Source organism: Suncus etruscus, chromosome 15 (genome assembly GCF_024139225.1).
Source record: "Suncus etruscus isolate mSunEtr1 chromosome 15, mSunEtr1.pri.cur, whole genome shotgun sequence".
In the NCBI taxonomy this organism is placed as follows: Eukaryota; Metazoa; Chordata; class Mammalia; order Eulipotyphla; family Soricidae; genus Suncus; species Suncus etruscus.
The window spans coordinates 82,888,644-83,159,590 of NC_064862.1; the positions used below are offsets into that span (position 1 = coordinate 82,888,644).

The window sequence follows — 270,947 nt, forward strand, 5'->3', positions numbered from 1 at the left end:
CCCACTGTACTATCTCTCTAGTTCCTAAACAAACCTTTTTATTATTTTTTATTTGTTTTATTTCAGAAAAGTATTTCAAGAGGTCACACTGGTGGTGCTCAGGGCTTACTTTCTTTTGGTTTGTTTGTTTTTGTTTTGTTTTTTTTTGGGTCAAACCCAGCAGCACTCAGGGGTTACTCCTGGCTCTCTGCTCAAAAATCACTCCTGCCAGGCTCGGGGACCATATGGGATGCCAGGATTCAAACCACCGTCCTTCTGCATACAAGGCAAATGCCTTACCTCCACACTATTTCTCTGGCCCCTTTCTGTTTTTTGTTTTGGGGTCAGACCCAGCAGCACTCAGGAGTTACTCCTGGCTCTCTGCTCAGAAATCACTGCTGGCAGGCTTGGGGGACCATATGGGATGCCGGGAATTCGAACCACCCTCCTTCTACATGCAAGGCAAATGCCCTACCTCCATGCTATCTCTCCAGCCCTCAGGGCTCACTTCTGGCTCTATGCTCAGGGATCACACCTAGCAGGGCTTGGGAAACCTGCTATACTATGGCTCTATCCCAACAAATCTTTGGAAAAAGGGGGTTTTTGAAGAGAGAGCACCACAGGGAGGGCACTTGCCTTGCACACAGCCAACCTGAGTTTAATCCTCGGCATCCCATATGATCCCCTGAGCATTGCCAGGAGTGATCTTTGAGTGCAAAGCTGGGAATAAGACCTGAACAAGGTCTGGTGTAACACCCCAACAAAAACAAATAAAAAGGTATTGGTGGTGGAGAAATAATAAAGGGGGTAGTGCCTGTGCCTTGCAAGCAGCCGATCCAGATTCAATTCCCGGCACCCTGTATGGTCCCCTGAGCTCGTCAGGAGTGATGGCTATGGGCAGAATCAGGAGTAACCCCTGAACACTCCTGGGTGTGGCCAACCCTATAATAAATAAACAAATAAATAAATGAAAAAGTGGGGGCAGAGCTAGTATAGCAATAGGACACTTGTCTTGCACACAGTCAACTTGAATTCGATCCCCAACATCCCATGTAGTCCCCTGAGCCTGCCAGGAGTGATCCTGAGAGCATAGCCGGATTGTGGCCCTAAACAAACAGCCAGAAAAGTAGAACAGGGGCTAGAGCAATAGCACAGCGGTAAGGTGTTTTGCCTTGCATGCGGCTAATACTGGAGAGACCCTGGTTCAAATCCTGGCATCCCATATGGTCCCCCGAACCTGCCAGGAGTAACTTCTGAGTGCAGAGCCAGGAGTACCCAAAATTCAAAAAAGAAAAGAAAAGAAAAGGCTGGAACACAGGCTTTGCATGTGGGAAGCCCAGTTTCCATTTGCAATAATATTTGGTCCCTCAAAAACCACCAATGGTGTTCCTTATAAAGACAAGTGGACAATCTTCCAGGGCAATCTTTTTTTGGGGGGGATCACACGTGGTAGCGCTCAGGGGTTACTCCTGAATCTACGCTCAGAAATCGCTCCTGGCAGGCTTGGGGGACCATATGGGATGCCCGGATTCAAACCACTGTCCTTCTGCATGCAAGGCAAATGCCCTACCTCCATGTTATCTCTCTGGCCTGCCAGTAGTGATTTCTGAGTGCAGAGCCATGAGTAACCCCTGAATGCTGCCTGGTGTGCCCCCCCAAAAAAGACAAGTGGGCACCAAGAGACAAAGAAGGTGGGAACATCAGGCCACCCAGCTAGATTGGGGGTTTAGAGGGAATTCCAAGAGCCTTCCTGGGGGCCAGAGTGATAGAACAGTGAGGAAGGAGTTTGCCTTGCATGCAGCCAACCTGCATTCTATCCATAGCACCACATAATGTTCCCCAAACACCCCCAGGCGTGAGCCCCTGAGTTATGAGTCATGACTTAAGCCACGAGTCAACTCTGAGCATCACCAGCTATGACCTAAAAAACCAAAACAAGGGCCCGAGAGATAGGACAGCGGCGTTTGCCTCGCAAGCAGCCGATCCAGGACCAAAGGTGGTTGGTTCGAATCCCAATGTCCCACATGTCCCGTGCCTGCCAGGAGCTATTTCTGAGTAGACAGCCAGTAGTAACCCCTGAGCATCGCCGGGTGTGGCCCAAAAACAAAACAAAAACAAAACAAAACAATATGGGGTCGAAGAGATAGCACAGAAGTAGAGCATTTGCCTTGCAGGCAGCTGATCCAGGACAGACCTGGGTTTGATCCCAGCATCCCATATGGTCCCCTGTGCCTGCCAGGAGCGATTTCTGAGCACAGAGCCAGGAATAACCCTGAACGCTGCCCAAAAACAAAACAAGAAAAGTAGAGGCTCCTGGGGCCGGAGTGACGATAGCACAGCAAGTATGTAGGGCATTTGTCTTGCACGCAGTTGACCCAGGCTGGATACTGATCATCCTATATGGTCTGCCTGAGCCTGCCAGGAGTGATTTATTTATTTATTTATTTATTTATTTATTTATTTATTTATTTATTTATTTATTTATTGGTTAGTTGGTTCTTGGGCCACACCCAGCGGCGCTCAGGGGCCACTCCTGGCTGTGCACTCAAAAATTGCCCCTAGCAGACTGGGGGACTGAAGTATCAATTAAATTAATAAAATTTGGGGTCGGAGCTTGGTGCAAGCCATAAGGCGTCTCTGCCTTGCGTGTCCTAGCCTAGGACAGACCGAGGTTTGATCCTCTGGTGTCCCATGCGGTCCCCCAAGCCAGGAGTGATTTCTGAGCGCATAGCCAGGAGTAACCTCTTTTTTTTTTTTTTTTTTTTTTTTTTTGGTTTTTGGGCCACACCCGTTTGACGCTCAGGGGTTACTCCTGGCTATGTGCTCAGAAATCACCCCTGGCTTGGGGGGACCATATGGGACGCCGGGGGATCGAACCGCGGTCCTTCCTTGGCTAGCGCTTGCAAGGCAGACACCTTACCTCCAGCGCCACCTACCCGGCCCCAGGAGTAACCTCTGAGTGATACCAAAGTGTGGCCCAAAAACCAAAAAAAAAAAAAAAATTAATAAAAGTCCTGGATGGTGGATGGATGGTGAGGTCTTTTTCAGCAGGGCCAGGCGCCTGTATCCCCTTCTAGCCAGCTGGTCTGTGGGTTAAGAGTAGTGGTGAGGAAATGATCCACAAGCAGTCAGTTGAAGTCAAGAGACATGAAGCTTTATTAATAATATGCCCTAGCCACCATGTGTGGCTTCTAGGCTAACCTGTTAAGCAACCCCTCAAGCTGCCCTGCATCTAATCCTAACATATCACCATGCTGCCTCCTTCTCTTGAGGCTTCTTGCTGAATCTCTCACTGAATCTCTTTCACCCCTCAGGCAACCCCTTTATTAGCAACCACAGACCTCCTCCCATCCAGGAGAGATAGGCAGAAGTTGGGGGTGGGGTAACAGGGGACCACATGGGTTGCCAGGAATCGAACCAGGTCCTCCTGGGTCGGCTGCATGCAAAGCAAATGCTCCACCACTGTGCCATCTCTCCAACCCCAGGAGTGATTTCTGAGAGCGGAGCCAGGAGTAACCCCTGAGTATTGCTGGGTATAGCCCCTCCAAAAAAAAAATAGAGGCTCAGCCTGAGAAGAAGCTGCCACCATCGTTGCTGCTGATTTGCTCTTGGCAGCATCTTTCCCCTGCAACTCCTTTAGCTGTGTAATGCTGCTCACTACCATATTCAATTGCTGAGAAGCTCCTAGCTTAAGGACATTTCCTGATATGTGACTGTAGGGTACCATTTTTCAGACTCCACAAGACCATATCACAGGCTGAAGCTGTGCTCCAGATTTTATCTCACCCACCAGATTATTTCAAAAGACTTAAAGGGAAGGGCTGGAGAGATAGCATGGAGATAGGGTATTTGCCTTGCATGCAGAAGGATGGTGGTTTGAATTCCGCCATCCCATATGGTTCCCCAAGCCTGCCAGGAATGATTTCTAAGCTTAGTAAGGCCAAGAGTGACCCCTGAGCACTGCCTGGTATAACCCAAAAACAAAAACAAAACATAAAATGGGGAAATCTTTTTTTTTGGGGGGGGCCACACCCATTTGATGCTCAGGGGTTACTCCTGGCTATGCGCTCAGAAATCGCCCCTGGCTTAGGGGGACCATATGGGTCTCCGGGGGATCGAACCGCTGTCATCCTACGCTAGCATTTGCAAGGCAGACACCTTACCTCTAGCGCCACCTCCCTGGCCCCAAAGTGGGGAAATCTTATGTGTGCAAACAAGTTCTTATCTAATGGAGATAGAAATGCATACATTTTATATATTGTAAGTGGGGCCTTATACCCTGAACACTAGTCATAGTGACTTGTCTTGAGCTTCAGAAGGTCAGACATTCATCATTCACCCCTGAACCTTGGATACCACTTATGGAACCAGCATGGTTTTTGACACCAGCACCAGGAATTGGACTTCTACCAGGGAAGGCCTTAATGTTGTTTTGGCATTGATTTGCTCCTGAGTGGGTTCACGTGACACACTGACAACTTGGTAACAGCAACAACCTGCGTTCAGGGCAGGGTTCTCTGCATTGCCACCTAATGGTGAGATGAAACCAGAAAACGCTCTCTGTCTCACCCTGACTTCGGCATAGGATCTGTACAAAAACCAGGATCTCTAACTACAGAAACCTAACTGCAACAAACATGATTGTGAAGAGCTTTTACTGGGATCACAGAGAAAGAGTTTGAGGTTAGACAATTTAGTATGCCTGGAGCCTGGAGTTGTTCTCATGCCAAGATGCTTCATGGGTAAGGTCTCCCTGTTTATGGCCAAAGATTTTTTCCTTTCTATTTTTCCCATATTTTGCTGTGCCTATGCAAAATAAAAAATACACAAACAAAATACCCCTGCTATACACAGCCTTTATTATTATTATTATTATTTATCGTATCTTTTAATATCTTTATCTTTTTTTTGGGGGGGCCACACCCGTTTGACGCTCAGGGGTTACTCCTGGCTATGTGCTCAGAAATCGCCCCTGGCTTGGGGGGACCATATGGGACGCCGGGGGATCGAACCGCGGTCCGTTCCTTGGCTAGCGCTTGCAAGGCAGACACCTTACCTCTAGCGCCACCTTCCCGGCCCCATATCTTTATCTTTTAAGTCAGGGCTCCCGCCTTTTTCATAGAACCTTGGGACATGAATTACTTTATTTTACCACATAATCCCATATTTTTCTATAAGACTAAGAGGAAAGGAATAAAGAAGGTTAGGGGCTAAGGGCCAAGTGATCTCAAATAAAAAAGGACAGAACTAAATATCCAAGCCAAAGTCAATGATAATAGTTCAAGGGACCTAAACTGTAAAGGGACCTATTATACTGGCAGGCCAGGGGGCAAAGGGTGGAGGTATAGGATACACTCTGGGTCCATTGGTGGAGGAAGGTTAACATTGGTGTTGGGAAGGGCCCACTCAATCTATAACTCAAATTCACCCATGAAGGATTCTGTAGATCACAATTTTTCTTTTTCTTTCTTTCTTTTTTTTTTTTGTTTTTTGTTTTTTGTTTTTTGTTTTTTGGGTCACACCTGGCAGCGCTTAGGGGTTACTACTGGCTCAATGCTCAGAACTCGCTCCTGGCAGGTTTAGGGGACCATATGGGATGCCGGGATTTGAACCATCGACCTTCTGCTTGCAAGGCAAACACCTTACCTCCATGCTATCTCTCCGGCCCCCAGATCACAATTTTTCTTTTCTTTATTTTTTATAGATCACAATTTTTCAATAACATAACACGAGACCCCCAAGCCCCCCCCCCCACCAGAACTCAGGCACATCAAGGCTGGGACAATCCAGGTCATAGCTTCCCTGGGGGAGGTGATGCAGCACCCCAGGGTCTCCACTGTCCAGGCAAGGAGACCAAGCTGGGAGGGGACAAACCACAGTCCCCAGATCCCCTTGCCCTGTCACTCCACCTGTCTCACTGGCCTCACCAAGCACCTCCCTCCCTGAGCAACAGCCCAGTCCCTGTTGTCATCAGCTCAGTCCTCTCTTCACAGGGTCAAGGCAGAGGGCAACTAGCAGAGCCCCAGATTCTGGGCAGACACCCAAATTTCTAAAATGTTGACGCCTCCGGGTTCTAGGGCCCCTAAATCAAGTCCCACCCTCGCAGAGTTCTGCCCCTGAAGCCGGAAGAGGGGAAAGAGGCCCAGAGAGGTCAGAGGAGAGGCAGAAGGTCACACAGCCAGTGGGGAGTTACTGGAAGCCAAGATGGAGCTTGGGGGTGGGGGGGTCTGAGACTACTCAAGGAGTTGAACCAGGGGCTGAAGCCATAGGATAATGGAGAGGGTGTGTTCCTTGCACACAGCAGGCCTGGGTTTGATCTCTGGCATCCCAAAGGGCCTCCCAAACCCTCTCAAAGCCCTGAGCACCACCGGGTGTGGCTTAAAAACAACAATAACAAAGGGGGCTGGAGCGATAACACAGTGGGTAGGTGTAAAATAAAATTCATGAGTTGTGAGATCACCCCACACTGTATTTTTAACCCCCACGCAGACAGGTCTGAAGAAGCAGGGTATCAGCAAAGAATTAATAAACCAAGCCATTCAGGAGAGAGACAGTCTGCTTTTCACCTCCTGGTCTTCTCAGCCTGACCAAAAGCCAAAACTGCCTCCTTCTTTATTAAATTAATATCCAAAAACAAAAACAAAAACAAAAAACAAAAAAAAACAGAAAAACTAATATCCATACAATCAGGCAGGGCAGGGTAGAGTAAATTCCTGGTAGGCTTTTACATATCAAAGAAAGGGGTTTCCAGGAGAGGAAGATGGGGAAGGCCTTTGTTTTAGGTTAATAACTGGGTGTCATCTTATAACTTCACCCTTTCTGTTTAAAACAAAACAAAAAATTTAGAGAATTTACTAAAGTTTTGTTCTATTGCTCTCCGCCAGAGGTGCGAATCCCAGATCAGAACTTATTAACATGCTTGTTATTATGCATAGACACGGTAAAAGTTGACTGTGATGTGTCAAAGGTTAGTTTGTGGGGCTGGAGAGATAGCATGGAGGTAGGGAATTCGCCTTGCATGCAGAAGGACAGTGGTTCGAATCCCGGCATCCCATATGGTCCCCGGAGCCTGCCAGGAGCGATTTCTGAGCGTAGAGCCAGGAGGAACCCCTGAGCGCTGACGGGTGTGACTCAAAAAACAAAAAAACAAAACCAAAAAAAAAAAAGGTTAGATTGTATACATCATCGACCTCAATCAGCTTTTTTCATATCTTTGTCTTATACATATCAAACATTTTTTCATAGACTTTCCTGAGCATTAACATTAGAACCTGTGCTATCTCTCCGGGCCCCATAATTTTAAAATTCTTTTTTTTTTTTTTGTTTTTTGGGTCACACCCGGCAGTGCTCAGGGGTTACTCCTGGCTGTCTGCTCAGAAATAGCTCCTGGCAGGCACCGGGGACCATATGGGACACCGGGATTTGAACCAACCACCTTTGGTCCTGGATTGGCTGTTTGCAAGGCAAACGCCGCTGTGCTATCTCTCCGGGCCCAATTTTAAAATTCTTAAACATTCTTTTTTTTTTTTTTTTTTTGTGGTTTTTTTGGGTCACACCCAGCAGTGCTCAGGGGTTATTCCTGGCTCCATGCTCAGAAATTGCTCCTGGCAGGCACGGGGGACCATATGGGACGCCGGGATTCAAACCGATGACCCCCTGCATGAAAGGCAAACGCCTTACCTCCATGCTATCCCTCCGGCCCCAAAAATTCTTAAACATTCTTACACCAACTACTGTAATACGATTCTTTTTTTTTGTTTTGTTTTTGGGCCACACCCAGCGGTGCTCAGGAGTTATTCCTGGCTGTCTGCTCAGAAATAGCTCCTGGCAGGCATGGGGGACCATATGGGACACCGGGATTGGAACCAACCACCTTTGGTCCTGAATCAGCGGCTTGCAAGGCAAACACCGCTGTGCTATCTCTCCGGGCCCTGTAATACGATTCTTACAGTATTAAAAAGTCTACGTTTGAGCCAGAGCAGTAGCGCAGGGCATAAGGCATCTGCCTTGTGTGGGTTAGCCTAGGACAGACCATTGTCCCATCACCCGGATTCCCATATGGTCCCCCAAGCCCAGAGGGATTTCTGAGCGCATAGCCAGGAGTAACCCTGGAGGGTCACCGGGTGTGGCCCAAAAACAAACAAACAAAAAAGTCTACAGTTCCTTCCTTCCTTCCTTCCTTCCTTCCTTCCTTCCTTCCTTCCTTCCTTCCTTCCTTCCTTCCTTCCTTCCCTCTTTCCTTCCTTCCTTCCTTCCTTCCTTCCTTCCTTCCTTCCTTCCTTCCTTCCTTCCTTCCTTCCTTCCCTCTTTCCTTCCTTCCTTCCTTCCTTCCTTCCTTCCCTCCTTCCTTCCTTCCTTCCTTCCTTCCTTCCTTCCTTCCTTCCCTCTTTCCTTCCTTCCTTCCTTCCTTCCCTCTTTCCTTCCTTCCTTCCTTCCTTCCTTCCTTCCTTCCTTCCTTCCTTCCTTCCTTCCTTCCTTCCTTCCTTCCTTCCTTCCTTCCTTCCTTCCTTCCTTCCTTCTTCCCTTTTCTTTCTTTTTCTTTTTCTTTTTGTTACTCCTGGTGTGACCTGGTGCAGCACTCATGGGTTATTTCTGGCTCTGAGCTCAGAAATCGCTCCTGGCAGGCTCAGGGATCATATGGGATGCCAGGAATTGAACCACCATCTGTCCTGGATCAGCTGCAAGGCAAATGCCCTACAGCTTGCTATCTGTCTGACCCCTGCCCTACGTTCCTTTTCATAAATTTCCTTAAAGTCACAAGAACATCTGCAGGTATATATAGTTTGAAAATAAGTTCACTTAAAACATTCTTTTAATAAGAGTCTATAGTATTCAAGTTCATTTTCCATCTACTTCTGTGGACAAAAACATTAGAACACTTTTGCAGACATAATTTGAGAGTAAGTTGCTATATAATATACACAATCAGGGGCTGGAGCGGTGGCACAACTGGTAAGGTGTCTGCCTTGCCCACACAAGCCTAGGATGGACCACGGTTTGATCCCCCAGTGTCCCATATGGTCCCCCAAGCCAGGAGCGGTTTCTGAGCACATAGCCAGGAGTAACCCCTGACCTTCAAATGGGTGTGGCCCAAAAACAAAAACAAAACAAAACAAAAATCCAGATGGGGTTTGGGGGGGCCCGGAGAGATAGCATGAAGGTAGGGTGTTTGCCTTTCGTGCAGAAGGTCATTGGTTCGAATTCCGGCATCCCATATGGTCCCCCGAGCCTGCCAGGAGTGATTTCTGAATATAGAGTCAGGAGTAACCCCTGAGCACTGCCGGTTGTGACCCGAAAACCAAAAAATGAAAAAAAAATCTAGTCAGGGGGTCAGAGTAGTGGCATAAGCGGTAAGGCCTTGCATGCACTAACCTAGGACAGACCGCAGTTCGATCCCCCAGCATCCCATATGGTCCCCCAAGCCAGGAGCGATTTCTGAGTGCATAGCCAGGAGTAACCCCTGAACATCACCGAGTGTGGCCCAAAGAGCAAAAAAAAAAAAAAAAATCTAGACAGGTGGAACACACAGTTTAAAGTAGCAATATAATGACCAATGCAAATAGAATCTAGAGATTACCCTAGAAGAAAGCTGTAGGAGGTTCTGAAAGCAGCTTCTCAGCTGGTCTTCAGCTGAGTTTGGATCCTTTATCTTCTCCATCTTCATCTTCTGGCTGCTAAGGTTGTCTGGCACAGAAAAACCTTAGATTCCTGGGCTGGAATCTGGGTTGGGGGACTCACTCATCTCCCTGCTGTTGGTCCCTCTCCAATGGAGCTTTCTCTTTGGCTTCGATAAACTGCTGCAGGTTGGGGGGCTGAGATCCTCACACAAAATACCTTTGATAGAGAAAGGCCATGGGTCTTGGCCTCTGGGACACTGCTTCGAGTCTTCAGCTCTCTCCTCTTCACTGCCTGCTTCTGTCCAGCCTGCAGGGACCTCTGCTACCATGGTGGTGGGGCAGCTCAGAAACCAGACCAGAGTAACAGGAAACCATTCAAAACAAGGGCCGTAAAATCACTGATGTTCCAGTGATGGGCACTGCATACTCAGTTCAGTTCAAGGAGACTAATGGTGATTATCTATCAGAGGGTCAAATAACTCAGCATTGTTGGGGTCTTCTCAAGTCTCTGGGTTCCAGGTCACTGTTAGAGAGCCGGAAATTATTTCTGAGTGCAGAGCTAGGAGTAATCCCTGGCTGTGCTCCCAAAAGAAAAGAAAAAAAGAAAAAACAATAAAGGAAGCAGATAGCATATATATTTAGGCCTCAGGTTCAATTCCCAGCACCACATGGCCCCCAGAACACACAGTAATGAAAAGAAAACTATTATGTAAAATGTAAAAATGGGGGTTCAAGTGATAGTACAGCAGGTCGGACACTTACCTATCAATCCCTGATACCCAAAGGGTCCCCTGAGTCCCACCAGGAGTGATCCCTAATTACAGAGCCAAGAGTCAGCTCTGAGCACAGCTGGATATGGCCCCCAGACCAACAAAAACAAAACCCATAAATATGTATTGAAATACATATAATAGTTGAGAGTTATTCCACTAGCTCCAGCTGAGAGATGCAAGCGGATGGGTGAAAACCACAATATTTTTCTTTTTCTTTTTTCTGTTTGTGGGCCACACCCGGCACTGTTCAGGGTTCTCCTGGTGCTGGGGAGGGAGCAACACAGTGCTGGGGAGCAAACCCAGCACCGCCTGCACGCACAGGAGAAAGTCACTGAGTTCATGGAGCTGAGTGTATTTGTGCAGATTTAGAGTCCTGACTGAGGCCCCCGCAGGGATGGCACTGTGGGAGGGTACTTGCCTTGCAGGCAGCTGACCTGGGTTCAATCCCAGGCATCCCATATGGTCCCCCAGAGCCTGCCTGGAATGATTCCTGAGCATAGAGCCAGGAGTAACCCCTGAGTGCCATTGGGTGTTCCCCCCAAAAAAAAAGGGCAGGAATACTTTTTTTTTTTTTTGGTTTTTGGGCCACACCTGGCGGTGCTCAGGGGTTACTCCTGGCTGTCTGCTCAGAAATAGCTCCTGGCAGGCACGGGGGACCATCTGGGACGCCAGGATTCGAACCAACCACCTTAGGTCCTGGTCAGCAAGGCAAACGCCGCTGTGCTATCTCTCTGGCCCCACAGAAATACTTTTTAGCTTTACAGCCGGGTGCTGCTCCCTTCCCCCCAAACTGAGGGGTCCTGTACATGGATGGACGGGAAGGGGCGGTCGCCTCTCCACGCAGATCTGGGCACTGAATTTAATTATTAAATGATTCCCAGATGTCCAGGGACTGTGGTTTGCTTGTGAGTCTTTTTGCCACTTGAAAAAAGAAATGTTCCTCTTCAGAAAAGGCTTTTTAAAAGCTCTTGGCTATACCATTAAAATGACCCATAATAGGGCTTCGAATCTCCTGCTCACAACTCTTCTTCACCCCCAAAACAGCACAGTGTTCAGGGCAAGAAGTCAAGGGGAGGGCTTTAATGATTTGATTTGGGGGTTTAGGGCCACACCCAGCTCTACTCAAGACTGACTCCTGGCTCTGTGTTCAAGGATCCTTGGCTGTGCTCAGAGGAAACTCTGGGGTGCTGGGGATGGAACCCAGTTTTGGGTCACATTCAGTGGCATTCAGGGTTTACTCCTGGCTCTGAGTTGAGAGATCATTCCTGGCAAGGATTGGGGGACTCTTCGGGGTAACAGAAATCGAACCCAGACTGCAATATGCAAAGCCAGTGCTCTCTATGCTGTATTGTTACTCTCTGTGCTGTATTGTTACTCATACAGGGCAAATAAATGCCCTACCACTGCACTCCAGCCAGCCCCCTGTTTGTTTTTAGGCCACACCAGCTGGTGCTCAGGGGTTACTTCTGGTTCTGCACTCAGAAATCACTCCGGGCAGGATTAGGGGTCCATATGGATGTTGGAGATTGAACCTGGGTCTGTTCCGGGTTGGCTGTGTGTAAGGCAAAGGTCCTACCGCTTTGCTATCTCTCTGGCCCTGACTTTAAACTTTTTGTTTGTTTGTTTTTCTGGGTCATATCCTGCAGTGCTCAGGGGTTACTTCTGGTTCTGCACTCAAATTGCTCCTGGTAACCACGGGGGAACACATGGATGTTGGGGTTTGAACTACGTCAGTCCTGGATCAGCCTTGTACACTTCAAATGCTCTACTGCTGTGCTATCTCTCCAGCCCCTAGACTTTAAACTGTTTTTGTTGTTTTTGTTGTTGTTGTTGTAGCTCAGGGGCTATTCCTGGCACTACACTCAGAAATCGCTCCTGGCAGGCTTAGGGGACCATATGGGATGCTGGGATTTGAACCACCACCCCTCTGTATGCAAGGCAAACGTCCTACCTCCATACTATTTCTCTGGCCCCAGCAACTTTAAACTTTAACTCACTTTCCTAACCAGACCCATACAGATCCCTGGACCCAATCTAAGTTGGAATTTTTTGTTTGTTTATTTGTTTTCTATTTTTTTCGGCGTGGCCCACACCTGGCGGTACTCAGGGGTTACTCCTGGCTCTCTGCTCAGAAATCGCTCCTGGCAGGGATTGAGGACCATATATGGGATGCCAAGATTCGAACCAACATAGGTCCTGGTTGGATGCTTGTAAGGCAAACACCCTATCTATGATATCTCTCTGGCTCCTGTTTATTTTTTATTTATTTATTTATTTTTTATGAAGACATGAGTCCCTCACCTTTCAGACCCAAAAGTTACACCCTGAATAAACCTTGTTATCATTTCTGGATTTTAGGCCATATGCAGAAATACTTAGGAATTACCCCTGGCAATACCTAAAAGAAATGGGATGCTGGAGTTAAAATATGGGTGAAGGAGCCAGAGTGATAGCACAGCGGTAGGGAGTTTGCCTTGCACAGGGCCAACACAGGATGGACTCCAGTTCGAATCCCAGCATCCCATATGGTCCCCGGTGCCTGCCAGGAACAATTTCTGAGCACAGAGCCAGGAGTAACCCCTGAGCGCCACTGGGTGTGAGTAAACCCCCCAAAAAAAGTCCTCCACTGGAGTCTCCTGTTCCCCTTCTAGATCTTTATTCTTCTCGTTTCTAAAATTGTTCGCTTCTACATGAAAAGAAAGTGTCATTCCAGGGATAGGCAGAGGCAAAGTAGAGACCTCCTGGGAACTAGGATAGGACTGGTCCAGAGGTCCAGCCTGGAGCTGTGAGTGAATAAATGACAAATTACTTTATTTCACTGATGACTTTATTGTTGCATCTGGAACCTTAAAAATCCCCTTATAGGGGCCGGGAAGGTGGCGCTAGAGTTAAGGTAGGACGGACCGAGGTTCGATCCCCCAGCGTCCCATATGGTCCCCCCAAGCCAGAGGTGATTTCTGAGCGCATAGCCAGGAGTAACCCCTGAGCGTCAAACGAGTGTGGCCCAAAAACCAAAAAAAAAAAAAAAAAAAAAAATCTTATAATGCGGCCCGCAGTAGGAAACTTACTATGCTCATGGCTGATCTGAATTTGATCCCCAGCATCCCATATGGGCCCCTGAGCACCACCAGGAGTGATTCCTCAGTATAGAGCCAGGAATGCCCCCTGAGCACCACTAGTTATAGCCCCAAAATAAACAAAAGGGAAGAGAGAGAGAGAGAGAGAGAGAGAGAGAGAGAGAGAGAGAGAGAGAGAGAGAGAGAGAGAGAGAGAGAGAGAGAGAGAGAAGAAACCCCCAATAGCCAAATGACAGATGTGTGCTTAGGGGGGTCAAGTTACCAGCTTCAGCCATGCCCTGGGGTCATCTCCTGACCTCTCCTTTTATGTCCCCCTTACCCCCCACATTTCCCACAAGGATCTCGACTTGGGTCCAATCACCGACTGTGTTTTAAGTGATAACCTTCTGTTCTGCCAGGAATAGGAACCCTTTCTCAACTCGCAATACTCCTAAGCAGGCTTCAAAATCCCTGCCCTAATGTCCCTTCCTAAGGAGCCTGGCTCTAGTTCCTCTAGTCTAGGAGTTTCCTGGTGCCACTGGAGGGCAGGGCAAGACGCTCATTTTTGCCTTCAGGGGTGTTGAGGAAATGCCACCTAACTCTTCCTACGTCACCCCTCTCCCCAGCCTCCCAAAGGGTGAACCAGGCAGAGCAGGAGGAGGGGGTGTGCTGGGGGGCTCCTGGCAGTGCAAACAGCCTAGACGGCTCTTCCTCGATTTCCCAAAGGCCCTTCCCAGCCACTGGGGTGGGGCTGAGGTGCCCCTCCTGCCGCCCCAGCCCGGCCCGCGGGGCTCAGGAAGTCTGCGGCTGCTGGAATCTGCGAGGCCCGGCCTTATAAGGACATGCACCGGGCCCAATCAGCGCAGGGGGCGGGCACGGCTTGGTCCCCCACCAGCTCGGCCAGGCCAGCGAATGTCAGTCTGTCCCTCCCGTCCAGGCCCGTCGCCCCGGCCATGAGCTCCACGCAGTTCAACAAAGGACCTTCCTACGGCCTGTCTGCAGAGGTCAAGAACCGGGTAAGTGAGAGCCCCGGGCGGAGATGGGGTGCCTGTATCCCCAACACCTGGGAGCAGAAGAGTTGGGGCCTCCCAAGTTCTCCAAGATGTGCCAGGACCAGGGGGAGCAGTGAGCTCAAACATGTGAGCACCCCAGCACCAGCTGTCCAGGACCTGGGTGTAGGGTGTGGGCCTGGCAAGCTCAGATCCAAGATCTCTCCATGTCTAGAACGGATGGGGGACGGACTCCCCCATTTCTGAAGCCTCTGAGCCCCCCAAGCAGGCACATACACACTCTCTCCACTCTGTCCCAGGACCCCTTGTAAGCTGGCGGCGTGTGTGTAGAATGTGTGTATTGGGGGGGTGTGACCCCAGCATCTCCCTCCACCACCGCCTCACCTCACACTTCTGCTTTTGGGGCCACTTGCGCTGGGGCGGGGCCGGACGCTTTGAAGAAGGATGTGTACCCCCAACCACAAAAATTTCCCCATCTCTCACACCTGGGAGGGCACCTCCCTCCCCGGAAGTCATATCACTTCCCTTCTATAGGTTCTTTTGTTTGGGGACAAAAGGGCTGGGCTGGGTGAGGGACCCTAAGCAGGACCCTAAAACGTGTGAGGTTTGCAACCTGGCAAAGCCAGCCAGAGAGAAACACTATGTATTTTTTGAGATGGGGCCACACCCAGCGGTGCTCAGGAGTTAGGCCTGGCTCTAAATCACTCATAGAAGTGCTCAGGGGGGGGCCGGAGAGATAGTATGGAGGTAGGGAGTTTGCCTTTCATGCAGGAGGTCATCGGTTCGAATCCCGGCGTCCCATATGGTCCCCCGTGCCTGCCAGGAGCAATTTCTGAGCCTGGAGCCAGGAATAACCCCTGAGCACTGCCGGGTGTGACCAAAAAAAAAAAAAAAAAAAGAAGTGCTCAGGGGACCCTAGGGGGTGCCGGGGATCGAACCCAGATCTGCTGCATGCCAGACAAGGGCCTTTCCTGCTGTGCTATCACTCCAGCCTCGAGAGACCATTTTGATGAAGAAAGTTTGATGAAAGTGGTTTGGGCTCTGAGAGGGTCACTGAGTGTCACACTACAGGAAGGGTGTGAAGAGCCTGGGAGACGGGAACCTACCTGCTAGGTGTGTCATTCTTCCCCACCCTCAGGCCCCCCACTAAGCAGCTGGGCTTAGACCTTCCGGGCTCCCCTCCCCAGCCACCTGCAAGCAGACACCCCCACCCCCACCAATCCCACCCCCACCACCACCCCCACCAATTCCTGCCTCACCCCTTGGGATTTGAACCTTCCCTCTTAACATGACAAGCCCCACCCAGCAGTTGGTTTCTGGGGGGCCCCTCATTTCTCCATTTGCGCTCTGGGCCTAGAGAAGCTTAGCTTCCTGGGGGAGAAATCCATCAGGATCTGGTGGGGAGTTGGGGTGGGAGGACCCACAGTTGCACAACCAGCTTCTTTGTCCACTCCCCAACTCTCAGAGACGGAATACCACCACGTTGCTCCATCACCCGTGCCTCAGTTTACTCCCCTGGCTAAGGCAGTGGCAGGCTCAGCTTCGTGGCCCACCGGTTCGCCCAGTACCCCCTCACACACACCCCCCAACAGCTGGTCCCCATTTAGCAGGGAGGCTGGGCCGCATTCCTGGCAATTTGCGGGCCGGGAGGAATGTGCTGAAAGCAGCCTGGAAGGGGGGGGGGCGGCCACTTCGGGAGGGTGGGGCCTGCCTGCGCCTCTGCCCTGGCCTCTAACCCCCTGACCCCCCCCCAGAACTGTCCATCTGGGCCCCCTGAACCCAAAGCGCTGTTTCCCTCCAGCTTGCCTGCCTCAAACACAGCTCTGGGGACGACGTGTCTCTCCCAGTTCCTTGTCTTCCTTCCTGGAACAGAGCTGGGCTGGGCCGGGCCCTGGGAACCTCAGGGCCTCGTGAGGTGGGGGTGGGACAGGGAAAATCCGAAGATCGGGTTCGCTCCCTGCCGGCCCCTGCTTTTGTTTCCCGGAGCTCAAATCTCAGGTCCCGGGAGAGAGGGACACCTCCACCTCCTCTGGGGCCAACGACTCTTGAACCAGGTCCCAAGACTGAGTAAGGGACCAGCTCCTTACCCACCCACACCACTCAGAGCCCTTAGGGTCCACCCACCTGAATCATTCTGGCTTATTTTTTGTTAGCTTGTACTTTGGGGGGGGGGGCTCCCAAAAATGAGACTGAGACTACTTAGAGATTACTCCTGGCTCAGTGTTCAGGGATCACTACTGGCAGTGGTCAGGGGACCCTATAGGATGCCAAAGATTGAACCCAGGTCAGCTGACTTCAGGGAAACACCCTCCCTTTGTCCTATCACTCTAGTCCCTCACTCAGATTTCTTGGGGCTCCTAGCCCCACCCCTTTCCAACTCTCTTGGCCAGTGCTTGTGTTCATGTGTGTATGTGGGCAGTGGTGTGTCTGGGTGGGACACCCCCATAGACTCCGATTTGCCTGGTCTGCCCAACAGCCCTGGGTCTGCGGCTTTCTGGGGGGCTATACGATGCTGGGTTTCAGATCTGGGGTACCTGCCTGCAAAGCCTGTGCTCAGTCCTTTAAGCTTCTTCCCAGCTCCATAGGGAGTGTCATACTCAGCAACCCACACCAAGAATAGGGGCACTTATTCCCGTGGCCCCGAGGGGGTGAGCATCATGGAGTGGGGCCCAGGAGGAGCAGAGAAGCCTTTTTTCCAAGAGTCCCTCCAGCTTGAGGAGGACTGAAGGGCCAGATGCTGCTGTGTCCACATCTGTGAAGCAGATGCCAAGATCCTGAGGCAGAAATGGAAAGGGAGCAGAGCCAAACATGGACAGAAGTTCAATCCCCTGAGTCCCACGATGAGTGATGATCCCTGAGCACAGAGCTAGGAGTCAAGCCCTGAGCACTGCCGGGTATGTCCATCCTATCCCCAAATACCTCAGAGATTATCTATGTCTCTAGGGAATTACAAACAGGGCTGAGACTGTGCAAACCGTGCTTGGAAGTATGTGTGAAGGAGACAGGGAGAGACATGTGTTGTGAACCTACATTGCTGAAGGTGTGGAGATCAGGCTCCTCTATCTCCTCCTTTTCTTCCCTCGGACTTTGGGGGGCTGAGCCACGTGTTTCTAGCTACCCTGTGCCCTCTTGTTCCTCCAGCTCCTGTCCAAATATGACCCTCAGAAGGAGGCAGAGCTGCGCAGCTGGATTGAGAGACTCACGGGACTGTCCATCGGCGCTGACTTCCAGAAGGGTCTGAAGGATGGGGTGATCTTATGCACGTGAGTTCTGCCTCCAGGGCACATGGTGCCTGACACCCCCATCACGTCCTGTGTGGGGCCGACAGACTGGCTGTGGGCATTTTTCCCTTCTCAGCTCATGGGTTCTTTGTCACTCCTCTTTTTTCTTGTCTTATCACTATGTCTCTCATCTCCAGTGGTCACCATCCTCATCTCACCTCTTCTTTTTTTATGGGGGGGTGGTGGAAGCTTCTAAGGTTGCTGGAGGTGGCCAGAGTGATAGAATGGGGGTTGGCCTTGCATGTAGCAGACCCAGGTTCAATAATCCCATCTCCTATTTGCTCCCTGAGCACTTCAGGGGTGACCCCAAAACAAACAAAAAAGGAAACCAAAAATCACACAATTTGTTTTGTTTGGGGGGCTACACCTGGCAAACCTCAGGGGTTACTCCTAGCTTTGCACTCAAAGATCACTCCTGGTGGGGCTCAGGAGACCATATGAGGTGTTGTGTATTAACTCCAAGATGGCTACGTGCAAGGCAAATGCCTTCCCCTCTATACTATGTCTGTGTTCCCTCACACACCCCTAAAATTTGGAGAGATAATACTGTTGGCTTGTGGCCAGGTCTGGCTCAATTATGGCACCCAATAGGGTCCTCGAGAAAGAATTGCTAGGATGATTCCTGAGCACAGAGCCAGGAGTCAGCCCCCAGCACAACTGGGTGTGTGTTCCCCAAAACCCAGGAAAGAGAAATGTTCATGGAAATCCCCCAGATTTGCTTCCCTGAACACCCATAGTTTGGGTTTCTTTTTCTTTTTTCTTTTTTTTTTTTTTTTTTTTTTTGGTTTTTGGGCCACACCCGATGGTACTCAGGGGTTACTCCTGGCTATCTGCTCAGAAATAGCTCCTGGCAGATATGGGAGACCATACAGGATGCCAGGATTTGAACCAACCACCTTAGGTCCTAGATTGGCTACTTGCAAGGCAAACACCGCTGTGCTATCTCTCCGGCCCCCATAGTTTGGGTTTCTAACTTCCTCACGTGGCATTGGCACTGTGTGGCACTTGTGGTGGGTGAAGATTCTCAGAGGGGACACTAAGGCCAGAGCAGGTCAAGGCCATGAGGAGGGAAGCACCTCTTCCTCACGTGGGTCCCGGATCTCACCTTCTCCCCTAGACTGATGAACAAGCTGCAGCCTGGCTCAGTCCCCAAGATCAACCGCTCCATGCAGAACTGGCATCAGGTGAGGGGTGCTGGGGTGGAGTGGGGATGAAAGACCCCATGGGGCAGGTGGATAAACTGAAGCAGGCCCCCCAGCCCCATTTTTTCCCCTAACCTTGCCGCTCTCCTCCCCAGCTAGAAAACCTCTCCAACTTCATCAAAGCCATGGCGAGCTACGGCATGAACCCCGTGGACCTGTTTGAGGCCAACGACCTGTTTGAGAGCGGGAATATGACACAGGTGCAAGTGTCTCTTCTGGCCCTGGCGGGGAAGGTGAGGTTCAGAGAGGGGCAGCGCTTTACCTCCTGGTACACAGCGGACTCCATGGACCTTAGTGACGCTACAAGTCTCTGTGATAATGGCAAGGCGCCAGGCAGTTAGCATTCGGTGGTGACCAAGACCACCCCTTTATACCCCTCACAGACTGATGGGGTAAACAGGGTCTGAGGAAGCAGGCAGAGACAGAGCCTGATGAAGGAGGTAGACACAATCTGATTATGGAAGAAGAGAAAGCCATATGGGGGAAGAGAAACAGTATAATGTGAGAAGACAGACGCAATCTGATGGAGGAAAATAGAGACAAGTCTAACTGGGAAGGCTATTTGTTTTTGTTTTTTGGATTTTTTTTTTTTTTTTTTTGGTTTTTGGTTTTTGGGTCACACCCAGTGGCACTCAGGGGTTACTCCTGGATCTATGCTCAGAAATCGCTCCTGGCAGGCTCGGGGGACCATATGGGATACCAGGATTCAAACCACCATCCTTATGCATGCAAGGCAAACACCTTGCCTCCATGCTATCTCTTCGGCATCTGGGAAGCCTATTTAAACAAATCCTTTTTATTTTATTTTATTTTGGTTTTTGGGCCACACTCTGACGCTCAGGTGTTACTCCTGGTTCTACGCCCAGAAATTGCTCCTGGCTTGGGGGACCACATGGGACACTGGGGGATCGAACCGCGGTCTGTCCTAGGTCAGCATGTGCAAGGCAAACTCCCTACCGATGCGTCACCGCTCTGTTCCCTGAACAAATCCTTTGTTGGGGGAGGCTCATAACTAGTAATGCTTATGGGTTGCTCCCCATATGGGGTGCCAGGGATCAAACCTGGATTGGTTGCATCTTCCCCATTGTACTATCTCTCTATTCGGCCAACATAAATCATGTTTTGAATGGCCTTTTTTGGGGGGCTTGAGGGTCACACTTGGTTGTGTTCAGGAATCACTCTGACAGTCTTGGGGGACCCTATGGAATGCCAGAGACCAAACCTGGGTTGGCTACTTGCAAGGCAAACACCCTCCCTTATATACTATGTCTCTGTCCAACTTTTGAAAATCATGTTTTGTTTTGTTTTGTTTTTAATTTTTGGACCACACCCAATGGTACTCAGGGGTTACTCCTGGCACTCAGGGGTTACTCCTGGCTCTACTCTCAGAAATTGCCCGGCAGGCTCGGGAGACTATATGGGATGCCAAGGAATGAACCCAGATTGACCTCATGCAAGGCAAACGCCCTACCCATTATGCTATTACCCCTGCTGTGAGTTGCCCCTGCAAATCATGTTTAAAACAGATTTTTCAGAGCTGTTTTATTTCACAGCAAGTAGCAAATATGATAATAAGATGCAGAGATGTTTTTTTCCTCAAAGCCCCACCCCATCGATTTCTACATATCCCCACTCTATCAGAAAGCAAGGAGGATTCTGATCGATGAGGGTTCATTTTTGAGATGCCTTCTTATAAATGATGAATCAGTGTTCCTTGCGAGAGGTGTCTGGAGGCCAGGAAATGAGACTCAGCCTTGCAGGCTTGGACCTGCCAATGCTGTACCATGGACCATGGAACTAGGTTCTGGAGTAGGGTTTGGGAGGAAAGGCTGAAGCTGACAGAATGAAGGGCAGACAGGGTGATGGGACACTCAGGAATGGTTGGATTGCCAGGGAAGGGAACTCAAGGTGGGCGTGTCCTTGCTATGGGTGTGGTCTCTTGTGGGTGTGGTCTCAGAATGGACCACCCTTTCTGGGCGCAGTTTCTTTGTGGGGCCATTTGGGGTGGGGGTGGCTTCGGTCTTCCCGATGGGCGTGGTTTTCTAGTGGGCTTGGCCTAAGAGGGTGTGTTTTGTGGGCGTGGTCTTTAAGTGGGTGTGGGTCTCTGCTGCCTTGATTAAGTGCTCCCAGTTCTGCTCCTAGGCCAAGACCAAGGGCCTGCAAAGTGACGTGGACATTGGCGTCAAGTACTCGGAGAAGCAAGAGCGGAACTTTGACGATGCCACCATGAAGGCCGGCCAATGTGTCATCGGGCTCCAGGTGGGTATGCTGAGGCATGGGGCACAGCAAGTGAGAAGGTCAGCCCTGGGGGCAGCCTGACCGTTCTGCCCACCTCCCCGCAGATGGGTACCAACAAGTGTGCCAGCCAGTCGGGCATGACGGCGTACGGCACCAGGAGGCACCTCTATGATCCCAAGAACCACATCCTGCCTCCTATGGACCACTCCACCATCAGCCTGCAGATGGGCACCAACAAATGTGCCAGCCAGGTAGGTCCTGGCTTCCCAGCGCCCCCATCAGAAATGCCCCCTTATCACTGAAGCCCCTACTCTTTCCTCCCACCTCTTTTCTTTTTCTTTTCTTTTCTTTTTTCTTTTTCGGTTTTTGGGTTACCTGGAAGCACTCGGGTTACTCCTGGCTCTATGCTCAGAAATCGCTCCTGGCAGGCTCAGGGGACCATATGGGATGCCGGGATTCGAACCACCGACCTTCTGCATGCAAGGCAAATGCCTTACCTCCATGCTATCTCTCCGGCCCCTCCCTCCCACCCACCCACCTCTTGAATTATGTATGTGTCTGGATTTTATACCTCCATGTCACTCAAAGATTTGAGGGACCTCATCAGTGCTGGCATTTTTTGTTTATTTGGGAACCACTTCCAGCAGTGCCAGGAATAGATCCTGGGCTTCCTCCATGCTAAGTCTGTGTTCCAGCCATTTAAACCAACTCTCAAGCCTTAGAACACTGCTCTTTTTTTTAACGCTACTCTGGTTGAAGGAAAGGGGGTCTTAACCCTACAGCAGTGCTGGGGGGTAAAGAGTGGGGACCATGTGATATCCCAGGGAACACTCCCAGGATCTCTCTGACCTAAAGCTGGCATTGTTTTATATATATGTGTGTGTATATATATATATATATATATATATATATATATATATATATATATTCTTCTTTTGTTTTGTTTTGTTTTGTTTTGGGGCCATACTCGGCAGTGCTCAGTGTTCAGGAACCTCTCCTGGCAGGCTGGGGGGGACCCTCCTATAGGATGCCAAAGATCAACTCAAGTCGATGCATGCGAGGCAGATGCTCCATTCACTGTTCTAGTGCACTGTCCCCAGTATCATTGTTTCTTTTTTAAACTCTTTTTATTGTCTTTTTTTTTTTTTTTTGGTTTTTGGGCCACACCCGGCGGTGCTCAGGTTACACCTGGCTGTCTGCTCAGAAATAGCTCGTGGCAGGCACGGGGGACCATATGGGACACGGGGATTCGAACCAACCACCTTTGGTCCTGGATCAGCTGCTTGCAAGGCAAACGCCGCTGTGCTATCTCTCCGGGCCCCTTTTTATTGTCTTTATGGGTCACACCCGGTTGCGCTCAGGGGTTACTCCTGGCTCTATGCTCAGATCGCTCCAGGCAGGCTTGGGGGACCATATGGGATGCCGGAAATCAAACCAGGGTCTATTCCAGATTGGCCACGTGCAAGACAAATACCCTACCGCTGTGCTATCACTTTGGCTCTCTTTTAACTTTTTTTCCTTCCAGCATCGTTATTTTTTCCCTTATTTCTCTTTGCTGTTGTGTGGGTCCCAACCCAGAAGTAGGCAGTTCCAAAAATCAAACCCAGCTCCTCAAACATAGCAGGCATGTGCCTTTTAACCTCCAGGCATTTCTGTGGGCCTGACCTTCATCTGGTGGGAGCCAGAGCTATAGAATAGTGGGAAGGTCAAGTGGCCTTACACATGATCAGCAGTGGTTTGATCCCCAGCATCTCACAGGGTCCCTTGAGCCCTACCAGGAATGATTCCTAAGTGCAGAGCCAGGAGTAAGCCCTGAGCATCGCTGGGTGTGCCTCCCCAAAAAACAAAGGTTTGGGTTCCAAACACAAATGCCTTGCACACAGCTGAGTTGGGTTTGATCCTGGTATTCTTTTTTTTTTTTTTTTTTGGTTTTTGGGCCACACCCATTTGATGCTCAGGGGTTACTCCTGGCTATGCGCTCAGAAATCACCCCTGGCTTGGGGGGACCATATGGGACACCGGGGGATCGAACCGTGGTCCGTCCTACGCTAGCGCTTGCAAGGCAGACACCTTACCTCTAGCGCCACCTTCCCGGCCCCTGATCCTGGTATTCTATAGTATCCTATAGTTCCTCCTAAGCCCACCAGGACTAATTCCTGAGTGCAGAGCCAGAAGTCAGCCCTGAGCATAGCTGGATATGACCCTCAAACCAAAGTAAAACAAAAATCTGGTTGCCCATAGGTATACCCTGCAACCTAGAGGAATTCTGGATGAGCCAGTCTTCCCCCAAACTCCCCCCAAGAGAGAGTCAGAGGTCACCTTAAGAAGCATTGACACCCATTGCCAGCTGGAGCGGTGGGAGATGGGGCAGGGTAGGGGGTACACTCTCCAAAGATACCCGGCCCCTTCCTAATGCTGTATGTGTCCTCACAGGTTGGCATGACAGCTCCGGGCACCCGGCGCCACATCTATGACACCAAGCTGGGAACTGACAAGTGTGACAACTCATCCATGTCTCTGCAGATGGGCTACACGCAGGGTGCCAACCAGAGTGGCCAGGTGTTCGGGCTGGGCCGCCAGATCTATGACCCCAAGTACTGCCCACAGGGTCCTGCAGCTGATGGGGCTCCAGTTACTGACTGCCCGGGTTCTGGGGACACTGAGTTCCCCACCTACTACCAGGATGAGGCAGGCTACTGAGGCATCCTGGTGGGGGGAAGGGGTGACTCCCACAACCGCCTTCCTCTTTTTTTCTGGGGTTCCTCCTTTTATTTCCTATTTTTTTGGGGGGCCATACCTGGCAGTGCTCTGGGCTGACTCCTGGCTCTCTGCTCAGAGATTACTCCTGCTGGTGCTCAGGGGACCCTAGGGGATGCCAATGATCAAACCCGAGTGGGTTGTGTGTAATGCCAGCATTCTCTCACCATTCCACTTTTGCCCTGTTCACCCCCTTTTTAATTATTGTCAGTATATGGAGGCTGCTGGATTGGGGAAGTCATGTCCAAATGCTGGGGGTGGGGTGGGGAGAATGGACCAAGCTAGGTAGTCAATTTCCTGGCCGGCTCTGGAGGTAAAGAATCAACGTGGGGCCCCCCAAAAATGGTTTCCTTTTGCTTCTCCTCATCTTCCCTTTTTTAGTCGAATCAGTTAGTGGTTTTTGCACCCACAGAGGTTTCAAGCAGTGAAACGAAAGTAAAAGAAAAATAATTCTTTTCTGAGGAAGGGGTGGGGGTTGAGAAAGGAAGCAGGTTCTTGGAATTTTTCTCTTTCCGGTGTTCTGAAGAGCTCTGGCCACTCACAAGGACCCAGTATTCAGATTAAAATCCCGGGCAGTACAACAGAATTCCTCGTGGCTGAACCCTCTCTGCTCTCCACCCCAATTTCTTTTCTTTTTTTTTTTTTTTTTTGGTTTTTGGGCCACACCCGGTAACGCTCAGGGGTCACTCCTGACTGTCTGCTCAGAAATAGCTCCTGGCAGGCACGGGGGACCATATGGGACACCGGGATTCGAACCAACCACCTTTGGTCCTGGATCGGCTGCTTGCAAGGCAAATGCCGCTGTGCTATCTCTCCGGGCCCCCCAATTTCTTTTCATACCTGCCCAAGCACTGCACAGAGACTGCACCCAGGAGCCCCAACTGGGACCAATTCCCCCAACCAGGAGCCCTGGGACATGAAATAATGTGAAATAACCAACTGTGGACCAAAGTCAATAAAACAATAATGATTATAAATAAACACCTTTTAGGAAAAGGAGAATTGGCTTTCAAGGTGTGTGTGTGTGTGTGTGTGTGTGTGTGTGTGTGTGTGTGTGTGTGTGTGTGTGTGTATGTGATTGCTTCTGGGGCCCTGGGGGGTATCTGTGGAACAAAGGTGCTAGTTACAAGGGAAAGTAAGGACTTGACCTCATCCCCCCCCCCCCCATTACCAGGATAAACTACTTGCATTTGCTTGTGCTGGTCATTTGACATGCCCGGTAAACTCCTACTCATGCATAAAGCCCCAACCACAATCACCTGCCCTAGTAGAGCCCTCTGCACCCTTTACATGTCCCACTGCCCTGGGAGCCAATGGGTCCACACTCCCTCTTCCTTCCTCTCCACCACTTCCTGTGCAGAGCAATCCATTTTCCTTGAGCTGGAAACCTGGAGGCATTCTTCACTTGGTGACAGCGCCAAGAGCAATGATATAGTAGGAAGGTTGCTGACCCTGTCTGCAGTAGTGGACCCGAATTTGATCCTTTGCACCCCCATAGGGTCTCCCAAGCACCACCTGGAATGATCCCTGAGTGCTGGCAGAGCCAGGAGTCATTGCCAGGTGTGGTCTGCAAAACAAAAGCCCCCCACAAAATTAGGATGACTGTTATGACTTCAGGCCTCCAGTCCTAGAATGCTGGGGCTCCTTTCCCCCTGCTGGGACCAAAGATTTGAATGTGGGGTAGGGGTGTGGGAGTGGGTAGTGGGGCGGGGAATGGAGGAAAGAATGTGCCCAGGCGGGCTGGATTCAAATATTGGGGAGTGCAGAGCAAGAATAACTGGAGTCCACTAGTGCGCCCCGCCCACTTAGGGAAGACGGGGCGATAAGAGCTTCCAGCTACGCGAACCGCGGAATTGAGGGCTACCGTGCAATTTGCACAGATAAGGAATCCACAGTCTGGGCGCTCCGTTACCCGCAAGGTCGTGTCCAAAAGCGAGCGGTTCCTTTAAGAAACCCGGGCTCTCTGTAGTCCCGCCTCCTCCTCAGCGCTCGTGAGTCCTATTGGCCAATCCTGTGAGTGGCGGGCGCCGAAGCCAATGGGAGGGCTTAAAAGCGGAGTCAGGTGTGGTTGCCGGTGAGTGCGAAGGAGAAGGTCGGCGCCCGGGAGTCGCTCCCTCTGGGTGGAGGTGGTGGCGGCAGTAGGGCTCCTCTTAAAGGGGCCGCCGTCGAGCGTAGCGGGGAGGCGGCCAGATCTTGGGCACTGGAGGCGTAAGATGAGCTGAGAGGGAGAGGAAGTTCTCAGGTCTCGGGGTGCGGGAAGGAGTGGGTGGGAGGCGGGCTCCGTGGGAATTAAGCTGGCTGACCTTCCCCGCTGAGTTCTGGGAGGGAACCCGAGAACTGACCCCTAATTCCTCAAGGGGGAGGGTGGACATCTGACTCACTCCGCTGGACCTCTGCCCGCATTCTTTGCGATGGATAAAATCGAGTCCCCCCACCCCAGATCCCATAGGATGTCAAGGAGGGTCCTGGGGAGAGAAGGGCCTGGGAGGGATCTGGACCCCAGTTTTGTCTTCATGTGGCCTGATCAGGGTGACCTGATCGGGTGGCAATTCCCTGCTCTTTGGGTGGCCTGCTTTTCCCCCATAGGTGTGTGCATAGAAAATAAACTAGCCCCGGACAGTTCCAAGCAAGGAATGGCTGGTTTCAGGAGCTGTCATAGTGGCAGTGCCTCCAGGTCCCTAAAGATGTTCTCAGAATCCTGCCATTCTTGTCTTTTGAGTCATAAATAATTAAGATTCGGGGTGGTGGTGGTGAGGGAGGGCGAAGATGGGGCTACGCCTCCTGCTGAAGACGGGGTGCCATTAATGGGGGGTCTCCTTCCAGCCCGGAGGACCACCCTCCCTCCTTGTTTTAGGGCTGAGCCTAGTTAAGAAAAGGTTAAACTAAATCCCGCCTTATCTCATTAGCTTACGCCCTGGCAACCAATCAGAAGCGGGGACGGCAGCGGGCAGGGTCCCCATTGGTTCGTTCCATCCCTGGGGGGAGAGGCGAGTCCTTTTTAATATCTGCTCCCTGTTTATCAGGTTCCCTGCTGCACCACCGAGAGCCCCTCGCCCCGCTGCGGGGAGGGAGGAATGAGGTTCCCAGCTAGACAGACTGACAGGTGCCAGCAGCCCCCCAGCAGGCTCCCCACCATCGGGCCTCAAGATCTGGCCTCCTGCCCGGCCCCACCATGGCCTTCTGGACGCAGCTAAAACTGCTGCTTTGGAAGAACTTGCTGTATCGCAAGAGGCAGCCGGTAATTGTCCCCAGGGGAGGGCAGATCTGGGCGGGTGTCCAAGTACCTCGCCTTCCCCTATAGCCTCCATCCTTCTGCACCCCCAGATCCAGCTTCTGGTGGAGTTGTTGTGGCCCCTTTTCCTCTTCTTCATCCTGGTGGCCGTGCGCCAGTCCCACCCTGCAGTGGAGCAGCGGGAATGTGAGCTGCCTTCCTCCTCTCACCTGGCCTAGGGTGCATGTTGGGGTGGGGTGGGGAAGCCAGGCTCACCCTAATCCGTGGAGATCCAGAGAGGGTGGGATGCCTAGTCAGTGAGCACTCTGATAAATGGAGGGCAACAGGGGACCCAAACACGGCCACCCTCATGCAGTGTCCCCCTGCAGGCCACTTCCCCAACAAGCCGCTGCCTTCTGCGGGTACCTTTCGTTGGCTCCAGGGGCTTATCTGCAGTGTCAACAACACCTGCTTCTCGGAGGTCACCCCAGGCGAGAAGCCCGGAGTCTTGAGCAACTTCAATGATTCCTTGTGAGTGGTCAGGGGCTGTCGGGCTGGGCACTAGGCGTGGCCAGACCTGGGAGTGTCCAGCAACTGGTCCCCTGAGCAAGCCCCACCTCCTGCCATCTCTGTCTCCAGGGTGTCCCGGTTGGTGGCAGACATGCTTAGAGTCTTGGAAAGCCCCAAAACCCACAGGATGCTGGACAGCCTAGAGAACTTGATGCCCACGCTCAGAGCTGGTGAGAAGGGCACATTCTTGAATATCCAGGGCTGTCATTTGGGCTTCAATGTACCTGGCTTTCACTCAGTCCTCAAGCTTTGGGGGTGTTGGGGGGGATTTTAGGACAATGATAGTTTAATGCCTCACCTCTCTGCCTTCTTCACCAGCCTGGCCCCAGCCAAGGCCCCAGCTGATGGAGATACCAACACAAGTTAAGGAATTGCTGGACACCTGGCTGCAAAAGGTGAGGTGGGCTAGGGATGAGAGGGCTCTCAAATTCTGAGCCAGGTACCTTTCTCTTCTAAGATCCTGGCTTCTTCTAGTCTTTGCTCTTTTTGTTTGGTTTATTTTGCTTTTTGGGCAATAACTGGAGATGCTTAAGAAATCACTCATCGGGGCTGGAGAGATAGCATGGAGGTAAGGCGTTTGCCTTTCATGCAAGAGGTCATCGGTTCGAATCCCAGCGTCCCATATGGTCCCCCGTGCCTGCCAGGAGCAATTTCTGAGCATGGAGCCAGGAGTAACCCCTGAGCACTGCCGGGTGTGACCCAAAAACCACAAAAAAAAAAAAAAAAAAAAAGTCACTCATGGTTTTGTGCTCAGAGATCACTCCTGGTGGGGCTATATGGGAGATGCTATATGGTGCTGAGGACCAAACTCAGGCCAGCCATGTGCAAGGCCAGCTCTTTACCTACTATGCTATCTCTCTAGCCTCACTCTTTGTTTGGGATCCACTCCTGGGGATGCCCAGGATTTACTTCTGGTTCTACACTCAGTGATCACTCATGGCAAGTTCAGGATGGCGGTAGGGGTCAAACTTCAGTTACAAGGCAAATGCCCTCCCTGACGTACTATGGTTCCAGTCTCTGACTAGAGTGAATTTCTGCAGTCCGTCCTATTCCAATGGGCCCTGTCTGCTAGATCTTGAACCTTTCTGTACGCTCTGAGTCTGCAGCAATAGCACAATAGCTTAGAGCTCGTTTTTCACTCTTACAGTAAAGCAGATGGTCAGGAGTTTGAGTACCCTGTGACCCTTCCAGCTGTGCCCCAAGTATGATCTAACAGCTCTACAGTCCTGCTATTGAGGACCACCTGGTGTCACCACAACCATCAAATGGGGTCTCCCACCTACTTCTAGTAGGGCGATCTCAGTTAAGGTTCTTGCTGTCTTTTTCTCCAGAACACCACGCTGGGCACAGTTCAGGAGACTTCGGGTGACTTTATGAAGGCAACAATAGAGCTGCTGCAGGAGGTATGTAAAAGGTGTCTTATTGGAGTTTGAAGTGATAGTACAGGGGTTCTGGACCTGGCTCAATTCTCAGCATAATACTGTCCCCCAAACACCAGTAGATATCAACCTGGAGACTCCTGACTCTGCCTAGGTACCCTGAATGGTGGTGTTCCCCAATACTGCAGGGCCTGTGTAGCATACTTGAACTCTCGCATTGAACAGTACATGGGTAGTCCCCCAAAAAACAGAGCCATAGTACAGTGGGTGGAGGCATGATAGTACAGCAAGAAGGGCATTTGCCTTGCAAGCAGCTAACCCTAATTCAAGCCCCGGCACTTCATAGGGTCTCCCGAACACCACCAGGAGTAGTTCCTGAGAACAGAGTTAGGAATAACTCCTGAGCACTGCTGGGTGTAGCCCCCAAACCCAATAAAAGCAAACAACCCATATTTCAGTGGTAAGGAATGCGCTTACCTTATACGTGTCTGAGCCAGGTTTGATCTCTGGCACCCTTAGGATCTCCCAAACTTTATCAGGAGTGATTCCTGAGCACAGAGCCAGGAATAAGCCCTGAGTACTGCCAGGTGTGGCCCAGCCACCCCCCAAAAGAGAAAAATTCAAAGAATCAGAATATGTTTCTGATGGGGGCCTCTCTAGGCTCAGACTGGCACTTTATGTTCCCGTTTTCCTGGCTTTGCCCTCAGCTCCTGATGCTTCCCAGCCTGCTGGAGCTGCAGGCCCTGCTGCAAGGATCGTCAGGGTTAGGTGGAGGCCTGGGGACTTTGTCCGAAGCCCTCTGCAGTGCCAAGGGACCCAGCAACCCCCGAGGGCTCTCTCTGAACTGGTACGAGAACCAGGACTTCAAGGAGTTGGTGAATTCGGAACCAGAATTGGCACCCCCAAACAAGAACTTGAGTGAGTGTCCCACCACCAGGGCTTCCCCTTCTAAGTCTACGCAGGTGGCATGGAGGGCATGGTGATCTCATGGCATGCTCACCCACTTCTGTCTCCCCACCCCTCAGGTCCCGCCTGTGAGGAGTTGACTCGGATCATGGAAGGTGACCTGCTGTCCAGCATGCTCTGGAAACGCCTAAAGCCTCTGGTGCTGGGGAAAGTGCTCTTCACACCAGACACAGCTTTCACGAGGCAGCTCATGGCTCAGGTGGGTGAGGCATGGTCAGAGGGAGGGAACGAAGAGATAGAGATAGAGAGATGCAAAACTGGGGGCCCAGGCAATGCTGGTGATGGAACCCTGGACTCTAATCTGCAAGCATGCATGCGCTCCAGTCTTTTGGGTGCCACCCCTAGCCCTCCCCCTGGCACAGAGCTTGGTCACTGCCGTCTGCAGATGAACCAGACCTTCCAGGAGCTGGCTATGTTGAAAGACGTCCAGGAAGTGTGGCAGTCGCTGGGACCCCAGATCTTTGATTTCCTGAATGACAGTGCCAATGTGGCTGTTCTAGAGGTGAGATCCCGGAAATGGTAGCTTCCCTTCTTCACAGCCTCAGTGGTACACAGGGTGTGGAGGGGGGAGCATGGGGCATCCTCCATGGTGAGGACAAGGTCTCAAGGTTGGGAAGAGGAGGTGCCCTATGCAACAACCTCTCACTCACTCTTCACCCTCTCTCCCTGCAGAAGCTCCTGCAAATGCAAAAGACCAAAGACAGTGGGCAGCCCAGTCCTGAAGCCCAGGCCGCAGAGGAGGCCCTGCGCTCCTTTCTGGACCCTTCCAGGGGCGGGTACAGTTGGCTGGATGCCCGGGCTGATATGGAGCAAATGATGGGCACGCTGGGCCTGGTGATCGAGGTAAGGAGCTCTCAGCATGCAGAAGGAAAAGAGACCAGCCTGTCTTATGGGGGAACGTCTGATGGAGCCACCTCAGCCCTGGGCTGGGGTTGGGGCGAGGGGCAGAAAAATACCACCAGTCCAGCGGTGTAGGGGAAAGAGAGTAGGGGAGGCAACAGACAGTCCTGGGGAACTCCAAGCTGACTCCTTCCCCAGTGCATGATCCTGGACAAGCTGGAGGCGGCGCCGTCGGAGGAGGCCCTAGTCGGGCGGGCCCTGCAACTACTCTCTGAGCGCCGCTTCTGGGCCGGCATCGTCATTCTGGGACCCGAGGAACCTCAGAACCCCGCACGGGCCCCCGCACTAGGCCACCTGCGCCTCAAGATCCGAATGAACATCGACGAAGTCATGGAAACCAATAAGATCAGGGACAGGTGGGGGCGGGGCCTCGAGCGGGAGGGTGGGACCAGAGAGCATCCCGCCTATCCGTGAGCAGAAAAGACAGCCCCGCCCATTGGTGGGCGGGACAGGAAACAGATGGGTGGGTTCTGGATTATCCTGCCCACTCTGAGTGGAGTTCTTGGACTGGTGGGCGGGTCCTCCGAGGGCTTCCCACCTATCCACCACCAGAAAGGCAGAGCCCCGCCCCCAAGGTGGGCGTGACATAAATAAACTGGGCGTGACCTAGATTATTCCGCCCACTGGGGACCTATCCAGCTGCACTACCTAATATGGGTGGGGTTCATGAAGAGGTGGGTGGAGCCAGAGAGCATCTCTTGTGTCAGAGACCAAGAAAGGAAGTGCCCCTGTGCCACTCAAAGTGGGGAGGGCGGGGTTATGGTTATGTGGGCGGGGCCAAGGAGCATCTGTCTTACTGGAGCCCAAACTAGGGAGGTCTCAGCGGCCCCGCCCAGATGTGGTGGGCGGGGCCAACATCTGGATTAGGGTCCAGGGTTTCCCAGGAGGGAAACTACCAAGATCCCCTGGGCCTTGCCCGTGCTAGCCTAGGACATACTGCAGTTTGATCCCCCGGTGTCCCATATGGTCCCCCAAGCCAGGAGCGATTTCTGAGCGCAGAGCCACGAGTAACCCTGAGCATCACCGGGTGTGGCCCTAAAATCAAAACAAAACTACCAAGACCTAGTGTATGGAAGGGGCGAGGAGCAGGCGCACAACTGCACCCCAGGATGGTGGAGGGTCGCAGAGCTTCCCTCCAGCCGCCCACCAGACCTTTCTGGCAGGTTTTGGGACCCCGGCCCCGCCGCTGACCCGTTCACAGACCTGCGCTACGTGTGGGGCGGCTTCGTGTACCTGCAGGACCTGCTGGAGCGCGCAGCCGTGCGCGTCCTCAGCGGCGCGGTTCCCCGCACCAGCATCTACCTGCAGCAGATGCCTTACCCTTGCTACGTGGACGATACGTGAGCGCTCCGGCCCCTGCGCCCTCATTCCCTACCGCGCCCCAGACTTCACTGCCTAATGCACAGTCTTTTGGGTGGGACGTGGATTCCAGAACAGACTTTCAGAGTGGGGCTGCGCACCACATTGGCTTAGAGACCCGAGTTTCCATCGGTGAGCCATTGGACCCAGGAGCGCGGAAAAGGGGAATGAATGATCTGTGCTGGAGAAGTTCCAGGGTTGGATCTGGGAAGGTGCAAGATTCTTTGCAATCTGCCAGAGCACTCCCCAACTTCCTAGTGCCAATTGGGGGATGCTCCCGGTCTCTGCCTTCACCCCTTTCCTCCTTTCCTCCACAACCTTCAGGTTCCTGCGCGTGCTGGGCCGATCCTTGCCTCTCTTCCTGACGCTGGCTTGGATCTATTCGGTGGCCATGACCGTGAAGGCTGTGGTGCGGGAGAAAGAGAAGCGGCTGCGGGACACGATGCGCGCCATGGGGCTAAGCCGCGGGGTGCTCTGGCTGGGCTGGTTCCTCAGCTGCGTGGTGCCCTTCCTTATCAGCACGGCGCTGCTCGTGCTGGTGCTCAAGGTGGGCGCTCCTGGGGCTCCGTAGGCCCGAGGGATGGGTGCTGGACTGGCACCCGACGGGTGGTCTGCGCGCAGGGCCCCCGGGCGAATAAACCCCTTTGCCTCCCCTCCGGCAGCTGGGGGACATCCTCCCGTACAGCCATCCCGTCGTGCTCTTCCTGTTCCTGGGGGCCTTCGCCCTGGCCACGGTGGTCCAGAGTTTCCTGCTGAGCACCTTCTTCTCCCGCGCCAATCTGGCGGCCGCCTGCGGAGGCCTGGCCTACTTCGTGCTCTACCTGCCCTACGTCCTGCTGGTGGCCTGGCGGGACCGGCTGCCCCCGGGTGTGCGCGTGGCCACGGTGAGCGCCCGGGTCGGGGTGCAGCGAGGGGGACGCGGCGCTGCGGGCGCTCCTTGACTCCGGCTGCGCATTCCCAGAGCCTCCTGTCGCCCGTAGCCTTCGGGTTCGGCTGCGAGAGCCTGGCGTTGCTGGAGGAGCAGGGCCTGGGCGCGCAGTGGCACAACCTGGGCACGGGGCCCGCGGGCGACGTCTTCAGCCTGGGCGAGGTCTCGGTCCTGCTGCTGTTCGACGCCGCGCTCTACGGCCTGGCCACTTGGTACCTGGAGGGCGTGTTCCCAGGCAAGTGTCCGGCCCGCCCCGCTCCGCGTCTCGGGAGGCGGGGACAGGGGCTGGTGGTATGGGCGGGGCCTTGTATGGGCGGGTAGAGGGCGGAGCCTAGAGGTGATGTCGGGGCCTTGAAAGGGAGGCGGGGATCTGGGGTGGTGGGCGGGTCCTAGAACGAGAGGCGGAGCCTTGAAAGGTAGGCGGGAATCTGATTGGGGCCGGGAAGGTGGCGCTAGCGGTAAGGTGTCTGCCTTGCAAGCACTAGCGTAGGACGGACCGCGGTTCGATCCCCCGGTGTCCCATATGGTCCCCCCAAGCCAGGGGCGATTTCTGAGCGCATAGCCAGGAGTAATCCCTGAGCGTCAAACGGGTGTGACCCAAGAACCAAAAAAAAAAAAAAAAAAGAAAGGTAGGCGGGAATCTGATTGGTGGGTGTGGTCAAAGGCGGGGCCTAGAGTTGGAAGCGGGGCCTTGAAGAGGAGGGACCTGGGGTGGGAGGCGGGTCTAGAATGGTGGGTGGAGTCAAGGGCGGGGCCTAGACAGCGGGCCTTGAAGAGGTGAGAGCTGGAGTGGGAGGCGGGGTCAGGGCGTGGCCTTGAAAGGGAGGTGGGGAGTTTGGGGCTGGGTCAAGGGCGGGGCCTAGAGTTGGGGGCGGGCCTTGAAGAGGAGGACTCTGGAGTGGGAGGCGGGGCCTTGAAAGAAAGGCAAGACTCTGGAGTGGTGGGTGGGGTCAAGGGCGGGGCCTAGAATTGGAGGCGGGTCCTTAAAGGAGGCGGGGTCTTGAAGGAGGCAGGAATCTGGAGTTGTGGGCGGGTCCTAGAGTTGAAGGCGGGGCCTTGAAGAGGAGGAATATGGACTGGGAGGTGGGATGAAGGCAGGTGCTAGAGTTGGAGGCGGGGCCTTGAAAGGGAGGCGGGAATCTGGAGTGGAGGCGGGGTCAAGAGTCAAAGCGGTGCCTTGAAGAGGAAGGGTCTGAGTGGTGGGCGGGGTCGAGGGCGGGGCCTGAAAAGCTGGTCCAATACTAGTTTCTGGGAAGGGTGTGGCCGAGGGCGTGTGCCCTGAACAGAGTCAACTCTTCAACTATTGAGTGCTGGAGGTGAGGGGGGGGTGGTGCTTCCTGGCGCATGCGTCCTAGGGGCTGCCCCTTTGGGGCAGGCTCAAGGCTCTGGCCATCAGTTCCCTGGTGTGCCCCAGCACGGATCCCCAGTGTTCGGCCTGAAAGCTGGTGCTTTCCCGCGGGGTTGGGTTCCAGGGGTAACAACAGCACTTTCTCCCAGGACAGTATGGGATCCCCGAGCCGTGGAATTTTCCATTCCGGAGGAGCTATTGGTTTGGACCTCAGTCCCCCAAGGTTCTCGCCCCACCTCCCACTTCGCAGGACCCAGAGGGTGAGGCCCCCATAAATCTTAACAGGATACCCCAATCACATTGCTTGGTTCTTACCCCCAGCTTCCTGGCATGCCCGAGATTCACCCCAAATTCTGTAGAGCCCAACCCAGCCCAATGTAGGTCCTGAATGCTACAGCCCAGATTTCAGGTGTCCCACGGTGAACCCTGTTTCCTGCTTCCAGTGCTGATGGAGGAGGCACCCCCGGGTCTGACAGCGGGGGTCTCTATACGAGGTCTGGAAAAGCGCTTTCCTGGCAACCCCCAGCCGGCTCTGCAGGGCCTCAGCCTGGATTTCTACCATGGCCACATCACCGCCTTTCTGGGCCATAATGGGGCCGGCAAGACCACCACCATGTGAGCAGCGCACCCCTAGTTCTCCTGGGTACCCAAGGAGCGCTAGGACCTGTGTTTTCTGGTACTCAGGAGATAGCACAGTGGGAAGGGCATTTGCCTTGCACATGCCCAAACCGGGTTCAATCCTCCACATCCCATCCTGAGCTTCGCCAGGAATGATTCCTGAGTGCAAAGCCAGGAGTTAGCCCTGAGCACCACTATGCTATAGTCTAAAAACAAATAAGCAAAAAATGTTTTGGGACCCCTGCACCCTCCAGGTCCATCCTGAGTGGCCTCTTTCCACCCACTGGGGGCTCTGCCTTCATCATGGGTCATGACATCCAGTCCAGCATGGAGGCCATCCGGCCTCATCTGGGCATCTGCCCGCAGTACAACGTACTCTTTGACAGGTGTGTGCCGAAGGTGTGGGGGGACCAAGCAGGAGGAATGGAGGGACCCTGCTTCCATCACCACATCCCTCATCCCTCCCCTCCCCGGGCTACAGGCTGACCGTGGCCGAACACATCTGGTTTTATGGGCGGATGAAGGGTCTGAGCGCATCCGACGTGGGCCTTGAGCAGAGCCGTCTGCTACATGATGTGGGGCTGGTGCCCAAGTGGGGTGCAGAGACCCGCCATCTCTCAGGTAAGGGGACTGAGTCTAGAATGGGGGAGGAAAAAGATGGGGCCGGAGAGATAGCATGGAGGTAGTGTGTTTGCCTTGCATGTAAAAGGACAGTGGTTCGAATCCCTGCATCCCATATGGTCCCCCTGAGCGATTTCTGAGTATAGAGCCAGGAGAAACCCCTGAGCGCTGCTGGGTGTGACCCAGAAAAAAAAAAAAGAAAGAAAGAACAGAAGCCATATATTGGGGGAACCCAAGAGGAACCAGATGGAGTGTAGAGGGCTGGAAAAATAGTACAGCAGGAGGGCACTTGCCTTGCAAGTGGCTGATCTGGGTTTAATCCCCACAAGGAGTGATTCAGGAGTACAAAGCCAGAGGTCAACCCTGGACATTACTGGGTATAACAAAAAAAAGGGTGTGTGTGGTGAGGGAATCTCCAAGGTGAGGGGTTGTGCATCATGATGACCTTATCCCCCACCCCACCCCCAGGTGGGATGCAGCGTAAACTTTCCGTGGCCATTGCCTTCGTGGGCGGCTCTCAGGTAGTGTTTCTAGACGAACCAACAGCTGGTGTGGACCCTGCTTCCCGTCGCAGCATTTGGGAGCTTTTGCTGAAATACCGAGAAGGTAAGAGAGGTGGGGCGGCCGGAGAATGCCCTGATTTCTTTACAAGAGGCCTAGAAAGGAGGTGTGCCGGGGTGGGGTTGTGTGGGATGAATAGGAGTTTGCCACATAGGTGATTGTAAGCAGAGATTAGAGATCGAACAAAGAATGGTGGCCTAGTTGATGGGTGTCGTGGGGTCCCCTTGTCCAGGCCGCACACAGATCCTCTCCACTCACCACCTTGATGAGGCAGAGCTGCTGGGGGACCGTGTGGCCATCATGGCGGCCGGTCGCTTATGCTGCTGTGGCTCATCTCTCTTCCTACGACGACACCTGGGCTCTGGTTACTATTTGACGCTGCTGAAGGCAAGCCTGCCCCTGCCTGCTGCCCAGAAGGTAAGGGCTGGAGCTGACCTCAGACCCCAGCATACCATCCTCCACCAGCCCCAGAGCTACTGACATTTATGGTTGGTATTCTCTGCCTGCAGGACTGCACTGATGGGGAAGACTGCGTGGAGAATCACGTGGATTCTGGGCAAGAAGGAGCTCCGGGGTGCCCAGACAACCCTGTCGGTGAGGGCTCAGCTGGGCTTAGCAGAGGTGGGGCCATGAGCGGGCAGTAGTTTGAGGCAGGAAATAGTATCAGACTCAGTCAGAACTGGATTTTTTTTTTTTTATTTTTGTATTTTGTTTTGTTTTGTTTCTTTGTTTTTGGGTCACGTCCTGTGATGCATAGGGGTCACTCCTGGCTCTGTGCTGAGCAATCTCAGGGATCACTCCTGGTGGTGCTCTGGAAGCCATATGGGATGCCAGGGATTGAACGTGGGTCAGCTGTGTGCAAGGAAAGTGCCCTCCCTACTTACTGTCCTTTGGATCTGGCCCCTTAGAGATAGATTTTTTTGGGGGGGGGGCCACACCTGATGGTGCTCAGGGGTTATTCCTGGCTCTTCACTCAGAAATCACTCCTGGCAGGCTCAGGGGGAACCATATGGGATGCCGGGGATCAAACCGGGGTTCATCCAGGGTTGGCCGCTTGCAAAATAAATGCTCTACTGCTCTGCTATTGCTTTGGCCCTCAGAGATGGATTTAAACCAAACTAAGTTCCTGGAGTCATAGTACAGTGAGTGAGGTATCTCTTGCACACGTTGACCTGAGTATTATCCTCACCAGGAATGATCCCTGAGCACAGAACCAGGAAAAAGCCCTGTGTATAGCTAGTTGCAGCCCCAACTTAAAATACAAACAAGCCGGGGCCGGGCGGTGGCGCTAAAGGTAAGGTGCCTGCCTTGCCAGCGCTAGCCTTGGACGGACCGCGGTTCGATCCCCCGGTGTCCCATATGGTCCCCCAAGCCAGGAGCAACTTCTGAGCGCATAGCCAGTTACCGTTACCGGTAGCCATAACCATAGCCATAACCGTTACCGGGTGTGGCCCAAAAACCAAAAAAAAAAAATACAAACAAGCCAAAACAAAAACAAAACTATCCCCCGCTTGAACCCACTGATGCATAAGTACGCCAGAGGGGCTGGAGCAGCCAGGGAGGAGGGCATCATTTGCCTTGCACACAACTGACTTGGGTTCGATCCCTGATCATCGGCAGGAGTAATTTCTGAGTGCAGAGTCAGGCCCTGAGCATGACTGGTTATGGTTCCAAAATGAAACAAAATAAAAGTACCCTGACTTCTGATCCTGACTGAACCCCAGTTCTCAACAGGGGTCTAACTCTTTGCTCTGGTGCATAACCCTGGACCCTTCCCTCAAGTGACAGGCACCCTTATGTCAAAGCTCAAACCATCCATTTCTTTTTTTGGGAGGGATCACACCCAGCTGCGCTCAGGGGTTACTCCTGACTCTATGCTCAGAAATCGCTTCTGGGGGGCTGGAGAGATAGCATGGAGGTAGTGTGTTTGCCTTGCATGCAGAAGGATGGTGGTTTGAATCCCGGCATCCCATATGGTCCCCTGAACCTGCCAGGAGCAATTTCATAGCATAGAGCCAGGAGTAACCCCTGCTGCTGGGTGTGACCCCCCCAAAAAAAAAGGAATCACTTCTGGTGGGCTCAGGAGACCATATGGGATGCCGGGATTCAAACCACTGACCTTCTGCATACAAGGCAAATGCCTTACCTCCATGCTATCTTTCCGGCCCCCTAATCAGCCATTTCTTTAGGAAGGTGGATTGAGGGAACTAGCTGGAAGCAGGGGGTTCCACTAATGTGTCTGTTGCCTATCCAGGTGCACCCCAACTGCTGGCCTGGGTGCAGCGCTGGGTGCCTGGGGCTCGGCTAGTGGAGGTGCTGCCCCACGAGCTGGTGCTGGCCTTGCCCTATGCGGGTGCCCTGGATGGCAGCTTCGCCCAGCTTTTCCGGGAGCTGGACCAGCGACTGGGGGAGCTGGGGCTCTCTAGCTATGGGATCTCCGATACCAGCCTGGAAGAGGTGAGGCAAGGCAGGGAGGGCTGCCCGGAGGAGGTAGTGGCAGGAAGGATGCTTCTTGACCTTAGGATATTCCCAGGAGGAAGCAGCGTTCATGGAGCGACTTTGAGGGGCTGCTAAGGGGACCCACAGTATATGAGGGATGCCCGTACCCCTTCAAGACCCAGATTCTCTCCTGTAGGTGCCCCAAGTTCCAAATCTCTTATTTTCCTCTGCAGATTTTCCTGAAGGTGGTGGAGGAAAGTGCAGGTGACATGAACCCGGAGCGGAGAACTGCAGGTCTATCTCTAGCCTCTCCTCTCTCTCTCTCTCTCTCTCTCTCTCTCTCTCTCTCTCTCTCTCTCTCTCTCTCTCTCTCTCTCTCTCTCTAACACACACACACACACACACTCTCTCTCTCTCTCTCTCACACACACACACACACTCTCTCTCTCTCCTCTTTACCTCTCCTCTCTTCTCTTCTCTCTCTCTAAATATATGCATATATAATATTTCTAGCCACATGCATCACTGCTCAGGGCTGACTCTTGGCTCTATGCTTGGGGATCCCTCCTGGCAGCAATCGGGGCACCCAGTGATATGCCAGGGATTTATCCCGATCCTGGGTCAAGTCAAGATCCTTCCTGGCTGAACTAACCTCCGACTCCTGATGCTTTTTTTTTTTTTTTGGTTTTTGGGCCACATCCAGTGACACTCAGGGGTTGCTCCTGGTTGTGCGCTCAGAAATCTCTCCTGGCTTGGAGGACCATATGGGATGCCGGGGGATCGAATTGCGGTTCGTCCTAGGTTAGTGCTTGCAAGGCAGACGCCTTACCACTAGCACACTGCTCCAGCCCCCCTGATGCTATTATTATTTTTTTCTTTTTTCTCGGAGGTACTGCAATACCAGGTCGTTATTATTATGGGGCTGTTTGGGGCCACACCTGGTGGTACCCAGGGCCCACCTATTGCTGGCTCTGTGCTGTGCTTGTCTATGAGATGCAAGAATTAAAAAGGATTCTAACTGAATTGCTTGAATTTGATTCAAGTGCTGTATTTACCCTCTGTGCTATCTCCTAGCCCCTGATAGTCTTTTAATTTATTTATTTTTGGGGTCACACCTGGTGGTGCTCAGGAGATACTCCTGCCTCTGAGCTCAGAAATTACTCCTGGCAGGCTCTGGTAATCTTGTAGGATGCCGAAGATCAAACCTGGGTTGGCTGCATGCAAGATGCAAGGAAAACGCCTATCTGCTGTGCACTAGTTCCCCCTTTTTAAATTTTTTGAATTTTTTTTTCTCTTTTGAGTTATACTCAGCGCTCAGGGGTTACTCCTGGCTCTGCACTCAAAATCGCTCCTGGCAGGGGACAATATGGGCTGCTGGGATTCGAACCACCGTCCTTCTGCATGCAAGGCAAACATCTTACTTCCATCTTACTTACTTGCTATCTCTCTGACCCCCTGTCCTTTTCTTCTTCTTTTTTTTTTTTTTTGGAGGGGCGTCACACCCAGCAGTGCTCAGCAGTTACTCCTGGCTCTACGCTCAGAAATCGCTCCTGGCAGGCTCAGGGGACCATATGGGATGCCGGGATTCAAACCAACCACCTTAGGTCCTGGGTCGGCTGCTTGCAAGGCAAACGCCACTGTGCTATCTCTCCGGCCCCTCCAGTACCCTTTTTTTGAAGTGGTTTTTGTTGTTTTTGCCAGCCCACACCGGGTAATGCTCAGAGCTGACTCCTAACTCTGTACTCAGAGGTGCTCAGGGGACCCTATGGGATGCCAGGGATCAAACCCCATTGCCCACCCTCACGGTGACCCTCCTCCTCCCGGTGCTGTTTCCTAGATGGCCACCACTGGCAGCTTCGGAACTCAGGCGTCGCACCCCTAGCCGTGGGCCCGAGGCTTAAGGAGTCCATCCTGGAGAACGGGGATTTGGGTAAGCTCCCCTCCTCCTCCACTCCGGTCTTTCCCAGCCCCCCCAAGGGTCCCCAAGGGCCCCATCCTCATCCTCTTCACTGTCCACTACTGCAGGGGCCGCGCAAGAGACACAGGCCCTGAAGGGAAGCGGGGAGACCGGCAGCCCGAGCCGAATTCAGGGCTTGGCGCTGCCTCTACAGCAGCTCCGGGCTCTGATCACAAAACGCTTCCTGCTCGCCTGCCGTAGCCGCAGGGGCCTGTTTGCTCAGGTGGGGACCCCACCCCAGGATGGAGAGTCCTCGCTGGGCCCAAGGCTGCCTCAGCTCCCCCCATACCCTGCCAGGACTGCCTGCATTACTCTCCCATTTTCACTACCTTACCTACTCACCCAAGGAGCCCCAATGGAGGCAGAGTTGGGGCAGGGGATGTGGGGTTGCTGAGCCACTGATAAGCTGGTTCCTGGGTCCCTGGGGTCCCCACAGATTGTGCTCCCGGCTCTCTTTGTGGGCCTGGCCCTGGCCTTCAGCCTCATCATTCCACCCTTTGACAACTACCCAGCTCTGAACCTCACCACCAGCATGTACAGCCCCCAGATGTCCTTCTTCAGGTAATGGGGAGCACAGCTGACAACGGGTGGAGCTGCCATTGGAGAGCAGGTCAGGCATCCTCAAGGGGGCTCAACCCTGACTCGCACCTACCCTGCACCTGCATGTAGTGATGATGCACCAGGGGACCCCAAAAGGGGCTTCTTACTTCAGAAGCTGCTGGAAGAAGCGGGATGTGGGAGTCCTGACCTGAGCGGTGGGGCCAGGAACAGGTGAGGACCCCCTTGTCCCTCCTACGGTCACCTGTGAGACTTCCACTTCCTCATCTGGAGTAGCCCCTGTGCCCACAGGGTGCCCACAATCCTGCTCTCCCTACATGCAGGACACCCCCAGGCACCCAGCCAGGCCTCTGCCACTTCTCCATCCCAGAGCTTCCCGGAGCAGAGGCAGCCAGTGGGGCCAGTGGCAACCAGACGCCCGCCTGCCAGTGCAGCCGGCCTGGGGCCCGCCGCCTGCTGCCCGATTGTCCTGTGGAGGCCGGGGGTCCCCCGCCACCCCAAGCATTGACCAGCTCTGGGGAAATGGTGCAGAACTTGACAGGCCGGAATCTTTCGGATTTCCTCGTGAAGACCTACCCTCGCCTGGTGCGCAAGGGGTGAGCCCCCCAGGAACTGTACCAGCTTTGTGTTTAGGGGTACTGGGGATTGAACCCGGGTCAGTTGCATTCAAGGAAAGCACCCTCCCCACTGTGCTATTGCTCTAGCCCCTCACCTTGGACTTCTCATTTTTTGGTTTTGTTTTGGAGCCACACCCAGTGGGCTCAGGGGTTACTTCTGACTCTGGAATCACTCCTGGCTGTGCTCGGGGGACTTTATGGGATGCCGGGAATCGAACGTGGGTTGGCTGCATGCAAGGCAAATGCCTTCCCCGCTGTGCTGTCTCTCTGACCACTCACCTTGGGCATCCCTCATGCTTTCTTTGTCCTTCTGTCCCCTTGTCCCAGCCTGAAGACCAAGAAGTGGGTGAATGAGGTCAGGTACGTAGAGAAGCTTCTTCTGTCCCTCCTACACCCCATTTGCCCCACTGTGGGGTTCACCCATATACCTTTTGTCACCCTGGCTTGTCCCACCTTCTGCCTCACATAGATATGGGGGCTTCTCACTGGGGGGCCCAGACCTGAGCCGACCCTCCACACATGGAGTAAGTGACACACTGGAGAAGCTGAAGGCCCTGATGAACCCCAAGATGGATGGAGCCCTGAGCCGCGTTCTGCACAAACTCACAGCCTGGACTAACGACCTGGACACCCGGGATAGTCTCAAGGTGGGGACTGGGGTGTGAGGGGGAAGAAAGGGACTGGTAGTCTGTAATGGAAGCCTCATTCTCCAATCCCAGAGGATTAGGGAGACGTGGTTCTGGAAGCAAACCCCAACACAGGAAATAATCCACACACAGTTATGAAGATAAAGGAGTGGGGCCAGAGTGATAACACAGCAGTAGGGTGTTTGCCTTGCATGCAGATGACCTGAGAGGGACCTGGGTTCTATCCCCAGCATCCTATATGGTCCCCTGAGCCTGCCAGGAGCAAGTTTTGAGCACTGAACCAGGAGTAATCCCTGAGAGCACTGGGTATGGCCCAAAAAACAATTATGAAAGACTTTGTAGGGACTGGAGAGATAGCACAGTGGTAGGGCGTTTGCCTTGCACACAGCCGATTCAGGACAGAGGGTGGTTTGAATCCTGGCATCCTATATGGTCCCCCATGCCTGCCAGGTGTGATTTCTGAGTGCAGAGCCAGGAGTAACCCCTGAGCTCTGCCCAGTGTGACCCAAAAACCAACCCCCCCCAAAAAAGGACTTTGTAGATCATAATGGTTTCAATAAAATAAAGTAAAACCAAACAAACAGGTTCAGGAACTTCCACTGCAAGCCTTCTGCTCCTAGCACTAAGACCAGCAAGCAGAAAGTTCAGTCGTGTAAAACTGAAACTACAAACTTTTTCCCTGAGACCTTGGATGGCTTTATTGGGAACCCAAAGACCATACCTTGGGGAGGAGACCAGGTAGGGTAAGGGACCAATCCAAAAGATGTTTCAATGAATGAGTGACAAGCTTATCCTGAATAGGATGGAAACGAACAATAATCTGCCAGAGAAATCAGGGTGGGGTGTTGGGGGAACCCATCACCCTGACCCCTTGCTCCTGACCCCACCGCAGATCTGGTTCAACAACAAAGGCTGGCACGCCATGGTGTCCTTCGTGAACCGGGCCAACAACGCATTGCTCCAGGCCAGCCTGCCTCCAAACTCCACCCACAATGCCCACAGCATCACCACCGTGAATCACCCCCTGAACCTCACCAAGGCACAGATGTCCGAGGCCACATTGTGAGTCTTTCTACCATGCGTCCCTCCACCTCAGCCTCCCTCAGGGGATGGGAAAAATTAGATGGGCCCTTAGCCAGTGTCTGTGCTGTGAAAAGTGAAGTAACAGACCCAGAGCGACAGTGCAGCTGGGAGGGTGTTTGCCTTGCATGTGGCTAACCTGGGTTTAATTCCCATTGGGCACCAGAAGCACTACTAGGAGTGATTCATGAGCTTAGAATCAGGGTTCAGTCCTGAGCACTGTCAGGTATATCCCCAAATGCAAAAATATATAAAAATTTAATAAAGGGAGGGGTTGGGGCCGGAGAGATAGCACAGCAGCATTTGCCTTGCAAGCAGCCGACCCAGGACCTAAGGTGGTTGGTTTGAATCCCGGCATCCCATATGGTCCCCCATGCCTACCAGGAGTTATATCTGAGCAGATAGCTAGGAGTAACCCCTGAGTGCCGCCAGCTGTGGCCCAAAAACAAAAAACAAACAAACAAACAAAAAATAAGTGAGGGGCAGAGAGATAGCACAGTGGTAAGACATTTGCCATGCACACAGCCAATCTAGGATGGATGGTGGTTGGAATCCCGGCATTCCATATGGTCCCCCGAGCCTGCCAGGAACAATTTCTGAGTGCAGAAGCAGGAGTAATCCCTGAACACTGCCGGGTGTTAGCCAAAAACCAAAAACAAGCAATAAAAACGGGGGGTGGGGGGTAGGGGGGTGGGGGGTGGATGGGAAGGTTTGGAATAATAGCACAGTGGTAGAGCTTTTGCCTTGCATGCGGACAACCCGGGACAGACTCGGGTTCTATCCCCGACATCCAGTTTGGTCCCTTGATCCTGCCAGGAGCAATTTCTGAGTGCAGAGTCAGAAGTAACCCGAGCACTATAGCTTAAAAACAGAAACAAGGGCCCGGAGAGATAGCACAGTGGCGTTTGTCTTGCAAGCAGCCGATCCAGAACCAAAGGTGGTTGGTTCAAATCCCGGTGTCCCATATGGTCCTCCGTGCCTGCTAGGAGCTATTTCTGAGCAGACAGCCAGGAGTAACCCCTGAGCACCTCCGGGTGTGGCCCAAAAACAAAACAAAAAAAAATAGAAACAAAAAATGGGGGGGATGAGAAAAGATTTGGGGAATTCATTTAAAAATTATATATCAGATCCCTGGCCTGGCATCCTGAATATATCAAGAACTTTGACAAATGAGTAATAAAAGCTTAAAAAACAAAAACAAAAAAACAGGGGCCGGAGATATAGCATGGAGGTAAGGCTGCCTTTCATGCTGAAGGACGGTGGTTCGAATCCTGGCATCTCATATGGTCCCCCGTGCCTGCCAGGGGCGATTTCTGAGTGTAGAGCCAGGAGTAACCACTGAGCGCTGCTGAGTGTGACCCCAAAAAAAAAAAAAACAAACAAAACAAAAAAACCAAACTGGTGGCCAGAGAGATAGCACAGAGGAAGGGCATTTGCCTTGCATGCAGAAGGATGGTGGTTCGAATTTCAGCATCCCGTATAGTCCCCAAACCTGCCAGGAGTGATTCCTGAGTGAAGAACCAGGAGTAACCTCAGAGCCTCACTGGGTGTAGACTGTAAAGACAAATCTTTGTGAAGACAAAGGCAATAAAACCCTAAAATAAAAGGAAAGTAAAAGTGGGGGAATGTGAGCAGGACAGCCCCCAAGCCAGAGCAGGGTCCTTTTCATCTACACTCATTCTCTGAGAGGCTTTGCAGTAACTCTCGTTTGAAATGCCTTCACCTCTCCTTTCACAGACCAGCCCTGTGTACCTTGTTATTTTGTTATTTTGGGGAGGCAGCACTCAGGGATTACTCCTGGCTATGCACTCAAACAGAGCTCAAGCAGACCATATGGGAAGCCAGGGATCGAACCTGGCTCAACAACATGCAAGGTTTCCTCCCCACTATCACTATGCTATCACTCCAGTCCCTCTACCTTTTCTTTGTGGGGGCACAACTGGTGGTGCTTAGGGGGACCCTATAGGATGTTGGGATCGAGTTGACGTTATCCATGTACAAGGCTAGTTCCCTTGTGCTGTACTATCACTCTGGCCCCTTCTGTCCACCTTTGTCCTGACCCTGCCTCATGCCTTCACCTCAGGATGGCCTCCTCGGTGGATGTGCTGGTGTCCATCTGTGTGGTCTTCGCCATGTCCTTTGTCCCAGCCAGCTTCACCCTTGTCCTCATTGAAGAACGTGTCACTGGAGCCAAACACCTGCAATTCATGGGAGGTCTGCCCCCCACCCTCTACTGGATCAGCAACTTTCTCTGGGACATGGTGAGGGGAAGGCCTGGAGGGGTGGGCACACCTCGATCACAACTCAGCTCCGCTCCTTCTGGATCCTTTCAGGCAGGGACTTGGGGGAGTTAGGGGTCTTAGGAGATGGGGAAAGTCTCCTGTCCAAAATAAAGACCTCCTGGGATCAGAGAGATTGGCAGTGGAAAGGGCACTTGCCTTGCACTTGGATGACCCCGGCATCCCATAGGAACCCCTGAGCACCTCCAGGAGTGATGCCTGAATACCAAGCCAGGAGTCATCCCTGAGCATCACCGGGTTGGACTCAAATGAAAACAAAAACTATCAAGGCTCCTAACACAATGCAGGGATTGTGGGAGAGACACTGCTGGAGTGATCTTCCTTAGCTCTGCATTCTGACGCAAGGTCACTGATTCTCTACTGCAGTGCAATTACTTGGTGTCAGCTTGTATTGTGGTGCTCATCTTCCTGGCCTTCCAGCAGAAGGCTTATGTGGCCCCCACCAACCTGCCTGCCCTTGTGCTGTTACTCCTCCTGTATGGGTGAGACACCCACACACACACACCTCAGGATCTATTCTTATGGGACTCTGTATCTAGGAGATCTGACATGATCACATGGGAGGTATAGCGGTGGAACTCCAAGGTGGCCTTTAAAGCTCATCTTGGGGGTACAGCAGTGAGGGCACTTACTTTGCATGTGACCAATATGGGTTCAATCCCTGATTCCCTGAGCCTGCCAGGATGATCAGAACCTAATGGGTTCTGATGGTACTGATAGGTGTTCTCAAAAAAAAAAAAAAAACCAACCTCTTGGGGTCAGAAAGATAGCACAGCAGTGGGGCATTTTCCTTGCAAGCAGCCAACCCAGGACCAACAGTGGTTCAATATCCGGCATCCCATTTGGCCCCCCATGCCTGCCAGGAGCGACTTCTGAGCACAGAGCCAGGAGTAACTCCTGAGCGCTGCCGGGTGTGGCCCCAAAACCAAGAAAAAAAATCTCAAAAATTGGGAGTGGGCTAGAGCTATTGTTTTATACAGTGGGTAGGTTGCTTGCCTTGCATGTAGATGGCCCCATTCAATCACTATCACAGCATAGGGTTTTTTGAACCCACCAAGAGTGATCCCTGAACACTGCCGGGTGTGACTAAAAAAATGAAAAGGCTTGTCTTGTCCTGATTCCCACCAAGAGGCCATCTACAGAGGAGGGTGTGTTGGCCTCGGCTCCCCTGTCTGAGTGGTGACCCCTGTCACTTCTCTTGCCCTCACCCACAGTTGGTCAATCACACCTCTCATGTACCCAGCCTCCTTCTTCTTCTCCGAGCCCAGCACGGCCTATGTGGCACTCACCTGCATTAACCTCTTCATTGGCATCAATGGCAGCATGGCCACCTTCGTGCTTGAGCTCTTATCAGATGAGGTAGGGGACTTTGCTTCCCACTCTCCCTCTGCTCCTCACAGCTGGGGCTGGCCAGGGCCCTCGGTCTTGGCCCCTTAATCTGCTTCCCTCTTCTTTCTTGTGCAGAACTTGCAGAATGTGAGCCGGATCTTGAAGCGGGTCTTTCTTATTTTCCCCCACTTCTGCCTGGGCCGGGGGCTCATCGACATGGTGCGGAATCAGGCCATGGCCGATGCCTTTGAACGCTTGGGTAAGAATGTCTCTCAAGTGCAGAATTACTTTGCAAGAGTCAATTAGATAACCCTACCCCCCCCCCCAAAAAAAAAAAAAAAACCAATAGGGACTTCAAGCTGAAGCAGATGTGCAGTGTAGCAGTCATCAAGTTTATCTTGAGCCACATGATGAGAGGTCTGTGACTCAAAGTAAGGGAGGAGTGATATCACTGTTGTGTACCCATCTGACTCTAGCTGATGGGCCTATCCAACTTTGAGTCTATTTTCCTAAGAATGCAAAGCAGGGGTTAGAGTGGTAGTGTAGGGGGTAGATTATTTGCCTTACATGCTGCTGACCCAGTTTCCATCTTTTGTATTCTATGGGGTCTCTTGATATTTTTTTTTAGGGCCATACCCAATGGAGCTCAGGGATTACTCCTGGCTCTGCACTTAGAAATCGCTTCTGGGGCCAGAGAGGTAGGGCATTTGCCTTGCATGCAGAAGAACGGTGGTTCGAATCCCTGTATCCCATATGGTCCCCCGAGACTGCCAGGAGCGATTTCTGATTGCAAAGCCAGGAGTAACCCCTGAGCGCTGCCAGGTGTGACAAAAAAAGAAAGGAAGGAAGGAAAGAAGGAAGGGAGAGAGGGAGTGAGGTAGGGAAGGAAGGAAGGAGATGGAGGGAAGGAAGGGAGGATGGGAAGGAGGGAAGGAAGGGAGGGAGGGAGGGAAGAAGGAAGGAAGAAAAAGGAAGGTAGGAAGGAAGGAGGAAGGAAGGAAGGAAGGAAGGAAGGAAGGAAGGAAGGAAGGAAGGAAGGAAGGAAGGAAGGAAGGAAGGAAGGAAGGAAGAAGGAAAGAAAGAAGGAAGGAAGGAAGGAAGAAGGAAAGAAAGAAGGAAGGAAGGAAGAAGGAAGGAAGGAAAGAAAGAAGAAAGGAAGGAAGAAGGAAGGAAGGAAGGAAGAAGGAAGGAGGGAGGGAGGGAGGGAGGGAGGGAGGGAGGAAGGAAGGAAGGAAGGAAGGAAGGAAGGAAGGAAGGAAGGAAGGAAGGAAGGAAGGAAGGAAGGAAGGAAGGAAGGAAGGAAAGGAAGGAAGGGCTCTGCCGGGATTCAAACCTAGGTCTGTCCTGGCTCGACCGTGTGCAAGGCAAACCCCCTACTGCTGTACTATCTCTCCGGCCCCTGATTTTTTTGGTTTGTTTTGATTTTTGTTTGTTTTGTTTTTATTTTGGGGCCGGTCAGTCATGGTTAGGAGTTACTCCTGGCTCAGGGATCACTCCTGGCACTGCTCAGGGGACCATATGGGATGCCAGGAATCAAATCTAGGCTGGCTGCATGCCCACTGTACTGTCTCTCTGTCTCCTTTATGGTTCCTTGAGCGTCTCCAGAATGATCCCAAGCACAGTGGCAGGAGTAATCCCTGCCTGGAGTAGGCCGGTCGTGGCCTGAAAACAACAAACTCAAAGCACACTGTCTGGGGAGAGGCCCAGACTGCAGGACACCAAGGCTTCACAGCTGTTTCCTTCTTCCCATAGGAGAAGGAACACTGCAGTCCCCACTTCGCTGGGAGGTGACAGGCAAGAACCTTCTGGCCATGACATTCCAGGGGCCTCTGTTCCTGCTCTTCACACTCCTGCTGCAGCACCGCAGCTGCCTGTGGCCTCAGTGAGTGGGAATGGGGGAGAGAGTGGGAGCAGCGGGGATCCTGCATTTAGCCCAGTCACCTCTCTGTGATGCTCAACATATGGCAGACCTGTATTCAATTTCTGGCATCCCAGAGGATTCCCCCCAAGCACTGTCAGGGGTGATTCCTGAGTCTGTCCTGAGCACTGCAGAGTGTGGCCCAGAAATCAACTAAAACGAAGAAACCAATCACATCCCTGTCTTTAGACCTAAGGCAAGGCAGCTGTCACCCCTGGAGGAAGAGGATGAGGATGTGGCCCGTGAGAGGCAGCGGGTAACCCGAGGGGAGGCACAAGGGGATGTGTTGGTGCTTAAAGACCTGACTAAGGTGGGTGCAGAGTGCCAGGGGAGGGCCCCCCACTGGCCCACCCGCTTTTCTCAACGACCTGTACCCCGTCCAGGTGTATCACAGGCAGAGAACTCCAGCTGTCAACCGCCTGTGCCTGGGGATCCCTCCTGGTGAGGTGAGTTCCGAGGGGGGTTCTGGACCAGGAAAGTGAATGTCGGCCCTACTGTGAGCTTCGCCCTCAGTTGAACACCACCTCTGTACTAACACCACGGCTTTGGTTCTTAGTTTGGTTTTAGTTTGGAACCATATCCAATGATTCTTGGGGCTCACTCTTGGCTCTGCACTCAGGAATCACTTCGGGGACCCTTAGGGATGCTGGGGATCGAACCTGGATTGGCCAGTGCAAGGCAAAGTCTTTCCCTGCTGTCCTATCACTTTAGCCCCATAGTGCTGGTTTTGACACTTACTGACAACTTACTGGTTGCTTTCATGCATGTATTGAGGTTCACTCTGTGCCTTCAGATATTGGTAAATGCATGTGAAGTCAAACACATTGTCAAGCACTGGGTCATACCCAATGATGCTTGTGGGTTACTCCTGGCTCTGCACTCAGAAATCACTCCTGGGGCCCGGAGAGATAGCACTGCGGTGTTTGCCTTGCAAGCAGCCGATCCAGGACCAAAGGAGGTTGATTTGAATCCCGGTGTCCCATATGGTCCCCGTGCCTGCCAGGAGCTATTTCTGAGCAGATAGCCAAGAGTAATCCCTGAGCACCGCCGGGTGTGGCCCAAAAACAAAAACAAAAACAAAAACAAAAAAAAGAAATCGCTCCTGGGGGCCAGAGTGGGGTGAGGGGAAGGGGGCACTAGCTATAAGGCACCTGCCTTGTACAGGCTAGCCTAGGACGGTCTGTGGTTCGATTCCCTGGGGTCCCATATGGTCCCCCAAGCCAGGAGTGATTTCTGAGCGCATAGCCAGGAGTAACCCCTTTGTGTCACCGGGTCTGTAGCCAAAAAAAAAAGAAAAAGAAACAGAAATCGCTCCTGACAGGCTGAGGGGACCATATAGGATGCCAGAATTCAAACCAACGGCCATCCTGTGTTGGCCGCATGCAAGGCATACGCCCTGCCACTGTGCTATCTCTCAGACCCCATCATCATTTTTGTTTTGTTTTATTTTGTTTCGGCCACACCCAACAATGCTCAGGGCTTACTCCTGGCTCTGCAATTAGGAATAATTCCTGTATGTGCTCAGGGGACCCTATGGGATGCCCGAGATCAAACTCCAATCAGCTACATGCAAGGCAAGTGCCCTACTCCCTTTAGGCCACATATTATTGAGCACTTATTCAGAGCTGTGCATTTTGGGGGGTGGGGTACACTTAGCAGTGCTCACAGCCCAGAGTCAATCACTCCTGGCTCTGCATTCAGGATCACTCCTGGTGGGACTCAGGGGACCCTATGGGATGCAGGGGATTGAACCTTGAGCTGGGTCAGCAACATACCAGACAAGTGCCCTATTTACTGTCCTACTGGTATCTCTTCAGCTGCCTTAAGTCAGCGCCTGCCAACAGTACTTGAGTGATAGAAATCTCTGTGTTCCAAAGGGGCCCCAGGCCACGCCACTGGTCCACAGCCAACATTCTTGGTGCCCTGGCTTTGTACCCATCTGCCTGATCTGCTGAGGTCAGTCCTACTGCCAGGGTTACCACATCCCTACAGTCACAGCTCCTATGAGCTGGTGGTTCTGTCACTCCAGGTCAAGCATCCTGTGGAATGACTCCTGAGCGCAGAGCCTAGAGCAAGGAGTGCCACTGGCATGTGTCCCCGCACAAAAAGCCTCAAGTCAAGCATCTCCTGTATATTGAAACCCCTCCCCACTTGGGGCAGGCCACCTGTTTAGCATCCATGTCCATTAATGTCCCACTTGAGCTGCTGTGTCAGGAAACACACTCCCCAGTTTTTGTTTCTGTTTTTTGAGCCACACCCAGTGATACCCTTGGGTTACTCCTGACTATGTTGCTCAGAAATCACTCTTAGTTCAGGGACCATATGGGAAGCTGGGAATCAAACTGAGGTCCGTCCTGGACAGCTGCATGCAAGACAAACACCCTACCATTGTGCTATAGCTCTGGCTCCCCAAGGGTTTTTGTTTGTTTCTTTTGTATTTTGTTGTTGTTGGTTTTTGGGTCACACCTGGTGTTGCTCAGGGGTTACTCCTGGCTCTGTGCTCAGAAATCACTCCTGGCAGGCATCAGGGACCATATGGGATATTGGGATTTGAACCACCATCCGTCCTGAATTGGCTGCGTGCAAGGCAAACGCCCTACCGCTGGGCTATCTCTCCGGCCCTGGCCCCCGTGTTTTTGACTATTGCTATGGGGGGGTGCCCATACATTATTGAGACACATTTCACTTGATACCAACCCAGCCTGTTCAGTGAAAGCTTTATTTAACTTTTGGAGGGAATGGGTTTTGGATCCAAGCCCAGTGTTCAGGGGTCACTGGTGTCAGTGCTTGGGGGACAGAGCTGGGGTCAGCTGCATAAAAGACTAATACTGGGGCCATCGCATAGTTCCTAGCACAGTAGGGAGGGTATTTATCTTGCACAGGGCTGTCTTAGGTTCCATCCCTGGCATCCCATATGACGGTCCCCAGAACCAGCCAGGAGTGATTCATGAGTGCAGAGCCAGGAGTAACGCTTGAGCACAACTAGGTGTGGCCAAAAAGACCCCCCAAAAAATAAAAACAAAAAATATAAAGAAGATAATCGCCTTCACTCTGGCTCTGAATGAACCTCCATCTGTGCCCCTTCCCCAGTGTTTTGGACTGCTGGGTGTAAATGGCGCTGGGAAAACAACCACATTCCGCATGGTGACGGGGTCTACTCTGCCCAGCTGGGGAGAGGCCGTGCTGGCCGGTCACAGGTGAGGGGGTTCGTGTGGGGAGGGGATCTTCCTCTTCCCACGGTGGCCTGCGTGGTGGAGGAGGGCTGGCCTTGAACCCCGGGTCCCTATCTCTGCCTGCAAATACAAACAACCCTTTTCCCTGGCCAGGTGTTTCTGGGTGGCCACACGGGGGTGGAGAGCTTGATTTTGTGACCTGATTTTGTGTCCCCAATTTCCTGAGCCTTGTCCCCTCCTCAGCGTGGTCAAGGAGCCCGCAGCTGCCCACCTGCGCATGGGCTACTGCCCGCAGTCCGACGCCATCTTCCAGCTATTGACAGCAAGGGAGCATCTACAGCTGTTTGCACGCCTGCGTGGTGTCCCCGAAGCCCAAGTTGCCCAGGTTAATCCAGGTTGATCCTTGAGGCCACCCCATTCCCCAAAGCCAGGCCCTCACCTGGGACTCCGACCCAGTGCCGTCCTACCCTGCTTAACCACGCCCACTTGGGAATGATCACGCCCACTCATGTGGCCCCGCCCCAAGCCGGCCTGGCCAACCTGTCACGTTCCATCTCCCCTTGTTTTCTTTGGGGGGGGGTGGCTTCCCAGCTGTGGCGGTAGTGGGGGCCAGCAGCCCCTTACCCAGTAATGCCCAAGCTGGAACTCAAGTCCCAAGGATCTCCGTCACCTTGACTTCCCAATTCCTGCCACCCACTAATTTTCTGCTCTCCAATTGTGGCCCGCCCCGCAGACAGCAAACCGGGGACTGTTGCGCCTGGGTCTCCAGCAGTACGCTGACCGGCCCGCGGGCACCTACAGCGGGGGCAACAAGCGGAAGCTGGCGACAGCTGTGGCGCTGGTGGGAGAACCAGCTGTCATCTTCTTGGTGCGTGGGCGGGGCGAATGGAGATAAGGGGCGGAGTTAAGGGAGGCAGTGGGCGGGGTCTCACAAACATGGGTGTAGTCCTGTGTGATTTGCAGTCATGGGTGGGGCTTTTGTGGAGGCGGGGCCTTGATGTATGGGTTGGGCTAAGGAGTATATTCTTGTGGGCGTGGTTATTGGGGGCGTGTCTTCAGTGACTTGGCTGGGACTAAGGGGAGGCGGGACCTAGGCGAGTGGGACTGAGCCTGGGCGGTGGGCCAGGCTGACAGTCAGCATCTCCCCACCCAGGACGAGCCCACCACGGGCATGGACCCCAGCGCCCGGCGCTTCCTGTGGAACAGCCTTCTGGCCGTGGTGCGGGAGGGCCGCTCCGTGGTCCTCACCTCGCACAGGTAAGTCTCTGCACCAGATGTCCTGGGAGGAACCGAGGGACACATTGGGCGTGTGACACTTTGGGCGTGTGACAACTGACCCCAGGAGGAGGGAGGGAAGGAAGGAAGGAAGGAAGGAAGAAAGGAAGGAAGGAAGGAAGGAAGGAAGGAAGGAAGGAAGGAAGGAAGGAAGGAAGGAAGGAAGAATGAAGGAAAGAGGGAAGGAAGGAAGGAAGGAAGGAAGGAAGGAAAGAAGGAAAAGGGGAAGGAAGGAAAGAAGGAAAAAAGGGAGGGAAGGAAGAAAGGAAGGAGGGAGGAAAGGAAGGTAGGAGGAATGAAGGAAAGAAGGAAGGAAGGAAAAGGGGAAGGAAGGAGGAAGGAAGGAAAGAGGGAAGGAAGGAAGGAAAGAAAGAGGGAAGGAAGGAAGGAAGGAAGGAAGGAAGGAAGGAAGGAAGGAAGGAAGGAAGACCAGAGAGCGAGGTGAAAGGGGACCAAATTCTGGAAACACAGCTTAGGATGGACCTGCAGGCTGCAGAGCTGGACGAAGCTGGCGCAGCATCCAGACCCGGGGTGTGGGCGCTGGGTACAGATGCCCGAGGGTGCTCACGGCAGCTTGGTCCCCAACAGCATGGAAGAGTGTGAGGCCCTTTGCACGCGCCTGGCCATCATGGTGAACGGGAGGTTCCGCTGCCTGGGCAGCGTGCAGCACCTCAAGAGCAGGTGAGTGGGGCTCAGTCTTCAGGGCCTTGCGGGAGCGGAGAGGAAAAAGCCTGGGAGCGTCGTGAACCCAGGCTCCGACGTGCACCAGCCAGCAGTGCACTATTGGAAGGAGGTCAGGCCGGTGGGCCAGCCTGGGATTTAAATAGAGGGCAGGATAAGATACCCTGGGCGTGGCTGGGTTGTGGGGCGGAGCCTGTTTATTGGGGAGGGGTCTCCCTCTGTCCGAGAATGACTCATCGGGCTGTGCATGGGGGTCTCGAGCCGAACCCCAATCTCGCTCACCTCCCAGGTTCGGAGCCGGCTACACGCTCACCCTGCGGGTCCCTGCGGTGCGGTGGGAAGGCGCGGTGGCCTTCGTGGTGGAGGCGTTCCCGGGGGCCCAGCTTCGCGAAGCCCATGGCGGCCGCCTGCGCTTCCAGCTGCCTCTGGGAGGGTCCTGCGCCCTGGCGCTGGTCTTTGACCAACTGGCGGCGCGCGGTGTCGAGTGCGGCGTGGAGGACTTCTCCGTGAGCCAGACCACGCTGGAGGAGGTGGCCCAGCTCGGGGAAGGGGGTCAGCGACACGGGGTTGGGGGTGCAGGTCCATGGGCTGACCTTTCCTCTCCTCTCGCGGTCTCTCACCCCTCTAGGTTTTCCTGCATTTCTCAGAGGACCAGGGCAAGGAGGAGGAGCAGGAGGGAGAAGACCCCGCACCGGGTGCCCAGCTCCCCAAAGTCACGACGCAGCTCCTGGATGACCGCTGCACAATGGAAACGGTGCTCTGAGTGTCCCACCCCTGGGGCTGGTGGGCGGCCTGGAGTTGGGGGTCCCAAGTTCCTGGGGGGAGCCAGTGTCAGGGAGGTAATAAAATCTGGAAAACTGTGTGCAAGATGTGTCCAGATGTGCAAGGATTTACATATAAATTTGGGGGGCCACCTCAGCAGTGCTCAGGGCTTCCTCCTGTCTTTGTGCTCAGGAATTATCCCTATGGAAATGTCAGTGATCAAACCCAGGTCGGCCCTGTGTAAGGCAAATGCCCTCCCCCTCCCCACTGCCCTATCACTCCAGTCACTGTATGTCATCTTTTTTTTTTTTTTTGGTTTTTGGGCCACACCCGGCGGTGCTCAGGGGTGACTCCTGGCTGTCTGCTCAGAAATTGCTCCTGGCAGGCACGGGGGACCATATGGGAAACCGGGATTCGAACCAACCACCTTTGGTCCTGGATCAGCTGCTTGCAAGGCAAAGGCCGCTGTGTTATCTCTCCGGGCCCTGTATGTCATCTTTGATCCCCTGAGAATGACTGTAATGGTGAATGAGTGTGAAGACCCACAATTTGGAGGGCACAGAGTCCTCCCTTCTGCAGTCCTCCCCAGGGTGTGAAGGCTACAGTATTGGGGTGCATGAGATCTGATGGCTGGGCCAGAACAGAGCGGTAGTACAGTGGTGAGGGTGTTTGCCTGGCACATGTCCACCCTGGCTTGATACTTGGCATCCCAGAGGATCCGCTGAGCACCACCAGGAGTGATCCCTGAGAACAGAGCTAGGAGGAACCCCTGAACATCGCCAGGTATGGCCCTCCCCCCAAAGGAAAAAAAAAACAAAAACCTAGCAAACAAAGACAGTCTAGTGGCTACCCCTGAGTGCCCATGCAGGTCTGGCGCCAAAGGGCGTGACTTGCGCTGCCTGAGCGTGAAGTGGGCATGAAGTCAGGGCTGGGGAATGTCCGGGCAGGTCAGAGGAGGCCAGCACAGGTGGGCCCCGGCGCTGACCTCCAAGAGGAGGTTCAAAAGCCCACCACACCACCAGCCAGAGAGATGAGTGGGAGAAGAGGGATCGTTAAGGGGCTGGTGGGCTGGGTGTGCGGCTGGACGACAGCCTGGAGAACGGGCTTGGGGACCAGGGGCTGCGGCCTGGGGACACTCTGCCGTGGTGGTGGAGACCCGGTGACGCTTCCTACGGAGGTCAGTACGGAGGGAAGGGGAGTGGGGGCGGTGAGGAAGGCCTAGGGGTCTGAATTTTGAGGGTTAAGTACATGGGAAGAGTTCTGAGCAGACCAGGGGGGGATCCCAGAGAAGCAGGAGGAGCCGGGGGAAGGGGGAGGAGGAGGATGGGTCTGCGCCCAGCTGATACCCCCCAGCCCGGCGAGTTATCAGTGCGGCCATCCAGCGCGGCCATCCGGTGGTAGTCGAGGGTCTGCGGGCAGCAGCGCAAGAGTCTCTGGAATGTGGGGCAGGGGGTGGGGTGGAGTGGGGAGTCCCGCTGCGCCCCGCCCACCCAGTCCTGCAGTCCTGCAGGGGTGGGCACGGGCCGGAGAGGAGAGAGGGGCGGCGGGACAGTGTGCACGGGCGCGCGATGTCCGGGCCAGCCCCCTCCGGCTTCGGTGGCCACTGGGGCGCTTCGAGGCGCCCGGTGCACGTGTCCCGCGGGAGTTCCACGGCCCTGCGATTCAGGGTGTACACGCAGGAACAGCAGGGTGGGCCCCAGGGTGCATTTTTGGGTGGCAGGCGGCCGGCTCCACGCGCGCCCCAGGGCGCACAGTGCCAGGCGGGGGCGCCCCGTCTAAGTCTCAATTGGCACGCGCGCGCACCCTGCTCTAGAAAGAGGAAACGGGAGGCGGGGCGCCCCTTAAGGCGCGGGGGGGAGTGCGTGGGTGGTGGGCAGAAGGCGGAGCCTGGGACCCCGGCCTTGAGCCCACTCTGCAGAAGGACAGGCTGAGGCCGGGCCGGGTGCGCGCCAGGCCGGCCCCTGTGCGCTTAGGGGAGGCCTTTTCCTGGGGCGCGGGGTGCAGGGGAGGAAGGAGGGCCCGGGGCCCGTCACGTGGAGCCTGACAGCCGCTGCCGAGCAGGGTAGGGCAGCCGGCCGCAATGCGGTCCCCCCGGGGCCAGCGCCTGGAGCCGCCGCGCTGAGAAGGTCGCCCCGGGTCTGCCCGCCCCGTCGGGCGCCTGGGTCCCCGCCGGCCGCGCCGTCACCATGTTCTCGAGGAAGAAGCGGGACCTCATGAAAACCCCTTCCATCTCCAAAAAGCACCGGGCGGGAAGCCCCAGCCCGCAGCTCGCCGGGGTGAGTGCGCTTCTCCCCGCGGCCCAGCAGGCGGAGGAGACCCGGGGGCCACCGGGGCGCGCCCCGGACCCTGGAGGCAGCAGCGCCATGCTGGGGCGGCGGCGGCGGGGGGCTGAGCTGCCCGGCGGGGACCCCGGTGGCGTCGTGCTCCTGGTAGGCGTCCGAAGGGCAGGCTCTGGGGGGTCGGTGCTGGGCATGGGGGGCTGGAGCGCAGCCCGGGATTGGGGGGCCGACGGCACTGGGCAGCGGGGTGCCTGCATTCGGGGGCCGCCTTGGTGGTACGCGCCACGTCCATGCATTAGCTTCCTAGGCTTCTGGGGGTCAGCGGTGCGGTGAGACCGCTCAGCTAACGGGTCTCGAGGGGCCCACGGCTGTTGGGGGGCAGCGTCCCCTTGGGTCCCCCCAAGGTGTCTCAGCAACTGTGGGGGTGTCTTTGGGATTTTTGGGGGGTCTTCGAAAACCCTTTTGGGTAGAGTCGGATCAGAGACCCTCCCTCCCCCACCAGGAAGTGGGGTGCCCCCTCCTGCCTGCAGCCCGCAGGCCACGCCCCCAGGCTGTGGTTCGACCGTTGTTTGTGAAAACTCTGGGGGGGAAGAGGCTGTTGGGTAACAGGTAGGGGAGGGGCCGCCCCAAATCTCAGCCCTGTGACCTCTGACCCGAGGGTCAGCCCAAAGACCCTCTTGAACCCTTTTGCAATGTGAGGGGTAAATCGAGGCACTGCCAAAGCACCCATTTATTTAATCAGCTCCCTCTCTCTCCTCCTGGCCCCCAGGAGCTGCCCAGAAAGGAAGGGCTGGATGGTGCAACCTTGGGGTCAACCGTGGACCCCCCCAGCAGCCTCCCCAGCGCCAAGGCCACGGGCACCTTGAAGCGGCCCACGAGTTTGAGCCGGCATGCCAGCGCTGCGGGCTTCCCGCTGTCGGGTGCCACTTCCTGGACACTAGGCCGAGGGGGCTACCGGAGTCCCCTCTCGGCCGCCAGCCCCGCCGACACCCCCACCGAGAGCCCCGGGTCTGACTCGGCCGAGGATATTTCTCACCTGCTGGCGGACGTGGCCCGCTTCGCCGAGGGCCTGGAAAAGCTCAAGGAGTGTGTCCTGAGTGATGGTGAGGCGAAAGGAGGGTCACGCCGGGTAGCCCAGGCCTGGGCGAGGTGGGAATGGGGGATGTAAACTTCCCGGAGTCTGCCGAGATGAGACACCGAGGAAGGCACTGGCCTTGCACGAAGACAACCCAGGTTCGATCCCCAGCATCTCAGGTTTGATCCCCGAGCATTGTCAAGAGTGATCCTTGAGCACAGAGCCAGGAGTCAGCCCTTAGCATTACTGAGTATCACCCCAAAATTAAAAACAAAGTAGAGGGGCTGGAGAGATAGCATGGAGGTAAGGCTTTGCCTTGCATGCAGAAGGTCGATGGTTCGAATCCCGGCATCCCATATGGTCTCCCGAGCCTGCCAGGAGCGATTTCTGAGCATAGAGCCAAGAGTAACCCCTGAGCGCTGCCAGCTGTGACCCCCCAAAAAAACAAACAAAACAGAAAAAAAGTGGAAATCATAGGAGGGGTCACAGTGATAGGACAGCGGGAAGGGTTTTTTAACCTTGAATGTGGCCCACCTGGGTTTGATCCCTGGCACCCTTTTGGGCCCCCTGAGCCAGGGGAGATCCCTAAATGAGGAGCTAAGAGTTAACTAGTGAGTACCACTAAGTGTGGCCTCAAAACAAAAGACAAATAAAAGAAACCATGGCAGCTGGGCTTCTGAGAGATGTGTAGGAGTTTGGTGGTCACTGTGGAGGAACAAGTTTCAAGGCCAAAGGAATGTCATGTCCTGGGCTCAGAAATAAGAGGAAGGGGCCGGAGAGATAGCATGAAGGTAAGGTGTTTGCCTTTCATGCAGAAGGTCATCAGTTCGAATCTCGGTATCCCATATGGTCCCCTGAGCCTGCCAGGAGTGATTTCTTTTTTTTGGGGGGGGGGCACACCCGTTTGCTGCTCAGGGTTTACTCCTGGCTAAGCGCTCAGAAATTGCCCCTGGCTTGCGGGGACCATGTGGGACGCCGGGGGATCGAACCGTGGTCCTTCCTTGTCTAGCGCTTGCAAGGCAGACACCTTACCTCTAGTGCCACCTCTCCGGCCCAGGAGTGATTTCTGAGCATAGAGCCAGGAGTAACCCCTAGTGATGCTGAGTGTGACCCCCCCAAAAAAAAAAAAAAAAGAAATAAGAGGAAGGAGCCGGAGCAATTGTAGAGCAGGGAGGGTGCTTACCTAGTACAAGGCCAACCCAAATTCAATCCTCGGCATCCAGGATGATCTCCTGAGCTCCCACAGAAGTGATTCTGAGGACAGTCGGGAGTAAGCCCTGAGCATTGGTGTAATGCAAAAACAAACAAACAAAAAGAAACATGAGAAAGAGCAAAATGCATGGGCCCAGAGAACAGACTTTTGGGGTACCCAGAGAGCAGAGTTTTGGGGTGTTGCAGGTGTGTGTGGATGTGAAGCCGATTGCATTAAAGATAGACCTTTTGGTGTTATCCTGAGGACAAAGCAGGGTTCCTGAGAGGGTGGGGGCCAGGGTGGCTCGAAGCACCCTGCAGACAAAGGAGGTGGGGTACAGGGTTTGAGGGAAGCGGGAGGGAAGACCAGCAGTTCTTTTTCTCCAGCACGAGCTCTGACAGCTTCACTTCCTGCAGAGTTATTTTCATCTGCTTCCTGTTTGTCCCTGGCAGTCAGGCGGGCACCTCTGCCCACAGCCCGGCACCTCATGGGCCGCCTGGGCTCCACTTCTCCAGGAAACCCAAGTGCTCGGCTGGCTGTTGCCAAGTGGTCGTATCCGTGACCCCATGCCCAGTCACCTGCTTTAGGAATGAAACGACAAACATTAGGGCCCACCCTGCTTCTCGCTGTCACGTCCTTGGCCCTGACTGACCTGCCTCTGCGCCTTCTGGGCGCCAACGGGGCAGCCTGTGGGTGGAAGGGAGCCCCCAGGGTTATCTAGTCCCTGGGGTGGGGGGGCCTGGTTTCCTGGGGAAACTCTCTAATCTCTGTTCCTTTCCGTAAGATTCTCCCAGCTTCCCTCGGAAGACAGGCTTTGCCTTGGGCGGTGCCTACCAGTTCTATAGGACTGGGGGCCAGGCTGGGGTTTGGGGGGGATACCCAGGGCTGCTGAGTTGAGCCCCTCATAGGGTCACCTCTTTCCCAAGGTTTCTGGCATCCGATCAGGAACATGGTTTAGGGGCCCTAGCCATAGTAGAGTTGAGGAGAGTGCTTGCCTTGCACATGGAGGACCTGGCTTCGACCCCCATCACCCCCATAGGGGTGTGCTCCTCTGAGCACAGAGCCAGGAATAAGTCCTGAGCACTGTTTTGTGTGAACCAGAAAGAACTACAAAGGGTAACTGGAGCAATAGCACAGTGAGGAAATTGTTTGCCTTGAATGAGGCCACTGGATTCCCTCCCCAGCATCCCATGTGGTCCCCTTAAGCACCCCAAGGAGTGAGTGATTGTTGAGTGCTGAGCCAGGAGTCAGTCCTGAGCATCATGAGCATGGCCCCAAAACCAACCAAAACAAACAAACAAAAAACCCATAAAACAAACAAAAAATAAACAGGAAAGATATTCAGTGCACACAGCTTGTGCATTGGAAGGACCATGGCACTTAATGGGGACCCCTGTCTGTTTTGGAGAGCTAGATAAATGGGATGAGGTGTACCCCGCCACTCTGGGAGTATTCAGTTCTGGGTCTCAGATTCCCACCTGCCAGATCCTCAATCCCCAGTTTCGGGGTCTAGAGTAAGTATGGAGGGAGTTTGAAATAGACACCCTATAGGGTCCTCCTGAGTCATCCTGAGCGTGGCCTGGTGTGGTCCCAAAACAGCAGAATCAAAGGTGGATGCGTCACCCCAGGGGGGGCGGGTCTTGGCCCGGCGGGGGCGGTGCCTGCAGACCGGACGGAGCCGGTTTGGCCACTAGAGAGACCCCCACCCCCAGACCAGGCCAGGCGGTCGTGTGGATCCCAGATTTCAGGGTCCCCCGCCAACGGCTTACCATGTGTATCTGCGGGGCGCTGCGCCGCGCACTGGACCCAGGCCCCCTACGCTGCTGTCGAGCGGGGTCCCCAGGTGAGCGGAGAGATTGGGGCGCGGGGGTCCCCGACCCCAGCTGGGAGCTCAAGGCCCCACTGGCCCACTGTGGATGCGGTTGAAGTCCGGCCGCAGAAGTCCTGCATTTGGGGTCAGTTCCCGGGGCAGGGGGTTCACGAGTGAGTTTGGCGCCCCTGGGCTTGGGGACGTGCGGTTCGGGGTGCGCTCAGGATGCGAGGGGAGGGGAAAGGTGGGAAGGGGTGTGGCCGGGCCCATCCATTCCTCCCACCCTGGGATGGGTCTGGATTCCTGGCCGGCGGTGACCTGGTGAAAATTCTGACCTGCCATCCCTAAGGGTTCCCATTCAGCTGGGGACCTCGGTGCTGGAAAGGAGCTGGGTACCCCAGTTGCACATTGTTATTATTATGATCTCTGGGCCACATCCCAGGATGCTCTGGGCTTCCTCCTGGTTCTGCATTCAAGAATCACTCCTGGCAGCTTGGAGGACTCTTTGGGGGTGCTGAGGATTGAACCCAGGTTGCTGGCTTTGAGGCAAAGGCCCATTCTCTCTGTACTATCACTTCGGCTCACTTTAGTTTTTACTATTGTTTTTGGGGGCACTGTTAGCTTACAGAATCACCAAGGTATGTCCTCGGGGCTCTGGTTCTTATCCCTACCACTTAGGGTGCTAGCTCTCTTTTGGGGGGGCTTTAGGGGTTGAGCTACATCTTGCTGTAGTAAAAAGGACTCTAGAGGGTTCTGTGCTCCCAGGACTGTGAACTCAAGAATCTAGAGTTGTGTATTCATCCGCATACATGTGTGTGTGTGTGTGTGTGTGTGTGTTGTGTGTGAAATACCATTAGTTAAAAGTATTTTGGGGGGAGGTCACACCCGGCAGCGCTCAGGGGTTCCTCCTCAGAAATCGCTCCTGGCAGGCTTGGGGGATCCTAAGGGATTCCAGGATTTGAACAACGGTCAGTCCTGGAACGACTTCGTCCAAGGCAAACAGTGGATAGGGCGTTTGCCTTGCTTGCTGCCAACATGGGTTCGATCCCTGGCATCCCATAGGATTCCCCAAGCCTGCCAGGAGTAATCCCTGAGCAATGACAAATGTGGCACAAAACCCAAAAATATTAAGTGATCGGGGGGCCTGAGTGGTGGCACAAGCAGTAGGGCATTTGCCTTGCATGCACTGACCTAGGACAGAGCTTGGTTCGAACTCCCGGCGTCCCATATGATCCCCCAAACCAGGAGCGATTTCTGAGCACATAGTCAGGAGTAACCCCAGAGCGTCACTGGTGTGACTCAAAAACAAAAAAACAAAAAAAAAATTAAGTGATCATCTGAGGGCCCAGAGAGAGAGAGCCTGGGGGTTACTTGCTTTGCATGTGGCAGACCCATGGCCACCCTGACACTGCTAGGCACCCAGTTACTTCCAGGAGTAATTTCTGAGCATCCCTAGGTGTGGCCCCCAAAACAAAATAAATCAAGTGTCCAGAGGGCTTGAGCCTCTGGCAGAAATGCACAGGGTGACAGGTTTGATCCTAGGAAATAAAGTCAGCATCTGAAATACAGACCGGCAGCGCCTCTGCCCCGTCTAGAAGCTTCTGTCCACCCCTGTTGCCCTCAGGATCAAGCCAGACAGGACCCTTCTGCCTTCAGAGCCAGCAGAGTTGGAAAAGTTGACCCATACTTTCTCAAGTATCTCCAGCTATAAAGTGGGTTGTGGATAATGCTGACCTGGAGAGTCTGCACTGAGTCCTAAGCCCCGGTTGATCCTGGGCTGATGGGAAAGGGAAAGTGGGCTGGAGAGAAACTCAGCAGGGAAACACAGCATGGAGGCTGCATGGAGGAGGAGGTATTAGGCCTTGCCACTGTAAGTTCAAGTCTGAGTTTGCTTCCTGAGGAGAAAGGAGTCGGCCTGGCCTCACTTATCTGGCCTGAGAGAAACTGGGATTGCTCATCTTTCCCTTATCCCAGGCCACTCAACCTCCTCTGCCTCAGTTTCCCCCACCTGGGATTAGCACTCTGGGGAGGCTTTGCCCTGATTCATTTCTGCTCTGTCCCGCAGACCTGTTGGAGGCCCGACGGCCATTGGCCCATGAGTGCCTGGGAGAAGCGCTTCGTGTGATGCGCCAGGTGGTTTCCAGGTACCCACTGCTGGGCACAGTAGAGACACTCACGGCTGCTGGCAACCTCATCGCCAAGATCAAAGGTGGGCTGGCGGCTGCTGAGGGCTTCCTGGGGGGAGGCGGCCTTGGAGAAGCGGATTTAGAAGGGTGCATAGGAGCTCGATATGCACAAGCCTGCAGGGGCACAGCCTCCCCTCGCCCTCAGAGGGTTCCAGCCACCCCAACTTTGGTGTCTACCCATCTTGCTCCCCAGCCTTCCATTACGAGAGTAACAATGAGTCGGACAAGCAGGAGTTTGAAAAGGCCTTGGAAACCATCGCGGTCACCTTCAGCAGCACGTGAGACGGGGCACAGGGTGTGGGGGACAGGATGTGGGAGAACTCTGATCTCTGATGCCCCCATAACCTTGATTCTCCCCCCCCACAGTGTGTCTGAGTTCCTTTTGGGTGAAGTGGACACCAGTACTCTCCTGTCAGTGCCCCCCGGAGATCCTGGCCAGGTTAGGCATCAGCTTATGCTGTGCACCGCCTGTGTGTGTGTGTGTGTGTGTGTGTGTGTGTGTGTGTGTGTGATGTGGGTTTAACCAGGGGGTCCATCTCCCAGCCTCAAGTTTGTAAGGTAGGCAGTGCTCCTGCCTCTCCCCTACCCTGATCCCTGTTTCTGGACCCGGGACTGGGGTGTCCCACAGCACTTCTGTCCCCCTTTCATTCAGTCAATGGACAACCTGTATGGTCAAGGGGGCGAGCACAATCGAGCCAACAGCGAGTACTGGGAACAGGGTGAGTTCAGGTGCCTGGGGTGGGGTTGGTGGCAGGAAGGGGGCGTGGCATAACAAATGGGCGGAGCTGTGTTGCGGGTTGGGCGTGGCTACTGGGGTAATTTACACGTATGGGCGTGGCTTATCATGTACCACGCACCCCCAGAGTTCCAGCCCGAGGAGGTAGACTTGCTTCTGCAGCGCTGTGAAGGCGGCGTGGAAGCGGCGCTGCAATATTCCAAGAACATGGCCAAGTACATGAAGGATCTCATCAACTACCTGGAGAAGCGCGCTGTGCTCGGTGAGTGGCAGCCTCTGGGGTGTAGGCGTGAGGGGCATCTTTCTCTGCTCGTTCCCCAAGCGCCAGTTCTCATACCCTCCAACCCTCCTGCAGAGATGGACTTTGCCAAAGGCCTGCAGAAGATCGTTCCAAACTGCAGACAGAGCATCACGCAGGAGGTGGGGTTGGGCCGCCTGTCAGGGGACGGGGGGGGGGGGGGGGGGCGGGGGCTGCCTCTGGGGCTCAGGGTCTCCCTCCTGGCACCTTCCATGACCTCTTTCCCCCCCCCTCCCAGCCCCACATGCCACTTCTGTCCATCTACTCGCTGGCCCTTGAACAGGACCTGGAGTTTGGCACCAACCTGGTGCAGGCCGTGAGCATGCTGCAAAGTCAGACTTTTGTCCAGGTAGGTGCCCGTGAGATGCATGCAGACCCAGGCATCCATCCAGGTGGGGGTTTCTGTGGAAAGGGGGTGCAGGGAGTGGGGAAGTGGGACCCTTTCTCACGGCCCTTCTTCCGCAGCCCCTGAACCAACGGAGGCTGGAACACGAGAAGCGAAGGAAAGAGATTAAGGAAACCTGGCACCGTGCCCAGAGGAAGCTGGTGAGGGGGCTGGGGGCAGGACCTTGGGACCCTACCCCGCGCATGCGCTCCTCTGCTGCCCACGAGAGCTCACTGTGCTTTGGGGATTAAAAGGATCTAGTGGGATCAGAGCAATAGGACAGCGGGGTGGGTGTTTGCCTTGAAGGCAGTGGACCCCAGTTCGATCCTCTCCATCCCATATGGTCCCCAAGTTCGCCAAGAATGATTCCTGAGTTATAGAACCGTAAGTAACTCCTGAGCATCACTAGATGTGCCATCCCCCAAAAAATATCTCTGGTCTTGAAATAGCAATTTTGTTTTGTTTTGTTTAGGTTTTTTTTCTTTTCATTTTTTGTTTTTGAGTCACACCCGGCAGTGCTCAGGGGTTACTCCTGGCTCTGTGCTCAGAAATCGCCCCTGGCAGGCTCAGGGGACCATAGGGATGCCAGGATTCGAACCACTGACCTTCTTCATGAAAGGCAAACGCCCTATCTCCATGCTATCTCTCCGACCCTTTTTTTTTTTTTTTTTTAATAACACACTCAGCGGTACTCAGGGCTGACTTCTGGCTCTGTGCTTAAGGATCATTTCTGGAAATACTCAAGGATCATATGGGATGTTGGAAACTGAACCTGGATTGGCCAGGTACAAGGCAAGCAACCCTGTCTGCTGTTCTATTGCTCTCATCCCTTAAAAAATGTTTTTGATTTTTTTTTTTTTAAGTTTTTACTGAGTCACTCCTGGTGGTGCTCAGGGGTTACTCCTCGCTCTGCACTCAGAAATCGACCCTGGCAGGCTCCGGGAACCATATGGGATGCCAGGAATTGAACCACCGTCTCCTGGTTTGGCCACATGCAAGGCAAACGCCCTACTGCTGTGCAATCTCTCTGGCCCCTGATATTTTGTTTTGGAGCCACATTGGGTGGTGCTCAGGGGCTGCACTCAGGGGAACTCCTGGCATTGTTTGGAAGACCCTCTGATGTTGGAGCCCAAATGCAGAGATCCCACATGCTCTGCCCATTGAGCAACCTCCTTGGCCCTTTTGACACTTTCATTTGTGGCTTATGCTGTCGTGGACACCAGTCTGTGACAACCTTGTCACTACCTCTCACTATATGACCCAGCATTTATCTTTGACCTGTTGCCCTGTTGCCCACAAGTGAATGGTAGATGGTGTGTGTGTGTGTATGAGAGAGAGAGAGAGAGAGAGAGAGAGAGAGAGAGAGAGAGAGAGAATTAACTCATCTACCTTGCTCATAACCACCCTTTATTTTATCCCTGTATGTTCCCCTGAGCCCGGCTAGGAGTGATCCATGAGCACGGACCCAGGAGTGAGTCCTGAACACCTCTGGGTGTGATTCAAATCCCCCCAAATCAAACAAACACAAAACAAAACTAGGAACAACATTGCCATCCACGTTTCTCTTCTTAGGGGGGACCACAGCTGGTGGTACTCCGGGCTGACTCGATCTCTGGACTCAGTCTCTAGGTAGAATTGGGGAATCCTATGGGGTGCCGAGGATCGAAATCAGGTTGGCTATGTGCAAGGAAAATGTCCTCCCTGCTGTACTATTGCTGGGACCCACTCATTTTTGGATTGGACAGTGATCCACTAGTGCTCAGGGGTTTACTCCTGGCTCAGGGCTCAGGAATCATTCTTTTTTTTAGGGGGGGGGCCCACACCCGGTGATGCTCAGGGGTTACTCCTGGCTATTCGCTCAGAAGTCGCTCCTGGCTTGGGGGGCCATATGGGACGCCAGGGGATCGAACTGAGGTCCATCCTGGTAGTGCCACTGCCCGGACCCTCAGGAATCATTCTTGGCAGAACTTGGGGAACTATATGGGAAGCTGGGATTGAACCTGGGTCTGCTGTGTGTAAAGTAAATGTCCTACCTGCTGGGCTATTGCTCTGACATCACCCCCCCCCCATTTTATTTATTTGTGGTTTTGGTTTCTGGGCCACACATGGTGATATCCAGGGTTTGCTCCTGGCTCTGCACTTCTGGAATTATTCTTGGCAGCTACACAGAGGACTATACAAACAATGTGCTGGGGATAGAACCCAGATTGGCAGTGTGAAAGGCCAGTGCCTTCCCTGCTGTGTGATCACTCTGACCCTCTTTCTTTCCTTTGTCGAGGGCCACACCCCGGAAATGTAGTACTGGGGTTCTAACTCTTACTGCAAGGCAAGCACCTCCCCTTGCTGGTTCTTTTTCCAGCACTCAGACTTTCCACTGGCCTCTCTCTTCTGGGTGCTGGGATTCGGATTCACATCTGAAGGACCTTCTCCTTCCTGGGCTTAGGGTTTGGAGCTCACAGCTCAGTTCGATTCTTTGTTTATGCCGGTGTGGGGTGTGGCCCCCCGGAAATTCACTGGGTTTTGACGATAGACTCTTCCTGCCAACCCTAGGGGGTTGCTAGGGTGTTCGGCTTCCTGCCAGGCCGCCTCTGTTCTTGCATGTGTAAGAAGGGAAGTGAGAGAGAGACCACAAGCCACCTCCCTGTCTCTCCTCTCAGCAGATAATGGGACAATTCCATCAGATCTAAGAGGGCCTGGGATTATGGTGCACACAAAACACAAAACACACGTGCCACACACACGTGCACACTAGGATTGGACGGGATAATTTTTGGGGGGGTTTGGGGCACACCTGGTGACACTCAGGGGTTACTCCGGCTATGTGCTCAGAAATCGCTCCTGGCTTGGGGGACCATATGGGACGTGGGGGCATCGAATCTCGGTCTGTCCTAGGTTAGCGCATGTAAGGCAGATGCCCTACCACTTGTGCCACTGCTCCTACCCCTGGGCAGGATTTTTGTAGATGCTGCACCCCCCCCCACCCCCAGCTTACGCAAATTGCACTGGGGAGACTGATGTGGGAGATCCCTGTGGGGAGAGGGAATACCCCACCCTCGCCCAAGCCATGTGGGGCAGAGACTTTTTTTCCCTCCTGCAGCAAGAGGCCGAGTCCAATCTACGCAAGGCCAAGCAGAGCTACGTCCAGCGCTGCGAGGACCACGACAAAGCTCGCACCCTCATGGCCAAGGTGGAGGAGGAACAGGCCGGCTCAGGGCCCGGGGCTGGGGGCACCATCTCCAAGGCCTTGGACAAGCGGCGGCGCCTGGAGGAGGAGGCCAAGAACAAGGTGAGACTCCACAGCAGCAGCTCGTACCTTGGGCATGCGAGGCCCCGAGTTCAATCCCCTTCCACAGCTCGGTGCAAAGCTCAGGATGCCTCCTCGGCTTTTCTGCCACTTGGGATTTCCTCGGGCTGGGGACTCAGGCCTTGCTGTACTCGACTCTCCAATCCCAGGCAGAGGAAGCCATGGCCACATACCGCACCTGCGTGGCGGATGCAAAGACACAGAAACAGGAGCTGGAGGACACCAAGGTGACGGTGCTGCGGCAGATCCAGGAGGTCATCCGGCAGAGTGACCAGACTATCAAGTCGGTGCGTGGGGTTGGGGGGTGATGGTGGCTTGGGGCAGTGTGGACAGGAGGGAGCCCAGAAAGTGCCTGTGCGCATGCGCTCATCAAGGGTGGGTCAGGCTGTCAGCACTGGAGTGGGCGTGGCTTCATAGAGGGCGTGGTTCTCAAGCTTGTGTCCTGGTCCTTAGTGTGTGTCTGCTGTGGGCGTGGTCTTGTTGTGGGCGTGGTCACTATAGCCCCTCCTCCTGAGCGCATCATCTCTGTGCTTGTACCTGCAGGTCACCATCTCCTACTACCAAATGATGCACATGCAGACGGCCCCGCTGCCGGTGAACTTCCAGATGTTGTGCGAGAGCAGCAAACTGTACGACCCCGGCCACCAGTACGCCTCGCACGTGCGCCAGCTGCAGCGCGAAGAGGAGCCCGATGTGCACTATGACTTTGAACCCCACGTTCCCACCAATGCCTGGTACAACACTTGCATCTGGGCCTGCCCTACACAGAGGGGTGGGATGGGATGGAGGGGAGTGTGAGCAGCCTATAGGGACCCTGTTCCTAGCCTGGCTCTTGATCCCCACCTTCCTCAGGTCTCCAGTCATGGGCGTTCGCAAGGATAGCTTCGGCGGAGGGGATACCACAGGGATCCCAAGAGCAGGCACCCCCCCAGAGGAGGGGCAGCTAGCCAAGGAGCCTAGGAGTGAGTGGCCAGTGACGGGGCAGGGCAGGGTGGGGCTGGGCCTTTCCGAACCCTCCTTTCCGCACCCCTCTTTGCTTCACCGACTCTGATCCTACTGTAGGTGGTCGTGGCCACCAGGTACACAAGTCTTGGTCCAGCACCGTGTCAGACCCCGAGGTGGTCCTGGACCCCAGTCTTAGCTCAGGTGAATGGGCTGCCCTGTGCCCAGAAGGGGGGCAAGGTGGGGACCGTGCTCCCTCCCTCCTGGGGCCAGATGGAGGCAGTTCCTGTTGGCCCACAGGAGACTTGAAGAAGTGTGATAGGACATCGTCCAGCGGTACCATGTCATCCAGCGAGGAGCTGGCAGACCAGGGAGGTGCAGCAGGGGCTGGAGCCTTTGAACAAGGTGAGGATGCCCGACCTTCCACTCACCTCCAAAGATGGGAGAAAGTAGGGGTGAGCCTACCCTGCTGAGCCCAACCCCTCTCTCCCCTCAGAGGACCTCAATGCCATGGCCCCCGAGCTGCCCGTGGTCATGCCCAGTGGACCCTTTCGCCATGTGGGTATGTCCAAAGCAGCCCGCACCCACCGGCTCCGCAAGCTCCGAACACCCGCCAAGTGCCGAGAGTGTAACAGCTACGTTTACTTCCAGGGCGCTGAGTGTGAGGAGGTGAGGGAACCAGCTGAGAGTACTGTGTGGGGAACAGCGAGCAAGGAGGACTGTTCGTCCTGGTGCAGATAGGGTTTGGCCAGGTCCTGGGGAGAATAGACAGGGCCAGGCCAGTGGTACTCCCAGGGCATTGCCTGCCAAGTGTTAACACACTGGGGCAGCCAGGGGCAGAGTGGGGGTCAGAGATATGTATTTGTGGGGGAGGGGTCTGCTGAATGAGAAAGGTGTGGGTGCTATGCGTCTGAGGTCTGGGGCTTATGAGGTGTGTTTATACTCTGTGAAGTTTTGGGGTGGATATATTGAGGCGGTGTATGGTATATTTTGTGAACAGAGCGGATCTGAGCTGTGGATGGTGTGTATAGGAGATGTGGATTGTGTGGTGTTTATATGAGGGAAGTATGTGTGGGGTGTATTGATTAGGGCATGTGATTTACATGTAGAAGGTGCAGAGGGCATGTGTGTATGACATAGGGCAGGGTTGGCGAACAAGTTTGACACAAAGAGCCAAAATTTTAAACTGTGAGAGTCAGAGAGCCACACCACGCAGTGACCTGCCAAAACGACAAACGCTCACACAAAAGCATCTAATTTTAACAATCATCTATGAAACACATATTGCATTTTGCCATTTTGAATGAGGGTAAACATCCTGCAGTGATGGTGAGGGTGTGCTGCGTCCTCCACACTCAGAACTAACGACCAGATGGGACCCAACATGTGACACACGGGTCCCTCCACTCACTGGCCCATGCAGTTGTTTCCAAGGGATGGGAGAACGGGATGACACGTTCAGAGATCTCTCCTCAGAGGTCCCTTCTCAGAAGCAGCATAACAAAATCCAAACGTGGCAAAGAGCTACAGTATACAAAATAATGAGAAGAGGCAAAGGGCCGCATTCATTTTGGCTGGGAGCCACATGAGGCTCTTGAGCTGCGTGTTTGCTGCCCAGGTTTCTTGTGTGCATGAGGTGTCTGATGCAGTGTTACGAGGTATATGCAGAGTATAGAAAAGTATACAGGGAATATAGGGTGTGAATAAGGGTATGTTTTTGAGGTGAATAGGGGTTGTATATGAGTGCATAGTGTGAAGGGGCATATGGGAGGTATATACAGTGTGAATATATAGGATGTGTTTATGGGGTGTATGGTGTGAATAAGAGTGAAGATGATGGGTATATGGTATGAATAAGTGGTATCTACGGGGTGTCTATGGTGTGACTGTGAGATATGTTTGGGGTGTTTATGGGGTATCCAAACCCTGGTGAGTATAAGAATGAAGAGATGTGTGTATGTGTGTGTGTGAGAAGCCCTTGCTAGGGTCAGCTTCTCACTCGGCACCCCTTCCTCAGTGCTGCCTGGCCTGCCACAAGAAGTGCCTGGAGACTCTGGCCATCCAGTGTGGCCACAAGAAACTGCAGGGCCGCCTGCAACTCTTCGGCCAAGACTTCAGCCAGGCGGCACGTGGCACCCCCGACGGTGTGCCCTTTATTATCAAGAAGTGCATCTGCGAGATTGAGCGGCGGGCTCTGCACACCAAGGTGAGGTCACCACCTTGCCCCTTGAGCCTTCCTGGGCAGGTGGGTCCCTCAGAGAGCTGGGTATGGGCTGAGGCACAATGTGTGGTCCCATAGGGCATCTACCGGGTCAACGGGGTGAAGACACGTGTGGAGAAGCTGTGCCAGGCCTTTGAGAATGGCAAGGAACTGGTGGAGCTGTCACAGGCCCCACCCCACGACATCAGCAACGTCCTCAAGCTCTACCTGCGGCAGGTGCGGCTGGGGTTCACTATGGCTGGAAGCAGTGATGGGGGGGGAGAGACTGGAGCAGATGGGTTGGACCAGTATGTGGCAGCAACCAGACTGGATCAAGACCCTGGGGACTTGATCCCATTCACTGATTGTCCACCTGACTTGTCCCTCCATAGTTGCCCGAACCGCTGATTTCATTCCGCTTCTACCATGAGCTCGTGGGGCTGGCCAAGGACAGTCTGAAGGCTGAAGCCGAGCTCAAGGCGGCATCTCGGGGCCGGCCCGAGGTTGCGGAGAATGAAGCTGCAGTGGCAGCTATCGCCATGGCCAGCCGGCTGCGGGAGCTTCTGCGGGACCTACCGCAGGAGAACCGGGCCACCCTGCAGTATCTACTGCGTCACCTGCGCAGGTGAGGCTGGCTGGGCAGGTCCGGGGGTGGAGAGATGGGGGTGGAAAGGCATTCACACCTGCTTCCTGCACCCTTGGATTCCCCCAGGATTGTGGAGGTGGAGCAGGACAACAAGATGACCCCTGGGAACCTGGGCATTGTATTTGGGCCCACACTGCTGCGTCCACGTCCCACCGAGGCCACCGTGTCCCTCTCGTCCCTGGTTGACTATCCCCACCAGGCCCGCATCGTGGAGACCCTCATTTCCCATTACAGCCTAGTCTTTGAAGAAGAGCCAGAGGAGGTGCCTGAGGGCCCTGTGAGGGAGGCAAGTGAACCCCAGTGCTGTGCTCTTGGGGCAAAAGGGGTGCAGATGCTAGAGCCTGGCTCATTGGTGGGGGGCCTGAGAATGGAGAGATACTGTTTTGGAATTTAGGCCACACCTGCCTCTGCTCAGGGCTCCTGGCAGAGTTCAGAGGACCCTATGAGGTGCTAAGGTGAATCTCTGCCTGCTGTACCCTCTCCAGCCCCCAATGTTTGTTTTGGAGGCTCAGCTCTGGATTGCTGTGCCCCAGTAGTGCCATGTCTTGTAGCTCTTGTCCACCTGTGGCAGGTGCTCCTTCTCCAGCTGCCCCCTACCTCCAACCTGAGCTCCCTGAATTGGGCTCAGCCCTACCCATCTTTGTGAGGCTTCAGTCTTATTTGCTCCACTTCTGTGCTCACTGCCTCTTTCATCACCCTTGCTGGTTTTGAGGGCTCTGGTGCTGCCCAGTATGGGGGGCAACTGCATTCTCCAGTTTCAAGGGAATAGGCTGGGTAAGGGGGACATGGGGATTGGAGGAGTGGTTATCTTGTGCCCGACTCAACCAGCAAAAAATGGTTTGTTTTGGGGGGGGGGGCATTGGGGATGGTGTTTAGGGATGGTGCTGACTCCTGGCCCTGCACTCAGGGGAACCTATGGAGTGATGGGGGTCAAGCCAGCATACAAGGTCAGTGCCCTCGGTCTCTTTGCTATGGCTCTGGAAAGATTTTAGGGTTTGCAGTCTGATTAATTTGGAACAGAGCATGTCTCATGGCCCTGCCCTGACTCCGACCTCTCTATTGTTCCCCCAGCCACAGGACGAGTCCATCAGCCAGCGGGCCGAGGTGATGGTCCAGGTGTCCTACCTGGATCCCACTGAGGAAGCAGAGGACGGAGATCAAGGTCAGTGGGTCTCGTGGGCTTTCATCGCCAGGCCAGGAGTGCAAATCTATTTCATTTATGGGACCCAGGGAGGGCGGAAGTATTTTTTTGTGGGTTCATATTGGCCCTGGGGCAGCTGTTGGATCCCCAGAACCAGCCCAGAAGATGGGTAGTTGGTGGGGAAGAAAGTGGGGAATCCAACCCTGGGCCCGGAGAGATAGCACATGGGTGTTTGCCTTGCAAGCAGCCGACCCAGGACCTAAGGTGGTTGGTTCGAATCCCGGTGTCCCATATGGTCCCCCGTGCCTGCCAGGAGCTATTTCTGAGCAGACAGCCAGGAGCACCGCCGGGTGTGGCCCAAAAAAAAAAAAAAAAAAAAAGTGGGGAACCCTAGTGAAATGCCGTGAAGCTGCATGTCCTTGGAACAGGGGATTCACAGAGGCCCACAAGTGAAAGAATGTGGCCTGGGGAGAAGGGGGGGGTGTCTCCTGGGTTGCTCTGGGGAGCCCTGGCCTCTGCAGCCAACCCACACATCCCTTTCCATGTTGTCTCCCCAGAGTTCCGAGTTGCTTCCAATGACTCAGACTCGGAGCTAGAAGAGACTCCAGACCCGCTGGACTCCTCCGTGGACAGTGCTCTCCAGCGCCTCAGCTTCCTGGAGGTGCGGGGAGGCACTGAGATGGGAGAGAGCGAGGAGCTGTCAGGAGCTCGGCAGGGGCACTGGGAGGAGCTCTCGGGGCACAACACCAACCAGTCCAACAACAAGGTGCCCCCCGTGAGGCTGCGGGTGGCAAGGGGCCACGGGGCAGTGGCCAGCAGGCCGGACCGACAGCCACAGTTTGTTTAGTATGTGTGTGTTCTTAACCAAAAGTTAAATTTCCCTATCTAGGCACCTAGGCTTGTTCCATTCATGGCTTTCAAACAGTCTCATTCTCTGGCAAGTCATATTTTGGGGGCTGTAATTTTTAGACTCAAATAACAGTGTGTTTCAATAAAGTCCGTGATCCAGGTTTGATCCCCGACATCCCATATGGTCTCCCAGCCTGCAGGGAATGATTCCTGAGTATAGAACCAGGAGTAACCCTGAGCACAGCTGAGTGTGGCTCAGAACAACAAAAAAGATTTGGACCTTTTTCTCTGGCCACAGCAGCCTGGGTAGGGCAGCAGAGCCCACTACCCAGTCTGGGAAGGAAATGGGGCTCCCACACCTGGCACCCACCCCTGTTCAGGTGGGAAAGAGGCAAAACTCATTTTGAATTGAGTCGTGTTTGGCTCCTGAGAATTATTAGGTGCCTGAAGGACGAGCTGCCATGGAGGAGGCTGCCTCATTCTTGGGGTACCCTCACATACATGGGGTCCAGATGAGGAAGCAGCCGGGAAGAGAGGACAGGGCTGTCCCTTCAGACTCCATAGTGGACTGGCCCTCAGCACCCACTGCCTGTCCCAGGGCAAGTTGGAAGGCTGCAAGGACATGGCAACCAGAGGAGACCAGGGGACCTCAAGCCAACACACACTTTTTTTGCAAATATCCCCTTGCTCTCAGGGCACGGTCATGCACACAAAGCTTGTGTCTCAGTTTGTTAGTCCACCTACAAGTATGGTCTGATCAAGGTGTATGGATGTGTGGCCAGGTGGCTAGGTGCCCTGTTTACCACACCTAACCCCTGTTGGGGGCCTGCTCTACCTGAATCCCAGATTTCAGACCAAGGCACATCCAAGGCCCAAATACATGAACCTGTCTCTACATTAATAGTAAGCAGGTATTGCTCTGGGGGATCCCAAATTCTGACATCCCTTGCACCCCACACCCCTGGAAGAAAGTGCACTGACGCCTTTCACAATGGAGCCCACAGTTGTCTAACCTAGGCAGCCCAACTGAAAGCAAGGGCTGTATTGGGATCTGGTTTCCAGCTCGGAAGAAATCATTAGAAATAGGGGGCTCGGGCCCAGGGAGATAGCACAGCAGCGTTTGCCTTGCAAGCAGCCGATCCAGGACCAAAGGTGGTTGGTTCAAATCCCGGTGTCCCATATGGTCCCCCGTGCCTGCTAGGAACTATTTCTGAGCAGACAGCCAGGAGTAACCCCTGAGCAACACTGGGTGTGGCCCAAAAACCGAAAAAAAAAAAAAAGAAAAAAGAAATAGGGGGCTTGAAAGATAGCACAGAAAAGAAAGAAGAAAAAAGAAATAGGTGGGGGGGCCGGGAAGGTGGCGCTAGAGGTAAGGTGTCTGCCTTACAAGCGCTAGCCAAGGAACGGACCGCGGTTTGATCCCCCAGTGTCCCATATGGTCCCCCCAAGCCAGGGGCGGTTTCTGAGCACATAGCCAGGAGTAACCTCTGAGCGTCAAACGGGTGTGGCCCAAAAACCAAAAAAAAAAAAAAACGAAATAGGTGGGGGGGACAGAGAAATAGCATGGAAGTAAGAAGGCCTTTGCCTTGAATGCAGGTCGGTGGTTCGAATCCTGGCATCTCATATGGTCCCCCGAACCTGCTAGGAACGATTTCTGAGCATAGAGCCAGGAGTAACCCCTGAGCGCTGCTGGATGTGACCCAAAAACCAAAAAAAAAAAAAAAAAAACCCCACAAATCAGGAAGATAGCATTTGCCCTGCATGCAGGTCAGTGGTTTGAATTCCAGCATCCCATATGGTCCCCCGAGCCTGCCAGGAGTAACCCCAAGCGTGGCCGGGTGTGACCCAAAAACTAAAAAAAAAAAAGGCCCAAGAGATGGGGCCAGAGCGGTGGCACTAGAGTTAAGGAGGCATTTGCCTTGCATGCACTAGCCTAGGTCAACTGAGGTTTGATCCTTGGCATCCCATATGGTCCCCCAAGCCAGGAGCAATTTCTGAGCGTCACCAGTGTGGCCAAAAAACCAAAACCAAAATATGGGGGCCGGAGAAATAGAATGGAGGTAAGTCTTGCATCCAGAAGGACAGTGGTTCGAATCCCAGCATCCCATATGGTCCCCTGAGCCTGCCAGGAGCAATTTCTGAGCCTGGAGCCAGGAGTAACCGGGTGTGACCCAAAAACCAAAAAAATAAATAAACAGAAACCAAACCAAAACAAAAAATAGGCCCAAGAAATAGTACTGCAAGGAGGGCACTTGCTTTGCACACAATTCATCTGTGTTTGATCCCCAGCATCCCATAGGATCCCCGAGACATTCAGGAGTGATCCCAGAACTCAGACCAGGAGTCAGCCCTGAGCACTGCCGAGTGTGGCCCAAAATTCAAAACTGATGCCTGGGGTCAGGTAGCTACCTAGCATATAGCTGAATCCAATTCTCATATCCAGAATTTCAGTGTCCCCAGCAGCAGACCCGAGCACTACCAGGTTGCCCCATACTCTACCCCAGTGATGGCTAACCTTTTTGAGCCTGAGTGCCCAAACTGCTGCACAAAAACAATTTCCTCAAAAATGCCAGCACAGGGCCCGGAGAGATAGCACAGCGGCGTTTGCCTTGCAAGCAGCCGATCCAGGACCAAAAGGTGGTTGGTTCAAATCCCGGTGTCCCATATGGTCTCCCATGCCTGCCAGGAGCTATTTCTGAGCAGACAGCCAGGAGTAACCCCTGAGCACTGCCGGGTGTGGCCCAAAAACAAAAACAAAAAGCCAGCACAGGGGCCGGCGAGGTGGTGCTAGAGGTAAGGGAGGACCGCTGTTCAATCCCCCCTTCCCCCCTCCCATATGGTCCTCCCAAGCCAGGGGCAATTTCTGAGTGCTTAGCCAGGAGTAACCCCTGAGCATCAAACCGGTGTGGCCCAAAAAACCAAAAAAAAAAAAAAAAAAGAGCACATCAATTAAACCTTAATAACAAGATTTTAGTATCTAAAAACTATGCAGCATGTGCCACATACCTTAATTGTGGACCTTCCTGTGTGCCAGCTGCAAGGCTTTTGTGTACCACAGGTTTGCCAACGCAGTTCTACCCGGACCCCTAAATATATAGTGATATATCACTTTAAATATTCAAAAGTCAGAAAGATTTTATTCATGTAAAATGTGAGTCACATAAAACCCTTATTTCACAGGACTGTGACCTCCAACACTGTCTTCAAAACATTGTCTCCCTCCACCAGGAACCCTCCCTAGCAAAAACTTCCCCTGCACCCCATCAACTGTCCCTGCAGGGGGTTCCAGTCACTGGCCCCCTGATGGTATTAGAAAGTTACTTGGGGAGAGGCAGGACTTGTTAAGAAAGGGCACAAGCAAAATACAAAAGGGCAGCAGGCAGGCTGTTTGCCTCACATCAACCCAGTTTTGATTCCTGGCACCCCATAAGGGCCCCCAAGCCTACTAGGAGTCATCCCTCAGCACTGCCAGGTTGACCCCAAATCAACACAGACATGGGACAAAGCTATTTTAACAAACTACTGAGCAGCTAGTAAAGGTCTGAAGTGAGGTGGGTACGTGGAGGTGTTTGGGGGGCACCTCCTGCATGTTTTGAAGCACCCCCAGGTCCTTGGGTCAGCCCAAGGGTGAGCTGGAGCTCAAGGAATTTCAAAGTGGAGAGTGTACCCCGGCAGGCTGAGCTAAGGCCCAGGAGCCCACGGGGGACACTGGTTTGGAGCACAAGCATAAGGCCTCAGGGACAAGCGAAGGCTGGAACTGCACCAGCCAGTGAGGAACAAGCAGACAGCTTCCTGCACCCTAGCCCCCTCCTCTTGAGAGCCCAGGGGACCTCAACTCTGACCCCAGAAAGGGAGTGTAGGGAGATGGACAGAAGTTCATACCCCACCAAGAAAGGGGAGGGAGGTGAGCTGTACCCATGCCCCAGGATCTCTGAACCCCACTTATTTCAGGGTTCCCCAAAGCCTCGATGCATTCTTCTGTCCTGCTTGCTCAAGCATCAGGGTCCCCCAGCAGTGGGAGGATAGACGGTGCTGTTCCAGGCCCCTCCTGAAGTGCCATCCAGGGATCATACAGGACTCAGGCGTGCACAGTGGGGAACCCCATCTTGTCTCGGTGTAGCTACTGGACGAGGCGGTAGGTGATGTACCTGCCAGCCGTCTCGCTGGGCCGGATGATCTTCACCACCTGTGAGGACCCGCACCCCAAGACACAGTCATGGCCCTGCCTGCCCCTATCCCCCAACTACCTGGGCAGGAAAGGACACAGCATTGGGGGACCTTCTGCCAGAGATGTTGCCAGGACACAGAGACCCACACCCCTGATCCTGGGGTGCAGGGCCAGTCACCAAGGGATGAGGGGCTCTCACCCGTCCCCGCTTTATCCCGAAGTAGCGCGCCACAGGGTCCCCAGCCTGGATCCTTGGCAGCTGGTTCTCCCGGAGCTTACTGGGGTGCTGTTCAGGAAAAGGCTTGGAAAGATGCGGGGCAGCAGAATGGAAGGGGCCTCTCAGGCTGGGTGTGGGAGGGAAAGAGAAAGGGTTCGACTGGGTAGGGTACAGGACGAAGAATCAAGGATACTATCGGGCCAGCAGCTCCGTCACCTCCTCCTTGGTCATGACCACGTGCTCAGGAACCAGCTGCCAAGAAGACACCCCGTTGTGTTCTGGTCACCTCACGAGAAAGGGGACGCAGCCACCCACCAGCCCAGGGGCTCACTGAATCCTGGAGCGTTTCCCCTACATACATGCTCCAGGATATAGGCCCAGCCCCTCTCCATATTATGGAGCTTGTAGGATGAGAATCTCAGTGCTGGGGGCCCCTGCACCCCAACTCACCTCGTGCTCCGTGATGTTGATAAGCAGCTCCTGCTGCAGAAACTGCTCCAGGACGTACTTTGGGGCCATGTCAACCAGGGACTGTGGGAAGGGGCACACATGCATTAGGGGAGTTGGAACACCCCTCACACTCCATTTCCACAGACCGAAAGGTGGGGGAGCTGTGCTGGGTCTGGGTCAGTAGCGGGGGTGGGGGGGGTGGGTAGCTGTGGTCAGAGCAGGGGTTCCAGCCCCGGAGAGCACAGAAGTGGGTGCAGGGCCCGGAGAGAAAGCACAGCGGCGTTTGCCTTGCAAGCAGCCGATCCAGGACCAAGGGTGGTTGGTTCGAATACCGGTGTCCCATATGGTCCCCCGTGCCTGCCAGGAGCTATTTCTGAGCAGACAGCCGGGAGTAACCCCTGAGCACCGCCGGGTGTGGCCCAAAAACCAAAAAAAAAGAAAAAAAAAAAAAGAAGTGGGTGCAGGGTGAGGTGGGAGCAGGGTGGCAAGGGTGTGGGGTGGCAGTGGGCGGGCATACCTGCTTGGCTGAGGGCGTCATGCCCTGCTGGACCACGATGAGTGCTCGGGTGATGTTCTCCTCCTGCATGCGTTGGCAATAAACCTTGATGGTCTTGATACCCACCTTGGGCTCCTCTGTGGGCACAGTACGGTGGGTTACGACCAGGTCCCTGGGCCATGTGCCCCGGAACCCACAACTCTACAACTTCCCTCTGTGCCCACCAAGGGAAGGGCAGACTTAGGCTTGACCAGGGCAGCTACAAAGCGGGGACCCTAGACCCATGATTCTAGCCTGAGGTGATGACCATGGATGGGGGTCTCTGATGAGGTGGGGTATGGGAGACATAGGGAGAGCTCGAGGCTGAGGCACTTCCCTTCTGGGGTGAATTAGTTGGTTGTTGGCTTGGTTTGGAGCCACACCTGGCAGTGTTCTGGGCCAACTCAAGCTCTGCACTCAAGGATCACTCCTTGAGGGGCTCAGAGGACCCTACGGGATGCTGGGGATGTAACTCAGGTGGGCTGTAACCCAAGCAGACTATGTGCAAGGTAAGACCCACTCTCCCCTCTATACTATGGCTCGGCCCTCCATTTGGGTTTCAAAGTCACATCCAGCTCTGTGCTTAAAAATCCAGCACCAGGGGCCCGGAGAGATAGCACAGTGGTGTTTGCCTTGCAAGCAGCCAATCCAGGACCTAAGGTGGTTGGTTCGAATCCCGGTGTCCCATATGGTCCCCCATGCCTGCCAGGAGCTATTTCTGAGCAGACAGCCAGGAGTAACCCCTGAGCACCGCCGGGTGTGGCCCAAAAACCAAAAAAAAAAAAAAAAAAATTCAGCACCGGGACTGGAGAGATAGCACAGCGGTAAGGTGCTTGCCTTAGACGCAAAAGGATGGTGGTTCGAATCACGGCATCCCATATGGTCCCCCAGCCTGCCAAGAGCGATTTCTGAGCATAGAGCCAGGGGAGTAACCCCTGAGTGCTACCAGGTGTGACCCAATAACCAAACAAACAAACAAAAAAAAAAAATCCAGCACTTAGGGCTGGAGAGATAGCACAGCGGTGAGGCATTTGTCTTGCATGCAGAAGGACAGTGGTTCGAATAGTGGAGTCCCATAAGGTCCCTTGAGCCTGCCGGGGGCGATTTCTGAGCATAGAGCCATGAGTAGCCTCTGAGCAATGCAGGGTGTGACCCAAAAACAGAACAAAACAAAAATATCCAGCACCGAGGGCCCGGAGAGATAGCACAGCAGTTTGCCTTTCAAGCAGCCAATCCAGACCAAAGGTGGTTGGTTCGAATCCCGGTGTCCCATATGGTCTCCTGTGCCTGCCAGGAGCTATTTCTGAGCAGACAGCCAGGAGTAACCCCTGAGCAACACCGGGTGTGGCCCAAAAACCAAAAAAAAAAAAAAAATTCAGCACCTAGGTCCGGAGAAATAGCATGGAGGTAAGGCGTTTGCCTTGCATGCAGGACAGTGGTTTTAATCCCAGAATCCATGAGAGAGGAGAGAGAGAGGAGAGAGAGAGGAGAGAGAGAGAGAGAGAGAGAGAGAGAGAGAGAGAGAGAGGAGAGGAGAGAGAGAGAGAGAGAGAGAGAGAGAGAGAGAGAGAGAGAGAGAGAGAGAGAGACAAAATCCAGTACCTATCCGGAGTAATAGCACAGGGGTAGGACGTTTGCCTTGCAAAAGCCGACCCAGGACCAAGGCATTCCATGTGGTCCCCGTGCCTCCAGGAGTGATTTTTGAGCACAGAGCCAGGATTAACCCCTGAGCACTGTGACCCAAAAACAAAAACAAAAACACAAAAATCCAGCACCTGGGACCGGAAGGATAGCACACTAGTAGGGCGTTTGCTTTGCACACGGCTGAACCTAGGATGAACCTGGGTTCAATCCCTGGTGTCCCATATGGTCCCCCAAGCCAGGAGCGATTTCTGAGCCCATAGCCAGGAGTAACCTCTGAGCATTACCGGGTGTAGCCCCTTCCCAAAAAAAAATAAAACAGTCCAGCACCTTATCCTGATGCTGCTACACTCATACCCTCCAATACTGGGGTAATCCCCAGCACTTCTGGGTCCCCTGGGCACCACCTTGGGTGACTCTCCAACTGAGAGCCAAGATGGACTGGAGTTATAGCACAGTGGTAGGGCGTTTGCCTTGCACGCTGTGATCCCGGTTTGATCCGGCATCCCATAAGGTCTCCTGATCCTGCCAGGACCAATTTCTGAGTGCAGAGCCAGGAGTAACCTGAGTGCCGAAGGTGTGGCCCAAAAACAAAAACAAACAAAAATAACCTGAGAGCCAAGAGCAGCCCCTAAGCACTGCATCTGTGCCCCTCACCAAAAAGCAGAAGATACCATGAGGCAGCTACGGTAGCCAAGACCTTCTGGTGGGGGCCTTGTAAATGAAGATGAGACACTTTTCTTTTTTTGTTTTTGTGCCACACTCGGCGGTGCTCAGGGGTTACTCCTGGCTCTGTGCTCAGAAATCACTCCTGGCAGGATCGGGGGACCATATGGAATGCCAGGATTTGAACCCCGGTCCATCCTGGATTGGCCGCTTGCAAGGCCAACGCCCTACTGCTATGCTATCTCTCCAGCCCCAGATGAGACACTCTTGAAGAGGAGAGTGAAGAGCAAAAGAAATGAAAATGAAGAGGTGTGCCCCTTATACATTAGGAGTACACCCTGCTTTTCTGCAGCCCCCATGACTGGGGTGTCATGCCCATCCCTGGTACATTGGGGTCGGATCTATTCTGATCAACCCCTATCCAACTTCTCTCTGACTTCAAACAGAGCAATAACCCCCAGCATCTCCCAAAATCAGAAAACATCCTGGGATAGTCCCCTGAGGCAGAATGGGGATGTCCTTTTTTTTGTTTGTGTTTTGGTTTTTGGACCACCGGTATTATTCCTGGCTACGTGGTCAGAAATCACTCCTGGCTTAGGGGACTTGGGGGATCGAACCACAGTCTGTCCTAGGTCAGCCGCTTGTAAGGTAAACACCCTACGCACCATCCCTGGACTCAGCTCTCTGCCCCTAGAAACGGTTTTACTTTTTTCATTTGAGGGGTGTCAGTTTGGGCTTGTGTGCAGGGTATGCCCCCAGCGTCTCTCCAACCCTGGACCTTTTCCATAAAGACCACTGGGGGGCCAGAGCCGGTGAGGTGGCGCCAGAGGTATGGTGTCTGCCTCGCAAGCGCTAGCCAAGGAAGGCCCAAGGTTTGATCCCCCGGCATCCCATATGGTCCCCCCAAGCCAGGGGCAATTTCTGAGCGTTTAGCCAGGAGTAACCCCTGAGCAACAAACAGTTGTGGCCGAAAAACCAAAAACCAAAAAAAAAAGACCACTGGGGGGGGGGGGCAGAGCAATAGGACAGCAGGGAGGGTGCTTGCACATGATCAACTCAGGTTGGATTCTCAACATCCCATACATCTTTTTGTTTGTTTGTTTGTTTTGTTTTTGGGCCACACCCAGTAATGCTCAGGGGTAACTCCTGGCTATGCGCTCAGAAGTCGCTCCTGGCTTGGGGGACCATATGGGACGCCGGGGGATCGAACCGCGGTTCATCCAAGGCTAGCGCAGGCAAGGCAGGCACCTTACCTCCAGCGCCACCGCCCGGCCCCAACATCCCATAGATCTCCTGAGCACTATCAGAAGTGATCCCTGAATGCAGAGACAGCAGTAAGCTCTGAGCACTACTAAGTATGGCCCCAAATATGAATTCCCCCCAAGCCCCCGTGGCCAAAACCACCACCAGAAAACCACCACAAGCCAGAGCAATAGTACAGTGGGAAAGGTGCTTGCCTTGCATATGACTGACTTTGGCTCAATTCCACGTACCCCATATAGTCCCCTGAGTCTGCCAGGAGTGAGTACTGAGCACAGAGTGCAGAGTAAACCTTGGGGCCGGATCGACAGTGAAGTGGTAGGGCGTTTGCCTTTCAGGAGGCTGATCCAGGACAGACCTCAGTTCGAGCCCCAGCGTCCCATATGGTTTCCCAAGCCAGGAGCAATTTCTGAGCACATAGCCAGGAGTAACCCCTGAATGTCACCGAGTGTGGCCCAAAAACCAAAAAACAATAACAACAAAAAAAAAAAACCAAACATCGGGGCCAGTGAGATAGCATGGAGGTAAGGCGTTTGCCTTCCATGCAGATGGACGGTGGTTCGAATTCAGGTATCCCATATGGTCCCCCGAGCCTTCCAGGGGCGATTTCTTAGTGTGACCCAAAAACCGAAAAAAAAAATCTGACACCACCCCCCCAAAAAATGAATCAGGTGTCCATGTTCCCATGGTGCTGGACAGCTGGTCCCCACCTTGTGCTGCAGGAATGGGGAGACACTGAGAGGCCTAGATGTCCTGGATACCCTTGGGGAGCATCAAGAACAGGGTCTAGGGTTCCCTGATGAAAGAGACACGCACAGGGTGGGGAGATGGCCAGCAGGGGCAACTGGCAGAGGGACCCCAGGGTAGGTACAGGTAAGGGGACCCAGAAAGACACCCGAAGAGGTTCAAGAGCTGGGTGGGGAAGGGAGGCTGCTTCTGAGACTGGCTGCTGGGGGGCCGGGCCGGGGCCTCACCTGGGAAGAAGACGAACATCTGGTCCGTGGGGTCGTCGTTGTGAGCCACCAACACTGTGAGGTCCGTGCGCCGCGGGCGCCCCTCACTCGGCTTGTCCCCAAACTGCGCCTTGAATTCATCCAGCGTCTGGTCCAGCTCGTCCTGGGTCACCAGGTAGCCACGGTCATGGCACAGCTGCGGGAAGGCACCAGGGGAACCACATGGGATGCGGGGATTCGAACCACCGACCTTCTGCATGCAAGGCAAACGCCTCACCTCCATGCCATCTCTCCGGCCCCGGATCCCCAGTTCTTGCACAGCCCCACGGATCCAGGCCCGAACCCACCGCTTCCGGCAAGCAGGGTCTCCCCGCGTGTCGCTCACCTGCATGATGGTCTTGCGGATCTTCCATAGCCGGTACGTCTCCTCCTCGTCGTCCATGGCCGCCGCCGCCGCTGCTGCTCCACTCGCCGCACTGACGTTTAGCGAGACCTCCTACCACTGCGCATGCGCCAGGCTTCAATCAGGCCCCCTCTCAAGCCCTCTCCGCGTAGGGCTGTCTTCAGCGAATGCCAGAAAACTGCAACTTCCGCTACGGCAGCGCCAAGGGCAGCCTTACAACTTCCGGGCGTGAGTTGTTGGGGGAAAAAAAAAAACAAACACTACCCTGTTTCACGTTCGCGTCCACCCCCGCCCCTAAATTCTCAGTTCTCGCGTGACTTTGGAAGCAAGTGCTCTCGGGACTTGTAGTTTTCTTTTTTTTTTGGTTTTTGGGCCACACCCGTTTGACGCTCAGGGGTTACTCCTGGCTATGTGCTCAGAAATTGCCCCTGGCTTGGGGGGACCATATGGGATGCCGGGGGATCGAACCGCGGTCCTTCCTTGGCTAGCGCTTGCAAGGCAGACACCTTACCTCCAGCGCCACCTACCCGGCCCCGGGACTTGTAGTTTTCGTTGAATGCCAGCCACCTAGTGGCAAGTTAGAATTCCGGGAGAAAGAGGGGGAAAGTGTGGGTAGGGAAACAGGCCTGAGCCCACTGTGTTGTTTTCTGGCTTTCTGACAGTTGAATTATTTCAATGGAGCTTCTCAAGTATCTGTGCTGATATCATACTTCAGGGGCTAGGGAGGGCTCTCTAGCATTTGTTTTCCTTTTGTAAGATGTTCCTGTTTGGGAGGAGCTTGGCACAAGTCCTGGTGTTTATCAGGTGTTTATCAGGTGCTGCCAGTCTCCCCACAATCTAGTCCCAGCCAGCAGCCTAGATAGTCCACACACTTTCCAAGACACCCTATGAACCCCAAACTGCTTGTATTCCCCTCTCTGACACCAACAACACCTCCCTCCCCACTGGAGCAGTAACTTTTCCTACAATAATATGTTCATTTAATGTGATTTAATCTTGTTACTATTTCCTGAGCAATCACAGAACAATGAACCAAAGGCTATATACATTGCAGGCACAGAGGGCAGAGGGGACATTGTGTGTTATTTTTTCTTTATTTTTATTTTATTTTTTTATTTTTTGTTTGTTTTTTTTTTGGGCCACACCCTGTGACGCTCAGGGGTTACTCCTGGCTATGAGCTCAGAAGTTGCTCCTGGCTTCTTGGGGGACCATATGGGACGCCGGGGGATGGAACCGCGGTCCTTCCTAGGCTAGCGCAGGCAAGGTAGGCACCTTACCTCTAGTGCCACCGCCCGGCCCCTTATTTTATATTTTTAACATTTGTGTAATTAGCAAGAAACCAAGAATTTGAAAAGTGACAAAGGTGGAAAAGGCTCAGACAGGAGGGGAGGGGGGAGCTTCAGAAACTGTAAGAAGGAGCTAATGCCACCCAAGTTCTAAGAAAATAATTTAAAATTTAAAAATTATTTAAAATTATTTAAAAAATAATAATAAATGGAACATAAAAAGAAATTCCACCTGATCTCTTGTAGAACTGAAAAAAAAAAAAAGAGAAAATACAGATAGTATGAGAAGTGTGTCAGAGGGTGTCTCAACCCTGAGGCTGGATTTTGCCCTGTGTGAGACCAGGGAGAGGGAGGGAAGGCCAAAGGGGAATACAAGTAGTTCCTAAGAAATCCAAACATGTTAGTCATTATTATTTTGCTTTTTTTGATTTTGGGTCGTATCCAGCAGTGCTCACACTTACTTCTTCCTGACTCTGCCCGCAGGGATCACTCCAGGCAGGGCTTGGGGAACCCTAGGAGATGCTGGAGATTGAACCCAGGTTGGCCTCGGGCAAGGCAAGCATCCCATCAATGGTACTATGAACCAGTTCCTTATTTTTTATTGTTTTTTGTTTGTTTGTTTTAGGGATGATGAGGCTTACTCCTGGCTCTTGGCTTAAGGATTTCACAGCAGAACTGAGTGATCTCAGGATTCACAGCGGTGTCCCTTGGCTCAAATCCAGATCAGCCTTACTCATTCTAAGATCTCTGCAGCCCCTCCTCCAAGTTTGTGTTTACCCAGGGGTTATCGACAGGGACAGAAAGATAATATAGCAGGGAAGGCACAACTGACTCAGATTCTATACCTGGCACCCCTTAGGGTCTCCTGAGCACACCAGAAGTGATTCCTAAATGCAGAACCAGGAATGAACCCTGAGCACTGATCCAGAAATTGTCCTTGAACACAGCCAGATGTTGTCCAAACATCTCCTCTCTAGATTAACAGTGCTTGATATAATAATGCTAAGATTTTTCAAACTATAAATGTATCTGCAGAAAAGTTCTAATGTTTATGTTCAGAGAAGTCTAGGAAAAAAATTGTGATATTATAGGATGGGAAAAGACTTTTTTTTTTTTTTTTTTGGGCCACACCCGGCGGTGCTCAGGGGTTACTCCTGGCTGTCTGCTCAGAAATAGCTCCTGGCAGGCACGGGGGACCATATGGGACACGGGGATTCAAACCAACCATCTTTGGTCCTGGATCGGCTGCTTGCAAGGCAAACGCCGCTATGCTATCTCTCCGGGCCCAAGACTTTTTTTTTTTTTTTTGAGAATTGTATACAATTTAAACTTTGATGCTTTATTTATTTATTTATTTATTTATTTATTTATTTATTTATTTATTTATTTTTGGTTTTGGGGTCATACCTGGCAACGCTCAGTTGTTACTCCAGGCTCTGTGCTCAGAAATTGCTGCTGGCAAGCACTGGGGACCATGCTGGGATTCAAACCATCGTCCATCCTGGATTGGAAGCTTGCAAGACAAACGCCTTAATGCTGTGCTGTCTCTCTGGCCCAAAACTTTGAAGCTTTGAGTTCAGATGTGCAGTTCCTGCTTCTGGCAAAGAAGAGGAGAACAAAAGTTTTGTTAACTCTTTTTCTGTTTAAAACAGAAAAAGTGGAGCCGGAGATATAGCTCAAGGGTAGGCATTTGCCTTGCACTCAACCCAGGAGGGATAGTGGTTAGCCCCCTGAGCCAGTGATTTCTGCAGGAAAAGTGCTGCCGGGTATGACCCAAAAACAAAAACAAAAACAAACAAACAAAAAAAACAGAAAAAGTGAATATGTAACCCTTCCCCCAACGCCCTTTTACTAAACTTTCTTTTCAGATGTTAATCCCACCTGAATGATCAGACTGTCCACACCTGGGATGGGGCAGGAGGTTTTAAATAAAGAACAAAAAAGTCTGGAGAGGGGGAGGTGAGAGAGAGAAACAACAAAAAGGCAGAGAAAGGGGCACAGCAGAAAGCTTAGCAGAGAAAGCACAAGAGGAAAAAGTATATGGCCCATGGAATAAAAGCAAACTGACTCCATGAAACTTTGTGAATTATTTCTCTGCCATTACCCTGCATCATAAGACCAGTCGGCCTAAGGCAGTGCTCAGGGATACTTCTGGCTCAGGGCTCATAGGATTTATAGGATTTTTCCTATTGCCAGTGCTCAAGGCATGATGCCAGGCTGAGACTCTCACCTAGTGCTCTCACTACAAAGCAAGAGCCTTTACCTGGTTCTTAAGTCTTTTTTAGCATATTCTAGGTCTGAGGTGAGACAAGGAGACTAAAGAAGTTTTCCTGACTCCAACAAACAGAGAAGTGAGCAGGTGGAGGGGCTTCTGGGGGTCTCTAGGCTGTACCCACAGGATGTGTAGATGTGGCAGTGAGAGCCACAGGCAGTGGCAGGAAGAACCAGGGCCCCCTTGAGACCATCAGGTGACAGGTGAGCTGGAATCTAGTCTGTGAAAAATTTGGAGCTCATGTCAGAGGTGAATCTTTTTTTGTTTGGTTGGTTTTTTTGGTCACATTCAGAGGTTCTCAGGGGTTACTGCTGTCTCTGCGTGCTCAGAAATCACTCCTGGTAGGATGCCAGGATTCGAATCACCATTGGTCCTGGATCAGCTGCATGAAGGCAAACGTTCTACCGCTGTGCTATCTCTCTGGCCCATGAATCTTACTCTTCAGATTCGGGGTGAGACTTGTTGAGGTGCCAGATGATAACATGGGCACACCATGCAGGTCACAGAAAAGCCTAGAATCTAGGCCCTAGATGAAATCCCCATGCCAAGGGGAGAATAAGAGCAAAACAGGACATGTGAGGGTTAGAGGGATGGCATAACAGGGAGAGCGCTAGTTTTTATATAGGATTCGGACCTCGGCATTCCATCTGGTTCCTCAGAGACCCACCAGTTGTGATCTCAGAATGCAAAGCCAGGAATAGGCCTGAGCACTGCTGGTTGTGGCTCTAAAATAAACAAAAAATAAATGGGAGCTGTGAGCTGTAAAAAGGAAGGCATGCAGGAGACATTATGGGGCAACGGAGTCAAAGTTTGTTCTGGCTACTCACACCATGCGTGCCTTGGGATGCCTCCCTCCCCCAGACCTTGCTACATAGGTGCCAGGTGGGTACCCAGTCCAGAAGACTCCTGGCACAGAGTTGTACCAATGCTGTTCCCAAGGCGGGCAAAGGGAGATAAAGAAAGCAGGGCACGGAAGGTGCTGGAATTGCAAGAGGCTGACAGCCCATGTGCAGATGGGAAGGAATATGGTAGTGCCAAAGCATCCAAGCATAGGATGTCATTAACACGAAGGAACTGGGCTGGACTCTTGCCCCAGGAAGCGCTTTGACCTCAATGAGAGAGCAGGGAAAATACAAGGAGAAAGCGTAATTGGAGGACTGGAGGATGGGGGTAGAGGGGACAACAAGGACATAGGCCTCAGGGCAACAGTCAAACAGGATTGACTCTTTGGCTGGGAGACACCACAGAAGAGGGGGCCAGAGTGATAGTACAGTAGGTAGGATACTTGCCTTGCTTCCAGAAGTTTGGGATTCAGTCTCACCATCCCATATGGTTCTCTCAGCTCCACCCACCCAGGAGTGATTCCTGAGAAGAGGAATTAACTCCTGAGCACCACTAGGTGTGAGCCAAAAACAAGACAAAACAACCCCCTCAAAAGACAGAAGAGAGGCAAGATTATGGATGCTTAGATAATAAGTGGATTCCCAGGGAGATAACAGGGCAGGGCCCAGCTTTTTACCATCTGTCAATGGGGAATCCCTCTGGTGAAAGGTGGGAGACCTTGGGCTGAGAGATGGCACAGAGGAAAAGACATTTTCTTTGTATGTGGCTGACCAGGGTTCAAGGTTCAATCCCTAGTAGGCCACAGGGCCCCCTGATCCTCACCAGTCAAAATCCTTGTGCATAGAGCTAGGAGTAACCCCCAAGATTCATTTAATGTGATCCCAAAACAAAAAGATGAGACGCTCCTAGAATTTGGGGTCTAGTTCCTGCCATGGAGACCAGCCATCCATACTTCCTTTACGGGGGATTTGGGGACACAGTAGTGCTCAAGGATTATTCATTGTTCTGTGCATAGGGGTCACAACAGGCAGGCTCAGGGGACCATATGGGGTGCCAGGGATTGAAGTCAGCTACCGGAGTCAGCTACCTGTAAGGCAAGTCAGGGCCTTCCTTACTCTAGTATCTCCCTTGCCCCAGCACCCCAATCTTATCTGACAGTCTAATCAGGACAAAGGGGAAGACTTGCTTTATCTCTTCCTCCCTTCCACCCCCACACACCGGACCTTTTAGTTTTTCTGCCACCCCCAAATATGAAATCATCTGGGTGGTGGGCTTGTCAATGGTGCTTGAGTCTTGTTATACTGCAAAACAGCCCAGTGAGTGTCACTGCTGGGGGGTGAGAAGCTCCTGAAATGCCAGGGGACCCCACTAGGATGGGGTGCAAGGCAGAAGCTGGCTGGAACCGGCCTGGTACAATTAGGAAATAAGCAAGTGTCTGAGCTCCTGGCTCCATTTCCAAAGCCTCTTGCAGAGCTGGGCTGGGTGGGCGGTGGCGCTGGAGGCCAAGGGACACGCGCTGCTGGCCTGGCCGGGGGCAGGGGTCAGCCGAACACAATGGAATCCCATGAGTCAGTGCCCAGGAATGAGGCGGGCCCAGGGTTTGCACTCCTGGAGTCAAGTGCTCTTGTCTTGAGCGCTGTTTGGGGGCCAAGGAAATTGCCCCACGAAACTTGAGTGGGAGAAGTCTTACAGGTTTACAGCTTTTCTTTGGAAATTCAGGGCCCAGTGCCCGTGGCTCGTGTCCAGGGTGTGGGGACCAAATCACGGTTACACGTTAACCGTTTTCATCCTCACCCAGGGAAGGCCAGCTCTGGGGACCCCCGCGTGCTAACAGTAGAACTGCCTCCAGGGTCTCTTCTGAGGCGCCCCTGGAGGCCAACCCAACCCAAGTGGATGGACATGGGGGACGGGGTTGGGGTGGGGGTGCAGGATCCACTGCCAACCTAAAGGCCGGCTCCTCCCCCTTCCAACTTTTATTGAGGTTCCCAAGAATATCACCCCCTCCCGTGTGTGTTTATCCCAGTTGCGAGTCCGCGCCCTTCCCTCCCACGCGCGCCCCGTCATGGCCTCGAGTTGTGTCCCGCAACCCCCGTATAACTGTCCCTAATCGGAAGGTTGGGCAGGCGGCTAGTAAGCATGCGCACTCGCACGCATCAACAAAGCTCGCGGTCGACCACGTCCCGGCCACGCCTACCCTCGCCTCCCATTGGCTGCTCGCGCTGCGTCGTCCGGGCGCCCGCGAGGTTGGCCAATAATCGCGCAGGTGGGCGTGGTCGAGGGCGGGGAGGAGCGGCCTAGCCGCGCGCATCCATTGGCCGGGCTCGGAGAGGGGAGGAGCCGCTGCTCCGGGTACTCCCCGCCGCCCCGCCGCCGCCGAGATGAGTTTGAGCCGTTTCTGCCGCTTGCTGAAGCCAGCGCTGCTGTGCGGAGCTTTGGCAGTGCCCGGCCTGGTCAGCACCATGGTGAGTGAGGAGGGAGGGAGGGAGGGAAGGAGTGAGTGCGGCGGGATCGGGAAAGGGGGTGCCGTTGGGCGGGCGTGCGGGTTGGGGTGTCACGCGCTTGGGGGGCCCCCATGGCGGCCGAAGGGGTCAAAGTTGGGGGTCAGCGCGAGAGTCGGAGGGAAAGGGACACCAATCTGGGGCAACCCCCCGGACAACCGGAGGGCACCTTTGAGGGGGCCTCGTCCCCGGGATCGGGGCCCACCGACGGGCTGGATCAAGGGGTCACGCGCCTTGGGGCGTCTCCGCCTCACCCCCCGCCCGGTGCACCCCGGGGCCCAGTGCGGTGGCGTCATAGAGGGTGCCCCGGCGCCCTGGTGACGGCCCCCCCTTTCTGGTGCCAGGGGAGGGAGGCGCGCTCGGTGGGTGGGCAGAGATCGGCCGGGGCCGGGCCCAGCATGTCCCGCCAAGCTGCGGGCTCCCGGGGGTGCTGCGGGCGGGCCCGAAGCTGCTCCCGGTGCTGGCGGCGGCGACGACGAGGGCGGCGACGACGAAGTTGCGGGAGGCGGAAGGGCCCAGTGCGCCGGCGCCGGCGCAGGCGGGTTCGCGGCCGGAGGAAGGAACCGTGTCCACCGACCTCCGAGACGGACTCTGAGGCAGGCAGGCAGGCAGGCCCGGGCCGTTGCGCGCAAGTCCCTCCCGCCGCCAGGACGCCCTTTGTAGGACCCGTTTGTTCAGAGCCTCCCGGCGGCGGCGGCGCGGGAGAAGTAACAGGAGGGTACTTCGGGGCCCCGATCCGTCTAGGGGTCCCCGTGGCCTGACCTGCGCTTTGCCTTCTTGCAGTGCGCGTCCCGCGATGACTGGCGCTGTGCAACTTCCATGCACGAATTCTCAGCCAAGGACATCGACGGGCGCATGGTGAACCTGGACAAGTACCGGTGCGTGTGGCGTGTGTGCGCATCTGCAGTCTCATGGGGACCCCATGGCTGGTAGCCCGTGTGGAGTGGGGAGGTGACCTGACCTCGTACCTCTTCTGACCGCCCCTTCCCGCTTGCTTTTGCAGGGGCTACGTGTGCATCGTCACCAACGTGGCCTCGCAATGAGGCAAGAGCGATGTAAACTACACTCAGCTTGTCGACCTGCACGCCCGATATGTTGAGTGCGGTTTACGGATCCTGGCTTTTCCTTGCAACCAGTTTGGAAAGCAGGTGCGGGACACATCCCTCTGTGTGTGTGTTTGTGTATATGTGGAATCATGGACCTGGATAGGACCAGCCTGCCCCCCCTCCCCAGTCACCAGCCCCCCCCCCCCCATTCTGCACCTAACTTTTCTGCCCTCCCTTTTCAGGAGCCAGGGAGCAATGCCGAGATCAAGGAATTTGCTGCAGGCTATAATGTCAAATTCGATATGTTCAGCAAGATCTGTGTGAACGGGGACGATGCCCACCCCCTGTGGAAGTGGATGAAAGCCCAGCCCAAGGGGAGGGGCATTCTGGGGAAGTGAGTGAGAGGGCCTGGGAGGGAAAGCGGGGTAGGACGGTGGGGGTGGCTCCCCTTGCCAATGTCTCACCTGTTCTGGTTTCTTTTCTAGTGCCATAAAATGGAACTTCACCAAGGTAAGTGGCTGGGGCTGACCTGACTGGCCTTAGGGGTGGGGGCCTAGAGGTGTGTGGTTCCCATAAGGACTTACAGCAAGTACCCCTTCTCCGCAGTTCCTCATTGACAAGAATGGCTGCGTGGTGAAACGCTATGGCCCCATGGAGGAGCCCCTTGTGATCGAGAAAGACTTGCCTTGCTACCTATAACTGCACAAGTCTGCGTCCCCCCACACCGAGCCCCCCAACTGGGCCCCTTGGAGCCTTCCACCCGGCGCCCATGAAGGTCTGTCTGCAAACCAGCCCGCTGGTGGGGCAGACCCGAGAACCCGGCGTGCACCCCCTTGCCGGAGGAAGGCCCCCCAAGGCCCAGCTCAGGCTTGGTGTCCCCTTCCAACCCCCACCGCCTTCTTGGAATAAAACAAATAAATTGGCCATTTCCTGCCTCCTCCTGACCTGGGGCTTTAGTGGTCGGGTCAGAGCTCTGGGGGTTCAGCGTTTACAAGTGAGGTTTTCAGGGTCCCTAATCCCCAGCCCTGTGGCCTTACAACTGATCTGATCCGAGAGATAATCACTTGGTTGTCCGGAGCCAAGTCCTTTGCTCAAGGGCTGAGGGCACTGTACCTGCGGGTACCCAGCCAGGAGGAAGTTGGGGTGAACTCTGAGCTAGGGCCTCCCTGGGGGCCTAGGGTGCTGTTTGTAGCTCAGGGGTGGATCAGGAAGGGGTGGTTCCAGGAACTGCTGGAGGAGGAGCCAGGGCCCAGGAACTTGTGGTATATCACCTGTCCCACCCCTATCCCTCCACAAAGGTCCCTGGCTCTCAGGTGGGGTGCGGGTTGGTTTCCAGAAGGTTCTGCCTGCCTTCAGTTCACCAGCTTTCACCCAGTGGGTCAGTGGGGATGCCAGTGGCCAGGTTACAGTGCAGAAAAGAACCCCATCCCTGGAACCCCCACTTTCTGTTGTCCCCATGGCTGTGGAGAGAGAGAGGCTGGGGAGTAGCGAAAAGGCACATATATTTAAAAAAGATTTCTTTACATATATACACCTGAACTTACCATAAATATAAGAAACTAGGAGTACCCCCACCCTGGCCTAGGCGAGGGGGCTGGGTAATAACTTAGGGAGCAGACAGCAAGGAGGGGGATTGCATATATTAACGGGGAGTTTGCCCCACGGAGCCCCCGACATGTCGGGGCCCTGAGCACCTGGGGTTTCCTGAGTATCCAGCCCTTGGGGCCACCCAGTTCTGTGGATTTCAGGGATCTGGGCCTTATCCGACCTTATAAGGTGGCAGTGGGGAGCCCCGGTCCAGGCCTGACAGGCAGCAGAGGCACAGAGAGGGTCCCCCACCCTTGGTCCAGGGGCCCTGAGGCGTCTGCCCAAGCCGGCAGCATCAATGGGAGCTGCTTCTTCCTGACACCAGGCCCTGGGGCGCGGGGTGATAAAGGCACTGAGGGGGCCAGGGGCACCCGGCCCCACTTCCTCAGTAGTTGCGGGGGTCCGGGCCTCACTCATCACCCACTTGGGAGGAGGGAGGTACGCCCCGCTGGGGCACTCCTCACCCCTACAGGAAACATGGCTTTACGGGGGCGGCCGCCCAAGCGACAAGTGGGGAGCCTAGGAGTTGAAGTGGGGGCTGAACTGTATGACGCTCTGGCGCTCCGGGCCCCCGCCAGGCCCCTCTCCAGCCCCTACCGCGCCCAGCTGGCCACTGGGGGGCTCGGCGGGGGGCACAGTATGGAGCGAGCGCAGCATTTCCTCCAGCACCTCCTTGAAGTTGATGTCGCAGCGCTGGTTGAGCAGCCCCGAGGGGTCCCCCAGCAGCTCGGGCATCCCCAGCAGCGGCGCACCGGTAGCCACAGGCTCACGGGGCGGCAGCGGCGGGAAGGTGAAGGGCGCAGGCGGCGGGAAGACGGGAGGCGGGCTGTAGGTGAGGTCCAGCACCTCGCCAGGGCCACTGGGCAGCGTGAGCGGGCGCAGGGCAGGGGGCGCCCCACAGTCCAGGACCTGCGCGTTCTTGCGCTTCACATCGGCGTCCATGAGCTGCAGCTCCTGGAGTACTCGGCGCACGCAGCACTCGGGGATCTTGATGCCTGCGGAAGCGGGAGGCGGGGGACGGGGTCACATCTGGCTTTGGACCCCACCACCCCACGCGCCCGGAACCCCCCTCCTGTGCCAACATGCGCTCACCAACTTGCTTCTTCTTGTCCTTGGTCTTGAGGCGCACGATCTGCAGGTGGCTGCTGTTGGTGACGTCGGCCATGACGGCAGCCACGCGGCCCCACACGCGCAGCAGCGCCCCGCAGAGCATGTAGTGGTGCCGCAGCCGCTGGCCCTGCTGGCAGTCCTTGCCCTCCTGCACCAGGCGGCACTGCCGGTTCCTGCGGCCAGAAAGAATGCTGGCACCCGCACGCCTTGGCACCCCCAGGCCCCACGCCCATCTCCCCTCTCCTGGCTCAGCTCCTTCCTGGGAGCCCCGGGATGGCCCTCGGGTGCTCACCACGCCATGTGACTGCAGTGCTCCAGGGAGAAGGCGTAAATGTTCTCCCAATGCTCCCGGGCCTCCTCTGCCGTCACCTGGACAGACCGGGGGTCACCAGCGCGCCCCGCCCCGCCCCGCCCCCTGTCCCCAGCCCTGCCACCTCTGCGCACCAGGCGGAAGCGGCGGCACAGGTTGTCCCAGGACTCGGGCTGGCTCTGGCGCCCGATGTTGGGCTTGTACACGGTGAAGTGCTTGCCGCGGCCCTGCTCGGCCAGGAGGCAGCTGGGCTGGTTTCCTCGCACCTGTTGGGGGAGAGAGAGGGTCGGTGACCAGGGACTGGGAGCCCAACCCAGGGACTTTTGGGTCCCTCCCTCGACCGCCCACCTTGTAGGAGAGGTAGAAGCCGTCACAGGGGCCGGTCAGCTCCAATGATTTGGCAAGCGCGTCGTCCCACTTCAGGCCGCGGTCCACGCTGATCTGCCAGGGAAAGTGCAGTCAAGCGGGGCGCCTAGCGGAGGTGGTGGTGGGGCTGGGCCTGGGCTGGCGTGGGCGGAAAGGCGGGGCCCTGGGCGGGCAGGAAGATGGGACACTGTGGCGGGGCCCAGAGCGAAGCTTAGATGTGGGTGGAAGGAGGTCTGGTGTGGGGTGGGCGGGACCTAGCTGCGGACAGAAGGCGGGGCCTCGGCACCCTATATCCAGGCAGGGCCCTGGCCTCACCTTGTAGAAGACCACCTGGCCGTCCTGCGGATGCCCAGGCGTCAGGAACACCTGCTGGCTCTCCTTGTAGATCTCATCAATGCCTGGAGCAAGGTCTGGGGAGGGGGCGGGGATGGGGTGTTGGTCAGCAGGGCCAGGCTGAGGTCCCCATTATGGCTCAGAGTCGGGGTCAGGGCTAGTTAGGGGGGCAGGGATCTGGTCCTTCCTAGTTCACAGGTGCAATGCCCGTCCATGCAGCACAGACTAGCTCTAGAGAGGTTCCACCTGCCCGCCTCTAGAACCAGTGTAAGCCCAGACTCAGGGGCATTGGGAATAAGCTCTGCTTTTAGAAATAATCAACCCAGCTCCTGCTTCCCAGTACTCGGGTCTCCCCGAACACGGGGTCCTCACTACCCCCAAGAGGAGGCCTGATGGTGCTCCCACTCCCACATGTGAACTGGAGGCTGCAGGCCTGTTTAACTAGTAACTTGGGGGAACCTGCCTTCCCGTTTCTGGGGGATGAAGGTGGCAGCACAGCGCCTCACACATGAGCCGTCCCCCTGGCAGTGGTAGGGTCCTCACCCAGGATGCCCATGTCGTATTTGCCCTCCTTCTTGTCCAGCTGCATCAGGTGATCAAAAGTGTCAGAAAAGTACCGAAACAGCGCGTTCTGCTTGTGAACCTCCAGACCCAGGATACGGTTCAGGAACTTGGTAATAGAGCAATCTGGGGGAGGGAATGGAGGGAAAGGGGGCTCCAGACAGCCATTTACAACCCAGAGAGGGTTGGGGACCTGGCTGGGATTTGTGGGGAGGGCCCCAGGGAAGGGGGAGGGAGGGACAAGGAGAACCCACCCCTGGAGAGCTGAGGCTTGGCCTCCAGGGGGTCTTGCTGGGATGTTTGAGGACCCACATAGGACCTTCCAGGAGGCTGTCCTGATGGTATATGGGGTGAAGGAACTCACCCTTTTCCACATCCAGGCCTCCAGATCGTGACTCCCTGCCTCCAATACCCACGGAGTGTAGCCCCTGCTTCATGTCTGTGGGGGACACAGGATTTCATGTGAACCCAGGGGGCTGGGGTACTTTTAAGGCAAAAGCACCCTCTCAAGCTACCCACCCCGCTGTGCTGGCCCTCCAGGATACCCCTGCTCACCCCGGAAGAAGACGGCATCCCCTCCAGGGTAGCCTTGGGGCGGCGGTACCTTGTTCTCGGCCTGGCTCAGGATGGTGGCCAGGATACAGCTGAGTGCCCGGGCACCATACTGTGGGGCCACAGAGGAGGCCGCTTAGATGTTGCCTGGGGCACCCTGCCCCAAGGCCCAGCCCAACCTGCTTCCTTCCAATCCCTGGAGCCTCCCCTCCCTAGGATTCAGCTTGGCCCTGGCCAGCCTCCTCCCAAGCCCCCACCTTGTTTTCAAAGTTGTACTTGCTGAGGTCCCTTGATTCGGTGGCACGGCGGTCCCCGTGGGTCAGAGCCCCCTGTCCAGAAAGACGGAAACCGTGACCCTAGGCCCACACACCTCCCAGCCCCCAACCCAGCCACACCAGCTCACCAGGCTCTCGAGCCGTTTGGCCACGATGGAGGCGAACCTGCGCTCCCCCGCCAGCTCAGAGATAAGGAAGACATACTCGGGCGCCGAGACCTGGTTGGACCTGTGGGTCCGGCCTGCGGGTGGAGGGGGCATGGCAGAGTTGGAAACATGGAGTGGATGAGGAAAGCCAGAGAGGCAGCATCAGAGGGGCAGGTCAGGGAAGGAGTATAAATGGGCATAAATATTAGGAGGGGCTAGACCAGCGGGTCTCAAACTCGAAGCCCACAGGCCAAAAATGGCCCTCCATACAACATTCTGTGGCCCTGCCCTAGAGGAATCTTTTTTGTTTTGTTTTGTTTTAGTTGTTTGGGTCACACCCCCCAATGTTCAAGGCTTACTACTGACTTTGCACTCAAAGATCACCCCAACTTTGCCTCCTGCGGCCCCCAGGTAAATTGAGTTTGAGACCCCTGGGCTAGACCCATGGGCTGGCCTTTGTCAGTGTGGTCAGTGGGTGGTGGGTGGGGCCACCGAGGGGGCTGGCTCTGGGCAGGGGCAGCAGTTACCGAACTGCTGGATGGCCCGGTCAGCACTCCAGGGCAGCTCCAGTGTCATGTGGACCCGGCGCCGCTGGTTCTGGACCCGGCGGTCGGCTTGGAGGGAGACGCCGGAGCTGGTGGCCTCAGAGATGATGGCCACAAGCTGGGAGGGGGTATGAAGAAGAGTGAGTGGTGAGGTGAAGGCCACCTCCCCTGCTCTCACAGGGGTCCGGGGCTGTTTGGAGGGGATGTGGACCCCTGGCCGGACACATGGAGTCACTGTGCAGTCCTACTGCTGTCATGTTGCAGCCCACCACACTCTCCCCCATGTCTACACCATGTCCCCACACATCCTCCCCTCTTGCGGGCTCTTCCTGTCCCCCCCTGCTCCCCCAGACCCCAACCTACTTTCTCCCCACTCATGAACCGCTCCTTCTCCCTCAGGTTCACGTGGTCGATGGACAGACCCTGCTCTGCCCGGGACTCGAAGGCCACTGTCCCATCGGGCCTGGACACCACGCGGCCCTTCCTGCCAGTCATCTGTGGCCATGAAAAGTGGGGATGGAAAAAAAAAAAAGGCGGGATGATGGGGTGAGAGGACCAGCCCAGCACAGCCATGGACAGTGTCCACCTGGGAGTGCCCCACGAAACTCACCTCAGCCACGTTTTCTGGCCCCCCGAGCTGGTCGATGAGCTCGTCCAGGGTGTTGACTGGCAGCTCCCTGCCCAGCGCCCGCACCTTGTCCAGAAGGTCTTGCTTCAGCTGTTCCACCCGCTCCAGGACACCAGGGCCATGGGGGTCCCGCTGCTGCAGGGGACCTGTGGGGGGGCCACGGTGAAGATGGTCAAGCCCAGCTCCCCTCCCCCAACCTGAATGGGATGAACTGGGAAAGGAAGTGAGCCTGGCCCAGCGAGGTCTGGGGGATGCTAGTGTACCATGGACCAGATTATGTTGCTTTTCTGTTTCTGGGGTTTCCCCCCACATATCCTGATACAGACCGAAATGCACCCAGAGAGGCTGGAAGTTGGGAGCCACACCACTACCCGCCGGGTCAGTGGCTTGAGGGGACAGACAGGCAAGAGCCATGGGGCCTAAGACTCACCTCGGTCATCAACTGGGAGCCCGATGGCATCCACAATGACCACGTCATCATCCACCAGTGACTCGGGGGACGAGTGAAAGTCGCTGTCCAGCCCTGCATCAGACTCGGTGCTGCTGTCCTCGCTGAGGCGGATCACGCCGCCTGCTTCACACACCAGCCTCGCCTTGGTCCCGCGGGCCCGTGGCCGCCCTGCAGGGAACACCCATGTTATAGAGGTAGCTTGGTGGCCTTCACCCCTTCTGGGCTAGGCTGACCTTGGCTGGGGTCATGAGTGACAGTGCCACATCCCCATGCTTCTCCTGGGGAGGCAGTACCCTTTTATTCAAAGACTTCCCCAGATGGTGAAACTAGAAGAGGGGTCCCCAGGTGGATTCCTAGTTCTGCCCCTGTCCAGTGGGGTGGACTCTTGGCCCTGAGTTGGGCCTGTCTGGGAAGTGTAAAGACCACATGGGGACAGCTGGGGAAAGGGGAGCAGGTACACATACGTTTCCGCTTACAGCTGCCTCGGTCCCGCTTCCTTTTGTTGGAGGGAAAGTGCTTCTGAATGAGGGACAGGAAAACGCCTCTGGAAAGGGATGCGAGAACAGTCAGCATGGGGACATAGCAGATGGAAGAATGGACACAGATGTGGATGGAGCAGAGATACGGGGATGGGACAGACGAGGACAATAATGAGGACTCGGGGCCGGAGAGATAGCATGGAGGTAAGGCCTTTCATGCAGAAGGATGGTGGTTCAAATCCCAGCATCCCATATGGTCCCCTGAGCCTGCCAGGAGCAGTTTCTGAGCATAAAGCCAGGAGTAACCCGAGCACTGCAGGTGTGACCCAAAAACCAAAAAAAAAAGGGGGGACCCAGTGGGGACAGAGACACGAGACAGTGATGGTGACACAGTGGACTTGGGCCTCCCGGCAGGGCTGGACACAAAACAGAAGGGGGGCTTCTAGATGTGAGGGACCCCACAAGGGGGTCAGAACACCCTCCATGAAACACCAACTGTGGGGGTTGCTCTGGGGGGTGTCCTAGACACTTACTCAGCAGCCGAGACAAAGCAGTCAAGCTGACCTTCCTTCTCATCCAACACCTCCCGGGTCCTCGCCTCACCTGTGGACTGTAGCCCGATGACCACACACTGCGGGGAGGGGGGAAAGAGTCAGCCCCACTGCAGGCCCCTGCCATGGGGCATCCTCCATTGCTTACCTCCCCCACTCACCTTGCCCCGGGACAGCTCCTGGCGGGCCAGAGCCACTAGCCGCTCCACCTTGGCGGCCACACACAGGTACTTGAAGAAGCGCTGGTGCGCAGACCAGAACTGGCCCCACAGCGATTTTCGGGACTCTAGGCCGATCCAGTCAGCTGCCTGCTGGAATACGCCCAGGGCCTCGGCCCACTGCAATGACAGGGTTCTGCTTAGTCCCACCCCATGGCACCTGCAGGGCCACAAGAAGTGGTCTGGGGGGGAGGGGGGAAGAGCATTAGCACCGTGAGTGAACCCTCAACCCTGGTGGCACAGAGGTGCCAGATGCAACTTTTGGTTTGGGCCACACCCAATGGTGCTCAGGGCTGACTCCTGCCTGTGTACTCAGAGATCCTTCCTGGTAGTTCAGGGGGATCCTATGTGGTGCCAAGGTCAGTTTGCATGCAAAGCAAGCACTTCAACCTCTGGTCCCAAAGAAACTTTTATCTTTGCCCATTTGAGATGGTGATCAGGGGACCATGTTGGGGAATCTGGAGTCTTCTCCATGACAAGCCCAATAGTCTTTTTTTTTCTTTGGTTTTGTTTTTGGATCATACCCAGTGGTGCTCAGCCCTGGCTCTGTGCTCAATTTGCTCCTGGCAAGCTGCGGACCGTATGGAATGCCAGGAATTTAATCGTTGTCCATCTGGGGTTGGCCAGGTGCAAGGCAAATGCCCTACAGCTGTGCTATTGCTCCACACACACACCCCACCCCCCCCACCCCGCCAGTAGTCTCTCTTTCCGGGGCTGAAGCAATAGTACAGCAAGTATGGTGGTGTTTGCCTTGCATGCAGCTGACCCAGGTTCGATACCTGGCATCCCATATGGTCCACTGAGCCTACCAGGAGTGATTCCTGAGTGCAGAGCCAGGAGTAACCCCTGAGAACCTCCGGGTTTGGCACCAAAAACAAAAAACAATAATCTCTTTTTCCATGATGCTTAGGGACTCTTCTTGGTTCTGGCCTCAGGAGTGACCCCTGACTATTGTTTTCCAGGGACCATGAAGTGCTAGGCATTGAGCAAGGGTTGGCTGCAGGGCAAACAAGCACCTGCCCGCCCCCTCCAACTAGTTCTCAGCCCTATAATATCCTCTTTTTTGTTTATTAGTTTTTTGTTTTGGGGGCCACAAAAATATGGAACGCTTCACGAATTTGCGTAGGGGCCATGCTAATCTTCTCTGTATCGTTCCAGTTTTTATAGGGCTCCAATTTTATAGGATATTATAGAGCTGCTGAAGCCCTATGATATCCTCTTTTGAGGGGCATGGGGATCACCCAAGGGCAGCTGTATATAAAGCCAGCACTTTACCTGCTCGGGTTTTCCAAGTTGTATCTTTTTTTTTCCCCTGGGTTTTTGGGTCACACCTGGTGGTGCTCAGGAGTTTTCTCCTGGCTCTGTGCTCAATAATTGCCCCAGCAGGCTCTGGTGACCATATGGGATGCTGGAATTCAAACCCAGGTCCATCCTGGGTTTGTACAAGCAAATGCCCCCCCACTGTGCTATCGCTCAGGCCCCCAGTTGTATCTTTTTATTTTGTTTCTATTCTTGTTTTTGGTGGTAGTCAGGGCTTATCCCTGGCTCTGTGTTCAGGAGATCACTCCTGAGGGACTCGGGTGACCCTAAAGGGTTCCAGGGATGGAGCCCCAATCAGCCATGTATTTACCAGCTTTTCTATGTGCCCAGCCCTTATCTTTTTTTTGGGGGGTGGGGGGTTGGTTCACACAAAGCAGCGATCAGGGGTTACTCCTGCTCTGTGCTCAGAAATCGCTCCTGGCAGGCTCAGGGGACCAGTGTGTGCCCCATACTCCCATAGCCGCCTTCAGAAGGGCCACAAGCTCAGTGCCACTCACCAGCAGGGCCGCGCGGTTGTAGATGAGCTCGAAGGCAGAAGCCAGCGGGATCTCCTCAATACGGAAGGTGACGCCTGTGAAGCTGAGCTGGCGGGCGATGTACATGCCGCTGACCTTCATGTCCATGGCCACGATCTCCATGGCGCCCACACCCCTGCGAGGGGACAGGGCCACCTCAGCAATGAGCGAGGCCTGTCGCCTTATAGCAGGAGCCCCCCCAACCAAGGGATGGAGCCATGCTGGGGGAGAGGCTGAAGCTAGAGGGCAAGGACAGCATAGGCAAAGGCAGGGGCGATGGGGGCGCGGGCACCTCTCTCCTAGGGCCACTCTCCTCCCCATGGACACCTCAGAGGCGCTCACCTCTTCCCGACAGTCACTGCTCACCCCCACCCCAGCCCAGTGAGAGGGGCACTCACCTCTTTTCAATGGCGTGCAGAAACTCCTCAAAGGTGCGGAAGGGTGTGCCCTCGCCCCAAATACCCAAGCGGCTCATGTAGATCATATTCCGGGGCTCAGACGCACCTGGGCAGAGGGGGCGGGAAGCTTGGTTAGCCCCGCCCATCACCGGGGAGGGACACCTTCGCCATCCCTGCCCACCAGGCTGGGCCTAGACCTCAGATACACCTTGAGTGGACAAAAGGCCAGGTTGGGGTCTGCTCCCACCACCTCCCAGGCTCTCAGGACAGCACCTATCACCCACAGTGAGAAGGCCTAGTATTTTGGGCTGGGGCCTAGTGTGATGGACAGTGGGCACGGAGCCATGACTGGCCTTCTGGCGACCTCCACGGCGGTGGTCAATCACCTGTGGCGCTGGCATATACCACTCTGGCTAGCGGCAGCTTGCTCTGCAGGTCCAGCACGGCCTTGCCCATCTTAGTGGAGCTGGCATTCTTGGCTTTGTGACACTCATCAAACACGATCTGGACGGCGCAGGTTAAGGATGGGACTAAATGTAGCCAGTGGCACGACTCAGGATTTTCCAGTTTGCCGGGGGTGCGGTTGGAATCTGGGCCTTGGGGTGGAGAGCTCAGGAGGGTACACAGGCCAGAGACATGATGCTGAGATGACCACAAAAGGTAGGGAGCTACTGTGGTCAGCCCTCAGTGTGCATAAGTTAGACAACCTCATAGGGGGGCCGTATGATGAAGTGGCTCTGAACCCATTAAGGACACGTTTTGTAGTATCCAGGATAAGACCAGGCTCAGCTGGCTGCATATAAAGCACACACCTTATGCCATGTACTAGCTCTCTGGCTTTAGGTATATCATTTAAAAGCACCTAATGGGGCCGGAGAGATAGCATGGAGATAGGGCATTTGCCTTACATGCAGAAGGACGGTGGTTCGAATCCCGGCATCCCATAAGATCCCCCGAGTCGGCCAGGAGCTATTTCTGAGCGTAGAGCCAGGAAAAATCCCTGAGCACTGTCCGGTGTGACCCAAAAACCAAAAAAATTTTTAAAAAATTAAATTAAGGGGCCCGGAGAGATAGCACAACTGTGTTTGCCTTGCAAGCAGCCGATCCAGGACCAAAGGTGGTTGGTTTGAATCCTGGTGTCCCATATGGTCCCTCGTGCCTGCTAGGAGCTATTTCTAAGCAGACAGCCAGGAGTAACCCCTGAGCACTGCTGGGTGAGGCCCAAAAAACAAAAAAAAATTTTTTTTTAATTAAAATTAAAGCACCTAAGGCTTGTCCAGAGTGACAGGACAGCCAGTAGGGCATTTGCCTAGCTTGCAAGAGACCTGGGTTTAATGCCTGACATCCTTCCCCTGAGCATCACTGGACTAATTCCTGAGTACAGAGGCAGGAGTAAACCTGCGCATTACTGGATGTATACCCCCCAAAAAGACCTAAGCACAGAGAATTAACCTGGGTTTGGCAAAACAACAACAGAAACAGAAACACTAGGAACTCTGCAGGAGTTCCAAGGGCAATGTCCTTGGTCAAAGGCATCCTACATGGGTGACAATCTGGGAAGAGTGTGGCATCTGAGTGACCTGGGCAGTGAAATAGAAAAACACAAACTCCCCCACCCCACCCGCTAGGCGGCGCTGCACGCCAAGTTTTCAGGCACAGGAAGGAGAGCCAAGCACTTAGTCCTTTGGGTATCCGGCCACCAGGATTGGGCCAGACAGTGTGTGTGGGGTGAAACGGGCCAGGCAGGCGCCCTTGCGCCCCCACACTTCTGCCAGAAGGCACTTCCCCAAGCCTCGCAGTGGCATAGCAGTCACCACTCCCTGCGAGTCTGTGGTTACAGGCCCAACTCACTGGAGCCAGGAGGCCCTGCCAGACCTCGTGGAGCTGATAACTACCCACCCTCCAACTGGAAGCATGCCCGTCCAGAGCCTTCCTGCAACGCCTCTGGCACTGAGAAACTCCAGGGCAGAGGTGGCTTGGGCAAGCCCCGACCCCAGGACCTGAGTCACGCCCAGACCACGCCCCACGAGCAAAGACCTCTGTAAAGTCCCGCCCAATCTCAGGCCATGTCCCCTAGAAGTCTCCCTGCCCCATCCCAGCCCCTGACCTCACAGTCCCCCTCCAGCCCCTCCAGCCTTGCCCTCCTGCCCTCGCCCTGGCCCATCTTCTTGGACAGTCAGGCAGGATACGACGCCATCGAAGGCCTCCCCGCACCACTCCAGGATCTGCCGGATGCGTGTGCGATGCTGCCCACCTGCCTGGCTCTCCCCGATCAGGGCGGAGTAGGTGGCGAAGAGGACGCCCTCTGAGGTAGTGTTGTCACCATACTTGATCTGGGGGAGAGGCCCGGGCGTGGGACCGGGGAGGCCCTTGGGGGGGGGTAGAGAGAGGGGAGGCTAGAGTTGGGGCTCGCCCACTAACCTTACTCAGTGCATGCACCGCGATCCCGGAGGCCTCGATGTCCCGTAGGTCGCGCTCTGCATCGTATTTGAGATCGTTGGAGACACTGAACCTGGGGGTGTAGCCAATAGGCGTCAGATCACAGCCCCACCCCTATGTGCCCCCCCCACCTCCCACAGGCAGGTGGGTGCTTGCTCACCACAGGGACTTCTTTCTGCCCCGCAGGTAGTTCTCCAGGATGATCCCCGCCACCGTGCGGCCCTTTCCCACGCCAGCCCCATCGCCGATGAGGAAGCCGGCCCGATGCCCACTGGGGAGCAGGACCTCGTGTTGCTGTGGGCGGGACAAAGAGGTCAGGATGTTCGGTGGGGGAGAAGCTGCCCTTGGTACCCTTTTCCCCATGGACCCCCTAAGACTCCCGGTGGGCTGGAACCAGGCGGGAGACAGCAGGGCACCTGGCAGGCATAGGTGATGGCCTCCAACTGCAGGGCAGACAGGACCCCGCTGTCTGAGGAGGGCAAGACAAGGTCGTAGGTGATGTCTGGCGGGGGAACGCTGGACAGTGTGCTGGTTTCCACCACGCGATCCGGGTGCTGCTTCCCAATTTTAGCTGTAGGGGCGAAATCAATGGGTCAATGAGAGGACCGGTCAATGGGTGGGCTAGGATGAAGATGGGGGAAGAGCGTGACGAAGAGCTTCCGATCAGCTGGAAGCAAGGCCGATGGGCCAGGAGGGACATGGGGCATGGTGAACCAACCGGTGGGCGTGGCCACGGCCTTCTGGTCTGAGTGGGCCAAGTGCGTGGAAGGGGTCCAGCCACATCCCAGCCCAGACATGGAGGTCTGTTGTATATGAAAATATTTTCTTAATATTATTCTTTGTGGGCCCAGAGAGATAGCACAGAGGCGTTTGCCTTGCAAGCAGCCGATCCAGGACCAAAGGTGGTTGGTTCAAATCCCGGTGTCTCATATGGTCCCCCGTGCCTGCCAGGAGCTATTTCTGAGCAGACAGCCAGGAATAACCCCTGAGCACTGCCGGGTGTGACCCCAAAAAAAAAAAAAAAAAGGTTATTCTTTGTGGGGCCAGAGAGATAGCATGGAGGTAAGGCATTTGCCTTTCATGCAGAAGGTCATTGGTACGAATCCGGCATCCCATATGGTCCCCCGAGCCTGCCAGAAGTGATTTCTGAGTGTGGAGCCAGGAGTAACCCCTGAGCACTGCTGGGTGTGACCCAAGAACCAAAACAAGATTATTCTTTGCTTGTTGTCCCACCTTGACCTTCCAGGTGGGGGCGCTGTTATGAGCTGAATAAATAGGAGCGAGGTGTTCAGGGTCTTTTACTGCTGGCTCCAGGTGGTTTTTGGAGCTGGTAGTAGGCTGACAAAGGACTCTATGCGCCCAACCTTTTTACCCCATTACCCTCCTGTCTATGTGGATTATTTGCTGTGGATAAATATTACCAAAATCTTCCCCCCAAAAGGGGACAAGGGGATGGGAATTAATTTCTCATTCTGGGAGCTCTTTGAGGATATACAAATAACCAATAAAGGAGTAAAGGAGACCAGAAAATCCTCCAGGTCAGCCTGCAGGCATAGACCTTCAGTGAGCTCAGTTTGAGCCAAACGCCTGTTACACTGACTTTGCCATAGAAGGTGTAGACTGTATGGGAAGGAGTCCCCCCTTTACCCCCCCCCCCCATAGTCCCCTCATACTCACACTTGGAGGGCACGTAGTCTGAATAGGTCTCCGTGTGGCCCAGCTCTTCCGCCTCCTCCTCCTCGGGCTCTTCCTCCTCCTCAGGCTGACTCTGAGACTGAATTCAGGGGGCTATCAGGCAGCCAATCCCCCCACTTCTCTCAGCACCAATCTCCATAGCTGGAAGACAGGCTTCAGAGTGTCTGAGGGCCCCAGATGAGTGGGTGGGCCAGGCTCACCTGATAGCTATGATGTGGAGTGCTGGGGAGGGAGGAGATGGCATCCTCCAGTCTTGGAAAAGTCCCCCCACCGGGCAGGTAGAGCTGGAGGGGAAATGGGGGTATTGGAATGAGCTCCTGAGCAGATGTGGGGAGCCAAAGCCTTAATGGGCCTGGCCACCTGCCCAGTGCTGCCTCCTTTCTACACACACACACACAAGCCACGAGTTCAGGCCATGGTCAAGTATCCATGAGGCCTGGAGGCCCAGAGAGATGGGCCAGGCAGCCGGAGAAGACACTCTGGGTATGCCCAGATAGACACAGGACAGGACAGAGCCTCAGGACCCTTAGAAGGCTACAGACAGGCCAACTCAACCCTCTCCCCTGGTCTGCAGATGTCCCCAGCCTTTTCAGGCCCCCCCCATGCACACACCCCCAGCCAGCAAGACAAAGCTGGTTCCTTTCCCCTCAAACCTCTCAGCTGGCCAGCCTGAGCCAGGGCTCCTGGGAGGGAGTGGGGAGGTGTCTACAGTATTTGCCAAGGTTGGGGACAGAGCTGGGGCACAGGACAAGAATGAGGAAGTAGGACCTGAGCGATAGGACAACAGGGAGGACTTCTGCACTCGGCTAGACCAGGCTCGATCCGCTGGATCCCACAGGGTCCCCTGAGCCCACTAGAAGTGATTCCTGAGTGCAGAGCCAGGATTGAGCCTCGAGCATCACTGGGGGTGGCCCCAAACAAAAATAAACAAACCTAAAAAAGAATGTGGGTAAAGATCCAAACTCTGTGCCTTTTTTTGGGGGGGCACACCCCAAAATGCACAGGGTTTACTCCTGGCTATGCACTTAGAAATCGCTCCTGGTATGAGGGATCATATGGGACGCTGGGGGATCGAACCACGGTCTGTCCTAGGTCAGATGTGTGCAAGGCAAAAGCCTTACCACTGCGCCACCACTCCGGCTCCTCTGTGCCTTTTTTTTTTTTTTTGGTCTTGAATTTTGAGCCGCACCTAGCAGTGGTCAGGGCTGACTTCTGACTGTGTTTGGGACTGACCTTATGTTGTGCTTGGAGACCAAAGCTGGGTGGGCTGTGTGCTGAGCCAGCACCCTTCCGGCTGACCCATCTCTAAGGCATCCCCACCCTAACCCCATGTTTTGGAAAGGAGCAACAGTCGGGTGGATTCCTGGCAGGCGGTGTCAGGGAGGCAGGCATTAGGTTTCAGTGGCCTGGGCAGGCGGCTGTGCCCAGGCGGGTGCACCAGAGATGCCTATGGAGGCTGCCAAGGGCTGGGCACCAGTGGGTCCCATGCTGAATCTCGCTGTCCTGAGACACAGGTGCGGCTCAGGGCTTTTAGGGGCCGCACCAGTGCCCACCAGTGTGTGCCCCAGAAGTAGGAGGGGTGGGGCTGGGCACCACACCTCCAGCGCCACTACTCAGCCTTGAACCAGGGTCTTTACTCCCTAGCTCCAAGCATCCCTCTGGCCATAGGGGCCAGAAAGGCTTGAAGTGGAGGACCTTTGTGAGTCTGGCACATGGGGGGCCTCTGGCTCACCCAATGTAGCTCTGCAATGCCTGTCCCCCAGGTCCTCTGCAGAGCCATGTTGAAACAATCCAGAGGCCCCCTCACCCCAGGGCATGACCCCCCCAGCTTTCTGCTCACCCCTGCCTCTGCTGGGCCACCCCATGATAGGACCCCTCATCAGGCCATTCCATGAATTAAGGACCCATCTAGACCCCTGAGCTCCTTTTAGTGCTATCCAATTTTGAGGGACCTCCCCTACCTAAATAAAATAAATAAGGGGCTGGAGAGATAGCATGGAGGTAAGGCATTTGCCTTTCAAGCAGAAGATTATTGGTTCAAATCCCGGCATCCCATATGGTCCCCCGAGCCTGCCAGGAGCGATTTCTGAGCATGGAGCCAGGAGTAACCCCTGAGCACTGCCGGGTGTGACCCAAAAACAAAAATAAATAAATAAAATAAAAATAAATAAATAAATAAATAAATAAAAAGTCAGATCTGCCTTTAAAGAAAATCAGGGGCCAGAGAGACAGCACAACGATAGGGCATTTGCCTTGCATTCAGCCAGCCAACCCAGGACCAATGGTTCGAATCCTGGCATCCCAAATGGTCCCCCAGCCTGCCAGGAGTGATTTCTTTTTTGGGGTTTTTTTTTTTTTTTTTTTGGTTTTTGGGCCACACCCGGCGGTGCTCAGGGGTTACTCCTGGCTGTCTGCTCAGAAATAGCTCCTGGCAGGCACGGGGACCATATGGGATACTGGGATTCGAACCAACCACCTTTGGTCCTGGATTGGCTGCCTGCAAGGCAAACGCTGCTGTGCTATCTCTCCGGGCCCAGGAGTGATTTCTGAGCGCTGAGCCAAGAGTAACCCCTGAGCACCATCAGGTGTAAAACCCCCTCTACCCTGCCCCCCACAAAAGGAAAATCAAACCCAGGGCCAGAGAGATAATACAGTAGATAAGGCACTTGCCTTACATGTGGCCAACACAGGTTTGATCTTTGGCATCACATATGGTCCTAAGCACAGTCAGTAATCCTTAAACACAGAGCCAAGAGTAATCCCTGAGCACCACCAGGTGTGACCCCCAAACAAGCAAACAAACAACAACAAATTTTTGGGGGGGGTTTTGGGTCATGCCCGCAGCATTCAGGGGTTGCTCCTGGCTCTGCACTCAGAAATCGTTCCTGGCAGGCTCGGGGGACCATATGGGATGCTGAGCATTGAAACTGGGTCAGCTACATGCAAGGCAAATGCCCCACCTACAGTGCTATTACTCCAGCCTCACAAACAAAATAAAAAAAAAAAAAAATCAAACCTGAGGCAGGACAGATAGTACAACAAGTAAAGTGCTTGCCTTTTGCATGGCTGTCCCAGGTTCAATCTTTAGGGGTTCCTGCTCACACACACACACACACACACACACACACACACACACACACACACACACACACACACATACACACACCCCACCCCCGCTATCTGGACCTTCCTGTGACCTCATGGAAACCCTTTGTCTCTAGTTCCATAGTTTGTGCCATTTGAAGGGAGGTGGTTGGGGCATGTGGGCCCCCTTCCCTGCTGCCCTCAGGAGAACTGGGGACTGACCTTGTCAGGGGCAGGGGGCCCAGGGTTCACCACATCCCAGATGGTGGGCACGTGGCTGAGGCTGTCAGCGGCAGGGAAGTCTGGGATGTCAGCGATGTCAGACAGCGAGTCTGCGGGCGATGAGAGGATGGACGCCGTGGACAGGTCTTCGAGGTACGAATCCTGTAAGATGCACATGTTAAATACACCTGGCCAGGGCTCTCGGGAGAGCTGCCCTCTGGGTCCCCTCACACTAGCACAGTTAAGAGCCACCCCCAGGTCAGGCTGGAAGGGAATGTGAGAGCTGACTGATTTGGGGGTTCTTAAGAGAAGTGAGATCTCTAAAGACAGTGCCCATATGACCCCCCACTCCAGCTCAGGGTCTCATTCCTGTTGTTTGTTTTGGGGCCCCACCTGGTGGTGCACAAGGCTGACTCCTGGCTCTGTGCTCAGGGATCATTTGGGCAAGGCTCGATGGACCATACAAGGTGCTGGAGAGTGAACTCCCAGTTGGCTATGTGCAATCATTCTAGCCCTGCAGGGTCCGACTTCTGTGACTCGCCCCCCAGGAGCCAAGTGGGAACAGGACCCCTGTTCTGGAGGGGGCTGAAGTCTTTCAACATCTCCCCTTCCCCGGGGCTCAGGAAGCTCCTGAACAAATAGAGTCACAGGGGCCCAGGAGCAGCACATAGGACATCGTTAACACTCTCCCAACTCTGCTGGACGCAGCACCCCATAGGGGTCCCTCCTGAACCTTTGCACCCATTCTGCAAATAGGCCAGTTGGCCACCAGGGGCATCCTGCTCACAGCTGGGGGTCCCCATCAGGCACAAGGATACCCTAGAATCGGGGTTGAGGAGGGACCTGGGAGAAGCACCTAGACATCTCCCGGAAGTGGGGTCACAATGTCTTGTTGCCTGTTCCCCACCCTGAGCGGCACAAGGTGAGGGCTCTGGTGAGGGGTCACACACAGAAGAGGAGGACCCCAGCCCAGAGATGATCCAGAGGAGAAGGGGCCTGTCTTCCATGTGGCTGACCCAATTCAATCCCTGGCACCTTATAGGGTCCCCCTGAGCCCCACCAAAATGATCTCTAAGCAGTCAGGAGTCAGCCCCGAGCACCGCCAGATGTGGCACCCAGAACCTCCAAGAAAAGAAAGAAGAGGTTGTCTCGGAAACAACTTCTGGCCATAGTAGACCCCACACACACAAACCCATGAGGATCACAGGCACAGGGGACAGCAGCACCCACCCTGCCAGAGGAGAGGATGCGGCCCAGGGTGGCCCCTCACAAGTACTCCTGGATGGTGATTGATGGTTCCGTCCAGTGAAAGACCAAAGAGGGGTGCCTGAGACCCAACCTGTCGGCGCCCAAGCGCCGGGGTCCCGAGGTACAGATAACCCCTGGGGACTCAAGAACTCCAAGGCCCCAGTCCCAGCAAGGGCATTGGGACAGACTGTAGCCTTTTCACCCCACCCCTATGCCTCAGTCTGGGTCTGACCCACCTCGTCCTCCTCCTGGCCAGTTGCTAGCCAGATCAAGACCGAGATTCCCTTCCCCAGTGACCAGCACCCCCAGAGCAGTGCTGCCTTCCTAGCACCCCCAGATACCACAACCCCATTCACCCCATCCCAGGTCCGACTGTGGGCTAGATACATTCCCAATCCCGACCCCTTCCCCTGCCCTGCCGCGTCCCCCAGCCAACAGCCCAGACTGCAGTGGTTCCAGAGACTTCCGCCTGCGTGGGGGTTCCATAAGCCCCTGCAAAGACCTTCAGCCTACCCCGAGGGAGCCCAACCCACACACCCCTGCAGACACTTCTACCTTGGGGGGATCCACACACCCCTGCAAAGACCTTCTGCCTGCCCTGAGGGGAACCCACTCCACAACCCCTGCAGTACTTCCACCTTCCCTGGGGGCCCCACCCTGCCAGATGCGGACCAGGTGGGCGGGGATCCCTGATGAGACCCCCACCAGAGCTCATCATTGCCCTGGAGCCCCGCCCACACCTGTCCCAGGTTCCCTGCCCGGTCCCGGTGCCCAAGAGTTGTTCCGGAACTTTCGGTTTCAGTCCTGCCCGACCCCGCCCCAAGGTCCAGGAGCCCCCCTTCCTTCGGAACTACCTTCTGGCTCGGGCCCAAAAGCGAGGCGCAGGGTGGACCCGCGAGGTACCTGGTTGAGAGCCGCGATCCGCAGCCAGAAGCGCGCGGGGGCCGGGGCGGCGGGCCCGGGGCCGGGGCCGGCGGGGCCCGGGGCGGGCGGGCGCGGCTCCCTCATGCTCGGCCTGCGGGCCGGGCCGGGCCGGGCGCGTTTACATGTGGGTTAGTCACGACGGCGCCTTCCCGGACCCCGCCGGCTTTCAGGAAATGATGCCGCGGCCGCGCTTACCGGCAGCCCCGCAGCTTACGGAACGGGGCGGACCGGCCGCAGGGGCCGCCCTCTGGGGCCACCAGCCCGCCCGCTCGCCCTCTAGGTCGGCCTCGCGGGGGCTCGCACAGCACCCCAAACCCTCCCTCCTAACCTTGATTTTACCAGACAGGGGGCTGGTTCCACTGCCCCCAACCCAGAGCTCTAAGGACATACTCCCCTAACCCCCCAGCTCAGGCCTCTAGGGACACAGACCCCTGTACCCCCTTGCCTGCCGCATCTCCTAGCTGAGGATCTACCAAGCCCCCCACAGCCTTATGCCCACTCTCAGAGTTCAGAGCTCTATCTAGCAGCCCCTAGTGCCCCCATTCTGCCCCTGCACCCCTCAGCTATGCCATGAGCCCCACCTCCAACACTCCCCAAGTTGGGGAGACTCCACTCACTGCCCAGCCCTGAGAGGGCAGGGCCAGAGGAAGCACTGGCAGGTCTCTGGGGAACACATGGATGGGCTGCGGGATGCACACCAGGAAACCCCACTGAGGTCCCCACAGCCCCAAATGCTGGGCATGGCCCTGGGGTCCTCCACAGCAATAGAAACGTCCAGAAGGGCTCCCCACCCACATCTTCAAGCAGGAAGTGGGTCTGGAACTAGATAGCGGTGGTGGGCGCCAGATGCGACCGGACCAGAAGTGGGTGAATTTAGGGGTTTGTGGGAGCAGCTCAGCTGCCGGCAGGGGAAACAGCATTTCCACCCACCCTCTCACCACTGTGTGGGGCTTAGGGCTTATGGGGGGTGGGTCTAAGGACAGGAGGGTCTCTCCAGGGCCCTCAGAAGCTAACAGGGATGGGGATCATGAGGGCGAGATAGGGCCTGGGAGACTTCCCTGACTTTGGGTGTCTGTCACAGTTGGGGACACGAAGTGAGGTGACTGCTGTAATGTTCCCACTAAGGCCATGTGTCCCTCCCTGTGACACGCCAAGCTGGGCCTCCTGCGCAAATGGGGTCTTGCAAATATGACGGCAGGGGTTGGGGTGCACGGCCGGGGGGTGCTCTGCTCCAGTAGCCAACTGCGTTGTCTTCTGGAGGAGAGACCCTGAGGCTTCTGGGAGGGCCCAGCCCTGCTGCACCTCTTTGAGTGGTAGGTAATAGGGTGCTCTGTTCCAGTATTCCCAGAAACTTCTGCTATGATCCCTGGGTTGAGGGTTCTGTCCCCCAGAACATTCTATCCCCAAATGCTCACAGGCCCCCAGAATATTCTCAGCAGTTGGGCTCTGCACTCAGGAGGGGCCCAACCCCCCCCCCCCCAGCTCTCTGCAGGGCCCTCAGGTCTCCATGTGTGGCAGTGTTCATCCCCCCAACCAGAGCCCCAGGCCCCCCATTGCCCCCAGAACCTGCACAGCTCTGAGCCTGAGCTCCCACACCCCACTAGGTCACTGCTGCAGGGGAGGCTAGGGTGCAGGGGAGTGTGGGCGGTGGGCGGTCACTGTCCCCCTGTCCATCCTGTCCGCTGCCCATCCTGTCTGTTCCCGTGGCTATCACACCCCTGTCTTGTCCTGGTCCCCTGTCCCATCCCCACACCCGAGAGCGGTTGCTGTGACCTCATCTGCTTCCCAGAAGCACCACCCACATGACCAGGGCTGGGCTGGGGAGGGCAGGAGGGGCGTCCAGCACCTGCTCCCGGAACCAGCATGAGGGAAACAAGGGATGGACAGGGCGATGAGAGCCCCCAACGACACCCTCAGTCAACTCTGCCATGGTAGGACCAAACTGCACCCCACACCACTTGTCTCCCAAAGGGGAGTGTGGCCTGAGATGCCTGCAAGGAAAAAGTACATGGGACACCTACCCAGCAGGGGCCTGTGGCTCAGAGACCCCACATCAGGTCACTTAGAGAGAACCAGACCCCTAAGGCCCCCCACCAGAATAATCTAGAAGAGACCCCTCCCTTGGGATCCCTTGGGATGTCCCTTGGGATGTCCTAGGGCGAGGACTGGAGAGGGGAGTGATGGGACGTTCTGGAATGTTCTGCACCCAGGCAGTGGTGGTGGGTGAATGTAGCAGAATCGCTGTTTGTGAGTCCTGCAAGGAGGGGCCAGGCACCACATCTGGGGCTGGATGTGCTGAACCTGATTTGCTGCTTCCTCCCAGCACCAAACCCCAAGATAAACTGGAACAAAAGCAACCCTGGGGCTAGGCTCCTAGTCACTGGCCACTGGAGTGGAGGACCTAGTGGACTCCTAGAGAAGTGGGGCATATACTGGAAGGGGCTTTCACTTGGCTCCCTCCTTAGAGCCGCAGATACATCGGGTCTCCCCCACATCCAGGTCTCCCCACACTCCTGCCCACTTCATGGCCTGTAGGACCTACATTCTACCCTGCAGGTCAGGAGAATTCCCAGCGGTGGCCATAGGCACAATGCCAAGACTGCCTGGCATCCCACGGAACTGGGTTTGAAGCCCCATCACTGCACAGGGTACCCTGAGCACCACCCAAGAGTCACTTGTGAGTGTAGGAACAAGCTAGGCACCACCAAGTGTGACCCCAACTCTGAACCATATGCAGTGGGATGTGAACCAGGGGACCCTTCTCACCTGCAGCTTCTAGATATGTCAGGGTGATCTCTTCCCCCAGCACCCTCCCAGTCCCCAGAACAGTGTCTCCCTGACTCTGGGTGACACTCTCTCTCCCCACCTTGTCAGATAAAGAGCTGGGGACATTGGGCCTCCCACCATTTCAGGGGGCTTCATCCCCCCAGCAAAGTCCCTTCAACATATGGGATGCAGTGCCCAGAATGGGTCGTCAATAGAATCGCTTCCCAGGTCAAGCCACCAAGATGTCCAGATGTCTGAATCAAGAGTTGGAATATCATGGGGCCGGAGAGATAGCATGGAGGTAAGACATTTGCCTTGCATGCAGAAGGTGGGTGATTCAAATTCCAGCATCCCATGATTCCCCGAGCCTGCCAGGAGCGATTTCTGAGTGTAGAGCCTCCCCCTGAGCGCTGCCGGGTGTGACCCAAAAACCAAAAAAAAACAAAACAAAACAAAAAAAAGAGTTGGAGTATCAGAAATGGGGCTGGGGAGTTGGAGCAATGGCGCTGTGGGGAGGGGGCTGGCCTTACACATGATTGACCTGGGTTCGATTCCCGGCATCCCATAGGATTCCTCAAGCCCCACCAGAAGTGATCCCTGAGCACATAGCCAGGAGTCAGACCAGAGCATTGCCAGGTGAGACCCAAAAAAAAACGGGGTGTTGACTTCCTGCTCATTAGTACCCCCACACTCCTCTCGCCACTGGTGAAATTCTCTTGGAAGGTCCTGCTGCTTCAGCAGGGAATTGGGGTCCGAGCTCCGCACCCTGTGAGGGCAGCCAGAGGGGGTATGGATGGCGCCTGTAACAGGCTCTCGCCGCTGAGTGCAGCCCCCCGGGATTCCTGGCTGAGAAGCCTCATGGATTCTTGGCAGAGCTGGGCAGGCGGGTGCGCGGAAGCATCAGAGCCAGGGGAGAGGCCGGGCTGCATCCCAGTGTCCCCACCAGCACAGCAGCACTGAGGGGGGCCTGGAATCCTGTACAGCTACTGAAGGGTCCCAGATTGGGGGCTTCAAAACAGACACCTAGGGCTAGAGAGATGGGATAGCGGGGAGGGCGCTTGCCTTGCATGTAATAGTCCCAGGATGAATTCTCAGCACCCATAGGGTTACTGGAGCCCTACCAGGAATGATTCCTGAGCACTGCTAGGGGCGGCCCCCAAACCAAAAACCAAAGTAGATATGTCCAACAGACACCCCAAATTCATGGGCTTTGCTGGAGAGTCCCATGCCCCATCCTGTCTGGCTACTGGCCTGGCAGCATATGACCCCCAATCTTGGCTGACCCCAAGGGGCTGCGCCTCTGTGTGCATGCAAGGGCCACCTGCATTGCCAGAATGTATCTTTTTTTTTTTTTTTTTGGTTTTTGGGCCACACCCGGTGATGCTCAGGGGTTACTCCTGGCTGTCTGCTCAGAAATAGCTCCTGGCAGGCACAGGGGACCATATGGGACACCGGGATTCGAACCAACCACCTTTGGTCCTGGATCGGCTGCTTGCAAGGCAAACACCGCTGTGCTATCTCTCTGGGCCCGCCAGAATGTATCTTACAGTGTATCATGTTTGGAGGCCTGTCCAGCAGTATTCAGGCTCAGGGTGCCTACAGTGTAGTGCCTGAGGACTCACTTGCAGTGGTGCTTGGGGACCACGTGGTATCAAGATCAAACCCCCCCAAAAAAAATCAAAAAAAAAAAAAAAGATCAGACCCAGAGTCATGGGTGCAAAGGCTGCACCTCAACTCTTTCAGTCCTCTCCCCAGCCTCAATAGAACATTCTTTGGTGATTTTGAGAGAATCACACTCTGCAGTACTCAGGATTAACTCCTGGCTCTGCCCTCAGGGATCTGATGGTACACAGGGATGATGGAGATCAAACCTGGGTCAGTCATGTGCAAGGCCAGCGCTCTACCTGTTATGGTGTCCTCTGGGCTCCCAGCAGAACATTCTTTTTTGTTTGTTTTTGTTTTGTTTTGTTTTGTTTTGTTTTTGGTCACACCTGGCGGCACTCAGGAGTTATTCCTGGCTTTGTGCTCAGAAGTCACTCCTGGCAGGCTCTGGGGACCATACGAGATTTCAGGATTCGAACCCGGGTCCGTCCTGTGTTGGCTGCGTGCAAGGCAAACACCCTAACACTGTGCTATCATTCCATCCCCCTCAACAGAACTCCATTCACACCACGAGTCCTGATTTCCACACGGGGGTGGGGCTTGGTTGTGCAGAGGTTCTAGGTGGAGCTGGGTTTGGAGGCCACAGTGAGGACTGTGGATCTGCATGTCCACCTAGTGCCGTTATTACACAGGTCTAAACAGACATCATAGGGGCTATGACACGCCCCCCGCAACCCCCCTGATGGAACTGGCCTGACCAAGTCACGACCTCCTCTGGCCCGTTGGCCGAGACACCCTACATGCCTGAGGGGGCTTGAGCACCAGGCCCTGGTCAAATCCCAAACTGTGAGTGCAAGCCAAGTTTCGGGGGGCAGTGTGCACTTCACAGGCCCATGCCCCCCAGCTTGCTGACCCAGCTACACCTTTCCAGCCTCTTGCCCACCAACCACCATAAAGGCACTAATATTAAGATGCCATGCAAGGCCACGGAAAGCCCAGGGGATGCTAGGGCACAAAGGTGACAGCCTCCCCACAGAGGGAGCCAGAGGAAGCCCAGAGAGGCCCTACTGTGGCTTCTTTCAACCTGGGGGGGGGCAGAAAATATTGCCTCCCCATTCCTCTACCCCCCACAGTGATTGGTCAGCTTGGGAACTCCACACAAGGGGGACCGATGGACAGACAGAAGGAAGCATGAAAGCAGGTCCACCATATGGCTTTTGACCCCAGCTGCCTGGTGCTATGGCCAAATCAGATGGCAAAGAGGGAAGGAGTGAGGTTGGGAGGTTGGTAGGGAGGGAGGGAAGAAGGGAGGGAGGGAAGGAAGGAAGGAAGGGAGGGAGGGAGGGAGGGAGGGAGGGAGGGAGGGAGGGAGGAAGGAAGGAAGGAAGGAAGGAAGGAAGGAAGGAAGGAAGGAAGGAAGGAAGGAAGGAAGGAAGGAAGGAAGGAAGGAAGGAAGGATAGCACAGAAGGTAGGCATTTGCCTTGTACGTAGACAGTCCACGTTCGATCCCCAGCATCCCATATGATCTCCTGAGCCTGCCAGGTGTGATTTCTGAGCAGAGTCAGAAGTAACCCCAGCACTGCTGACCCAAAAACGAAAATAGAAAAAGGAAGGAAGGGGGTCGGGAAGGTGGCGCTAGAGGTAAGGTGTCTGCCTTGCAAGCGCTAGCGTAGGACAGACTGCGGTTCGATCCCCCTGCATCCCATATGGTCCCCCCAAGCCAGGGGCGATTTCTGAGTGCATAGCCAGGAGTAACCCCTGAGCGTCAAACGGGTGTGGCCCAAAAACCAAAAAAAAAAAAAAGAAAAAGGAAGGAAGACACAGAGAGAAAGAGATGGGAGAGCATGCATGGGGCTGTCAGGCCCAGAAAGCCCCAAGAACCCAACTCCTGGGCAACAGGGGTCACAGGCCATACCTGAGGAAAGTCGTTCTTTGGTGGGAAGCTGGGAGCTGTGGCCGCAGGCCCGAAACTGGTGTCCAGGTAGGGCTGGTTGACGACGAATGAGCTAGCAAACAGGAAAAAGTGACTGTTGGGGGCAACCCTATCCCACACACACACACACACACACAGATAGGACCAGTCCCCCCATGGGCCTGTGGGCAACCCTTCTCATTTAGCCGTTAACTTTCTTGAGAGGTTCAGGCCACACCCAGTGTGCTTAAAGGCTGTTCCCGGCTATGCTCAGAGGTCACTCTGACCTACCAGGGCTCAGGGTGAACCTATGTGGTGCAGGAGATTAATCCTGGGGCAGCTGCATGCTTGAACCAACCCAGCATTAGTTCTCTGCCCAGAAACCCTCCCCTACCACCGCCCTACACTAACTGCTTTGTCTGGAGAGGGGGACAGAGGACACACACCACACACACATCACACATGCATGCACATACCACAAATGCATATCTTTCCCACACTGTACCCCAAAACACATGCCACATGCACACACATGCACTGACATAAGCCACACATGCATGTGCCACATGTGTTCGCACATGTGCTGCACACCACCTACACACTTACTGGCTTTGGCTGGAGAGGGCTGGGTAGGGGGTCTGGAAGCTGGGCCACCAGGGGTAGTGCAGAAGGCCATGCTGGAACAGAGACAGGCATTGGGGGATCAGTGTGGGGAGCCCCCCATGTCGACCCAGATAGGCTGCAGGAAGATTGTGCAGACTCCCCAGGGCCAGCCAGAGACCCCTAGACCCAGATTTGGGTGGCCTTGGACCCATCCCTGTCCCTCCTAACCCCCAAGTCTGGCCCAACCCAAGTCCCTGACCCATCACCTGTATTTCCCTCAAAGCCTGTCAGCCAAGGCCAGGTTAGGGCACCCCCGTTCTAGAACACAGATGCTGGGGTCCTCAGGCCTTCCTTCAGGCCCCCAGAAAGAAGGACTGATGCAGGAGGGACAGTCATAGTCCTGGAGGCCAGGAGCTTTGCCCACCCCAGTAGGGTGTCCTGTTCCTTTGGTCACTTAAGTCAATGAGGGGCTGAGGTGGGCTGAGGCCCCTACTGTACCCCCTGTTCTCTTAGCCGCCCCCACCCTTGTGAGTCGCAGCTGGTTTTGGGGGGTGAGACACCACCGGATGCAATTCCTAAGGCAGCCACTTCCTCCACCGTCTTGGCCAGACTCGTTAGGGGGAGCCAGCCCCAAACCAGCCGCTGACCGGAAACGCCGGGCCCAGGCCTTCTGCTGTGCAATGCACTCTAGAGGAATCGGCCTTGGCTTCCCATCACCACCCCACCTCCACCAGGGTCAACCACGCTCCCCACCCCAAAGGGAGGATCATGCAGGTTTGCTAAAAATGTACCTAGGGCTGGCGGGTGAGGGCGCAAAGCAGCACCTCTCAAGAGGAAGCTAGTGGGGGAAGCCTCAGGGGCTCTGGATGTGGGGTGGGGACTCCCCAGGGTCCCAGCTTAGTGTCACTTCCCCACTTGGGCCCATCTGTGGGACAGAATGCCCCAGGTTTACAGCATTAACAGAACAGAACCATGCAGAGCAGAAGTCTTTTAAATCACTGCGTGGCCACCTCCAAGAGACAAATGTGGCTCATGTAATTGCTAATCAAAAGCATCCCAGACCCTCTCCCACTGCAGAACCAACCAATTCAAGCCTGCCACAAGATTTTCTACTGGCAGAGAGGGAGTGGCTCTGCCTCTTGGGGTGGGTGGGGCCAAGTGTGGGGCACAGAGCATTAGTGCAGAGATTGGCAGCTGCCTCTGGCTAGCCAATCCAAGCCTTCCTGGGGATTTTCTAGGTGGAAATAGGCTGGACATCTAGGGTAGTGGCTGGAAAAGGCCCAGGCTGCAGGTGAGTTGAGCTCAGGTGATACTCCTGCCTTTGCAATACATAAAAGCAACAGGGTATTGAAATAAAATTCAGGACAGCTCTTGACAGACTACTCTGATAAACCGCAGTTTGCTCTTTATCGTAAGGGCAAACTTGGGACATAGACTAGAAATCACGAGTGTTCATATGACACTTCCAGTTACCAGCTCATCTTTAGTTTTGTTTGCATTTTTGTTTTGGGGCCACACCCAACAGTGCTCAGGGGTTACTCCTAGCTCTGCACTCTGGGATCATTCCTGATGGGGCTCTGGGGACCCTATGGGGTTACAAAGAGAATCTGACCACATGCAAGGCAAGTACCCTACCACTGTACTATCTCTCCAGTGCCCCCATTTTTTTTTTTTTTTTTTTTGGTTTTTGGGCCACACCCGGCAATGCTCAGGGGTTATTCCTGGCTATGTGCTCAGAAATCATTCCTGGCTTGGGGGCCATATGGGACAATGGGGGATTGAATGTGGTCTGTCCTAAGCTAGCACATGCAAGGCAGACAGACACCTTACCACTTGCGCCCCTGCTCCAGTCCTAGTGCCTCCATTTTTAAGGGAATTTTCACACCTGGAGGAGCTCATGGGCTATTCCCAGTGGTTCCCAGGGAACCATGTGGTGCTAGAATGAAACCCAGGGGTCCCACAATCACACACTGAGCCATCTCTCTGTTCTATAAACACCTATGTTTTCACGTGTTTAGATTCAGGAAGTCAGTTTGACTGTCCTGCCCCTCTACCCCAGGAGACAGGGAGTGTCGGTGTCTGCCTGGTGCTTGCACCTCAGTCCTCACCCACCCCCAGCGACTCCCTTTCCAAGAGCCAGGGTCCCAACTCCTTCACCTGCCCCCCCTTCCCTATGGTCTCCATCCCTCTGGGTGCCAAGCATCACCCTGGTTCCTATGAAGGGCACCTAGCCCACAGGACAATCACCCATGTCCCATCTACACGGATCTATTTTGGAAGCACCCCTGGGACCAATCCTTGAGGGGCAGGAAACACAGTGGGGCTATTTATAGCAGCAGCGCTGGCACCATCCCAAAAGGCCCGACAATAGGGAAATAATTAAGCAAATTACAGGAGCGGAGTAGACAGGCTCCCAAGAGGGGCTGGACAGGGTGCACAGATGGCCACATGGGCACTGCAGTGCCCCCCCCAGGGGACTCTCAGCAACTTCACGGCCACATCTGGGGTTACTGGACTCCTGAGAACCTTTTCTATCTCCCATGGGCCAAAGTGTGGGGCCCTCTGAGCCCAAGTTTCCTGAGGCCCCCCAGAAAGTTAGGGGCAGCAATCCTGCCATCACTTCCTGTGTCTGTCTGGGACACAGTAGGCTAGGCTCAGGGGCAGCGATCTCAGCTAGTATTTGGGGGACCATGTCGTGCTAAGAATAAAACCTGTGGGGCCAGAGAGATAGCATGGAGGTAGAGCGTTTGCCTCACATGCAGAAGGACAGTGGTTCGAATCACGGCATCCCATATGGTCTCCTGAGCCTGCCAGGAGCGATTTCTGAGCATAGAGCCAGGAGTAACCCCTGAGCGCTGCTGGGTGTGACCCAAAAACCAAAAAAAAAAAAAAAAAAAAGAGGGCCGGAGAGATAGCATGGAGGTAAGGCGTTTGCCTCTCATGCAGGAGGTCATCGGTTCGAATCCCGGCGTCCCATATATGGTCCTCCCGTGCCTGCCAGGAGCAATTTCTGAGCCTGGAGCCAGGAATAACCCCTGAGCACTGCCGGGTGTGACCCAAAAACCACAAAAAAAAAAAAAAAAAAAAAAAAAAAAAAAAAAAGAATAGAACCTGGGGCTGCTCCTGCTTGCTGATCCTATGCTCAGCCCTCAGCCACCCCCAGCCATAAACCAGCCCCCCAGCTAACTTCTGGCCCTTGACTTCTGGCCCCCTGGCTTCCTATTGAGAAAATGGTGGGAGTCCTGCTTGGTCCTGGCAGGGAGTGGAGGAATTCTAGAATGTTCCCTCCTTCCCTGGCAGGGTGTCCAGTTCCTCCCTGATATCCAGGGGGGACTGGCTCCTACTGAGGCTCATTTTGTTACTTTTGTCTGTATCTTTTTGTTCAAGCCTTGAGGTCACGCCCAGCAGTATTAGGGCTACCAGAGGTCTCCAGCAGGCAGAGCACACGCGACCCTTTGAGCTACATCCTAGGCCCTATTCTGCTGCTTCTGCTTCACCTCAGAGGTCAGGTTTTGGAGGAGAGGGATTGCAGGTTTGCGGCCCGGAACCCTAAAAATAGTGTGCTAAAAAAGATACCTTTGGGGGCCAGAGAGATAGCATGGTGGTAGGGCGTTTGCCTTGCAGCAGAAGGACGGTGGTTCAAATCCCGGCATCCCATATGGTCCCCTGAGCCTGCCAGGATCAATTCTGAGCATAGAGCCAGGAGTAACCCTAAGCACTGCAGGGTGTGACCCAAAAACCAAAAAAAAAAAAGTATCTTTGGAGACCAAAGTGAGAGTAGGATGGTGTTTGCCTTGCATGTGGTCAACCCAAATTCAATCCTGAGCATCCCATAGGGTCTTCTGAGTCCAGCTAGGAGGGATTCCTGAGTTCAGAGCCAGGAACATCACCAGGTATGCCCCCCCCCAAGAAAAAAATACTGAGATTGTGACTGTCATCAGATGTGACCCCCCCCAAGTAAAAAATGCTTCAACAATGGGACTGAGGCACAGACACCTCCCCCCACCAGCCCGGATCCCACCTGTGTCCCCAAGACGCAGCCCCGCACGCTCACCTGCCCACTGGACCCGCAGAGCGGGGGGGCACTGTACAGGATGCTGCCAGTTGGGGGGGGCTCGTGCGGAGGGAAGTCCCCATCCATGGCAGCCCCGGGCAGCATCGGTGGCTCCACACACACCTCTATCTGGGCTTCTTGCTTCTGGGCGGTGGCATCATGATGACCTGGAGGGACACAGCTGGTTTGCAGGGTGGCCTAGCGCTCCCAGAGGAAGGACCCTCCCCTCGGGCCCACCTCACGCCCTCCAGCACGTCTCAGCACAGTTGGCATGGCCTGCAATCCCCAACCTCATTAGCACTGTGCTGGGCAGAGATAGCCTCATCAGAGACACCAGAGTGCCCCAAGAGCCCCCCCATCCTAGGGATGCAGGATGACCCCCAGAACCCCATGGGCAGTAGTGTGGGGGTGGGCAGCAGACTTGGCAGCCTGCACGGAGCAAATGGGGAAACTGGGGGGACAGGGTCCCCCCAGAAGCTGCAGTACACTCCATTCTGATGGGCCTCAGAGCCCACCCAAGGTGGGGCACAGCAGCCTCTCCCAGTTCTGAGGGCTGCACCCCACAACTTGCTGGCCAGGGAGGCAGGAAGGGGAGCCCCTCCCAGCCCAGCCCAGCCCAATGAAGAAATCCTGGGGACTTCCCGGAAGGCACTACCTTATGCAATCCCAGCACGGAACCCTGGAGGAACGCTGGAACAAGCAGGGAGCAGGTGTGACAGCCCCACAGGGTCCCTCCCTCTCAAGTGCCCTTACCCCTCCAAGATGGGGTGGGTGGGGCAAGAGTACAGGGGCAGGGAGCTTGCCTGGCACATAGCCAGGGTGGATCCTGGCACCCCACAGGGCCCCGTGGTAAGCTGAGTGCCCTAGCACAGAACCTAGGAGGGTCCCAGACAGACACCCCCCCCCCACTCAGGGCACCCTCAGGGCTGCTAGAGGAAGTTCGTAGTAAGGCCCTGCCCTGCCTGCTCTGAACCCCCCAGTGCCCGTTCCTCCACCCCCTGCCCCAGGATGGACTGATTCCCCTGCTGGGGTGTGAGGACACCCCACAGCAGGCCAGGACCCATGTACCCTCATACATGCCTGGGGACCCCAGAAGTAAGTTTTGTTTTGTGGTATTTGGGGTTTGTTTTGGACCACAAACAGTGGTGCTCAGGGGTTAATCATGGCTCTGTACTCAGAAATTGCTCCTGGTAGGTAGGGACCCAATGGGTTGCCGAGGATCAAAACCAAGTCAGCTGCATCCAAGGCAAACACCCTACTACTGTGTTATCACTGGTGAGAAGGTGCTTCTGACCATGCAGGGGAAGGGAGGGTTATAATGAATGGCTCCCTGACATAGTCTGACAGTCCTGTGACCCAGCACCCCAGACAGGTGCCCATGTGGGAGGAACACCCCAAACCAGCACTCATGAGCAGAGAGGAGGGAACTCTGCACCGCAAAGGCCACCTCTAGGAGCCCCCTACAGAATTGCCTTACTCTCCCCACCAGAGCAACTCCCAATTTAGCCTCCCCTTCCTGACGTCAGAGGCCTCGGGAAGTACTGTGAAGTGCTCAGAACTTACTCCTAGCTCTGTGCACAGGGTTCACTCCTGGCAGGGGTCAGGGACCATATGAAGTGTCAGGGATCAAGTTTGGGTCAGCCATGTGCAAGACCAATAGCTCACTGACCCCTCTTTTTTGTTCCAGTTTTGGGGCCACATTCACTAGTGCTGAAGGCTGACTTGATTCTGCTCAAAGATCATTGCTCAGGGGTTTGGGGACTCTATGGGGTACCAGGGTTCAAGCTGGGTTTGGCTATATGCAAGGCCGGCACCCTGCACTGTCACTCATTGGGATTCTAGCCTTTTTACCCGATTCCATGCTTAGTGGTACTCCAGGGCTCCCATGGGGCTGGATACAGAACAGGGGTTTCTGTCAACAAAGATTGCACAGCCCTGTGCATCTCCCTGGCCCCCAATCCTGCAGTTTAGCTTAAGGACCATGTCCAGCATGACTTGGGGCACTCAGGGTTGCTATATGTGCCCCTGGTTGAGCCACTCAGGACATAACATGTACCCTAAGAAGGAACCTGGTGACAGACACAAGTGCATATGCCCCACACACACACATGCACACACTTGTCACTGGATATTTCCTCCTTGGTCAAGTCTCAAATGAGTCCCATAAAGAGGAAGAGTCGAGAACTATCAGCCCAGTGGCCTGAGCCACAGTCTAGTGAGGAATGTGTTTGCTTTGCAACCAGCCCAGATTCGGTCCCCAGCACCCTGTAGGGTCCCACCCCCCACCCTGCCAGTAGTGATCCCTGAGCATCCTCATGGGTGGCCTCCCCTCAAAAAGAACCAGCAGCCCAGGTGGTGCAGGGGATGCAGGGTAAAGGCCTAGGGGAGCCTGACACCGCCAAATGCCTGGCTGGCCTCCAACCTCCCACCTCCCTACATCTCTGCATCCCCAGCTGGACCTCAGCCCAGACTCCCGATCAGGGGGTCTGAACCCTGATCAGACCAAAGCCACTCCCTTTGCCTATAGCTGCCATGCTGCCCCCAGGGGTCTTGTGGGAGAGAACAGGCCCATCTCCACCTGGCAAACTGTAGGGACAGGTGCAGGCAGAGGTGGGGTGCTGAGGCCCCAGTGTGTCTCCTGAGCCTAGACCCCAAATCTGGGACACAGAGAGGAGGAGCACCCAAACCCAAACCTGGGTGCTCTGCAGCGAATAGCCTCTGCAGTAAATTCCAGAGTAGGGGATGGACCTATGGGTGTAGGGAACGGTGCCCCATAGATTTGGAATGGTTGCCCCATGAATGTGGGAGATGTGGGAGAACAGCACCCAGGTCTACCTGGACAGCAGAGGCCAGAATTTCCAGGTGCTCTCAAGTTGCCTCTGCTCTGCTCTATGACCCCCTACTGTACCCCTATCTGTAACACCCAGGGGACAGTTGACAGCCATTTTGTGAGGCAGGCCCTGAGTGTGGACAAGAGCAGGGAACATACACATCGGACCCCAGCGCAGGACCCAGGGCAGAGAACAGCGGGGTTGCGGCCACAGGGTCCCCCAGGGAGGGAGCAGAGATCTGGGGGGCATGCAGTATACCTACACACTGAGCAGGGCCAGCAAAGCCTGGGGAGCAGGTCAGAGAGCCCTGAATCACAGGCAGGGGGGACCATAGCACCCAACTATCAGCTCACCCCACTGCTGTGATCTCTGAACTCTGACCCCTGCCCATAGGCCCACATATGTCCTGGGCTGTAAGTGCTCTTGAGGCTCAGCAGCTGGTACTGCCCACAGCAGGTCCCTCAAGCTTCCTCTGCAGTTGATCGAGGGGCTTGCCTGGTATCAGGGATAGCACAGGGCACCTGCGTTGGACCCCTCATCACGACTTCAGGGCATCAGGTCCCTCCCAGCCTCAAGCAACACCCCAAGGCGCCTAGAAGGACCCCAAGACCCAGATAACAGACTACACCCCCAAACCTGTGAGTCCAAGGTGCAGGCTAAGCTGGGCTGGCCCCACCTCTCACCCCATTGCCTTGCAGGACACAGGAACCCAAGATCAGCCCACCTGCCCCCCCAGTTCAGTCCAATCCCATTCAATCCCCCCCCCCACACACACACACACACACACACACACACACACACACACACACACACACACACACACGTGCAGGCAGGGCTAGACAGCTCCAGGGCCTCACTGGATTGAGCCCCAACAGCCTCTGGAGGTGAAGGCATGAGGGGGACTTGAGGGGACAGGGGGAGGGGGCTCTGGGAGGAGGGCATGAGGGGATCTGGGAGGGACAACCCGAGGGGACTCTGGGAGGACATAAGGGGAATGTGGGGGGAGAACACTGGGAGGGAGATCTGGGAGGACATGAGGGTGGGGGGCTTTGGAGGATGTTGTGAGAGCTATCTGGGGGGGGTCAGCGTAAAGGGGTCTGGGGGATGGGCCGGGCTGTCCCACCCCTGAGGAATGAGGAATGTGCCTGGGGCTGCCAGACTGGCTGGTTTTTCCTGAGAAACGGGTGTCTGGGGTGTCTGGACTGGGGTGGGAGGTGGCCCCTCCTTTCTCCAAGTCACCCACTGTGACCCTGCCCCCAGCCCTCCACAACAAGCTTCCTCCAGACCCCCCACAATACCTGCCTCTGAAGCCCCTGAGTTGCACCCCCTCCCACAGGCTCCTAGAGGCTCAGCAAATCCCAGAATCTGATGCCCACCCTTGAAAACACAGCCCCCTCTTCCTAGGGGGTTTCTCCAAAGCCAGGCCTAGCTCAGGAGCTGGGGAAGAAGAGTCCTCCACCCACATCCCAGCTGCAGGAGTAGAAGGAGCACCCCAAATTGGCAGGGTGAGCATTCGGGGCACAGGGACAGAGTGTGCAGAGTCCCATCTGCCTCAGTTTATCTCCCATGAACCACTGAGGTCAGGGATCTGAGAAGGGACTTTCTCCTACCCCAGGGGTGAGTCAGCACCATAAAGCTTTACTGCACCCCTAGAACCTGCCCCCAGGACCAGCGGTGACCCCCCCCCAGGCATCGTGGCTTCCGGTGCCCTTTGCCCAGCCAAGCCCAGCAGCACGAAAGCAGTGTCTGCTCTTTCGCTTTCACTTCACTCCCTGTGGGGTTGCCCGGCTGAGAGGGACGGGGAGCCAGCCCAGGCCAGGAGCAACACCCGGGAAGCTGGTGGTTCAGATCTGTCCCACACACAGTCCTGTCCTCAGAGCTAGAGCAGAGGCCCCCAGGAATCTCCCCATGCCCCTGCAGAGTCCAGACCTGGAGTCACTTCCCACAGCCTGGGCAGGGCAGGGCTGGGGGTGGGGGGCTGAGAGGGGCCCTGAGGGGTGCGGGTATGAGTCCGGAGGGCCCTGCCTCTGAATGAACGAAGGCCAGCCACCCACACAATTCTCCCCACAGGATACCCATAACTCACCTCACACGACACCACACATGACACTCCTAACATCCCTCATAACTTATCCCACAACTCACCCCTCACCTCACACAATTCACTCTAAAATTCATCCCTCACCCCACAAGTCACCCCTGGCAACTCACCCGTCACAACTTGCCCCTCACAACTCACCCCACACGACTCAGTAGCTTTCAGGACATTCTCAGACTTGCACAACCAACACTACTAACGCCAGAATGTTCCATTGCCCCAAAGGAACCTAGTCCCCAGCCGCAGACAATGCCCACCCACCCTCTCAGGTCAAGGCCCAGGCCTGGCACAAGGAAGGACCCACCTCCTGTATGAGGAGTCATCCCGAATCCATCTTGGGGGCCTCCCCCATATGGGGTTCTCTCCCAGAGCATCCTGAGGTCCCACCAAGGGGTCACCCTCAGAGAGCAGTCACGCCTCCCTGCCTCAGAAGTAATGACGACCCCAGGATACTTTTCCCATCTCGGGGAGAAAGGGCAGATTCCAGGATGAAAGTGCCAGGAGACCCTAGAAGGGAAAAAGAGGAGGGGCAGGGCTAGGCCAGCCTGGTGCACCCCACTTTCCACATGGCCCACACGCAGCCTCATCCTGCACACCAATACACACATACACACACGTATACCAAATCTCTAGACCCCCTGCCCCCACATCTGCTTCTGGGTACACAATAATACAGGCCACCCGGGGCCCAGAGAGATAGCATGGAGGTAAGGCGTTTGCATTTCATGCAGAAGATCGGTGGTTCGAATTCCGTTGTCCCATATGGTCCCCCGAGCCTACCAAGAGCAATTTCTGAGTGTAGAGCCAGGAGTAACCCTGAGCACCGCCGGGTGTGACCCATAAACCAATAAAATAAATAGAGGCCACCCAACTCCCAACTCCCACTCCTCCTATATACCAGCACCCACAAACATGCCATCGCCACATGGGACACCCCCTGTGCATGCACACCTGTACACATACTCCTGGTGCACAGGTGCAAGCTCACCCAGCACATGCATGTATCTCCCAAATCATGCAGATGTCGCCCTAAACCCCTCATCTCAGGGGGGAATGGAGCTGGCCCAGGCTCAACCACGGCAGCAGGAGCAAGAGCACATCCTGTGTTTACACTCTCCCCCGTGGGGATACCAGCGGTCCCCACCAAGGGCTCCCTCACACAGAGGCCAGCAAAGGGAGGTGGCCTCAGGTCCCAACACAGACGCCCCTTTATTCCCTGCAGCGGCCTCGTGAGGCCAGAGCCCCATGCTGGGTCAGCGTTTCCGGTGCCCAGCCCGGCGGGGGTCAGAGGCTTGGCTGGAACATATGCTGCTCCCTGAGCTTGGGGGTCCCCCTAAAATCCCCCCCCAGGTCAACTCAGCCTTTAGCCTCCAAGGCAGGGACAGTTGCCACCTCTTGTAACAGGGTTCCCTCTACCTCTAAGCCAAAGCCTGGGTGGGCACCCCCCAAACACACCCACCCCAAAACACAAATACACCCTGAAACACCCCCAGAAAGATATACAGTCAGTGCTTCTCACCTCAAGGCTGGTGGAATATTCTGGGTGTGTGTGTGACTCTTTCCAGCATTGCTACCCTGGGGAGGGGCCTCCCTGCCTCAACCCACTGCTCAGTCCAGCCCTACCCTAGTCACTTTTAGAGTTGGGGGACAGTGACTCCAGCTCACAGCTCCAAAGAGCTCCTCTACCCCCACCGCACCCCCAAAAACCCAGGATTGACAAGGCAGGGAAAAGGGGAAAACAGGGTCACGTGCAGCTGATGGGGTGCAGGGGCATCCCTGCGGTTCCAAAGGCCCCATGACAGATGATCTGCTTGCCTAGGGCTGTGAGCCCCAAGCTTGTGGGGAACCAGTTTCCCATGCAAGCCAGATACCCCCAGCACTCATAGGCCAGTTTGGGGGGCACCTTCCTGTGTTGGTGGGGGGTCAAGAAGCCAGCAGCTGGGCCCTGTGGGGCAGGAAGGAGGCCAAGGACCAACGTGGCTTCTGGGAAGCACTAAGGGGGGGTGTCCCCCCACACATCCCCTGAAGCCCTTCTTTTCCTCTTTCTGGAATGTTGATGACTTTTATGGGGATGGCCCTCTCCCCTGCGGATCAGGGGGTTGCCCCATGTCATTCTAGGGGATTACAAGGGGGATGGCAGGAAGGGACCTCAGGGGTCCCCATCACTTCTGCAAGCCAACCACTCCACCAGCTGCTTTGGGTGGGCCAGCCAGGTCCAGGGTTTGGGGGTACAGGGAGTGACTGGGAGAAGTGATGAGAGGGGTCTGTTCCATTTGCAGTACAGAGTGGGGATGATCCTGGAGAAGCTGGGGTTGAGGCGGGGAGGGGGGGTTCGCACCCCCTAAAGCAGACTCCGGGGTTGACGCCCCAAGATAGAGAAAGAGGGGTGAGGGTGTCCAGGAAGTGTCAGAGGGAGAAAAAGTAAAAGGGGGCGGCTTGGCGGAAAAGGGGGCCCGGGGTTCAGGGGGTCAGGGATCACGGGGGCGGTGTGGGGGGTCCCCAGCCCAATGCGAGTTGTGGGGTCCCCCTCGGGGGCGGGGCCAGGCTCCGGCGGCGGCGGGGGTCGCGGGCGTGGGCGGGGCGGCGGGCGTGGGCGGGGCCGGGGGTCGCGCGGAGGGCGGGGCTGGGAGCGCCGAGGAAGAGGAAGGCGCGTGACGCCCCCCCGCGCGAGGCCGCGCCACACGCACCCCGAGCCCCCGAACTCCCGGCTACGGCGGCGGCGCGCGGGGCGGGGAACCAGACGCGCCTCACCTCGGACCCGGGTCCGGCCGGGCGCGGAGCCCGCGGCGCCTCCGTGTCTCCGAGCTTCGCGGCGCCGCGCTCACTTCCGGGTTTCGGGCGCCATCTTGGGGGCTCGCGGACTTCCGGTCATGCCGTGAGGGCGGGGCATGGGCGGGGCCTATGTTGTGGGCGGAGCCGTTTGGTGGGCGTGGCTTCTCCCGTCTGTCCGGTCGCCGCCCGGGCTTGGTTCTCTAATCTCGGGTTCGAATCCCACCCCTGGAGCCAGGCTCTATTCCCAGCGGGGGCGCGCTCGCTTTGCTTTGACCGACCCGACTTTAACCTGAGCACCACCAAGGAATGATTCCTGTGTGCAGAGCCAGGAGGAACCCTCTGAGCACCACCAGTGTGACCCCAAATAGAATCAAACAAAAAAAAACAATAGCGGGGCCCGGAGAGATAGCACAGCGGCGTTTGCCTTGCAAGCAGCCGATCCAGGACCAAAGGTGGTTGGTTCGAATCCCGGTGTCCCATATGGTCCCCCGTGCCTGCCAGGAGCTATTTCTGAGCAGACAGCCAGGACTAACCCCTGAGCAACGCCGGGTGTGGCCAAAACAAACAAACAAACAAAAAAACAATAGCGTTTCCATCACACTTTGCCCTTCGCACGTATCTGACCAGTCTATTTCCTCCTTTTCAAGCCATCCCCGAAAGGAACCAGGCCATCTCCCAATTTTCACGGACTGTGCCCTGCCCTGATGCATCCTGACCTTTTATACTAGAATGTTTCAATCTCTCCAATTCTCCCAATTCAGAGGCAGGTACCATAGGACAACAGGGTAGGCATTTGTCTTGCACGCAGCCCACCCCGGTTCCATCCGCGTCTGATATTCCATAAGGTTCCCCCCCCCCCACCCCTCAAGCCTGGCAGAAGTGATCCCTGAGTGCAGAATAAGGAGTCAGCCCTGAGCACCACCATGTGTCCCCCCCAAACAAGCATATAAATGAATGAATGAATGAATGAATGAATAAATAAATAAATAAAGCTCCAGCCTCACTCCAGGGAGATGGCTTAAAGGTCAGAGTGCATGTGCGACTTACAGAAGTCCTGAATTCAGAGCATGTTCAGTCCCCTGATTATGCTTGGTCAGGGATGGTCTGGGGGCTCCCCAACCCTGTCCAGAAGACCCACAGATACTGCTAAAAGAACTCAGTTCAGAATTCTTTTCTTGATTTGTTTTTTTGGGGGGTTGGAGTCACACCCGGCAGCGCTCAGGGGTTCATCCTGGCTTCTAGGGTCAGAAATCACTCTTGGCAGGCTCAAGGGACCATATGGGATGCCGTCCTTCTACATGCAAGGCAAACCCATGCTCTCTCTCCGGCCCCTCAGAATCCTTCTTGACCATTTAGATATCACTGTCTCTCTCTGGTACCACCCCAGATGAAATTCTCTCCTGCTTGCCTGCCCTTCCTCTTTACCTCCCCCTCCTTCTCCTTCTCCTTCCTGCCTACCTGAACAAGAGTCAAACTGTGACAGTGCGGGATGCTGATCAGTCGCAGGGGTCACACACCAGAGAGCAGATGCTGGGGGCAGAGTGACTATACAGCAGGTAAAGTGTCTTGCCAGGTTCGATTCCCCAACACCCCATCGGCTGCCCAAGCCTTTGCCAGGAGTGATCCCAAAGCACAGAGCCTGGAGGAAGCCCTGAGCATTGTGGGTGTGGCCCCAAAGATCTGGATGTCTCGTCAGCCAGCTCCCTGCCCACTGGGGCTTCCCGGAGCTCCATGCAAATGACAGCAGGATTTACTGCCCTGCCCAGAGACAGTGGCCATGCCTCATACCGCTGCCAAATTTCCTGTACCCTAGCTTTAGGGGCCCTAAGGGGGACAGCCCCACTCTGCTGAGATCTCATTGCCATATCTGGCAATGCTCCAGGCCTCTATTCAGGAATTATTTGTGGTGGGGTTCAGGGGTTGCTTCTGGCTCCAAGCTCAGGAATCACTGCTGGTGATGCTTGGAGGACCCTATTGGGTGCAAGGGGTTGAACCTGGGTTCCACGTGCAAGCAAATGCTCTCCCTGCTATATTATCTCTTCAGCCCTCTCCTGAGGTCTTTTCAACAGTGACGTTTCTCTCCACCCACTCACCCCACCCCACCCCGCATCCTCTGAAGCTGCCTCCTTACCAGTTTGCATCCTCCTGAGCCCACACCATTCCCTAAGTAGAGGTGCCCTCTGAGGCACTTATTTTTTCACCCCCATAATCAATAAAGTTGACTCCCCCTAGAAATAACTCAGTTCTTAGCCTTGTTCTCAAAAAGTACCCCCAAGTCAAAGTTAAGAAAGAGCCAGGCAGGGGCCAGATAGATAGCATGGAGATAAGGCATTTGCCTTGCATGCAGAAGATAGGTGGTTCGAATCCCGGCATCCCATATGATCCTCTGAGCCTACCAGGAACTATTTCTGAGCATAAAGCCAGGAGTAACCCCTGAGCGCTGCTGAGTGTGACCCAAAAACAAACAAAAACAAAAAGAAAGAGCCAGGCCACCAAACAATCCCTTTTGCCAGATCAGGGCTGGGAAGGCAAGTGAGGACAATAAGGGAGAATCTGGAGGGCTCCCTGGAGTATGGAGTATAGCTTACCTGGTTGGTGCAGAGTGGGATATGTTTCAAACCTATTTCCTGGGGCTGAAGCGATCCTACAGTAGGTAGGGCACTCACACTTGCCCATATCCAACCTGTGTTAGATCCCCAGCATCCCATATGGTCCCCTGAGCACCAGAATTGATGCCTGAGTAACCCCTGGTCATCACTGGGTGTGGTTCCTCTCTTTAAAAAAAAAAAGGGGGGGCCGGGAAGGTGGCGCTAGAGATAAGATGTCTGCCTTGTAAGCGCTAGCGGTTCGATCCCCGGCGGCCCATATGGTCCCCCCAAGCCAGGGGCGATTTCTGAGCACATAGCCAGGAGTAACCCTTGAGCGTCAAACGGGTGTGGCCCAAAAACCAAAAAAAAAAAAAAAAAAAAAGACAGGGGCAGGAGTGATAGCACAGATGTAGGGCATTTACCTTGCACATGGCCGACCCGGGACAAACTTAGGTTTGATCCCCGCCATCCCATATGGTCCCCGAGCCTGCCAGGAGCAACTTCTGAACACAGAGCTCGGAGTAACCCCTAAGTGCTGCCAGGAGTGGCCCCAAAACACAAAATAAATAATAAAAATAAAAAGACAGGGCCCGGAGAGATAGCACAACGGTGTTTGCCTTGCAAGCAGCCGATCCAGGACCAAAGGTGGTTGGTTCGAATCCCAGTATCCCATATGGTCCCCGTGCCTGCCAGGAGCTATTTCTGAGCAGACAGCCAGGAGTAACCCCTGAGCACCGCCGGGTGTGGCCCAAAAACCAAAAAAAAAAAAAATAATAATAATAAAAATAAAAAGACAACAGGGTCCAAAGCAATAATTTTACAGTAGGGAAGGCTTTTGTCTTGCACCCAAACAACCCAGATTGAATCCCTGGCAACTCATAGGGTTCCTCAAGCACCACCAGGAGTGATCTCTGAGCACAGAGCTCAACGTTGCTGGGTGCGACCCCCATCTTAAATATATATATATACATCTATGTATATGTATATAACAAATTGAGCACAAAGGGTAGATCAGTGGAGAAGGGTGCAAAATAACTGCAGGACAAAAAAAACTGAGGTAGGGACAAGAGGAAAGGGGGCCCAGGGCCTTGGGATAGAAGGGCACGTTTTGTTTTGCTTTGTTTTTTTGCGGAGGGGGACACATCCAACAGGCTGAGACTGACTCCTGATTCTACACGCAGGGATCCTCCCTGGCGATGGGAAAGGGTGGACTCAGGGATCTAACCCAGGTAGGTCACGTGCAAGGAAAGTGCCTTCCCCACTGTGCTATCTCCCAGTCCTGCCCTGCTTTACATGGACTCTGGTCCTCTGCCACACCCACCTGGGGAAGTGGTGTGGTCTGTCATGATAGATAGATTGGCCCTAAATGGAGTGGGTTGGGCCGTCTGAGCACCCCGGAGTCAGCCTCACTAGGGAATGTCTAAGGAGTTAATCAGACGTGGGGATTTCCAGGGAAGATCCAGAGGCAAAATTCAGAAAGCAAAAGGAACCGAACTCTCAGGATCTCCAAGTCTAACCCCAGCCCCAGTCCCGTCCCACGGAGACCTGGCCTTCCTTGCTGTGTAATCCCCGAAAAACTCCTTGACCTCTCTGTGCCTTAGAGGCAGAAAGCCATCAGGTCTTTGAGGACAGAAGAGAGCATAGTACTTAGTACTTAGTACTATGCTTAGTACTTAGGCTTTGAGAATTTCAAGTTTGAGGGTCTGGGGGGCTGTAGGAAGCTTAATGGGCTTAGCACAGGCTAGAGCAGGGAGGGACCCTAACCTCCAGGCACTGCAGGGCAGGCTGAAGAACTGGTACATCTGGGGGCTGGATATAGCACAGCGGGGAGACCTCTGGCTTTGCAAGCCTGATCCGAGTTCGATCCCCGGCCTCCCATAGAGTCCCCAGAGCACAGAGCTAGGAATCAGATCTGAGCATTACTGGACATAACCCAACAGACCCCCCCCCCAACCAAGAAAGTGGGTTTGCCTCTTTAGAAGATTCCCTGGTCCTTTTAGGTAAATGCCAGGACAATGTTATTGGGGTCTATTCTCAGCAAGGTGCTAGGGATGGGGTTCTCCTGGGTCATGTGACCCCTGGATGAAGTCTGGGCTGTCCGCATGCACACTAGCCCCTTAGAGCCACTGTCCACACTGGTCATGAATGCTGACACCCATTTCCAGTGGGACAAAGGTCCTGAGTCCAGGCTTCTGTCTGATTGATTGATTGATGCTTTATTTTAGTTTTGGGGTCACACCCAGTGATGCTTGCGGTGCTCAGGGACCCTAAGGGGATCAGGAGATTGATCCCCGGAATGGGTGTGTGTGCAAAGCAAGTACCCTTCCCGGCTGCCACATGTCTCCAGCACTTTCTGATGATGCTTTAGTTAAGGTTCCCAGCCGTAGCTGGCACCGCCCCTGTTCCATGCAGGAACCCCCCAAACTTCCCCTGGCCCTGGGCCGTTGGCATAAGATTCTAATACAATTAGGAGGGCCCAGAGTTCATCAAACTGGGATTTACTGTTTGGTTTTGTTTGCTTGTTTTGGGGCAGGATACACCCAGAGGTACTCAGGGCTTACTCCTAGGGCTCAGGCTCACCCTATGGGGGTGCCAGGGGTCAGGGTCAGCACTGTGGAAGACAAGCACCCTTCTCACTACTCTATCTATCCCGGCCTTGGTCTGGGAATTTTGAAGCATAATCTCTTGGCATCTGGGTGTTCCCGGTATTATTGGGGACACAGTGCTCTTTGAGAGCTGAGTCGTCGAAAAAAAAAATAAGAGAGCTGTGTCATCTGAAGCCCCAAGCTCACCTATCATGTGGTCATATCCAGCAGTGCTGGGGCTAATCCAAGCTCAATGTTCTGGGGATCCCACTGTGGTTTTTTGTTTTGTTTTGTTTTATTTTGTTTGTTTTGGGGCCACACCCAGCAGTACTCAGGGGTCACTCCTGGCTCTGCACTCAGAAATCACTCCTGGCCCGGGCCAGAGTGATAACACAGTGGTAGGGCGTTGCCTTGTATGTACCGATCCAGGACGAACCTGATTCGAATCCTGGCATCCTTTATTTATTTATTTATTTATTTATTTTTGGTTTTTGGGCCACACCCGGTGATGCTCAGGGGTTACTCCTGGCTATGCGCTCAGAAGTTGTTCCTGGCTTGGGGGACCATATGGGAAACCGGGGGATCGAACCGCGGTCCATCCAAGGCTAGCGCAGGCAAGGCAGGCACCTTACCTCTAGCGCCACCGCCCGGCCCCAAATCCTGGCATCCTTTATGGTCCTTCAATCCGGCCAGGAGCGATTTCTGAGCTCAGAGCCATAAGTAACCCCTGAGCACTGCCGGGTGTGACCCAAAAACAACAAAAAAAATCACTCCTGAGCGCAAGGCAAGTGTCCTCCCCACTGTTCTCTCTGTCCAGCCCATTGTGTCTCATTTTATTGGAATAATTAGACTAGGTCTGAGCTATATTACAGTGGGGAGGACATTTGCCTTGTACATGTCCAACCCGGGTTAGAAACCCGGCACCCTCAAAAAAAAAAAAAAAAAAAAAAAAAAAAAAAGGGGCCGGAGAGATAGCATGGAGGTAAGGCGTTTGCCTCTCATGCAGGAGGTCATCGGTTCGAATCCCGGCGTCCCATATATGGTCCTCCCGTGCCTGCCAGGAGCAATTTCTGAGCCTGGAGCCAGGAATAACCCCTGAGCACTGCCGGGTGTGACCCAAAAACCACAAAAAAAAAAAAAAAAAAAGAAACCCGGCACCCCACAGGGTCTCCTGAGCACCGCCAGGAGTGATGCCTGAGTGCAGAACCAAAGAGTAAGCCAGGAGTAAGCAAGCATCACCGGGTGTGGCCCCAAAACAAAAACAAACATTAGACAACTTGGCCTTAGAAAAAAATGGGGATCCCTCAGCCTGGAAGGATGACTCCCTCTTTCGCTGGAAGTGATCACAGGAAAAGCAATGTACACCTGTACATACATGTAAATACACATGTACACACATGTGTATGCTGGGGGTGGGGGGCTGATCCTAGATCATACCATCTTCCCCTGCCTCAGTTTCTCTGCCTGAATGTCCCCTGCATTCCCAACCTTGGTGTTTCTGCTGGGAAGGGCTCTAGGGCTGTGCCCCTCTTGAAGGAGACCAAAAGTTGGGGGGTTGGGGGGTGGAGCCTTGGGTTGCAGGTGAGGCAGGCAGGTGGGCTGGCCCAGCCCTAGGGCCAGCACTGCCACTTCCTGTTTCTCCCTGTTCTGGAAAGCCCCAGTCTTCCCCAGCCCGGGGACCATCTCCTCCTCCAGAGCACCCTGACCACTTCTCCCTCCGACATCCACTTCCCCTGCCCTCCGCCGGGTTCCCCACTCTATACGCCCTGCGCCAGCCTCCTCTCTTTAGGCCTTTCCCAGAGTACAGCAGAGGAAACTGAGGCAGGCAGCGGGGCCTCCACCTTCCCCCCAGATCATGCAGCCTCTGTCCCCGCTTTTCCAAGCCTTCCCCCTCCCTGCTTGCCTGTTCTTTGTCTACTTAGCTCTAAACGCCCCAGATCCGGCTTTGTTTCTTTCTGTCTCTCTGGGATCTTGTGTCTGTCTGTCTGTCTGCTCAGCTCGGATTCCGCCTGTGCCTGCCTGCCTGCCTGCCTGTCTGTCTGTCTGTCTGTGATGGCTGCTCTGTCTCAGCCAGTCTCTCCGTCTGTTCATCTCCCCGATCGTGTGGCCCTTTCTGCCCGGTTCTCATTATTTCTTTCTGTTCCACTTCCTTAAACCCTGTCTTCTGCCCACAATCATCTCTGTGCCCCCCCCAGTGCCCACACTCACCTGTGCCTTGCCCCCAGGTGTCCTCTGGCAGTACTGGCCCAGGGCTGTTTAGCTGCCCCCCAAAACCTACTAGGCCCAGCCAAGGCTGCCTCTGAGCTGAGACTTAAGGGAACAGTAAAGTTGTCTGACGGGTTTGAGATCCGCCCCACACCGGCCCCCGCCTGGCCTGGACACAAGCAACACGGGTTACCCGGCACCCCAGTTAGACAGGAGGAGGTGGGAGGCAGCGCAAGTGGACACCCAAAAGGAGGGGTGTGGGGAAGGAAGTGTGAAGGCATGTGGGGCCCCATATGGCTGGGGAAGATGTTTATCCAGGGGAGGGGGAAGTTTATAAGGAGATGTGGAAGGTTCCAGAAAGAGTAGAGTCAGTGAGGTCAGATTCAGGGGCCAGTCTCCAAAATAATTCTGCTTGGGGGTGCTGGAGAGAGAGAGGACACAGTGGAAAGGGTTCTTGCCTTGCATATGGCTGACCTGGGTTTCATCCCTGGCATCCCACAGGCCCTGGAGCACTGCCAGGAGTGATCCCGGAGTACTGAGCCTAGAGGAACCTCTGAGCATCACTGGATGCGACCCCTTTCAGAAAACAAAAAGATGGATGTTTTGGGAGTTTTTGGGTGATTGTTTTTGGTTTGGGGGCTATGCCTATTGGTGCTCTTGGCTGACTCCTGGCTCTGTGCTCAGGGATCCTTCCTTTTGGGAACCCTCCGGGGTATCGTGGATTGAATATGGGTTGGCCGTCCGCCTTAACTTGATGTACTATCACTCCAGTTCTACTGAAGCACACCTGAAGACCAAGCCAAGACCAAAGGATAAAGGCACATGCAATGGACTTTCCTCCTAACTGGGTCCTGGGGCAGTGGAGAGTTGGGGGCGGGATTGAGATTGAGGGGGACAGCAACCAGGTCAGAGGGGAAGACAGGAGGATTACAGGAGTAGGTTGATCGAGCCTACTCGGTTGGGGGGTAACTTCCTTTATTTGTTTGTTTATTATTATTATTATTATTATTTTGGTTGTTGGGTCACACCTGGCAGCACTCAGCAGTTACTCCTGGCTCTATGCTCAGAAATTGCTGCTCCTGGGCCTGGAGAGATGTTTGCCTTGCAAGCAGTCGATCCAGGACCAAAGGTGGTTGGTTCGAATCCCGGTGTCTCATATGGTCCCCCGTGCCTGCCAGGAGCTATTTCTGAGCAGACAGCCAGGAGTAACCCCTGAGCAATGCCAGGTGTGGCCCAAAAACAAAAAAAAAAAAAAAAAGAAAGAAAGAAAGAAAGAAAGGAAAAAAGAAAGAAAGAAAGAAAGAAAGAAAGAAGAAAGAAAGAAAGAAAGAAAGAAAGAAAAAGAAAGAAAGAAAAGAAAGGAAAGAAAGAAAGAAAGAAAGAAAGAAAGAAAGAAAGAAAGAAAGAAAGAAAAGAGGGGCCGGGCGGTGGCGCTAAAGGTAAGGTGCCTGCCTTGCCTGCGCTAGCCTTGGACGGACCACGGTTCAATCCCCTGGTGTCCCATATGGTCCCCCGAGCCAGGAGCAACTTCTGAGCGCATAGCCAAGAGTAACCCCTGAGCATTACCGGGTGTGGCCCAAAAACCAAAAACCAAAAAAAAAAAAAAAAAAGAAAGAAAGAAAGAAAAAATGAAAGAAAGAAAGAAAGAAAAGGAAAGAAAGAAAGAAAGAAAGGAAAGAAAGAAAGAGAAGAAAGAGAGAAGAAAGAAAGAGAGAAAGAAAGAAAGAAAGAAAGAAAGAAAGAAAGAAAGAAAGAAAGAAAGAAAGAGAAAGAAAGAGAGAGAGAGAGAGAGAGAGAAGAGAGAGGAGAGAGAGAGAGAGAAGAGAAAGAAAGAAAGAAAAGAAAGAAAAATGAAAGAAAGAGAAAGAAAGAAAGAAAGAAGAAGAAAAGAAAGAAAAGAAAGAAAAGAAAGAAAGAAAGAAAGAAAGAAATTGCTGCTCCTGGCAGGCTCAGGGGACCATATGGGATGCCAGGATTCAAACCGCCATCCTTCTGCATGCAAGGCAAACGCCTTACCTCCATGCTATCTCTCTGGCTCCTGTTTGTTTCGTTTTTCGGTTTTTGGGCCACATTCAGCAGAGCTCAGGTGCTCAGGGATTACTCCTGGCTTTTTCATTTTTTTTTTTTATTTTGGTTTTTGGGCCACACCCGTTTGACACTCAGGGGTTACTCCTGGCTATGTGCTCAGAAATCGCCCCTGGCTTGGGGGGACCATATGGGACGCCGGGGGATCGAACCGCGGTCCTTCCTTGGCTAGTGCTTGCAAGGCAGACACCTTACCTCCAGCGCCACCTACCCGGCCCGTGGCTTTTTCATTTTTGGACTCCTGGCTTTTTGCTCAGAAATTGCTCCTAGCAGTCTCAGGGGACCATATGGGATGCCAGGGATCAAACCTGGGTCCATCCCAGGTCAGCCATGTGCAAGGCAAAGGCCTTACTGCTGTGCTATCACTCTGGCTCCGGCTATCTTCCTTTAAGAAGCACTGGAAGGTGGAGCCAAAGTGATAACACAGTGGGGAGAGCATTTGTCTTGTATGCAGCTAACCTGGATTCAATCCCTGGCATCCCATATGGTTCCATGAGCCTGCCAGGAGTAATTTCTGTGTGCAGAGCCAGGAGTAACTTCTGAACACAAGCAGTGTGGTGTGGCCCCAAAACAGAAAGAAAAAAGAGGGCCAGGCTGATAGTACAGTAGGTAGGACTCTTTCTTGCACACAGCTGACCTGGGTTCAATCCCCAGAATCAAATCTTATCTGTCTCTCAAGCACTACGAGGGGTGATCCCTGAGTGCAGAGCCAAGAGTCAGTCCTGAGCATAGGCTGGTGTGGCCCCAAACAAAAACAAACAACAAAAAGGCAGCACTTACATGGGGACAGGTCAGCTAGTACAGCGGGGGTGGTTCTTTCCAGGGGTGGTGCTTGCCTGGCATGTGGCCTTCCTGCATTCAATAGCCAGCACCCCAAGCATTCCCCCAGTTACTGTCAGGCGTGATATCAGAGTGCAGAACCAGGTTTGAGCCCTGAGTATCAGTGGGTGTAGCCCAACTAAAACAAAGTTGGGGGGCAGAAGCATTTACAGGAGTGATAGGACAGCAGGGAGGGTGCTTGCTTTGCATGTAGCTGACCTTGGTTCAATCCCTGGCATCACAAAGGGATCCCGAGGGGCTGGAGAGATAGCATGGAGGTAGAGCTTTTGCCTTGCATGCAGAAGGACAGTGGTTCGAATCCCAGCATCCCATATGGTCCCCTGAGCCTGCCAGGAGTGATTTCTGAGTGTAGAGCCAGGAGTAACCCCTGAGCACTACTGAGTGTGACCCAAAAACAAAACAAAAACAAACAAACAAACAAAAAAAAACCAAAGGGATCCTGAGCACTTCCAGGAGTGATTCCAAGCACTGCCAAGTGTGGCACCAAAACAAAAATATAGGAGAAGCAACAGCACTGGGCAGGGCACTAGAGCAAAATGGATCAAAGGGTGAGGGTTCACTGGAGGCCTAAGTTTGACATTGCAAAGCTTCCAGTCCCCAGGTGAGTGAAACCCAGCAGGGGGCCTGGAGCCTAGAGTGGCCCCAGAACAAAAATGAAAAAGCTGGAGCCAGAGCAATAGCACAGCGGAGAGGGCATTTGCCTCCCCAGTTTGAACCCAGTTCAAATCCATTTTGAACCCATTTTGATCCCTCCAAGCACCGCCAGGAATAACCTCTGAGCACTGCTGGGTGTGGACCCCACACAAAAAATAATAAAGAGAAATAGCACAGCAGTAGAGGGTTTGCCTTGCACACTGCTGATATAGGACAGATGGTGGTTCGAATCCTGGCATCCCTATTATCCCCCATGCCTGTCAGGAGAGATTTCTTTTTGTTTTGTTTTTGGGTCACATCCAGCAGTGCTCAGGGGTTACTCCTGGCTCAGCGCTCAGAAATCGTTCCTGCGGTGGCACTAGAGGTAGGGCATCTGCCTTGCAAGTGCTAGCCTAGGACGGACTGTGGTTCCATCCCCCGGCGTCCCATATGGTCCCCCAAGCCAGGAGCGATTTCTTTCTTTTTTTTTTTTTTTTTTTGGTTTTTGGGCCACACCCGGCACTGCTCAGGGGTTACTTCTGGCTATCTGCTCAGAAATAGCTCCTGGCAGGCACCAGGGACCATATGGGACACCGGGATTCAAACCAACCACCTTTGGTCCTTGATCGGCTGCTTGCAAGGCAAACACCGCTGTGCTATCTCTCCCGGCCCCCAGGAGCGATTTCTTAGCACACAGCAGGAGTAACTCCCTAAGCATCAGTGGGTGTGGCCCCCAAAAAAACAAAACAAACAAACAAAAAGTTTAAAATAAAATCCGCTCCTGGCTGGCTCAGAGAACCCTCTGGGATGCTGGAATTTGAACCACCATCCATCATGGATCAGCAAAGCAAACACCCTACTGCTGTGCTATCTCTCTGGCCCCCACCTTTTTTGGGGGGTTCACATTCAGCAGCGCTCAGGGGTTACTCCTGACTCTGTGCTCAGAAATCTCTCCTGGCAAACTCGGGGGACCATATGGGATGCCGGGAACTGAACCAGGCTGTCCTGTGTTGATCGCATGCAAGGCAAATGCCCTACCGCTGTGCTATCTCTCTGGCTCAAGGAAAGATATCTGAGTAAAGAGCCAGGAGTAACCCCTGAGCACCACCGGGTGTGACCCAAAGACCAAACAACAACAACAACAACAAAACAAAACCCAGGAGACAAGAGAGTTAGCACAGAGGGTCAGGCATTTGCCTTCAACATGGCTGACCATGGCACCTTGTAGGGTGCCCCCAAATACTACAGGAGAGATCCCTGAGCACAGAGCCAGGAGTCAACCATAAGCACTGGAGGGTTTGAATCAAAACTCCAACATTTTTCCTTTTGTCTTTTTTTGTTTTGTTTTGTTTTTTGTTTTTTGTTTTTGGGCCACACCCTGTGACGCTCAGGGGTTACTCCTGGCTATGCGCTCAGAAGTTGCTCTTGGCTTCTTGGGGGACCATATAGGACGCCGGGGGATCGAACCGCGGTCCGTCCTAGGCTAGCGCAGGCAAGGCAGGCACCTTACCTCCAGCGCCACCGCCCAGCCCCTGTCTTTTTTTTTTTTTTTTTTGGTATTTTGTTTTTGGGCCACACCTGGTGACTCTGGGGTTACTCCTGGCTATGCACTCAGAAATTGCTCCTGGCTTGGGGGACCATATGGCACGCCAGGAGATCAAACCATGGTCTGTCCTAGGTCAGCCCTACTGCTGCACCACTGCTCCACCCCCTCCTTTTTTTGTGTGTGTGTGGTTTTTGGGTCACACCTGGCAGTACTCAGGGGTTATTCCTGGCTCCAGGCTCAGAAATTGCTCCTGGCAGGCACTAGGGACCATATGGGGCGCCGGGATTCGAACAGATGACCTCCTGCATGAAAGGCAAACGCCTTACCTCCATAAATTTTGTTTCAGAACCACACCAATGAAACACAAGGCTTACTCCTGGTTCTGCACTCAGGAATCAGTCCTCAGGGTGCCCTTATGGCCACCTTATGGGGTGCAGGGATTGAACCCAATTCAGCTACACATCAGGCAAGTGCCCTTCCCCCTGTCCTATCACTCAAGGTGCCCCCCTAAATTTCTAATAACTGAAGCACTTCTGAGCGGATGCTGCTGGGGATAGGGTGCACCCCATGCTTATTCAGCAGCCAAGATTGGGGGACGTCACTACAAGCTAGGAAGACCTCAAGGACCAGAGAAGCTGGGCCAAGCCTCACCCCAGCATACTGTGCTGGATGAGGAGGGTGACCAGTGGCTGAAGCTCCTGTCATCTACCCAGGCTGCCCCCGAACCTTCACCTTGGACCTGCCCCTGGGAAATTCCACAACAGTCATGGCGGTGTGGAGTCACCTCTCAGTCATGCCTGTGGCCAGGAGGGTGAGGCTTTAGAGGAGCAGCAAGGAGAGTGATCAGGAATGATCCTGTGATCCTCCACCTCGTTGGAGTTAGATCCTTCAGCCCTGGGAGGTCCATTGCCATCCGAGAAAGTGGGGACCAGGGGCCTGAGCAATAGCACAGTGAGTAGGGCATTTGCCTTGCACACAGCCGACTTGGGTTCCATCTTCGGCATCCCATCTGATCCCCCGAGCATTGCCAGGAGTGACTCCTGAGCACAGAGCCAGGAATAAGCCCTGAGCACTACCAGGTGTGTGGCCCCAAAACAAAAGAAAGTGCAGCCAAGGATCAAAGAGATAGATCAGCAGGGACAGCATTTGCCTTTAACATGACAGACTCAGGTTTAATCTTTGGCATTCCATAAAATCCCCTAAATCTGCCAGGGGTAATTCCTAACTGCAGGGTTAGAAATAATTCCTGAGCATTGCTGGGTGTGGTCCCAAAACCAAAACTAAAAAAACTGTCCCTGGAGTGCTGGAGAAACAAGTACAACAGGTAAGGCACTTGTCTTGCACACAGCCCACATGGGATCAATGTGGGGCATTTTAGAGAGTTCCCTCCGAACCTCACCAGGAAGTAACCCTTGAGCACTGAGCCAGGAGTAAACCATGAGCATCTCTAAATGTAGTTGCCCCCTCACCCCTCACAAATCTCTGAATTGCAGCCAGTGTGATAGTACAGTGGGAAGGGCGTTTGCCTTGCTTGTGGGTTCTTTTTGTTTTGTTTTGTTTTGTTTTTTTGTGGCCACACCTGGTTATGCTCAGGGGTTACTCCTGGCTCAGCGCTCAGAAATCGCTCCTGGCTTGGGGGACCATGTGGGACACCGGGGATTGAACCCCAGAGTTCTGGGGATCAAAGGAAGCAGGGTTGACCAAGGTCTGTCCTGAGTTAGCCGCGTGCAAAGGGAACGTCCTACTGCTGCGCTATTGCTCTGGCCCCCAGAAGTGATTTCTGAATGCAGAGCCAGGAGTAACCCTGAGCCCTGCTGGGTGTGGCCCCAAAACAAAAACCCAAAGAACTCTGACTTGGGGTAAAAGACATAGTACATATGTACATAGTACATAGCTGACCTAGGTTTATTTATTTTTGTTTTTTTTGTTTTTTGTTTTTGGACTACACCCTGTATTGCTCAGGGGTTACTCCTGGCTGTCTGCTCAGAAATAGCTCCTGGCAGGCACGGGGGACCATATGGGACACCGGGATTCGAACCAACCACCTTTGGTCCTGGATCGGCTGCTTGCAAGGCAAACACCGCTGTGCTATTTCTCCGGGCCCGTTTTTGTTTCTTTTTGGGTCTCACCCGGCAGCGCTCAGGGGGTTACTCCTGGCTCCACACTCAGAAATCACTCCTGGCAGGCTTGGGGGACCATATGAGATGCCGGGATTCGAACCAATGACCTTCTGCATGAAAGGCAAATGCCTTACCTCCATGCTATATCTCCGGCTCCTGACCTAGGTTTAAACTCCAGTATCTGAGCCAGAGCAATAGCATAGCATAGGGCGTTTGCCTTGCACATGGCCAACCCCAATGGATCCCGATTCAATTCCTGGCATTCCATATGGTCCCCTGAGCCTGTCAGGAGTAAACCCTGAGCACCACCCAGTGTAACAACAAAAAATAAATATTTTTATTTTTATTTATTTATTTATTTTATCTGTGGTGTTTGGGTCACACCTGGCAGTGCTCAGGGGTTATTCCTGGCTCTATGCTCAGAAATAGCTCCTGGCAGGTTAGGGGGATCATATGGGACGCTGGAATTTGAACCACTGTCCTTCTGCATGCAAGGCAAACGTCTTACCTCCATGTTATCTCTTCAGCGCCAACAAAAAATAAATAAACTCTAGCATCCTATAAGGTCCTGAGAACTTGCCAGGAGAGATTCCAAGCACAGAGCACAGAGTAAGCCCTGAGCACCTCTGAGTGTGCCCCCTGTCAAAAAAAAAATATATATATATATATTCTGAATATATGTCACACAGGAGCAAAGGCAATTGCATTGCAAGCAACTGACCTTGGTTTACTCTCCAACACCACATATGGTCCCCACAGCTCCACCTGGGGACATTCCTGCACCCAGAGCCCTTGAACTTTGTGTGATCGGCCTCACCACGCTCCAAATATTTGGGAACAGGGGAGTTAGCTCTAAGGGCTGAGTGATTGTCTTCCAGGATCCAGACCCATTTTTGAATTCCAGCACCACATCATGGTCCTCCCATGAGCATAGCTGGGAACCAACCCAACAGTGCAGAACCAGAAGCATCCCTGGGTGTGACCCCTAAACACACAAACCAAAATTAAAGCCAGAATAGTAGCACAACAAGGGGAGCTCTTGCCTTGGCCAAGGCATACCGGGTTCAACCCCTGACATTCCATAGAGCTCCCCATTAGCATTTTCAGGAGTGTTTCCTGAGCCCAGAGCCAGGAGAAAGCCCTGAGTTCCACTAGGTGTCGTTCTCAAACCCCCCTCCCCCCCAAATATCAAAATCAAAATCTGTGGCTGTCCCAGGTCACCTCACTGGGTTCCCTGTTAATGCACCAAGTTTCAGTTCCAAAAGCCGGTGCCTGAATTTCGTGCCCTCATGCGTTCTAACCTTTGCATTGCAAGTAACAGAAACAAATTTGTTAAACAATTTTTTTTCTTTTTTTTTTTTTTTTGGATTTTCGGGCCACATCTGTTTGATGCTCAGGGGTTACTCCTGGCTAAGCACTCAGAAATTGCCCCTGGCTTGGGGGGACCATATGGGACGCCGGGGAAATCGAACCGAGGTCCTTCCTTCACTAGCACTTGCAAGGCAGACACCTTACCTCTAGCGCCACCTCGCCGGCCCCAACAATTTTTTCTTTTTTTTTTTTTTTTTTTTTTTCTTTTTTGGTTTTTGGGCCACATCCGGTAACGCTCAGGGGTTACTCCTGGCTATGCGCTCAGAAGTTGCTCCTGGCTTGGGGGACCATATGGGACACCAGGGGATCGAACCATGGTCCGTCCAAGGCTACCGCAGGCAAGGCAGGCGCACCTTACCTTTAGCGCCACCGCCCGGCCCCTTTTTTTTTTCTTTTTTGTTTATTTGTTTGTTATGTTAAACTGTTTTTCCCAATAAAAGTTTCCTGCTGGGGGGCCAGAGAGAGAGAGCAGGGAGGTAAGGTCTTTGCCTTGCATGCAGAAGGACGGTGGTTCGAATCCCGGCATCCCATATGATTCCCTCGAGTCTGTCAAGAGCAATTTCTGAGCACAGAGCCAGGAGTAACCCCTGAGTGCTGCCGGGTGTGACTCAAAAAACAAACAAACAAAGTTTCCTGCTGAGTGTACTGAATGATGCAAAGAGTGAGTTTAGGGAACAGCTCCAGCTGTGGGCCCTACACTCTGGTGTTATGGGAATCTTCATGTTGGACTCTCTGGGCACTACAGGGGAGGAGGTGGACTAGCACTCTTAGTATTTGGAACAAGGCCGTTGCTATGACCACAAGTGTCTCTAAACTGCTTCCCATGATCTTCAGGACAGGAAGGTCCCCGGGTAAAACCTGGTCTGATCCGGTTTTAGGCTGGTTTTAGTCTCATCACGCTGGCAAAAATCCTTGAAATTGTGGTGGCGCCTGAACAATAGCACAGAGGGGAGGGCCCTTACCTTGCATGAGGATGACCTGGGTTTAATTCCCGGCACCCCATAGGGTCTCCTGAGCACAGCCTGGAGTGACTCCTGGGCGCAGAACTGGGAGAAAGACCTGAGTATTGCTGGGTGTAATTCCAAAAGTTTATTTTTTGGGGGGTCACACCCGGCAGTGCTCAGGGGATACTCCTGGCTCCCCTGGGATTTCTGAGCGTGGAGCCAGGAGTAACCCCTGAGCACTGCCAGGTGTGACCCCAAAACAAAACAAAACAAAAAAACAGAAAAAAAAAAAAAAAAAAGGAAATCGCCCCTGGCAGGCATAGGGGACCAAAAGGGATACCGGGATTTGAACCACCGTCTTTCTGCATAAAAGGCAAACGCCTTAACTCCATGCTATCTCTCCGGCCCCCCAAAACTTAAAAAATAATTCTCTTGGGCCCGGAGAGATAGCACAGCAGTGTTTGTCTTGCAAGCAGCCGATCCAGGACCAAAGGTGGTTGGTTCGAATCCCGGTGTCCCATATGGTCCCCCGTGCCTGCCAGGAGCTATTTCTGAGCAGACAGCCAGGAGTAACCCCTGAGAAACGCAAGGTGTGGCCCAAAAACCAAAAAAAAAAAAAAAAAAAAAAAAAAAAAATTTCTTAGCTTCTCTTGTTTTTTTTTGGTTTTGGTTTTGGGGTCACACCCGGCGGTGCTCAGCCATCAGTCTAAGCGTGCATTCATCAATCTAAGGTGCATTCAGCCATCAATCTAAGGGGCTCAGGAAACAATATAAGGTGCTAGGGAATCAAACCCTGGTTGAATGCATAAAGGCAAGTGCCCTGCCAAATGTGCTATCACTCCATCTCTTTTTTGTTTGTTTTTTTTTTGTTTTTATTTTTGGGCCACACCCAGTGGCGCTCAGGGGTTACTCCTGGCTATGCGCTCAGAAATTGCTCCGGCTTGGGTGACCATATGGGATACCGGGGGATTGAACCGTGGTCCATCTTAGGCTAGAACGGGCAAGGTAGATTCCCTACTGCTTGCGCCACCGCTCTGGCCCCTCCATTCCTTTTTTATTTGGGCAGAGGTTGGATGCCATACCTGATGATGTTTAGAGATTACATCCAGCTCTGTGCTCAGGGATCACTCCTGGCAGGCTAGGGAATCTTATGGGGTGCCAGGGAGCAACCCCAAATTGGCCAAATGCAAAGCAAGCACCCTCCCCTCTGTGCTATCCCTCTGGCCTCTTGATCTTATTATGTTAGTTTGTTTTATTTTGGGGGGCCATACCCTGCTGTGCTCAGGGATTATTTCTGGCTCTGCGTTAGAAATAGCTCCTGGCAGACTCGGGGTGGGGGGAACCATATGGGATGCCTGGGATAGAGCCCAGGTTTGCAGCATGCAAAGCAAACGCCCTACCCGCCCTACCCGCTGTGCTATCACTCCAGCCCCAACTTATTTCTTTTTTTTTTTTTTTTGGTGTTTGGGCCACACCCGGCGGTGCTCAGGAGTTATTCCTGGCTGTCTGCTCAGAAATAGCTCCTGGCAGGCACGGGGGACCATATGGGACACCGGGATTCGAACCAACCACCTTTGGTCCTGGATCGGCTGCTTGCAAGGCAAACACCGCTGTGCTATCTCTCCGGGCCCCCCAACTTATTTCTATGCTTACAAGAATGATAATTATTACTTGCATTTGTTACTCAATGCTTTGATTATTTATGAACGAAATATGAGGCTTCGTTGCTAGGGGGCGCATCTCTATAAAGATGGCCCAAAGTGGGAGGGAGGGAGAAGATTCTGGGGGGTCTCTGGTGGAATGTCACCACCAGTGGAAGGAAAGGAGGGGCAATGAGCAGGTACTGCTGCCTCACGGATCAATACTGCCCCCTGCCGGCAGCTCTGCAAATCCCGCCTTGGACGCCTCTTGCGAGCAGCTCCACACTCAGCCGGGAGGGGCCAGCAGAGAGCCGAGCCGGAGTGCTGTGGAGGGTCAAGGAAGAGAGAGACAGAGACAGAGGTCTGAATGTAAGATTGAAGGTTCAAGCCCGGGCATGGGATGGTCCCCATAACAGCACTGAGAGCAACCTCAGAGCACAGATGTGGTCTTCCAAGTCCTACCAAGAACAAAAACTACAATTTTAGGCGCTGGAGTGATTGCACAAAGGGAAGGGCATTTACCTTCCACTCTGCCCACCTCTGAGTTCAATCTCTACCATCCTGTATAGTTTTCCTGGAGTGACCCCTAAGCATTGCCAGGTGTGGCCTAAAAAAAAAAAAAAATCTTCGGGGGCCGGCGAGGTGGCGCTAGAGGTAAGGTGTCTGCCTTACAAGCGCTAGCCAAGGAAAGGACCACGGTTCGATCCCCCGGTGTCCCATATGGTCCCCCCAAGCCAGGGGCAATTTCTGAGCGTGTAGCCAGGAGTAACCCCTGAGCATCAAAAAACCAAAAAAAGGGCCCGGAGAGATAGCACAGGGCGTTTGCCTTACAAGCAGCTAATCCAGGACCAAAGGTGGTTGGTTCGAATCCCGGTCCCCCGTGCCTGCCAGGAGCTATTTCTGAGCAGACAGCTAGGAGTAACCCCTGAGCACCGCCGGGTGTGGCCCAAAAACCAAAAAAAAGAAAAAAGAGAGATAATACAGCACTTGCCTTGCACAAGGTTAAACCAGGATTTGATCCCATAAGGTCCCCTCACTTGTGCCCCAGCTTCATCAGGAATAAATCCTGAGCACAGAGCCCCTAAGTTACTTCTTTTGTTTGTTTGTTTTTGTTTCTGCGTCACACCCGGCAGTGCTCTGGGGTTACTCCTGGCTCTGAGCTCAGAAATCAACCCTGGGGGCAGGAGAGATAACATGGAGGTAGGGCGTTTGCCTTTTATGCAGAAGGATGGTGGTTCGAATCCCAGCATCCCATAGGGTCCCTTGAGCCTGCCAGGAGCGGTTTCTGAGCATCGAGCCTGGAATAACACCTGAGTGCTGCCAAGTGTGACCCAAAAACAAACAAACAAAAAATCAATCGGACCATATGGAATGTCGAATTTGAGCCTCCTTCTGCATGCAAGGCAAATGCCCTACCTCCATGCTATCTCTCTGACCCTAAGTTACTTCTATTTTTGTTTGTTTGTTTTGGGGCCACACCTGAATGCACTCAGAGGGTGGTTCCTGGCTCTGCACTCACAAGAAACTTCTCAAGTCCAAATGACTTTATTTCTCTAGACACTTAATTTCATCAATAGATAAGACTGCATGCAGACTTCTTGAATTCTTTGATTTTACTGCCTTTCAAGGAGTGGGTAAGAGGCTTTTCTTCTTCTTCTTTTTTTTTTTTTTTTTTTTTTTTTTGGTTTTTTGGGCCACACCCGGCGGTGCTCAGGGGTTACTCCTGGCTGTCTGCTCAGAAATAACTCCTGGCAGGCACGGGGGACCATATGGGACACCGGGATTCGAACCAACCACCCTAGGTCCTGGATTGGCTGCTTGCAAGGCAAACGCCACTGTGCTATCTCTCCGGGCCCGAGGCTTTTCTTCTTTCTTTCTTTCTTTCTTTCTTTCTTTCTTTCTTTCTTTCTTTCTTTCTTTCTTTTCTTTCTTTCTTCTTCTTTCTTTCTTTCTTTCTGTCTCTTTCTTTCTTTCTTTCTTTCTTTCTTTCTGTCTTTCTTTCTGTCTTTCTTCTTCTTCTTCTTCTTCTTTCTTCTTCTTCTTTCTTCTTCTTTCTTCTTCTTCTTCTTTTTCTTCTTCTTCTTCTTCCTCCTCCTCCTCCTCCTCCTCCTTCTTCATGTGTGGGAGATGTGTAAGAGGTTACTTCTAGCTCTATGTCTTCCTGGCAGTTTGAGGGGATCATATGGGATGCCAGGTATCAATTTCAGTTTGCTTACAGGGAAGACAAGGTTCTTACCCACTAGAAAGTCACACAGGGCCCTAGACTTGATCTTTTTCTTTGGGGGGGGGAGGGTTTGGGCCACAGTCGGCAGCACTCAGGGGTTACTCCTGGCTCTGCGCTCAGAAATTTCCCCTGGCAGGCACGGCGGACCATGTGGGATGCCGGGATTCAAACCTCCATTCTTCTGCATGGAAGGCAAATGCCCTACCTCCATGCTATCTCGCCTGCCCCCTTTTTTGGTTTTTGAGTCATACCCGGTGACACTCAGGGTTACTCTTGGCTATGCGCTCAGAAATCACCCCTGGCTTGGGGGACCATATGGACACTGGAGGATCAAACCATGGTCCGTCATAGGCTAGAGCATGCAAGGCAGACATCTTACCCCTTGCGCCACTGCTCGGGCCCCTGGAAACTTTTCTTCTTGAGTTCTTCGAGTAAATTTTGTTTCAATATTTTTCCAGAACCAGAGTGATAGCACAGAGCATAGGATATTTGCCTTGTGTGTGGTCAACCCTGGACTGACCCGGGTTTAATCCCCAGCATTTCATATAGTGCCCTGAGCCTGCCAGGAGTAATTTCTAAGCGCAGAGCCAGGAGTAACCCCTGATGCCATCAGGTGTAGCCCAAACTTCCAAAAGTTTCTTCTCATTTCTTTCTTTTCCATTATAGTTGTTTTTGTTTGTTTTGTTTTGTTTTGTTTTGTTTTTTGTTTTGTTTTGCTCTGCTCTTTACAAACTCCTCAGAAGGAACTTGGGGGCACATGGATATGGATTCATGAGGGTTATCTAGTTTTGTAGTCCTAGCTTGTCCCCTGCCCGCCCCCCTTTTTTAGGTCACATCCACTGTGCTCAGGATAAGGTTTATTCCTGACTGGCTCTGTGCTCAGGCATCATTCCTGGCCCAGGGGACCATAGTGGGTGTTGGGGATTGAACCTGGGATGGCCACTTGCAAGGCAAGTGCTCTTCCCACTCTATACCAACATGCTCTTGCCCCTTACCCTCTTTCGACAAGGTCCCTTGAAATGCCTAGAATGCTCCCCACAAAAGCATTACTGGGACTTGGACTGCTGCACAGAGTTGTAGGCAGTTCATACATTTGGGGTTCAGTACCCCCAACCATCTTGGAACAGAAATCAAATACTACCATTTCCTAAATTTTCTGGGTTTGGGCTATTAAATTAGGGACACACACAGGTTAATTCCTTGGACATAAATGACCTAATGTTCAGCCACCTCCGTGTCCTCTGTGTAATGCCCCGGGCTGCACTCCCTTATCTAAACATGAGCACTAACACATTTGTACTAATAAGATGAAGGGCCTCAGGGCTGGAATGATGGCAGAAATTTGCCTTGCACGCAGCCGAACCAGGATGGATGATGGTTTAAATCCTGGCATGCCATATGGTTCCCTGTGCCTGCCAGGAGCGACTTCTGAGCTTCTGAGCGCCATCAGATGTGACATGCCCCCTCCCAAAGTTGAAGGGTAGAAGTGATAGTACAGCGGGGAGGGCACTTGCCTTGCAGGGCAGCCAGTCTAGGTCCGATCCTGACATTCCATGTGGTCCCCTGAGGCTGCCAAGATTGATGACTGAGGGCATACCATGGAGTAATCCCTAAACACAGTCAGAGAGATAGTACAGTGGGTAGGGCATTTGCCTTGCAGATGGCCAACCTTGGTTTGATCCCCAGTATCCCATATGGTCCCACAAGCCTGCCAGGAGTAACCCCTGGGCATCACTGGGTGTAGACCCAAAACAACAAAACAAAAAAAGAAATTTAAAAAGAATAAAAGCGGGGCCGGAGCGGTGGCACTAGGTAAGGCATTTGCCTTGCACAGATGGACCTGAGTTCTATTCCTGGCATCCCATATGGTCTCCTGAGTCAGGAGCTATATCTTTTTTTTTGGGGGGTCACACCCAACAGTGATCAGGGGTTACTCCTGGCTCTATGCTCAGAAGTCACTCTTGACAGGCTTGGGGGACCATATGGGATGCCGGGATTTGAACCACTGTCCTTCTGCATGCAAAGCAAATGCCTTACCTCCATGCTATCTCTCCAGCCCCAACCAGGACCTATTTTTGAGCGCATAGTCAGGAGTAACCCCTGAACTTCACTTGGTGTGGCCCAAAATCAAACAAACAAAATAAAAAAATAAAAAGAATAAAAGCAAAAAAATAACCCAAGTTCTTTCCCTGGTTTCGCATAGGGTCTCTGTATCCACACCAGGAGTAATTCCTGAAGCAGGAGTGAACTCTGAGTACTGCCAGGTGAGACCCAACCTTCTCCCCAAAAATGTTTATTTTATTTTATTTGTATTGGGGAAGGGCACCTAATGGTTCAGGACTTATTTTTGGTTCTTGGCTAATGGATCACTCCTTTGGGGAGTTCAGATACCAGGAATTGAGATAAGGACGATGGTACTCTATTTTTGTTTTTGTTTTTGTTTTGTTTTTTGGGTCACACCCGGACACCCAGGAGTCCCTCCTGGCTCAGAAATTGCTCCAGGCAGGCTCGGGGGACCATATGGGATGCTGGGTCCTTCTGTATGCAAGGCAAACACCCTACTTCTATGCTATCTCTCTGGTTCCCTTACCCCTGTATTGTCTCTCTGGCTCCTAAAAATTATCTATTGTTATTGATAACTTTTTGGTTTTGGACTACACCCAATGCTCAGAGGTCATACCTAATGGTGCTTATGACTTGCTGGGGATTCAAGCCAGGTTCATGTTCTCTTGTAAGCCAAGAGCCTTAACTTAACATTTCTCCAGCAAAAGTGGCTTTTTTTGGGGGGGCCACATCCAGCAGCGTTCAGGGGTTACTCTTGGCTCTATGCTCAGAAATCGCTCCTGACAGGCTCGGGGGACTATATAGGATGCCGGGATTGAACACTGTCCTTCTGCATGCAAAGCAAACGCCTTACCTTCATGCTATCTCTCCAGCCCCCAAAAGTGGCTTTTTTGATATCCAGATACCCAGAGGTATCTGGAGGCTACTTCTCTGTGCTTGGGGATCACGTGACACGAGAGGCAGGACGGGGCAATCTTAAATTGCTTCAACATACTGTGCCAAAAACAAACAAACAAACAAAAACATACTGCGCCATTTCTTAGGACACAATAAATCTTTTCTGGTTCCAAAAAAAAAAAAAAAAAAAAAAAAAAGGTTACGGGGCCAGAGCAATAGCACAGCGGTAGGGCGCTCGCCTTACACGCGGCTGACACAGGACAGATCTGGGTTCAATTCCCAGCGTCCCAAAGGGTCCCCCAAGCCAGGAGTGATTTCTGAGTGCATAGCCACGAGTAACCCCTGAGGGTCACCGGGTGTGGCGCCCCCAAAAAAAGTTAAAACAAAAGGAAATAAGCAGGAGGTGGAGAAATAGTACAGTGGGGAGGGTGATAGTCTGTCCTGAACTTGGCAGACAGGGTTTAAACCCTGGCAACTCATATGGTCCCTTGAGCCTGCCAGGAGTGACCCCTGAGCACAGACCCAGGAATACCCCCTGAATATCACTGGATGAGGCCTCAGAACATCAATATGCCTGTATATATTTATGTACATATATATATGAAACTTTGTCGACATTTCCAGCCCTAATTTGCCTATTCTATTTTGTTTGTTTCGTTTGGTTGGGTCCCAGCCAGTGGCAATCAGTATATTCCTGGCGGAGCAGCAGCCTGAGTGACCTTCAGGGCCTTGGGGACTGAAGTCGGGTGGCTGGTGTGCGAGGAAAGTGCTTAAATGGCTGGTTTAATTCTCCAGACTGTTCTTTTCTTTTCTTTTTTTATTTCTGGTTTTGGTTTTTGGGCCACACTCAGAAATCACTGCAGGCAAGTTCTGGGGGACCCTATGAGATGCAGAGGGGATCCAACTCGGATCAGCTTGCATGCAAAACAAAAGCCAGGTCCACTGCGTTGTATCACTTGGGCCCACTTTGAGCCACTTTTTGACCTTTGACCCAACCTCTCAACTTGTGGGGGGTCGCAACTATCGGGCAAAGCTCCCACCTGGCCACCGATCGGAGAAAACCGTTAGGGATCGCGCCCCCTCGGGCCAGACCACCTTCTACAGGGACGTCAATCAAAGCCAGGGACAAGTTGCGAGGGGGGTCCTGGGGACAGAGCGCACGCCTTTCCCCGCCTCCTCCCTGACGGGCGTCTCCGAAGGCCTATCAGCGCGTCTCTTTCCGCCTACCGGGGCGGGGCCAAACGCGAGCCAATCCCCGCGCTGCGACCCGCCCATAGCACCCAGCGGACCAATCCTAAGCTCCCGTAGGGGCGGGGCTCACTAAAAGAGCCAATGGATGGTCACGTCGTCTCCACGTAGGGGCGTGGCCTCGGCGGGGCGTGCGGCGGCGCGTGCGACGGCGTAGGGCGGTAAACAAGATGGCGGCGGCGTGCGGGGCGCGGAAGCGGGAGGCGGCCCGGGGCGCCTGCCCGTGAGGCGGCGGCTCCGGCTCCGCGCGCGGCGCCTGTGCATGGGCCGGGCTCCTCCCCGGGCCGGCTCGCCTGCTGCACTCGCGCCGGCTTCGGGGCGCCACCCCCGGCCGGCGCCGCCTGGGCCGCCCGCAGCCCCGCGGCCGGCACTTCTCGCGCCCGGCTGCCCGCGGTTGGTGGCCGGCAGCAGCGGGCGCGCCTGTCGTTGAGGGGCGCGGGGCGGCCGCTCGGGGGTCCCCGGCCGGGCGGGCGGGGCGGGGTCCGCGCAGCCCTTCCCGGGCCCCCCGAGCGGTCGGACCCTCCGCTCCCTGCAACGCCGCTTCGGGGGGTCCCGGCTCGGCCGCCCCGCGCGCCCGCACCCCGCAGCCGGCTCCGCGCGGGGCTCAGTGCGCGCGCCCGGCCCGGCCCGGCTCGGCCCGCTGGAGGGGGCAGGATGGCGGCTGCGGGCGGCCTCGTCGTGGGGGCCCCGACGGCCGCGCGTCCCCGGAGGATGACCTAGAGCTCCGAGGCCCCCCGATAGCCCAGCCGCGCCGGCGCCGCCCTCCGGGGTTCCGCCTCTCTCCGCAACTCCCCGGCCCAGCCGCCGCCTGGACAGAAATCCGTCTCTGGGCCACTAGTGGCGGGCTTGGGGTGTCCCTGACTTTTTTGGGCTTCTTTTTTTGGGGGGCGGGGGGCGAGTGTTCTGTTGGTTTCTGTTTGAGATTTTGTTTGTTTTTTTGGGGGGTGAGGCCGAGGGGGACTTGTGCGGGCGAGGGAGAAGAAGGCGGGGGCGGCCCGGCTCCCCCGAACCCCGGGAGTGGAGGATCCAGGATGGAGGTGGCCGAGCCGCAGCCCCTCGGCCTGTTTCCCGACGACGAGCTCATGTCGGTGGGGATGGACACGTTCATCCACCGCATCGACTCCACCGAGGTCATCTACCAGCCCCGCCGCAAGCGGGCCAAGCTCATCGGCAAGTACCTGATGGGGGACCTGCTGGGCGAGGGCTCCTACGGCAAAGTCAAGGAGGTGCTGGACTCGGAGACGCTGTGCCGCCGCGCCGTCAAGATCCTCAAGAAGAAGAAGCTGCGGCGCATCCCCAACGGAGAGGCCAACGTGAAGAAGTGAGTGAGTTGTGGGGGAGCGTAGAGGCAGGGTGCCAACTGTCCCCCCTCTCCTGGAGCACCTCCTTTCCCGGCAGGGCTCCGGAACTTTGCAAGGGGGTCTCGCTGCGGTGCCCTTTGGAGATCAGAGTTCTCTTCTCTTCTCGCAGTGGGACTCCCACTGTTTCCTGACCTTCTGGGGAGCCGGCGGGGAGCCCTCCAGGGGTCCCTGCGGTGTGACAGTTGGTTGTGTTCTTGGGGGAGACATCTCCCAGGATCCACTAGGATGCCGGGCATAGAAATGTCTGAGCCTGCTACCATATCAGCCAGCAGGGCCTCCTCTATTGGGGTGTTGGGGGTGCTAGAGTGGACTTCCCCAACTCCAGGCCCTGTGGCGTCCCTTCAGAGACACCCCCTCAGTTCCCACGCTTGTGTTCTCCCTGATTCCCAGGTACCCCGTGTTAGGCTTGGTGCCCTGCGGACTGGCATGGAGGGTTGGGGGGAGTCTGCCTCGCACTCCTGGGCTGGTGGTGCTGGGGGTTGGTTCTTGGGGCTTGGGGATCCTCACCCCTTATCGCCACTGCCTATCCCGGGCCCTCCCGGCCCACTGCTACCCAGGAGGGGTTTATCTCGGCGTCCAGGCGCTGACCTTGGCCACACGGCCGTGGCTTGGTGCCCGCAGCTGGCCTGGGCGGTGCTGCCCGAGTATCTGCTTTCACCGCCTTCCCGCTCCGGCCGGGAACAGGGCATGAGTGCTGAGTGGGGACTGAGGGCTGAGCGGGTGTCCCCCAGCTGACACCTCCCGACTCGCTGCTCACTGTGGAGAGAGTGATGGGTGCTGGAATGACCCCCTGCCCTCTCAGCATGTCCCTAGCCTGGGTCCGGCCCTCTTGAGCTTTGGGGTTCGGGGCCCACACTAAAGGGGAGGTAACTCAGCCTCAGACCCGCTGGCTGTTGTAAGGCGGGTCAAACTAGCACCCACAGGAAGCAGAAGAGCTCAAGTGCTTCTAGGGAGTCTAAAGAGAAACTGAGGCCAGAGAGGTGGCCAGCATCGGCCTAATGGGGAGCCAGTGAGTCTTGGCCCAGAAGTGTGGGACTGCTGAGGGCCCACCTGCCCCATCTATCTCTGGGGTGATGAGACAGCAGATAAGCTGGGGAGATGGGGTGAGGGGCTTTCGGCCACTGTAGCACCCCATGCCGCTCTGATGGGATCCAGCACCCCAAGCTGCTCTGATGGGATCCGAGCTGTGAGCTGTGAACCCTCCACTTCCACGCAGCTCTTCCCTTGACAGTGCAGGCGGTAAGGAGGTGCCCTACTTGTCCCCTCTTAGTATCTGGGTGGGAAAAAGTTCCTGCCTGTAGATGGATCTGCTGCTCTAGTCCACTGGTGCTGGGGATCAAACCTGGGACCTTGAGCCTGTCGGGTCAGCCCTGAATACCCTCAGTGCTCCTATGATGCGGGTGACTGTTGGGGTCCTGCTCCCGATATCCAGGAGTTTGGTGCTGGGCTGCACATCTGGAGTCACTGCAGGGGTGGCAGCTGAGGACAATAGCTCTGTTCCTGAGCCATCAGAAAGTAGGAGCTTTGGGCCCCTGAGATCAGCCTCAGGTTATACTGGCCCCCATAACCCGTGCCCACCCCCTATGACCCATGTCTACCCCATACTTTGTGTCCATACCCCATTCCACCCTCCTGTACCCTGCAGCTGTCCACCAAACCCCATGCCCATTACTCCATCCCTCACGTCGTCCCCGGTACCCCGCAGCAGCCCTCCTGTACTGTAGACGCCTAGGCGCCCCATGTCTGAGTGTCCTCAGCTACTCTGTCCTATGGCTGACTGAAGGCGGGCATCTGCTGAAGTGGGCTATAGGGTGAGGGCTGCCTTGACCCCTGCAGTGCTGCATCTGCTATCCTGTCCCTTGGGTGCACTGGCCGGGCTTGAGGGTACTTCAGGGGTTGGGGCTGGCCTGGAGCCGCTCCTGGGCAGTGCCTGGGGCCTCCCCCTGCCCCGCCTTCTGCCCCGTGTCCCCAAGGCCCAGGAAAGTCGCCCAGTTAATGTGTAATCGGGCGGGCCGCACTGAGTTGTGTAACTGTCCAGTCCGAGTTTTGCGCCACCCCCCAGCCTTCAACAAACCCACCGCATACCTGCTCACCCCGGGACCCGCCATGGGCAGCCTTGGGGGCCATTTTCTCTCCCCAGGCGGGTCCCCTAAATAGTTCTTAGACCTCAGGCATTTTGGGGCTGCACTGGACATTAGACCTGGGACCTTGGCCTTCCCAGTCTTCACACCTCTTGCTCTTAGCTACAAGAGCACTGTGTACAGGGAGGGACTCGTGTGTGCAGAAGCCTCAGCTGAACTGCTCAAACCCTGTTGGATTTCCACCCTCCCCCACGTTTACTGTCCTTCAGGGAGGCGCTGGGCCCCTTTGTGTTTATGTGTGTGTGCGTGCTTGCATACCTGTACATGCGTGTATCTCTATGTGCGTACCTACCTGATCTCTGTGTGCGTACCTACCTGTGTATCTGTGTACTTGTGTGCATATGGGCCTGTGTGCCTTGTACCTTTGTGCCTGCGGGTCTTTCTCTTTTCCCTGGCCTGGCCACTCCCTGCCTGGGTTCCCCAGTGACCCTCTGGTTGATCAGAAACTGCTCCCCCATAGCTCTATCAGGGGCTGGGCTGAGGGCAGGGCCCCCGGAAGCACTACTTCCTCCCTCACTTCCTCCGTCCCTGGGCCTGGCTTTCTCTGCAACTGCCCTGTTTTCTCTGGGCCAGAGACTAGGAACAGACACCGCTGGGTCCCCCCTGAGCCCCAAGGCTGCCCCGTGCACTGCCCACAACCTTTGGGTCGGGGCCAGTTCCCCAGTTAGAGGCTCCAAGCCGGTGACAGGGCGGGTGTTCTGCTGCTTAACACCTAGCCACCACAGGGGACATCATGGCCAGGAGCTGGCTGGTCTCTCCTGCTTCTGTTGTTGGAGACCGGGGTCTCCTCTGCCTGGTGTCCCTGGCTCAGCATACAAGCCCCGGGGCTACCTGTTTCCTTTGAATTGCTGTTGCATGACCCATTCCCAGGGGGTGATGGATGATTCCTGGGCGCTAAGGAATCAGGCTGGTTGGCAGAGCAGGACTGGGGGTCATGTTAGGCCTGGGTCCACTTCTGGGATTGGGCAAGGCCTGCTGCATTCATCCCACACTGGCCTGAAACCTGGATCCAGTCCCCACTGGACCCTGGGGGTATGAGCCACTCTGCTGGAGTCTGCAGTAATGAGCCGGGCACTGTGCCTCCTTACTGTGTGGGGAGCCCAGATGTTGGCTGAGCACTTAGTCCTGGGTCCTGAGGACCATTCCCCAGTGGGGGTAACTTCCCAGGCTTTGGGCCCCTGGTGAGAGGGTAGGTATGAGCCAGAGGGAGAGCCCGAGCCCTTGTTGGGCCTAAGGTGGGCCCTCCCCACCTTACCAGCAGTCTCCCCATTCAGTCGGGGAGTAGGGTCTTGTGGCTTACATGTTGCCCCAAACTCTGGGAGGCTTGGCATTTTTTGCACCAATGGGTGCTAGTGGTCACAGGGTCCTTGTGACTCCACCGGGGGGGGGGGGGGGGGGGGGAGGAGGGTGTGTGTGTGTGTGTGTGTGTGTGTGTCTGTGGCAGGGTCTGCAGGCCAATCTGAGGACCATCTCAAACTCCAGGGATCTGCCGTGTGTGTGTGTGTGTGTGTGTGTGTGTGTGTGTGTGTGTGTGTGTCTGTGTGTGTGTGTGTGTCTGTGTCTGTGTCTGTGTCTGTGTGTCTGTGTGTCTGTGGCAGGGTCTGCAGGCCAATCTGAGGACCATCTCAAACTCCAGGGATCTGCCCTCTGGATAAGTGCCCCAGAGTCTGAGCATTCAGGAAGGCTTCCTAGAGGAAGCAATTCTGCAGGAAACCTGGACAGTGCGGGGCGGGGCTCTCCCTGTGTTTCCTGCTGCAGCCTTTCAATTGTCTGGGTGCCATTCAGCCTCTTGGGGCAGGTTCTTTTTAATTTTTTCAAAATGGGGTGGGACCACACCTCGAGGTGCTCTAGGGACCACAGACCACATGGGGTGCCTGGGAGCAAATCTGGGAGACTGGTGTGGCTCCACAGGAAGCCTCACCTCTTGTCATGTATCTCTGGCCTGAGTTGTGGGACTGAGCTGGCTTCTCAGGGTTTGGAGCACAGCTGTGTTGAGAGCAGGTCACCTGGCTGTGTTCTGCCTTTTGAGGCATAGTTGGGGTCACCAGCCCCTACTTGCACACTCTGGACCACAACAGGGGGCACCTGGGGGCCTCACCTACCTTGGCATGAATATCTTGGGGACTCCTTCCTGCAGGTTTATGTGCCCGCCTGGCCACACCCTGTGAGTCCTTGTCTGTGGCCTTTATTCTGTGTGTGTTGGGGCCATACCCAGCAGCGCTTAGGCTTGGGAGACCATATGGGATGCCTGGGATTGAACTTGGGCCATCTGCATACAACACAAACAACTTCCCTTTCCCCTGTGTTATCACACCAACCTTTGTGGCCTTTTTTTTTTATAAAGCCAGAGAGGGGCTGGGCCGGAACACCCTCCAGGAGCATCCATGCATGGGCTGGGGCTTTAGTGTGGTGAAGACTCTGAACTTTCTCCCCATCCCACAGGGAGATTCAGCTACTGCGGCGGCTACGGCACCAGAATGTCATCCAGTTGGTGGACGTGCTGTATAACGAGGAGAAGCAGAAGATATATCCTGGGTGGCCAATGGCACCTCCACCCCCCCCCCCCCCGGGGGCACTGGGCTCTCCCCTCCCCACAGGGGTGGGGCAGGAGGGTGGCAGGTGGGGCTGTAGTAGGAGCTTGGATTCGAGTGGAGCTTTCCTTAGCGTGGCACGTATATGGTGATGGAATACTGTGTCTGCGGCATGCAGGAGATGCTGGACAGCGTGCCCGAGCGCCGCTTCCCCGTGTGCCAGGCCCATGGGTGAGTGCCTGGCTCACCCCTCTCAGCCTCGCTCCCATACACCCTGAGGCCCTGGAGCCGGCAGGTACTGAGTGGGGGACTGGTGTATCCCATGCCCGCAGGTACTTCTGCCAGCTGGTGGATGGCCTGGAATACCTGCACAGTCAGGGAATTGTGCACAAAGACATCAAGCCGGGCAACCTGTTGCTGACCACGGGCGGCACGCTCAAGATCTCTGACCTGGGCGTGGCTGAGGTGGGTATGGGCTGGGGCAGGACAGTGCCCAGGATTCCATTGGGGCTCCCCTGAAACACCTCCCCTGTGGCTGCCCCCTTCAGGCTTTGCACCCCTTCGCGGAGGACGACACGTGCAGGACGAGCCAGGGCTCTCCCGCCTTCCAGCCCCCAGAGATCGCCAATGGCCTGGACACCTTCTCTGGCTTCAAGGTGGACATCTGGTCTGCGGGGGTGACTCTGTGAGTGCTCCGCAGCAGCGCCCTGGGGTGCTGGGGGGAAGAGCAGCTCTTCCAGGGACCCTTGGGGCTGGTGGATGAAGGCTGCTGATCCCTGATGGCTTGTGCAGCCCTGCCAGGCCCTGCGCTGGCCTCTGGAGGGTGGTTGTGGTACTTTTTTTTTGGGTGGGGGGCACACCCGCCAGTGCTCGGGTTACTCCTGGCTCTGTGCTCAGAAATTGCTCCTGGCAGGCTCAGGAGACCATACGGGATGCCTTGAATTGAACCTGGGTTTATTCTGGGGCCATTCAGCAGGAGGTGGGAGTGGAGCTGGGACGGGCTAGGATCAGGGGCTTGTGAAGTTGCTGCCCCTGGCAGCCCCTCTACTCCCCTACTCAAGGCATATCTTCCTTGTTCCCAAAGCTACAACATCACTACTGGCCTGTACCCCTTCGAAGGGGACAACATCTACAAGCTGTTCGAGAACATCGGCAAGGGCGACTACACCATCCCAGGGGACTGTGGGTCCCCTCTCTCTGACCTACTCAGAGGTGAGGTGCCCGCAGCTCTGGTGCTCAGCCTTGCGGGGGGGGGGGGGGGTCCCCTGGTGCTGCTCCACCCACATCACTGTGCTTTCCCCAGGGATGCTGGAGTATGAGCCGGCCCGGAGATTCTCGCTGCAGCAGATCCGGCAGCACAGGTGAAGGGGGTGGGCAGCGCACCCCAACTTAGGGCCTGGGGTCCCTGTCATCTGGGGTTGGGGGAGGCACTTGTCGCCACTCTGTGCTGCCCCTCCCAACCTTGCCCCAGGTCAGGAGCACTGGCAGGGAGCTCTTGTGGGGTTCAGGAGCACAGTCTTGGAGTCTCCCAGCCAATGATCCCGCCACCCCCGCCTATGTGCGGACCGAGGCTCCATTTCTGCCTCACTGGGGTGTCCTGAGGAGTGCCTGCAGTGCCACCTCCTGCCCCGCAGCTGGTTCCGCAAGAAGCATCCGCCCACTGAGGCGCCCGTGCCCATCCCGCCGAGTGCCGACTGCCGCGACCGCTGGCGTGGCATGACTGTGGTGCCCTACCTGGAGGACCTGCATGGCTGTGCTGCCGACGCTGATGACGATCTCTTCGACATCGACGACGACATTGTCTATACTCAGGACTTCACGGTGCCAGGTGGGCAGTCACGGAGTGAGGGAACCACAGGCAGAGCCAAGGGACAGGGAGCACAGGAGGAGGGAGCCCTGGGGGATGGGGAAGCCACAGAATGATGAAGTTCCTTCCACGGGCCCCATGTAGGTCGGGGTCCAGTGGCCCCACTTGCTCCGCTAGTTCTGACCTGCGGCCTTGCTTCCCCAGGTGTCGAGGAGGTGGCTGAGGCTTAGAGACAGTCAGTCGCATCATGGCCAGTGCTTGGGCCTTTGTGGACAGGACGCTGAGGCTGGGGGTGCAAACAAGCTGGCCGCAGGACTGAGGGGGGATGGAGGGGGTACCAGGCCTTAGCGCAGCAGTGGGGGCTGCTGTGTGGTGCCCATCATAAAGGCCGATATGTGCCCACACAGTGCTGAGTGCCAGAGAGAGCCCTGCTCGGCGCCGTGCCCTCGGGTGGAGGGTAGCCTGGGGGTTGCAGCAGGGCAGAGTTCCCTCCAGGAGCTGGCCACTCAGGTCCCCTCTTCCTCCGCCATAGGGATGGGTGTCCTGCCTCAGGACTGGGGATACCATATGCTCTGCAGAAAACCTGCTGTCCCAGGCTGCTGAGGGCTCCCTGTTTCCCCAGACACTGGCCCATTGATCCTATCCCCATTCCCCCAGACCCTGTCACCCCAGACCTGGTCATCTCATTCCAGTTTTCCCCAACCTGCATACCCTATCCCCGAACTCCCAGAACAAGTCACTTCATCCCTGTCCTGTTTCCCCTAGAACCAGTCACCCCATTCTGTCTCCCTTTGACCCGGTCACCCAGTCCTTATCCCCCTAGACCCAGTCCCTCCAGACCTGTTCCCCCAGACCCAGTCACCCCATCTTTGTTCCCCAAAACCTGGTCACCCCATCCCAATACCCAGACCCAACCATCCCATCTGTTGCCCCAGATCCCTGTCCCTCCCCCATGGTGGGGTTCACAACACCCTTCTGAAGTGGCACTTGAACACAGGGTATGCATGAACATGGGTGTCCTGATCAAACGCCGCCCCAGCCAGGATGGTCCCGTGCCCAGTGAGCAGCCTCGCACTGACCCCACCCCAGCTTCCCAAGGGGGCAATGGGGATGGTGGCCCGGCAGGAGCAGCACCCCCAATGTGCCCTGAATCTGAATATCAGGAGGCTGCCCCCATGGTGTGGCTCTGGCAGTGATAGCCTGATTTTTACTCCCTGACAGGAAGTGTCCGGGAGCCCGGGCTGGACCTTCAGGACCCTAGCACAGAGGGACATGGGGGAAGAGGTGGGGAATTCTCAGGCTTGGGGTGCCTGAAGCACTGTGGGGCCCTGCACAGCTGGTGACCCCTGAAAGTGCCTAGGAGGTCTGACACCCCTTCCCTAGGATTCCACAGTCACCCTTCCCCGGGGTTTGGTGCCCTGCAGTCCCCGGGCCCCGACCAGCCCCCTTGTCCTGTCCCTCCTAGGACAGGTCCCGGAGGAGGGCTCAGGCCAGAACGGACAGAGCCGGGGCCTGCCCAAGGCAGTGTGCATGAACGGCACCGAGTCTGCGCAGTTGAGCGCCCGTGCGCGGGCTGAGCGCAGGGCCAGCGCCGTCTCCACGCCCGCCCGCAAGGCCAGCGGCCGGCTCCGTCGCCTGTCGGCCTGCAAGCAGCAGTGAGCGCCGCCCACAGGTGTGTTCCCCGCGGTCTTCAAAACACCCCACCTAGTCTGCCCCAACCCACACCCATCTTGCGTTGACCCCTCTCCTCCCTGTCACAGGCGAGCTCCAGGAGCCATGGCCCAGGTCCCGCGTCTTCCCTCCGACGGCTAGACTGGCGCCAGTGTCCAGTGGGACCCCAGAGCCAGCAGAGATGTGGGTCCGGCCCCGTGGGCCTGGCCAGGGACAATTTGCTCACGGACTTGGCCACAGACACTGAGCCTGGCCCCGGCGTGGAGGAGGGAGCGAGGCCCAGAAGCCTCGCCAAGCACTTTACGTTTCGACACTGGTTCTCGCTCACCCGGCCCCGCCTCCGCCCCGCGCCCCCCGGGGACACTGCAGGGTTGGGGTGCTGCAGCTGGCGCTGGGACCTGCCCGCAGGATGCACGCCCCGCGCCCGGGGGAGCCAGGTGGCTGCCCCCGCTGTTTGGTTCTTTCTTTTTTTAAGAAAAAAAAAATAAAACAGGTGGATTTGAGCTGTGGTCCTGCGGGGTGTCTGGGAGTGGCCGGGTGGAGGGCAACGAGGTGGAGGGTTCCCATAGCACAGGAGCTAGAGGGCTGGGCTTCCTAGGAGCACTGCGGACCTTGGGTAAGGCCGCAGAGACCGAAAGGCATATCCCAACCCTCACCCCCCTCCACGCTCCCCAGTTCCCAGAGAAAACAGGAGCAGGCACGTGTGCAGTAAATATTTATGGGGACCGGGAAGGGGGACACGGAACCCCATCTTGGGGTGGCACAGACAGCTCGGAAGTTGGCTGGGCGGGGCCTGGGGGCAGCCCCATCTTTTGGCAATAAATAAAGCTCGGGAAACTCGGACCCTCGGCCTGCGGGTTTTGTGAGTCGCAAACACTGACAGGACGTGCAGCAGCAGGGCGGACCGGCCCGCTCGCATGCAGGGGACGGGCGCGACCTCGAAGGGACTTGGACGCAGACACGGGGTGTCAGGGGTGGCGGCGGGGCCGGGGTGGCAGCAGCTTCAGCGCGGCGCGGTGGTTATTGCTCGGAGGGGCGCGGACTTCCGCGAGCACACGCCAAGGTGAGGTAAACGGCTTTGGGGCTTGGGGCTTGGCTTCTGTCTCCTGCCCAGCATCCAGCCCGCGAACAGCCTCAGGCTGGGCGGGCGCAGGAGCTGCAGGGGGGCCGTACCGGGGAAGCAGGGCGCACAGCCCGTCCTCTGCCTCCTTTGGCCTGGGAGGGGCGCGGTGACTGTACCCCGCACTGCGGCTCTGGAAGGCCTCCACTGCCCTTGCACCCCACATTGGGAGCGCCCTGGACCATCTGGAGCCAGAGGGACAGACTGCTGCTCCCTCCCCACCCCCGCGCCGTCCAGTCCAGTCCAGTCCGGTGGAGCCGGGTCTTGGAAGCCGTGGGGGCCGTGCGCGCGTCCACGACTCCCCCAGTCCCGCCGTGGGGACGTCCCGCGCGGCACAGCCGGAGCGAGTCGACGGGGAGCTGGCGTGGGGTTGGGCCTAGGCCGGGCTGTGGTCCGGAGACGTGGGCGCAGCCGTCGCCAGGAGGGGCGGCGCAGCGACAGGCGGGCCAAGGCGCGGTGGGAACAGTCCGTTGTCGAAGCGCGCCACCAGTTTGTCCAGCGGCTCCCCCGGGGGTGGCCCGGCGCACAGACCTGAGCCTGGGCAGCCGCCGCCGCCGCCGCCGCCGCCCCCGCCGGGCTCCTCCTCGATGACCGGGATGGCGGGGCCGACGGGGCCTGTTGGGTCGTCGGTCCCGCGGCCGTCCGGGGGGCAGTCGACGCTGTCGCCTCGGCGGAGGGGCGCGCGTGCAGGGCGCGGGGCAACGCCGCCCGGAGGCAGCGGGAGCGGGCCAGGGGCGTTGGCGGCGCGCGCGCCGGGGTCACTGTGCTGCCGGCCACGCTGCCACTGCTTGCGGGCGTGCGGGTGCGCGTGCGGCCGGGTGCGGTGGCGCGCCTGCGGGGTGTCGTCGAAGTGCGGGTCGTGGCGCAGAAACTCGTGGAACAGCGCGTCCGTCTTCTCATCGATGCTGTAGTCGCGGCGGGGGCGGCGGGGCCAGGCGCACGGGCTGCGGGGCCGGGCGGGGGCGTCGGGCGGCGCCACTTCCAAGCTGGTGCCCAGGCGGTCGGCGCTGCTGGGGAAGGAGAAGAACTTCTCGGTCGGACCGGGCAGCCCGTCGTCGCCGGCGCCGCGGCCCTCGATGCTGGCGTAGCCGCTGTCCATCTGCAGCAGCTTGCGCGGCCCACCCGGCTCGCTGTCCAGCGCTGTCCGCGGGGTGGGTGGCGGCGAGGGCGGCGGCGGGAAGGCGGGCGCGGTACCTCCGGAGCCCGAGCCCGAGCCGGAGCCCGCGCTGTCACCGCTGCGCACCGAGTCGCGGTCGTTGCCGCTGCTGCTCTGGTCCGAGGCGGCGGCTGCGTGCAGCTCCAGCGAGGCGCGTAGGCTCCAGATGTCGTGGTAGAGGGACTGCACCGCCTCGGACCCCGCGTCCCTCTCACTGTCCGACTCCAGCTGCTGCTCCGGTCCCCCGCCGCCGCCACCTCCACCGCCACCGCCCTCCGGGGAAGACTCGGGACTCGCCTCTAGCCTGCAAGTCAGGCTCCGGTCAGTAAGCGGGTGTGCCCTGGGTCCTGGGAGGGTCAATCCTTTCCTTGGCCCCCAGTCCTGGCAATTCTGGGTGGGAACCGTTCCCTGCTTGGTGTGGTAGCTGGTCTCCCTAAGATGACCCCCATCCCAGAGCAGGTTCCCCTTTACTCAGGGGCACCCCCAGGATAAGGCGAAGAGGCTTCATCAAACTTCACAGAAGTCAGCTTGCTAATTAACTAAACCCCAACATTCTCAGGAAGAAATTTGCCCAGTTCCCCCTTCCATCCCTCCCATCCCACACCCACCCACCTACCCACACCCACACACACACACCCCACAGCAGGGACCCCAGATTTCGGATGGTCGAGGGAGGGGAACCGCTGGCAAAAGGAGGCTCCCCTGCCCCGGCCCTCAGACAGACAGGGCTGGACCTTCAGTCCTTGAATGTCGGCGCGCCCGCGAGCTGGCACACTCCGTCCAGAGTCCCTCGGCAGTCCGTGCTGGGGGCAGCTCCAGGGGTTCCCGGTGGGTACCCGAGGGCCAGGACCGCCTGTCCAGAGCCACCTGGGTGGGGGGGTTGGGCAGGACAGGCGCCCGCGGACCCACCCTCAGCACTTCTATCTACTGAAAAATACCTGCCAAGAGTGGGGGGCGGGCTGGTGGGGCTGGCCAGGAAGGGGGGCGGCCGCTGGAAGGCCACGGTGTCGCCTGCGCTGGCAATGTACTGGATGAAGTCGGCGCGGGGTGCGTCACCCTCCTGATCTGTGCTCTCACTGGCTGCCCGCTGCCGTTGGAAGTGGTGCCGCTTTGGGGAGCCTATGCATAGTGGGGGACAGGTCAGTCAGCCATTGCAGATGGGGAAACTGAGACATAGACCATCTTCCTCCCCTCCAACACACACACTTCTCCAAGTCCTAGATGGGGTTGGCAGAAGTGGCAAGGGCCAGGGGGAGTTGGGTGTGGCCACAGCAAGGACCCAGCTGTGGACAGCGCCAGGCAGTTGGCGGCAGAAACCGGAAGGCGTGGGATGGACAAGCTGGAGGAGGGCGCAGGGCACAGACCCGTGTGCCAGCTCTGCTGTGGCCAGGGCAGTGCTGGGAACAGTCACGCCCTGCCGCTGGGCCCCGGGTTGGCTAGTGGCCAGGATCCTCCCACAAGGGGCCCTGGGAGAAGCGGGGTACACCAGCCTCAGGCTGTAGAGTGGTTCACCCAGCAAACAGGTTCTGAACGCTTCTGCACCCACACAGACCCGTAATCACCCTGGCATCTCCAGGGAAAGGTGGGCAGGCCCCTTGCCTGCCTTCTTTGCCCAGCCCCTCCACTGGGAGTTCATCACCCTCTTTCCCAGCAGCTAGGCATCTGCCCCCGTGTTTCCCCAGCACAGGGGACCAAGGACTTCTTCCGCTGCTGTGAAGGATATTTATGTTTCTGTTTGGAGCACCCAGAAGTGCTCAGGGCTAACAACTGGCTCTGCACTCAGGAATCACCCCAGGCAGGTTTCAGAGGACCCTATGGGTGCTAGGGATCAACACTTGGCTGCATGCAAGGCCAGCACCCTCCCTGCTGTCCTCTTTCTTTGTCCCCTACGATGAACAGTTTCGTGTTTGTGTTTTTTTTTTTTTTTTTGTGGTTTTTGGGTCACACCCGGCAGTGCTCAGGGGTTATTCCTGGCTCCAGGCTCAGAAATTGCTCCTGGCAGGCACGGGGGACCATATGGGGCGCCGGGATTCGAACCGATGACCTCCTGCATGAAAGGCAAACGCCTTACCTCCATGCTATCTCTCCGGCCCCCGTGTTTGTGTTTTTAGTTTACTTCAGTTTCTCTCCAGTGGAGGGAATGCGGAACCCAGCATATAGAGGACAAGCACACAGCTAACCTTCCCTATAGACAGACGTTTAGGGGACACCAGGCCGACAGCGGGAGCACTCACCCAGCCTGTCCTGCCACCCCCAGTACCTCATAGCAAGGTGGCGAGCTCACCTCTCGTATCCAGACTGGATGCCCGCTGGCTGGGTTCCAGTTTCCATTTCTTGACCTTGAAGTAGGGGCTGGCCCCGTCCAGGCTGGCGTGGCGGCGCAGGCGGCTGAAAAACTGCAGGACGGGGCCTGCCCCAGAGCTGGAGCTGGGGCTGCTGTCACCTGGCCCAGTCGTGGCCCCCAGCCCACCAGGCTTGCAGCTCCTGGCACCTATGTCCAGCTGTGCAAGGAAAGGAAGAAAGACCTCAGATCTGCAGTCCCAGGGGCTCGCCATGCTCGGATCCTGGTTCTGCATAGCAGCAAGCCTAGATTTCAGGTGGGTGATGGCCCTAGAGTCCCTTGTAAGGTGGGGAGAACAGGATGCAGGGGAAGTTCCCTTCTTCCCCCACCCTGGAATATATGTTCATCTACTCTGCACTCTGTTCCCTTTTTCTTCTTCTTTTTTTTGGCCACACCTGATCAGCTCAGGGATTATTTCTAGCTATGCGCTCAGAAATCGCCCCTGGCTTGGGGACCATATGGGACTCTGGGGGATTGAACTGTGGTCAGTCCTAGGTTAGCACGTGCAAGGCGAATGCCCTACTGCTTGTGCCATCGCTTCGGTCCCACCCCCGCTTTTCTTTTTCTGCTGACCTGGTGGCATGGGTCAGGGCTGGGAGGGGACACACGGGGGGATTTACAGGGAGAGGGGGTCTCACCGAGGTGCCTTCCCCAGAGTCACTGGATGCCGAGGGGCTGATCTGGAAGTCACCAGGGGCCGTGGCTGAGTTGTACGGGTCACCTGGCAGGGCGGAGCTGGGGCCCACGGAGCGGCCAGTGAGGGCCTTCCCCGGGGGCTGTGGGACAGAGCCAGGATGGGGAGGAGGAAGCAGTGACCGGTCAAAGGCCCTGTCTCCTGCTGTCCTGTGCCCCAACCCATCCCTCCTCCCCTTGGAGCCCAGGGTTGGGAGGGGATGCTCTGGGCACTGCCAGCCTTTCCACACTCACCTGGAAAATAGCCAGGTTGGCCTTGGGGGGGGCAGCGGCATGGGGAGTGGCAGTGGCTTCGCCCTGGTCACACTCATGGATGGTGACAATTTTGAGGGGCGGCAAATGCAGGTGGGTGAGGCGAGCGTTCTTGAGGTGGTGGAAATCACCCTCGGTCAGGGTGTACCTGAAGGGATGGGGCATGGCCATTAGCGTGCAGACAGATGAGGGCACCCTGGTAGGCGCTGCGTGGACCCAAGTTCTGGGGAGCATCCCCTACCGGCGGCCCTTGTCCTGCCCTTTGCGGCTCTGCTCGAAGAGCGCGGCCTCATTGAAGGACACACGGCGGCCCACGGTGCTTCCAGCCAGGAAGCGCTCGGTCTCAGCATCCTGGCTCTCCGGCTCATCTCCTGGGCACTCAGGGTCTGTAAAGAGAGGAGCAGAGGGGGGCCCCGGGTGGGCCTGGGGCGGGCGGGCCGCTGGGGGTGGGGAGGGAACGAGGGGGGCCCGGGCAGGGACACTCACTCATCCGCTCACACACTCACTCTCAGCACGCGCCTGCGACACCTACGCTGGGCTTTAAGGAAACAGAGATGAGTCGGAATCGAGCTGCGCCCAGTCTGGTGGGGGAGACAGACAGACACAGGGTCAGGCGGCCCGAGGGACAGAGGGGGGGCGGAGGGGGGCGCACGGTGGGCAGGACCTGGGGGAGTCTCACCTGGAGCCAGGTGCGTGCCGTTGTCCAGGTAGGCACCCGTGGCCTTCTCCACCTCCTCCGTGGCTCTGTGCAGGGACAAGAGTAGCGGATGAGCAAGACCACCCTGATGGCCTGCTGCACCCCTTCCCCAGCTCCAAAGAGTAACGGCGGCCTCCAGCTGGGGTCCAAGCCAGCCTATGTATTTCTCACCGACCCCCGGCTGCTACGCATACACAAAGCAATTCACCCACAAATGGGCACGGGCTGATATATAACCCTGGATGGTCATACAAACGCGTGCGATCCCTCCCATTCCAGGCCAGGTCCCTGCTGGCTGTGGGCGCACCTGTTGAAGCGCCTGTGCACATCCCAGCAGCGCTTACAGAGTAGCAGCACCCCCGACAGCACCACGAGGGTGCCCCCCACAAACAGCGACATCACCACCACCAGCAGCACGTAGTTGTCCAGGATGGGGTCAGGTTGCTCCTGTGATAAAGGAGGCGGGGTCAGGGTGGGCGGTCTTCCGTCTGGTCCGCCCACCCATCGCGAGGGGCGGAGTCAGAGTGGGCGGTCTCTCATCTGTCCACGCCCACCAACGGGCGGTGGATGGTCTCTGGCCCCGCCTTCCCAGGGTGTTTTTGGCCTAAGGCAGGATCAAGGCACTAGGCACTCGTCTGGCCCCGCCTCCAAGGGGAGGGGCGGATCCAGTGAGGCGGTCTTTCTTTTGGCCCCGCCCCCATGGTGGCACCTGTGGTCTGGTCTAAGGGGCAGAAGGAGGGGCACCCGTCTGGCCTCGCCTCCAATAGGCGGTCTTTCGTCCGGCCCCGCCCCCGCCTCTAATTGGAAGGTGGCGTGAGAGTGGGCGGGCGCACGACAGGCCACGCCCCACCCGGCACTCACGGTGGGCCGGCCCGTGGTGTTGTCCCACGTTGTGGTCAGGGCGACTGTGGCGGCGCTGGTGGCGGCGGCGGCGTCCGTGGCCATGGTGGCGGTGGGCTGCATTTCCGAAGTCGGGAGGAGCAGGGGCGAGCTGGGGGAGGCAAGGCGGCTGGTTGAGCTCGGGCCCCCTCTCGCTGCCTCCCTCGCCCTGGATCGCCAGGCCGTGGCTCACTCCCACTGGGAGCCTGGGGAGAAGGGCTGGGGGCGGCATGTGCCCGGCCCAGCGGGGAAGAGCAGGCCCGGCTGGCAAGGGGAAACCAGGGCAGGAGGCCGGCTCCCGCCACCCAGGGACGTTGCTGGGGGCCCCCTAAACGGGGATAGGATCGCGGGTACCGGGTCGGGAGCGGCCCCCGTGGCTGCCCATGCTCCCGAGGCGGCCGTGCCCGGGTCGCGACTCCGGCAGGCCCGGGGAAGGCAGGAGGCAGGAGGCAGGAGGCAGGTCTCCCCCGGCTGCACAGCGCCAGTAGGAGTGGAAAGGACAAAGAGGCGCATCTGTGCGGAGCCCGAAGGATCGGTTCCCATGGCGACCGCGCGAGAGGAGCGAGCGAGCGAGCTTGCGGGCCGCGGGGGTGCGGGTTGCCAGGGAGCGGCGGGAGGGGCGCGGGGGCGGGCGGGAGGCCTCCCGCGGGGGCGGGCTGGAGCCGCCGGGCGGCGACATGGCTGCGGCGGCGCCGATGCCCAGCTCCCGAGCTGGCCGGCCTCCAGGGGGGAAACTGAGGCCGAGAGGGGCTCAGCCCGCCTGCAGATGGCACCTGCCGGCCCTCCCCTCCGCTCCCTTCCCCTCCCCTGCCCCGGGAAGGATGGCGGCGCCGCGCGGGGAGCTCGGGGAAAAGGATGCGTGGGGCCGGCACGGCATGGCATGGCATAGCATGGCATGGCGCGGAGGTGGGGGCGGAGGGCTCCGCCTTAAGGGAAAGAAACGGGGTGTCTTGGGCAGTGGGGAGAAAAAACAGGCTCAGGGGATGAAAAGATCCTGGGGAGATCAGGTGCCACTCGGGGCTCAAGGCTGCGGCTCCCCTGAGGCTTGGGGATTTTGGGGGCGCGCGCGTATGTAGGTCGGCCGGGGGAGGGGACGGCGGCGCAGGGGCGATGACAGGCGGCCCGGCCGGCCGGGAAAGATGGCAGGAGGCCGCGAGGCGAGGGCTGCGTTGCGGTGGGTGAGGCGGGGATGGGAGCCAGCCCAGGGCGGCGGTTCCCACGGGTACGGCCCGGCTCACCGGCGGGCCCGGGGTCGGCCGAAGCCAGGAGGCATCGATCGGGAAGCCGCTCGGCCCCGGGCACGTTCCCACCCGACGCCATCGGCAGGCAGGGCTAAACCTTCCAGGGAAACTGAGGCCGGGAAAGGCGTGGGCGTGGGCCCGACTCCGGGCGGCCCAAGGCGGGGGCGGGAGGGCACTCACGCGCCCCGGGCCCGCTCCGATCCGATTCCTCCCGGTGGGTCCCCGGGCCTGAGCGGGCTCCCCTTCCTCGAGCCGGCCGCGATCCCCGATCGGACCGGACCGGACCGGACCGTCCCTGGGCCCGCCCCGGTGCAGCCCCGGGCCCGCCGCGCCTACCTTAGCGGCGGGGCGCGCGGCCCATGAGCGGCCGGCGGGCGGGCGGGCGGGCGGGCTGCGGCGCGGTGCGATGCGGCTGGTGCTCCCGCTGGCTCGGGCGCCCGGTGGCCGCGGAGCAGGCGGAGAATTTATGAATGGGGAGCGCGGCTTGCGGGGGAGGCGCGCGCGGGGCGAGAGGCGGGGCCTCGCACGTGACCGCGTTGGCGGTGGGCCCGCTCCGACCCGCTCGCTCGCTCGTTCGGGGCAGCCCGATGGGGTCCCCGGTGCCCCGGCCCGGCCGCCTCCGCCGCGATCGTGATCTCGACCGCCGAGCCGAGCCGATCGCCACCGCGTCTGGCTCTCGATCCAGGCTGGGCTGGTCACCGCCTCCCTTTCCCTTCCGGTGGGGGCGGGGGGCGGAGCCTGCGCTCCGGGGCGCCCCCTCCCCATGCGGACTGGGGGGGGGGCCCTCCCGCCACGGCGGAGTCTCCGCCCCCGACCCCAGTGGCACGACTCCAGTGCCCGTGCCCCAGGGGCGAGGAGAAGGAGGGGGGGAGGTCCTGGCAGGCACGACTTTGCCGCCTCCACTTCCTCCAGTCTGGGGGTGCCTGCCTGCGCACCCCTTTGTTGCACGGAAGAGGGGTATCCCCGGGGACCCAGGTTATACACCTTTGGGCCCTGCACTCACTACCACCGACGTGTGAATCTCCAGGGGAGCACGAACTACAGATTTGCCTGAGCCCCCAAAACTGTCCCCCACACCATTCCACGCCTCTTTTGCAGTGCTCGGTGACACCGTCACGACAGGTACCCCTATCTACCGGTCATATCCCAGATCTTGTCCAACTGTAGGATTTATTTTTTTCTTTATTTTATTGCACTATTTGCTCTGGCCTTGGGTCATGACGCCTAACTGTTCTCAGGGGGCTCCAGGAGCTGTTTGCAGGACCCAGTGGGGTACCGAGATCCAACTGGTGCCTTCCTGCATGCAAAAGCATAGTTTGCCATCCTTGGACCCACTGAGGCAGCTCAGATCCCACACAGTTTGGGGGTCTGAGAGGCTAACCCTCTTCTGGCTATCCATTTGCCTGTCCTAGGCACTCTATGGACACAAACAGGGAAGCAAAAGGATCTTATCTCAGGAAAGCTGGGTCTTGGGAATGGGCTGGGCAAGAGATCCAGGAGGTTAAGGTGAAGGCAACAGAAATAATCTTTTTTGTTTATTTTGTTTGTTTGGGTTTTGGTGTCACACCCAGCTGAGCTCAGAAATTACTCCTGGCAGGTTCTGGGGACCCTATAGGATGCAGGGGATTGAACTTGGGTCGGCCACATGCAAGCAAACGTCCTATCCACTGTGCTATTGCTGTGGCCCCAAGCATCTTCTGTTTCTTGCAAGGGAACAAGAGTCTGTACTTGAGGTTTGAAATGTCCATCGGTGGTAAGACCAAAGGGGGAAGCTGAGGTTGTGCAGGCCAGAGACTGGGAGCCAGGCCTCAACCCTACTCACACAAACCTGAGACTTGCAAAATCTGCAAATTTGGGGCATCAGTTAGCTGGAGCTCTGGACATGCACTGGAGTATGAGGGCAACGGTATCTTGTTTTGTTTTGGGTCCACACCTGGGGTTACTCCTGGCTCTGCCTGCGCTCAAGAATCACTCCTGGTGGGGCTCGGGGACTTCTAGGATGGCGAAGATTAAACCAGGGTCAGCCCCGTGCAAGGCAAGCGCCCTCCCTGCTGTGCTACCTCTCCTATCCCAAGGAAGTCCAGGGTTTTGAAGAGCTGCCTGGCTCCAGAGACGGGGGCCGCATGGGACGCAGCCCTGGGAAAATGAGTAGGCTTTGCCTCTGCATAATGTTTCCCAGGACAAAACTCCCTAAAGCCTATGGCACTGGGATTTTGGAATGGATGCACCCCATTTCCAAGTAGGTGCAAGGTATATGCAAAGCTGGTCCTGGGCCCGAATGCCAAATATCCCTCCAAACCGGCAACGCAGGAATGTGGGGCAGACGCAATCCCCTCTGGATATCTTGGGGACCCACGCAATAGCACGAGCTTCCTCTTTGCAGCTAGGAAAGCCACCTGCCCTGATATGCGTACAGGCCTGCACCAGGCGAGGCGCTTCCTTCCCTCAGGACGCCGCCAGCACCCGGACCGCAGGCGACGGAGGGGTGAGGAAGTGGAGGGGGACCGGGCACCGACCGCAGGGCCGCGGAGGTGGGGCGGTGACGTCAGCGCCCTGAGCGAGGCTGCGCGGGCGGTGACGTCAACGGGGCCCCGAGCCTTCCGCGCACGCGTCGTGCGTCAGCGGCGCGCGGAGGCGGCGGCCGGGCGGGGCGGCCTGAGCGCTTCTTTGAGCGGCGCGCGCCCCCTGCCGGGCAATGGGGCTAGTGGCGAGCGGAGGCCTTCGCGTGCGTCCTGCTCTGCTCACTGCCCCTGCAGCTCGCTTTTTTTGTTTTACTTATTTGTTCTCTCCTCAGTATTTGACGGCTGGTTGAATTGTTGGTAAAGACTCGCAAACTTTCTACTCTCGAGGTTTCCAAGCTTATGCAAGGAAAAATAACAGCGCCCTCCTCTGGAAATCGACCTTTAAGCAGATAGCCCCTATAAATTGCCGCAGGGGAGGGGGAAAGAAATTGCTGCAGAATAAAATAAATTGCTGCAGAAAAGAAAAAAAATTGCTGCAGAAAAAAGAAAGCAATTGCTGCAGAAAAAAAGAAAAGAAATTGATGCAGAAAAAAGAAAAGAAATTGATGCAGAAAAAAAGAAAAGCAATTGCTGCAGAAAAAAGAAAGCAATTGCTGCAGAAAATAAAAAGAAACTGTTGCAGAAGCTACTCATCGATCCCCCCACAGTCTCCCAGAGCTCCCCAAGGGGCTGTAGCACCCACTTTGGAAAACCTCGCCAAGGAAGCTAGCTAGATCTTTCCCTGTTATGTTTCCAGCGCTTAGCACCTACGAACGCAATGCTTTCACTAATCACGAATTCACCTCAAAAGTTCCCTTCCCACGCCTGCATGCTTTAGTTGCCTACCCACGGAGCATATCATCTGGGAGGCGCAGGAAAACTACAACTCCCAGCATGCCGTGCGCGACGCGACGGGGTGCGTGGCCTGGTGCGAGGCACGACGGGAGTTGTAGTTCGCGCGTGCGCCCTAGCCCGGACTGTTCCTCCCAGACTCCCCCGCGCGCCGTCCTCCTCGCCCTCCAGCTTTCGGGTGTCCGGCGTCGAGTCCGCCTTGCCGTTTGCCTCTGCCGCCGCCTCCATGCTGCCCGCCGCGCTCCTCCGCCGCTCCGGCCTCGGCCGCCTCGTGCGCCAGGCTCGAGCCTACGCCGAGGCCGCCGCCGCCCCGGCCTCCGCCGCGGCTCCCGGACAGATGTCCTTCACCTTCGCCTCCCCCACGCAGGTTCGGACGGGCCCGGCCCTGCCCCCAGGTGCTCCCCCGGGTCCCCGGCCCGCGTTTCGGATCTGCACCCCCTGTCCCTAGTGTTCGGAACCCGGGGCCCCGACTCCCCGATTCCCTTATTCCTGGGGGCCGTCCCGGGGCCTGGCATCTCCCCTCACCCCCATGATGAACTTTGGTTCTTCTGCTCCACCCCCAAGTGTTCTTTCTCCGCCCAGGACAGCCCCCAGGCCCCGTCCTGCACCCCTCTTTTGAGAGGCCCCTAATCCGGACCCACTTGGCCCCCAGATCATCGACACCCCACTCTCTGAACCCAGCTCCTTAAATTCTTCTCCTAGGCCCTGATCCCCAAGGGGCTCACATCCCTGAGCCCTGTGGCCCAGAAATCCGGATATCCCGACCTCATCTTAGCTCTGAGATCCTTGGCCTTTCATTTATTTGCACCCCGCAATCCCAAACCACCTCCACTTGTAGGACCTCCCAGAATCCCTTTGTCCTGGGCGAGCCTGCCCTTGACCCTGCCTTGTCTGTGGCCCGGGCACCTCTCTGGAGGTAGTAAAGTCCTTCTGCTTCTGTTTCCCACTTTTGTGCCTCTGACCCCTTTCTCCTGGAGTCTCAGGTGGCTGTGTCTCTTACAGGTGACACCATGGAAGTTCCTAGTGGTCTGGGCGACCCAGGACCCAACCCACAGCCTCTGTCTCACTGGCTGCCAGTGGGGGGGGGTCACCCCTGTCCCGGCCCCCTCGGTTCACATACCTGCCCCCCTCCAGGTGTATTTCAACGGCGCCAACGTGCGACAGGTGGACGTGCCTACGCAGACGGGCGCCTTCGGCATCCTGGCCTCCCACGTCCCTACCCTGCAGGTCCTGCGGCCCGGGCTGGTCGTGGTCCACGCCGAGGATGGGACTGCCACCAAGTACTTCGGTGAGGCTCCTGGGGTTAGGGTAGGCAGGGGCTGCGCTGATCATCAGGAAAATTGTGGGACCACCTGAGTCTCCTGGAGCTGGTTAGATAGTGATGGGGAGGGGTTACTGTTGAGCTAGGGGCCCTTATGCAGGAAGAGGAAACTGTGCTGCGAGGTATGGTCCCACCCCAGTCTGGGGTCCTAGGTATTCATGGTTTAAGTCCTCTAGTGATGGGGTTGGAGAGAATGGACAGGGGGGAGGGCACTTTGCTTTACATGTGGATTCAATACCCAGTTACTCCGTGGTTCCCTGATTCCTCCAGAAGTGATTGATGAGCACAGAGCCAGGAATAGCCCTGAGCACCATCAGGTGTGGCCCCAAAACAAAAGAAAGCAACTAAGGAAATCAGATGGGACAGAGACAGGGCACTGCAAGGGTGTGATTCAATTCCCTGAACTTGCCAGAAATAAGCCCTCAACACTGGACATGCGGCCCACAAACAAACAAAGAAATTAAACTACATGGCAGCCTGCCCAGGTGGCAGCCATGGGTGGGTTGTGTGATGGAGTACGTGAAAACACTGATGATGGGACCTGACATCAGTGATGGGATTGGTTTCGAAATAGGCTATGCCTAAAGCTCAACTACCACAACTCTTTAAACTTTATTTATTTATTGATTAATTGATTGTGATTGATTGGTGGGCCACACCTAGTGGTGCCCAGGGGTTACTCCTGGTTCTGCACTCAGAAATTGCCCCTGGCAGCGGGGGGGGGGGCGAGGGGGGGCACATATGGGATGCCCAGGTCTCTCCTGGGTCTGCCGCTTACAAGGCAAATAATCTATCACTGTGCTATCTCTTCGGCCCCAAACCACAGTTATTTAATTTTGGGGGGGCACACCAGGCTCTGCACTCAAAAATCACTCCTGGCAGGCTTGGGGGACCATTTGGGATGCGAGGGCTTGAATCCGGGTCTGTCCTTGGTCAGCGACTTGCAAGGCAAACAGTTTACTGCTGTGCTATCACTTCGGCTCAACTCCTTAATTAAAATTTATTTTTTATTTTTGGGCCACACGCGGCAGCCCTTGGGTTACTCCTGGCTCAGTGCTCAGAAATCGCTACTGGCAGGTTCAGGGGACCATATGAGATGCCAGGAATCGAACCACCATCCATCCTCAGTTGCCCGCGTGCAAGGCAAACGCCTGACCACTATGCTATCTCTGGCCCTTAATTAAATTAAAAAAAATTAAATTTGGCTCAGAGCAATAGCACAGTCAGAAGGGCATTTATTTGCCTTGCATGCGGCCAACTTGGGTTCAGTCCCCAAACTGAGTGCAGAGCCTGAGGGCCTCCAGGTGTAGCCCCTAAACCAAAACCAAAACAAAACCCCAAACAAACGAACGAACGGAACAAAAAAAGGCTGGTGGAAAAGCTTGGAGGACACTTGCCTTGCATGCATTGGATCTGGCTTTGATCCCTAGGATCCCAGAGAACTTTCCCTGTACCACCAGGAATGAGCCCTGAGCACAGAGCCAGAACTAAGGCCCAAGTACGCCTGGTGTGGCTCCAAAGCAAAAAATAGATGGGAGAGGGACTCGATTTCTTTTGTTTGTTTGTTTTTGGTTTTGGGGGATTTTTTTTTTTTTTTTTGGTTTTTGGGCCACACCCGGCGGTGCTCAGGGGTTACTTCTGGCTGTCTGCTCAGAAATAGCTCCTGGCAGGCATGGGGGACCATATGGGACACCGGGATTCGAACCAACCACCTTTGGTCCTGGATTGGCTGCTTGCAGGGCCACTGTGCTATCTCTCCAGGCCCTGTTTTTGGGTTTTGGATCACACCCGGCGGTGCTCAGGGGTTACTCCTGGCTCTGGGCTCAGGAATTGCTACTGGCAGGCTCGGGGGACCATATGGGATGCCAGGATTTGAACCACCCTTCCATCCCGAATCTGGCTGCGTGCAAGGCAAACGCCCTACCTTTTGTGCTATCTCAGTGGTCCCAGGAACTCGATTCTCTCTTGTCTTTCGAACACCCCCCTTTATGCTTCTCCCTTAGCTCTCCCTCTCCTGCTGTTTCCTGGGTCCCTCAGTGGGGTAACCCTGGAGCTCCATCTCCAGTGGGGCTCCAGAACTCTGCCCACCTGCCCGTTCCTTGCTTTGTGGGGGGGTATCTCACCACTTGCTCCCCTCATCCCTGCAGTGAGCAGCGGCACCATTACAGTCAACGCTGACTCCTCCGTGCAGCTGCTTGCCGAAGAGGCTGTGACGCTGGACATGCTGGACCTGGGGGTGAGTGTCCCCGGGGAAACTGAGGCAGGCAGCAGGCATCCCACCCCATCCTGGACCTGGCTGTGGTGAAACTGAGATAGACATTTCCCCTTCCCTTCCTCCAGGGGACTCTGTGGGTTCCTGCTAGGTTGGACTCAGCCTTCCACCTTTCCCCCTCCTTGTCTGCACCCCTGTAGACCGCCAAGGCGAACCTGGAGAAGGCGCACGCTGAGCTGTCCGGGGCCACGGACGAGGCTGCCAAGGCTGAGGTCCAGATCCGTATCGAAGCAAATGAGGCCTTGGTGAAAGCGCTAGAGTAGGGGTGCGTGCCCCCCCCCCCAAATGGCAGTAGCTGAGGAAGGTTCTCCGGGCCGCCACCAGGTGGCAGCACTGGGCTGGCCCCCACCCCCTCCCGGCCACGTGTCAAACCCGGAAGCTGGCATGGGTTGGGGTTCAGTGCACGCCGAGGCCTCTGCCCTTGGGGTGGGAGTTCGGGGTGCCTGCATTCCCAGGAGCTCTCCAGCCGCCCGCACCCCCATTCCCATCGCCTGACACACTTGCCTGCCCGTGCCCCATGCAGAACCCGCCGCCGACGAGAGATGCTCAGACCAGCTTCGATGGACAGACACCCCAACCCTGGCGTGCACCCCGATTAAAGACCAGGAAGCCCCACTCGTGTCTGCTGGCTCTGTGGGCGTGCGCGGGGGAAGGGGAGGTTATCTCCCGGGACAGGCAAAGGTCACTGGCCTGGCGAGGACAGGGGTGTGGCCCCGTCCCCCATGGGCCGCCTCCAGGGCGGGGTCCCGCTGGCTCCCACGGACGCCCCGCCCCGCCCAGTGCTCCCTCCCAGCTCGTGGGTGGCTCCGGCTGGCCCAGAGCCCGACGCGCCCCACTCCTGCGGTGTGGGCATCTCCTTTGGCACCAGGCCCCGGGCCCTCCCAGGTGGGGTGGGGCATGCCCGTCGGGGGTGGTCCTGAGCCCCTCAGCCGCCCCTGTCTCACACACCCCTCTGGCCTGGCTCCACCCCCAAGGATTCCGACTGGGTGAATACACAGGCCTGCCCCAGCAGAGGTGACAGCAAGGCCACCGCAGGGCATGTGTGGCACAGTCAGAGGGTGGGGGTTCCGTTCCTGGTCAGCATCGCGTGCCACTGAGTGTCCCTTGGAGTGCCCAGCTGGTGGGGGTGCCCCTGCTCCCCCAGAGTCCCACGCACAGGTGAAACCATCCCCTGGCCTGGAGCCTGGAGATGATCAGTCAACCCAGGACAGTGCAGGTGGTCCCCAAGATCTGAGATTCCCCCCCCCCACCATCTACACTCACAGGCCCTGAGAAGCCTCCCTGCTATTGGGGGGGGGGCGTATGGTTGGACATGGGGATCCCTGCTGGCAGGTTGAGGCTTGTCTTCTCTTCCCCAGCCAAGGCCTGGCCTGAAACCAGGAGAGCTTCAAGTCAGGGAAGGAATCTCAACTTTATTTGCTTGGGGGTCGTACCAGGTGGGACTCGGGGCTGACCCTGGGCTCTGTGCTCAGGGGCCCACTCCTGATGCGGTTCAGAGGAACCATGTGTAATTCCGGGGATCGAACCCGGCTTGGCCTCACTTAAGGCATCTTTCCCGCTGGAGACTGCTGACCCTCGCAGCCTTCACTAACTTGATCCTGCGTGAAGCCTCCAGTCGAGAGAGATTCCCCACCTGACCCCCCAAGCCCCAACCTCACCCCTGTGCTGCCTTCACAGACACCTGGAGCACCACCGGTGGGTGGAGGTGAATGAAGGGAGAGGCCCTAAGGGGCTGGGCTGAGGATTTCCTCCGAGGCCCCTCCAAGCTGCTTACAGAGACCCAGCTTTGCTCCTTGCTCCCTCACTAGTTTTCTGGCTGATCCCTAGATGAATACTATGGGCCTAATCTGGCCCCCCACCCACCCCAAAGGCTTGGAGCCAGCAACTGAGCTCCCAGAGATGGGGTGTTGACACTGGGGAGGAGGCAGGGCCTGGGGGCCTCCACCTCCAGAGAAACTGAGGCTGAGAGATCTGAATTTTCAAAGCCTGGCCCGGTTCCCTGAACCTCTGAGCTGAGCTCACCACCAAGGCGGCCCTGGCAGCTGGCTTGGCTGGGGCACCCCCGGGCCTGGCAGGTGACCCTGCCCTGTTTTCCTGGACCACGGGCACCGGCTGACTCAGGCCCCATTCCCGCCCTTCCCCCATCATCCGCTCGGCGGGGGGGGGGGAGTCCTAAAACTAGAACGAGGGGGGGGGACACAGCAGGACAGGGGGTGCGGCAAGGAGGGAGCTGAGCTGTGCACCCCGAAAACCCCAGCCTCTCCGGACAAGTCTGTCCAGGCTGACACTCCTGGCTCTGCGGTCTTCCAGGAGGGACAGACACCAGTCCCCCACGACGACAGCGGCGGGGCGCGGCTTTGGGGGTGGCCGGGCCCCGTGGCGCTCCAGAGTCCCGGCCGGCATGCAGGGGCGGGGGCCGGCCTGCGTCAGCGCCCGCCCGCCCGGCCCCCCGCCCGCCCTAACTCCACCCGGAGGGAGGGAGGGAAGCCGCGGATAAAGGCGCGGGGGCCGCCCGTTCGGCCCAGACCAGCCCCGCCACCGCGCCATCGCCTCGCACCCGCGCGGGACACAAGCGGACTCGTGGCGACCTCGCACTGGATGCGCCCGGTGAGTCGGGGGGCGGGACCGCGGCCGCCCATGGGGGGATCCCCCCAGCCCCAACTCTTCTCCAGGCTGTCTGCCTTCTGGCCTTTGTTCCTTCCGCACAGACTTGGGGGTCAGGAGTCGCCAGGGTGGTAGAGGAGACCCCCGGGACCCGGGAGGGGAGAAGACGGGAGGGAGGGGCCCGGGGCTGCCAGCTCCGCCCCGCCCCCCGGCACCCCCTCTCCCCGCCAGTGACCTTGAGTCCCCCACCGGGTTGTGCGGCCCCAGGCTCCGGGTCTATGGGAACTCGGGGCTCCCCGGAACAACTGCGGCCCGGCGCGGCTGGCCCTGCACCCCGTAAGCGCCCGGGATCGCCTCGGCGCCCCCATCCTGTCCCCGCGATCGGGGCGGCCGTCCCGGGCGGGGCCGGCAGAGGGCGCGCCGCGCTGCTGACTCACCGCAGCCCCGAGCGAGCGAGCGAGCGAGCGAGCGAGCGGGCGGCCGGGGGACGCCGCGTCACGTCACGGCTCGGGCGGGCGGGCGCGACTCGGACAACGGGCCGGGCCCCGCGCCGCACGGGGGTGGGACCCGAAGGTGGCACCGGCTCGGGAGGAGCCGTCCCGGCACTGGCCACGTCACCGCGGGCGAACCCCACCCGCCCGATCGCCCGCACGCCCGCCCTGGGCGCCCTCGACCCTCGGGGTGGTGCCCTGGGACCCGGGAGTGGGTGGGTGGTGGGTGGGAGTGTGCGGGACTGGATCCACCGGGGCGGGTGTCCCTTTAGGGCCGCACCGTTCGGACCCAGGGGTTGCATTTTCCGGATCAACCAGCGGCGGGGCAGAGAGAGGCCACGACCCGCGCTTCCTGCCCCGGGGGCTTGCGGGAAGGTCCCGGGCCTTGAGACCCGCGCCCCTAGGGTCCCGGGCCTTTGTTGCGGGCGGGCAGGCGGGCGGCGGGCCTTATGAATGGCCGCCGGCGCGGGAGGGGGCGCGTGGGTGGACCCTCGCGACGCGAGCCCCGCCCTCGCCGGCTTCTCATTGGCTGCGGCGCCGGAGGGTGGGGCCGAGGGTGGGCCCGCGCTGCCACGTGGGGCGGCGCCGCGAGGGCCGCCATTGGCCGGCGCCCTTGGCCGACGGGGCCGTGGGCGCGCGCTCATTGGCCGGCGCGGAGCCGGCGGAGTAAGTAGTGAATGGGAGGGGGCGGAGGCCCCGCCCCCTCGGAACGTTGATACATTATAACTTTTTTTTCTTGTTACTTTCACCCCCAGATCCTCCGAGCGGCGGCGGCGGCGGCGGCGGCTGTTGCTAAGGGAGGGGACGCGCCGGGGAAGCGCGCGCGGCCCGAGCGGCGGACAGACCGACGGACGGGCGGGCGGGCTGACGAGCAGGCTCCGAGTCGGACCCTCCCCCGCGCCTCGCCGCTTGACCCCGCACCCCCGGAAGGGGCCCCCGATCCCCCGAAGCGACCTCGGAGCGCCCCTCGGATTCTGGATTCCTGATCCGCCTTTCCACTCACTCTCGGGACCTTCCGCCTCCCGCCGAGGAGCCCCCGCAACTCCGTGTCGCACCCGGCTAGGGTCCCCCCCAACGCCTCCCGAGGACCGCGTTTTCGGGGAGCCCCGCCGTTTGGACCCCAGCAAAGCACCCCAGAGCGCGCGGGCCCGGGGATGGAGCCGCAGCCCGGCGGCGCCCGGAGCTGCCGGCAGCGCGGGGCCCCCGGCGGCGGCGTTGGCGGCGCGCCCCCCTGCGAACTGGGGCCGGCGGTGGAAGGGGCGCCCATCAGCCTGGCCATCCACAGCACGACGGGCACCCGCTACGAGCTGTCGGTGCCCCCCGACGAGACGGTGGAGGGGCTGCGCAAGCGGCTGTCCCAGCGCCTCAAAGTGCCCAAGGAGCGCCTGGCCCTGCTGCACAAAGACACGTAGGTAGCGCGCGCCCCCCGCGCCCCGACGCCCCCTCGGCCCGGGCCCGGGCGGGAACAAAGAGCCGCGAGCGCGGCGTCGTTCGCTCGCTCGCTCGGGGAAGGAAGCGAGAGAGGACGGCAGGGAGGAAGGAAGGAAGGAAGGAAGGAAGAAAGGGGGCGGCCAGACGGGGGGCGGGGGCGCGCTCGGCCCCCTCCCCCGCCCGGGGTCTGCGCACAAAGGCGTCCGGCCGCCAGGGCGCCCCGGGGCCGGGCCGCCCGCACTCCCGGGGGTCCGGGCTGCGGGGGTGTGGGGGCGCGGCGGCGGCCGCCTCCTCCTTCCCCGCCGGCTTCCGCATCTGCCCGCCTCGCCTCGCCTCGCCTCGGCGGCGTCTGGCCGAGCGTCTCCCCCATCCAGCCTGGGCACCCCGCGCCCGCGCGCCTCGGCCCCCCTTTGTTCTCGCCACCCGCTCGAGCGCTCCCCTCCCCCCGGCATTTAAAGCGCCTCCAGGCCGGGCCCCCCCGCCCCTCTCGGGGGACCCGCAGTGTCCGTCCCCAGCGGAGGGGCCGGGGGGAGGGGCGCGGGGGAGGGTCTCCTTTGTCTGCGGCGCCCGGCCTGCGCCTGCAGGGGAGGGGAGGGGGGAGGGAGGGAGGGGAGGGAGCGTGGGGGTGCCCTGCCCGGCCGGCCGGGGAAGCCGGGCCCTGGAGGAGTCTCAGTCGGGACTCGGGGCGCCCACAAAGGCCAGCCGGGACCCGCTGGGGGCCGGCGGGGGAGGGTGGCAGAGAGGAGCCACCGTGGGGGTCCCGCGCCTCTCCGAGCGCGCCCCCCCAGGGGGATGGGGTAGGAGGGGATGGCCCCCCAGAGGTGGCACTTCCGAGGGGGCCACCCGCTGGGCACCCCCGAGCAGTCGGCCCCCTCTATTTCCATTTCCTTCCCCCCCACCCCCCGTCCGGGCCTTTTCCCAAGCCTGGAAGGGCCAGGAAAGGGGTGGGGGTGGGAAGTCCTTGAGTGTCCCCGCGGCCTCTCTCTCTCCGCTTCCGCGTCCCCGCCGCGCCCCGTTTCGCCTCGCCCGGGCGGCCTCACCTCTTCCTTCCTCCCCCCAGCCGGCTGAGCTCGGGGACGCTGCAGGAGTTCGGCGTGGGGGATGGGAGCAAGCTGACACTCGTGCCCACCGTGGAGGCGGGCCTCATGGTAAATGGGGGGCCGGTTCTCCCGGGTGGGGGCCACCCCGCGTCCCTGCGCGCCCCCCAGCCCCCTGCCCGCAGCTCGCGCACTCAGGGCGCCCCTTGTCTTCGCAGTCTCAGGCCTCCAGGCCGGAGCAGTCGGTGATGCAGGCGCTGGAAAGTCTCACCGAGACCCAGGTAAGTCTGGGGGGGCCCCCTCGACTCTTGGGGAGCCGAGCCGGCGCAGGGGGGGTTGTTTGTGTTCCCAGGAGGCCCATGGGGAGGGGAGGGGAGGGGAGGGGAGGGGACACGCGCCCCGCCTCCGTGCCAGCTTGGCCCAGCCACCCGCTTCCTCTTCCTCCTCCTCCGGCGCACCACCTGACCTTCACAGTCTGCTCCCGTGGGGGCCTCGGGCTGGGGGGGCCCTCGGCGGCTCTCACCGCCTGCCCGCTCAGGGCTGACCTTGGACCCCGTGCCCGTGTGCCCTGCGGGGTGGGGGGTGGGCATCCCCGGGCCCCCTCCCTCCCAGCAGCTGCCCGGCCACCACCCCTCCTCCCTCTCCCTGGCCATTGTGGTTCCCCCCAAATCGGCCTTTTAAAATCTCTGCCGGTGGGATGGGGAGTGGGGGGGTGCTGGAGGGAGGGGCCGAACCCAGCCCGCTGCTGCTGCTTCTCCTTCCGCCTTCCGTGACCCCATTGTGCCGGGTGGGGAGTCGCCCCTCCTCTGGCCTTTGTTCTCTGCCCCCAAGCGGGGCGGGGCAGGGGTGCCCAGCCCTGGGGCCGGCTGGGCCCAGACAGGATGTTAGGAAAATATTTAGTAACCCGCCGGGAAAGGGAAAGGGGGGGCACGCCACCAGCCTGGCCCAGACCCCAGTTCCCGAATTTGTTGCAGTTTTTCTTGTGCCCTGGTTGTCGATTCCCTTCTCCCCACACACACACCCTTTTTTCCCCCCTTCTATTCTTTTCCTGGCTTTCTGGGGCTCAGCCCCCGAGAGGGTGTCACGCACCGCCCAGAGCAGTCTGCTCCTCTTGAGCTCGAGGGGGGCAGGCTGGCCGCCCGCCCCAGGAAACCTGCTTGGCAGCTTTGCCACCTCCTCTGGCCCTGGCCCGCACCCCCTTTCTCTCCCTGTGGCGTGTATCATCCTGTCCCACAGCCGCGCGGAGGGGGTGCCCAGAGCTGGGTGGTCTGGCATCGGGCTGGGGGGGCGTGTCTGGGGGGGCTGTTCTGCATGTGACTTCCTGGGGCCCACGGGAACCCAGAAGCCAGCTCTGTTGGGGCGGAGGGGTGCTGCTGCGGTCGGCAGGGGGGCCCCCACCCTGTGCCCTGGGCCGGCTTGGTTCACATCCTCCCCTGGGTTGCCTGCGTCAGGAGCAGGGAGGTGGGGGGGTGACTGGGCTCCCGGAGACTGCTTCCCCGCCTGGCACCGAGTCATGCCCGCCCGTCCGCTTTCTCTCCCCAGGCAGGAAGTTGCAAAGGGGGGAGGAGGGGGGACACCCCAGCTGCTCCGGGGGAAGCCGCTGCGACAGGCCCTTTTCTTTCAGGGGCTAGTGGGGCGGATGGGCAGGCTGGCCGGAGCCGGGGGCTGTGCCCTACCCACCTCCTTTGCACCCTACCCCCCTTCCCCACGGCCCCCCAAAAGCAGAGCAGCTTCAGCTGGCTGGCAGCGCTGGGAGGAGGTCTGAGTCAGCCTGCCCTGTGTCATTTCTCAGAAACCTCCGCCCCCCATCCTGGCCTCCAGCGAGTGTTCTGCTGGCCTGGCCCCAGAGGGGAGGCCCCAGGGCAGGCGGGGGTCAGAGGCACCCCCACACGCACACACACACACCCCAACCCACCAGGGCCAGCCAGATGGGAGGGCGGGGTAGGGATGCCCAGCCTCTGAGCTACTGAGGTCCCTGGGGCAGTGCAGATGAGCCCTGGGGAGCCCCTCGGAGCCCTCTTGCTCCAGCCCTGCCGGCTCCCCAACAGTGTCTTTCCCCGCCCAGGACAGATAAATATTTATCTTGAAAAAGCAATGGTTAGGGTGAAGAATTTCTGCAGGAATTTCACTCCTGCCTGCCCCTGTGTGGTGTTGCTGGGGAGGGCACCTTGCTCCAGTTTCTTCTGGGGTCACACACGATGGGGGGGTGTCCCCAAAAGGTGCCTAGGGAATGGTGTGCAGTGAGGGCTGGCTGTTGGAGACTAGTCCCTGCCACCTCTGGCTCCCTTCCTTGCCTAAGCCCCGTTTTGTTTAGGCCAGGGCCCCCTCTCCTGACCCCATACTCCCCCCCATCTGACCCGCCTCTGTCCCCCCCAACAGCCCCCAGCAGCGCCCAGGCCGGGCTGGGCTGGCGGAGGCGGCTTCCGGAAATACCGATTCCTTTTATTTAAGCGTCCGTGGCGCCGTCAGGGAGCCCAGAGCCCAGAGAGGGGCGGCGAGAGGCCCCAGGTCACACAGCACGGGGGGAAGTGGGGCGTGCTGGGCTGGGGGCATCAGAGGGGGCCGAGACCCCCCTGGGGCTGACAGGTTTGTCCCCCCCCACAGGTCAGTGACTTCCTGTCAGGCCGCTCGCCGCTGACCCTGGCCCTGCGCGTGGGGGACCACATGATGTTTGTGCAGCTCCAGCTGGCGGCCCAGCACGCCCCCCTGCAACACCGCCATGTCCTGGCTGCTGCTGCTGCGGCCGCCGCCCGCGGGGACCCTGGCGTGACGGCCACCCCCGTGTCCTCCTGCCGGCCTGTGGCCAGCGCCGCCCGCGTCCCCCCGGTGCCCACCAGTCCCACCTCTGCGTCCCCCTCGCCTGTCACAGCTGGTACCTTCCGATCCCACTCAGCCCCGACCACCTGCCCCGAGGTGAGTCTTAGGCTGAGTTGGGGATGTCTTTCTCTGTTCCCCCAGTGTGGTCTGTCTGTCCCTTGGCCTTCTGGAGTCACCCCCAGCTCATCTGTCTCCTCTAATTCAGCAGATGGAGTGTTCGCCTCCCGCCAGCTCCGGTATTGGTCCCACCGTCACCCCGGGGAGTAGCGCGGCCCCCCGCTCCCGTAAACCTGGTGCAGTCATTGAAAGCTTCGTCAACCACGCCCCAGGGGTCTTCTCAGGAACATTCTCCGGTAAGGGGGGCCCCCAACCCTCCTTTGCCTTGGCACCCCGTGCCCCCCCATCTTGGACTCTGCATTCACCACCATCCCCTCTTTTACCCAGGCACTCTGCACCCCAACTGCCAGGACAGCAGTGGGCGGCCCCGGCGGGACATCGGTACCATCCTGCAAATCCTCAATGACCTACTGAGTGCCACTCGGCATTACCAGGGCATGCCCCCCTCCCTGACCCAGCTCCGCTGCCACGCGCAGTGTGCGCCTGCCTCGCCCACCCCGGACCTCACCCCCAAATCTACCTCCTGCGAGAAGCTGGCCGCCACCCCGGCCTCACTGAGCCAAGTCCGCATGTGCAAGCCCCCCGGTGAGTGGCCGCCATGTCTAGGGCGCCCCCCTCTGGTGTGCACACAGTCTTGTTCGCTCTGCTGTTCAGAGCAGCTGACTGACTGACCCCCCTTGGGGGGAAGGGCCCCCATAAGAGTGGGGGGGGTCTGCCAGCTGCCGCACGCCCTGCTCTGCAAGAGCCAGGAAAGAAGGGAGCATGTGTTTGGGGGGCACAAAGTGTCCTTGTGCTTCCCGGGAGGGGGGTTCGTCCCCACTTCCTCCCGCTGCCCCCAACTGCCACCTTCTGCAGATGGCTCTGGGAAGTGGCTGAAAACCACCCAGTCAGACCCAATTCGGGGCAAGGGGGGTTTATAGTCCTCACCCACCCCCTTCCCCAATAGCCTCCTTATCCCTATGTGAATTAGAAGGCAAGTAGACTAGCAGAGGGGGGCACCCCAAACGTGTCCTGGTCACCAAAGGGAAAGTAAAGTCTGCTCACTTCTCTGGGCACATAGATGGCCTCTCAGCTCTTCCTGGCTCTACAAGCCAACTCAGACTGAGGCAAAAACCAGGGATCCCCAGATTCTGACACCTCTGAGAGCTGAACACACATGTGCGAAACAACTGGAAATCACCCCACAGGACCCAAACCATCTACCCACAAAAAATAATAGTTGGGTTCAAAATGATAGGACAGCAGGCATGGCACTTGCATTACATGCACAAGTCAGCCCGGGTTCGATTCTAGCATCCTGAGTCCACCAGGACTGAGCGCTCAGTACAGAGCTCGGGGTACACCCTAGTCGGTCACTGCCAGGTGAAACCTAGAAACTCTAAAAGGAAAGAAAAGGGGTTGACTCGTAGGCCGGCGATAGAGGCAGCTTGCAGGCTTGGCATATCCTGACACTGGGTGCACTGCAGGGTGGGGGTAGTAGCCCCCTGGCTCTCACTCACGGTGGGGTGTATCCTGGAGTTCACGTCTGCTATCTCCTTCGCAGGGGACCGGCTACGGCAGACAGAAAACCGAGCCACACGCTGCAAAGTGGAGCGACTGCAGTTGCTGCTCCAGCAGAAGCGCCTGCGCAGGAAGGCCCGGCGGGATGCCCGCGGCCCCTACCACTGGCCCCCCAGCCGCAAAGCGGGGCGCAGTGACAGCAGCACCAGCGGTGCCGGTGCCAGCCCCACCGAAGCAGCCAGCCTGGGCCTCGACTTCGAGGACTCGGTGTGGAAGCCAGAAGTGAACCCCGACATCAAGTCTGAATTCGTGGTGGCCTAGGAATGAACCGCAGCCCCCTGCCTTGACCCAGGGCGGAGGGAAGGGGACTCCCCTTCCTGGCCAGCCGCCAGTGGGGTCCTGAGGGGGTTGTTTTGTTTTTTTAATTTCAATTCTCACCATGATTTTTCTCTGGACTCTATTTCTCTCAAGTTCACCCCTGCCTCCTTCCTCAGCTCAGTGGCCCCTTTCTTCCTGGCCCCTCCACAGACACCCCATTTCTCACCCCTCACCCCTTTCTGTCTGTCCAGCCCCTCACACCCTCCTTCGAGCCACTGTCCCCCCAACTTCCCCAGCTCCCGATAATGTAGCAGACTTTCCCAGGTGGAAGTGAGCTGGAGACACAGCCTTGTCGTTCCCCCCTGCACCCCCACTTCCCACCCTCTAAGTCAAATGAAAATCCTCATTATGCACTTTACAGATGAGGGGGACTGCGGAGAGAAGGGCGCAGCTGGGGTGCCCTCTCCAGTCTGTCCCATTTGCCCCCCATGCCCTCGCCACTGCTCCCCACTTTTTGTCTTTCTTTGCTCCCCACCAACACCCAATTTTTTTTTCCTCCTGGAACAACCAAGCCGATTCAGGGGAGAGGCCTATCCAGGCCCGCCTTGGGGTTCAGGTGGGGGTTTTAGGGGAGGGTACAGGCCCTCCCCGCTGCCACCACCCACCATGGGCCACCACGCACTGTGTGATTTCCGCCACCACCCACCCCCACCCCCTTTTTTTTCTGAGCTTGGGGTATTTATAGACTTCATTTCTGACTGAGCCAATAGTTGGTTGGGAACCCTTGAAAAGTCAGGAGAGGCATGGCTGTGTGGCATGGGGGGGTCAAGAGAGGACTCCCCCACCTCAGCTCCTCATCCCTTCCCGGCCAGAGGGAGCTGGGAGTGGACTCATGTTTGGGGGGACCCTCTGGTAGCCGGACTGGGGAGGGGGGTGCTGAGCTGTGAATTCCCCCAGCAGGGGCTAGCTGTGTAGCATTAATCCCCTGGGGGGGACATCGCTGCTGGTCTAATTGACCTTCCCCACCCGAGCCCAGCCCCCCCCCCAAGGTGGGGGTGGTCTGGAACTAGATCCCTGCCTCCCCCACTCCCACGGGGCCATTCCATAGGGTAGTGTTTTTCATTCACTTTTTTTTTTACTGATAATGGAGATGTTGGGGTCCTGCCCTCCACACCTGTCAAGTCTCGTCCTGACCCTCCCTGTCTCCCCTCCTGTCTCATTCTCCTTCGCGGCGTACCCTGCCTGCCCCCTTCCTTCCCTGACCCACACCCCATCCCGGTAGGTGTACCCCAGGCCCCTACCCCACCCCATTTATGTGTTAATGGTTTCAGATGTGAAACGTGTTAACTGTAGCTCTGTACAAAAATTTTTTTGGGGAGGAGGGTGGGCAGGGAGGGAAGGTCAGAGGGTTTGGGGGGGGTCAAGGAATTTTTTTTTGTTTTATTTTTTTGTTTTCCAAAAAAATTAAGAAAAAAAAAAACAAAAAAGGAGAAAAAGGCCTGTTTGTTTTTGAAGAACTGTCTTGAATACTTATTTAAATGTGTGTTCTGGTTTTTTGTTTATCTTATTTTTATATATATTTTTTTGGCTTTTGTTTTGAAACGTTTTTTTTTTTAAATAGTAATTGGGCCTCCACAGGTATGAGGGTGGAGGCTCCCCCACCTCCAGGATTTCAGCCCAGCTCTCACCAGGGACCCCCCCCCCCCAATCCTATCCTATTACTATCACCATCCTCACCCAGAGAGCATTCTAGCCCCATGGGGTTGGGTGGTGGGTGCCCCCCCCCCCGCAGGTAGCTAGTTTACTGTATGAAAAAGCTTCAACTTGGAAAAAGCAAAACAAACACCCCATGATTTCAAGTAATAAACAAGCTGAAACAGGAGTGAATGTGCCTCCTGGGGGGAGTGCCAAGGGGGTCCCCAAGAGTGGCCAAGTCAAGGTGCTGGTTAGGGGCCCCACATCCTCCAGGCTTGTTACTGGGACTGGTTTCTTCAGGTCTCTCCCAATGCTAGCTTGGGGTGCAGTGGGCAGGAAGCCTTCCTGGGGGTGGTGGTGAGCCAGGCGGTCACTTCCCGATACCTAGGCCGGAAGTGCTGTTAAGTCAGCCGGTTCCGCCCAGGCCCTCAGTTCCCGGTCCCCTAGACTGCTGGGAACCCGCCCAGCACCCCTTGGGTAAGTCACCTGAGTTCTAAAAACCCTCCACCTCTTGCACCCTGGAGGCCCCCTCCCTCAGCCTGTCCAGGGCTTGCTGGACTGGCCATGGCTGATAAGGGTCAACCTTGGGTCAGCCCTTTGTTGGGTTTGGGGCCATGCCCGGCAGTGCTCAGGAGCTACTCCCTGCTCTGCTTGCTTGTTCAACAGTGCTCGGGGCCTACTCCCAGCTCTGCACTGGCCCAGCAGTGTCCAGGAGCTACTCCCAGATACCCTAAAGTGCAGATGATGTAAACCTGGGATTCCAGCTTGCAAAGTGCCTTGAGCTATATGCTTCCCCTTAGCTGCTTCGAAATTCCATCCCTTTGCGTCTCTCTCCCCTTCCCAACCACCCCTCCACATCAGCCTGAGCTCTCCAGGACCGAGGCAAGGAAGGGCCAGCCCTGGACTCCCACTTACATCTTTGGGGCCAGGCAGAGAGGCTAACGCAATATCCTGTCATTGCACACCTATTTCCTGACATAACAAGTACCCACGCCTGGGATTTAGGACTAATTATACTCCCACTTCATGGATGAGAAAACTGAGGCCCACAGAGCCATCCCTGGGCTCAGCACCCTGGAGGACTGGAAGGAGTTCCATTAACAGCCTCCCTTGAGAGATAGCCCAAGCCTCACTCAGCTCGCCTCACCCCTAGGAGCCAACCTTGAGGAATCTCAAGAGGGATCAGGCAGATGACAAGCCCTGGGGAGTGTCCAGTGGGCCATCTCACTCCTTGCTCCAGTCACCCCCAAATCATCGGCACCCACGGCAGGAATGTGGGCGGCCCAGGACAGGTTGATCCCTGCAGCCCTCACTGTCCAGAGCGCAGAGGTGCCCGCGGGGCGGGAGGTGTGGGTCGAACCCAGGTCCAAGCCCTGCTCAGTGCTACTGCGTGACCCGGTCGAGCGCCTCGGGGCTGGGTGGGGGACGGGGAAGGACCTAGTCACAGGTACCGGCTGAATCACCAGGGCCTGGTGCCGGCTGCTGCATGCGGAGCGCGGGGGGTGGGGTGGGTGGGTGGGGGTGAGGCGGGCAGTGCCCGGGGGCCTCAGAGCTCATGCCTGGGGCGCTGCTCAGCACGCAAACAGGAGTCCTGGGGTCAAGGGCTGCCCAGTAAGTTGCTGGCCCTTTCCCTGCCCCCCATTATTCCCAGGTCCTACTACTAGGCCTGCGCCGGTGACTAGGCCGCATGGAGATGTGGGGGAAAGATCGGAGAGGGGAAACTGAGGCTACAAGTTCGCAAGTGTGGCGGGCCTCTGAGTGGGCGGGGTCTGTCCCGCACCGCCCCTCCCCCATTGAGAAAAAGTTGAATGGGAGGGGGCGGCCTCCGGAAACCCGCAGGGATGGAAACGCGGTTTCCAGGGCAACGCGCCGCAACTCGGGCCTGACGTCACCGCGGGGAGGTCGCCCCGCCCGCCCCCGTCCGCGTGTCTCCAGGCCCGGCCCCGCCCACCGCGGCGAAGCCTCATTGGCGGTTGGCGACGTCACTCTTGGACACGCACCCATAGCGGCGCGGCGTTGCCCCGCGAGAGGCGGGCCTGTGGCGACGGCGGCAGCCCGACGCAGTGCGCAAGCGCGGCGCGGGGGCGAGCGGCCCCCTCCTTCTGGCCGCACGTCCGCCAGCTTTGGGGGCGGGAGACGCGCCGAGGGTCTGACGGCGGTGGCTGCGCCCGGACGGAAGAGGGGGCGTACTCGGGGGCGCTGCACGTGGACCCCCCCTTAGTCCTGGCTTTCTTTCTCACGTGCACCCCGTCCTGCCACGTCCAGGCAGGCACAGCTGCTCCCTCCCGGTCGAGGGGAGCACACGGGGCTTGGGCCTAGGAAGGCCCAGGCACGGGAGTTTGCCAAGTGGGGGGCGCGCTGCAGGTGCAAGACATGAAATGAAAGGCGTGGGGGCCGGGCGGGGAGACCAGTGAGCGTCAAACTGGGAGAGAAAGAAAAGGTGACGGGCAGAGGCCAAGGCAAGCACCCTGAGGATCTTGGGGGGGGGGGTCTGCAGCATGGGACGCCGGCTTGGGGGAGAGAGCACGGAATTAGCACAAGTCAGAAGGTTGCTCAGATTCTGGAGAGTTAAAAGCGGGGGTTGCAGGAAAAGGGGGAGCAAAAGCTGGAGAGAGGTTCGTCTGAAAGCCCCTCCCCGCCTACGGCTTGGGGGAGCAGAGGCAGTTCCCACTGCCTGCAGAGGGGGGTGGCGTTTGCCCGTTGCACCCCAAAGCTGGCTTCTTGGGAGCCCGAGCCCAGGTGTCTGTCCGTCTGTCTCAGGTGGGCAGAGCTGGCGCTGCGATGGCAGCTGCGAGCCGAGCCGTGTTGGGTCACTGGGGTTACCAGCCGGGCGGTGTGTAGGGTTGGGGTGGGTGGCCAAATGGGTAATTGGGGCCCTGCGTGGTCCGGACAGCCGGGAGGCGCCATCTGGGGACCTGGGAGCGAGCTGCGGCACCCCGCCCCCCCACCGCGCGCCCGGCTGCTGCCCTGGGCACCTCCGCCCCCACCTGGCCTAGCCGCCTCTCCCCGCGCCCGCCCGGCCGAAGTGAGTCGGGAGTCACCCGGGCCGGCTTTGGCCCCGGGCCCAGCCCTGGAGTCTGGACTCCGGCCCCACCCACGCGGCCCGCCCGGGAGGGCAGAGGACGCGGGGCCTCAGGTGTCCCCCGGGACAGGTGAGCAGCAGCCCCCCCTCCAGGGCGAGGGTGGAGAGGGTCCATGCGGGCGGCCCGGATTTGGGCGCCTCCTTCCTGCGCCCGCCCCTCCGCCCTCTGTCTAGCTCCCGACTCGGTTTCTGGTTCCCGGTCTGGGGTTCGCTCCTCGCTTTCCTCTCTTCTGCTCCTCCTGGGTCTGGCTGGGTCTCCCTATTTTCGGCCAGCTCGGTCTCCCCGGCGGCCCCCCCACTTCCGTCCCCATTCGGGGTAGCCCCCTCCCCTCTCCCGCAGACATTCCAGCCGCCGCCTCCGCCTCGCTGCCCCTCCCCGGGACCAGCTGCTGCGGAGTGGGGTGCCCTGCCAGGAGACCTCAGTCTCGGGCTGAGGTCAGAGGTCGCGGTGCAGGCGGGGGCCCAGGGTGGGCACCCCCTAACCTCTTTGGAATGTGGGCGGAGGCGGCCGCCCGGGGGCCTGAGACAGCTGGTTACAGCCGCCTGGTCCACACCCCAGACCTTGCCCACACACGGGGCGGGGGTGAATTCGTGGAGCCCTGACGACCCCCGGGGGACCCTCCACCCTCCGACCCAGACCCAGCCGTCGGTTCTTCCCGGACACTTTCCACCCCAGCACCCTGAATACGCAGCGACCCCAGTTCCTGACACCCGGCCCACGCTTCTCAACCCACTGTGGGACCTTCCCAAGAAGGTCGCCCCTTTCTCACACTGGGCCCACACGTCCCTGGAAGACAGCGGGAGACAGGCCAGAGCTGTGAGCCTTTCATGAGGCCTACCCGGGTTTGATCCCGGGCACCCCCACAGGGTGCCCCACCGAGTCAGCCAGGAGTCAACTTTGAGCACCCCTGGAGGACTGTGGGGGCGGGTATATATATATATATATATATATATGCATCCCCTCTTTCCCATGTCTGGGTGTCAGCAGGACGCACTCAGCCCCGCTGCACCAAGGGAAATAAAAGGGGAACAAAGAAGCGGGGTTCTGGGGCCCCCCCGACCGACCTCAGGAGCACCCAGGCCACGCCCACCGCGCGGTGCTGGGGCCTCCGGCGCCCGCCTACCTGCCAGCTGCCTCGTGGGAGGGCGGCCAGCGCTCTGGACCCCTGTGGGCAGCCACCATGGGGCGTGTATGACCAACTGTTGGGGTGCAGTGGGGGCAAGGCGCGTGCGGGGGCGTGCACCTGGTCTGGGTAATTGCAGTGAGTGGTATGCCTACTCCAAGCAGGGGAGGGGACTTCATCTGTGCTAACCGCATGACCCCTGGAGATGACCCCAATCCCAGGCCTACCTCCCCTGGCTTAGGGATCTTTCTGTGGGTGAGGAGGTAGGGTGCTGACAGTGTCCCTGCATAGTGGTCCTCATCTCCCCCAGGCCAAAAACAGGGTCCCACAAGGGGGTCAGACTTGTCCAGGCTCCAGTGCGTGCTCTGGATCTTCCTCTTTGCATATCCTACCCGGCCCTGCCTCAGTTTCCCTCGGAAGGAATCCTCCTTGGGCTGGGTCTCTGCATACTAGGGGGCAGTCCTAGGGGCAGCATGGCCCTGACTAGTTCAAGTGGGCTCCGGGCCCCAAGGTTTTTCTCTCTACCCATCGGGTAGAGGGAGGGCCCACATTCATAGCCCCGCTTGGTATGTGCCTGCAGTGTTGTGGGGGGAGCAGATTGTGGTCACCCCCAAAGTCCCTGCTAGGGCCTGGCAGGAGCTGGAGTGACAGCCTCCACATTTCTGGGCTGTGAGTCACCCTGAGTTCTGCTAAGACTGTTCCATCCCCCCTCCAGTCTTGCACTATGGGGACCCCTTCGTAGGAGCAGCAGGGAAACGGAAGCAAAGCCCCCCTTCCATCTGGCTCCTCTGGTGCCACCCACAGCTGAGTATCCAGTGTTGAAAGGAGACAGCCACAGGGGTGGCCTCCCAGGACACTCAGAAGAACCCCCACTTTGTAAGGAGGAGGATGCATTTAGCCCCTCCTCCTGCTTCTGTCTGTCCCTCTGCAGCCCTCGGCGGGAGGGCCCCCTGGCCACCCCTGACAAAGCTGGGGTGCCTACCCCAGAGGCATGAGTCACGCCAGCAACGTGGGGACAAGTGCTTGCGGAGTTTGGGCCCACCGAGTTCTGCACGCCCAGCCCTGTCCCTGTCTGCCCCCATCCCCTCAGCACAGCTCTGCTCTCTGCTCGGCGCCTCTGCGGGCGGGCGCGTGCGTGGCTGTCAGGGCCACCCCCCAAAAAATTCTGTACGCACAGAGCCATCCCTGTGCGTTCCCTTTGCGCACACAAACGCAGTGCAGTCCCACCTTCCTGTCCACACAAACCAGGAGTCCCCAGGAGGCCTCGTTGCTCCGGCTCTGTACCCACGAGTGCCCTGCCCACGGGCACACATGTGCACCACACCTAGCAACGCGCACACACAGATGCCGTCTCCCTCCGCTGCCCCCCACCTCCCTGGCTGGCTCTGCGCCCCGCGGATCTGGGCCAAGCGGGCAGGCTACAGGCTTGGTCTCTCTTCCCTGCCGCCCCGTCGGTGCGGTGCCAGGTTCCAGGTGCGGTGCACGGCCCAGACCCTTCCCCGCCTCCCCCAGTCCCACGGGCCGGGCCGAATAATTACTCGGCCCCAGGGTCTCTTCCGCCATCCCCCGCCCCTGCCCCTCGCCCCCATCTCTGCACCTTTCATCCCGACCACGCCCGTCCTGGGCACAGACGCTCATTACCTCCGCCCGCCCGGTCATTAGCCTGGGTCGGGGGAGGACCCGGCGTCGGCCCGGCCCGGCCCCGCGGGGAGGGCGGAGGGGGGCGGTGCGGGATCCAAGGGAAGGGGACCCCGCCTTTGTCCCCATGGCGACGCCCCGCGCGCGTCCAGGGCCGGGGGTGCACTGGGGCAGGCTCAGGATGCGATGGGGTGCAGGGGTTTGTGAATGAGCCACCCACCGCCGGGTTAATCCCGGTCCCCACCAGGCAGGCGGCGGTAGCCCTGTGCGCCCTGGCCACGAATAGCAATCTCGCCTGCGCTCGCTGGCTATTTTGAGGCCCCCGCTTCCCCCAACAGCGGTCGGGGCCCGGCGCGGAGGTGAGGCCCGGGAGCCCCTTCCCACGCTGGACCCGGGTGTGGACCGGGGGTGGGGGCAGGACCTGGCTCCGGGGCCGGCGACGGCGAGGCCGCAGCGACCTCTAGTGTCACGACTGGGGGGGATAAGGGGTCTGGTCTAGCTTGGCCCAGTGATTTGATTGGGGGGGGGGGAGATGGGGGCAAACACAATAGTGCTCAGAGGTTGCTCCTGGCTCTACACTCAGAAATCGCACCTGGCAGTGCTCAGGATACCATATGGAATGTCAGGGAACGAACCAGGTCGGCGGCATGCAAAGCAAACACCCTAGCCGCTGTGTTTTTGCTCCACTCTGGTCCCAAAAATTTTTTGGGGGAGGCTTTGGGTCACACCTGGTGGCACTCAGATTACTCCTGGCACTGTGCTCAGAAATTGCTCCTGGCAGTCAGGCTCAGGGGACCATATGGAATAACGGGAATCGAACCCAGTTCCATCCCGGATCAGCCATGTGCAAGGCAAAAGCCCTACTGCTATGCTATTGCTCCTGCCCTCACCCCCAGGCCATTGATTTGATATTTCTGGAAGCTGCCACAGTCAGCAGTGCTCAGGACTTACTTACTCCTTGCTCTGCACTCAGAAGTCATTCCTAGCGGTGTTTGGGGACCATAAAGGGATGCTGAGAATTGAACCCTGAAGACCAAGTGCAAGGCAAGTGCCCTACCCCTTGTACTTGAACTCTGGACTCATAATTTGAGCCCCCCACCCCATGTGGAATCACAGTCAGGATTACACACAAGACCTAGATGCAGACTCAGGACACAGCAGAAACGCACGGAAACAGGTAACATTGGGTGTGGATGCATCTGGCCCAGAGGGTCTGTAGGTGCCAATGCCCACTATGATGGGAACAAGACTTGAGTCTGTGTGCAGCCGATTCCCAGCCACCAGGCTCTGTGGTAAGTACTTGATCACTGTGTTGTTGAATGAATGAATGAATGAATGAATAGAAAACTAAGGAAGAAAACGGGTAGAGCAGGAATGGTGTTTCCCTTGCATATAACTGACCCAGGTCGATTCCCCTGCATCCCATATGATTCCCTGAGCACAGCTAGGAGCAATAAATGCCTGAGTGCTGAGCCAGGAGTAACCCCTGAGCATCATCAATGTGGGCCCAAACCAACATTAAATAAAACTTTTCAAAAACAGAGGGGATTTTTTTTGTTTGTTTCTTTGGGGCCACACCCGGTGTTGCTCAGGGGTTACTCCTGGCTGTCTGCTCAGACATAGCTCCTGGCAGGCACGGGGGACCATATGGGACACCGGGATTCGAACCAACCACCTTTGGTCCTGGATCGGCTGCTTGCAAGGCAAATGCCGCTGTGCTATCTCTCCGGGCCCCAAAGAGGAGATTTTTAACACTGGAGAAAGGCAGCAAGTTTTAGCTAGAAAACAAGGACAGGGGCTGGAGCGATAGCACAGTGGAGTAGGCCGTTTGCCTCGCATGCATCCTGTCTGGGTTCGATATTCTGCATCCCATAGGACCCCCTGAACCTGCCAGGAGTAATTTCTGAGCATAAAGACAGGAGTAATCCCTGAGTGCCTCTGGGTTTGGCCCAGAAACAAAAACAAGGAAGCAAAAAAAGGAAGGAAGGGAGGGAGGGGAAGGAAGGGAGGGGAAGGAAGGAAGGAAACAGGGATAGGTGCATCACGGGTGAAAGGCAGAGATGCCCCCAAATAGGACCCTCTCTTGGCCTTGCCTCCCCCATGGGGCCAAGCATTGCCCACCTATCTTAGCCAGGAAGTCCGTGAAAAAGAGAGGGCCGGAAGGACTCCAGGACTGGGCAGCCTGGCCCCAGACCCCCCTCCCCACTGGCCACAGCAGGAGGGGGAGTGGAGTAGGCTTGGATGTCTTCGCTCCTTTTAATAGCTACCCTGCGTGAGTGGCTGACGCAGCAAGCTGCGGCTGACAGGAGGGGGGCCAGTGGCAGGGGGGGAGGTTCAGAGTGGGTGGTGACAATGAGTCATGAATGCTGCGGGGAGCAGAGGGTCCTTGAGCCAGACCAGGAGGGGACCAAGTGACCTTGTTGGTAGAAGCGGCTGTGCAGCCTCGCCCTGCCACCATGTCAGCTCCGCCCACTCTGGCAAGTGCCACTTAGAGGATGGCAGCTGGGCCCAAGTGAATAGCAAAGCAGGGTTTCTGCTTCTGTAGTCCTTCACTGGGGGCTCAGGACCAGAGAAGCCCCCAGAAGCAAAAGCTAAGGCTACCTAAGATTTGTGGGGACAATGGGTCTCTGCAAAGTGGGTTTGCTGGAGACCTCTTGAAACTGAACCAACGAGGGCTGCCTTTATTTTTTTTCTTTTGGTTTTGGGGCCACACCTGGCGTTGCTCAGGGGTTACTCCTAGTTCTGTGCTCAGGAATCACTCCTTGTGGGATCAGGGAACCCCACATGGGATGCTGGAGATCAAGACCTGGGTTGGTGCGTGCATAAGGCAAACACCCTACCTGCTATGTTATCACTCCAGCCCCTAGGTGGGATGCCTAAAAGAGGAGATGGAGAGACCAGAGGAAAGATAGTACAGAAGCAGGGAGGGTACTTGTCTTAAACACAGCCAACTGGGTTTGATTCCTGGCATCTCAGATGGCTCCCTGAGCACCACCAGGACTAAAGTAATCCCTGAGCTAGAGGCGGGATTTAGCCCTGAGCTCCACCTGGTGTGACCCAAAAAGGAAAAAAATAAAAGAGGAGACGGAGCCAGGAACTGCACAGTGGATAAGGTGATTGTTTTGCATGAAGTCGACCTGGGTTTCATTCCTAGCACCCCTAGCCCACCAGGAGTGACTCCTGAGTGCAGAGCCAGGAGTAAGCCCTGAATACGGTCAGGTATGCTCCCTACCGCTCAACAGAAGAGCCTATAGTCTGGGCAGACATAGTACAAATACAGCAGGTCTGAGCATGCCTGGCACCTGATCAACCAAAGGCCACAATGGGTCTCCCAAGAAGACCCATCAGGAGTGATCCCTGACTACAGAGCCAGGAATAATAAGCCCTGCATACCACTGGGAGTGGGTCCCCCAACTAAAACGCAATAAATAGGATGCCTTAGTGCAAAGGGGGTTTGCTCCCAAAGGTGCTGGGATCCTGCCCTAGAGCCTGTGTTTAGCAGGGCTACAGTTGCTGAGATTACGGGTACTTTGTTTTCCTGTTTCTGGGCCACGCCCCCCAGTGCCCCTTAGGGGCTTCTCCAGAGACCTGGCTTGGGAATAGAGCTCTAGTCCTGCTGAATCCTCTTTCCCCAGAGATCATGGAAAGAAATAAGACAGAGGAGCAGAATGGCCTTGGAGCAGGGTTCCCCATGGGTCTTTTTCCTTTTGTTTTTGGGCCATCCTATGGGTTACTCTTGGCTCTAGGCTCAGGGGACCATATGGGATGCAGGGGAGTTGAAAACCAGGTCGAACTTGTAAACCAAATGTCCTGTGCACTGTATTCTCTCACTGCTTGTCTTTAGTGAGTTTCACTGGAAAGTTGAGAACCAACCCCACTAGTAGAATGGAGAGCCCAGGGAGGGAGTGAGTGTGCACTGCAATGTATGGCTGGGATGCTCGGGAGAGAATTGGAATGTTGTTACTTCACCAGGGGTGCTGGAAACAAGAGTTTGGTTGGGATGTAGATGCAATTGTGCACTGATTGGGGTCTGTCTGCTAATTTGATTGAAGTTGGGGCTCTCTAGATTGGAATGTATGAAGAATTATGGAGCCTGAAAGTATGGCAGTTAGGGCTTTGCCTCACACAGGACTGACCCTGTTTTGATTTTTGGGATTCCCCACTGGGAGGGCTCCCTGAGTGACAAAACCAGGAGTACCCCGTAAGTACTGCCAGATGCGGTCCAAAAGCCAAAAAAGAAAAAAGAATTAGGATCTGAGAAAATACTGGGACGCCCATACATCAAGTTGTCGCAACATTTGAGGTTTGGGTGCCAAGTTCTTGGAGTCAATCTCATTGGCCTGGGTCAAAGAAAATGTCATGGGGGAGTTCAGATGAAGTCAGGGTGCCTGAGAGAGAAGGCTTGCGCGGGGTACGGCGACGTCGGTGGGACCTTATTGTAGTACAGCCAAGTTTAACGACAACTCGGGGATCGCCACGAGGCGCGCTGGCACCTGGAAGCCTCGCTCCCTTTGTTCTCCGCCGCAGGCCGGGAGGCGGGCACGCGGAAGTGGGTCAACCCCGCCCCCTGGGCCGACCCCGCCCACGAGGGGGCGGGGGACTGCGGTGGTCCCGGTCGGGACCAATCAGCACGCCCGGCGCCGGCGGCGCGCCAAAAGGGGCGCGGCGGGAGCGGGTCCGGCCCCCAGCTCATGAATATGAGGCGCAGCCGCGGCCTCCGGCGTCTCGGATTGGTCGACGCCGGGCCCGGGGGCGGAGCCTGGCGGCGGCGTACATAAGGACGGACTCGGGCCCCACCCCCTCTCACTTGCGCGTTAGGAGGCTCGGGTCGTTGTGCTTCGCTGTCCACCCGCCAGCGTCAGGGACCTGCCCGGCTCAGTGGTGAGGGCCCCGGCGGCACCGGCTCCTCGAGCCCGGGGCGGCGGCCTGTGCTCCGGCCGATCCGGCCGTAGCGGGGCGGCGGCGGCGGCGGCACGCCCCTGGGCGGGGGCGGCGCCGGGGCGGGCTCGGGGTGGAGTTCCGCCCCGCCGGCGGCTCGGGCCTGCAGGAGACCGGACCGGCTAGCGGCCGGAGGGCTTTGTCCCCCACGCCCCACTCCCGCAGGCCAGGCCCGGCCCGCTGCCGCGCGCGCGCGGGGGTCTTCACTGCAAAATGGCGGCCGCGAGCGCCAGGCTGCGCCCCGCGAAATGGCGGGAGCGCCTGATGCCCGGATGCGGTGGCGCAGGGCGCGCGCGGGGCGCATGCGCGCGGGGCGGGACCACAGGCAGGGGGCGGGGCCAGTCTGGCCTGTTCGGTTGCTGGTGGCTGGTGGGGTGCACCTCTTTCCCCCAGCGGGCTCCCCCATCCCGTGTCGACACGAGTGTACGGGGTATTCAACTCCAATGGTTGTGCTCTCCTCTCGATCTCCCCATTGTTCTGCCCGTTCAAAACCTGCTTCTCCGTCCACCAAGCACCTCCCCGCACCCACCAATTTTAGGGTCAGTTTTAGGCTTCAGCCCCTGGTTGCAAATGAGAACGGGTTGCAGCTGGCTGGTCCTTGGAGATCGGCACCTGCCCTCGCGTCTAACACCCAAAACCCACTCCCCAGAGCCAGTCTGAATGAAGCTCTATGGGGAAAGGGGTCCGGCAGCTATCCCGAGCTCCATCAAAGGCCAGAGACCCAGCTAGAGAAGAATTAAAAGCTTGCTACTGGCAAGGAGTTTTAGGAGCCCCGAGTTTGGTTTTGGTTGGGTGGAGGAAACGCTAGGACAGCCGTTTCTGAGCATCCCCCCCCTTGGTGGGACAGGCGCAATGGCCTCGGGAGTCTGGATGCAGCCCTTTGATGGCTCCTCTCGGCCCTCAGGCTGTAATGGCATCAGATGAAGGCAAGCTTTTCGTCGGGGGCCTGAGCTTTGACACCAACGAGCAGTCGCTGGAGCAGGTTTTCTCGAAATACGGACAGATCTCAGAAGGTGAGCGGGTGCTGAGCCAGATTGGGGAGCCTGGCTAGCTGGCCTCGGGGTAGTTGGGTGGGTGCTAACTGCAACTCTGTTCCCCTGCAGTGGTGGTTGTGAAGGACAGAGAGACCCAGAGATCAAGAGGCTTTGGGTTTGTCACCTTTGAGAACATTGATGATGCCAAGGATGCCATGATGGCCATGAACGGGAAGGTGAGTGGGGGTGCTGCTTTGTGGGGAGAAGGGGCTGGGTGGGAGATGGTGCCTTACACACACACACACTTTTCTTCCCCCCATTACCCTACAGTCGGTGGACGGCCGGCAGATCCGAGTGGATCAGGCAGGCAAGTCTTCAGACAACCGATCCCGCGGATACAGGGGTGGCTCTGCTGGGGGCCGTGGCTTCTTCCGTGGTGGTCGTAGCCGGGGCCGTGGATTTGTGAGAGGTGAGTCATCCTAGAGGGCAAGGCGCAGGGCAGGACCAGGCAGCTTCCGGAAAGAGCCATATGAATGATCCCTTTCTATGTTGTGCTGCAGGAGGAGGGGACAGAGGCTATGGGGGCAGCCGGTTTGAGTCCAGGAGCGGGGGCTATGGCGGCTCCAGAGATTATTATAGCAGGTGAGTGTCAGGCCAGTTGGCAGGGAGGGAGCCTTAGCCTGATGTCTGTGGTGCCCACCAACCTGTGTCCTTTGCACAGCCGGAGTCAGGGCGGCGGTTATGGGGACCGGAGCTCAGGCGGGTCATACCGAGACAGCTACGACAGTTACGGTAAGTCCCGTTCCAGGCGCTCCGTGCTTCCATGGCCTGTGGTGGGAGCTGTCACCTTGGCATCCTCTGTGAGCCACCCAGGCTGAACAATCACACCTTTGTCACCGTTTCCACCAGGAATTTAAAAGGCCCAAAGCCAAGGGACCTAAAGCCAGGAAAGGGAGCCATGGTAGCTCAGGTGCATGTGTGGCCGCCCAGCCTGCGGCCCCAGGCCCCGGGGGGTTGGTGCTCCAAGCCGCAGGGCGCCTCCAGGCCCAATGCCGGGAGTGGAATGTGCCGGGCTTGCGCGTGCTTCAGTGCCTTTACACTGTCCCTGCTTCTGTTCTCAGCTACACACAACGAGTAAAAATCCTTCCTGCTCAAGATCGTCCTGCCAATGGCTGTGTGTTTACAGAGTTTGGGAGCTCCGCCGAACCGTTACTGTGTAGTGAACACACCTCCTTGTACCCCACTTTTGTAGTCTCCTCAGTTCTGATCTTGTCCAACACAGCCTGACTGCTTTGACCCTACGGGGCCTGCTTGGCCAGACCTTTCCGCTTGCCGGAAGTGCTGTCTGTGTCAGGGCTGTGGGAAGCTTGCGAGAGCACTTCCGCCTTTTTTCCTTTTGGCCACCAGCCGTGGTTCTTGGTTTTTTTTTTATTTTGTTCTTTTGAATCATCGCTGGGGGCTGTGGGGGTTTGAAAAACGTTTTTGGTTCGGGTTGCATTGCCATTTTTGATTTGGAGTGGGGCGGCTCTGAAGCCAGTGGCCCATCTGAGCAGGACTACAGGACTCGAGGGCCCTCTGTCGGCAATCCTGCAGCCCGACGCCTTGGGAGTGTAGCGTGGTAGGGCCATGGGGCCCTGCTGCATCCACGCAGACTTCCCCGCAAGGTTCTGAACATGTTTATTTATATTGTCCTTTTTTACTGGAAGCCGTACGCCTACCCCATTGCTGTTGTATTTGAAGTGGTTAAGGAATTCTTGTACGCAGTTTTCTTTGGCTTTACGAAGCCGATTAAAAGACCGTCTGAAACTAACTCGCTCTGACAGTCCCCTTTACTTGCTCAACACACCTGTTCGCAGCCTGGCAGCGGGCAGCAAAGGGCAGTGAGGACTAGGCCGTGGCCCTGCCCAGGGTCCTGTGGGCAAATGCTGCGGGTGGGCCTCCGGGTGGCTCGTAAGGCAGTGGGTGATGGGAGTGAGCCGCTGAGTACAGGGTGGCCTCCCCCAGAAGCTCAATGGGGCGGCCGTGCATCTGTACGTTGTCCCAATCAACTTAGTGTAGAGGCAGAAGTGGGCCAGTATGTGGGCAGCAGGCGGCAGCTGGGGCCAGTGCACTTGGCTGGCCCCTTAGCTAGTCTGCTGTCAAGAGCTTGATGAGTTCTGAGCGTTCTCCGCTAGCCTATGGAAGCCGCAGCCCTCGGAGGAGAGAAGTGTTGTACGCCCACAGCCCTCTGAGACGCAGGCTGCCCCTGGTAGCTGGTCTGCGGAGCTAGCCCTGTAATTGAGGTAACAACTTCTGCTCGTGTCCGCATCCCTTCTCTCGAGAGATCCTGTGCAAGTAAAGCCATGTACCGGGGAATGCTCCTGTGACGTGTCTGGTTTTCCTTTTTTACCTTTTTTCTTTTTTTTTTTCCCCCTTTTTTTAACCTATAGAGCTTAGAACTAAAAGTGTCCAGCCCTGGCCGGGCATCCTCCCTGCCTGCACTTGGCGAGGAAGGTTCAATCCATTCATTAGCAGGATTGGAGACCACCGAACACCCAGCCTCGGGGAGATTTTTGTTTGTCTACTGACAGTCTCGAAGACAAGTCTTAACTCCACCTGTAGCTTACTTACACTGATGTCTGTTGCTACTATGATTTTTCCCAGAGGCCCCCCTGCTCTAAGCAGCTCCAGCCCAGGTGGGCTGCTGGCTCTGCTTATGGCTGGATGGGGCCCACCACAGCCCCCCTGGGCTCCGTCAGCATGGCCCCAGTCACGAGCTTGGAAACCCTCCTAGGAGCTGTGGATGGTGTGGGGGTGGCCGGGAGGGGCAGTTTCAAGATTCTCCCGGGATGTCAGGGTAACACTCCTTTGCTTTGGCAGGTTGAAGGGCAGGAAGGCGGCATGCTGGGAGGGTACTCAGAGCACAGTGATGACCTGGGGTCGCTGTCCCAGGAGTGAGGACAGCAGAGCCAGAGCTAGCTGCAGCACACAACTTCCTTGGCAGTCGACACCTGTGAGTGCTTTCCGGGGAGCCAGCAGGGTCCTCCCACTCCCGTGGATCTCCCTCTCCTAAGCCCCCTCCCAACCCATCTCTTTTCTCCACCAGGTGCTTGAGCCCAGGGCCGGGGCTTCAAGTGGTGGCGTCAGGAGCCCTGAGTGGCAGCTGGTGCACGGTGGCAGCTGGCAGGTGTCTGGTCCTCGTCCACAGCCAATGTGCAAGACGGATTTGAATAAAAGACTGGTGTGTCTACCCAGAAATCTGAGTCTGGTTTGTGGGGGAGTGGGTGGAGGGGGTGGGGTGCTGTGATCACAGGGTTGCTGCTGGGGTGAAGGGGTGGGGCAGGAGAACTTTTCCGAGTCCGGGCCACCAGCTGGCGCCCCAGAGAGCACCTGGAGCTCTGGCAAATTCCCGGACGTGACCGTGGAGCTGGCTGAAGTCAAGTGCTGCCCCTACCGGCCTGGCCCCGGCATTGGCCCAGCAAGGCGGCTGGCGGGCGGGCTGACTGCGGGGGGCGGGGCCGTTCCTGGGAACCTGCGCGCTGGGAAGCGCTTGGGGCGGAAGGGGCGGGGCGAGCTCCGCCCCGGCAGTGAGTGGCAGGCGCGGGGGCGGGCCGGGCCGCCTCTTCCGCCGGGCCATGGGGCCGCTCGTGCCGCCGCCGCCGCTGCCGCTACTGCTGCTGTGGGCGCTGCTGAGCGCGGCCGGGGAGCTCACGCTGCAGCCGCCGCCCGCCGTGACGAACGGGAGCGCGGCCGGGCCGCCGCACAACAGCACTCGGTCCGTGGGAGCGCTCGACCCGCCCGCAGCCTGGGTGTGGCGTTCTTTCTCCGTGCTTACGGGCTTCACGGTCCTGGCCGCGCTCTACTTCCTCATCCGGGCTTTCAGGTGCGTCAACGTACGCCGGCCCAGGCGGCCAATCAGCGCGCAGCTCCCGGGGCGTGTCGCGCTTTTGCTGGGGTGGGCGGGGTTAGCGCTCTCCCACCGGGCTCCACCACCGAGCCGGCGCCCCCTTCCCTTCCCGGCGGGTCTCTGTCCGAGAAGCACTCTCGCCCGCCGGTGACCTGGGCGTCGGCCTTGGATCTCTCCACCATCTATGGAAGTGGCGCCGTAGCCTCTGGGCTCCAGGATGCGGCTGCGGCAAACTCCGCCTTGGCCTGCTAACGGGCAAGGCCGGGGCGCCGCCCCACCTGCTTCCACCAATCCTTCTAGCGCTGCTTTTCCTTTCTGGGGGTCAGTGACCTTAATGGACTCGGCCCAGAGCCGTGTGGTTCCCCCCTCACTGCCAGGGTGCAGGTGCAATGTGCAAAGGAACAAACTGCATTGAGATGGCATGGCCCCGACACCCTGGTTTGATCAGGAATGTGGGTGCCCGGCACTAAGGTATTAGAGTCACTAACCACCCCACTGACAAGGGCGCCCCCCCCCCCCATACACACACCCTTGATTGGTCTGACTCCTTCCAGGCTGAAGAAGCCACAGCGGCGGAGGTATGGCCTCCTGGAGAACACTGAGATGGCCTCACTGGACAGCGACGAGGAGACTCTCTTTGAGACCCAGAATCTGAGATGGTAGCGCAGCATGGGGGAGGGCCTGGGACACCCCATCCCCATCTCCCACTTCCCTTGTGCCGGGTGAGCTACAGCCCCCATGTCACTAAGAAATGACAAGACCAGTCCTCACAGCCCTCCTGCACAGTGACCTTGCCTAAGCTGGCCCCCACTGAACTGAAGCTAGTTCATAGCATGCAGAAGAGGAGGCAGGAGCTGGGGCGCAGTTCCCAAATCCTCAGTGTGGAAGGGCAGCTTTGCTATGACACTGGTGGGGGGGGTGGGGGCTGAAGGTGCACCCCTGGCTGGGAGCTCCACTTCTACCCAGCAGAAGGGTTGGGGGCTGGACCAACCATCCTCAGGCCCCACCCCTCACCTTCCAGAAGCTGAGATCCAGGAGGCAACTTTGGCAGCAGCGCCCCGGATGGAACAAGTGCTGGCCAGGACTGCAGACACTGGCAGGATGTGGAAATCCGGTTGAAGCAGCTATTGTCACTGTCACCTGATAGCACTGCCCCCAAACATCGCAGGGGAAGCCAGGGGAACCCCCTGACTGATTACCTCGGTTTAGCTGAGTGGCATGTCTGGGACTACCTTTCATGGAGCTGGGGATAATAAAAGCAAATGGGGTTCTGAACCCTGCCCCCCCACTTCCTCTTGGTCAGACTCTGAATCTAGGGTCAGTGAGGGGTGGGCGGGTGTATTGGTCTGTAAGTGTGCTTGGGTTCCTGGTAGGTCAGAGGTGGGCTGCTGAGGCCTCTGCCCCAAGTTGTGGGGGCTCAACATGAGGGGTCATATGTAATAGATGGAGGAAAGGGGGGATTCACCCCTACTGCCACTGGTTCCCTTAGAGCAAAAGAAAACGAATTTCTGTTGGTCCATGGAAATGTCAGCCATCAAACCCCGGTGGAGGTGTCTCCCTCAGGTTCCCTACTCACCCCTATGGTGATTTGGGTGCTATTTGCAGAGTCTCTCTAAGAGATAGTGTTTTATACTATTGAGCCCGTCGTAGGCACTGTTCTCTGCCCAAGAAGTCGCTTGGCACCTCTGTGGACATTCTATTTGGGCAGATCCCTGTGCTGAGCTCTCACACGTGCACAGAGCTTGCTTTGGGGGCTCTTAAAGACAAGTCTGCAGTCTCCCCTAGGCCCTTAGTCTCGACTCCCTTTCATGGCCGCCTCGGATAGTCATGAGAGGGAACTGCCACCAGATGGCAGCCTCGCGCCGCTGGACTGCCCCTGGGTCTGCGGTGGGTGTGGCCTGGTTCTCCAGCCACTGGGGTACAAGGTGCAAGCTGGCGCCTCTGGAGGTCCCACCTGCCCACGTGGGGGTTTCATTAAGCCATTGACACCCCTTTCACCCTGGGATCCACCTGCACCGGAAGTCACCACTGGTCACTCCTTTCCAACTAGGTTGCCCTGGGCTCTTTCCAGGGCAACTTCCCCAGGTATCTGTCCCCCACAAGTTTTTGTTTTTTTTTTTGGTTTTTGGGTCACACCTGGCAGCGCTCAGGGGTTACTCCTGGCTCTACGCTCAGGAATCACTCTTGGCAGGCTCAGGGGACCATATGGGATGCCAGGATTCGAACCATTGTCCTGCATGCAAAGAGAAAGCCTTAACTCCATGCTATCTCTCCGGCCCTCCACAAATGCTTTTTGATTTATTTTGTTTTGGAGCCAGATCGTGCTGTGCTCAGGGCTAACTCCTGATTCTGCGTCCAGGAATCATTCTTGGTGGGCCTAGGACTGAACCGTGGTGGGCCACTTGCACTGCAAGCACCCAAAGCAATAACGCCCTGTTTTCCCCCAAAAAACACCCAGCAATACTCGGGAATCTTGACTGCACTCAGGAATTACTCCTGATGATCCTTAGGGGATCATATGGGATGCCAGAGATCGAACCCGCGTTTGCTGTGTGCAAGGCAAGCGCTCTGGCCTGGCCCCCTTTGCTTTTTCCCTTCGCTGTTACTGCTCCTCCCTCTAGCGCGCATCCACTTTCCCCAGGCACTCCGTGTCCCTTAAGCACACCCTATTCTTCCTGTGGGGCCCCTCTCCCTCCCACATACACCCCTCGGTTCCTCCGGCTGTCCTGTTCACCCCCACCACGCACAAGCCGGGTCTCTATCTCTCTGGGGTCCTGAGGCCGCGCTCCCTGTTTGCACTTATCCATCTGAGCCGCCTCGCTTCTCGCCTGATCTCTCCCCCCACTCCCACCCCTTGTTTCCGTCCGTCTCTCCAGCGCCGACCCACTGGGACCCGCTTTTAACAGGCGCGCAGACACCGTGCCAGCCCCCCGCCTGTGATCCGCGCCCCTTTCCCACAGCTCTGAGCGCTTTTTCCGGCTTCAAAAGGCACATTAATTACTCTAATGAGGTCAGGAGAGACCCCGCGCTCGCCATCCGGAGCCGGGGACGCGCTGTTGCCCCCCAGCCCGGCCGCCCCCGCGGGCGTCTGTCAGCGCGGAGTGGGGGGAGAGTGCGTCCCCCACCTTGCATTAGAGCCCGGTAATGGGCGGCCCCGCCAAGGTTAATGCACGATTAGCAGGAAGTCCTCAGGGCTGAAAGGGGTCTGTCCGCGCCTGATGAAAGAAAGCGGTGGGGGGGCCCGCCTGAGCCCGCGCGGGGGCCGATTCCAGCATCTTCCAGCTCCCCCGCGTACCGCCCCGCACACACAGGCACCCAGTACACCGCCTGGCCGCCTAGACAAACCGGATGCTCAAGGCTTGTGTGCCAGGCTCCGACGACTGCGGCAGCCCTACCCCTGCAGGTTGGCAAGAGATCACACCACGCCCATACAGGCCACGCCCACGAAGAACCCTCAACTACTAGGCGCCGCCCTCTATGCAAATCATACCCTATCACCACGCCCACTTTCGTGGAGGCCCTCCCACCAATGAGCCACGCCCTTTGGTATGCTTAGCCTACAAACAACCCCGCCCTACAAGCCCCGCCCACAGACGGTCACGCCCACAGAGACCCTTCAATTGCTAGGCGCCGCCCTCTATGCAAATCATGCCCTGTTGCCACTCCCACTTTCGTGGAGGCCAGTCTACCAACGAGCCAGTTCCATTGCTATGTTTAGCCTACAAACAATCCCTCCCTACAGGCCCCGTCCACTCATTGCCCCGCCCACACTGGCCACGCCCACGAAGAGCCTTTGATCACTAGGCATCGCCCTAATGCAAACCATGCCCTATAATCACGCCCACTCTCAGGTCAGGCCCTCCCACCCAACAAGCCACCCACGTCCACTTGCAACTAAAGCAACCCACCTAAGACCCCGCCCATTCACCTCCACGCCCACCACCATTAGACCCGCCCACACAACGCACCCCTATGACCACCACGCCCTTTTGCAGGTCACGCCCCTGTTCTGCCCTACTCACCTACTGGTCCAGCCCTGAACCATGTTGACTCAGTACTACCATGTTGGTTGTTGGTTGGGATCTGCAGCATTGGGTTCCCCCCAATAGTTAAGTGTTCCTGCTGGAAAAAGGACCCCTGGGTTCAGGAAAGAAGCTGGATGGGGTCTGGAGCAATAGTACAATTGGTAAGGAGTTTGCCTTTCATGCGGCTGACCTAGGGGTCAACCCAAAACCAAAATTAATTAATTCAAAAATAAAATAAGGGGGCCGGCGAGGTGGTGCTAGAGGTAAGGTGTCTGCCTTGCAAGTGCTAGCCAAGGAAGGACCGGTTCGATCCCCAGGCGTCCCATATAGTCCCCCCAAGCCGGGGGCAATTTCTGAGCGCTTAGCCAGGAGTAACCCCTGAGCATCAAACGGGTGTGGCCATAAAAACCAAAAAAATAAAAAAATAAAAATAAATAAAACTAGGGGCTGAAGCGATAACACAGCAGTAGGGCATTTGCCTTGCATGCAGGCAACCCAGGACAGACCCTGATTCGATCCCCAGCACCCCATATGGTTCCCCAAGTCTGCCAGGAGCGATTTCTGAGAGCAAAGCCAGGAGTAAGCCCTGAGTGCCTCTAGATGTGACCCAGAAACAAAATCAAAAAAAAAAAAAAAAAAAAAAACAATGAGGCTCAGTGGCTCCTGGCTAGAGCAACAACCTGGGTACCATGAGATCAGAGTAATAGCATAGCAGGGAGGGCATTTACCCTGCGTAAATGACATCCATAGGGTCCTCCACGTCTGCCAGGAATGATTTCTGAGCCCAGAGTCAGGAGTAATCCCTCAGCACTGCTGGGTATAGACTAAAACCCAAAAATAATAATAATTATAATTATAATAGTTTAAAAAAACATAAAGAGGGGCCGGAGAGATAGCATGGAGGTAAGGCATTTGCCTTGCATGCAGAAGATCAGTGGTTTGAATCCCGGCAACCCATATGGTTCCCGGAGCCTGCCAGGAACGATTTCTGAGCATAGAGTCAGAAGTAACCCCTGAGTGCTGCCAGGTGTGGACCCCCGCCCCCAAAAAAACAAAAACAGGAGGGAAGTAGAAAGCCTGTCTCGAGTACAGGTGTGGGTAAGGTGGGGAGGAGGGAGATTTGGGACATTGGTGGTGGGAATGTTGCACTGGTGAAGGGGGGTGTTCTTTACATGACTGTAATCATACAACTACAATCATATTTGTAATCACGGTGTTTAAATAAAGATAATTAAAAAAATAAAGAAGGTCCGGAGAGATAGTATGGAGGTAGGGCATTTGCCTTGCAAGCAGAAGGACAGTGGTTCAAATCCCAGCATCCCATATGGTCTCCTGAGACTGCCAGGAGCAATTTCTGAGCTTAGAGCCAGGAGTAACCCCTGGGTATGACCCAAAAACCAACACCAAAAACATAAAGAAGCTAGGTGGTAATGATGGTTTAGGTGCAGTATTGGGGAGGTGGGCAGTTCCTGATGGTGGACTAGTCTTCAGTGTAAGCTGGAGAGAAAGGACAGCAGGGAAGGCGTTGGCCTGGGTTTGGTCCTCAGCATCCAATATGGTTTCTCAAACCTGCTAGGAGTGATCCCTGAGCTCAGAACCAAGAGTTAGCCCTGAGCACCGCCAAGAGTGGCCCCCAAACAAACAAAAACGTGAACTTTGCGCTTCTGGTCTCCACCAAGTGTAAGCCCAGAATCAGACCTCAGCCACTCCACTCCACTCAGTGCAGCCTTACACACAAGTTGAAATCAGTAGGGAAACAAATTCTGCCCAACAAGGACTATAGCACTCATCCTACTCTGTGTCATCTCTCTCCCCTCCAATCCCAGGGAGATGATCTGCACATGGGGGAGGGACTTGGACAGGCTGGACAGACAGCAGGAGACTGCGGGGGAAAGATGTGGGGGACTTTTTACCCTCTGGCTTTGGTTCTGGAAGGAGGGCAGGAAGGTGAGCAGGAAAAATGAGTAGGTGGAGAAGCAGGGATGGGGGGAGGAAGGAGTGGGAAGGGGAGAGAGTAAAGAGGTTGAAGAGTAAAGAAGAGGAGAGGAGGGAGAAGGGGAGAAAGGAAGGCAAGGTGGGTGCAGAGGAAGGAGGGAGACAAGAACAGGAGATGCACACCCCCTTGGGCTCTGCCTCAGTGCATCTTAGGCCTGAGCTGAAATGTTGGGGTTCCCAAGCCTGGCACCCCTGCACCCTGGAAAGGATATGATATTCTTCTTTATCCCCTAGAGAGACACAAACGTATTTTTTCCCTTCTCCTAACAACCTCCACTGTCAGTCTGTGCTACAGTGGGAGCTACCCTGATCCCCACCATTTCTGCCCTCCAGTGGGCACCCCCTGGCCTGCAGAAAAGCCACTGTTGGGGCTGGGGGGTGCCCTCTGTGCCCTCGGGCCAAGCTAGGTGGAGCTGGGACTTCTAAAAACCCGCTGGAACCGAAGCACAGAGGGCGCTGGGTCCTCTTTCATCTGTAATGAGAAATTTCTCCCCGCATACATTTCGCTTCCTCTGTGGCCTGGTGCAGCTTTTGAAGATGGGGTGAGGGGGGGCGCTACATGTTGATCCCGAGGCCTGGGGACTTGCTTTGCTGGTGTGGGGGGTTGAGAGCAGACAGGCTCTGGGTGGTGGCGTGTTCACCAGGCTGCTGGGAAAGAGGATCTTTCTGCCTAGCCCAAATCATCCCAAGTTTGGGTCTGAACCCCCACCCTAGGGCCAGGCAGGTGATGGTGAGTCAACCCAGATATCAGGACACCCCATCATGTCCTCATCTCTCTCCATGACTCCGGAGGAAACTGACTTGAGAATGACCCCTGGCCCCAGAGCACCCCCTAGCCAACTGAGGCTCTAGACTGGGCTCCAGGGTTTGTGGGGGACAGGCAGGGGTCCCTCAGCACACTGGGCCATTAGGCCTGTCCCTGACCCCGCTAGGTCCCCAGCCATGTCCCAGCTTCCTGCCCTCCCTGTTTCTGGGGGCCCTCCTCTGGCCGGCGGGCTCAGGGAGGTTGAATGGGGGACGTGCCTCCTTTGTTCCTGTCCCTGCTCCAGCTCTGACCTTGAGAGAGAGACAAGAACAGAAGGAAGAGGAGCCCCGCTGAAATCCTCTGGCGGCGGTGGCGGTGGCTTGGTGGCCCCTGCATGCAAATGAGTCGACCCATCCCCAGGCCTGCGTCTCTGCCAGTTCCCCTCTGCCTGGCCCCTGGCTACCCTGATCCTGCACTGCAGCCTGTAAGCAGGACAGGATGGACCCCCCCCAACCATGTGGGGCCCCTCACGTAGCTCTGTTCCCCCTGGGCAGGCTGATTCCAGCCCCCGTTTAGAGGGGTAACCTGAGGAAGCAAAACTGTACCAGGCTATATCTGGAATTCCAGGCCCCATCCACTCCCTTCATTGACCCAGTGAGCCTGGGACCCATCAGGGCCAGCTGGGTGCAGATTGTGGCCCACTGCTGCACTGCCCCCTAGAACCAAAAACTTGGGGGGAATCCCAGTTCCAAAGGCGAGAATGCCCAGTTTTTTGGGGGGGGTCACACCCAGGGGCGTTTAGAGGCTATTCATGGCTCTGTGCTCAGGAGTGTCCCCTGGTGGTGCGTAGAAGACCACAGAGAGTGCAGGGGATGGAGCTAGAGTCTGCCGGAAGTCACTGATGAGTTATTGTTATCTTCTATTTAATGATCAGTATTGTTGTGGTTAGTTTGGGGCTACACCCAGCAGTGGTCAGGCTGACTTCAGGCTCTGCACTCAGGGATCACTCCTGGTTGTTTGGGGAGAGGGGGGGCTCTATGCAGTGCTTGGGCTGGGAATTATGGCCGAACACCTGCAAGGTTAGTGCTTTCATTGCATGTGCTATGTCTCGGACCCTAACCAGAACAACTTTCATATAAAGGATAGAATCAGAAACCTCACCTCCAACCTATGTGTGCCCCCCCCACTTTCTTCCACCTCTGCCCACCTCCAAGAGGCCCCACCCTTTCTCTCCCTGAGATTCAGCAGGACTTCACCAGCTAGCACCTACATTAGGTTTTCGATCCTCTTAGGCCCTATGACATAGGGCCACTTGCCTTGCACACATCTCACCTGGGTTCCATCCCAGGCACCTCAGACGGCTCCTGAGCCCCACCAGGAGTGATCCCTGAGCACAGAGCTAGGAATAAAGCCTGAGCACCACCCACAACAGCATGAAATAAAACAAAAAGATTTCTTGGATTCCCAGAGATAGCACAGCGGGGCGGACATTCACCTTGCATTTAGCTGACCCCCGGCATCCCATTGAGTCCCTCAAGCACCACCAAGAGTAATAATTCTTGAGTGCAGAGCCAGGGGTAACCCCTGAGCACTACTGGATGTAGCCCCCCGACAAACACACTCACTCAAAAGTAAAACGTTGCTTTGTCCATCTCTGGCCTCCTCCTCCCAGGGGGCACTGGACTTGGTTGGGTCACTGAATCAACATGGGCCACAGCAACCTGGGCTGACTGGGAGATTGAGGGCTCCCCTTAACCATTGCCTTGCAAACTTTGGAGTTCTGCCCAAGAAGGGCACACATTCTGTGGTCTGGCTGGCATCCCTTCCCTCCCTCCCACAGGTCACCCACCGAGCCCATCCTGCCCTGTGCTGACTCCACATTTATTAGACACCTACTGTTTCCCACATCCACCATCCAGGGAGACATGTGAGGCACCAAAAGCCCTCTAGTCCCCCGGAGAGGGAGAAGAAGGGGGAAACTTCGAGTATTTGAGTGGGGTGTGTGTGTGGGCTTGCCAAAGCAAGGGGTGAAGTGGCAGAAGTTGGCTCTGCTGTCGGATGATCCCTCCCGACCCGGAGGGGCTGGAAAGGACTAGCTAGAAGGGGGGTGTCCTGGCTGAGGCTCTGAGGCTCGCCGCGTTTACAGCCCTGCAGATCTGGGGTGGGGTGTCTGGGACCCATCCCTGGGGATTGCAGGTGGCCCCACTTGGGGCGGGGGCAAGTGTGGGGTGCGGTGACCGAGCCTGGAGCCCCCCGCGCCGCCTCGGCACGGCCGGGGCAGGGCAGGAGGGGGCGCCCGCGGCCCTCCCGGCGCTCGGGCGGGACAAAGGCCGGAGCCCCGGCCCCTCCCCGGCGGCGGCAGCGGCGACACCGCGCGCCGAGAGTGGACGCGAGCTGCGGGGCCCGGCGGCCGGCGGGGGTGCGGGGTGCGCCCCGCCCCGCCGCCGCCGCCACCGCCGCCGCCTTTCTCGGCGCCCGCCCGAGGTCTTGCGCGCCCAGGCGGGGGGCGGCCCGGGGATCTCCAAGCGCCGCCGCCGCGCCCGCCCCGCGCCCGCCCCGCGCCCCGCTCGGCGGCGGCGGCGGCGGAGGAGGCGGAGACGCCTGGCAGGCGGCGGCCCGGCGAGCGCGGCGGCCGCACCGGGGCCATGGCGCCCGCCCCGCGCCCGCTGCTGCCGCTGCTGCTGCTGCTGCTGCCGCCGCTGCCGCCGCCGCCGCCCGGGGCCCGCGCCGACGACGGGGCCCGCGCCAACTCGGACCGCTACGCCGTCTACTGGAACCGCAGCAACCCCAGGTGAGCGCGCCCGGGGGACCCCGGCCTCCGAGCCCCGGGACCCCCAGAGTTGGGGGCGCCCCAGCCGGCCCCGCGGGGCCGGGCACACTTGGGGGACACCGCTCCGGGGCTGGCAGCAGGTCCCCGGAGCTGCGAGCGCAGCCCGGAGTTTCCTCCCGTCGCAAGATTTGGGGGACTCCCCGCTGCTGCTGCTGCTGCTGCTGCTGCTGCACGGGGGGGAAGCCGTGCATGCCGGCCGGTCGGCGGGGATCCCCCCCACATACTCTCGGGACTTGGGCGCTGAGCGGCCCCTTGGAAGAGCGGGGCTGTGGCCCCCCGGGACGGCCCCCGAGTGGCCACGGGCTGCCAGCCAGTCCCCAGCTGAACTTGGGAAGTTCCGTGGCCGGCCCTGTGGACCACAGACACCATCATTCCGGGGACCGCGGGAGCCGCTCTGTCTCTGTCTCTGTAGGGACCCCGGAGACTTGCAGTACTAGCGCGGGACAGTCCCCCTCATTCACAGTCCCAAGCACCTCAACTATCCCTCCAGGGGCTGGTGGGGAAACTGAGGCAGCAAGGGATGGAGAAGCCGGTTCAAGGTCACACCGGGGAGCAGAGAGCTAGGACAGGGACCCAGGTGGCCCCACGCCGGACTTGCTGTGCTGGCCAGCGGTTGCCTCCTTGGTGCCCACCGCTGAGCACAATTTGGGGGAGCATCAGAAGCCCCCGTTTGTCCAATGAGAAAAGTTTGCTGCTGACCGGCCACTCGGAAACCCCTGGAGAAGTGTCTGGGCCATATTCAGCTTTCCCAGGTCCAACTGGGCTGGGCTGGCGGGGGTCCCATGAGAGGTGAGGGGGTCCTGGAACTCTGGGGTCAGTTTCATAACTGGGGAGGCTCTCAGAGTCTTTGCCAGACTATCCAGAGTGTACTCAGGGGCCCCCAACCCTGGGCGCTCCACCACCAGTCAAGGTTTGCAAGCAAAGGCTGAGCCAGTCCCTGGAACCCGCTGACCCTCGCTGTCCCCCGCTGTCCCCTGCTGTCCCCTGCTGTCCTCGAGCCGCGGGTGGCCGAAAAGTTGCATAAAGACCTGCCTTTGAGGCAGGCTCAGTCAGGGACAAGCACGACCAGTGTCCTGCCACGGGGGTTGGGGCAGGGACCGTGCCTGGACACCCCACTTCATCAGTGGTTTGGCTGTGGGGTTTAGGGGGCTGAGGGCAGGAACCTCGGGCCGCTGAGGGACTGCTGGGCCACCCGAAGCTGCTTCCCGCGTCCGCCCCGCTGGCCACATGTGGTTTTGATTAAGGCACTTCCCTGCGGCCGAGCGGGGCGCCGGGGCGGACGGAGCTTCCCGACCCAAGTTTTGGGTTTCAGCTTCTGTGGCCTGTCCCTTTGTTCTAGCAAAACGTCAAGCGCGTGAGGAGCCTGGATTGGGGACAGAAGGGGGTTGTGGGGCGCTGGGATGTGTCATCCGTGGATTCCCCCATCCCTGCCCTGGGACAAGAACCCGGCCCCCATGAAAGAGGGACCCCAAAGCCTGGCTGGAACCAACCCCCCCCATACCTCCTGAACATTCACACCTTTTCCGGCCCTTCCGGTCCTTCCTTCCTGTTCTTCAAGGGCTACCACCACCATAGGCATCTGGCTCTCAGCCCCAAGGTCTTGGGGGGGGGAACCCCATGAGTTCCAGGGTACTCCAGAATTGGGGCTCCATCCAACATCATTGGGGCTGGAGGTGCAAATCTGTTCCATGGCCCTAGCACGCCATGTCTTGGGGCCACTGGGCCAAACTGCATTCAGGGTGATGGGCCAGTGTGTTGAGAGTTGGGGGACAGTGTGGGGCTGAGGTGTCCTAGCTTGGGCACCGGACAGAGCCATCCATGGGCAGCGGGAAGAAGACACAGGCCCGGCGGGCGCGTGGTGGCTGCGGCAGAGATGCGGGGGGTGGGGATGGGATGAGCATCGGGGTCCATGGCGGAGAGTAGGGGCGCACAAAAGATGTCGGAGGTGGGAGAGCCATGGGAAGAATGTGTCCAGAGGGGGCCTGGACTGGCCGGGCTGTGCAGCGGGGTCCCAGCCAACCCAGACCTCGCGCCGGGTCGTAAAAACGCTATTTTATTTCCTTCCCTGCTGCCTTCTGAGCTGGGCTGAGCTTTGCCTGGGGACCTGAAGAAGGAGCCCCGGAGGAGGGTGGGGCCCCTGATGGCCCATTCTGTCCTTCCTGGTTCCTGTGGAACTGGGCTCCCCCAAAGTAGCCATTGCACCTCTCTGCACCTGCTCCCAGCCTAGGGTCCCTCCCCGGAGCAAGTAGGGAATAGAGAGGAGGCTCTGTGTGTATATCGCTCAGGTGCCCCCAACCAGAGGGCTTGAGGGTACCCTCAGCAGGGTGGCTGCATGTTCTCCCCATGATATGCAGGGATGCGGGTGCGCTGCTTCATGTAGGGCAGTCGCTGTGGGCTTACACGCGTGTGTGTGCGGGACGGCGCCTGGCACCCGTATGCCGCAGGGCTGTGTTGGCGCATGTCCGTGCATGGAGCCCGAGGTACATCTTTTCTGTGTCCGGCTCTCTGGTGTGGGGACACACTGGGCCCCCACCCCCCCTGCATCCTTCCTCTGTCCCCAACACCAGATTGGGGGGTGGAGGAACGAGACTTCATCCCTCGCCACTGAGAAGTCCCCACCCTGTGTGAATGGGGGCTCTGGGTAGGACCCCCTACGGCCACCCACCTACTCTAAGGATGCAGGATCCTGCCATATTCCCCTCCCAAACCAGCAGCCGGAAATGGCGACTTGAGGACACTATCTCAGGGTGAAGGTACTAGGGTACCCCCAGTCTCTGTGACCATCCCTAGTCCCTGTGACCACTCCACTCTGGTTTCCTGGGGTGCCTCCTTAAAGCAGCCATCCCGTTTGCAGAAGGAGGTTTTTTGTATAAGAGGAACCCTCCGCCCAGTTTGGGGGACCGGCGGGGAGATCTGGGGGATGCTGGGGAGAAGGTAAAATATGAGGGAGGGAATCCCAGTTTTGGGTACGGAACAACGGGCTGTGACCTCAGTTTGTGTTTGGTTTTTCAGAGCCCTCGTTTCACCTTGTAGATCTGGGGGTTTAGGGGTGCACGTAGGGGGTAGGGCAGGGCTGCTGGGGTCTTGTGAGAGCTCTCTCTGGGAGAGACAGAAATGAGGCGCTTTTAGTGGGTGGTGAGGAGGGGATCATGGTCATGGCTGCATACCCCTAACAGCTCCGGGTACCCCAATCTACAGCGGCAGACGTGGATTGTACATGCAAGATGGCGGCCAGCGGGGTGTAGAACCGAGACACCCCCACTGCGGGAGCTGGGCTTCCCGCTGTCCATCTATGCCTGGGGCTGAGGCCATTCTGTGTCTTGGGGTGTCCTTCCGGCCCGTAGCTCCTGGTCTCCTCACCCGAAACCTCCCAGGCGACTGCAATGCGCAGATGGAGAAACCGAGGCTCAAAGTGGGAGCAGGTGGTAGGGGATGGGCTCAACCCTGTGTACCCCCTTCCAACCTCACAGGTCCCCCAGGTCATGAGTAGGGGGACTTTTGTGCTTTTTCTTTTCTTTGCTTTTGGGGTCACACCCTGCAGTGCTCAGAGCTAGCTTCTAGCTCTCCCAGGGCTCACTCCTGGCAGGGGACCCTATGCCAGAGATCAAAGCTGGGTCAGCCATATTCAAGGCAAATACCTTTTAGTTATTTATGTTTTTTTGGGTTTTGTTTATTTGTTTATTATTTTGACTCTGAACTCATTACTCTTAGTGGTTCTTGGGGGACCCTATGGGTCTATGGGGTGCCGAGGATTGGGATCAAACCCACATGGGTTGCATGCAAGATCAATGTCCTTTGCTCTGTACTGTCTTTCCAGCCCAAGACTCTGTTTATTTATTTATTTTTTTGCTTGTTTGTTTTGTTTTTTGGGGGGGTCACATACGGCCGGCTTCACTCAGGGGTTACTCATGGCTCTATGTTTAGAAATCGCTCCTGGCAGGCTCGGGGAACCAAATGAGATGCCGGAATTCAAACCACTGTCCTTCTGCATGCATGTAAACACCTGACCTTCATGTTCTCTGGCCCCAAGCCTTTGGTTTAATACCTGAGAAAGTGGGGGTGAAGAAGGTGCTGCTTTTCTTTTTTTTTCTTTCTTTCTTTCTTTTTTTTTTTTTTTTTTTTTTTTGGTTTTTGGGCCACACCCGGCTCAGGGGTTTACTCCTGGCTGGCTGCTCAGAAATAGCTCCTGACAGGCACGGGGGACCATATGGGACACTGGGATTTGAACTAACCACCTTTGGTCCTGGATCGGCTGTTTGCAAGGCAAACCCCGCCGTGCTATCTCTCCGGGCCCAGGTGCTGCTTTTCTGAGGTCTGATGAATCCCTTCCCTTGGGCCCTGGGGAGCCTCCCTCTTTGAGAGCCTGGATCTGGCCAGCCATACCCTACAGCCCCGCTCTGGGCTTTCCCCTTGGGAGGTGGTACAGGGGTCCACTGCGTTCCCCCAGAGTCTGTTTGGGGGACAGACAGCACCCTCTGTGCTCCTCCACACCAAGTGGATGCTTTGGCTGTACAGAATTGGGGGCCTGCCCTCAAACCTGCAGTTACATTTGTGGGCTGCAGCTCCAGCCCTGGCTGTAGACTCCATTCCTTACTCTCATCTCAGTGGGCCTGCAGCACCCTGCTGTTTCTCAGTTTCCCCACAGCACCCAGGTCCCTTCTCCAGGGTTCCCCACTCATGCATGGGCCACACTGGATCCCAAGCACCCCCTTAATTCCCCCACCGGGTGACTCCCAAATTCCACCTCTGAGAAGCTTCACATACACGGGCTGGTTGGGCCCAATTTTTCTGTTTGATTTTGGGCTACACCTGGCAGTGCTCAGGACTGACTCTTGGCTCTGTGCTCAGAGATAGCTCCTGCTGGGCTCAGGGGACCTTGTGGGGTCCTGGGGATTGAACCCAGGTTGGCTGTGTGCCAGGAAAGTGCCCTTCCTGATGTCCCATTGCTCCAGTCCCTGACTGAGCACAATTGAGGTAGGGATCTCCCCAAAAAGTAGTGTGCCAGGAATATCCCTGGATTTTACAGGGGGTCCAAGGGAGGGTGAGATGAACCCACATCCTGGCCTTATTCTGAGCCAGGAGATGAACTAAAATCTGTACCCACCTTTCTAGTCCCCCCCAACCCTATTCTCTTCCATGGCTCTGCTGCCCTTGCCTCAGTTTACCCCCAGACCCAGGTGTCTTTATTACTCTTTCTCAATTCAATCCTGCCTCCTTTTTGGGTCCCTCATTGCCCCTAATGTCCTACCCCTGCCTGATCTGAGATGGGACAGTGTCCTGCCCCCCAAACAGATGCTGGAGTCCTTGCTAATCTGGGGGATCCCTATTTTCTCTCTCTCTTTTTTTTTTTTGGTTTTTGGGCCACACCCGGCAGTGCTCAGGGGTTACTCCTGGCTGTCTGCTCAGAAATAGCTCCTGGCAGGCACGGGGGACCATATGGGACACCGGGATTCGAACCAACCACCTTTGGTCCTGGATTGGCTGCTTGCAAGGCAAACGCCGCTGTGCTATCTCTCCGGGCCCTAGGGATCCCTATTTTCTTTTTTTTTTTTTTTTTAGTTTTTGGGTCACACCCAGCAGTGCTCAGGGGTTACTCCTGGCTGTCTGCTCAGAAATAGCTCCTGGCAGGCACGGGGGACCATATGGGACACCGGGATTCGAACCAACCACCTTTGGTCCTGGATCGGCTGCTTGCAAGGCAAACGCCGCTGTGCTATCCCTCCGGGCCCGGATCCCTATTTTCTAATAGCTCAAACATTCTCTTCTGGGGAAACCAGAGTGTCTGGCTGCATTCCTGGGAGGTGTGAAGGGACAGAGATGCAGAGACAGGGCCCGAAGAGATAGCACAGCGGCGTTTGCCTTGCAAGCAGCCGATCCAGGACCAAAGGTGGTTGGTTTGAATCCCGGGGTCCCATATGGTCCCCCGTGCCTGCCAGGAGCTATTTCTGAGCAGACAGCCAGGAGTAACCCCTGAGCAACGCCGGGTGTGGCCCAAAAACCAAAACCAAAACAAACAAACAAACAAAAATAACCCAAAAAATAACAGGTAGAGAGGGGGCTGACCACCCACTTGGGTGATGAAGGACAAGCTACCGCCCTGTTGCTGCCTCAGTTTCCGTTCTGGGGAGTCGAGACTGCATGACCTGCCCTCGCCCAGTTCCCCAGTTCGGGCGCGACTCCTCTAATTAGTTGCTTTGCTATTAGTAGCTAATGACTTGCCAATCGCCCGACTTGAGCTCATTAACTGCAGGCTGGGTGGATACTGGGGGGGGGGGGGGTGACAGGCAGGATCTGGGGGTGGCAAAATGGGAAACTCTGATACAGATCCCCGCCCTAGGACTGGGAGGGCTCCCTGGAGGAGGGGGCCCTATCCAGGTGAGCCAGGTTAGAACAGGGAGTCTAGAGACAGGAGAATTCCCCCCCCCCCCCCATACACAATGTTTGCCCCTGGAATCTTCCCAAGGCAGTAGTCGTTAACCCCTTAGTGTGAATTTCCATCTTTCTTTCTGCTTGCTTTTGCTTCTCAGGATGGTGCGCCCCGCAAGGTTGAGGAAAGGGGTGCTTTGTCTTGCTGGCATGGGGTGGGGGGCAGGCTGCGTTTGGGGGTGGGGCTCCTCCACTCCACAGGCGCCACCCTGAGCTGGGGTGCGGCGCCCGCCCCAGGCTCGCCCGCCAACTTGGACCCAGGATTGCATACACAGCAAGGCAGCCGCTATTTTCGAGCTGGGAACCAGGGGAGGAAAAAGACTCACTTAGGCGGCCAGAGTGCTGGAAGCTGGGGGGGTAACCCCCTTGGGAGTTGCCTGCCTGGAGTCTTCACCCACACCCTCTCTGGGGACCTGCTTTCTTCTCCCTCGAAACCCCCGCCCCACTGAATGTCTCAAACCTTAACTGCCTCATCTTTGTATTTTTGGGTTTTGTTTTATTTTGGGGATACTCCTGGCAGTGCTCAGGGCTGACTCCTGGCTCTGCACTTGGAAATCACTCCCAGTGGGCTCAGGAGACCACACGGGGTGCAAGGGATCCAACCCAGGTCAGCTGTGTGCAAGGCACTCACGCCCTCCCTGCTCTATTAACTCTACTGCAAAACTGCCTCATCTTGGTTTGATTAAGAAACGCACATTGAAAGAAAGAAAGAAAGAAAGAAAGAAAGAAAGAAAGAAAGAAAGAACGAAGGAAGGAAGGAAGGAAGGAAGGAAGGAAGGAAGGAAGGAAGGAAGGAAGGAAGGAAGGAAGGAAGGAAGGAAGGAAGGAAGGAAGGAAGGAAGGAAGGAAGGAAACAGACACATTAGGAGCTGGTGTGATAGCATAGCAGTAGGGTGTTGTCTTGCACACGGCTGACCTGGGATGGACCCAAGTTCAATCCCTGGCATTCTATATGGTCTCTCAAGCCTGCTAGGAGTGATTTCTGAGCACAGAGCCAGGAGTAACCACTGAGTGCCGCCGGATGTGGCTCAAAAACCAAACCAAACCAAACCAAAAACCCTACCACACACTAGGACCAGCACAATAGGATAGTGGGGAGGTGTTGATTTGCACATGGCTCACTGGGTTTGATCTACTGCACCCCATAAAGCTCCCCAAATCTACCAGTGACTCCTGATCAGAGCCAGAAATCAGCCCTGAAAAATGCTGGGTGTGGTCCCCAAACTAAAAATTAAGGGCCCGGAGAGATAGCACAGTGGCGTTTGCCTTGCAAGCAGCCGATCCAGGACCAAAGGTGGTTGGTTCAAATCCCAGTGTCCCATATGGTCCCCCGTGCATGACAGGAGCTATTTCTGAGCAGACAGCCAGGAGTAACCCCTGAGCACTGCCGGGTGTGGCCCCCCCCAAAAAAAATAAAAATAAATAAAAATTAAGTTGAAGAATGCATTGAGCTTTATTCACTGCTCAGACAACACTGAGGAAGTGGGGAGTCTGCAGATCAGACAATCCCTTTTGTACCCCCAAAAGTGTGATCCAAAGGACAGGTGAGCCCCCAGATAGCACAGCAAGGAAGGCACTGGCCCTGTACATGGCCGACCCAGGTTCCATTCCCCGATACCCCAGTGGATCTCTCAAGTCCCACCAGGAATGACCCCTGAGCATCACCGATGTGGCCCAAAAATCAAAAGAAAAGAAAAAGCTTCTGAGCTGAGAAAAGAGCTTGTGGAGACACCCAGGGATAGACTGGGAGTGGAGGGACACAGGGAGAAATCAGGGAGACCCTGATTTCAGCTACAGAACTCCTGCTCCCCATCGCATAGAGTTAGGAGAAGCCTCTGAGCACTGCTGGGTATGGGCCTCCCCAAACAAATAAAACAGGAAAACAGCAAAAGATAAATATGAAAAAAAAAAGTTTCAGGAATATGGGGTGCTTTGGGGGTACAGAGCCTAGAGATAGGGACAGACATGGGCTCTGTCAGTCTGGGAAATCTGGGGTATCTTCTCAGCCAAGGAAGGGCTGAGTCAGGGTGTGGGAGGCTCTCCTGCTGCACAGAAGGTGAACCCTAGAACCAGACGATAAGACAGCGGGAAGGGTGCTGTCCTTGCACACACAGCTGACCTGGGTTTGATCTCCTTCAGTTCGTAGAGTGCTCCCCCCAAGCAGTGCCAGGAGTATAGGCCCCCCAGCAAAAAAGGGGAAAAAAAGAGGCTCATTGGGGGTTATCAGAGGGGGAGCTTGATTTCCCCGAAGGGAAGGCAGGACCCCGAGGGGGCCAGGCCTGGGTGCTTCGGCTTCAGCCAGTATCGATCGCTTGATCAATGGGGCTTTCACCAGCGCCAGCCGGGAAGGAAAATGACTTCAAAAAGCCTGTGAGGGTTTCTGGATCGATCATACCCACAGGGCTGGAGTCCAACCAGGGCTGGCCGGGAGACGCCCAGGGGCAGCCCAGGGGGTGGGGACACCCCTGCCTGGACTGACTGGGGTGGTCTCACTCTCCGGGCCAGCCTAAATGCTGTGCCTGTGACCCCACTGTAGGGAGCTGGAGACTGAGGCTCTGAGGACAGGCAGAGTTCCTGGGGCCCTCTTCCCTTGCAACCCTAAGTCTTGAAGCTGACAGGCACATGGAAAAGGGCTTAAGAACCCTGTTGTCTCCATGGTGGGTAATAAGGGGTGTAGAAAGAGCTTCTGATCCCTAGGAGATTTACCCCACGCTCAGCTGAGGGAAAAAACCCTCACCTTGGCCTTGACCTGAAATCAGAGCTGGTGCAGATGGGTAAACCAAGGCACAAGAAAACAGGGGCTCCCCCCACCCTCTTTTCACCTGAGGACACAGGGTGGAAGGAGGGGTGCCCACCTGGAGCAGAATCTCAGGTCCCGTTGGTGGAGGCAGCCTATGCCATCTGATTATTCAGTTGACCTATCTTTATTGGGAGTTTCTTTTTGTTTGTTTGTTTTGTTTTGTTTTGAGCCACACCTGGCAAGATTCAAGGATTCCTCCTGGCTCTGTGCTCAGGATCACTTTTTTTTTTTTTTTTTTTTTTTTGGTTTTTGGGCCACACCGGCAGTGCTCAGGGGTTACTCCTGGCTCTCTGTTCAGAATTAGCTCCTGGCAGGCACGGGGGACCATATGGGACACCGGGATTCGAACCAACCACCTTTGGTCCTGGATCGGCTGCTTGCAAGGCAAACACCGATGTGCTATCTCTCTGGGCCCAGGATCACTTCTAATGTGGTCTAAAGGGACCACATGGGATGCTGGGGATCGAAGCCTAGTCATCTGAGTGCAAGGCAAGCGCCTTACCTGCTGTACTATCTCATTTTATTGTTTTGTATTTTTTGTTTGTTTTTGGGTCACACCTGGTGGTGCTCAGGTATTATTCCTGGCTCTGTGGTCTGGGGGCTGGAGTGGTGGCACTGAGCGTCACTGGGTGTGGCCTAAAAAGGAAAAAACAAATCGTCCCTGGCAGGCTTGAGGGACCATATGGGATGCCGGGATTCAAACCACCTGGTTCGAATGCCTGGTCAGCTTTGTGTAAGGCAAACCCCCTACTGCTGTACTATCTCTTTGGCCCCAAATTTTAATTTTGTTTTTGTTTTTGTTTTTGGGCCACACCCAGCAGTGCACTGGGGCTACTCCTGGCTCTATGCTCAAAAATTGCTCCTGACAGGCTTGGGGGATCATATGGGATGCCAGGGATCAAACCTGGGTCTGTCCTGAGTTGGCTATGTGCAAAGCAAATGCCCTAGTGTTGTGCTATCACTCTGGCCCCACTTCTTAATTTTTTTAAATTTAATTTTCATTTTTGTGGTGGTTTTGGGGGGCACATTTGGTAGTGCTCAGGGGTTACTCCTAGTTCTGTGCTCAGGAATCAATCAATCCTTGTGGTGCTCAGGGGATTCTATGTGGTACAGGGGATAGAATCCAGGTTAGGGGCCGGGCGGTGGCGCTGGAGGTAAGGTGCCTGCCTTGCCTGCGCTAGCCTAGGACGGACCGAGGTTCGATCCCCCGGCGTCCCATGTGGTCCCCCAAGAAGCCAGGAGCAACTTCTGAGCACATAGCCAGGAGTAACCCCTGAGCGTCACAGGGTGTGGCCCAAAAACCAAAAACCAAAAACCAAAAAAAAAAAAAAAAGAATCCAGGTTAGCTATGTGGAAGATTTCTACCCTAATTGATGCACCATAATTCTGGTGCCCCTTGAGGATTTTTTTTTTCGGCCACACCTGGCAGCATTCAGGGGTTACTTCTATCTCTACACTCAGAAATCATTCCTTGGGGCTGGAGCAATAGCACAGAGGTGGGGCATTTGCCATGTACATGGCTGAACTGGGACTGACCTGGTTTGATCCCCAGCATTCCATATGGTCCCTCAGCCTAACAGGAGGAATTTCTGAGTCCAGATCTAGGAGTTAAGCACTGCTGGGTATTGGCCCCCCAAATTAAATCACTCCTGGAAGGCCTGTGGAACCATAACGGATGCTGGAGATCGAACCCGAGTCCTTCCCAGGTCTGGCATGTGCAGGGTAAATGCCCAACCACTCTGCTTTTGCTCCAACCCCCTTTGAGATTTTTTTTTTTGGGGGGAGTGGGGTGGGGTGGGTTGTACCTGGCGGTGTACAGGGCTTACTTAGTCCTGGCTCTGTGTTCAGAACCTACTCCTGGCAGGCTTGGGGGACCTTATGGGATGCTGGGGATCAAACCCAGGTTGGCTACATGCAAGGAAAAGTCCCTTGAGATTCTTTCTGAGCTCAGAGCATGCCTGGCATGGGCAATCCTGTCATGCCTTCCCATGGACTGGGCAGCCAATGCACCCGACATTGGGGTCGCTGGGCCTCAGTTTCCCGCTCAATTTCCCTCTGCCAGTTCAGGGAGGGACTCAGGGGCAGCCAGTCCCCCAACCTTAGGCAGTTTGGACCTTTTATGTGTTAATTAGCCTTCCCGGGAGGCCCCCCTGGTCCCCCCTCGGTCCAGGCAGCGTTTACATGACAGGGACCCCCGAGACCGCGCTGGAGAGATCTAAAGCCTCCGGATGCGGTAGCCTGCGGCAGTGATGGAGAAGGCTGCTCTTTCCTCTCTCATTTGACCTCCATCCTCAGACAAGGCTGGGTCAAGGGGGCTCCTGGGGGAAAGCTGGGGAGCCTGCAGGCATGACCTGGAGGTTGGGGAGACTGGGGGGGGCACAAATCAGGGGGCAGCACAGAGGAGCAAGGGGCTGGGCTGAACTGTGATGAGGAAGAGGGTTCGGAGACAGCTGTGCTTGGAGCCTTGAACCCAGTGGGGAAACTGAGGCCTGGTAGGCACTGAACTTGCCTCAGGTCTGTGTCCTCACCCCAGTGGGTAGGATGAGAGGATGCACGTAGGTGATCAATAGCAATGTTTTATTCTGACTTTTGTTTTTAATTTTGAGTTAAAACTTATTTTTTTTTACTGGGCTGAAGAAATTGTACAGCAGGGAGGGAGTTTGCAAGGTAAGCTGCTGACAGGCTCAATCCCCAGCATTGCCAGGAGTGATTTCTGAGGGCAGAGCCAGGAGTAAGCCCTGAGCATCACAGGGTGTGGCTCCCCCCAAAAATGTAGGGGTCTGGAGAGACAGTACAGCAGGAAAACGCTTGACTTGCATGCAGCTGATCTGATCTGAGTTCAATTCCCGGTGTTCCATATGGTACGCTGAGCTCTGTCGGGAATGATCTTTGAGCACAGAACCAAGAGCAAGTTTTGAGCACCGCCAGCTGTGAATCAAAAAAAAATTTAATTAAAAAAGGTATCTTAGGATTTGATTTTGATTTTGTGTGTGTGTGGGTTTTGGCCACATCTCTGCCTGCACGGCTTGCTGTTCATTTTTTGTTCTTTTTGGGCCACACCCAGCTTACTCCTGGCTCCACGTTCAGGAATTATTCCTGGAGGTGGTCGGAGGACCATTTGGGATGATGGTGAACGAACCCAGAGTCTGCAAAGCCAGAGCTGCACTTGCTCTCCAGCGCCCCCTATCACCCACCAGGCGCCCATTTCTGACCCCCAGCCCCATGCTGGCGGTCAGAATGACAGTCGAACGACGTGTATCGCCCCGCCCTACTCGCCCTGACCCGCCTCGTTGACCTTTGACGCCTTATCTTCCCATCGTGACCCCGCCCACAAGCCGGTTGTCCTAGCCCACTTGCGGTTTGCCACCCTTTCCCGTCACCTTCCTGGATGATTGGGCACGCCCATATTTCCCGTCACCTTCCTGGATGATTGGGCACGCCCATATTTGCCTTTTCCAGAATTTTCCTTCTGGCTCCACCCACATTGCCTCTAGGACCCGCCCTTTCCTGTTGGTACCACCCCTTTCCAGACACCTTCCTTAGTGATTGGATGTGACCATATCGTTCCACCCCACCTCCTAACCCCACCCTTTGCCGCTGGTCCCGCCCCTTCCCAGCCACGTTCCTTAACGATTGCCCATATCGCCCCTCCCTCCTGGCCCCGTCCCACACTCCTCTTGGACCCGCCCACTACCGCTGGCTCTGCCCCTTCCCAGCCACCTTTCTTTTTTTTTTTTTTTTTTTTTTTTTTTTTTGGTTTTTGGGTCACACCCGGCAGTGCTCAGGGTTACTCCTGGCTGTCTGCTCAGAAATAGCTCCTGGCAGGCACGGGGGACCATATGGGACACTGGGATTCGAACCAACCACCTTTGGTCCTGGATCAGCTGCTTGCAAGGCAAACACCGCTGTGCTATCTCTCCAGGCCCACCAGCCACCTTTCTTAACGATTGGTCATGCCCATATTGCCCTCCCCTCCTGGTCCTGCCCCCACATTCCTCTTGGCCCCGCCCGTTATCGCTGGCTCCGCCCTTCCCAGCCAGCTTCCTTAATGATTGGTCACGCCCACATAGCCCCTCCCTTCCTGACCCCGCCCCACATTCAATTTGGTCACGCCCATTACCTCTGGCTCCGCCCCTTCCCGACCACTTTCCCTAACGATTGGTCGTTATCACCATGCCCCTCCTGGCCACGCCCCCACGGGCCGTTGGCCACGCCCCTCGATGCTGCTTGACAGCCACTTTGCCCCGCAGGTTCCACATGGGCTCCGAGGACGACGGCGGCGGCTACACGGTGGAGGTCAGCATCAATGACTACCTGGACATCTACTGCCCGCACTACGGGGCGCCGCTGCCGCCAGCCGAGCGCATGGAGCACTACGTGCTCTACATGGTCAACGGCGAGGGCCACGCGTCGTGCGATCACCGGCAGCGCGGCTTCAAGCGCTGGGAGTGCAACCGGCCTGCTGCGCCCGGCGGGCCCCTCAAATTCTCCGAGAAGTTCCAGCTCTTCACGCCCTTCTCGCTGGGCTTCGAGTTCCGGCCGGGCCACGAGTACTATTACATCTGTGAGTGGCACCCACACACAGCCTGGGGGATCACCCTCTGGGCGAGCTTGAAGGCCTGGCCAAACCCACCTGCCTTGCCCATTGGGCAGATGGAGAAACAGAGGCACAGAGCCAGGCTGAGCCAGGCTCGCCACCCCAAGCTCATCCACACATCAAACCCCTCTATTGGCTGTATCCAGGCTGTATCCAGGTGGCCAAGCACCTAACTATCATCAATCTGTTCCCACATGAGACAGCCCCATAACAGAGATGGGTACTGAGGATTCCAGGGCAGGCTCCACCCCCCCTCCATCTAGTGGCCACCGGCGAAGGGGATGTGGGGTGGGGGGGGTCTAGAGAGGGGAAAACCATCTCTACCTGGGGACCAGATAGGGCATTTGCTTTGCACCAGAGTCAGTCCCTGGCATTCCATAGAATGCCCTGAACACTGCCAGGTGTGACCCCAAAACACAACAGAACAAAACAGATCTCTGCCTGGTCTGTCTACAATGAACCTCAGCTAGAATGTGGAGGTCTGAACGCAGTCCCTGACTATGTTGAGGTGCTGGGTGTTCCTCTGGATCTCTGCCAAGGGATTGTGGATTGAGGATTTATTTCTCAGCGTCCTCCAGGAGCCAGGTGGGAATAGGGGGGCCTGTCCCCGAGGGCTTCAGGGAGCAGGGGTGGGGGACCCTCACCCCACCCCCAGCCTCACCACCTCGCTTCCCGCTGTGTCCAATTAGACTCTAGAAGGTTCCATTCCCTCCTCTCTCCGCTCTATTTGGATTTTTTCCTTTTAATTCAGGGAGGCAGGGGGTGGGGGAGGAGGGAAGAAGGTGTTTCAATCAAGTCCCCCGTAATATAAGAAAAATTACATTTTTCTTTCCGAGACGGGAGTTTCATAAAGATAATTATTGTAATTATTCGTCCTATCTGTGACGAACGTTATTTTTATTACGTGCTTTTTATCTTCATCTTCCAGCTGAGGGCCTTCTGGGGGTGTGGGCCGAGGTGACGGCCGCTTGAGAGGCCAGTCGCTGTGTGCGTTGGGGAGGCGGACAGGTGGGGTCACCCACCCCCTCCACATCCCTGAATGTGCTCATGGGATGGGGGGGTGCTTATGGCTGTTCAGATATGTGACGCCCACCAGCCCTTTGGGTTTCCAGCCTTTTCCTAGCCCCCCACCAGCTCCAAAACAGTCCTGTTCTGACTCTGAGACTCACATTTTAAATTTTTTCTTTTGCTTTTTTGGGCCACACTCAGCAATCCTCAGGGCTGACTCCTGGCTCTTCACTCAGGGATCACTCATGGCAGTGCTCAGGGCTTACACCTGGTTCAGTGCTCAGGAATTACACCTGGTGGTACTTAGAGAACATATGAGATGACAGGGATATGAGATACGTGGTTGGTCACATGCAAGGCAAACAGCCTCTCCATTGTACTATTGCTCCAGCCCCATTGCCTTACTGAGGAAAGATATTTGGGGGGAGGGCCACACCCAGCAGTGCTCAGGGGTTACTCCTAGCTATCTGCTCAGAAATAGCTCCTGGTGGGGCCGGAGAGATAGCATGGAGGTAAGGCGTTTGCCTTTCATGCAGGAGGTCATCGGTTCGAATCCCGGCGCCCCATATGGTCCCCTGTGCCTGCCAGGAGCAATTTCTGAGCCTGGAGCCAGGAATAACCCCTGAGCACTGCCAGGTGTGACCCAAAAACCAAAAAAAAAAAAAAAAAAAAAAAAGAAATAGCTCCTGGCAGGCATGGGGGACCATATGAGATGCTGGGATTCGAACCAACCACCTTAGGTCCTGGGTCAGCTATGCCGCTGTGCTATCTCTTCGGCCCCCAATTTTTTTTTTGGGGGGTGCATACTTGGTGGCATTCAGGATTGCTCCTGACTGCACTCAAAAATTACTCCTGGCAGGCCCAGGATCTGTATAGGATGCTGAGGATTGAACCAGGGTTGGTTGCATGCAAGGCAAATGCTCTATCCACTGTGCTATCACTCTGGCCTGAGAACAGATTCTTTTTGTTTGTTTTGGGGTTACATTAGGTGCTTGGGGTCTACTTTCCGCTCTATGCTCTAGGAGCATCAGTCTGATTCATCTTCTAGCCCTGTGGTTGAGACACAACCAGACACAGATACCCCTTTCCAGCCTTTAGAGTTAGGGTTCAGCTACAAGAGGGTTAGGAGTGTGTTAGGAAGACTGCAGAGAAGTGGAAGCACTGTACCTGGGGTTTTGATGTATTATTAGGAGTTTTTTTTATGATTGCCTCCCATTCCCCCTAGGTCAGGTTGGGCCAGCAGCATGGGGAAAGAGATACAACCCCAGCTTTTATCTCAGAACCTCACACCCTGCTCAGTTTCAACCCCTCTCTTCTAGCTGCCACACCGCCCAACACCGTGGACAGACCCTGTCTTCGACTGAAGGTTTATGTGCGGCCTACCAGTGAGTATCCCCAACCCCACTGAACCCAGGGAGGGGTCAGCAGAGTTCTAGAACGTCAGGACTGCTGGTACAATTGTCCCTGGCCCTCCTAAACCTCAGTTTCTCCAACCTGTATATCAGGATCTTTATTCCCTTTTTTTTGGGGGGGGGGGATGCCATATCTAGCAGCACTCAGAGGTTACTCTTCTTGGCTCTGTGCTTAGAAATTACTACTGGCAGGTTCAGGAGACCATATGAGATGCTGGGGATCAAACCCAGGTCAGTCATGTGCAAGGCAAATACCCTATCTGCTATCGTTTCAGCCCCTTTATTTATTTTTTAAAGTTGTTCCTGGGTCACACTGGGTGATGATCAAGGCTGACTCCTAGCTCTGCATTCAGGAATCACACCTGGTGGTGTTCAGGGGACCCTGTGCGATGCTGAGAATTGAACCTGGGTCGGTTGTGTGTAAGGCAAACACCCTCCCGTAACTCTGTTTGTTTATTTATTTATTTATTTATTTTTGGTTTTTGGGTCACACTCGGTGGTGCTCAGGGGTTACTCCTGGCTCTGTGCTCAGAAATCACTCTTGGTAGGCTCGGGGGACCATATGGAATACCGAGATTCGAACCACCCTCCATCCTGGATTGGCTGCATGCAAGGCAGCCGTATGCTATCTCTCCAGCCCCATGTTTATTCTTTTTTGGATTGGAGGCCACACTGGTGGTGCTCAGAGTTGATCCCTGGCACTGTGCTCAGGGTTCACTCCTGGAGGAAATCAGGGGACCCTTTGCAGTGCCAGAGATCAAACCCAGGTTGGCCACACACAAGGCAAGTATCTTATCCCTGTACTATCTCTCTTGCCACCCACAGAACGTTTCTTTTTCTTTTTTTTTTCTCTTAGTTTTTGGTTTTTGGGTCACACCTGGCAATGCTGAGGGGTTACTCCTGATTCTGTGTTCAGAAATCGCTCTTGGCAGGCATGGGGGACCATATGGGATGCCGGGATTCAAACCACCATCTGTCCTAGATCGATTGCATGCAAGGCAAATGCCTTACTACTATGCTATCTCTTGGCCCTCTTTATTTTTTTTATTTTTTTTTATTTTTTTTTGGTTTTTTGGTCACACCGGCAACGCTCAAGGGTTACTCCTGGCTCTATGCTCAGAAATTGCTCCTGGCAGGCTCGGGGGACCATATGGGATGCTGGAATGCAAACCACTGACCTTCTGCATGCAAGGCAAATGCCTTACCTCCATGCTATCTCTCCGGCCCCATCTTTTTTTTTTGTTTGTGTTTGTTTTTTTTGTTTTTTTTTTGGGCCACACCCGGCAGTGCTCAGGGGTTACTTCCTGGCTGTCTGTTCAGAAATAGCTCCTGGCAGGCACAGGGGACCATATGGGACACTGGGATTTGAACCAACCACCTTTGATCCTGGATCGGCTGCTTGCAAGGCAAACGCCGCTGTGCTATCTCTCCGGGCCCCCGGCCCCAACTTTTATATATATATATATATATATATATTTTTTTTTTTTTTTTTTTTTTTGTGGTTTTTGGGTCACACCCGGCAGTGCTCAGGGGTTATTCCTGGCTCCAGGCTCAGAAATTGCTCCTGGCAGGCACAGGGGACCATATGGGACGCCGGGATTCGAACCGATGACCTCCTGCATGAAAGGCAAACGCCTTACCTCCATGCTATCTCTCTGGCCCCACTTTTTTTTTTTTTTTTTTTATATTTTTATGTTGTAGTATTGGGACCCAACCTAGTGGTGATCAGGAACTACTCCCAGTTTAGTGCTCAGTGAACAGCGATCCAGTCTGGGCTCTGTGTGCAATGTAAAGCTTTTGAGTTATCTTCCTTCTGCCCTGGCTTGGAACTCGGGTACTTCAGAGTCATCCCTGTCAAGATGGAGTTCTGCTGGGGACTGAGCGAAAGCACAGCAGCAGAGCATTTGCCTTGCACGAAACCAACCAGGGACAGACCTGGGTTCAAACCCATATGGTTCCCCCCAGCCTGCCAGGAGGAATTTCTGAGTACAGAGCCAGGAGTAACCAACCTGGTGTGGCCAAAACAAGATGGGGTTCTGGAGGTACAGGGGCCATGGATCAGCGGGAGGGGCGTTGGTCTTTTTTTTTGGGGGGGGCACACCCGGCGGTGCTCAGGGGATACTCCTGGCTGTCTGCTCAGAAATAGCTCCTGGCAGGCACAGGGGACTATATGGGACACCGGGATTCCAATCAACCACCTTTGGTCCTGGATCAGCGGCTTAAGGCAAACGCCGCTGTGCTATCTCTCCGGACCCGGGGCATTGGTCTTATACACAGCCAACCAGGTTCCATCCCCTGCATCCCATAAGATCCCCCGAGCACCACCGGGAATGATCTTTGAGTTCAGAAGCAGGAGTCAGCCCCGAGCATCACCGATCCCCAAAATGGGAGGCTTTGGGGTGTACAGAGACAATATAAAGGACCCCATGGTGGCTGATTGTCTTGTCTGTGTGCCCCCAGACGAGACCATCTATGAGGCGCCTGAACCCGTCTTCACCAGCAATAACTCGTGCAGTGCCCTGGGCGGCTGCCAACTCTTCCTCAGCACCGTGCCCGTGTTGTGGGGTCTCCTGGGCTCCTAGTCGTGGCCCCCTGGACTCCGCCCGCCTCCGAGACCAAATAGAAACGGCCCACCGCAACCAGCCTCGGGGTTTCTGGGGGTGCAGTCGGGGCGAGCGAGAAGCCAAGTCGTGGGCACAGCGGCCCCTGCCGAGCCATCATCTCGGGGGTGCGCAGAGAGCCCCAGAACCTCTTGGCGATGTGTGTGTGCGCGTATGTGTGCGTATATATGTGGGTTTCCTGTTTATTTGTTTGTTTGTTTGCAAGCCTATTTTTCATGGTTGGATCAGAAAGAGTCTCGCTTGAAATCTAATTTATTCCGTGCTGACGCCAGTGACTTTGGGCGGGGAACCGAACTGGATGAGATGTGGGGCCTGGGGGGGGGGGGAGCATCTCTGGGGAGGAGGAGCTAAGTCCCACCTCCTTGACCCCCCCAACTTAAAATCTGCTTCCCCCCAGGTTACCCACCTCTTCTTGCTCCTGGAATCGGCTTTCCTGAGTCAAAGCCCATAATGTCTTAGCAGAGCCTAGTGGGTCCCTGGCCCTTCTCCCCCAAATCACAGCACCCCACATCTTAGAAAACCACTTAGGAACCCCCCTCTTATAATCTTCACCCCCCCCCAACTCCCCACCTTTGAATGGTGGCCTCCAAGGGCCAGAAGACATTATTTTTCTGTAAATATAGCCAGCGATAGATACTGTGAGTTTATGCCCCCTTCCCTCCAGGAAATGTCTTTGTCTGTTTTTTGCACCCCTTTCGCAGGGGGGGGGTCGGGGAGGGCTTTTATTTGGGAGGGGCGGGGGGTACTTTTTAGTCTAGAAACCAAACTTGGCAATAAACTCTTTTCTTCTTTGTCTGTCAGGGGCCCCCCTCCCCTCACTCCTGTGATCTAATAATGTTTCTAAGAAAAAAAGAGAAAAGGAAAAAATGGGGAGAATTACCACCAAAAAAAAAAAAAAGACACAAAGTAAAATAGAAAAGAGTCCTCTTCCCCCCCCCCCCCGACACTTTAATGAAGCAAGCGGTGCATTTATACCAGATTTCATATTTCTATCCCTTACCTGGTCTGTGTTTTATATATATTATATATAAATATATATGGTGCGTGACCACCGGAAGCCGGCTGGGGCGCCCTGGGCGGAGGGGGGGATTTTGTAGGGGGCGGCGTGGATGGGCAGCGTGGCCAAGCCTGGAGCTGGCGACGTGGCCCCCTCTGCCCCCCCCAGTCACAATCAACTTTGGATTCTGTATTTTTTTATAATAAAATGAGTGGCAACCTCGAGGGTGTATGTCTGTGTTTGGGGTGAGGGGTACAGGTGGGAAGTAGGGAACCAGACCTTCTGACTTGACCCTTGGCTCTTTTTGTTTGGGGTCACATTCAGCGGTGCTCAGGGGTTGGTTGCTCCTGACTCTCGGGCATCATTCTGTTTTTGGTTTTGGGGCTACAACTGACAGTGCTCACGGGTTACTCCTGGCTCTGCTCTCAGAAATTGCTCCTGGCAGGCTTGGGGGACCATATGGGATGATATAGAATACCGGGGATTGATGGGGCCAGAGAGATAGCACAGCGGCGTTTGCCTTGCAAGCAGCCTACCCAGAACCTAAGGTGGTTGGTTTGAATCCCGGCATCCTATATGGTCCCCCGTGCCTGCCAGGAGCTATTTCTGAGCAGATAGCCAGGAGTAATCCCTGAGCACAACCGAGTGTGGCCCAAAAACCAAAAAAAAAAAGGTAAAAGAATACTGGGGATTGAACCCGGGTTTGTCCTGAGTCGTCCACATGAAAGGCAAATGCCCTTACCATTGTGCTATCGTTCTGGCCCCGTCAGGCATCACTCTTGGTGGCCTTAGTGGACTCTATGGGATGCCGGAGATTGAACCCAAAATGGCCACATGCAAGGTGAATGCCCTCCCCGCTGTGCTGTCACTCCAACCCCATGATGATATCTGATCCCACCATAGCCAGTGATATATGACTCCCTCAAAAGGGGTAGGACCCCCCACAAGTCTCCTGAACATCCCCAGGAATGATCCGTGAGTGTGGAGCAAGGAGGAAGTGCTAAATACCACTGGGTGTGGCCTCCAAACCAAAATAACCCCCCACACAAATGATTAGGGACTAGCTCACACCTCATTCATTCTTGGAGGGGCATGTTTGAGATCCTTATCTTTAGGAGGGGTTCCTAAGGCACCCAGATTCTGAATGATCTCCATCTCTGTACTCATTTTCACCAGTTGGACCAGACCATGTTGTCTAACTATATTTTTTTTCTTTTTTTTTTTTTGTTTTTTTGTTTTTTGTTTTTTGGGCTACACTCGGTTGTGCTCAGGGGTTACTCCTGGCTATCTACTCAGGAATAGCTCCTGGCAGGCACAGGGGACCATATGGGATGCCAGGATTTGAACTAATCACCTTTGGTCCTGGGATGGCTGCTTGCAAGGCAAACATGCCACTGTGCTATCTCTCTGGCCCCTAACTATATTTTCTTAATTGGGGGGGGGGTTGGGTGTTTGCTGACCCATGTTTGATTTTCTGCACCTCACAGGATCCCTGAGCACCTCCAGGAATGATCCCTGAACACAGAGCTAGGAGTCAACCCTGAGCATCACTAGGTGTGGCCCAAATTAAAAAAAAAAAAACAAAAAACTACACACACCCATTGTTTCAGCAAAGGGCTTGGAGCTGGTGTCTCTGGGTCTCTGGGGCCTTTTACCCAACTCTGCCCGGGAGGTTCCCCTACAGTGGGGTCCCCTCGGCTGGTCTGTGGGCCTGGGCTTCCCACGGGCGCAGTGTCCAGCACAATCAGCCTGCGGGAAGGCTCTGGGCTAATTAATTCAGCCGCACTCAGCCCGAAGACGGGCCCTGCGTCTTAATGAGGCCATAGAGCAGTACAAAGACCCCTTGTGTACCCCATCCGCCAGCCCAGTGGTGGGCAGATCTTCTACTCTGCAGCAAGGTCCTGAAGTTGTGTTCACTTTTCCTAAGAGATCTCCTCCAGACCCCCCACCCCCCGCAAACTAATCTTCGTGGAGACCGAGAGGCAGGTTACTATGAAGGTGCTGAGGGGGTCTGAGAAGTATAGAAGGCTACTCACCCCCCAAAAAAAAAGGCCATGATTGAGGGCCAGATAGATGGTTCAATGGATAGGGCTCTGGCCTTGCACATGCCAGGAGTGCAACCCAGGAGTGAGCCCTGAGCATCACCAGGTGTGACCATCAATATTCCCCACAAATTATTTAGACATGAGGCCAGAGTGATTGTACAGTAGGATTGTACAGTCTTTGTGGTTGTTTTTGGGGCACTCCCAGTGGCACTCAGGGCTTATTCCTGGCTCTGCACTCAAATCACACCTGGCAGATTCAGGGGATACTGAGGATCAAACCCGGCTGGGGATTGAACCCAGGTCAGCCATGTACATGGCAAATACCCTATACACTGTGCTATCTCTCTGGCCTGAGGCACTTGTCTTGGGCATGGCTGACCTGGGTCCAATCCCCAGCATCTTTTCAGTTCAAGGGTTGTCTCGCTTGGAGACCCTGTGTGTGTCTGTACACAGTTGGGGGCACTTCATCTTTGTCCCCCTTCTTTCTGGCTGCTGTGAAGTGATAAGCAGTAATATCTCCATCAACATATGGAGATGGAGACAAGGTTGATGCTTAGCACAGCAGGGAGGGTGTTTGCTTTGCATACAGTTGACCAGGGTTCGATGCTCACACCCCATAGAGTCCCCTGATCTTGCCAGGAGTAAGCCTTGAGTTTCAGAGCCAGGATTAATCCCTGAGTACAATGGAGTTGTGGCTGCAAAATTAAAAAAAAAAAATAAAATAAAATTGGTGCTTAGGAATGTGTAGAAAAGATTTTAAAGCACCTCCGTATCTTTAGGTCTCAACTCTGCTCAGCTCAGATGGGAACAACATAACAGTGGGGAAACGCTCCTTGGACACTGTCAGGCTGACCTGGGTTCAATCTCTGGCATCCCCTAATCCTGCTAGGAGTGACATCTGAGTTCAGAACCAGAAGTAACTCCTGAGCATGGCAGCGTATGGCCCCCAAACAAAGCAGAACAAACAAACAAAAAAATCTTGCTGAAGCCATACAACAGACTTTAGGACACGTGCCTTGCCTGCAGTCAAGTTGGGTTCCACCAAGGGATACCACAAAGGGTTCTGAGCATTTCCAGGTGTGGCCCCAGACCCGAGAAAATAATTTTTTTTGTGTGTTTTTTTTTTTGGGGGGGTAACACCCGGCAGTGCTCAGGGGTTATTCCTGGCTCCAGGTTCAGAAATTGCTCCTGGTAGGTACGGGGACCATATGGGATGCCGGGATTCGAACCGATGACCTCCTGCATGAATGGCAAACGCCTTACCTCCATGCTATCTCTCCGGCCCCCCAAGAAAATAATTTAATAAGAAAAAAATCAGCTAAGCTCTCACCTTGGAGACTTGTTCTCTGCCTGATGATGTTTTCCGAAACCCTACAAAGCCCTCCATATACTAGCTGGGCAGGTGTCACAGATCTGCCTCTCCTGATCCAATCTCTAGACTGGGCCACACCCAGCAATGCTCAGGGGTTACTCCTGACTGTCTACTCAGAAATAGCTCCTCTTGTCTCCTCCAGAGGCTGTGGCCGTCATCAGCCACACACATATATGCCAGCCCCCCCCAACTTTACCATATAGCATTTGTATTTATTTATTTATTTATTTATTTATGCTTTCTTTGGGCCTCACCTGGTGACGCTCAGGGGTTACTCCTGGCTATGCGCTCAGAAATCACTCCCGGGGGCTGGAGAGATAGCATGGAGGTAGGACGTTTGCCTTGCATGCAGAAGAACTGTGGTTCGAATCCCAGCATCCCATATGGTCCCCCGAACCTACCAGAAGCGATTTCTGAGCGTAGAGTCAGGAGTAACCCCTTAGCACTGCCGGGTGTGACCCAAAAACAAAACAAAACAAAACAAAAAATCACTCCTGGCTTGGAGATCCAAGCCAGAGATTTGAACCGTGGTCTGTCCTAGATTAGTGCGTGCAAGGCTAATGCCCTACCCCGTGCGCCACCGCTCCAGCCCCTGTTTTTTAATTATTATTTTATCTTAGTTTTGAAGGCCACACCCCGCGGTGATGCCTGGCTCTGTGCTCAGCGATCACTCCTGGCAGTGCTCCTGGCAGGCAGGAGACCCTATGGTGGTGCTGGGAGTGCAACCCAGGTCGGCCTGTTGCAAGGCCAACGCCCTCCCCGCTGTGCTGTCGCTGTCCCTCCTTTTGGAATCCCTTTGTCCCTTGCAGTCCCAGGCCTCGCCATCCAGGTGCAGCGGCGTCCCCCACCCCCAGGCTGGCCGCAGGCGACGGTGCCCATCGGTATGCGGGTCCCGTGCGAGCCTCTTCCGCCCGCGGCTCCCTGGAGAATCGATTTCCCTCCCGCAGCCCGTTACTGCCGCCTCGCAGCCCCGCGGCGGGCAGGCGGTTGGCAGGGTGGCCGGGCCCTGAATCCTGGGGTCCCTCCACCTGAGGGCTGCAGGGGCCTGCAACTCTGCTTCCCCTGTCTGTTTGGGATTCAGGGGTCACACAGGGGAGCGCCCCAAGCCCATCTTCCCTGGGTCTCTTAACTCCCACCTGCGTCTTCCTTTGAGGATAAAAAGTTTAAGTCCCATATCCTGTTCTTCCAGCCCAGATGACAGAGCTCAGCCATGGGGACCCCCTCCCCATTCTGAGGGATGCCTGGGCCTCCCACACATAGCAGCACCCCTAGCTACCCCCTTATTGCGGTCCACCTCTCCCTGCTCCACTTTAGGCCTCACCCGCGGGTATCCCCACGTTTTTTGAATTTTTTAATTTTAGGGTCACACCTGACAGTGCTCAGGGCTTACTCCTGGCTCATGGATCGCTCCTGGGGTGCCGAGGACTGAACCCAGGTCAGCTGCATGCAAGGCGCTTACCTGCTGTACTGACTCCACACCCCATATATATTTGCATTTGTTTTTGTTTTGGGGCCACACCCGGTGACAGTTCAGGGGTTACTCCTGACTATGCGCTCAGAAATCGCACCTCGGGGGGGCCGGAGAGATAACATGGAGGTAAGGCGCTTGCCTTTCATGCAGGAGGTCATCGGTTTGAATCCCGGCGTCCCATATGGTCCCCCGTGCCTGCCAGGAGCAATTTCTGAGCCTGGAGCCAGGAATAGCCCCTGAGTACTGCTGGGTGTGACCCAAAAACCACACACACACACACACACAAGAAATCGCACCTGGCTTGGGGAACCATATGGGATGCCGGGGATCAAACCCAGGTCTGTCTTGGGTCAGCCACGTGCAAGGCAAACGCCCTACCGCTGCGCCATCGCTCCGGCCCCTTGTTTATCGGTACTTTTTTTGTTTGGTTTGGTTTGGTTTGGTTTTTTGGGCTACACCTGGCAATGCTCAGGGTTCCCAGGTTCTGGGACCAAGCACTCACTCCCAACGAAGTACGCCCCTGCCAGATACCCCAGTTCTCCAACAGTGCAGACCCCCTGGCCCTGCTTTCCAGACTCTGCCCATCTCTCGGGCTCCTCCCACTAGGACCACATCCACTTGTTTGGGCCACGCCCACCATCAGGCTCCACCCACCCGCAAGCTGGGCCATTGCTGGACTTTACCCAGCCACAGACTCCGCCCACACCGTAGCTCCGCCCACTTTATATAACCACCCCCATTTGACTGGGCACGCCCTTAAAGAGCATGGGCGTGGCCTCTCGCGCTGTGCCCAGGTGGCTTCTGCTCCCGGACTGCCCCGCCTCCCGTGCCTGAACTAGCCAATGAGAGCCTGAGTTTAGCTCTCAGCCACGCCCCAGGCCTTGTCTCATTTCCCTTTTGCACTCCAGTGTCTGCTGGCGGGTCCTGCATGGCTTTTAGCTTGTGCTCCTGGTTGGGACCTTTGGCAAAGAGGCTTGTCGCTCCTGGGGGACCCAAGATCCTCATCTGGGCCCAGAGGACTAGCTCGGGTGCCTCAGTCCTGGCTCTTCCTTTCTGGGCCTCACTTGGCACCCTTGGCACCCACTTTACAGATGTGAAGGAAAGCTGAAGCCAGGAAAGAGGGCACACCTCGTACACTGTGACCCCACCTTTGTTCACTGGGGCGTCTCCCGCACCCCACCCCATCTCACCCCACAACCCCAGTGCGCTGCACCCGCACGGGCCTTGCCAAAAGGTCTTTGCTGGTTGGTACTGGTCGGTGGGGGCTGCATAGCCATTCTTGGGGGGCTTAGTCAAGGACAGTCTGTTATCCTGTCTCTGTGTCCGTGTGTGGCGGGGGCACCCGGGCGGAGCCGCCCCCAACCACCGCGCTCAGGAGGCCTTTGTGGGGAGACCCACCGCGCCCCGGCCCCGCCAGGCGCGCCAGAATTATGGTTTCTAATATTGCACTCGCTCCCCTCGGCCGGGGGCTTAATGATGCCTGCGCCCCCCCATCCCCGCGCACCCGGGGGGCGTTATTAGCTCAGTTCATCATGCTACCAGCTGGGGCTCGACTTCCAGTCGCCCTGTGCCAGCAGGGGAGACTGAGGCACAGAGCTTGACAGGACCCCCAACCTCCCCTTCCCAAGGCATAGCTTATAGACCAGGACAAAGTTAGGTTCCTTTGAGAGGGGGTCTCGGATAATCTCCCTCTGGTCCATTATGGTTTTGTTTTGGGGCCACATCTGGTGATGCTCAGAGTTTAGGCCTGACTCTGCTGGAGGGATAGTACAGCAGGGAGAGCGCTTGCCTGTACGCAGCCAACCTGGGTTCAATCCCGGCACCCTATAGAGTCCCCTGAGCATCACCAGGAGAGTCAAGAATTATTTCTGGCAATGCAGCATCACTGGGCATGCCCCCCAAACCCAAACGTACAAAGAGAAATCACTCCTGGTAGTGGTCAGAGGATTTGGGTTGGCTGCGGACAAGGCAAATGTCTTCCCCACTTGTCCTATCGCTCCAGCTCCATCTAATCTTGTAAACTTAGTTTACTGGGAAAGTTTTGCTGGAGGGAATGGGGCTTCAAGACTCCCCCAAAGCAGGCTGGCAGGGTCTATTGGCAGGGGTCCTCAAACTTTTTAAATGTCCTTCACACTGTTGGAGGGCTAGATTATAGTAAAAACAAAAATTATGAACAAATTTCTATGCACACTGCATATATCTTATTTAGAAGTAAAGAAACAAAATGGAAATAAATACAATATGTGGCCCGCGGGCCGTAGTTTGAAGACCCCTGGTCTATGGTTTACGATTTCCCTTGCACTACCACCACTTCATAGCTCAGGGCTTTATGTTCAGGGATCACTCCTGGAGGAATTTGGGGGGGCCCTATGGGGTGCTGGGGTTTGAACCCGTGTTGATTACACATGCCAGGTCAGCAGCTGTCCCACTGCCCTGTCTCTCTCTGGAGCCCTATGTGAATGGATTTAGTCTCCCCGTCTCCATTGCAAGCCCAGTGATCTTGCTCACAGCCTGACTAAGGCAGGCATTAATGTCCTCTCTCTGTCCTTCCCTCCTCCAGGAAGGCCTCAGGGCTGGGGGGGGGTAGGGGGTGGTACCAAACAGCCTCTCTGGAATCATTGGGGGGGGGGTGCCGCGAGGGCGCAGCAGGAACCGACGTGCTGCCTGGCAGATCTTTAAATTAAAATACATATATACACCAGATAAATAAACCCGGCCCACATCCTGTGACAGGCGGAATTAAGTCGCCCGGTCGGGGACCTGGCAGCGATGGCTGGGGTGGGGGGGGGCACATCTCAGCTCTCACCCCCAGCGGCCTCCCAGCTGCACCCCTGCAGATAGCATAGGTTTGGGGAAGGTGGTAAGGGGGTTGGGAGGAAGAATAGAGGCCAGAACCCCGACTTGTGAGTGCCTGATGCAGCTGTAGGGGCCCCCCTTCTGAATTGGGGGGCCCTCAAGGATGCCCCTGGGGCTTTGGCAGCTGCGGGGTCCTTCTCCCACTCAGAGCTGGTGCAGGGGTGGGGAGAGGAGGGGTTTTCAATTAAGAGCAGCTAATCACCCAGCAAGGGCCGATCTGGGGCTCCCGTAAATCTATTATGAAAAGCCTCTAAATGTATGTAAAACCCGGCCTTTGACAATCCGGGATTAGGCCCCCGGGAGGGGAAACCGAGGTGCTGGCTCGGCTGTGGATTAACTGAGCTGGGGGCCTCTGGAGGGCTGGGGGGGAGTGGTCCCTGGGGTTGGGGGGCAGAGAGAGAGCTTGCATCCGTGACAGTCACCCCGGCTTGGAGGACCACTCCAAGGGCTACTCCAGTAAGGGCCTGAAGGTTGAACCCAGAAATGTCACATACAATGCAAATGCTCCTCCGGGTTTTTGGTTTTTATTTGGGGGTCACACCCAGCATTGATCAGGGCATATTCCTGACTCTGCACTCAGGGATCACTTCTGAGGTACTCAGGAGACCCTATAAGGTGCCGGGGATCAAACCATGTGCAAGGCAAGTGCCCTTTCCACTGTGCTGTCACTCAGACTCCATAAAACAAACACTTCACAGGGCTGGAGCACAGTGGTAGGGTGTTTGCCTTGAACACTGCTAAAATGGGATGGACCCGGGTTTGCTCCTCGGCATCCCATATGATCCCCTGAATCTGACAAGAGCACCACATCCGGTGATGTTTGGGGGTTACTCCTGGCTATGTACTCAGAAATCACTCCTGGCTTGGGGAACCATATGGGACACCGGGATTTGAACCACCTTCCATCCTGGATCAGCTGCATGCAAGGCAAACTGCCCTACCGCTGTGCTATTGTGCTATCGCTCTGGCCCCTGCCAAGAGCAATTTCTAAGCTCAAAGCCAGGAGGAACCACTGAGTGCCGCCAGGTGTGGCCCAAAATCAAAAACAAAACAATACTTCATTCTCTCCGAGCTTTCTCCCTCAGTCTCTAGCCATTATTTATTTTCTTTTTTGCTTTGTTTTCAGGAGGGGGAGGCTTGTTTGATGGCCACACGCAGCAGTGCTCAGGGCTGACTTGTGGCTTTATGTTCAGGAATTGTTGCAGACTTGATTGAACCCAGGTTGGCCAGGCACAATACCAGAGCTTACCTGATATACTAGCTCTCCACCCCTGCAGTCATCACTTTAGAGTTTTAGGGGAAACTGAGGCCCAGCTAGGCCCAAGAAGCTCCACAGCAAATAAGGTTTCTCACCAGTGCACCCCACAACTGTCCTCATCTGGAGATGGCCAAGGCATACCCCTCTTCTCCTCTACCCGGGAAGGGACCACCTAAGTCTTTACCAGGACTCAAATATCTCAAGGACTCTTGGAGATCCCCCAGGAAGGCAAAAATTTCATGCTTGGGTACAAGAGAGATATTACAATGGGGAAAGCATGTAACTGATGCCAGTTTGGTACCCCCAGAAGGTCCCCCAAGTCCTAGCAGGAGTGATCCCTGTGTGCACAGCCAGGAGGAAGCCCTAAGCACAACCAGATGTGGCCCAAAAGCAAAAATAAAAAGGGGGGTGAGAAAAAAGACTAAGCAGAGACCCCCAGGTCTCTGGATCCCCTTTTCCTTGGCTGGAAAAGTTACTCCAGGCTCTTGTGCTCAGGAATCCTTCCTGGAGTTGCTCTGAGGGACCATATGAGATGCTGGGGATCAAACCGGGCTAGTTGCATGCAAGATAAGGGCCCAACCCTCTGAACCATCTCTCTGGCTTCCCTGGTGATCTTTCACCTGAGAAACCTAACTTGAATCAACACTGCCAGGTAGCCCACAGATTCATTTCCGGTTTGATTTAGGGTGGAGTGAGTTGGGCCATAGTCAGGGTGCTCAGGGATTATTTCCTGTTTACTTGGGAGCCCCTCTGGGGTGCTGAAGATATCAAACTGAGATCGGCTGTGTGCGAGGCAAGTAGTGCTTTTCCCCATCCAATTCCTTTGGTACGCCCATATATACATTTATTTACTTATTTGTTTGGGGCTGGGCATATCTGGTGGTGTCAGGACTTATTCCTGACTCTGCATTCAGGAAGTCACTTCTGGCAGTGCTCGGGGTGTCAAGGAGGTTGACATATGGGATGTTGAGGATCAAACCTAAGACAACCACATGTGGGGGCTGGAGAGATAGCATGGAGGTAAAGTGTTTGCCTTTCATGCAAGAGGTCATCGGTTCGAATCCCAGCGTCCCATATGGTCCCCTGTGCCTGCCAGGAGCAATTTCTGAGCATGGAGCCAGGAGTAACCCCTGAGCACTGCCGGGTGTGACCCAAAAACCACAAAAAAAAAAAAAAAAAAAAAAAAAAAGACAACCACATGTAAATTAAGCGCCGTCACCACTGTATGCTCTGGCCCATGGTCCCCTTCCTTGGGGAAAAAAGATTTACCTTTAATTACTTTCTGGTTACAAATTCAGAAGCCAATTATGATTTTATGGGACCTTCCAATGGTGGAGACTACCTTTTAAGTGGAGCCTAGGGAATGGAGAGATAGCACAGCGGCAGGGTGTTTGCCTTGCATATGGCCAACCCAGTATGGACCACGGCTGGATTCCCAGTATCTCATATGGTCCCCCGAGTCTGCCAGGAGCAATTCTGAGCACAGAGCCAGGAATAATCCCTGAGTGCCTCGGGGTATGACACCCCCCCCCCCCATAAGAAGGTGTAGCTTCGGAACAGAGAGCTAGGACAGCGGGGAAGGCTTTGGCCTTGCACCTTGAGCACTGCTGGGTGTGGCAATAAAATAAAATAAAATAAAATAAAATAAAATAAAATAAAATAAAATAAAATAAAATAAAATAAAATAAAATAGGACCCGGAGAGATAGCACAGCGGTGTTTGCCTTGCAAGCAGCCGATCCAGGACCTAAGGTGGTTGGTTCGAATCCTGGTGTCCCATATGGTCCCCCGTGCCTGCCAGGAGCTATTTCTGAGCAGACAGCCAGGAGTAACCCCTGAGCACCACCGGGTGTGGCCCAAAAACCCAAAAAAAAATAAAAAAATAAATAAAAAATAAAAAATAAAATAAAATAAAAAGGGGCTGGAGCAATAGTACAGCAGGGATGGCTCTGACTTTGTTTGCAGTTTATCCGGATATTTTTATTTATTTATTTATTTATTTATTTATTTATTTATTTTTTGGTTTTTGGGTCACACCCGGCAGCACTCAGAGGTTATTCCTGGTGCTACACTCAGAAATCTCTCCTTGCAGGCTCGGGGGACCATATGGGATGCTGGAATTCAAACCACTGTCCTTCTGCATGCAAGGCAAACACCTTACCTCCATACTATCTCTCCGGCCCCAGTTTATCCGGATTCTATCTCTAGCACCCCATAGTGAACCTCTGAGCACCTCCAGGAGTGACCCCTGACCACTTCTGGGTGTGGCCCCAAAGTTAAAAGAAAAATGCTGGAGGGCTGACTCCGTGGTTCCACTTTCTTCTCTTGTATCTTCCGGTCCTCGCAGATGGAGCCTTTGCTTCTGTGAGCTGGTCCCCCTCAGACTGGTCCTGTCCCCCTCCATCAGGGCCGGAGGCAGATGGCTCAGCAGGTTGGGGAGACTGAGGCCGTCCTCTCGCGCCCCCTAGTGGAGCCTCCGGGCACCCGAGGAGTTTGGCTCTAGTTTGGCCTTAGGTAATGTGAGCAGAATTGCACTTGGATGCAGGGAAGGAACTGGAAGAAATGAATGAATGACCTTCCACCCGGCTCTGCCGGGGTCCCCCAATTCCTCCAGGCCACTGTTGAGGGTCCAGGCGAGGTTCACCGTGGGTCTGGGGCTCACTGTGTACTGGGGAAAAGAAAATAAAATGTTGGCGTGACTCAGTTTCCCCTTGCATCACTAGTGAGGGTTGATCCTGTTCCCAGCACTGAAGTTTAGGGGGAGGCTGGGGGGCTTCGGGCGGTCACCCCCGCCTGTCCGCCTGTCACTCAAGCCTCTTGCAGGCGTCACGGCCCAGTAGCGGGCGCGAGAGGGATTATTCTGGCCTGTCCAGGATGGATTCAAGTGGAACCGGAGCTGACGAGCGGAACGCGCCCCCGATTCTGCCGGGCCGCCTTTGTCCACCGGGGCCTCTCGCCCGAGCGCCCGCGCCAAGCGACCCCTTGGGTCACCCCAGTCTGACCTGCAGCATCCCCGGGACCCTGGGTAGAGTGACCCGGCCCGCACTCCTCACCCGAGCCTCAGTTTCCCCATCTGCATCAGGGTGCGCCCCCCGGGAATCCTGGGGGCTGTCTGGCCTCAACCCCACCTCGAGAAACCGTCCCCCCACCCCGACTTTTCCCAAGGGCTCTTCCCTGGCTCTCTGCCTTGTCACTCTGCCTTGCCTTTGTGCCAGAAATTGAAGGTGTCAGCGAGAACAGATCGTCTGGGGAGCTGAAAGGAGCTGAAGCAAATGCCATTGACCCCTGACCCCGGCCCCCTAATCCCAGGCTTGAGCCCCCGGCGGGGAGGGGCCCTGGGAGACTAACGGGGCGCTGCTCCCTGACCTCAGCGCTCAGGGGGCCTTCCGGGTCAGGCCCAGGGAGGGCTGCAGGCGAGGGGCTCTCCCCCGGGCCACGTGTCCAGGAAACAGGCAGAGCAGAGGCCAGAAAGGGAAACTGAGGACCCAGAAAGCCCCCCCCCCCCCCAGAGCTCCCAGGACTGGGCGAGACAAGCCGGTCCTTCCAGAATCTTCATAAGTTGCTTGTAACTTGGGGAAGACCCAGGGAGCCCCATGGAGGACTCAGCCCTGAGCACTGCTGGGTGTAGCTCCCCCCAAATAACAAAGAAAAAATCCACATAGAGACACTGGCCAATGCATAGCAACCTGGGTCCCTATCTCTGCTTCTCCAGCATGGAGATGAGACCCCGAATGAGCTGAGACAACCCCCCATTTCCTCCTGGTTCCCTGCAGACAAGGGATTTAACCACTTGCTGTGTCCCAGAGTCTTCTCAAAGAGGGTCCCCTGAATCACATCAGGAGGGATCCCTGAGCACAGAGCCAAGAGTCAGTCCTGAGGGGCCGGGCGGTGGCGCTGGAGGTAAGGTGCCTGCGCTAGCCTAGGACGGACCACGGTTCGATCCCCCGGCATCCCATATGGTCCCCCAAGAAGCCAGGAGCAACTTCTGAGCGCATAGCCAGGAGTAACCCCTGAGCATCACAGGGTGTGGCCCAAAAACCAAAAAAAAAAAAAAAAAAAAAAGAGTCAGTCCTGAGCAGTGTTGGGTGTGGCTCCTGCAAATCAAAGAGTTAGGTTTTGGGGCCATGGAAGTAGGACGTTTGCCTTGCATGCAGAAGAACCGTGGTTCAGATCCTGGCATCCCATATGGTCCCCCAAGCCTTCCAGGAGCGATTTTTGAGCGTAGAGCCAGGAGTAACCCCTGAGCACTGCCGGTGTGACCCAAAAACCAAAAACCAAAACAAAACCAAAAATAAAAGAGTTAGGTTTTTTTTGGAGGGAGTTTTTGGTCCACACCTGGTGGATTCTGGGCTCTGCACTCAGAAATGACTAGTGGCTGGGTTGAGGGACTGTATGGAATGCTGGGGATTGAACCTGGGTCAGTCGTATACAAGGCAAATGTCTTACCCACTGTACTATCCCTATGGTCCCTATGACTTGCTTTTTATAACAAAGGGAGGCTGGGTTTGTTCCCTGGCACTACACGGTATCTCTGAGAAGAAATGCCTAGCATGGGCAAATAAAGCATGAGAGAGACAGAGACAGAGAGAAGCAAAGAGACAGAGAGACAGAGATGGAGACAGACTATCCACCCACTCAGGGTCGTTTGGAAGATGAAACGGATCCATTAGGCTGGCCTTAGGGCCATGCATACAGCAGGTGCTTAATAGATGCATATCAGGAGGGAGCCAGACTGCAGCCCCCAGTTCTGGACTGCATTTAGGGTCACTTGGTTTTTGAATTTTTTGTTTGTTTGTTTGTTTGTTTGTTTGTTTTGGTCACACCCGGCAGCGCTCAGGGGTTCCTCCTGGCTCTACGCTCAGAAACCACTTCTGGCAGGCTTGGGGAACCATATGCCGGGATTCTAACCAACATCCTTCTGCATGCAAGGCAAACACCCTACCTCCATGCTATCTAGATCCGGCCCCCATTTAGGGCCACTTGGACTGAATTACCACCATCAGGCTGGTGTGGAACTTAGATAGATGGCAAGACAGTCAAATAGAGGAGGAAGAAGAAGAGGAGGAGGGAGGCCTTTTGCCTTCACCAGCTGCGGATGGTCTCCGGGCTCCCGGGATGCTGCATCCAGAAGCTTCCACGAAGATCCAGCTTTCTTCGCTCTCATGCTTCGCCGCCCAAGTGCTCCTGGGCGGTCAATGTCTGTTCCATACTGCCGACCTGTTCCCCACGATCAATTTCCATTTGGCGGGGTCCCTGCCTCAGCAGTCTGACCCTCCTCGGGGGAGAGGGGCAGCACAGCTGGTCTGCCAGGAACCCCCCTCTCGGATCCTGCATTGGCAGCCAGAAAGCTCCGCTACCCCCACTTTTTTCTTTTGTTTTGGGGCTACACCCAGAGGTTACTCTTGGCTCTGCACTCAGAGATAACTCCCAGCAGTGCTTGGGGGACCCTATTGGGTGCTGGGGATTAACACCCTGGTTAGCTGTGTGCAAGATAAGCGCCATCCCTACTGTTCCTTTGGGTCAGCCCCTTCCCAGTTGCTTGTTTGTTTGGGGGTCACACCCTCCCAGGTTTCTATAGCGTTGACTTAGGGAGCTGCACTTTGTATCTCTTAGGGGGCTAGAGCGATAGTACAACAGGAAGGAGCCTTGCCTTGCACAAGACCCAACTGAGTTTGACCCCATAGGGTCCCCCTACTCCTACCAGGACCTGAGCACAGAATGAGGAGTAACTCCTGAGCATGGCCAGGTGTGACCCCAAACATCACCAAAACCAAAATTAAAAGATCCGGAGCTCCAGTTAGGTGCTCCCTTCTGACTCAGTTTCCCCTGGTTTGTAACAAGGGAATTCTTTCAGATAAGGTAATTGGAGGTTGGGGGGGGTGTTGGACCCCACCAGCTGGGCTGTCCCTATACTCAGGCCAGTTCTAGTGCGTATTTGGGGGGTGTTCCAGGGTCCACCACTCCTAAACTGGTCCAAGCTGCACCTCAAGGTGCTCCCCGCCCTGCCACCTTCCTTCCATGCTGCCTGGGTCTGAAGTTTGCAGGGGAGAGAAGGGGTCCCCCCCTTTCTAGCCGGCAGCGCCCCTCGCCCTCTGGGCCCGCGCCGTCGCTAGGGGGCGCGCGGAGGCCGATGGAGACTAGGCGCTGGCTGGAGCGGTTGTCAAGGCCAGGTGCTCTGGACTTCTCACTAGGGACCCCCATAATCGCTGCCTAGAAGAGCGCCTCTTCCCGCCCCCTTCAGCCTGGACCCCGAACCCACACCCACCTTGCGAGCGCAGAGCCTTTGACGGAGGTTCTGGCTGTCTGGGGGATGTCACCCTACAGTGCTCAGGAGTACCTTTCAGCTCAGTAGAGGGGGTGTCAGTGGTTTTGGAGTATCCTGAGCAGGACATATCCTGAGCCACCTCAGGGGCCTAAGTGGAGTTTTTTGTTTGTTAGTTTTTGTTTTTGTTTCTTGGTCTCACTTGGAGCTCATCTGGGCTTACTCCTGGGTCTGTGCTCAGGGATGACTCCTGGTGGGCTCAGGGGACCCTATGGGGTGCCGGGGACAGAGGTCAAGAAAAACAAATGCTCTTCCTACTGTGCTCTTTCCAGCCCCGCTAAGTGAAGATTTGAATTACAACCCCAAAATGAATCCCCAACTTGGTCCCTGGGGGAAACTGAGGCTGGTTGGCAGACTCAGAAAGGTTTCGAGCAGCTTTTTGAGTTTAGGGTGCACCTGAGACTGAGTGGGCCTTTTCCATGCCCAATGGGAAGACTCCAGGAACAGACCTGGTGGCCTTCTAGGAGGAGGTGATGTTTCCCTGGGACCGCATGTGGAGCATCTAAAGAGAGATACAGTTTCTCTGTACCTAGTTTGAGGGTCCAGAGAAATTATGAGGGCCCCTAGAAGAAGTGGGGCTGCTCTGTGGGTAGTGTAGTGGCAACCTACCCACAGGTTAACTGCATGGCTGTGGGTGCTGAGCAGACCACAGGGAAGTTTGAGGGGCACAGCTGGGTGTCTCAGATGCGGGTGGGGGTGGTCCCTCAGGCTGAACCCCCAGGCTCTTCGTGCCTTGGGGTAGGTTCCCACATCCCACTGGACCCTCAAGTCGTGCCCTGGACACCTTCCATCTCTGCCAGCAGAAGTCACTTTGGAATCCTCATAGGAGACCAGATTCCAGAAAAGGAAACTGAGGCACAGTGAGTGCTCTTCCCTTGCACAGAGGATCTGTAGCCCACTCTCCACTGTCTGTGCAGTTGCTACATCTGGGGAGCCCCCAACTAGTTCTCAGCCCCTTGGGCAGAGTTAGCAAGTCCTGGTATCCCTTTGATGTGACCACGGTAGTGTCCTTCCATGCATCAGCACATGGGCTCTTCCTTGTGTGTGATTAGAACAGGTGGGCCCATGTATGGTAACCAGCACATGTGAGCCATGTGTCTTTGTGTGTGATTAGCATGTGTGGGTTGTCACACACATGAGACCTTGTATGTAATTCACATATGGGGATCCTCGGGGGTCTTTTTTTTTTTTTCCGTTTTTGGGCCACACCCTGTGATGCTCAGGGGTTACTCCTGGCTATGCGCTCAGAAGTTGCTCCTGGCTTCTTGGGGGACCATATGGGACGCCGGGGAATCGAACCGTGATCCGTCCTAGGCTAGCGCAGGCACCTTACCTCCAGCGCCACCGCCCGGCCCGGGGGGGTCTTTTTTTTAAGCACAAGTGGGCCTGTGTGTGTAGTTAGCACATAGGAGTTGATATGTGTTAGTAAAACATGGGGGGGGTCCTTGTATGTTGTTAACACATGGAGGAGTGCCTCTGAGTAGTTAGCTCCTCTGGGCCCCATCTGCAGACTTTGTCCCCTCCCTGGAACTGGCCTCACCTCCACTGTGGGAAATGTTGACTCCTGGCTCTGCACTTAGGAATCACTCCTGCCAGTACTCAAGGGACCCTGTGAGGTGCCAGGAATTGAACCTGGGTTACCTGCTTGAGAAGTAAGTGTCCACCCTGCTGTTCTATTGTTCTGGCACTTCTGGAAGCTTCTTGCCCCATGACTGGAGCAGGAAGTAGGAGTCAGGACTGGGAGGCAGAACTTGATCCCCCAAGGGAAAGAGAATCCAACTAAGGAAGCCAGTCCCCAGGGGTTTCCAAGGTCCAGACCTCGCCCTTTGCTTGCTGGGAAGACAAAGTCTTCGGGGTGGCAGCACAGAGGGTGCCCCCAATCAGCAGGGCCCATGAGCAGCCTAAGGATGTTTCCCAAGGTGGCCGTGGCCAAGGTCAGGGAATGAAGGTGTCACCAGTCACCCCATTTCTCTGCCCTTAATAGGATTGGACTTTTGAAGTTTCCAGACACAGGGCCTTTCCCACTGGAGCTTGGGTTGCTGCTGAGGGCTTAGAGGGGCCTTTGTGAGCAATGCAGGGCACCCCCCGCCTTCTGCCCCCCGCCGGCCAGGGTGATGAAAGTGCCGTGAAATGTACCGTGTCACCGCACGGTGTCACCGAGGTCCGTGACTGCGACCGTGACGGGCCCCGTTAGGGGGAGAAAGGAAGGAGGGGACGAGTGTGTGAACACACGGTGCTGTAGAGAGGGTATCCCAGCAGCGCTGAGCCATCCCTGAGGTTCTTGGGCCCTGACACACACCCCCACACCCCACCACCCCCAAATGGCAGGTGGAAGGTCTGGAAGGAACAGCCAGAAGTCTGTGTTGTCCTGGCACAGGGCCTGAGAGTCAGAGGCAGCGAGAGAGTCTCCCCTACAGCACATTGCTTAATTAACTCTGGAGATGGGAGGCTCACTACCTATTCTGATGTTTGGACAAGATTTCCTGGGTCAGAAAAAAAGTACAGGGACTGGAGAGATAACACAATGGTAGGGCATTTGCCTTGCAAGCAGCCAATCCAGGACAGACAGTGGTTCGAATCCTGGCATCCCATATGGTCCTCCGTGCCTGGTAGGAGTGATTTCTGAGTGAAGAGCCAGGAGTAACCCCTGAGCGCTGCCAGGTGTGACCCAAAAACCAATAAATAAATAAATAAATAAATAAATAAATAAATAAATAAATAAATAAATAAAACAAAAGAGTACAGTGGTATTTGCCTTGTATGCAGCCAACCTGGGTTTGACCCCTGGCACCATATGAGGTTCTCTGAGCATAACTAGGAGCCAGAAATAGTGGTTTCCCTAACCCAAAATAAAATAGATAGAAATCCCTTGTATGACACTGCAAGGAAGGTGCAAGGAAGGCAGATTTAGTAAAAGCTGGTTTATTGAAGGCCCTGAGATGGAGTTTGGTTGTAGGGCATTTGCCCTGGGTTCAATCCCTGGCACTGCTTAACTAAACCATTCCTTGTAAGCTGGATCCCTGAGCACTAATACTGTCCCCCTTACAAAAAATAAACAAAGGAAGGTTGAATGGTATGTCCCAAAGACACCTGATATAATGAGTTTGATTGAGCATCCTGTCTGTGTCACTCTGTCTGACTTGACTTTTCTATGGAAAAGGCCTGAAGGGCTTCTTAGAGGAGGTATTTTCTTTTCTTTTTCTTTTCCCTTGGTTTTTGACTATACCCAGCGGCGCTCAGGGGCTACTCCTGACTCTGAGCTCAGAAATCGCTCCTGACAGGCTTGGGGGACCACATGAGATGCTGGGAATCGAACCTGGATCCATCCCGGGTTATCCGCATGTAAGGCAAATGCCCTACCGCTGTGTTATCACTCTGGCCCCTGGAGGAGACATTTTCTGAGATGAGCGAGAAGGAAGGGTAGGTGCTAAGACAGAGGGTCTTAGGGTGACTGAAGATTTTGAGGGACCCCATGAGATTGCAGGAGGAGAAGCCCCAGAGGATCTGACACTGGCTGTGACCCAGGGGGACCCACAGGTGGACCAGGCAAGGTGGGTCCCCTGCACATGAGGAGAAGGAACTCAGGACAGACACATTGACACTGCTGATGGAAACTTCAAGAAGTTTTCTTCACCTAGTCTCCCTCATTTACTTGGAGGGCATCCCCAATGGTGCTCAGGGCTGACTCCTGGCTCTGTGGTCAGGGTTCAATCCTGGGGGTGCTCAGAGGACCCTATGGGATGTCTGGGATTGAACCTGGGTTGGCTGCCTAGAAAGCAAATGTCTTTTTTTGCTGTATTATATCTTCAGCCCCAGCCCCTTGTTTCTTTCTTCTATTTTTGTGGTCACACCCTGCAGAGATATTCAAGAGCTACTGCCAGGAGCTCAGGGGTGCTTGGGGGGACCCTGCAGTGCTGAGGATCGAAATTGGGTCTCCTACATGAAAACCTGAGTTTGTCCCTGGCCCCCTGGGACTCTATTCCTCTGTCTGGTAGAGAGACCCGGAACTCTCTGGCCAGGAGGGCTGTCCCCACCACCCCAAGAAAGCACCACGAACATTAGGGTCCTGATGTTGTTCTGGGGGTGCCTCTAGCTGGGGGGTACAAGTGGGGAAACTGAGGCTAAGCAGGATATCTGCTGGTCCCCAAGACTCTTCTGTGGCTGCCTTTTGGGGATCCCCCTCCTTCCCAAGTTTTCTACCCATCCAGCTGCGGGGATTGAAATTCTGGGGCGCACGCAGAAAAATCCATAATGCATTGTTTAGACAGATGCCTTTAAACTGCTCAGCGGGGGGGTGGTGGCTGGGAGGGGACGCCTCGGAAGGTCACCCTTGTTTTTGGCACAAAGGTCAGCGCAGACAGTTGCCAAGGCAACGGCCAGCTTAGCGGGCGACAGGGGAGGCTGGTAGAGAACGGGATGCCTTGTACCCAGATGTGCCCACCAGGGGTACAGATGCAGTTGGGGGGGCTCTAGGGAAGGGTCCTGGGCAGAGTGAGGTGCCTCATGGGGGTCCTGAGAAGCAACAGGAGATAGATCCCTGCCCTGTCTCTGGGCAGACAGCACTGGGTTTGGGGTTTGTTATGAGGACTGGGACCCCCACCCCTGGCATAAACAGCCAACCCCAAGACACACAACCAACCCCATGGCAGTGGGCAAAGAAAACCCAGAAAAGCCTGATTTTCCCCCTTTTATAGGGGGTCCAGCAAGGGGTTGGATCCAGGTGTAACTGGGGTTACAGCCTCTCAGGCATCCCCTTACCAGTACCCCACCACCCCCACCCTATTGTGGGGGGGGAAACCAAGGTTATTTTGCATCCCAGAGATACAGCCTCCCTCCAGAGGAAATTTAGAAAATGTGAAATAAATAAATTTCTCCATGGGAGGGTAGGGGAACTCCAGTGGTTCTCAGGGTTTACTCCTGGCTCTGTGCTCAGGAATTACTCCTAGCAGTGCTCAAGAGACCATATGGGGGGCCAGAGAGATAGCATGGAGGAAAGGCGTTTGCCTTTCATGCAGAAGGTCATTGGTTTGAATCCCGGCGTCCCATATGGTCCCCCGTGCCTGCCAGGAGCAATTTCTGAGCATGGAGCCAAGAATAACCCCTGAGCACTGCCGGGTATGACCCAAAAACCACACACACACACACACACACACACACACACACACACACACACACAAAAAGAGACCATATGGAATGTCAAAGATCCAATACTGGTCAGTCTCATGCAATGCAAGTGCCCTTCTGCTATACTATTGCTCCGGTCCCTCAACATTAAAAAAAAAAAATTGGTGGGGGGGGATTTGGGCCACATCTGCAAGTGCTAAGGGTTTACACCTGGCTCTGTAGGCAAAAATTACTCTTGGGGTGCCGGAGAGACAGCACAGTGGTAGGACAGTTACATGCTGCCAACTCTGGTGGTTCGATTCCTAGCATCCCTGAACCTGCCAGGGGCGATTTGTTTTTCCTTTTCTTTTCTTTTTTTTTTAGATGGGATATCAGGATTCGAACCACCGCCCTTCTGCATGAAAGGCAAACGCCTTACTTTCATGCCATCTCTCTGGCCCCTCCAGGGGCAATTTCTGAGCGCAAAGCCAGTAGTAACCCCTGAGCGCTGCCAGGTGTGACCCCCCAAAAAATTACTCTTGGCAGGCTTGGGCAATCATATAGGATGCCAGGGTTTGAACCCAGGTCCTACAAGTGCAAGGCAAAATCCTACTATATGAACATATACCTCTCTGTGCATATTGAAACTGGATATAATATATCCATTTTTCAACATTCTTTCAAACAGAAAGGACATTTTCAAATTTTTTTTGGAGAGGGAAGGGATAGGTTTTAGATCCCACCTGCTGGTGCTCAGGGCTTACTTCTGATTCTGTGCTCAGGGATCACTCCTGGTAGTGCTCAGGGTGCCACACATGGTTCTGGGGATATAGAAACCATCTGGCATCCCCTGTAGAGAGATTTAGACCGAATACATTGTACATTTATCTCTTCTTTTTGTTTTTGTTTTTGGGCTAAATGCAATGATGCTCAGGGGTTACTCCTGGCTATGCACTCAGAAATCACTCCTGACTTGGGGGACCATATGGGATGCCGGGGATTGAACCCAGACCCATCCTAGGGTCAGCCACGTGCAAGGCAAATACCCAACTCCTGTGCTATCACTCAGGCCCACATTTACCTCTTCTCTCTCTCTCTCTTTTTTTTTTTTTTTTTTTTTTGGTGTTTGGTTTTTGGGCCATACCCAGCAGTGATCAGAGGTTACTCCTGGCTGTCTGCTCAGAAATAGCTCCTGGCAGGCATGGGTGACCATATGGGATGCCGGGATTCAAACCAACCACCTTAGGTCCTAGATCAGCTGCTTGCAAAGCAAACGCCACTGTGCTATCTCTCCGGCCCCTTATCTCTTCTTCTCTGTGATTTAAACTGGATATAATATACCCATTTCCTTGCACTCTTTCAAAGCTCATACAATGTAGCCATCCTATAAATATAAATATTACTTTCACTTCCATCTTACAGAGATTTCATCTGGGGCCAGAGCAGGGCCACAAGTGGTAGGGTGTTTGCCTTGCATGCACTGACCTTGGACGGACCAAGGTTCGATCCCCTAGCATCCCATATGGTCCTCCAAGCCAGGAGCCATTTCTGAGTGCAGAGAGCTAGGAGTAACCCCTGAGCCTCACCGGATGTGGCCTGAGAGAGAGAGAGAGAGAGAGAGAGAGAGAGAGAGAGAGAGAGAGAGAGAGAGAGAGAGAGAGAGATTTCATCTGATACAGAGAATGTCTTTCATACAGAATACATATTAACAAACATGACTTTTTGCTTGTTTTGGCGGGGGCACATCCAGAGGTTACTCCTGCTCTGCAAGCAGGAAAAATTCATGGCAAAGCTCAGAGGACTCTAAGGGATGCTGGAGAGTGAACCTGAGTCCTCCACGTGCAAAGCTGTGTGTTTTCACTCTGTTGTATTATCACTCCAGCTTTTCTTTCTTTTCTTTTTTTTTTTTTTTTTGGTTTTTGGGTCACACCCGGCGGTGCTCAGGGGTTACTCCTGGCTGTCTGCTCAGAAATAGCTCCTGGCAGGCACAGGGACCATATGGGACACCGGGATTCGAACCAACCACCTTTGGTCCTGGATTGGCTGCTTGCAAGGCAAACGCCGCTGTGCTATCTCTCCGGGCCCTCTTTCTTTTCTTTTTGTTTTCTTTTTGGGCCACACCTGGCGGCGTTCAGGGGTTCCTTCTGCCTCTGTGCTCAGAAATCACTCCTGGCAGGCACAGGGGACCACATGGGATGCCGGGATTCAAACCACCAATCTTCCGGGATCAGCTGCATGCAAGGCAAACACCCTACCGCTATGCTATCTCTCCAGCCCTCACTCCAGCTTTCTTTGGATATTTCTGGGTGAAAACATTAGGGGGATGCAGCTGGAGAGACAGCACGGTGGAGAAGGCATTAATTAGCCTTACTTGTGGCCAATCTGGGTTCAACCAAGTACCCCCAAAGTCTCACCAGGAGTGATCCCTGAGTATAGAACCAGGAGTCATCATGAGGTGTGGCCCCTTGAGCACAAAATAAATTAAAATGAAATGAAAATAAGATCTGTCATTGCTGGGCAGTGCTGGCCAGCCTGTGTTGAGGGCTTTTAACGGGGTGACCTGACCTCCAGGGTCCCCTGAGGACTCAAATGTATTGATCCCCCACTTGTCACCAGCTCCAGCGCGGGTCATGCAGGGGCAGCGCTGAGTCCTGTCCCGACAGGGAATTAGTGTTCGAGCCAGACGTGTGGGAGCGTGGGGTCAGCCTGACAACTGCCCCCTGACCTCTCATCACCCTGTGCCTGAGCTGCCAGGTTGGCTTAGGCTCATCGGAGTGTTAAAAAACACAGAGGGGCCGGAGCAGTGGCACGGAGCGGTAAGGCATCTGTCTGCCTTGCCGGCGCTAGCCTAGGTGGACAGCGGTTTGATCCCCCGGCGTCCCATATGGTCTTCCAAGCCAGGAGCAATTTCTGAGCGCATAGCCAGGAGTAACCCCTGAGCGTCACCTGGTGTGGCTCCCCCCACCCAAAAAAAAAAAAAAAAACAGAGGTGCCAGAGCAATAGTGCAGCTGTAGGATGTTTGTCTTGCAAGCAGCTGGCCCAGGACGGACCGCAGTTCGATTCCCAGGTGTCCCATATGGTCCCTCAAGCCAGGAGCAACTTCTGAGAGCAGAGCCCTTGAGCATCATTCAGTGTGGCCCAAAAAACAATCAACCCACCCCCCAAAAAAGAAACACAGACAGGGGCCAGAGTGATAGTACAGCGGCAGTTTTTTTGCTTGCAAAGCAGCCAATCCGGGTGCAGAGCCAGAAGTAACCCCTAAGTTCTGCTGTGTGTGGCCCAAAAACCAAACCAAACCAAACCAAAAAGACATAAACAACCCCCTCTCCCCAAATTTTAAGTACAAGTTTGCACTGAAATGCAATGCCAAAAACCTGTGGCAGTTTCTGTTTTCTTGGTTTTTTTTTTTTTTTGGCCACACCCGTTTGATGTTCAGAGGTTACTCCTGGCTAAACGCTATGAAATTGCCCTTGGCTTGCTGGGGGGGACCATATGGGATGCCAGGGGATCGAACCGCGGTCCTTTCCTTGACTAGCGCTTGCAAGGCAGACACCTTACCTCTAGCGCCACCTCGCCAGCCCCCTAAACCTATGTTTTTGTTTTTGTTTTTATTTTGGGGGGGGCACACCCGTCGGTGCTCAGGGGTTACTCCTGGCTGTCTGCTCAGAAATAGCTCCTGGTAGGCACGGGGGACCATATGGGACACCAGGATTTGAACCAATAAACCTATGTTTTAACTGCAAAATTAGGGGGTCGTCTTATACACCCAGTCGTCTTATACGCTGGCAAATACAGTAAGTACCTTGCTGGCTGTTCTATCTCTTTGGCTTCTGTTCTTGTTTTCTTAGTTTTAGAGCCAAACTGCCAGTGCTCAGGGCTTACTCCTGAATCTGTTCTCAAGGATCACTCCTGGTGGGGCTTAGGGGACCCTTATGTGGTACTGAGGATTCAGTAGTGCAGTCTGGGTGCAAGGCAAGTGCCTTAACTATCACTGTTGATTTGCTCTGTAACCACACAGGATAGTGCTCAGAGCTTACTCCTGGCTCTGCATTCAGACAGTAGGGCTCAAGAGACCATATGAGGTACTGGGGTATTGTATATGTAAACATTTCCATGGGATTATTATGTTACTGATCCTACCCTGATCTGTGATTGTGCCCTACCCTAGGGTGTGACCTGGCATTCTGCTCCCACCCTAGGGTGGTACCTGATTCTGCTCCCACCTTAGGGTGGTACCTGATTCTGATGTATTAAAGCAAGAGTCTGTGGAAGTCTGGGGCTTTTTTCCAGGGGCTGATTCTGAGGCTTTTGGCTTCAGCCTTAAGCACGGAATAAAGCTGTTACCTTCAGAAGCCTGACTGCCTGTTAGCTTTCTTCCCGCCACATTGACCTCAGAACCACCGGCTGAACAGGGTAGCAGACGCATGGTCTAAGCTGGAGGAGAAAGACCTCATCCTCCATCCCTCCATCAATCAACCCCATCAAGGGTTGTTCTGCAACACTGGGGATCAAACTCAAGTCTGGGGGCCGGGCGGTGGCGCTAAAGGTAAGGTGCCTGCCTTGCCTGCGCTAGCCTTGGACTGACCGAGGTTCGATCCCCCGGTGTCCCATATGGTCCCCCAAGCCAGGAGCAACTTCTGAGCACATAGCCAGGAGTAACCCCTGAGTGTTACTGGGTGTGGCCCAAAAACCAAAAAAAAAAAAGAAAAAAAAAAAAAAAAAAACTCAAGTCTGCCATATGGAAGGCAAGTGCCTTATAGAACCTAAATCTTTTTGTTTGTTTGTTTGTTTTTAGCCACACCCAGCATTGCTTAGGGATAACTTCTGGGTCTGTGCTCAGAAGACCCTGTGGGATCCTGGGGCTAGAACCCAGATTTGCTATGTGCAAGGTAAATGCCCTCCCACTGTCCTATGGCTCCAGCCCCTGGGCTGAGTATATTTTATCAAGTGTGTGTCACATGTATGTTCTCTCCTATATGTGCCTTATGCAAGCATGTTACACACATTGAACATGCATGCTCAATGTACACATGTGATAGGACTGAGTGTTAGAAGAATGGGGACTTGCCTACACAATGCTGACCCCGGTCTAAATTCCAGCGCCTCAAAAGGTTTCCCCAAGCCTTGCCAGTTGTGATCCTTGAGCACAAGCTAGGAGTCAGTTCTAACCTTGTCACATGGGGCCTCAAAACAAACAAACAAATACACAAAAAACGGGGGGGGGGCAGAGCAATAGCACAGTGGTAGAGCATTTGCTTTGCACACCTTGGACAGACTCTGGTTTAATTCCTAGCATCCCATATTGTTCCCCTGAGCCTGCCAGGAACGACTTACCGGGTGTGACCAAAAAACCAAAAAATGAGAGAGAGAGAGAGAGAGAGAGAGAGAGAGAGAGAGAGAGAGAGAGAGAGAGAGAGAGAGAGAGAGAGAGAGAGAGAGAGAGAATTTGTAAGAAAAGCTTATCTCGGGGCCTGGAGAGATAGCATGGAGGTAAGGCATTTGCCTTTCATGCAGAAGGTCGGTAGTTTGAATCCCAACATCCCATATGGTCCCCTGAGCCTGCCAGGAGTGATTTCTGAGCATAGAGCCAGGAGTAACCCCTGAGTGCTGCCAGGTGTGACCCGAAAACCAAAACCAAAAACCAAAAAATATATATATAATATATATATACCCACAGAAAAGCTTATCTCTCTTCCACTTCCTTCCTCTCCTTTCTCTGGCTCCCCCACCCCCACCCCTGCCCAAATGCCCTGCCCTTGAGCCCTTAAAATACTCTCTTCAGGGCCCGGAGAGATAGCACAGCGGCGCTTGCCTTGCAAGCAGCCGATCCAGGACCAAGGGTGGTTGGTTCGAATCCCGGTGTCCCAGATGGTCCCCCGTGCCTGCCAGGAGCTATTTCTGAGCAGACAGCCAGGAGTAACCCCTGAGCACCGCCGGGTGTGGCCCAAAAACCAAAAAAAAAAAAAAAAAATACTCTCTTCATAGGCCAGAGCAGTGACACAAGTGATAAGGCATCTGCCTTGTCCGTGCTAGCCTAGGACGGACCGGACCGTGGTTCTATCCCCCGCAATTCATAGGGTCCCCCAAGCCAGGAGTGATGTCTGAGAACATAACCAGGAGTAACCCCTGAGCGTCACTGGGTGTGACCCAAAAACCAAAAAACAAAAATAAAAACCCTCTCTTCAAACCCCTAATCTTTTTGTTGTTGCTGTTGCTTGCTTGTTTGTTTAGGACACACTTGTTGGTGCTCACTCCTGACTGTGCTCTGGTGGGATTTAGGGGACCCTATGGGATGCTGGGGATCAATCCTAGGTTTGCACATGCAAGACAAATGCCCTCCCCATCACTCTGGATCTCTCCAAATCTTGTAAGGAACCCCAGGGTGCAGAAGGATCTCTGACCAGTCATCTGTGGGGTGGACAGGCACTGCTGGGTACCAGGAATAGTGTGTTAGAAGGACCAAGGCAGAGAGTGGGGTCCATGGCCCTGAATCCCTCTTGGTTCCGGTTCTCCCCCAAATCGGGGGGACAGGAAAGCAAAGAGCTGCTGACCCGGGAGTGCGGGGCTCTGGGGAACAAAGACAGCTGTCATCCCCTTGTTTTCTGCAGTCTATGGGTCCCCGTGGGACACACGGCCTGAGAGCGTCTCTGGGTCAGCTGCCTTTGTCCAGGCTCCGTGTGGCCTTTTGGGGGGACAATAGGCAGCCCCGTCCTTCCCACTGCTGGACAAGGCCGCTTCACAGTTCTCTGTCAGTGGCCTTCACACTGCACGGGGGGCGGGGAAGGTTCTGGCATGTGAGGGTTGGGTTGGGGGGTTTGGGGATTATGGGGAGCCAGAAGGGAGCCCTGTCCTCTGCAAAAACCCCAAATACCCCTTCACATCCAGCCTCAATGCAACACTTGTCTTGTTTGTTTTTTGTGGATTTGGGGCTACACCTGGCAGTGCTCAGGGCTGAGGCTCTGTGCTCAGGGGTCACTCCTGGTTGGGTTTGGGGGATCCTATGGGGGTGCTGGGAATTGAGCTCAAATTGGCTCCATGCAAGGCAAACACCTTCTGGCCCCTATTATCTCTAATAATAATGACCCCCATTATCTCTCTGGCCCCTTTTATGGTTTGTTTTTGCGCCACCAGTGCTCAGGGGTTACTCCTGGCTCTGTGCTGAGGAATCACTCCTGGAGAGCTTGGGTGACCCTATGAGATGCCGGGAATCGAACCCAGGTGGGTTTTGTGCAAGGCAAACACCCTCCCTGCTGTGCTCTTTTTCAGGCTTCTTCCTTCCTTCCTTCCTTCCTTCCTTCCTTCCTTCCTTCCTTCCTTCCTTCCTTCCTTCCTTCCTTCCTTCCTTCCTTCCTTCCTTCCTTCCTTCCTTCCTTCCTTCCTTCCTTCCTTCCTTCCTTCCTTCTCTCTCTCTTTTTTTGGCTTTTGGTCTGCACCTGGTGGCACTCAAGGGTTACTCCTGGGTCTCTGCTCAGAAATTGCTCCTGGCAGGTACAGGGACCATATGGGATGCCGAGATTCGAACCACCGTTGGTCCTTGGTCAGCGCTTGAAAGGCAAACTCCCTACTGCTATGCTATCTCTTCAGCCCAACCTTTTTTCTTTTTTTTTTTTTTTTTTTTTGGTTTTTGGGCCACACCCAGCGGTGCTCAGGGGTTACTCCTGGCTGTCTGCTCAGAAATAGCTCCTGGCAGGCACGGGGGACCATATGGGACACCGGGATTCGAACCAACCACCTTTGGTCCTGGATCGGCTGCTTGCAAGGCAAACGCCGCTGTGCTATCTCTCCGGGCCCCCTTTTTTCTTTTTTAATTTTTGGGCCACATCTGGCAATGCTTAGGGGTTACTTTTTTTTTTTTTGGTTTTTGGTTTTTGGATCACACCCAGCAGCGTTCATAGGTTACTCCTGGCTCTGTGCTCAGAAATCACTCCTGGCAGGCCCAGGGGACCATATGGGATGCCGGGATTGGAACCACCATTGGTTGCAAGGCAAACGCCCTCCCACTATGCTATCTCTTCCACCCCAAGGGGTTACTCTGGACTGTACTCAAGGGTCACTGGCTTTAGAGTATGCTATGGGGTGCTGGGGTGCTTGATTGTATGCAAAGCAAGTACCTTAACCCTTAACCCTTGTATTAGCTCTCTGTTCTCCTTTTTTTTGTTTGTTTGTTTGTTTAGGTCCACACTCCATGGCTTTCAGGGGTTATTTCTGGCTCTGTGCTCAGAAATCACTCCTGGCAGGCTCATGGGACCCCGTGGAATGCCGGGAATCAAACCCAGTCAGCCACATATAAGGCAAACGCCCTACCCTCTGTGCTATCTCTTCGGAGGCCTCCTCTTTTAAAAAAATTTTTAGGCCACACCCAGTAGCACTCAGCAGTTACTCCTGGCTCTGCACTTAAGTATCTCTCCAGGCAGTGTTAGGGGAAACCTATGGGATGCTGGGGACCAAACTCCAGATCATCTGCGTGCAAGGCAGGTGCTATCCCCACTGTTCAATCATTCCGGTCGTACTCTGGCCCCTTTTCTTTGTCTGGGGGGCTACCTGTGCAGCGGCCGGGGACCCCCCAAAAGCTATTTCCCATGAGTCTCTGCCACCTGGGCCTTAAGGTGTGCTGTTGCTCCATTCTGTAGCAAAGGGTCCCCCAGGCTTTCCCAGACATGTTTGAGGGTTCCAGGGCTGCACCCAGCAATACTCAGGAGGCTTCCAAGGTCATGTTTGGGGGTGTTGTTGGTCTTTCCAGTGGTGCCAGGAAACCCTTTGTTCTGGTGCATGTATGGCTTGACCTTCACCTTGTGCTCTCTGCCTACGGGGGTGTGGGGGTACTACTGGAAAGGGGCACAGCCAACAAACAGCCTGGTGTTCTCCAGGTCTGAAAGAGTTGCGGAGCCCAGAGCCATGAATAAAACAGGAGTTGATCCATCTCCCGCCCCCACCGTGAATGGGGGTGCAGAAACATCAGAACCGCAGTTCCCAGGGCGGCCCCCGCCCCCAGATCGATTTATTCCCGCCCGCTAATGGCCTCTCAGCCGCCTCCTCGCTGCTGCGACTGACCCAAGATATGCATTAGGTGCCCCCTGCAGCCCCCCCAGACCAGAGGAGGCGAGGCTGCTTCCTCCTGTGGGAGGGTGGGGGTCTGACTGGAGTTCCCCAGGGGAGTTGAGGAGGCGCAGGAAGGCTGGAGGGAGGACTGGCCTGCAAAACACCTGATTCTATGGGAGCCCTGATTATTTCCGGGGGTCACACCCCCTTAATTTGGCCTCAGCTGGGCAGCAGATGGTTGGGGCAGTGGGGCAGTGGCTACCCCCACCCCAAAAGAACATAGCCTTCCTGTTCAGGACTTCCTGGGCACACCCTTTAGCTCAGGGGGTGCTTGAGGGGCCCCCAGCTCCTGGGGATTCCTGAGGATGTTTCCTCTTATCACCTCCTGCTAAATGTCAACCTTTTCCCAGGCTGTGGAAATGTCAGTTGTCTTTTTTGTTTGGTCTAGTTTTGGGGTCACACCCAGCAGTGCTCAGGGCTTGCTCCTGGCTCGGCACTCAGGCATCATTCTTGGCAGTGTCCGGGGGACCCTTTGGGGTGCCAGGGATGAAACCCAAGTCAGCCGCACGCAAGGTAAGTGCCTTCCCCACTGCCCTATCACTCCTGCAGCTAAAATGTCAGTTGTCTCTGAGCAGCCTTGGCCTCTGTCTGGGACAGTCAGCTGAGTGTTCCCCAAGTCCTGCCTGTGCTTTGAAGATTCCCCATCCTTGTTTGGGGGTTCTGGTGGAAGCAGGGATTCAACCCTAAGAACCTTGGGAGAGTGCTCTGAATCACAAGTTTCTTTCTTTCTTTCTTTCTTTCTTTCTTTCTTTCTTTCTTTCTTTCTTTCTTTCTTTCTTTCTTTCTTTCTTTCTTTCTTTCTTTCTTTCTTTCTTTCTTTCTTTCTTTCTTTCTTTCTTTCTTTCTTTCTTTCTTGTTTTGGGGTCACACCCAGCAACGCTCAGAAGTGTCTCCTGGCTTTACACTCAGAAATTGCTCCTGGCAGGCTCGGGGGACCATATGGGATGCCAGGATTCAAACCATTGTCCTTCTGCATGCAAGGCAAACGCCCTACCTTCATGCTATCTCTCCGGCCCCACAAGTTTCTTCTTTTGTTTTTGAGATTATTACACCCAGTGATGTTCAGAGATTATCTACACTCAGGAATCACTTGTGGAGGGGCTCAGGGGACCCTATGGGATACTGGGGACCACACCCGGGTCAGCAGAGTGCAAGGCAAGTCCCTCCCCCACTCATCCCTACATCCCCCTATGCTTTTTCTCAGGCCATCCCTATAACTATTATGGAGGGGAGAACTTCTGTATTTGTGTTCAGAACAAATTTGGTATTTGGGACCAGAACACCCAATGATTCTCAGCCCAACTGTGTAGACCAGAGCAACTGGGGCCCACCGAAGTGAAACCTAGTGCTGTTTTGGGGGGCACAAGGTGCCAGGATGGAACCCAGAACCTTCTACACACCAGACCAATGCTTTCAGCCCCTAGCTGTTTTCCAATCCATCTCTCATGTATCATAATTATCATTTTTGTTTGGGCCACACCTGGCAGTGCTCAGGGGACCACATGAAATGCTGGGATTGGCCTGATCAACCAAGTGCAAGATTTCCCTTCTGTACTATTGCTCCTGCCAGATTTCATTTCTTTAAAATGTTTGCCTACATCCAGGGTTACTCCTGGCTTTGTGTTCAGAAATTATTCCTGTTAGGCATCCTATGGGATGCCAGGGATCAAACCTGGGTCAGTTGCATGCATGACAAATGCGCTACCCATTATACTAGCTTTCTGGCCCCTCATCTTTTCTTTCATTCTTTTGTTTGTTTGTTTTTGTTTTTGGGTCACACCCAGCAGTGCTCTGGAGTTACTCCTGGCTCTACACTCAGAAATCGCTCCTGGCTGGCTCAGGGACCATATGGGATGCTAGGATTCAAACCACCATCCATCCTGGATTGGCTGCTTGCAAGGCAAATGCCTTACTGTTGTGCTATCTCTTCAGCCCCTCCTCATCTTTTCTTTCTTTCTTTCTTTCTTTCTTTCTTTCTTTCTTTCTTTCTTTCTTTCTTTCTTTCTTTCTTTCTTTCTTTCTTTCTTTCTTTCTTTCTTTCTTTCTTTCTTTCTTTCTTTCTTTCTTTCTTTCTTTCTTTCCTTCCGTTTTTGGGTCACACCTGGCAGCACTCAGGGGTTACTCCTGGCTCTATACGCAGGTCCCCTTGGCAGGCACGGGGACCATATGGGTTACCAGAATTTGAACCACTGTCCTTCTGCATGCAAGGCAAATGCCTTACCTCCAAGCTATCTCTCCGGCCCCTCCTTATTTTTTCTTAAAGCCAAGCCATTCGGGGCCGGGCGGTGGCGCTGGAGGTAAGGTGCCTGCCTTGCCTGCGCTAGCCTAGGACGGACCGCGGTTCGATCCCCCGGCGTCCCATATGGTCCCCCAAGCCAGGAGCGACTTCTGAGCGCATAGCCAGGAGTAACCCCTGAGCGTCAAATGGGTGTGGCCCAAAAACCAAAAAAAAAAAAAAAAAGCCAAGCCATTCATTTATTTATTCATTCATTCATTCATTCATTCATTTATTTATTGTTTTGGGGCCACACCTGGCAAAGCTCAGGGGTTTCTCTTAGCTCTGTGCTCAGAAATCACGCCTGGCAGGCATGTGGGACCATATGGGATGCCAGAGATCAAATCAGGGTTGACTGTGTGACCCACTGTGCTATCATTGGGGGGAACTGTTATTTCTTGAGATCCCCCAAAGTTCCCAACTGCAGGAATGAGGATGTTTAGATGATCATCAAATGGGGAGGGGGACCCATATTTAAGAGACCTTTCATAGCCTGGATCCAATCCCAGAGGGAGAAGGCATGGCTTAGGGTTTCTGAAAAAGTGGGCAGGGGGTAGGTAAGGGGCCAATTTGGGGACTTGAAGACAGAATGAATCCAGGGATTGGAGCCATAGCACAACAGGGAGGGCATTTGTCTTGCACGCACCCAACCCAGATTCAAGCCCCTGAATTTCATAGGGTCCCCTGAGCACAGCCAGGAGTGATCCCTGAGTGTAGATCCCTTTGCATTGCTGAATATCCCCCACTCCCCAATACAGAATTTCAGAGACTGAGATTGTTAGTCCAGGGCTCAAGTGCTTTCTGGTATGCAGCTAACCCCAATATTCTTTTATTTATCCTTTTTTGGGGCCATATTCAGTGGTGCTCAGAGATTACTCCTGGTTCTGCACTCAGGAATCACTCCTAGCAGTACGTAGGTGGCCATAATAGATGCCAAGGCAAGCACCCTCTCTGTTATACTATTGCTCTGGCCCCCAAGACCCCAATATTCATCTCTAGCACCCTATAGAGTCTGGCAAGCATAGCCAGGAATGATCCCTGAATGCAGAACTAGGAGTAACCCCCTGAGCACTGCTGGATGTAGCCCCAATTTTTCTCAAATTTTGTCCCAAAAGGGCAAAATCCCAATGCTCCAAAGTGTGCCTCTGGAGGTGGGGAGAGAAGATGGCATGTGCATGTTTAGTAAAAATCTGGGTGCATGAGGTAGGTGCAGGGAGGGCATTT

At 55.9% G+C, this 270,947-nt stretch overlaps 13 protein-coding genes and 1 pseudogene across 21 annotated transcripts; 10 read left to right on the forward strand and 4 right to left on the reverse strand.

The window, feature by feature from the left end:
• Positions 1–14,357: 14,357 nt before the first annotated feature.
• Positions 14,358–24,514, forward strand: CNN2 (calponin 2). Its single transcript, XM_049788750.1, has 7 exons — positions 14,358–14,441; positions 17,577–17,698; positions 18,834–18,900; positions 19,014–19,151; positions 21,061–21,177; positions 21,261–21,407; positions 23,590–24,514. The coding sequence occupies exons 1-7, from the start codon at positions 14,379–14,381 to the stop codon at positions 23,854–23,856; spliced, it is 921 nt and encodes a 306-aa protein (XP_049644707.1). The 5' UTR covers positions 14,358–14,378; the 3' UTR covers positions 23,857–24,514.
• Positions 24,515–26,100: 1,586 nt separating this feature from the next.
• ABCA7 (ATP binding cassette subfamily A member 7) lies at positions 26,101–55,210 on the forward strand. Its single transcript, XM_049788242.1, has 47 exons — positions 26,101–26,155; positions 26,937–27,151; positions 27,238–27,331; positions 27,514–27,655; positions 27,764–27,864; positions 28,013–28,089; positions 29,026–29,097; positions 29,781–29,991; positions 30,099–30,238; positions 30,425–30,541; positions 30,712–30,882; positions 31,078–31,295; positions 32,103–32,279; positions 32,623–32,845; positions 32,961–33,182; positions 33,260–33,461; positions 34,724–34,834; positions 35,018–35,189; positions 35,447–35,578; positions 35,674–35,813; positions 36,282–36,419; positions 36,607–36,791; positions 36,884–36,968; positions 38,629–38,831; positions 39,047–39,107; positions 40,651–40,743; positions 40,839–40,993; positions 41,207–41,331; positions 41,440–41,541; positions 41,652–41,924; positions 42,273–42,305; positions 42,415–42,592; positions 43,485–43,654; positions 45,756–45,933; positions 46,339–46,454; positions 47,187–47,331; positions 47,437–47,560; positions 49,054–49,183; positions 49,409–49,529; positions 49,603–49,665; positions 52,310–52,416; positions 52,636–52,777; positions 53,126–53,256; positions 53,542–53,649; positions 54,256–54,348; positions 54,638–54,878; positions 54,977–55,210. The coding sequence occupies exons 2-47, from the start codon at positions 27,086–27,088 to the stop codon at positions 55,109–55,111; spliced, it is 6,423 nt and encodes a 2,140-aa protein (XP_049644199.1). The 5' UTR covers positions 26,101–26,155; positions 26,937–27,085; the 3' UTR covers positions 55,112–55,210.
• Positions 55,211–57,296: 2,086 nt separating this feature from the next.
• Positions 57,297–74,151, forward strand: ARHGAP45 (Rho GTPase activating protein 45). The gene is made up of 23 exons (XM_049788243.1): positions 57,297–57,386; positions 58,159–58,492; positions 63,532–63,675; positions 63,846–63,930; positions 64,019–64,091; positions 64,305–64,371; positions 64,516–64,650; positions 64,744–64,808; positions 64,925–65,035; positions 65,152–65,232; positions 68,169–68,357; positions 68,525–68,662; positions 68,919–69,109; positions 69,228–69,337; positions 69,438–69,521; positions 69,618–69,722; positions 69,814–69,986; positions 71,335–71,523; positions 71,617–71,754; positions 71,910–72,142; positions 72,230–72,440; positions 73,241–73,325; positions 73,862–74,151. Exons 1-23 carry the CDS (start codon positions 57,297–57,299, stop codon positions 74,149–74,151), a joined length of 3,321 nt encoding a protein of 1,106 aa, XP_049644200.1.
• A 3,755-nt stretch (positions 74,152–77,906) lies between these two features.
• Positions 77,907–218,224, reverse strand: POLR2E (RNA polymerase II, I and III subunit E). 3 transcript variants are annotated; one of them, XM_049787953.1, is made up of 8 exons: positions 218,210–218,224; positions 84,429–84,489; positions 84,065–84,239; positions 79,506–79,621; positions 78,989–79,069; positions 78,732–78,790; positions 78,521–78,599; positions 77,907–78,339 (listed from the first exon to the last, which is right to left on the reverse strand). In XM_049787953.1, the coding sequence occupies exons 2-8, from the start codon at positions 84,483–84,485 to the stop codon at positions 78,274–78,276; spliced, it is 633 nt and encodes a 210-aa protein (XP_049643910.1). In that variant the 5' UTR covers positions 84,486–84,489; positions 218,210–218,224; the 3' UTR covers positions 77,907–78,273. The 3 variants fall into 3 exon arrangements, with proteins under 3 accessions (XP_049643910.1, XP_049643909.1, XP_049643908.1); XM_049787952.1 differs by having other exon boundaries at positions 218,207–218,221; XM_049787951.1 differs by having other exon boundaries at positions 84,429–84,487; positions 218,202–218,218.
• Positions 91,183–93,318, forward strand: GPX4 (glutathione peroxidase 4). Its single transcript, XM_049787959.1, has 6 exons — positions 91,183–91,310; positions 92,130–92,224; positions 92,350–92,494; positions 92,635–92,786; positions 92,878–92,902; positions 92,999–93,318. The coding sequence occupies exons 1-6, from the start codon at positions 91,227–91,229 to the stop codon at positions 93,089–93,091; spliced, it is 594 nt and encodes a 197-aa protein (XP_049643916.1). The 5' UTR covers positions 91,183–91,226; the 3' UTR covers positions 93,092–93,318.
• Positions 93,878–131,054, reverse strand: SBNO2 (strawberry notch homolog 2). The gene is made up of 32 exons (XM_049787964.1): positions 130,968–131,054; positions 123,288–123,454; positions 119,237–119,307; positions 118,634–118,724; positions 110,178–110,339; positions 107,072–107,155; positions 106,854–106,950; positions 105,593–105,747; positions 105,337–105,470; positions 105,159–105,249; positions 104,927–105,070; positions 103,124–103,241; positions 102,738–102,843; positions 102,322–102,475; positions 100,448–100,624; positions 100,269–100,366; positions 99,721–99,800; positions 99,236–99,424; positions 98,788–98,951; positions 98,541–98,672; positions 98,160–98,295; positions 97,615–97,727; positions 97,469–97,540; positions 97,215–97,323; positions 97,024–97,098; positions 96,642–96,785; positions 96,081–96,175; positions 95,748–95,840; positions 95,534–95,665; positions 95,382–95,458; positions 95,072–95,262; positions 93,878–94,974 (listed from the first exon to the last, which is right to left on the reverse strand). Exons 2-32 carry the CDS (start codon positions 123,390–123,392, stop codon positions 94,499–94,501), a joined length of 4,065 nt encoding a protein of 1,354 aa, XP_049643921.1. The 5' UTR covers positions 123,393–123,454; positions 130,968–131,054; the 3' UTR covers positions 93,878–94,498.
• Positions 101,599–101,689, reverse strand: LOC126031841 (uncharacterized; annotated as a pseudogene).
• On the forward strand, positions 157,006–165,963 carry STK11 (serine/threonine kinase 11). The gene is made up of 10 exons (XM_049787935.1): positions 157,006–157,299; positions 161,923–162,006; positions 162,153–162,242; positions 162,344–162,476; positions 162,560–162,696; positions 163,096–163,223; positions 163,315–163,372; positions 163,646–163,839; positions 165,284–165,490; positions 165,579–165,963. The coding sequence occupies exons 1-9, from the start codon at positions 157,010–157,012 to the stop codon at positions 165,475–165,477; spliced, it is 1,308 nt and encodes a 435-aa protein (XP_049643892.1). The 5' UTR covers positions 157,006–157,009; the 3' UTR covers positions 165,478–165,490; positions 165,579–165,963.
• Positions 166,806–172,750, reverse strand: CBARP (CACN subunit beta associated regulatory protein). Of its 3 annotated transcripts, XM_049787916.1 has the most exons (10): positions 172,610–172,719; positions 172,056–172,195; positions 171,731–171,795; positions 171,584–171,632; positions 171,293–171,437; positions 171,034–171,199; positions 170,745–170,882; positions 170,050–170,266; positions 168,704–168,884; positions 166,806–168,069 (listed from the first exon to the last, which is right to left on the reverse strand). In XM_049787916.1, exons 2-10 carry the CDS (start codon positions 172,075–172,077, stop codon positions 166,986–166,988), a joined length of 2,067 nt encoding a protein of 688 aa, XP_049643873.1. In that variant the 5' UTR covers positions 172,078–172,195; positions 172,610–172,719; the 3' UTR covers positions 166,806–166,985. The 3 variants fall into 3 exon arrangements, with proteins under 3 accessions (XP_049643873.1, XP_049643872.1, XP_049643874.1); XM_049787915.1 differs by lacking the exon at positions 171,584–171,632 and having other exon boundaries at positions 172,610–172,750; XM_049787917.1 differs by lacking the exons at positions 171,584–171,632; positions 171,731–171,795; positions 172,056–172,195; positions 172,610–172,719 and adding an exon at positions 171,538–171,573.
• ATP5F1D (ATP synthase F1 subunit delta) lies at positions 177,378–181,429 on the forward strand. Its single transcript, XM_049787960.1, has 5 exons — positions 177,378–177,588; positions 178,356–178,509; positions 180,690–180,778; positions 180,955–181,079; positions 181,338–181,429. The coding sequence occupies exons 1-4, from the start codon at positions 177,448–177,450 to the stop codon at positions 181,075–181,077; spliced, it is 507 nt and encodes a 168-aa protein (XP_049643917.1). The 5' UTR covers positions 177,378–177,447; the 3' UTR covers positions 181,078–181,079; positions 181,338–181,429.
• On the forward strand, positions 183,382–192,376 carry MIDN (midnolin). 3 transcript variants are annotated; one of them, XM_049787931.1, is made up of 9 exons: positions 183,382–183,425; positions 184,675–185,317; positions 186,401–186,488; positions 186,596–186,658; positions 188,757–188,885; positions 188,982–189,290; positions 189,400–189,547; positions 189,639–189,896; positions 190,855–192,376. In XM_049787931.1, the coding sequence occupies exons 2-9, from the start codon at positions 185,064–185,066 to the stop codon at positions 191,130–191,132; spliced, it is 1,527 nt and encodes a 508-aa protein (XP_049643888.1). In that variant the 5' UTR covers positions 183,382–183,425; positions 184,675–185,063; the 3' UTR covers positions 191,133–192,376. The 3 variants fall into 3 exon arrangements, with proteins under 3 accessions (XP_049643888.1, XP_049643887.1, XP_049643886.1); XM_049787930.1 differs by lacking the exon at positions 188,757–188,885 and having other exon boundaries at positions 183,384–183,425; positions 189,403–189,547; XM_049787929.1 differs by lacking the exon at positions 188,757–188,885 and having other exon boundaries at positions 183,386–183,425.
• CIRBP (cold inducible RNA binding protein) lies at positions 203,469–206,390 on the forward strand. 3 transcript variants are annotated; one of them, XM_049787956.1, is made up of 7 exons: positions 203,482–203,549; positions 204,454–204,619; positions 204,710–204,816; positions 204,911–205,049; positions 205,141–205,222; positions 205,302–205,372; positions 205,702–206,390. In XM_049787956.1, exons 2-7 carry the CDS (start codon positions 204,490–204,492, stop codon positions 205,716–205,718), a joined length of 546 nt encoding a protein of 181 aa, XP_049643913.1. In that variant the 5' UTR covers positions 203,482–203,549; positions 204,454–204,489; the 3' UTR covers positions 205,719–206,390. The 3 variants fall into 3 exon arrangements, with proteins under 3 accessions (XP_049643912.1, XP_049643913.1, XP_049643911.1); XM_049787955.1 differs by lacking the exon at positions 205,702–206,390 and having other exon boundaries at positions 203,469–203,549; positions 204,511–204,619; positions 205,302–205,475; XM_049787954.1 differs by lacking the exon at positions 205,702–206,390 and having other exon boundaries at positions 205,302–205,475.
• On the forward strand, positions 208,195–209,751 carry FAM174C (family with sequence similarity 174 member C). The gene is made up of 3 exons (XM_049787962.1): positions 208,195–208,442; positions 209,021–209,125; positions 209,488–209,751. Coding segments are annotated over exons 1-3 (354 nt in total). The 3' UTR covers positions 209,489–209,751.
• EFNA2 (ephrin A2) lies at positions 217,877–237,239 on the forward strand. Its single transcript, XM_049787948.1, has 4 exons — positions 217,877–218,022; positions 231,538–231,851; positions 234,212–234,277; positions 236,765–237,239. Exons 1-4 carry the CDS (start codon positions 217,877–217,879, stop codon positions 236,884–236,886), a joined length of 648 nt encoding a protein of 215 aa, XP_049643905.1. The 3' UTR covers positions 236,887–237,239.
• The last annotated feature ends 33,708 nt before the right edge of the window (positions 237,240–270,947 follow it).

Coding starts and splice junctions, on each gene's coding strand:
- ARHGAP45 (XM_049788243.1), top strand. CDS start 57,297: ATGTTCTCGAGGAAGAAGCGGGACCTCATGAAAACCCCTTCCATCTCC. Junction 64,809..64,924: donor GACAGAGCATCACGCAGGAG/GTGGGGTTGGGC, acceptor CCCCCCTCCCAG/CCCCACATGCCACTTCTGTC. Junction 68,358..68,524: donor AGGAGGAGGCCAAGAACAAG/GTGAGACTCCAC, acceptor CTCCAATCCCAG/GCAGAGGAAGCCATGGCCAC.
- ATP5F1D (XM_049787960.1), top strand. CDS start 177,448: ATGCTGCCCGCCGCGCTCCTCCGCCGCTCCGGCCTCGGCCGCCTCGTG. Junction 177,589..178,355: donor CCTTCGCCTCCCCCACGCAG/GTTCGGACGGGC, acceptor GCCCCCCTCCAG/GTGTATTTCAACGGCGCCAA. Junction 178,510..180,689: donor GACTGCCACCAAGTACTTCG/GTGAGGCTCCTG, acceptor TCATCCCTGCAG/TGAGCAGCGGCACCATTACA.
- EFNA2 (XM_049787948.1), top strand. CDS start 217,877: ATGGCGCCCGCCCCGCGCCCGCTGCTGCCGCTGCTGCTGCTGCTGCTG. Junction 218,023..231,537: donor TGGAACCGCAGCAACCCCAG/GTGAGCGCGCCC, acceptor TTTGCCCCGCAG/GTTCCACATGGGCTCCGAGG. Junction 234,278..236,764: donor GGTTTATGTGCGGCCTACCA/GTGAGTATCCCC, acceptor GTGTGCCCCCAG/ACGAGACCATCTATGAGGCG.
- POLR2E (XM_049787953.1), bottom strand. CDS start 84,485: ATGGACGACGAGGAGGAGACGTACCGGCTATGGAAGATCCGCAAGACC. Junction 79,070..79,505: donor TGACGCCCTCAGCCAAGCAG/GTATGCCCGCCC, acceptor CCCTTCCCACAG/TCCCTGGTTGACATGGCCCC. Junction 78,791..78,988: donor TCAACATCACGGAGCACGAG/GTGAGTTGGGGT, acceptor TCTTCTTGGCAG/CTGGTTCCTGAGCACGTGGT.
- MIDN (XM_049787931.1), top strand. CDS start 185,064: ATGGAGCCGCAGCCCGGCGGCGCCCGGAGCTGCCGGCAGCGCGGGGCC. Junction 185,318..186,400: donor GCCCTGCTGCACAAAGACAC/GTAGGTAGCGCG, acceptor TCCTCCCCCCAG/CCGGCTGAGCTCGGGGACGC. Junction 186,659..188,756: donor AAAGTCTCACCGAGACCCAG/GTAAGTCTGGGG, acceptor CCCCCCCAACAG/CCCCCAGCAGCGCCCAGGCC.
- SBNO2 (XM_049787964.1), bottom strand. CDS start 123,392: ATGCTGCCCGGGGCTGCCATGGATGGGGACTTCCCTCCGCACGAGCCC. Junction 105,748..106,853: donor AGACTACGTGCCCTCCAAGT/GTGAGTATGAGG, acceptor TCGCCCCTACAG/CTAAAATTGGGAAGCAGCAC. Junction 94,975..95,071: donor GGACAAGAAGAAGCAAGTTG/GTGAGCGCATGT, acceptor CCGCTTCCGCAG/GCATCAAGATCCCCGAGTGC.
- STK11 (XM_049787935.1), top strand. CDS start 157,010: ATGGAGGTGGCCGAGCCGCAGCCCCTCGGCCTGTTTCCCGACGACGAG. Junction 162,243..162,343: donor CCCGTGTGCCAGGCCCATGG/GTGAGTGCCTGG, acceptor CCATGCCCGCAG/GTACTTCTGCCAGCTGGTGG. Junction 163,373..163,645: donor CAGCAGATCCGGCAGCACAG/GTGAAGGGGGTG, acceptor CCTGCCCCGCAG/CTGGTTCCGCAAGAAGCATC.
- CNN2 (XM_049788750.1), top strand. CDS start 14,379: ATGAGCTCCACGCAGTTCAACAAAGGACCTTCCTACGGCCTGTCTGCA. Junction 14,442..17,576: donor CTGCAGAGGTCAAGAACCGG/GTAAGTGAGAGC, acceptor TTGTTCCTCCAG/CTCCTGTCCAAATATGACCC. Junction 17,699..18,833: donor GATGGGGTGATCTTATGCAC/GTGAGTTCTGCC, acceptor CTTCTCCCCTAG/ACTGATGAACAAGCTGCAGC.
- CBARP (XM_049787915.1), bottom strand. CDS start 172,711: ATGCAGCCCACCGCCACCATGGCCACGGACGCCGCCGCCGCCACCAGC. Junction 171,200..171,292: donor GGGCAGGACAAGGGCCGCCG/GTAGGGGATGCT, acceptor CCATCCCTTCAG/GTACACCCTGACCGAGGGTG. Junction 168,885..170,049: donor ATCCAGTCTGGATACGAGAG/GTGAGCTCGCCA, acceptor CACTATGCATAG/GCTCCCCAAAGCGGCACCAC.
- FAM174C (XM_049787962.1), top strand. CDS start 208,195: ATGGGGCCGCTCGTGCCGCCGCCGCCGCTGCCGCTACTGCTGCTGTGG. Junction 208,443..209,020: donor TTCCTCATCCGGGCTTTCAG/GTGCGTCAACGT, acceptor GACTCCTTCCAG/GCTGAAGAAGCCACAGCGGC.
- ABCA7 (XM_049788242.1), top strand. CDS start 27,086: ATGGCCTTCTGGACGCAGCTAAAACTGCTGCTTTGGAAGAACTTGCTG. Junction 35,190..35,446: donor GCCGGCAAGACCACCACCAT/GTGAGCAGCGCA, acceptor TGCACCCTCCAG/GTCCATCCTGAGTGGCCTCT. Junction 40,994..41,206: donor GCAGGGGCCTGTTTGCTCAG/GTGGGGACCCCA, acceptor GGGTCCCCACAG/ATTGTGCTCCCGGCTCTCTT.
- CIRBP (XM_049787954.1), top strand. CDS start 204,490: ATGGCTCCTCTCGGCCCTCAGGCTGTAATGGCATCAGATGAAGGCAAG. Junction 205,050..205,140: donor GGGCCGTGGATTTGTGAGAG/GTGAGTCATCCT, acceptor GTTGTGCTGCAG/GAGGAGGGGACAGAGGCTAT. Junction 205,223..205,301: donor TCCAGAGATTATTATAGCAG/GTGAGTGTCAGG, acceptor TCCTTTGCACAG/CCGGAGTCAGGGCGGCGGTT.